The sequence below is a fragment of the Dendrobates tinctorius genome, unplaced genomic scaffold, assembly GCF_039654945.1.
Source record: "Dendrobates tinctorius isolate UK_male_01 unplaced genomic scaffold, ASM3965494v1 ptg000005l, whole genome shotgun sequence".
Lineage (NCBI taxonomy): Eukaryota > Metazoa > Chordata > Amphibia > Anura > Dendrobatidae > Dendrobates > Dendrobates tinctorius.
Window position 1 is genome coordinate 30006828 of NW_027361673.1, and position 281987 is coordinate 30288814.

At 45.8% G+C, this 281987-nt stretch overlaps 1 protein-coding gene and 1 long non-coding RNA gene across 3 annotated transcripts; both read right to left on the reverse strand.

Moving 5' to 3' along the window:
* Nucleotides 1–31427: 31427 nt before the first annotated feature.
* LOC141083580 (uncharacterized) lies at nt 31428–202932 on the reverse strand. Of its 2 annotated transcripts, none has more exons than XR_012230759.1 (3): nt 202717–202932; nt 70062–70243; nt 31428–32652 (listed from the first exon to the last, which is right to left on the reverse strand). It is a non-coding gene; the product is annotated as an uncharacterized lncRNA (long non-coding RNA). The 2 variants fall into 2 exon arrangements; XR_012230758.1 differs by lacking the exons at nt 31428–32652; nt 70062–70243 and adding exons at nt 139970–140133; nt 148034–148141.
* Nucleotides 202933–220116: 17184 nt separating this feature from the next.
* On the reverse strand, nt 220117–252167 carry MTURN (maturin, neural progenitor differentiation regulator homolog). Its single transcript, XM_073569170.1, has 3 exons — nt 251696–252167; nt 230425–230547; nt 220117–226231 (listed from the first exon to the last, which is right to left on the reverse strand). The coding sequence occupies exons 1-3, from the start codon at nt 251855–251857 to the stop codon at nt 226121–226123; spliced, it is 396 nt and encodes a 131-aa protein (XP_073425271.1). The 5' UTR covers nt 251858–252167; the 3' UTR covers nt 220117–226120.
* Nucleotides 252168–281987: the final 29820 nt, after the last annotated feature.

Here is a 281987-nt window from a genome sequence, read left to right on the forward strand (position 1 = left end):
ATACCCATCATACATATCCTCCATCCCATAGTCCCGTGCCCATATACCCATCATACATATCTGCCATCCCATAGTCCCGTGTCCATATGCCCGTCATACATATCCTCCATCCCATAGTTCAGTGCCCATATACCCATCACACATCCTCCATCCCATAGTCCCGTGCCCATATACCGGTCATACATATCCTCCATCCCATAGTCCAGTGCCCATATACCCATCACACATCCTCCATCCCATAGTCAACCATTATGACATCATAATGAGCGGCGGGGCTTGCAATCTATGATGACATCAGCGTCGCCATGGCAACCATTATGACATCATAATGAGGGGCGGGGCTTGATACACACACTTTTTCCCCATTATGTAGATAGGGGCAAAATTGTTTGGTGAATTGGAACATGCGGGGTTAAAATTTCGCCTCACAACATAGCCTAGGACGCTCTCGGGGTCCAGACGTGTGACTGTGCCAAATTTTGTGGCTGTAGCTGCGACGGTGCGGATGCCAATCCCGGACATACACACACACACACATACATACACACACTTGAGCTTTATATATTAGATATATATTGTGGCATGGCTAAGGGTTGTATAATCGATGGGAGATATGTGTCTCAGAGATGGCTAGTCTCCATAATGGAAGGCATAGCAGACATTGCTGTATTATTATGGTTTTGCAAGGACCTGTGGTGAGGTCACAGTCACGTGACCAGTCAGCTGCTGGGTTCAAGGGTGTGGCTACACCCTTATAATTTGACCTGCTCCTGAACCAGACAGCTGTAGGTGGGGAGGACTAAAGGCCCCGTCTCACTAAGCGATCTCGGTAGCGAGATCGCTGCTGAGTCACAACTTTTGTGACGTAACAGCGATCTCACCAGCGAGATCGCTGTGTGTGACAGCAATCAGCGAGCAGCCCACCTGCCGGTATCACTGATCGCTGGAAGAAACCTCTGGACATTTCTTTGGTCGCTGGTCTCCCGCTGGCCAGCACGCATCGCTGTGTGTGACAGGCGAGAGACCAGCGATCAGGTGTAAAAAAAAATAAAAAATATAGTTATTCTCACCTTCCGACGTCCCGTTCAGCCATCCTGCCTCTCTCCACGCTCCGGTCCCAGTGATCCTTTGCACGAATGACCGCGAGATTTTGTTATCCCTCGAGACCGTGACATCTTGCGGTCATTCTCGCAAAGGATCACTGGGACCGAAGCGTGGAGAGAGGCGGGATGGCTGAACGGCACGTCGGAAGGTGAGAATAACTATATTTTTTATTTTGATTCTATTTTTTACAGCGATGGCCAGCGATGCCGGGCGCTCGGCATCGCTGTGCTGATCGCTGGTGAAGCTGTCTGTGTGACAGCTCACCAGCGATCACATAGCGACTTACTAGCGATCCTGACACCTTGATATCGGTGTCGGGATCGCTGGTAAGTCGCTTAGTGTGACGGGGCCTTTAGCCTCCCGTGTGTACTGAAGCTCTAGGTCTGAGCCTGAGTTAACGGACATTTCTGTTTGCTTTTGCCTGAGCTAAAGGCGATTTTCTTTTTTACTTGCTGCCTGATGGGTTTATGATGTAATAAACCACATGAGCTTTAAAGGAACCTGCCTCCTGATTGTCTCCCGCTGCACCTGAGGGAGTAGAATCCCTACAATTGGTGCTAGACGTGTGGGCAGCGTTCCCAGCAGAGCTGTGAGACTGTTACTGCATGTCCTGGGTCAAGCAAGCATTGCCTGGAAAAATGGAGGACCTGCTGAAAAATCTCACACAGGCAGTCACAGCAACAGGAGACCAACAGGCTGTTGTTACAACAGATCCAACAGGAGCAATGGCAGCAGATGCAGCTTCTGGCAACCGCCATCCAGGAGGGCAGGACCAGCGCCCCAACCCCAGGTCTGGCTGATGCCACCCACGTCGGGAAGGCGGTAAGACGCGCATTACAAAAAATGACCCCTGAGGATGATGTTAAGGCCTTCCTGACGGTGTTTGAGTGGGTGGCTGAGAGGGAAAATCTTCAGCCAGAGCAGTGGGCAGAGGTACTGGAGCCATACCTGACGGGGGGAGCCACAGAAGGCGTACTATGACTTGACTGTACAAGACGCCAAGGAGTATCCCACACTAAAGGCAGAAATTCTCGCACGTTTGGGGGTGACAGCGAGTTCACCGCTTGGCCTGTCACCGAGACAAACCGCCGCGCTCCCAAATGTTTGACCTGTTGCACCTGGTCTAGAAATGGCTGCAGCCAGAGTCATCTTCCCCTGCACAGATGGTAGAGCGAGTGGTAATGGATCGGTTTGTGCATTCCCTGCCGAGACCCCTACGACTTGGGTTGCCCAGGGGGATCCCCAGAATGCCAATGAACTGGTCTGACTGGTCGAGAGATACCAGGGGATGTAAGGCTCCTTGGGGAAGCAACCCGTTCCGTACTGGGGATTCCAGCAGGGTGCGGAGTCCCAAAAAGGGGTGGGACATCCAAGGTCAAAAGGGGCGGGGGAGGCGGTGCCCAAGTCCCCACGGGAAATATTTGCTGGAAGTGCCACGGGCCAAGACATATAGCTGCCAGTTGTCCCCAGACCACCGAGCAGATGGACTGCAGCATGGGACGCCATAGTTCATACTATGCATATCCAGTTTGCAGTGTGAACTCTCCACCTAACGAGGGACCACAAGCGTGTCCCATGAAGGTGAACGGTCGAGCAGTAATGGCGCTGCTAGACTCCGGGAGCTTGGTGACTCTGGTACGGGCCACTTTTCCTCTCAACCTACTCCCGGGTAAAAAGGTCGGTGTTCGGTGCATACATGGCGATGCAAAAGACTACCCTATGGCCAGGGTGAACATTGAAACGGCGCATGGCACCGAGTTCCATGATGTTGGCGTCGTTCGGGACTTGTTGCATCTGATAATTATAGGCCTGGATTTCTGTCTGTTTTGGGATCTGTGGGGTAAGGGTTCTGAGATTGCTAGCAAGAGCAAGGAACCAATGAACCCTAATAAGGTATCACCACCATCAGAGGCAGACGGATTTCCTTTATGCGTCCTTGTTGGGGATGAGGAGGAAGGGTCCCTTGTATCTGACATTCCGGAGTTAGGGGTGGCCGGTGAGAATTTTGGGACTGCCCAACATAGGGACCCAATGCTGAGGGAAGCCTTCAACAATGTCACCGTCATTAATGGGGTTGCACAAGAGCCGGGAGCAGACACAAGGTTTCCCTATTTTATGTTGAGTGGGGAATTGTTATACCGGGTCACGAAAATAAGGGAGGAGGTGGTAGAGCAGTTAATAGTACCAGGCCCCTATAGACGGAAAGTGTTGGATATGGCCCATTCACACATCTTGGGGGGACACCTAGAGGTGGAAAAAAACGCAGGAACGGGTTGTCCAGAGGTTCTATTGGCCTGGGTGTCACCGGGAAATAGCAAACTATTTCAGGTCCTGCCCGACATGTCAGTTAACTTCCCCCACATCTCATTTTTGGAACCCCCTTGTGCCATTGCCCATTATTGAGGTGCCGTTTGAGAGAATTTCCATGGACTTGGTCGGTCCCTTAGTTAAATCAGCCCAGGGCCATCAGTATATATAAGTCATCCTGGACTATGTGTCACGCTCGCGCCTTGGCTGAATGGCGCGAGCCGGGGGTTGTGGCCCCACTGTGCCACAGACCAGACTACCCTGGAAGGGGCGTGACTGCGACAGCTACCTTGGTCTTCACTGGAGCCTCTGATGGTGAGGTCAGGCTTGTGCGGCAGGTAGCTGCCGGGTGCCACTCCAGGGTGGTGTCTGGCTGTGGCTGCTGATCCCACTCGGGAACAGGACACCTGGACAGGTGCGAGTGACAAGCAGGCTGAGACACTGGGCAAGCAGGCACGGCTTGGTACACTGGCAGGCAGGCACGGCTTGGAGACACGGCTTGGAGACACTGGGCAAGCGGGCACGGCTTGGAGACACTGGGCAAGCGGGCACGGCTTGGAGACACGGGACACGGCTTTGAGACACTGTGCAAGCGGACACGGCTTGGAGACACTGGGCAAGCGGACACGGCTTGGAGACACTGGACACGGCTTGGAGACACTGGGCAAGCGGACACGGCTTGGAGACACAGGGCAAGCAGGAGTGGTATATGAGAGAACAGGTTTGGACCTGTTCACACAGGAGATGCAGGTATGGATATAGGCAGGAAGGTGTGGTATATGAGAGAACAGGTTTGGACCTGTTCACACAGGAGATGCAGGTATGAATATAGGCAGGAAGGAGTGGTATAAGAGAGAACAGGTTTGGACCTGTTCACACAGGAGATGCAGGTATGGATATAGGCAGGAAGGAGTGGTATATGAGAGAACAGGTTTGGACCTGTTCACACAGGAGATGTAGGTAGGCAGAGCCGCAGGAGTGCGGAGCAGGCAGAGCCGCAGGAGTGCGGAGTAGGCAGAGCCGCAGGCGTGCGGAACAGGCAGAGCCGCAGGCGTGCGGAACAGGCAGAGCCGCAGGAGTGTGGAGCAGGCAGAGCCGCAGGAGTGCGGAGCAGAGATAAAGCTGCGAGGGTGCAGATGCACACACAGGGAGGACACAAGGAAAGACACGGCAGAGAAGGAACCACAAACAAGGAGACTGACAGACAGAGGTAAGACTGAGTTCAGACAGAGACACAGGGGCAAAGACACAAGGACCAGGATATTCTGAGACAGAGCACGGACAAGGTACAGGGAACAAGACTCAAGGGCCAGGATATTCTGCCTCCTGGCAGGCGGACAAGGGACAAAGCGAGACAGAGTATTCCTACAGAGAAGGAGATACACAGAACAGGGCCTGGCTAGTTCAGCAGCAAGGAGCTAACTGAGTTTAGACATTGCACAGGCAATGTTTCAGAGGGAGTGGTGAAACTAAATAGTCAAGGGCTCCAGGTGATTGGTCAGGGACAGATTACCCAGGTGCACCCAGACTGCATAAGAACCAGAGAGTTCAGGCGCCGCCCCACTATACACACAGTCAGGAAACATGGAGAGCAAGCAGAAGAAGAAGAGGCATAGCACATGGAGCTCAGGGCTGGCAACAGACAGATTTCACAGCATGGCTTGAAGCAGAAAGTAAGTTGGTGTGCGGGGGATGGGAGGCCATGCAGTGACGCCAGCAAGGTTGTTACAGTACCCCCCCTTTACGGCCCCTCTTTAAGCCTGCTAGAATGGCCTGAAGAAGGAGTATGGGACCACACACAGTACAGGTTGACATGACATCCTTTAGGTAGGGTGGAGTATGTGTGCCATCAGGGATCCCAGATTGCCCGGTTTCTTGGTGCCCAAGGGAGTCAGTTTCCAACACAGAGGGTACAAAGACTTCTTCCTCCTGATTGGCAGAAGGCAGGGACCTGGAAGCTTCAGACTTGACCCCTACATCAGCCGGCCAGCTAGAAACAGAAGACACCATCACCGAGTCCGACTTCTGCCCGATGTGCCAGAAAAATTGGACCTCCTCCTCCCGGTTGGTGAGAAATGGAGATAGGTAGGTCACTGCTCCAACATCTTCACCCACCTGCCAAATGGAAGCTGGAGGCATACATATAGGGAGCCACTTCAGCCTGTTACCCTGAAAAAACTGGACCACATCTTCCTGGTTTGATAATGGGTGAAGCTTTGTCTTGGGACCTTCACCCCTGGGCCACAGGGGAGCTGAAGGCATACACTCAGGATCCATCTTCAGCCCTCTATCCTGGGGAAGACAATCAAGAGGCAGGAGTGCTCTTGGGAGCAGGACACTGGTATAGTCACTGGGGACGTGTGAGGAGACTGAGACCGCCTCCCCCTCTTCAGTGGCATCCTCACACCTTGACTCGGCGACTAGCAAACCAGGCGAAGAAGACGACTTTGCTGATTGAATGCGACACAAGGGAACCAGACACCTCTCGTCCCTTGGTTGTTTCAAGTGTGGTGCCTTGCTGGGTCTCCAAACATAAATGGGCATCAGGATCTCTGGTTCAGAATGACCCATGGGCATACCAGACAGCAAATGGAAGACGAACTTCTTCGTATACAAAGCTCCGACCTGGAGCTGTAGTTGTCCTTGCAGGACTAGACTGTTCTCCAATAGGGCTCGGCCACCTCGAGACAACGCCCACGCCGGCTTCGGGAGCTGTATGACAGCGACCACACACTGACTCTGTAAGACTGGTGACTTAAATACACCAAAGCTCCCTGAAGGCAGAGAAACAGCTAAAGAGTTTAATGGAGAGGGAGTACTCTCGCCAGGGACAGCCTCTTCTACTGGCCCAGGGTTCTGGAGTACAGGCTTCACAGGACAGAGGCCAGATTCCGGCTGCAACTTGGCCCGCTTCTTCTTTTTAGACCTCTTGGATCTTGCACGGGAGGCTGCATCGGCAGACTGTGGAACAGGTGATGGCTGGACTGTCATAGGTGGTGGAGACGATTCATCCACAGGTTCCTCTTGTCTCTGGAAGCTTGGAGGGGAAGACTTTTCATGAACAGCTGGACGAGGCATGTCGAACACTTTACGGAAGGCCACCAGGAAGGCCCCCAGTCTCAAGATGACAGGATCCCCTGCTTCCCAAAGGGGACAGATCCATATCAAGGCATCACCAGCTAGGTAGGACATGATATATGCCACCTTGACCCGGTCAGAGGGGAAACAAACTGCATTCTGCAGGATGTAGTGCAGGCACTTTTTCAGGAACCCTTGGCACTCTTTGGGGTCCCCATAGAACCTAGGCGGATCTGCTGGGTCGTGCTCTTCGTAGGCCAGGAGCTGCTCATAGATGGCCTTGGAGACTATGAGTGGTTCAGAAGTCTCCACAATTGGAACCACACAAGGCGGAACAAACTCTTCCGGTGGCTCACACTGGCAGGGAGAGAGTTCATGATGCTCTGCGAGCGGAAGGATATGGGACTCAGTGGGGACCATGGCCTGTGCAAACTGTCACGCTCGCGCCTTGGCTGAATGGCGCGAGCCGGGGGTTGTGGCCCCACTGTGCCACAGACCAGACTACCCTGGAAGGGGCGTGACTGCGACAGCTACCTTGGTCTTCACTGGAGCCTCTGATGGTGAGGTCAGGCTTGTGCGGCAGGTAGCTGCCGGGTGCCACTCCAGGGTGGTGTCTGGCTGTGGCTGCTGATCCCACTCGGGAACAGGACACCTGGACAGGTGCGAGTGACAAGCAGGCTGAGACACTGGGCAAGCAGGCACGGCTTGGTACACTGGCAGGCAGGCACGGCTTGGAGACACGGCTTGGAGACACTGGGCAAGCAGGCACGGCTTGGAGACACGGGACACGGCTTGGAGACACTGTGCAAGCGGACACGGCTTGGAGACACTGGGCAAGCGGACACGGCTTGGAGACACTGGACACGGCTTGGAGACACTGGGCAAGCGGACACGGCTTGGAGACACAGGGCAAGCAGGAGTGGTATATGAGAGAACAGGTTTGGACCTGTTCACACAGGAGATGCAGGTATGGATATAGGCAGGAAGGTGTGGTATATGAGAGAACAGGTTTGGACCTGTTCACACAGGAGATGCAGGTATGAATATAGGCAGGAAGGAGTGGTATAAGAGAGAACAGGTTTGGACCTGTTCACACAGGAGATGCAGGTATGGATATAGGCAGGAAGGAGTGGTAAATGAGAGAACAGGTTTGGACCTGTTCACACAGGAGATGTAGGTAGGCAGAGCCGCAGGAGTGCGGAGCAGGCAGAGCCGCAGGAGTGCGGAGCAGGCAGAGCCGCAGGAGTGCGGAGCAGGCAGAGCCGCAGGAGTGCGGAGCAGGCAGAGCCGCAGGCGTGCGGAACAGGCAGAGCCGCAGGCGTGCGGAACAGGCAGAGCCGCAGGAGGAGTGCGGAGCAGGCAGAGCCGCAGGAGTGCGGAGCAGGCAGAGCCGCAGGAGTGCGGAGCAGAGATAAAGCTGCGAGGGTGCAGATGCACACACAGGGAGGACACAAGGAAAGACACGGCAGAGAAGGAACCACAAACAAGGAGACTGACAGACAGAGGTAAGACTGAGTTCAGACAGAGACACAGGGGCAAAGACACAAGGACCAGGATATTCTGAGACAGAGCACGGACAAGGTACAGGGAACAAGACTCAAGGGCCAGGATATTCTGCCTCCTGGCAGGCGGACAAGGGACAAAGCGAGACAGAGTATTCCTACAGAGAAGGAGATACACAGAACAGGGCCTGGCTAGTTCAGCAGCAAGGAGCTAACTGAGTTTAGACATTGCACAGGCAATGTTTCAGAGGGAGTGGTGAAACTAAATGGTCAAGGGCTCCAGGTGATTGGTCAGGGACAGATTACCCAGGTGCACCCAGACTGCATAAGAACCAGAGAGTTCAGGCGCCGCCCCCCTATACACACAGTCAGGAAACATGGAGAGCAAGCAGAAGAAGAAGAGGCATAGCACATGGAGCTCAGGGCTGGCAACAGACAGATTTTACAGCATGGCTTGAAGCAGAAAGTAAGTTGGTGTGCGGGGGATGGGAGGCCATGCAGTGATGCCAGCAAGGTTGTTACACTATGCCACCCGCTCTCCTGAAGCAATTCCCCTGAGAAATTCCTCTGCGAAGAGTATAGGCTGCAAGTTGGTCCATGTGTTTGCCCGGACGGATTTGCCAAAGGAGATCATGACCAACCAGGGGACACCTTTTATGAGCAAGGTGATGAGGGAGTTGTGCCGAATCCTGCAAATCTCCCAGTTGAGGACCTCAGTGTACCATCCGCAGTCAGGTGGCCTTGTTGAGAGGTTTAACAAGACACTGCAGAGCATGCTAAGAAAAGCCATAGAGAAAGATGGTAGAGACAGGGATTGTCTCTTACCGTATCTGCTGTTTTCTATCCATGAAGTTCCCCAGGCCTCCAAGGGGTTCTTGCCCTTCGAGCTTCTGTATGGCCGACATCCGCGCGGTCTCCTAGATATAGCCAAGGAAACCTGGGAAGCCGAAGTCACACCCCACAAAAGCATCATTGAGCATGTGGCACTGATGCAGCAGAGGGTTGCGAAGGTGATGCCCATTGTTAAGGAACATCTCCGCCAGGCACAAGAGGCTCAGGCCAGGGTCTACAACCGGTCAGCAAGAGTGAGGCATGTTGTGAATTCGCTTTCTGGCCTACCACTGGTTACTAGTGAAGGTAGTGGAGCTGGTTATATTGACAGAGAGGTTGCAAGTTCTCTTTCTAGGCTCCCTCTGGTGGTTACTGGAGGTAATGGAGCTGATCTGATTAACAGAGGCTTTCCACCTGATAATGAGGAGGACGATTGGAGATCTGGAGTTTCTGACTGGATTTAAGACAGCCGACTCCCTCTATCCCTGATGGTGATTTTTTCCTGCCTCCTGAGGTTTTAGTTTCCAGCTCAGTCCCTGCATGCTCAGCTAAGTGTTCTTTTGCTATTGTTCACATTTGATCTGGTTTTGTCTATTTCAGTTTTGTGTGGTCAGCCAGCTCCGGCTGGGGCTGTGCTGAATCTCCATCCATATGTTACTGCTTGTGCCAGTTTGTTTTTGTCCCTTATTAGATTGGCCTCTTTTTGCTCTGCTTTCAGACTATACCAGAGTGCTGATATAGTGGGCGAAGTTGTGCGACTTCAGTATTTTTCTATCAGACGTGTTGGACATTTTTTGCAGGGTTTTTTGCGTGACTGCAGACAGTGTCTTTCCTTTCCTGTCCTGTCTAGTTAGTGTGGGCCCCATCATTTGCTTAGTCTATTTTCCAACCTGCGTTTGTGTTTTCATCTTGTCTCACCGACAATATATGTTTGAGGGCTATCTATTCCTTTGGGGTCTGCTCTGGGGCAGTTTAGATTTTTCTTGCTTTAGGCTTATTTAGCTCTCCGGCTGTGTCGAGGCGTCTAGGATCATCGTAGGTACGTGCCACGGCTACTGCTAGTTGTGTGGATAGGATCAGGGGTCTGCAATACGCTTAGTTACCAACCTCTCTGGTTTTCTGTGGCTTAGCTTGGTCTTGCTCTCCTCCTCGGTGACCCAATCATAACAGAGGCAGTTCAATCCGGGAGACCGAGTTCTTGTGCTAATCCCGACGGTGGAGAGTAAGTTCTTGGCCAAGTGGCAAGGGCTGTATGAGGTGGTGGAGAAGCTTGGAGACGTAAACTACAAGATCCACCAACCCGGAAGACGGAAGCCATACCAGGTTTACCATGTCAACCTCATCAAGCCGTGGCAACATAGAGAACCAGCGGTAACTCCGTGCCTGCTGGGCAACCTAGAAGGGGAGGTTGGAGCGGTAACCATAGCGGAGACGCTATCGAAGGCCCAGAAACAGCAGTGTCGGGAGTTACTCCAGAAAAACAGGGACCTGTTTTCAGAGTTGTCGGGGTGCACGAAGGTTGTGGAGCACGAAGTTCTGACCGAGTCACATGTACGGGTGAACGTGAAGCCTTATCGAATTCCTGAGGCCCGTCGAGAGGTAATCTCCAAGGAGGTGCAGTGTATGTTGAAGCTCGGGGTCATTGAGGAATCCAAGAGCGGCTGGTCTAGCCCGATTGTCCTGGTCCCAAAACCTAATGGTGAATGGAGATTCTGCAACGATTACCGGAAGTTGAATGAGGTCTCCAAGTTTGATGCTTATCCCATGCCACACTTTGATGAGCTCATTGAGAGACTTGGACCTACCAGGTACATAACCACCTTGGGTCTAACAAAGGGATATTGGCAGATCCCCATGGCACAGGAAGCCAAGGAGAAGACGGCATTTTCTACACCAGATGGGTGCTTCCAGTATGTCCGGATGTTTGGCCTGCAGGGAGCTCCGGCAACCTTCCAGAGGGCTATGGATAGAATCCTTGAACCTCATAAGCTATACGCTGCCGCGTACCTGGATGATATCATCATCTTTACCCCGGACTGGGAGTCTCACCTGGAAAAGGTCCAAGCAGTGTTTGACGCTCTAAGGGAGGCGGGGTTTACAATAAACCCAAAGAAGTGTGCCTTGGGTAAGGAAGAAGCCAAATACCTCAGATATGTAGTGGGGCGTGGCGAGATCAAGCCCCAAATCAATAAAGTGGAGGCAATTCAAACATGGCTGAGACCGCTCTCCAAAAAGCAAGTTAAATCCTTTCTGGGGATTGTGGGATATTACAGGAGGTTTATCCCAAACTTCGCCATGATGGCTGCTCCTCTAACTGATGTGCTTAAGGGGACAAAATCCGTAATGGTCAGATGGTCCAAAGAGGCGGAGTCAGCCTTCCAAGAAATGAAAGGGGCTCTATGTAAGCAACCCATTCTGGTGGCCCCAAACTTTAAAAAAGAGTTTGTCCTTCAGACAGATGCCTCAGATGTCGGGGTAGGTGCAGTCCTCTCCCAGGAGATACATGGGGAGGAGCATCCGGTCCTTTACATGAGTAGGAAGCTATCTTCATGCGAAAAGAATTACTTAGTCGTAGAGAAGGAATGTTTGGCCATAAAGTGGGCAGTGGATACGTTACGGTACTATCTGGTGGGATGTAAGTTTAGATTAATATCTGACCATGCCCCACTCAGATGGATGAGGGAAACAAAGGGTAAGAATGCTAGGGTCACCCGCTTGTTCTTAGCCCTGCAAGACTTCAGCTTCCATGTAGAGCATAGGGCTGGGAAGCTACATGGGAATGCTGATGCCCTCTCAAGAATCCCTTGCCTGGAAGGTGAAAGTGCCAAGCCCCACGTCTTTAGGCAGAGGGGGGAGGTATGTGGCGTGGCTAAGGGTTGTATAATCGATGGGAGATATGTGTCTCAGAGATGGCTTGTCTCCATAATGTAAGGCATAACAGACATTGCTGTATTATTATGGTTTTGCATGGACCTGTGGTGAGGTCACAGTCACGTGACCAGTCAGCTGCTGGGTTCGTGGGTGTGGCTTCACCCTTATAATGTGGCCTGCTCCTGAACCAGGCAGCTATAGGTGGGGAGTACTAAGCCTCCCGTATGTACTGAAGCTCCAGGTCTGAGCCTGAGTTAATGGACATTTGTTTGCTTTTGCCTGAGCTAAAGGCGATTTTCTTTGTTACTTGCTGCCTGATGGGTTTATGATGTAATAAACCACATGAACTTTAAAGGAATCTGCCTCCTGATTGTCTCCCGCTGCACCTGAGCGAGTAGAATCCCTACAATACATACATGTATATATATATATATGTATTCTATGTGTATATATCTATTCTTTCTATTCTTTATTAAACTTTTCAGTGTGATTTTACTGTATCGCACACTGAGTTGCCGGCTTTTGTTAAAGGACATTGGTGCGTATTTCTCACGAGTCACACTTGTGGTCCATGTGTAATCTGTTTTTTTTCTCGCACCCATAGACTTGCATTGGCGAGTCTCGGCCGAGAATCGCTGACAATCGCAGCATGCTGGGATTTTCTCAGCCCATTAGATTAACATTGGTCCAAGTGCCATTTTTATTGTATAGCACTCGTCCGTTTTTCTCGCTAGTGCGACGCCTGCCTTAGCGTGATTCTCCATGTCAGCATGATTATGGCGATACCAAACTTCCATAGATTTTTTTTAATTTATATGATGCAAAAAGATTTAGAATTTTGTAAAGTAAAAAAAAAAATCTGGTTTGTGCTGTCATTTTCTGACAGCAAATACAGAAGTCAATTATGTTTCCCCATAGCTATTTAGGCTGATTGCACTCAATGAACCTCTCAAAGATTTTCTATAATTGTTTATGCTGTCAGCGCAATATTGCGCAAAGACTGAGTAATATAATTTTCTAGTATGCCACCTGTGGACATTTATAAAAACATTGCCCATCATACACAATATTTTATTAGCCTTGGCTGCAAGCTTCAGTTCACTAATTAGATGTTATTTGCCATCTTCTCTGTTGATACTAACATCTTGTTATCTCATTAGAGCGAAATTGTTTATGAAATTTCCTCCAAACAGGTAATAGAATAAGTTAATACACAGATATTAATTGCAAAACCACCCCACTGCAATATTTTTTAGAGATTAAATTTCTTTTTATATTTCTTGCCAGGAATTCAATGCTAATATTATTATTATTTTTCCAGAGCACGCCAAGGTCATTTGGTACAAAAATTGAACTAGTGCATGTTAATATCTATTTGTTGAGGGAATCTGTCACCAGGTTTTGACTATGTAATCTGAGAGAAGCATGGTGTAGGGACAGAGACCTTGATTCCAGTGATGTGTCACTTGCTGGTCTCAATTTGTTAGTTTGATACAATCACAATTTTTCTCTACTGCAGATCTAGCAGTGCTCAAATGCTGAGCCCTGTATAATCCTGCCCACACCACTGATTGGCAGCTTTCTGTGTATATTGGAAGGAAGAAGTATCCCAGCTCCCAGTGCAGCAAAGCTTGATAAAATATATGATTCTTTATTCCAAATTTGTTAAAATAAGATAAGTATCAAATACATGTATAGCAACAGTCCATGGTGTGGAGAAAAGGGAGGAACCATGGGGAAATTGCTATTACCAACGCATACCAAGTTTATTGTGTCATCACAATTTGTATGAGCCTCCATTTTTAAATTCCAGTGCAGGATCACCTGCAACTGTTGCAAAACTACAACTCTCATCATGCTTGGACAGGTTGGGATAATGGGGAGCTGTAGTTTGGCAACAACTGCAAAACTGCTGTCCCCATTCAAGAGCATTGCACACCTGTGGACCCCCAGCAACAGACCTTCCCCATAACAGCGTCAGCAGAATGTTATTAAATATTTTACCACCCTGAAAAACATAGTGCACAAAAAAAGGGCAGCACCGCTTACCTGCCCAGGTCTCTGAACAAATGCACTACAGGATGCAGCCAGCCCATATAGCACCCTGTAGTGCATTTGTTCAGAGACCTGGGCAGGTAAGTGGTGCTGCCCATTTTTCAGCTGTATTTTTGAATTTTTGGAGGATTTTCAGTCCTCTTTTGTGGCATTGCTATTAGTTTAGCCATTAGTTCAGTGATAGGACTCACAAGTGTGGGGACCCTTGACGCGGGTTGCGAGCTTGCATATTTTGGCCAAAATATTGAACAATACCTCACTATTTATATGTATTTTGTGCATCATGATTTTCAGGGTGCTGCCAACCCCAGCAGGTTTGGTCTTGTATACAAGGGTGTTCATATTGGGATGCATTGAGAGAGTTCTGGCCAGCCCGCCTAATCAAAAAGTATGGGCGTGACAGGCTATGAACTAGACACTATGCATTACCTTCATGTGAACAGCACCCTATACAGGCCTCTATTGTGCAAACACATACTAGGCAGTCACCCCCTCCTTTAATTGGTAGGCTGTGAATGGCTGTTTATTTAGTATTTTGCACCTGTGTTGCCAACATCTTGCTATATGGGCTGGCTGCACCCTGTAGTGCATTTGTTCAGTGACCTGGGCAGGTAAGCGGTGCTGCCCTTTTTTCAGCTGTATTTTTTAATTTTTGGAGGATTTTCAGTCCTCTTTTGTGGCGGTGCTATTTTTTTCCTTCAACTAGCCCTATGTGCACAAACACTCTCTTGGAGTCTTCGTCTCCAGGCCTTCAACAGCCCAGACTAATCCTGGAGTTCAGCTATTTAAGCCCAGACCATGTGACTCCTCAACCACGTGACTGATCACATGACTGTGACATCACCAAGGTCCTGTGTTGTTAACTCATTTTCTGGTCTACCAGTTGTGAGTTCTCATTCCGAGCTCCCTCTGGTGGTAACAGAAGGTAGTGAGGTTGATTTAATTAGTAGAGATCTGCCACCTGATGATGAGGATAACGATTGGATCTCTGGAATCTCAGACTGGATTTAAGACAGCCGACGCCCTATTCTGGTGCTGGTGATTCCTTCTTGCTTTTCAGGTCTTGGTTTTCAGCTCTGTTCCAGTCATCTCAAGCTAAGTGTTTCTGCTAATGTTCACACTTGATTTTGTTGGTCTATTCAGTTTTTTGTGTGGTCAGCCAGCACCAGCTGGGGCTTTGCTGAATTTCCACTCTTATTTATCTGTATTTGCCAATTTGCTTTTTGTCCCTTATTAGATTGGCCTCTTTTTTGCTCTGTCTCAGAACATTTCAGAGTGCTGATATAGTGGGAGAAGTCTAGTGACTTCAGGGTGAATTTTGTCATCAGAAGTGTTGGACATTGTTTTTGTAGGATTTTTTGGGCAGATTGCAGACAGTGTCTTTCCTTTCCTGTCCTTTCTAGTTAGTTTGGGCCCCATCGTTTGCTCAGCCTATTTTCCTGCCTGTGTTTGTGTTTTCATCTTGTTTCACCATCAATACATGTGTGGGGGCTGTCTATTCCTTTGGTGTCAGCTCTGGGGCAGTTTAGAGTTCCCCTTTTCTTGCTTCAGGCTTATTTAGTCCTCTGGCTGTGACGAGGCATCTAGATTCATCGTAGGAACACTCCACGGCTGCTGCTAGTTGTGTGGTTAGGATCAGGGGTCTGCAATCTGCATAGTTACCAACCTCTCTGGTTTTCTGTGACTTAGCTTGTTTAGTTTTCCTCCTCGGTGACCCATTCATAACAGAATCACCAGCCATACCGCAGATTCTAGGGTACTCAAAAGCAGGAAAAAATTGTTTAAAAAGAAGTTTAAAAATATTTTTTTTTTTATGTCTTTTTTCCTCTGTTTCTCTGGGGCCATAGGAGGATTTTTTTTTCCTAATGGAGATTAATCAATTGTCTGATCGTGTGGAGCAACTTGCTGCTGAAGTGCAGGGAATTTCCACCTACCTCATTCAGTCACATGCTGCTGAAGCTAAGATCCCTACTCCTGATGTGTTTTCTGGGGATCGGTCTAAGTTTTTGAATTTTAAGAATAATTATAAATTATTTCTTGCCTTGAAGCCTAACTCATCGGGGAGCTCTGCGCAGCAGGTTAAAATTGTCATCTCCTTGCTGCGCAGCGATCCCCAGGATTGGGCTTTTTCTCTGACACCTGAAAATCCTATTCTGACTGATGTGGATGCATTTTTTCAAGCTTTGGGGTTGTTGTATGATGAACCTAATGCTGTTGATCAAGCTGAGAGAACCCTGTTGGCATTAAACCAGGGTCAGGATTCTGCAGAGTTATACTGTCAAAAATTCCGAAAGTGGGCGGTCCTTACTACATGGAATGATAGTGCTTTGGCAGCTCTCTTTCGGAAGGGTTTATCAGAGACCGTAAAAGATGTTATAGTGGGATTTCCTGTTCCCCCTGGTCTGGATGATTCTATGTCATTAGCCATTCAAGTTGAACATGAAACTACACGGGAGGCGCTGCCACCTTTTGAACAAACGTCTGAACCTATGCAACGTCATGGGGTTTTGTCTAGGGCACAACATCAGTAGTTTTGAAGGCGTAATAAGCTGTGTTTTTTCTGTGGAGATGCCTCTCATAATATTTCTGTCTGCCCGAAACGAGAGAAACGTTTTGCACACACATTTGCTGTGGGCAGTGTACAACCTAAGTTCCTTTTGGCAATTACTCTGATCTGCTCCTCATCCACGTTTTCCACTAAGGCTTTTGTGGATTCAGGAGAAGCTTTGAATCTGATGGATTTTTACTTTGCTAAACGTTGTGGTTTTTCCACAACGCCTCTGCGGACGCCTATTCCTTTGAGGGGTATTGATGCTACTCTTTGGCGGAGAATAAACTTCAGTTTTGGACCCAGGTGATAATGCGAGTTGCCCCAGACCACCAAGAAAATTGTAAATTTTTGGTGCTGCATAATTTGCATGATACTATTGTTCTGGGTTTTCTCTGGTTGCAAACTCATAATCCAGTTTTGGATTGGAAATCTGGGTCTGTGGTGAGTTGGGGTTGTCAGTGTGTTCTTAGGGACGCTCCTGTTTTCTCCACCTCTCCTCAGTCTCATGATATTCCTGATTATCTGGCCGATTTTTCTGATGTATTTAGTGAGAGTAAGTCTGCATCTTTGCCTCCTCATAGGAGTTATGACTGTGTAATTGAGTTGATGCCTGGATGTAAATTTCCCAAGGGTCGGCTTTTCAACTTATCAGTACCCGAACATGATGCTATGCGATCCTATATTAAGAAGTCATTGGAGAAGGGTCATATTAGACCATCCTCATCACCTTTAGGTGCTGGGGTTTTTTTTTGTGGCCAAGAAAGATGGTTCATTAAGACCGTGTATTGATTATCGCTCCCTTAACAAGATGACGGTTAAATATCAGTACCCGTTACCTCTGATGTCTGATTTATTCTCCAGAGTTAAGAGTGCCTGCTGGTTTACTAAGCTTGACCTCAGGGGGGCGTATAATCTTATTCGCATCAAGCACGAGGATGAATGGAAGACAGCGTTTAATACTCCGGAGGGACATTTTGAGTACCTGGTGATGCCTTTTGGGCTCACTAATGCCTTTTCTGTCTTCCAGTCCTTTATGAATGATATTTTCCGAGACTTTGTGGATAAGTTTTTGATCATCTATCTGGATGATATTTTGATCTTTTCTAGTGATTGGGATTCTCATGTGGAACATGTCCGGACTGTGTTCCGGATTTTGAGGGAGAATTACTTGTTTGTTAAGGGATCGAAATGCCTCTTTGGTGTACAGAGGATTTCATTTTTGGGATTTATCTTGTCTCCATCGACTATTGAAATGAACCCAGTTAAGGTACAGGCCATTTATGATTGGGTTCAGCCTACTTCTTTGAAGGCTCTCCAGAAGTTTTTGGGTTTTGCTAATTTCTATCGGAAATTTATAGGTAATTTTTCTAGTATTGCCAAACCACTGACTGATCTGATCAAGAAGGGCGCTGATGTGCTGAATTGGTCTCCTGAGGCTATCTCAGCATTTCAGGAGCTTAAGCAGAGATTTACTTCAGCTCCAGGCGTGGTGGATCGCCTTGGCGACGCGTTCTTCCTGGCTTCATTCAGCCGTCTCCACATCATGACGTGTGTGATGGGGAGTGGTTGTGCGGCCGGGAGACGCGCGCCATGATGACGTCACACGCCGGGCACTGGGCGACTTCTCAGGTGCGAGCATTTTGCAATTAAACCACTATATACACTCCAACACACCATGCAGCCATACTCACCTACCTCCCAGGACGAAGCTAAGGCGAAACGCGCGTCGGGGACTGCGGTATCACAGGTCACATGTGCTTTTCATTTTATGGGGTTGCGCAATATCTAGGATGGAGGCATATGCCATGGACACACTTGCATTGTGTACTGCACCTATGTGATGGCATAATACTGTGGGTATACACTACCTCTTGCCCCTGATCCAGATAATGCTTTATAGTATTACTGGCAACATATTTCATAGATATGCAGGACTCTGGCCATATTACAGGTCACGTCTTCTGACTATTTGTGTCTGCTCAGGGTCATTAGCAGGATATTAGGTCCAGACATACACCTTTTTTTAGATCTTAGATCTTATTTTGTGTTTAAACTATCATAGAATTGTTATGCATTTAATCTGACCATTATCTGCTGTGAATTTCCTTATGCTGGGCATACATTTGTGCAATGTCTATCATATTGTTATGTAATATTAGGATGCCTTCAGTACCTTATTAAGTCGGCATCATCTTTGCAGGCAACCATAGTCTTTTGCCCATGTATGTATATGTCTTGCATACCCCTATGTCTTACATTGGTGCACTTTGCCATGATTTCAGTTGTGGTGTATTATTTGTGTACACTTGCATATGATTGGCACACTAGTACTTGTGATATCCACTAATGTACTCATCTCCTTTTATCATGTTCATGTCTATTGTATGTGTTTCAATAAAGCTATTTGTATTTTATGGCATCATGCTTCCTTGATCTGTTTGGTATATGCATTAGTTGGGAAGTGCCATGTATTTTCAGGCCTTGGTTGTGAAAATTTGAATACATGTGGGGGGCTGTCTTTCCTTTGGGGCAGTTAGTTTTCCTTTTTTCCTGCTTTAGGCTTATGTAGCTCTCCGGTTGTGACGAGGCGTCTTGGATCATCGTAGGAACGCTCCACGACTGCTGCTAGTTGTGCGGTTAAGTTCAGGGATCTGCAATCTGCATAGTTACCAACTTCTCTGGTTTTCTGAGACTTAGCTTGTTGCTTATGTTTTCCTCCTCGGTGACCCATTCATAACAGATAACGATTGGATCTCTGGAATATCAGACTGGATTTAAGACAGCCGACGCCCTATTCTGGTGCTGGTGATTCCTTCTGGCTTTTCAGGTCTTGGTTTTCAGCTCTGTTCCAGTCATCTCAAGCTAAGTGTTTCTGCTAATGTTCACACTTGATTTTGTTGGTCTATTCAGTTTTTTGTGTGGTCAGCCAGCACCAGCTGGGGCTGTGCTGAATTTCCACTCTTATTTATCTGTATTTGCCAATTTGCTTTTTGTCCCTTATTAGATTGGCCTCTTTTTTGCTCTGTCTCAGAACATTTCAGAGTGCTGATATAGTGGGAGAAGTCTAGTGACTTCAGGGTGAATTTTGTTATCAGAAGTGTTGGACATTATTTTTGTAGGGTTTTTTGGGCAGATTGCAGACAGTGTCTTTCCTTTCCTGTCCTTTCTAGTTAGTTTGGGCCCCATCGTTTGCTCAGCCTATTTTCCTGCCTGTGTTTGTGTTTTCATCTTGTTTCACCGTCAATACATGTGTGGGGGCTGTCTATTCCTTTGGGGTCTGCTCTGGGGCAGTTAAGATTTCCCCTTTTCTTGCTTTAGGCTTATTTAGTCCTCCGGCTGTGACGAGGCGTCTAGATTCATCATAGGAACGCTCCACGGCTGCTGCTAGTTGTTTGGTTAGGATCAGGGGTCTGCAATCTGCATAGTTACCAACCTCTCTGGTTTTCTGTGACTTAGCTTGTTTAGTTTTCCTCCTCGGTGACCCATTCATAACAGTCTTGTCAGTACACAGCGGTGCCAGCTCTGTAGATGGAGATATGGGAGGATATTCTCCCACCCGCTCTATGAATGTCCCCCTATGCCCATAACATAAATTAACTTAACCCTCGCAACACTTACTGTGGTGGAGGAAATAAAACTCTGGATTTAATATCACTGATGCCATTAGGTGTAGTGAAACATATCGACCCTCTACTACATTACCAGTGACTCTGTCACATATCCCCCCCTCTGCCAAAAGTGTGGGGTTTTGGCACCTTTATTCGCTAAGGAGGGGAGTCAGGACAGGGCATCTGCGTTCCCATGCCACTTCCCTGGCCTGTGCTTGACATGAAAATGATAATCCTGCAGTGCTAAAAACCATCTAGTCACCTGGGCATTCTTCCCCTTCCTTTCCCTCATCCATCTCAGGGGTGCATGATCTGATACTAGCCTGAACTTACGGCGTAGCAGAAAGTACCTCAGGGTGCCAGTCACCCATTTGATGGCTAAGCACTCTTTTTCAACGATGGCATAGTTATTCTCATAGGAGGAGAGTTCCTTACTCAGGTACAGGACTGGGTGTTCATTTCCATCTATTTCCTGGGACAGCACAGCTCCTAACCCGACCTTGGAGGCATCCGTCTGGAGGAAAAATTCCTTAGTGAAATTTGGTGCGACCAAGACTAGCTGTCTGCACAGGACGAGCTTCAACTTCTGGAATGCCATCTCAGCTTCAGAGGACCATTTGACCATCATCAACTTTGTCCCTTAAGGAGGTCCATCAGAGAGGTGGCTACCATGGCGAAATTCGGGATAAACTGGCGGTAATATTCCAAAATGCCCAAGAATGCTCTGACCTACTTTTTGGAGACCGGCTGCAGCCACTTCTGGATTGCCTCCACCTTATCTATCTGTGGCTTTATTTAGCCCCTTCCGACAATGTATGTAGCCCAAGTATTTTGTCTCTTCTTTCCCGAGGGTGCACTTCTTTGGGTTTATCATAAACCCTGCCTTCCTCAGTGGATCCACTACTGCCTGGACCTTCTACAGGTGACTTCCCCACTCCAGGCTGAAAATCACGATGTCATCCAAATAAGCGGTGGCGTACTTTTTGTGAGGGGCTAGGATCCGGACCATAATGCTCTGGAATGTAGCTGGGGTTCTTTGTAGATAGAATGGCATTCTAATATACTGGAAGCATCCATCAGGTGTATAGAAGGCCGTCTTCTCCTTGGCACTTGGGGACAGGAGAATCTGCCAGTACCCCTTTGTTAGGTTCAGTGTGGTGATGTATCTGGCCGACCATAGCCTCTCAATGAGCATATCAACCTGGGGCATTGGACACATGTCAAACTTACACACCTCATTTAGCTTTCTGTAATCGTTACAGAAACGCCACTCTCCATCGGGCTTTGGCACCAGGACGATAGGCCTGGACCAACCACTCTTTGACTCGACAATGCCCAGGTTCAATATTCTCTTCACCTCCTTGGAGTTCACCTTGCGGCGAGCTTCTGGAATCCGATACGACTTCTGATTCACCCTCATGTGGTTCACTCAGGATTTCATGCTCCACAACCTGCGTACAACCTGGTAGCTCCATAAATAGGTCCTGGTTCCACTGAAGCAGCTCACGACACTCTTGTTTCTGGGCCAGTGACAGTGTCTCTCCCACTGTGACATCCTCGACCACAGTTTGAGCAGGTTGATGTGGTACACTTGACACGACTTTCTTCTCACCGGTTGGTGGACCTTGTAGTTGACGCTACTCAACTTCTCGACCACCTCGTAGGGCCCTTCCCACTTGGCTAGGAATTTACTTTCCATGGTGGGAGTCAATACCATCACCAGGTCTCCAGGGCTAAACTGTCTCAGCCTCGCGGCTTGGTTGTAGAACCTCACCTGGACTTTTTGTGCCTGAAGGAGGCTCTCCTTCACAATTGGCATCACCCTTGCAATCCAGTCCTGCATTTGGGCCACGTGCTTGATAACGCTCCAGTGGAGCGTGTTGTGAGTTCATTTCCCCTTCACCATTGAGGTCTGATGAACTCCCTCTTCTGGTGAAGGAAGGTAGTGAGGCTGATTACCAAGCACCTGAGCAGGATGATGATGACTGGGTGACGGGAATTGCTGACTGGATATAAGGCAGCCGATGCCCTTCTGCCTTGCTGGTGATTTCTCTGAGGGATTCTAGGAGACCAGTCTGATTCCTGCTCCTCAAAAGCTAAGTTTTCTGCTCTGCTTTTTGCATTTGTGTTTTGGTTTTGTTTTGCATTGTTTTTCTGGATTTCTGCCATTCCCTGCTGGGGTGAGCTGAATTCCTTTTTGCCTTTTTGCTCTGTCTTCAGAAAATACCTGAGTACTGATATAGTCTTTTTGAAGCCTAGCATCTTCAGGGCTTTTTTTCCCTATCAGTCTGTTGGCTCATGTTTTGATAGGGTTTTTGTGCGGATTGCAGACAGCAGCTTTTCTATCCTGTCCTATTTAGTTAGCTTGGGCCCCATCATTTGCTCAGCCTATCTTTCTATCTGTGTTAGTGTTTTTTCATCTTGCTTCACTGTCATTATGTCGGGGGCTGCCTATTGCTTTGGGGTCTGCCCTGGGGGCAGTTTAGATTTCCCTTCCTGTCTTTAGGCTATTTAGTTGTCCGGCTATGATCGAGGGGTCTAGGGCACCGTAGGAACCCCCCATGGCTACTGCTAGTTGTTGTTGATAGGTTCAGGGGTCTGCAATCCGATAGCTGCCAACTTCTCTGGTTTTCTGGACTAAGCTAATATTTCTGTTTCTGCCTCCTACGGTGACTCATTCATAACAGAATCACCAGCCATACCGCAGATCCTAGGGTACTCAATAGCAGGAAAGAATTGTAAAAAAAAAACAAAAAAACAGTGTGTATATTTTTTCCTCTATATCTCTGAGACCGTAGGGGGAATTTTTTTTTCTCTCAATGGAGATAAAGCAATTGTCTGATCGTGTGGAGCAGCTCGCTGCGGAAGTGCAGGGAATTTCCGCCTATCTTGCTCATTCACATGCTGCTGAACCAAAGATTCCTACTCCTGATGTGTTTTTTGGGGATCGGTCTAAATTTTTGAATTTCAAAAATAATTGTAAATTATTTTTTGCCTTGAAGCCTAACTTGTCAGGGAGCTCCGCGCAGCAGGTTAAAATTGTCATCTCTTTGCTGCGTGGCGATCCCCAGGATTGGGCGTTTTCTTTGAAACCAGATGATCCTATTCTGACTAATGTGAATGCATTTTTTCAAGCCTTGGGGTTGTTGTATGATGAACCTAATGCTATTGATCAGGCTGAAAAGACCCTGTTGGCATTGAGCCAGAGTCGAGATTCTTTAGAATTGTACTGTCAAAAATTCCGAAAGTGGGCGGTCCTTACTACCTGGAATGATAATGCCTTGGCAGCTCTCTTTCGGAAGGGTTTGTCAGAAGCCGTAAAAGATACTATGGTGGGATTTCCTGTTCCCTCTGGTCTTGACGATTCTATGTCATTAGCCATTCAGGTTGATCGACGTTTACGTGAACGCAGGACTGCACGAGAGGTGTTGCCACCTGTTGAACAAGTGTCTGAACCTATGCAATGTGATAGAGTTTTGTCCAGGGAGCAACGTCAGGAGTTCAGAAGGTGTAATAAGCTGTGTTTTTTTTGTGGAGATGCCTCGCATATTATTTCTTTCTGTCCTAAACGAGAGAAACATTTTGCACACACGTTTTCTGTGGGTGGTGTTCAACCTAAGTTTCTTCTGGCAATTACTCTGATCTGCTCCCTGTCCACATTTTCCGCCAAGGCTTTTGTGGATTCGGGAGCAGCCCTGAACCTAATGGACTTGGATTTTGCTAAACGTTGTGGATTTCCTATGACACCTCTGCGGACGCCTATCCCTTTGAGGGGGATTGATGCTACTCCTTTGGCGAAAAATAAACCTCAGTTTTGGACCCAGGTGGTAATGCGGGTCGCCCCAGACCATCAAGAAAATTGCAGATTTTTGGTGTTGCATAATTTGCATGATACTATTGTTCTGGGGTTTCCCTGGTTGCAAATTCATAATCCAGTTTTGGATTGGAAATCTGTGTCTGTGATGAGTTGGGGTTGTCGGTGTGCCCTTAGTGAGGCTCCGTTTTTTTCCACCTCTCCTCAGTCGCATGATGTTCCTGACTATTTGGCGGACTTTTATGATGTATTTAGTGAGAATGAGTCTGCGTCTTTGCCTCCTCATAGGAGTTATGACTGTGCAATTGAACTGAGCCCGGGGTGTAAATTTCCCAAGGGTCGGCTCTTCAATTTATCTGTACCCGAGCAAGAGGCTATGCGATCCTATATTAAGGAGGCGTTGGAGAAGGGTCATATTAGACCATCCTCTTCACCCTTAGGTGCTGGGTTTTTTTTCGTGGCCATAAAGGATGGTTCATTAAGGCCTTGTATTGATTATCGTGCCCTCAACAAAATTACTATTAAATATCAGTATCCGTTACCCCTGATTTCGGATCTATTCGCCAGAGTTAAAGGTGCTTGCTGGTTTACCAAGCTTGACCTCAGGGGAGCGTATAATCTTATCCGCATTAAGCATGGGGATGAATGGAAGACGGCGTTTAATACTCCGGAGGGACATTTTGAGTACCTGGTGATGCCTTTTGGGCTCACTAACGCCCCTTCTATCTTCCAGTGCTTCATGAACGACATTTTCCGAGATTTTGTGGATACATTTTTGATTATCTATCTGGATGATATTTTGATCTTCTCCAAGGATTGGGATTCTCATGTGGAACATGTTCGGACTGTGTTCCGGATCTTGAGGGAGAATTCCCTGTATGTCAAAGGATCGAAATGCCTTTTTGGGGTACAGAGGATTTCATTTTTGGAATTTATTTTGTCTCCATCAACTATTGAAATGGACCCGGCCAAGGTACAGGCCATTTATGATTGGGTTCAGCCCACTTCTTTGAAGGCCCTCCAGAAGTTTTTGGGTTTTGCTAATTTTTATCGGAAGTTTATAGCAAAATTTTCTAGTATTGCCAAGTCATTGACTGATCTGACTAAGAAGGGTGCTGATGTGTTGAATTGGTCTCCGGAGGCTGTTTCTTCCTTTCAGGAGCTGAAGCGAAGATTCACTTCTGCCCCGGTTTTGCGGCAACCTGATGTCTCACTCCCGTTCCAGGTAGAGGTGGACGCTTCTGAGATGGGTGCAGGAGCTGTTTTGTCCCAAAAGGATCCTGTAACATCTAAAATGAATCCCTGTGCTTTCTTTTCCCGAAAGTTCTCCCCATCTGAACGTAACTATGATGTGGGGAATCGGGAACTGTTAGCCATGAAATGGGCATTTGAGGAGTGGAGACATTGGTTGGAGGGAGCTAAACATTAAGTCGTGGTCCTCACTGACCAAAAGAATTTGATTTACCTGGAGTCGGCCAAACGCTTGAACCCTAGACAGGCTAGGTGGGCCTTGTTTTTTACACGTTTTGATTTTGTGGTCTCTTTTCTTCCTGGCACTAAGAATGTCAAGGCTGACGCTCTCTCGAGGAGCTTCTTTGCTGATTCTCCTGTGGTGACCAAGCCTGCTACCATCTTAGGCGAAGGGGTAGTTCTTTCTGCCATCTCGCCCGATTTGAAACGTGCTCTGGAAGAGTTCCAGGAGGACAAACCTGAGCGTTGTCCCATTGGAAAGTTGTATGTTCCTGACCAGTGGAAGCAGAGAGTGATGTCTGAAGTTCATTGCTCTGCATTGGCTGGTCATCCAGGTATTTTTGGTACTAGAGATCTGGTGAGTCGGTCATTTTGGTGGCCCGCCTTGTCTCGTGATGTCAGGAATTTTGTGCAGTCCTGTGGGACTTGCTCCCGGTCTAAACCTTGTTCTCACTCTAGTGGGTTGTTGATGCCTTTGCCGGTCCCCAGGAGGCCATGGACCCATATTTCAATGGATTTCATCTCTGATATGCCTGTCTCTCAGAGAATGACTGTTATTTGGGTGATTTGTGATAGGTTCTCTAAGATGGTTCATCTTGTACCACTCCCTAAGTTGCCATCTTCCTCTGAGTTGGTGCCCCTGTGCTTGCAACAGGTGGTTCGCTTACACGGGATTCCTGAGAACATTGTATCTGACAGAGGAGTTCAGTTTGTGTCTAGATTTTGGAGGACTTTCTGTTCCAAGCTGGGAATTCAGTTGTCCTTCTCCTCTGCTTTTCACCCTCAGACCAATGGGCAGACAGAGAGAACAAACCAGACCTTGGAGTCGTATTTGAGATGTTTTATTTCCGCTGATCAGGATGATTGGGTTTCATTTTTGCCCTTGGCCGAATTTGCTTTAAATAATAGAGCTAGTTCTGCCACTTTGATGTCACCTTTTTTTTGTAACTTTGGGCTTCATCCTCGATTTTCTTCAGGGCAGGTGGAGCCATCTGCCTGCCCAGGTGTTGACACTGTGGTGGAGAGAATGCACCGGATCTGGGACCAAGTGGTGGATAAGTTATCTCTCTCCCAGGAAAAGGCCCAGCGGTTTTCCAACCGACATAGGACCATTGGTCCCCAGTTTAAGGTGGGTGATATGGTTTGGCTATCATCAAAACATATCGCTATGAAGGTGGCTTCTCCTAAGTTTAAGCCTAGATTTATTGGACCTTACAAGATTTTGGAGATTTTTAATCCGGTCTCTTTTCGATTGGCTCTTCCTGTCACATTTAAAATCCATAATGTGTTTCATAAGTCCTTGTTGAAGAGGTTTGTTGAACCAGTAGTTCCTGGGGTGGCACCTCCGGAACCTGTATTGGTTGAAGGTAACATGGAATATGGAGGTAGAGAAGATACTGAATTCCCGTCTGGCTAGACGGAGACTCCAGTATTTGGTTAAGTGGAAGGGTTATGGTCAGGAGGATAATTCCTGGGTCTCTGCCTCGGATATTCATGCCAAAAGATTGGTGCGTGCCTTTCATTGGGCTCACCCTGATCGCCCTGGTGGCGTGGATGAGGGTTCGGTGACCCCTCCTCAAGTGGGAGGTACTGTTGTGAGTTCATTTTCCCCTTTACCATTGAGGTCTGATGAACTCCCTCTTCTGGTGAAGGAAGGTAGTGAGGCTGATTACCAAGCACCTGAGCAGGATGATGATGACTGGGTGACGGGAATTGCTGACTGGATATAAGGCAGCCGACGCCCTTCTGCCTTGCTGGTGATTTCTCTGAGGGATTCTAGGAGACCAGTCTGATTCCTGCTCCTCAAAAATCTAAGTTTTCTGCTCTGCTTTTTGCATTTGTGTTTTGGTTTTGTTTTGCATTGTTTTTCTGGATTTCTGCCATTCCCTGCTGGGGTGAGCTGAATTCCTTTTTGCCTTTTTGCTCTATCTTCAGAAAATACTTGAGTACTGATATAGTCTTTTTGAAGCCTAGCGTCTTCAGGGCTTTTTTTTCCCTATCAGTCTGTTGGCTCATGTTTTGATAGGGTTTTTGTGCGGATTGCAGACAGCAGCTTTTCTATCCTGTCCAATTTAGTTAGCTTGGGCCCCATCATTTGCTCAGCCTATCTTTCTATCTGTGTCAGTGTTTTTTCATCTTGCTTCACCGTCATTATGTCGGGGGCTGCCTATTGCTTTGGGGTCTGCCCTGGGGGCAGTTTAGATTTCCCTTCCTGTCTTTAGGCTATTTAGTTCTCCGGCTGTGATCGAGGGGTCTAGGGCACCATAGGAACCCCCCACGGCTACTGCTAGTTGTTGTTGATAGGTTCAGGGGTCTGCAATCCGATAGTTGCCAACTTCTCTGGTTTTCTGGACTTAGCTAGTATTTCTGTTTTTGCCTCCTTAACAGGCTTCCCAGGTCTCCTTTGTAACATCGACAAATCCCCGGGGATGTCGTCCGTACAACAGCTCGAATGGTGAGAATCCCGTAGAGGACTGAGGAATTTCCCTGACAGAGAACAACAGGTATGGCAGTAGGCAATCCCAGACTTGGCCATCCCTCTCCATGATCATCTTAAGCTTGGCCTTCAACGTCTTCTTGAATCTCTCCAACAGGCCGTCCATCTTCGGATGGTGCACCAACGTGCGGAGTTGTTTAACTTGGAGAGCCTTACACAACTCCCTCATCAATTTGGACATAAACGGTGTGCCTTGGTCCTTCAGGATATCCTTCAGCAGGCCCGTCCGAGAAAATATATGGACTTTCTAAGGGGTACCGCCTCCGGGTATCGTGTTGCATAGTCCATCACACTAGAATGTATTGGTTCCCTCTTCCGGACTTAACCAGGGGCCTTACAAGGTCCATGGCAATCCTGTCAAATTGGACCTCTATAATGGGCAATGGCACTATGGGACTTCAGAAATGGGACATGAGGCCTGTAAGCTGACAAGTAGGGCAGGACCGGCATTAGCTAACAATCTCCCTGTTACACCCAGGCCAGTAGAACCTAAGGACCCACTCTTAAGTTTTGTCTACTCCGAGATGTCCACCCAAGATCAGGGAATGGGCCAGGTCTAAACCCTATGCCTATATGGACTAGGTACTAACAACTGCTCTACCACTTCCTCTCTCAGCTTACTAACCCAATACCGCAGCTCTCCATTTAATGCAAAATGTGGAAATCTGGTGTCAGCCCCTGGCTCTTGGGCAACCCCATTTATTACTGTAACATTTTCCAATACCCTTTTCAGCGTAAGATCCCGCATTTGAGAAGTCATAAAATTTCCACCAGACACCCGCAGTTTAGGAAATCCAGCCTCACTGGTCACCGTCTCATCCTCATCACCAGCCAGAACACACAAGGGGAATTCATCCACCTCCAACTGCGATAAACTTCCCACAGGTTGGACTGGTTTTTGTCTGGGACACTGGGTATCTCCGACTTCTCCCACAAGTCCCAGAATTGGCTAAAGTTCTGCCCTATTATCACTGGCTGTAGCAAGTCCTTAACCACCCTGATCTCATGCGACTCAACCCAACAGTTTTAATAGTCACTCTGGCCTTGGGATAAGAGCTGCCAGCCTTCCACGAACCGCCTCTGCAAGCAAGCTTATCTGCTGTTGCTGCTGTGCTTGTAGTAGATGTTTTAGCAGATCCTACATCTTGTCTGACATCATATGCTGGCTTGTGGTCATCCCACGGGTGCACTGGAAATGCTGCCTGCACTTCTAACGATTGCACGAAGAGGTAAGAGGTAATAGCGGGAACACTGCGCCTTTAAGGATGTACTCGGTTTATTAGTACAGCATAAACCAAGGTTTTAAGCACAAAAATAAACACGGCCCTCTGGGGAAAACAGCAAAGCAAAACGGTACCACTATGTGCAGTCCTTGCATTCGTGGGGGTCAGACCACTCAGGGTTAGCAATGATCTTGAACAAGCACTATGTTCACAAACACTCTATTGGAGTCTTCTTCTCCAGGCCCTCAATAGCCCAGACTAACCCTGGAGTTCAGCTATTTAAGCCCAGATCATGTGACTCCTCAACCACGTGACTGATCACATGACTGTGACATCACCAAGGTCCTGTGAGAACACAGCGATGCCGGCTCTATAGGTGGAGATATGGGAGGACATTCTCCCACCTGCTCTATGAATGTCCCGCTAAAAACCAGCCAATAAAATAAGTTAACTTAACTCTCGCAACAATGTGCTGGAGGAAATAAAACTCTAGATTTTATAAGACTGACGACATTAGGAGTAGTGAAACATATCCCTTCTATTTCATTACCAGTGACTCTATTACAAATGATAGAAAAGCACAGCATGCCACACTTTTCTACACCGCTAAAAAAATGACATATCTAACATAAAGACGGTCATAGATGGTCAAGACGGTCAAGACGGTCTTCTGGCACTTCTCCTGTTCTTGGAGAACAGGAGAAGTGCCAGAAGACTGGAGAAGAGCAAATGTTGTTCCTATCTTCAAAAAGGGGAAGAAGGTGGACCCAGGCAACTATAGGCCGGTGAGTCTGACTTCTATACCAGGAAAGATCTTTGAACAAATTATTAAACAACATGTATGTCAATACCTGGATAAGAATGAAGTGATTAAACAGAGTCAGCATGGGTTTGTAACTAATAAGTCATGTCAGACTAACTTAATTTCCTTCTATGACGGTATCACTGATTGGGTGGATCAAGGAAATTCTGTAGATATAGTATATCTTGACTTCAGCAAAGCATTTGACAAAGTCTCTCATACAATCCTTATTGAAAAAATGATTAAGTATGGAATGGACAAGGCAACTGTTAGGTGGATTCATAACTGGCTTAGTGATCGGACCCAAAGAGTGGTCGTAAATGGCTGCACATCCAGTTGGAAGAATGTCTCAAGTGGGGTACCACAGGGCTCTGTCCTGGGCCCTGTATTGTTCAACATCTTTATCAACGATTTAGATGAAGGAATTGAGGGTAAACTGATTAAATTTGCTGATGACACAAAGCTAGGAGGGATAGCTAATACTAGAGAAGAGAGAGAGAGGATTCAAAAAGATTTAAATAAACTGGAGAAGTGGGCAGCAACTAACAGAATGGTTTTTAACAGGGAGAAATGCAAAGTACTACATCTGGGCAATAAAAATGGAAAAAGCATATATAGAATGGGAGGAATAGGGCTAAGTGACAGCACATGTGAAAAAGACTTGGGTATACTAATAGATCACAGACTGAATATGAGTCAACAGTGTGATGCAGCAGCAAAAAAGGCAAATGCAATTCTAGGATGTATTAACAGAAGCATACAGTCTAGATCACGTGAAGTCATTATTTCCCTCTACTCCTCTTTGGTCAGACCTCATCTGGAATATTGTGTCCAGTTTTGGGCACCACATTTTAAAAAAGACATCAACAAACTGGAGCAAGTTCAGAAAAGAGCGACCAGAATGGTGACCGGTCTGCAAACCCTGTCTTATGAGGAAAGGTTGCAGGATTTGGGAATGTTTAGTTTGCAAAAGAGAAGACTGAGAGGAGACTTAATAGCTGTCTACAAATATCTAAAGGGCTGTCACATTGTAGAAGGATCAACTTTATTCTCATTTGCACAAGGAAAGACTAGAAGCAATGGGATGAAACTGAATGGGAGGAGACACAGATTAGATATTAGAAAAAACTTTTTGACAGTTAGAGTGATCAATGAGTGGAACAGGCTGCCACGAGAAGTGGTGAGTTCTCCTTCAATGGAAGTCTTCAAACAGAGGCTGGACAGACATCTGACTGGGATGATTTAGCGAATCCTGCTTTGAGCAGGGGGTTGGACCAGATGGCCCAGGAGGTCCCTTCCAACTCTACGATTCTATGATTCTATGATTCTATATGTAAGCATATTTGCACTATATTTGACCAGTAGAGTCTATGGGTCCGCCAAGTAGTTCCTTTTAAAAGCTTTATATGAAGTTTTCAAACATAGTTGCTGGGTGAATTCTGGGAACATAGGTGATGCAAACTATATGGCCTTATTCATGTTCCAGAATCCAGATATTATTTTCTTGAGAGTTTTTTTCTGCCAAAATATCAGCTGATGCTTCATAATTTCTATACTTATTTTTTTTAGGACAACAAAGCAAGGGTAAATAGCAGCATCATGTGTACTATAACTAAATAAGATGCCTGTATTTATGGAATAAACAAAGGATCAGTCGTTAATATACATAGCAACGGGGATGTGGAAACCACAAATTACGACCAAAAGATCCATTAAAAAAATATCTTTATTGAAGAATCATACAGAACGGGGCAAAGTGGGGAGACACATACAGGGGAACAAAGTGCTACAGTGCAACGGACACGTGACCAGCCCTTAGCCAACGTTTACAATATCAAATTCTACAAAATAAATTGATGCACATCATTCCTATAGCCTGAAGAGGCCTGGTGAGCCGATTATCTTCCTGTTATTACAGTGTATAAATTAGTGAATATTAATGGGCTACATTATATATGGGCAACCACAGATATTCAGGGCACATCCTCGCCACTATAACAAACCCAAACTATAAGTACCCAATTAGAAGATAATGCAATGACCATATGTAAGGTCTAATATCCACCATGTGTGTAACACATAATCCGCCCACCAACACGCTGGTGGACGACACAAGGCAGAGGTAATTACCTGCAAAAGGAATGAATGAGAGGCCAGGGCAGTCAACGCGTCACCCCGACGCGCGTTTCGGAGAGATTCTCCTTCGTCAGGGGGCGTGTGTAATCTTAAAACCAGTGACTTTAAATATCGCCAAACCGGAAGTACCCGTGACGCGGACCGGAAGTGACGCGGGTGCAGTCATGGAAACCGGGAACGCCAGATGGGAATAGTGTAATGCGATAGGGAGGGGCCCAGCAACCTGAGACATTCCCACCGCATAGAGACACCAGTACCATCCAACGCAACGGGACATGAATCACGCGCGTGCAGGGTCAGCGCCACGTCAGATCCGCCGTCACTAATCATGGAAGAGGAGGGGAAAGGAATCCATGACATAATGTCATACTAAATATTCACATTAGCAATGAAAATCAATCTCCTAATTTCGAACCTTAATGTATAGAAAGTAATATATCAATAAACAGCATGTACATCCATATACCTATACACCCGCACATAATTGTAAACAACAATGTATACAATAAAAAATTACATATATATTATTATATCCTAGTACATGAAAATCAGATAACACCAAAGGATAGGGTGTAAAGATATAATATACATATATGCACATATGAAATAAAATACATCCGTAAGAAGGAGAGTGTGGGGGGATGAAGGAAAGGAAGGGAAGGGAGAGAGAGGGGAGGGAGAGGGGAAAAGGAAAGGAAAGGAAACAGGAAAAGGAAGGAAAAGGAAGGAAAGAACCACTCTTCATCCATAACGGTAAGGGGGATCCAAGGTGTGGTATTGCCGGTCCGGACCAAAATATAATCCTAAAAAAATAAAATTAAAAACAATTAAAATCAATGAAAACAAACAAACTGCAGCGCAATGCAACCCCATGCATTGCTCCAACCACAGGGACATCACAAGAATGGAACATAAGATATATTTTCATTTAATCCTAGGGGGTGTACCGTGTCCAAAGTCCAAATCCAGCGTGTCTCTCGCTGAGCCAATCGTTGAGACACACGTCCACCCCGAATCCCCACATCAATCATATCAATGCCTTTCACCTTTAGGCCGCTACTGTCGCAGTTATGATGAATCTTAAAGTGTCTTGGTAGAGTTTTGAGTGAATTAAGATCTACCTCATTTGCTGCGGCCTGTATGCCAAGAACATGCTCCCTGATCCTCACCTTTAACTGACGAGTGGTCAACCCTATATAGATCAGGGAACAGGGGCATGTGGCATAATAGATTACATTGCGGGACGTGCAAGTAATGGCTTTCCTGATATTAAACATTTTCCGTCCGGACGAATCAAAAAACTTGTCATCCCTATCCATATTACTGCATGCCACGCAATGACCACAGGCCTTACTTCCACCACTCCTCTTTCTGGTAAAATTATCCAGAAAGGTCTTTGAAGATTCATCAGAATAGTGACTGCGCACAATATGGTCCCGTAGGTTTTTGGCCCTCCTAAACGTGATCTGTGGTCTATCTGGAATAATTTTGGTGATAATGGGGTCTGTCTTTAGTATAGCCCAAGACCTTTCAAGAATCCCACGCACTTGATCCGACCGTGCATTGAAATTTGTAATAAATCTCAGCACATCCTTCTTTCCTGTACCTCCTTGGTTTTATATAGGAGGGAATTCATACTGCTTATTTTTTTTAGGGTGTAGGTTTGCGTGGTGTTATGTTAGAATATCAACACTTTAGGTTATGTCCTTTAGGATTTATGTGACCATGTTTTTGTAGGCAGGTGTTTGATTTGTCCATACATTGTGCCTGTTTTGAGCACCTATAACATTATGGCTTGTGTGGATCCTGCATGTATATGATTCGTTAATACCTTTATATTTTCATTTTTTTTTATATTTGAACTCAAAATTTAAAGAGGTTGTCTGGGGATATCATGTTGATGACCTTTCCCTTGCATAAACCATCAATGATAATGTTGGCCCCCTCAAAAATAGTCTGAGTGAAATGGTGGAAGAGGATGAGGGAAAGGCCAATATGCTTAACTCCTTTTTCTTTTCAGTATTTATACAGAAAAATCGTATGACAGATGACATGATCACGGATGCTAGAAATTCTTCACAAACTTCTCCACTAATTCTCCACTAAATTCTCTGCGAAATTCTCCACAAGAAGTATGGTGCCTCCTCAAAATCACTGAAGTAGACAAATCCCCAGGCCCAGATGGCATACACCCCCGAATACTGCAAGAATTAAGCACAGCGATAGACAGACTGTTAATTTTAATATTCACAGATTCCATAATAACCGGGTCTGTACCACAGGACTGCCGCACAGCATATCTCATATGTGTTGTCAATGTTCAAAAAGAGGACAAAATCTGAGCCTGTAAATTACAAGCTGGTAAAGGTATGCACTAATGTTTTTACAGATGAAGGAAAGATAACAAATTCTGTTTAGTCCATGTTAAGTTTTAGGCCAGGTGCACACGGTCAGTAATTGGCAATGCTTTGGACACAGCACATGTCTGCTGCGTCCAAAGCGCTGCCGACTCTTGAACGCAGGTGAATCCGCATGTGTTCACTGTCCAATACATTGTACAAGTGATATTTATCTTGCGGCGACTCGCGTCTCAGCAAGATAAATTGACATGCTGTGGTCTGGAAAGACGCACTGCATGTCCGTCTCCATGGGGGAACCACAGGCGTCGGTGCACAGATGATGGACATGGGATTTCTTGAAATCCAATCCACTATGCTGTAACATCTGAATTCTGCGGGTTGGACGCTGCGGATGTACGCAGCGTCCAACCCGCAGCATTTACTGACTGTGGGAACGTACCCTGTTATGAATGGGTCTCCGAGGAGGAGAGCAGGTCCAGGCTAAGCCACAGAAAACCAGAAAGGTTGGTACCTAAGCGGATTGCAGACCCCTGATCCTATCCACACAACTATCAGTAGCCGTAGAGTGCACCTACGATGATCCTAGATGCCTCGGTACAGCCGGAGAGCTAACTAAGCCTAAAGCAAGAAAGGGGAAATCTAAACTGCCCCAGAGCAGACCCCAAAAGAATAGATAGCCCCCAAACATATAATGTCGGTGAGACAAGATGAAAACACAAACACAGGCAGGAAAATAGACTGAGCAAATGATGAGGCCCACACTGACTAGACAGGACAGGAAAGGAAAGATACTGTCTGCAATCACGCAAAAAACCCTGCAAAAAGTTCAACACGTCTGAGGCAAAAAACACTGAAGTCACACGACTTCGCCCCCCACTATATCAGTACTCTGGTATATTCTTAAAGCAGAGCAAAAAGAGACCAATCTAACAGGGGATAAAACAAACTGGCACAAGCAGTAACATATGGGCGGTGATTCAGCACAGCCCCAGCCGGAGCTGGCTGACCCGCACAAAGAAGAGATAGACAAAACCAGATCAAATGCAAAAAGAATAGCAAATAAACCACTTAGCTGAACATGCAGGGACAGAGCTAGAGAAATCAGACCTCAGGAGGAACAGGAAGCAAATCACCAGCAGGGATAGAGGGAGTCGGCTGTCTTAAATCCCAATCTGAAACCCCAGATCTCCAATCGTCATCATCATTATCAGGTGGCAAGACTCTCATTCAGATCAGCTCCATTACCTCCAGTAACCACCAGAGGGAGCCCAGAAAGAGAACTTGCAACCCCTCTGTCGATCTGACCAGCTCCACTGCCTTCAGTAATAACCAGAGGGAGGCCAGAAAGTGAATTCACAACAGTATCCCCCCTTGAGCAGGGGTCACCGGACCGTCATCCACGCCACCTGGCCGATCAGGATAGGCCCGGTGAAAAGCACAAACCAATCTTTCGGCATGAATGTCAGAAGCAGAGACCCAAGAATTATCCTCCTGACCATAACCCTTCCATTTGACCAAGTACTAGAGTCTCCGTCTAGCCAAACGAGAATCCAATATTTTCTCTACCTCATACTCCAAATGGCCTTTAACCAATACAGGGTCAGGAGGTGCCGCCATAGGAACTACTGGCTCCACAAACCTCTTCAACAAAGATTTATGAAACATGTTATGGATCTTAAACGTAATTGGGAGAGCCAATCGGAAAGAAACAGGATTAAGGATCTCCAAAATCTTATAAGGTCCAATGAATCTTGGCTTGAATTTTGGAGACGCAACCTTCATAGGAATATTCATTGAAGACAACCAAACCATATCACCCACTTTAAACCGGGGACCAATGGTCCTATGCCGGTTGGATAACCGTTGGGCTTTTTCCTGAGAGTGGGACAACTTATCCACCACTTGGTCCCAAATCTGCTGCATTCTCTCTACCACATTTGGGCAGGCCGAAGATTCCACTTGCCCTGAAGAAAATCGAGGATGAAACCCGAAGTTACAGAAAAAGGGTGACATCAAAGTGGCAGAACTAGCTCTATTGTTTAGTGCGAATTCGGCCAAGGGCAAAAATGAGACCCAGTCATCCTGATCAGCAGATATGAAACATCTCAAATAGTACTCCAAAGTCTGGTTTGTTCTCTCAGTCTGCCCATTGGTCTGAGGATGAAATGCAGAGGAGAAAGATAACTGAATTCTCAGTTTGGATCAAAAAGCTCTGACCAGCTTCATTACCTTCAGTAATAACCAGAGGGAGGCCAGAAAGCGAATTCACAACAGTACCCTTAGAAATCAAGCAGAGAAGAAAGAAATAAAGGACAGACATTGTAGGATTCAGTAATTCATACAAAAGAACCATATCAGTAAAGCTGAATGTTGTCAACCAATGCCTGTAGTTATATAAAATTATATTATGGCCCTCACTGTGAGTGAAAGTCTTGAGAGAAATAAAGAGCATCTCATGAAGGAAATATGCGTAAACTAAGTATAGCAGAAAATTCCAAAAAATCTAACTTCAGGCAGCGGCATCTGCTGCTCCTTTACTCAATGAATCTTCTTGTTTGCTAGGCAACATTATGTATCTATGTATAGACATTGCGTCAGTGTGTAATCTAATCCAAGAGAAGAGACATTCACCTGGGATGTAATTATGTATTTCCGACCATAGACTAGTTCACTGGCATGACAATGTACATCCTGTATTCTTGCATTAACCTGTAATGGTTACAAATGCCTCCTCAACTTCGCTCTGAACATTCATCAATTATTCATGAACCAGATGTACAGATGTAAACATAAATTATGCCCTTTGAGAAATATTGCTTGGTAGTTTTGGAGGTAGGATGTATAATTAGTTTTGATGAGCAAGGGTGCTCGGATAAGGTGTTTTTAAATCACACTCAAGTGCTAATAGAGTATTTTCAGCGTGCTCTACTACTATGTTCGAGTCGCCGTGGCTGCATGTCTTGCAGCTGTTCGACAGCCGCAACACATGCAGGGATTACCTAAGGCAATCCTTGCATGTGTTTCGGCTGTCAAGCAGCTGCGAGACATAGAATCATAGAATCATAGAATCGTAGAGTTGGAAGGGACCTCCTGGGCCATCTGGTCCAACCACCTGCTCAAAGCAGGATTCGCTAAATCATCCCAGTCAGATGTCTGTCCAGCCTCTGTTTGAAGACTTCCATTGAAGGAGCACTCACCACTTCTCGTGGCAGCCTGTTCCACTCATTGATCACTCTAACTGTCAAAAAGTTTTTTCTAATATCTAATCTGCGTCTCCTCCCATTCAGTTTCATCCCATTGCTTCTAGTCTTTCCTTGTGCAAATGAGAATAAAGTTGATCCTTCTACAATGTGACAGCCCTTTAGATATTTGTAGACAGCTATTAAGTCTCCTCTCAGTCTTCTCTTTTGCAAACTAAACATTCCCAAATCCTGCAACCTTTCGTCATAAGACAGGGTTTGCAGACCGGTCACCATTCTGGTCGCTCTTTTCTGAACTTGCTCCAGTTTGTTGATGTCTTTTTTAAAATGTGGCGCCCAAAACTGGACACAATATTCCAGATGAGGTCTGACCAAAGAGGAGTAGAGGGAAATAATGACTTCACGTGATCTAGACTGTATGCTTCTGTTAATACATCCTAGAATTGCATTTGCCTTTTTTGCTGCTGCATCACACTGTTGACTCATATTCAGTCTGTGATCTATTAGTATACCCAAGTCTTTTTCACATGTGCTGTCACTTAGCCCTATTCCTCCCATTCTGTATATGCTTTTTTCATTTTTATTGCCCAGATGTAGTACTTTGCATTTCTCCCTGTTAAAAACCATTCTGTTAGTTGCTGCCCACTGCTCCAGTTTATTTATATCTTTTTGAATCCTCTCTCTCTCTTCTCTAGTATTAGCTATCCCTCCTAGCTTTGTGTCATCAGCAAATTTAATCAGTTTACCCTCAATTCCTTCATCTAAATCGTTGATAAAGATGTTGAACAATACAGGGCCCAGGACAGAGCCCTGTGGTACCCCACTTGAGACATTCTTCCAACTGGATGTGCAGCCATTTACGACCACTCTTTGGGTCCGATCACTAAGCCAGTTATGAATCCACCTAACAGTTGCCTTGTCCATTCCATACTTAGTCATTTTTTCAATAAGGATTGTATGAGAGACTTTGTCAAATGCTTTGCTGAAGTCAAGATATACTATATCTACAGCATTTCCTTGATCCACCCAATCAGTGATTCCATCATAGAAGGAAATTAAGTTAGTCTGACATGACTTATTAGTTACAAACCCATGCTGACTCTGTTTAATCACTTCATTCTTATCCAGGTACTGACATACATGTTGTTTAATAATTTGTTCAAAGATCTTTCCTGGTATAGAAGTCAGACTCACCGGCCTATAGTTGCCTGGGTCCACCTTCTTCCCCTTTTTGAAGATAGGAACAACATTTGCTCTTCTCCAGTCTTCTGGCACTTCTCCTGTTCTCCAAGAATTTTCAAAGATTATGGAGAGGGGTTCAAAAATTTCTTCTGCTATCTCCTTCAGTACTCTGGGGTGTAATTCATCTGGACCTGGAGACTTGAATTCATTTAGGTTAGCTAAGTGTTTCCTCACTATCTTTCTGTTTATAGATATCCTGGATTCTTCTATTCCCTTAATAGGACAGTGAAGAACAGTTGATGTTACATTTCCTTTCTGAGAGAAAACAGATGCAAAATAGGAATTTAAAAGTTCAGCCTTCTCAACATCCTGTCTTACCATTTCATCATTTTCATCCTGTAAAAATCCTATAGCATCTTTGACTTTTCTTTTACTTTTGACATATCCCCAAAATCCTTTATTATTGCTTTTGACATCTCTTGCAAGCCTCAATTCATTTTCAGCTTTAGATAATCTGATTTGTGCCCTGCAGGTTCTGCAGACAGCATTATATTCTTCTTTAGATATGCCTCCCTCTTTCCATTTTATAAACATTTTTTTCTTCCTTTTTAGCATGTGCTTAAGTTCTGTGTTCATCCATCCTGGTTTCCTTAAATGCTTCCTATTCTTCCCTCTTTTTGGAATTGTTAACAACTGTGCTTTGAGAATTTCATTTTTCAAGATTTCCCATCCTTCCTGGACATTTTTGTCTTTAAGGATATCCAACCATTGGATCCCTCCAATTCTCTTTCTGAATCCCTTAAAATCTGCCTTTCTGAAATCTAACCTTGACGACCGAGTCTTCACAGGTCTTCCGCCTCTAGTTATCCAAAATTCTAAACATGCAGACATGGCGACTCGAACATAGTGTTAGAGCACATCGAAGACACTCTATTAGCACTCGAGCATGCTCAGAAAACACCTTTTTCGAGCACCCTCGTTCATCACTAATAGTTAGACTTAGGGGTACTTCACACATAGCGAGATCGTTAGCGAGATTGCTGAAACGTCACAGGTTTTGTGACGCAAAAGCGACCTCGCCAGTGATCTCGCTACGTCTGACACATAGCGACGACTGCCCCCCCTGCAATATCGCTGATCGTGCTTGAATGTCCTAGGCCATTTTTTGATCGTTGGTGTCCCGCTGGCCAGCATGCATCGCTGTGTTTGATGCCATAACAACGACGAGCGACCTCGTTGGCGACTCTGAAGCACGCCTATCGAGGTCTGAGTCGTCAGAATAGCTGCTGTGTGACAAAGTCCCAACGACCTCCGAGGTCGTTATATGGATCGCCGTATCATTGCTGCTTCGTTGAGTAGATCTGCCTGTTTGGCAGCTTACTAGCGACCATGTAGCAACGTACCAGCGATCCTTACCAAGTCGTATCGTTGTCGGGATCGCTGTATTCTGGATGCATACAAATCTGTTACAAACTTACCTGGCATTCCCTGTGACAATCTGCTCTAACCAACCCCATGGCTTCAGTGTTCTCAGCACCAATGGAAGATGCACTCCCTGGCCAGAACAATCATCGACTGAACAAATAATGTGTCTGCCTGACCAGCCAATCACAGCACATGCTTGGCAATCCAGTCAGTTTGACCAACGGTTGTTCTGGCTAATCTACGTAAGCTGGTCAGCAGACTTGGCTAACTGAACTAACTCTTACTTTGCTGGACCCTGTGCCATCTATTGTATCTTGCCATACTACTTTGTGTGATATTCTGGCTATCTTTTGACAACTGCACCGAATTACCCCAAGGAGCCATTTCTGGTTTGACCTCTGACTGGTTAACCATTTCTTGTCTGTGAATTCTGACCTGACTATTCTTGGCTTTGCTTTTAGTTTTGATTCTGCTTTCATTATTGTCTGGCTGTTACCAGGCTGGTTGGATTCCCACTCAGCTCACTTCTCAACTTGGCACCTACTGTAGATGCACACAAACAACCCTTGCAGTAAAGTTCAAATCTCTATATCACCGTGATAGCAAAAGGACTGGAACAGGGACCCATAGATCACACTGTGCAACCGCCCTTTGTCTCCCAGTCTGATGTCCTGATTTAACCGGTATCCGCATCTCCAGGAAGCAAATACTCCCTCTTTCACCATCCAGCCTGTGCAACTGAGTGTTTCAGTGCAGCAGGCGCGATGATTTCACTAGATCTCCCCTGCTGTGGAGCCTCAGTTTACACAGGGAAAAAACTGAAGCAGTACACCTGTGGAACGGGACTAGGTGACTAATGTATTTTTTATTGTCATTCATCACTTATGGGGCATAAAGTATGGGGGGCCATCATACTGTATTGAAAGACTGTGGGGGTATCATACTGTGTTGGGGGGCATCTCTTTGTTGTGCGGGCTTCATATTGTGCTTGGGGCTGTAGGATTCAGCATGCTGTATGAGATGTGGGACCTCCATACTGGGTTGGGGAATGGCTAGGAGCATCTTACTATGTGTGGGGACTGTGGGGACATCATAATGGTTTTTGGGGGAGCTTTTGCTCATGGAACAAGAGTTGAATAACAGCAGCAGTATGATTTACTGCTATTTATAGATTTCATAAAAAGCAGTGCATTATATGGTTTGATCTGTTCGATAGTAAGCAATAAAATTAATAGTAATATAATAATATAGTAAAATTAGAATCTAATAGAATTTGTTTTAGCATGCAGGTTGTCCTCCTCAACTATCGCCGTCTCTCATGTGACCTCTCAGAAAAATTAATTGGCCAAGTCTGCTGTAGAAGCAAAGGGAGAATATCCTTGAGCCTTTGAGACTCTGATGGCTAGTACAAAGTCAATTGCAGAAGATCATTTTGAGCTGATTCATTTGTCATAGAAACATAGAATAACGAACTTTTGAATGCATATTCCAGGCAGATATATCTGTTCTAAACTGTGTTGTTATAGGCATAGGCAGATATGGTAATACTGTGTAACTCAGTGAGTAGAAATCAACTTGTAGGCACAGGAAGAATTGTTCACTTTTTTGACAGCTGCCAGAGGGTACCTGTTATGATAGTGAAACAACTCACTCAGGAAAATAGTAACATAGTAACATAGTAACATAGTAATTAAGGTTGAAGGGAGACTTTAAGTCCATCTAGTTCAACCCATATCCTATCCTAACTTGCCCTAACATGTTGATCCAGAGGAAGGCAAAAAAACCCCATGTGGCAACAGTAAGCTTCACATTGGGGAAAAAAATTCCTTCCCGACTCCACATACGGCAATCAGACTAGCTCCCTGGATCAACGCAATATTAAGGAGACTAGTGTATATACCCTGTAATATTATACTTTTCAAGAAAGGCATCCAGTCCCTTCTTAAATTTTAGTAGTGAATCACTCATTACAACATCATATGGCAGAGAGTTCCATAGTCTCACTGCTCTTACAGTAAAGAATCCGCGTCTGTGAGTATGCTTAAACCTTCTTTCCTCCAGACGTAGAGGATGCCCCCTTGTCCCTGTCACAGGTCTAAGAGTAAAAAGATCATTAGAAAGGTCTTTGTATTGTCCCCACATATATTTATACATTGTAATAAGATCACCCCTAAGCCTTCGATTCTCCAAACTAAATAACCCCAAGTGTAATAACCTGTCTTGGTATTGCAGACCCCCTAGTTCCCTAATAACCTTGGTCGCTCTTCTCTGCACCCGCTCCAGTTCAGCTATGTCTTTCTTATACACCGGAGACCAGAACTGTACACAGTATTCTAAGTGTGGTCGCACTAGTGACTTATATAGAGGTAAAATTATGTTCTCCTCATGAGCATCTATGCCTCTTTTAATGCATCCCATTATTTTATTTGCCTTTGCAGCAGCTGCTTGACTCTGGCCACTAAATGTGAGTTTGTCGTCCACCCATACACCCAGGTCTTTTTCAGTGACTGTTTTGCCCAGTGTTTTACAATTAAGCACATAATTATACAACTTGTTCGTTCTACCCAAGTGCATGACCTTACATTTATCCCCATTAAAGCTCATTTGCCATTTATCAGCCCAAGCTTCTAGTTTACATAAATCCTCCTGTAATATAAAATTGTCCTCCTCTGTATTAATTACCCTGCAGAGTTTAGTGTCATCTGCAAATATTGAAATTCTACTCTCTATGCCCCCTACAAGGTCATTAATAAATATGTTAAAAAGAAGCGGGCCCAAAACTGACCCCTGTGGTACCCCACTGCTAACCGTGACCCAGTCCGAGTGTGCTCCATTAATAACCACCCTTTGTTTCCTATCCCTGAGCCAGCTCTTAACCCACCTACACATATTTTCCCCTATCCCCATTGTTCTCATTTTATGTATCAACCTTTTGTGTGGCACCGTATCAAAAGCTTTTGAAAAGTCCATGTACACCACGTCCACTGCATTCCCTTGGTCCAGTCCGGAACTTACCTCTTCATAAAAGCTTATCAGATTAGTCTGACAGGAACGGTCTCTTGTAAACCCATGTTGATATTGGGTCAGAAGGTTATTCTTCTCCAGATACTCCAGTATAGTATCTCTTAGAAAACCCTCCAGGATTTTACCCACAGTTGAGGTTAAACTTACAGGCCTATAATTTCCAAGTTCAGTTTTTGTCCCCTTTTTGAATATTGGCACCACATTTGCTATACGCCAGTCCTGTGGCACAGACCCTGTTATTATGGAATCTTTAAAGATTAAAAATAGTGGTCTATCAATGACTGTGCTTAATTCCTGCAGTACTCGGGGGTGTATCCCATCCGGGCCCGGGGATTTGTCAATTTTAGTGATTTGTAGACGCCGCCGTACTTCCTGCTGGGTTAAGCAGGTGACATTTAATGGAGAATTTTTATCCCTGATCATGTTATCCATCATGGGATTTTCTTGTGTAAATACTGTTGAAAAAAAGTCATTTAGCATATTGGCTTTTTCCTCATCCTCATCCACCATTTCACCCAGACTATTTTTAAGGGGACCAACACTATCATTTTTTAGCTTCTTACTATTTATGTAGTTAAAGAATATTTTGGGATTATTTTTACTTTCTCTGGCAATGAGTCTCTCTGTCTCAATCTTTGCTGTCTTGATTTGCTTTTTACAGAATTTATTTAATCTTCTGTATTTATTTAATGCCTCATCACTACCTACTTGCTTTAATTCTCTAAATGCTTTATTTTTATCTCTTATTGCGCCCCTTACAGCTCTATTTAGCCATAGTGGTTTCCTCCTATTTCTCGCATGTTTATTCCCATACGGTATATATTGTGCACAGATCCTATTCAGGATGCTAATAAACGTCTCCCATTTTCTTTGTGTATTTTTATGTCTCAGGATATCGTCCCAGTTAATTGCACCAAGATCATCTCTCATCCGTTGGAAATTTGCCTTCCTGAAGTTTAGTGTCCTTGTAACCCCTCTACTACACATCTTATTAAAGGATACATGAAAACTTATTAATTTGTGATCACTATTACCCAAGTGACCCCCAACCCTTACATTTGATATGCGGTCTGGCCTGTTGGATAATATTAGGTCTAGCAGTGCCCCCCCTCTTGTTGGGTCCTGAACCAGTTGTGAAAGGTAATGGTCTCTCATAGTAGTCAAAAACCTATTACCTTTGCTGGAACTGCAGGTTTCGGTTCCCCAATGTATTTCAGGGTAGTTGAAGTCCCCCATAATAATGACTTCTCCTTGAGACGCTGCTTCATCTATTTGCTTTATGAGGATATTCTCTGTAGCTTCCATTATTTTTGGAGATTTATAACAAACCCCTATCAGTAATTTATTATTTTTCCCCCCTCCCCTTATCTCTACCCACAGGGACTCTACATTTTCATTAGATTCATATATATTATCACGAAGGATGGGTTTTAAGGATGATTTTACATATAAACACACGCCTCCCCCTCGCTTATTTGTACGGTCATTTCTGAACAGACTATAGGTAACACTAAAAACAGCAACTGACCCTGCCGTTTCCTGTACACACTAGAGATCTTGACCCCAAAGTTCCTAGTGGTTCCTGCTTGAGCTCAGATAGCCCTAACAACAGACTAAATGATGGCAACTTGGACCTATGGTACCTGAAAGGCCGATGAGCACTGTCATGCCCGCCATGTCTGTTATGCCGCATGAACCCTGGAGCAGTGTGCACGCGCACCGAACTATCATGCTCGCCATGTCTGTTATGCCGCATGACCCCTAGAGCAGTGTGCATGCGCACCGAACTATCATGCCCACCATGTCTGGTATGCCGCATGACTCCTGGAGCAGTGTGCACTTGCACTGAACTATCATGCCCGTTATGTCTTATGCCGCAAGATCCCTGGAAGCAGTGTGCACACGCACCTCGTGACTGTTATGCTGCAAGATGCCTGGAGCAGTGTGCACACGCGCCTCATCTCATGGCTGCATGCCATTGCCAGTGCGCAGGTGTGTTTTACCTCATGGCTACATGCCGTTGCTGTGTGACCAGTCGTCTCTGCTTTGCCTGCAGCAATCCCCTCTGTGTTCCTGGAGACCCTGATCATGTGACCTTTCCTATGTTCCAGCACAGTCTGATCCAGCTATCCTCTCTGTGATCCTGGAGACCCTGACCATGTGACCTTTCCTATGTTCCTCTCTATGGTCTTGGAGGACTCGACCATGTGATCCTCTCTATGATCCTTGAGGATCTGAACTGGAAGTCCTCCCCTGGTCCTGACCCTGAAGTGCAGGTGCTAATGCCCTACATCAGACCGCCCCTTCCTATGGTCGGGGACTGAGTATCGTGTTGCTTCCCTGCATGGCTGACTGGTCTGCTGGGTCGCTCTCTGTATTCTGTGCCCCTGTACTCTGCCCTGTAGTGCGTCTCTGCACACGCTCTGTGCTTGTATTCTGCCTCTTGTCCCGTGCCATGTCTTGTGTTGTCTCTCGTGCCGTGTTTGTCTTTGTTATGCTTTACCTTGTAGTACTTCCTATGTTCTCTGCTTTGCCTGTTTCGCCATGTCTGATCTTTGCTATTCTGTGCCTTGTAGTACTTCTCATGTTCCCTGTCTTTGCCTGGTTCTCCTTACTCTGTCTTCTGGTGCTCGCTAGCACATTCCATGTCTAGTCTTAAGGTTCTGCCTTGACCCGGCTCTGGGCTTCGGCCTACGCTCCGCTGCTAGACTCTGTCCTATGGTGCTCGTTAGCACATTTCCTGGCTAGTCTCAAGGTTCTGCCTTGACCCAGCTCTGGGCTTCGGCCTACGTTCCGCTGCTAGCCCTATATTCTCTCTGACCCGGCTCTGTGCTTCTGCCTATGTTCTGCTCCTTGTTCTGTACTTTGCCTAGCCTTGCCTTGTTTCTTCATGTGCCCTTTGCATGCACCTGCCTTCCCTAGCCTCCTGTTTGTGCCTCAGCCGTGCCTGCCCTAGTCGTGCTCGTCGGCCAGTGACAGCTGTGTCGCCTGTTATGCCTCAGCCGGGTTTGCCTCAGTCTTGCCCGTCTGTCTGTGCCTCAGACCGACCAGCTAGCCAGTGCCTCAGCCGTGCTCTCTGTGCTTCCTTGCACCCACAATGTCTCTGCACTGTGCATTGCGTGCCCTCTTAGCACGTGCAGGCCATAGCCTGCTCCTTGGCATACCTCCCCGTGCTTCTCTAAAAGTACGCGCAGGTCTTGCCATGTACCCTGTCGTGCCCTCTTGCACATATAGGCTCTAGCCTGAACCCTGTTGTGCCCCCTTGCATGCACAGGCCCTAGCCCGAACCCTGGCGTGTCTCCTAGCACGTGCAGGCCCTTGCCTTAGCCTGAACCCTGGCGTGCCTCCTAGTACGCGCTGGCCCTTGCCTTAGCCTGAACCCTGGCGTGCCCCTCTGCACGTGCAGGACCTTAGCCTGAACGTTAGCGACTCCTCTAGCACACCCAGGACCTTGGACCCTGGCGTGTCCCTACACACACATCATGTCTCGTACTCTGGACCTTGAACCCTGGCGTGTCCCTACACACGCACCATGTCTCGTACTTTGAACTTTGAACCCTGGCATGTCCCCTACACACGCACTGTGTCTCGTACATTGAACCCTGGCATGTCCCCTACACACGCACCTTGCCTTGGACCCTGGTGTTCCCTAGCACGCACCTTGCCTGGAACTTTGCCTTGGACCTTGGCATGTTCCCTAACATGCACCATGTCTGGAGATCTGTCGTGCCTCCTTGCCTGAACCCTGGTTTGACTGCCAGATGCCCGGAACCTGCCGATTGCTGCCAGAGATCGTAAGCCTGATGACTGCGGCTTGATGTCTGGAGCTGATGTCCGCAGCCTGATGCCCTGATCCTGTCGATCGTTGCCAGCTGTCCGGAGTCCGATGCCATCGAGCCTTGCTTGTACCTAGGCGTGCCATCTAGCACGTACCATGCCATGGACCTTGGCGTGCCATGCACGCACCTTGCTTTGTTTTCCCTGTTATCACGTTTTGCACCTGATGTAACCCTTAGTTTGCCTTATTGAAGATACCTTGAATTCACGTCTTGTTTTGTCTTGTTTCCTGCATGTCCTTTGTCGTCAAACACTGGTACTTAATGTCTACCTGAACCAGCCATCTGGTTCCAGCAGTCGTGGTGGCTCACCCCCTTGGTCTTGCCCTTGACACTCCCTGTATAGGGGGTGGTTCCTCACAAGGTTAGCTCGCCCTAGGTGGGTGTGTGCCACGACCCAGAGGGTCCACTCTAAAGAAAGCGACTCAATGTAAGCTGACTCTGTCACAAGCACTTAACGTTCCTTTTAAAGAACTGGAAGGCAGAGCAGAGGGCAAATTACCTACAGAAGGTAAAGTGTGCTATAATAGAAAGCGATCCCAGAGTAGCTAAAACAAACCACGAAATACAAAATAAAGGACTAAGTACTTACTGTTAGAGAATATGCCACCTACTTCCTAAAAAGAAACAGAAGGCAGGTGCAGATAAAAGAACATAAACAGCAAAGAGATAAACCCTAGCAGGCCTTTCGCTGACCGGCTTAAACTACAGCAGTATGGCTGGACATCCAAATGACTATGGTCTTTGCATGCGCGAAACTGCCGTCGTCCAGTGCGTTTTTCACTCAATGTTCACCTACTTTTTTATGTGATATCCAAATAAAGGACACTTCAAAGATGGTGAGTGCCATGTTGTCTTATTTTCTCTCAAGACCATAGTCATTTGCTTGGACTTTTTTTATATGGCAAGGCACCCGTAAGTCTTGAGTCGGTATCGTGTGGTGAATTGTGCCGGTCAACTTTTCTGCACATGTGGACATCCAAAATGAGACTATCACCAGAATGGAAATAACAGCATGGGGAAAGTAAAGTCGCAACCAAAAGGTGATAGGGCACACAAATGAGTAATTGAAAACAGCTGTTATCCTAAAAAGGGTGACACGAGGATAACGAAAACTAAATACCTGGAGAAAAGGTGTATCTGCTCATCGGAAAGAGAAGTCAACCACAAGGCACAGGTTTAAGGGTATGAACCCAGATGCAGGACACAAATGCCACAAAATAGGCGATTTAGAGAATGAGAGGGTGTAGTCAATGGAAAAAAGGCCTATGAATAAAATTTGTATAATCTACTTGTCTGTTCACTATCATGCAAGCAGGAGCCTCAATCTGGGAGAGCTATTCCCAACTATCACAGGGTAATGGATAATTTTAAATAATTGAAATATTTGTTGAGGTTTTGAAGGATTTTACATTTAAGGAATAGATGGGCTTCCTTATAGATAGGCAGTATCTAATGCAATCATTTGGAAAGGAATTACCTCAGTTTGTGTTATCTCCTTTATGATTATATCATGTGATTGTTGGAGTTTTCCCTGGAGTCATTCACAAAACCACAGAGCTTTTCTATTTCAGTAATTTGCAATGTTACTATAAATACATATAATGATCATTGGATCGATTAGCTCTTAGAATAGATCCTTGTGTAGGAGACACTGATATACTCTTCTCACAAAGAAAATATTGTGTTGTACCAGTTTAATCTTAAAGAGCAACTCATTCTGCTATCAATAACTATAGTCGTGGTCGAAAGTGTTGTTACCCTTGAAACTGTTCCAGAAAATGAAGTATTTCTCCCAGAAAACTATTGCAATTACATGTTTTGCTATGCACATATTTATTTCCTTTGTGTGTATTAGAACAATACAAAAAAAAAACAGAAGAAAGGGCAAATTGGACATAATTTCACACAAAACCCCAAAAATGGGCTTTCGGCCAATGTTGTAATAAACTGTGTTATATATGGCGTACGGTAATAAAAATTACATACCGTATTTTTTGGATTATAAGACACGCTTTTTCCCCCCCAAATTTGGGGGGAAAATGGGGGTGCGTCTTATAATGCGGATATACCTTACCGGCCATGGTGGAGCAGGGTCCCAGGGTTGCTGCTGGAGGAGGAAAGAGGCGCGCTGTGATGAGGGGGTGCTCCGATATGCGTCGCTGTGGGTGAAAATGGCCACGGTGCTCTGTGGTGCGGGGGGCTCCGCCAGCATTTTGTGAAAGCCCAGAGCTCCCCGCATATAGGGACGAAGAGATGAAACGCACGTTGGGGCGCTTGGGGGCACCACATATAGGAGACCATCACGCATTTATAATAGCCTGATTTGGACACGGCTGGTACCGGGGACAGGAGACTTTGTAGGCTATAGGGAAGGATTTATATTGGCACTATGTACATGAGTCTTAGGTCTGGTTATGTTGGCTATTTCCCCTATGAATTGACAAGTAGTGATCTTACTATTCTATTAGGAACTTTTTGTATGATCATTTTGTGAACTACTTTAAGTGAGTTTAAATAAAGGATAAATTTTATTGCCACTCTATACTGGATCTCCTTTTTGTGCTTATGTATGTACTAGATGTGTGCCCGATGCTATCGCATCGGGAGGGCAGTAACATCACGATGGGGGCAGTTTTGTGACGCTGGGGGTGGCGGCCCAACCACTTCCATGCAGTCACAACTGGCAGGAAAGACAGTGTTATGCGGCCTGTGCTGGAGATGGTGTGCGGCGCCACCATAGGGTGGCCGCACCCAATCTCCAGCACATGTCTCAAGCCACGGTCTTTACTGCTGGCTGTGACTACACGGAGGTGGGTGGGATCCGGTGCGTGTAGTCAGGCGGTGGGTCCCGGCAGGGGTCCAGCGCGGCATCCCTCTCATTACTCCCCCCTCATTACACCCTCTCATTACACCCCCCATTACACCCTCTCATTATACCCCTTTCATTATACCCCTCTTGTTATACCCCCTCAGCGGTAGCTGGGATCCAAGCAGCGGCCGGGATCCCAGCGGCGGTCGGATCGCAGCGGCGTTCGGGATCGCAGCGGTGGCCTAGATCCAAGCGGCAGCTGGGTTCCCAGCGGCGGTTGGGATCGCAGCGGTGGCCTGGATCGAACGGCATCACTTGGGTGTTCTATTTCATTGATTTGAAATCTACTTAATAATAACGATATGGAAGAGGCCAGGAGCCATTTGGTGAGCTGCATTTCTTGCTACATGTTCACAGACTTACCAGTGGAAAAGCCAAACTTCACATGCCACAAATGCAAGCTTGTGTCCCTGTTGGAGGAAAAGTTGCAAAATCTCGAAGAGAAGTTAGCTACATTGAAAATCATTAAGGAAGGTGAAGAGTTCTTAGACAGAGCAGAATTATCTCTTCATGTTACAGAAAGAGAAGAAATTCGAAGTGCACCTGAAGAAACAGAGGAATGGAAAAATGTGACCCAGAGAAGCAAGAGGATCGGGAGGCAGTCAGCACCCATACTGCTCAGGAACCAGTACCAGGCTCTTACACAGGAGAACGATGAAGAAATACATCAGGATCAGACTTTGCCCACAAACAGCAACCTTGTACACCCTCAGAGTCATCCTGGATGGAGAAAGAAAAATGTTGTGAAGAAGAAACGGAGAGTGGTGGTCATGGGGGATTCCTTGTTGAGAGGAACAGAGGCCGCTATCTGCAGACCGGATATAACCTCAAGAGAAATGTGCTGTCTTCCAGGTGCAAAAATTAAAGATGTGTCTGACAGGATAATACATGTGGGGACTAGTGTTGAGCGGTACAATCCGATATCGTGAAATATCGGATCGGATTGGATTGGACCGATACCCAAAAAGTATCGGATATCGCCGATTCCGATACCGGAAACCAATGCAAGTCAATGGGACAGAAATATCGGAATTAAAAAAAACCCTTTCTTTCCTTGTAGGTTAATTCTACATGAAGAAAAACAACTAATAATAATGTAGAATGTATTGGGGGAGGTGGAGGAGACATTAAAGGCATAGAGGTTTAGCCCAATCAAATGGAATAGCAGGAATAAATTTTTTTTTTTTAAAGACGTTCGGAGTTACAAAGATATTGACTATGTTAACCTTTTTTATATTTTGTCAGATATGTATGTTTCAGTACTTCCATGCTCTTCACCTTCTTTTTTACTTCTCCCACACTTTCTCCTTCATGATCCTCAGCAGCAGCAGCAGCAGCAGCAGCATCTTTTTCATCAACTTCTTCTTCACCTTATTCATCTTCTTCTTCACCTTCTTCCTATTATTCTTTTTTTTTACATTCTTCATATTCTTCTTATTCAACTATTATTCTTCATATTCTACTTCTTCATCTTCTTCCTATTCTTCTTCTTCATCATCATATTATTATTATTTGTGACAGGCATTCCTGTAGTTGTTATCTATAAAAGTTTGAAGATTACACCTTCCGTTCTGCCTGTCACAAAAGATTTACAACAGGATTTGTCCGCGTTCAGTTTGGCCTGCAGCAGCAGGCATTTTCCAGGGGCACCACGAGGAGGAACGGACTCACACCCATACACTGCTTAGTCTTCTTCTGCTAATAATTTAGATAATATCTTTTGCTCTGATTTTTAGTCTTATGCTTAATGTTCTTCTGCTTTTTGTTCTTCTGCTTCTTGGTCTTCTGTCTCTTGTTGTTCTGTATCTTGGTGGTTGTCTTCATGTTCTTTGTCCTCTTGGTCATCTTCCTCAGGGTCATCTTTTTAGTCTTCTTCGGGGTGGTCTTCCTGGTCGTCTTCAGGGTCATCGTTTTCGTGGTCGTCGTCTTCTTCTTCGGGGTGGTCTTCAGGGTCGTCGTCAGGGAGATCCAGAGTGATAACCAAAAACCATTTCCAAAAGCTTGAACTTGGAAATGTAGTAGAAGGTACAAGAAGGCTGAGGAACTGCCGAGAACCAGCTGACGGTACTGGAACCCGGATGGGTAGCAGAAGGAACAAGAGCCAATGGCACTACCAAGGACCAGCTGATGGTGCTGGAACCCGGAGGGGCAGCAGAACGACCAAGAGCCAATGGCACTACCAAGGTCCAGCTGACGGTGCTGGAACCTGGTTACTAAGCAGGAGGTACCTGTGCTAGAAAGCACTACCAAGGACCAGCAGACGTTGCTGGAACTCGGATACCGAGAAGGAGGCACCTAAGCCAAAGGCACTGCCGAGAACAAGCTGACGGTACTGGAACCCGGATGGGTTGCAGAAGGTACCCATGAAAAACAAAGTTACAAGGCCACGAGCCGGCCGCAGTTACCGAAACCCACAGTCCTACAGGGGGTGCTTGACCTATTGGCACTACTGAACCAGCCTTTGTTGCCAGATCCCGCAGCCCACATAGGAAGCCCATAAACTGCAGGCACCATAGACTCGGCTAACCCGACCGCAACACGACAGTACAACGTATTGGTGGCAAAGTGACGTTGACACTACCCGGAAACAGCTGGCGGTGCTGGAACCCAGGGAAAATACTACAAACAGAGTGGAGACAGAGGCCTAACTGGTGCAAGTTTAAAATCTGTAGTTGTGTGAGTGAGGACAGAGCAGGAGAAATTGCCGGACACTCAGATGACATTTCTGAACCCCAATAACACTGGAGCATATGTTGACTGTGCAGACGGCACTTCTGAGCAGCAACTGGCGATGTTGGAGCCCAGGGTCAATCAGGGTGTAGGCTGAGGCCTAATTTCATCAAGTTTAATATCTGTTGCAGACTACTACTGATTTTAAACGTGCTCCAATTAGGCCTCTGGCTCCACTCTGTCTCTAGTATTTACCCTGGCCTCCAACACCGCCAGTTGCTGCTCAGAAGTGACGTCTGCACAATCAACACTTGTTTCTGCGTTACTGGGGTTCAGTAACGTCAGCTGATCCCCTGATGTGTGTCCGGCAATGTCTCCTGCTCTGTCCACATTCCTACTACTAGTAGTGGGAATGTGGACAGAGCAGGAGACATTGCCGGACACTCATCGGGGATCAGCTGACGTTACTGAACCCCAGTAACGCAGGAACAAGTGTTGATTGTGCAGACGGCACTTCTGAACAGCAACTGGCGGTGTTGGAGGCCAGGGTAAATACTAGAGACAGAGTGGAGCCAGAGGCCTAATTGGAGCAAGTTTGAAATCAGTAGTAGTGTGAATGTGGAGGCAGCAGTAGACTTTGCCGGACACGCAGCAGGGGAGCAGCTGGCGTTACTGAACCCCACTAACACTGGAGCATGTGTTTTTCTCTGTGTAGACGGCACTTCTAAGCAGCAACTGGCGATGTTGGAGCCCAGGGTCAATGATGGAGTAGGCTGAGGCCTACTTGGAGCAAGTGTAAAATATGATATAGTTTGAATGTGGAGGCAGCAGGAGACTTTGCCGGACACACAGCAGGGAAGCAGCGGGCGTTACTGAACCCCACTAACACTGGAGTATGTGTTTTTCTCCTTGCAGATGGCACGTCTGAGCAGCAACTGGCGGTGTTGGAGCCCAGGTTCAATCAGGGTTTAGGCTGATGCCTAATTGGAGCAAGTTTAATATCTGATGCGGGGTGAATGTGGAGGGAGCACGAGACATTGCCGGACACACAGCAGGGGAGCAGCTGACGTTACTGAACCCCACTAACACTGGAGCATGTGTATTTCTCTGTGCAGACGGCACTTCTGAGCAGCAACTGGCGATGTTGGAGCCCAGGTTCAATCATGGAGTAGGCTGAGGCCTACTAGGAGCAAGTGTAAAATCTGATGTAGTTTGAATGTGGAGGGAGCAGGAGATATTGCCGGACACACAGCAGGGGAGCAGCTGGCGTTACTGAACCCCACCAACACTGGAGCATGTGTTTTTCTCTGTGCAGATGGCACTTCTGAGCAGCAACTGGCGATGTTGGAGCCCAGGGTCAATCATGGAGTAGGCTGAGGCCTACTTGGAGCAAGTGTAAAATCTGATGTAGTTTGAATGTGGAGGGAGCAGGAGATATTGTCGGACACACAGCAGGGGAGCAGCTGGCGTTACTGAACCCCACTAACACAGGAGCTAGTGTTTTTCTCTGTGCAGACGGCACTTCTGAGCAACAACTGGCGGTGTTGGAGCTCAGGGATTACAGTTCAGGTGGTAGAAACATGAACACAACAGGAGACCTGGATACTGTTGCCAACCAATTATTTATTCTGGAAGAGGACTGGCAAATTCCGGCGAGAACCAGGCCTTGTTCATTTTCAGAAAAGTAAGCCGGTCAACGTTATCGGAGGATAGTCGCGCGCGACGGTCTGTTAGCACACCACCTGCGGCACTAAAGACGCGTTCCGATAATACACTAGCAGCAGGGCAAGCCAGCACCTCCAATGCATACTGGCTAAGCTCTGGAGATGTATCCAGCTTAGAGACCCAAAACTTGAAGGGGGAAGAGCCGTCTGGGAGTACACTGACAGGGCAAGACATGTAGTCTGTCACCATCTGATGGAAATGATGCCTCCTGCTGACTGGAGCCGTCTGTGATGGTGTAGACATTTGTGGCGGACACACAAAACTTTGTCACATTTGGGCCATACTGGTCTTGCCATGTGCTGAGGCGCTGCCTTTGCTCCCTCTTTGTGCAGAGCTTCCTCCACTGCCTCGACGCACAGAGCTGCTTTGTAAAGCACTAGCAGCATTGCTCTCGGGTGGAATGGAGAACATGATGGAATGCACCAGTGTGTCTTCGTACTCCCGCATTTTACGCTCCCAGTTCAACGGTGTTATGAGGCTTTGTAAGTTGTCCCGGTAGCGAGGATCTAGGAGGGTGTACACCTAATAATCAGCCGTGTTGAGAATGTGGGCGATGCGGCGGTCGTTTCTCAGGCACTGCAGCTTGAAATCAACCATGTGCTGCAGACTCCCGACTGCCCAAGAAACACTGTCCCCTGCTTGAGGCGTCATCTCTGCCTGCTCTGCATCACCCCACCCTCGCTGTACATATTGACTACTAGAGCATTGTGTACCTCCCTCCTCTGGAGAGATGTCTTCCTCCTCCATTGACTCCTCCTGATCCTCCTCACAAAGTGTCCCCTGCCTAGGCCTTTGTGAGGAACCTCGTTGCGCAGACTGTCCAGAAGCAGATGGCATTTGTGACTCCTCATCCTCCACCTCTTCCAAAACCTCCTCCCTTAGTGCTTGCAGTGTTTTTTGAAGCAGGCAGATAAGGGGGACAGTCATGCTGACTAGTGCATCATCTGCACTCACCATCCGCATGGAATCATCGAAGGCACGCAAAACATGGCAGATGTCCTTCATAGAGGCCCACTCAGTGGTGCTGAAGTGTGACCGGTGCACAGTGCAACTTGTTTGCACCTGATGCAGCTGGTACTCCATTACTGCTGCCTGCTGCTCACACAACCGCTCCAACACATGTAACGTTGAATTCCACCTGGTGGGTAGGTCACATATGATGCGATGTTCCGGAAGGCAGAATCGGCGCTGCAGAGCTGCAATGTGGGATCTTGCCATGCTGGAACGCCGCAAGTGAGCGCACTCTATGCGGACCTTGTGCAGCAGTGCATCAAGATCCGGATAGTCCCTCAGAAAGCTCTGCATGACCAAGTTGAGCACATGTGCCAGACATGGGATGTGAGTGAGGTTGCCTAGGCCCAGAGCTGCCACCAGATTTCGGCCATTGTCACACACTACCAAGCCTGGCTGGAGATTTGCTGGCACAAACCACGCGTCGCTCTCCTGCTTGATGGCATTCCAGAGCTCCTGCGCTGTGTGGCTTCGATTCCCCAAAGAAATTAATTTCAGTATGGCCTGTTGATGTTTGGCCACGACTGTGCTCATATCGGTCGTAACAGGCTCCTGCAGCGCTGATTCTGAGGAACTGGAGTATGAGGAGGAGTCAATGTGTACAGACTGGATTCCTGCAATCCTTGGAGTTGGCAGAACACGTACAGCGCCACTCTCAAGATCTGTACCCAACTCCACAACATTGACCCAATGGGCAGTGAGGAAAAGGCATCGTCCCTGTCCATGGTTACTGGTCCACGTATCGGTGGTCAGGTGGCCCTTGCTACTGACTGCGTTTAGTAGTGCATGTTTAATTTTTCCCTCCACATGCTTTTGCAGGGCAGGGACGGCTTGCCTGCTGAAATAAAAGTGGCTGGGCACGGTGTATTGTGGGACTGCCAATGCCATGAAGTTACGGAAGGTGTCAGTCTCCACCAGCCTGAATGAGAGCATTTCAAGGGCCAGTAGTTTTGCAATGCCAGCATTCAGAGCCTGTGCTCGGGGATGGTTTGCCGAGTATGGCCGCCTTTTCTCCCATGCCTGTGCTACCGATGGCTGTAGAGTGGCCTGGGAGTGTGAGGATGACAGGGAACGTGGTGCTGTGGGTGGAATGTCACTGGGTCTCTAGACAACAGTGCCAGAGGTTCTTCCATGGCGATCCTGTGAGAAAGCCGAACCAGCTGTGTGTGAGCTGGAGGAAGAGGCTACAACACGAGCTGAAGAGGTGGTAGGTGGTGCTGTAGGTTGGCCTACGTCTTCAGTGTGTCTTTGTAACTCCACCACGTGCTTGGTCCGCACATGTTTCCACATATTTGTGGTATTCAGGTTGCTGACACTTTTCCCTCTTTTGACTTTATGATTACACAGCTTGCATTTGACAAAGCAAATGTCATCTGCAACTGTGTCAAAAAAGGACCACGCACTGCAAGTCTTGGGAGCGCCCGTTTTGGGTTTTGGAAGAGGAATGCTCCTAACGGGTGCTGAAGTAGAGGCTACAGGCAACCAAGTCTGCCCCCTCCCTCTCCCTCCTGTTTTGGCCATTCGGGGAATCTCTTCCTCAGAGCTGCTCCCACCACCTTCCTGTTCCTCACGCCATGATGGGTCAAGGACCTCATCATCTACACTCCCCTCTTCAAACACCTGCTTCTCCTGGATAGTCTCGCCAGCACCGTACGCACCAGAAAGTGGCACCTGAGTCTCATCATCTGATGCGTACTGAGGTGTGCTGACCATAGGCACTGGCCCACCCGCCTCTTCAGATTCAGAGGGACAAAGCAGTTGCGCATCACTGCATGCTCCCTCTTCTTCACATTCTAGAATGCTGCTTGGCTGGCCCCCTCTTTCCAAGCCAACATATTCAGAGAACAGAAGTAGAGAATGAGATGGCTCCTATCCAGGGCTCTCTGACTGCCTGGGTAATTGGCAGGTGGTGAAGAAACAGATGGTTGCTCTTCAGTGCTCTGGCCCTGAGAGGATGTGGAAGTAATTGAAGTCAATGCATTAGCTGCCATCCATCCGACAATGGCTTCAATTTGTTCGTCCCACAGCAGTGGGGTACGGCGAGCTCCTACAAAGCTGCGCATAAAGGACTGTTGCCTGGTAAAACTGGGGGATGTTGAGTCACTGGTGCCAACAGCAGACAGAGAATCCCCACGTCCTCTCCCTGCTGAAACTCCACGCCCACATGCCTTACTCCCTGCCTTCTTCATCTTGGTAGACTGATAAAGATAGGCAGAAAAGTACAAAGGGGGGGCTTAGTGTGCTTATTCCTGAACAGCTGCTAACAGGTATAAGAAGCACTAATTTTATAAAGTGTGTGGACTACACTTTAATATGAGCTAATGTGGCCTACACAACTGTTAGGTGGAGTGTTTGGTGAACTTTATTTATGTGGTTTTTTTTAGAAAAAAACAAAAAGGATGTGACCAAAGATGTGAAAGTGATAGTATCACAAACTTTTTGGAGCTATTACAATGCAGGAAGGTAACCTACAATGCAATTGATGAGGCTCCAAAAAATAGGCTAATACTAATCTGGCTGCGGCTGCAGGGCACAAGCCAGCAAAAGGCTCCTCTATCTACTCCTTTATAGTGTTTGCAACCAACCAATGTAGATGGATACGGATGGAAGCACACTAATAGGAGAAAAAAATCAGGAAAAATGAGCTGCAATAAAACCAAAAAAAGGACTATGTATGAGGCAGTGACGGACGCTGAGCGGACTACAACCAGAGGTGGCTGCAGAACACACTACAACGTGAGCTGCACTCACACACAGAGACCTGACAGACAGTCGTGAACAGTGCAGAGAACTGGGCATTAGCACTGAAAGGCTGCAGAAAGGCTCTGCTGTCCACTCCTATAGTGTTTGCAACCAATGTAGATGGATACAGATGGATGCACACTAATAGGAGAATTAATGAAAAATGAGCAGCAATAAAACAAAAATATGCATGAGACAGTGACGCACGCTGAGCGGCCTACAACCAGATGTGGCTGCAGGACACACTACACAGCGTGAGCTGCACTCACACAGACCTTGCAGACAGCTGTGAACAGCGCTGCAAGGCAAAAGAAAGCTACAGTGATTGATAATGTAGCCTGGGTAAAGCACAATATTATTTAGCAAATCGCTATCTCTAACTGTCCCTCAGAGTCTTGAACAGCAGCCTGTCCCTAACTGAATTCACAGCAGAGTGAACCCTAAATGGCGGCGGCGGCTTTTATAGTGCATCATGACATCATTTCAGCAGCCAATCACAGCCATGCCATTAGTTAATATGCATACATGCCTAACAGGATGTGCCCACACTTCTGAGAATTCCTCATTGGCTGAATCAAATCAAACTGGTTCATAGCATTATGGGAACTTCCGATTCCGGTATTCGATATGCAAAAAGTATCGGAACTCAGTATCGGAATTCCGATACCGCGAATATCGGCCGATACCCGATATATTAGTTCAGAAATAGCCATAAGATGTTCTGCAGCAGCTTGCACCTGCAAACCAAACCATATCACTAAGTAGAGGACATGGCGCATAGTCCTAATAGTCCAAAACTTTACCTACAACCTCTTCAACTTTTATGGGAATATTTGCTGAATATGTCAGTATTGGCTAAGATGTTCTGCAGCAGCTTCCACCTTTACAAAACACTCACTGTATCATCAGGTTGAGTTGAGGCCAGGCCTTATAGTCCTACTTGGTAAATTACTGCATCATTTCTATCTACAAACTGTAATTGTTCAACTTCTATGGGACTACAAGTCCCAATACATCAAACACTACATGTGGCCAAGATGTTCTGCAGCAGCCACTCATCTACATTTACCAGCATGTCATAAAAAACTTGTCAACTAGACACAGGTTGCAAACCTCATAAACTGCAACCTTGCCAAGAAGTTCTGCAGCAGCAACGCAAGGTAACAATTTGCTAGCAGTCCAAAAGTTACTGGTCTATAAGCTGTAGCTGCTGGAGAACTAGAAGTCCCAGCATATAAAGCTGGATAAATAGGGAAGAGTAGAAGTGCCTGTGGACTACAAATCCCAGGATATCTTAGATTCACTAGATGCATAGTTTGGAGCTAACCATAGTGACCCTTGGAAGATGTTCTGCAGCAGAAGCAAGGTAGTAGTACTCACACAGCTCTGCCAGAATGTCTTCTGTCTCCTCCAGGATCTCCTGCTGAACATGGTCCTCAGGGAAGGTGTGGGGATCTCTCGGTGCCCGGAGGTCCCCTGTCCTGTTCTCAGCTCTCTCGCTTCACACAGTCACCTGGAGGCTTCAGACAGCATTCAGAGGCGTGTTTACATAGCACGCTGTACATGACAGCCTCTGAACCCTGTCTTAACTCCGGCGCGCTGCTGGGTGCCATAGCAATGCCAGGGGTTTGAGCCTGCTCTGCAGTGTCCTGCCCGCCCCCTGTCAGCTGTGTGTGGCTGCCTGGCCTGCCGGCCACTCTCAAAGTTCTACTTCTTTCACTGTGCGCCCCTGCTTCTAGGGGAGGAAGCTGCCCCACGGTGGGTACGCCTGTGGCTGGGACTAGTTCTCCCTCTGTTGCATAGCACTTATCTGACTGCAGGGGGCGGCTCCGTGCTGCCGCCCCCTCCTGAGTGCCACCTGAGCTGATTTCTCAACTTGGTTCATGGATGATGCGGCCCCGCTCCCAGTGGATGACCATCGAGGTGGAATAAGATTCTGCAGGTGAACAACTGGCTACATCGATGGTGCCTCAGCAAGAATTTGGATTTCTGGATCATGGAGTGAATTACCTATACGATAGACTACTTGCTAGAGATGGGGTGCACCTTACGAAAACTGGAAAACATGTATTTGGAAGTCGCCTTGCTACACTCATCAGGAGAGCTTTAAAGGGAATCTGTCAACCCTTTTTTGAGATATCATATAATGATATCATTCAATTGTGTGTCACATAAGGATTCTCTTAGTACTTTTGCTTCCCCCTGACAATGCATCTTTCATGCATAAATACCTTGTTTATATCAGTTCAGATGTATGTAAACTGCCGCTGTCTGGTCTGCTGGGCGGGGCTTATTCACCTGCTCCCCCCTCCCTGTCTTGCTCTACGCACTTCTTCTAGTGTAGAGCAAGACAGGGAGGGGGGAGCAGTTGAATAAGCCCCGCCCATCGGACCGGACCGTGGCAGTTTACATACATCTGAACCGATATAAAAAAGGTATTTATGCATGAAAGGTGTGGGGTCAGGGGGAAGCAAAAGTACTAAGAGAATCCTTGTGTAACACACAATTGAATGATATCATTATATGATATCTCAAAAAAAGGGGTGACAGATTCCCTTTAAACTAGAACAATGTGGGAAGGGAAGCAAAAGGCCAGAAAAAGCCATACACCTGACGAATGCCATTGAGAACTCTGCTATTAGAAGTGGAAAGGAAGAACTAAGACAAAAGAATCTAAATAATAAAAATATTGGAGAAAGAGAAACCAATAAAAAACTAAAATGTTTCTATACTAATGCACAAAGCATGGGCAACAAACAAGGAGAATTGGAACTACTAACACAGGAAAATAAATATGACGTCATTGGAATCACTGAAACTTGGTGGGACAATACACATGATTGGAATACAAGGCTAGAAGGATAAAACTTATTTGCAAGAAACAGACTTGATAAACGAGGAGGTGTCGCATTGTATGTTACAATCACGTATATCTGCACAGAGATTGAAGCTTCAGAGACTGGGAGTTCTGTGGAAACTGTTTGGGTAAGAATACAAGGACAGAACAATGGAAAGGACACCATTGTAGGCATTTACTACAGGCCGCCTGTGCAAGCTGAAGATATGAATGAACTCTTTATGCATCAAATGGCAGAATTCTCCAAAAAATATGACATAGTTGTCATGGGAGATTTCAACTATCCAGACATTTGTTGGGAATCTCTCTCAGGCAAAACTAACAGGTCAAGGAAATTCTTATCCTCTCTTGCTGACAACTTTATCTTCCAAAAGGTAGGGGAGAAATCAAGGGGAACTGCTACCTTGGATCTAATCCTTATAAACAGGGAGGAAATGGTGGAGGAGGTAAAAGTGGCTGGGACCCTAGGAGGTAGCGACCATGCTATTTTAGAATTTTGGATAACTAGAGGAGGAAGACCTGTGAAGACTCAGACGTCAAGGTTAGATTTCAGAAAGGCAGATTTTAAGGGATTCAGAAAGAGAATTGGAGGGATCCAATGGCTGGATATCCTTAAGGACAAAAATGTCCAGGAAGGATGGAAAATCTTGAAAAATGAAATTCTCAAAGCACAATCGTTAACAATTCCAAAAAGAGGGAAGAATAGGAAGCATTTAAGGAAACCAGGATGGATGAACACAGAACTTAAGCACATGCTAAAAAGGAAGAAAGAAATGTTTATAAAATGGAAAGAGGGAGGCATATCTAAAGAAGAATATAATGCTGTCTGCAGAACCTGCAGGGCACGAATCAGATTATCTAAAGCTGACAATGAATTGAGGCTTGCAAGAGACTTCAAAAGCAATAATAAAAGATTTTGGGGATATGTCAAAAGTAAAAGAAAAGTCAAAGATGCTATAGGATTTCTACAGGATGAAAATGATGAAATGGTAAGACAGGATGTTGAGAAGGCTGAACTTTTAAATTCCTATTTTGCATCTGTTTTCTCTCAGAAAGGAAATGTAACATCAACTAATCTTCACTGTCCTATTAAGGGAATAGAAGAATCCAGGATATCTATAAACAGAAAGATAGTGAGGAAACACTTAGCTAACCTAAATGAATTCAAGTCTCCAGGTCCAGATGAATTACACCCCAGAGTACTGAAGGAGATAGCAGAAGAAATTTTTGAACCCCTCTCCATAATCTTTGAAAATTCGTGGAGAACAGGAGAAGTCCCAGAAGACTGGAGAAGAGCAAATGTTGTTCCTATCTTCAAAAAGGGGAAGAAGGTGGACCCAGGTAACTATAGGCCGGTGAGTCTGACTTCTATACCAGGAAAGATCTTTGAGCAAATTATTAAACAACATGTATGTCAGTACCTGGATAAGAATGAAGTGATTATACAGAGTCAGCATGGGTTTGTAACTAATAAGTCATGTCAGACTAACTTAATTTCCTTCTATGACAGAATCACTGATTGGGTGGATCAGGGAAATGCTGTAGATATAGTATATCTTGACTTCAGCAAAGCATTTGACAAAGTATCTCACACAATCCTTATTGAAAAAATGACTAAGTATGGAATGGACAAGACAACTGTTAGGTGGATTCATAACTGGTTTAGTGATTGGACCCAAAGAGTGGTTGTAAATGGCTGCACATCCAGTTGGAAGAATGTCTCAAGTGGGGTACCACAGGGCTCTGTCCTGGGCCCTGTATTGTTCAACATCTTTATTAACGATTTAGATGAAGGAATTGAGGGTAAACTGATTAAATTTGCAGATGACACAAAGCTAGGAGGGATAGCTAATACTAGAGAAGAGAGAGAGAAAATTCAAAAAGATATAAATAAACTGAAGCAGTGGGCAGCAACTAACAGAATGGTTTTTAACAGGGAAAAATGCAAAAGTACTACATCTGGGCAATAAAAATGAAAAAAAGCATATACAGAATGGGAGGAATAGGGCTAAGCAACAGCACATGTGAAAAAGACTTGGGTATACTAATAGATCACAGACTGAATATGAGTCAACAGTGTGATGCAGCAGCAAAAAAGGCAAATGCAATTCTAGGATGTATTAACAGAAGCATACAGTCTAGATCACGTGAAGTCATTATTGCTCTCTACTCCTCTTTGGTCAGACCTCATCTGGAATACTGTGTCCAGTTTTGGGAGCCACATTTTAAAAAAGACATCAACAAACTGGAGCAAGTTCAGAAAAGAGCGACCAGAATGGTGACCGGTCTGCAAACCCTGTCTTATGAGGAAAGGTTGCAGAATTTGGCAATGTTTAGTCTGCAAAAGAGAAGACTGAGAGGAGACTTAATAACTGTCTACAAATATCTCAAGGGCTGTCACATTGCAGAAGGATCATCTTTATTCTCATTTGCACAAGGAAAGACTAGAAGCAATGGGATGAAACTGAATGGGAGGAGACACAGAAAAACATTTTGACAGTTAGAGTTATCAATGAGTGGAACAGGCTGCCACGAGAGGTGGTGAGATCTCCTTCAATAGAAGTCTTCAAACAGAGGCTGGACAGATATCTGTCTGGGATGATTTAACAAATCCTGCTTTGAGCTGGGGGTTGGACCAGATGGCCCAGGAGGTCCCTTCCAACTCTACGATTCTATGATTCTATTCTATGATTCTAAAGTGGTGGTTGGCATACTTCCGGTGCGGCACAGTGGATTGTGGGATTCAGGGACATCCAGACGGAAGTGGATGACAGACAATTTAAGGCAATTATATATATAGTGTGATAAAACACTCCGGGATCGGCTTTGCTGGGGTCAAAGGTCACGTGCGTTCAGCATGAAACTCAGGCGCAGAGCTGGGATTCGGGTGTAACTGACCCTGGGTCAGGTTTATTAATGGTGAAAGCAATGCAAAAGGAAATAAAACATAAAACAAATCCTTGCCTGTCCGGCACTAACTAAACAATGGACAACCTAACTACCAACTGGCGGGCTTCTCCCGTCCAGCCAAACCACAGTTGCAGTGGGCACTGCTTTCACTCACGTGTGTCTCTCACACAGACAGGCTCTCTGTGTTCCCAGGCTGAGACCCTCACACAACCACCTGGCATCCTTTTATATCCACCTCCCATTATTCATTAGCAAGCAGGTGCGATACTGACCAGACTAGGCCACATAGGAAAGGAATCTGGGCGAGATATACCTGCCCTCATCCACTATTCCCACATGATTCTCACATATCCCCCCCTCTGCTCAGACCACTCCGGTCGAGCAATGACACCCGCCAAACAGTGCACTCGGGACAGGGCATCTGCATTTCCCACCTGTACCCCTGGGCGGTGCTCCACCGTAAAAGTGTAGGCCTGCAGGGCAAGGAACCACCGGGTCACCCGGCTATTCCGTTCCTTGTTCAAGTGCATCCACTTGAGAGGGGCATGGTCAGTGATCAGCCTGAACTTTCGGCCCACCAGGTAATATTTGAGGGCCTCTAGAGCCCACTTAATGGCAAGGCACTCTTTTTCTTCGACTGCATACCTTTGCTCGTGTTTATTCAGCTTCCTGCTGAGATAGAGGACTGGGTGTTCCACTCCGTCCCTCACTTGTGAGAGTACGGCCCCGATACCGGTATCAGAGGCATCCGTTTGTACCACAAACTCGCTGCGGAAGTCCGGAGTCACCAGTACGGGCTGAGAGCAAAGTGCCCGTTTTAGGCTATGGAAGGCTTCTTCAGCCACTAAACTCCATTTAATCATGACGGAGTCTTTCCCTTTTTAAGATCCGTCAGGGGGGTAGCGATGGCTGCAAAATTGGGTATGAACCGGCGATAATAGCCGGCGATCCCCAGGAAGGCTTGCACCTGCTTCTTGTTGACAGGTTGTGGCCAGTCCTGAACCGCCTGAATCTTATCAACCTGGGGTTTAACAACACCCCTCCCAATTACATACCCCAAATGCCGGGCTTCTTCTAGCCCGATGTGACATTTCTTGGGGTTCGCAGTTAGACCTGCCTCCCACAGGTCGTCAATCACAGCTTGTACTTTCTGGAGATGAGTCTCCCAGTCCAAGCTGTAAATGACAATGTCATCCAAATAGGCCGAAGCGTACCGCCTATGTGGCCTCAGGACTCGATCCATCAGTCTCTGGAAGGTCGCCGGTGCCCCGTGCAGTCCAAACGGCATATACACATACTGAAATAAACCTTCCGGCGTAGCAAATGCCGTCTTTTCTCTGGCAGCCTCAGCCAGAGGGATCTGCCAATACCCCTTTGTTAGATCTAGGGTCGTAATATACCGGGCTTTTCCTAACCGATCTATTAACTCGACGACCCGGGGCATAGGATAGGCATCAAATTTTGAGACCGCATTCAGTTTCCTGAAGTCATTGCAGAACCGGATGGTGCCGTCCAGTTTAGGAATTAGCACAATCGGGCTGGACCACGCACTGTGCGATTCCTCAATGACTCCTAACTCTAACATTGCCTTCACTTCTTGGGAAACGGCTTCACGGCGCGCTTCCGGGATTCGGTAGGGCTTTACGTGAACTGTGACACCAGGTTCCGTTACGATGTCATGTTTCATTAGCATAGTCTGCCCGGGTGTTTCTGAGAAAAACTTTTGGTTGTGAAGTAGAAACTGCCTGACCTCAGTCTTTTGCCGCTCCGAGAGAGTCTCTGCAACCCGTACCTCCGGTACGGTATGCGAGCAGACAGGACGGGCCAGCTCCGCTGACAAGGCAGACCGATCCTTCCAGGGCTTTATCAGATTTACATGATAAATCTGTTCAGGTTTCCGTTTACCTGCCTGGTATACACTCACTGGCCACTTTATTAGGTACACCTGTCCAACTGTGTGTTAAGACTTAATTTCTAATCAGCCAATCACATGGCGGCAACTCAGTGCATTTAGGCATGTAGACATGGTCAAGACAATCTCCTGCAGTTCAAACCGAGCATCAGTATGGGGAAGAAAGGTGATTTGAGTGCCTTTGAACGTGGCATGATTGTTGGTGCCAGAAGGGCTGGTCTGAGTATTTCAGAAACTGCTGATCTACTGGGATTTTCACGCACAACCATCTCTAGGGTTTACAGAGAATGGTCCGAAAAAGAAAAAAAATCCAGTGAGTGGCAGTTCTGTGGCCGGAAATGCCTTGTTGATGCCAGAGGTCAGAGGAGAATGGGCATACTGGTTCGAGCTGATAGAAAGGCAACAGTGACTCAAATTGCCACCCGTTACAACCAAGGTAGGCAGAAGAGCATCTCTGAACGCACAGTGCGTCGAACTTTGAGGCAGATGGGCTACAGCAGCAGAAGACCACACTGGGTACCACTCCTCTCAGCTAAGAACAGGAAACTGAGGCTACAATTTGCACAAGCTCATCGAAATTGGACAGTAGAAGATTGGAAAAACGTTGCCTGGTCTGATGAGTCTCGATTTCTGCTGCGACATTCGGATGGTAGGGTCAGAATTTGGCGTAAACAACATGAAAGCATGGATCCATCCAGCCTTGTATCAACGGTTCAGGCTGGTGGTGGTGGTGTCATGGTGTGGGGAATTTTTTCTTGGCACTCTTTGGGCCCCTTGGTACCAATTGAGCATCGTTGCAACGCCACAGCCTACCTGAGTATTGTTGCTGACCATGTCCATCCCTTTATGACCACAATGTACCCAACATCTGATGGCTACTTGCAGCAGGATAATGCGCCATGTCATAAAGCTCGAATCATCTCAGATTGGTTTCTTGAACATGACAATGAGTTCACTGTACTCAAATGGCCTCCTCAGTCACCAGATCTCAATCCAATAGAGCATCTTTGGGATGTGGTGGAACGGGAGATTCGCATCAGGGATGTGCAGCCGACAAATCTGCGCCAACTGTGTGATGCCATCATGTCAATATGGTCCAAAATCTCTGAGGAATGCTTCCAGCACCTTGTTGAATCTCTGCCACGAAGAATTGAGGCAGTTCTGAAGGCAAAAGGGGGTCCAACCCGTTACTAGCATGGTGTACCTAATAAAGTGGCCAGTGAGTGTACTTTGTAGTTTACTTCACCAACTCTTTCCTTGATCTCAAAGGGGCCCTGCCACTTTGCCAGGAACTTACTGTCCACCGTGGGGACCAGGATCAACACCCTATCTCCGGGTGCAAACGTACGGATCTTGGCGCCCCTATCATAGATTCTTTTTTGGGCTCCTTGAGCCTGTATCATGTGTTCTTTGACGATAGGCATAACAGCCGCAATACGGTCCTGCATTTGTGTGACGTGATCTATCACTGTTTTAAACGGAGTGACCTGACCCTCCCAGGTTTCTTTTGCAACGTCTAACAGTCCGCGAGGACGTCGGGCGTACAATAACTCGAAAGGCGAGAATCCCGTGGAAGACTGGGGTACTTCCCTGATGGCAAAAAGCAAATACGGATGTAAATAGTCCCAGTTCTTCCCATCCTTGTCTATCACCTTTCTCAGCATCTGCTTCAGAGTTTTATTGAACCGTTCGACCAACCCGTCTGTTTGAGGGTGATACACGGATGTGCGTAACGGTTCGATTTGTAACAATCGGCAGAGCTCCTTCATTACCCTGGACATAAAGGGGGTCCCCTGGTCGGTGAGTATCTGTTTTGGTATACCGACCCGACTAAACACATGCACCAGTTCCTTGGCAATCGTCTTGGTGGCCGTGTTACGCAAAGGGATGGCCTCCGGGTAACAAGTGGCATAATCCAAGATGACCAGGATATGTTGGTGTCCACGTGCAGACCGTGGAAGGGGCCCAACTAAATCCATCCCAATCCTCTCAAACGGGACTTCAATAATAGGTAGGGGTACCAAAGGGCTACAGAACCGAGGCTTAGGTGCAGAGGCTTGGCAGTCAGGACAAGACTCACAATATACACGAATATCGTGATGCATGCCTGGCCAAACAAAACAGTGTAATATCCTTTCGGTGGTTTTCTGGACTCCCAGGTGACCTCCCATCACATGTCCGTGGGCCAGGTCCAGCACCTGCCGCCGGTAGGGTTTTGACACGACTAATAGTTGCACCGTATCTTCCCCCTTTTTCTCTATCTGATAGAGTAAATCATTCTCCAGAACCATGTAAGGATATGCCAGCCTAGAGCCAGGTTCTACGGGTACCCCATTTATCACTTTTACATTTGTCCTAGCCTGAGAAAGGGTAGGATCCTTTATTTGCTCGCTTTGGAAGTCATCTTTCTGAACTTCCAAATCTGGCAAACGGGGAGGTGGACGGCTGTCGGCCTCCTCCTCTTCCCCGGTCTCCTCCGTATCACCCGCCATGACTGAAAACGGGAACTGCAGGTCATTTCCCGCAGACTCTTCCCCAGAGTCTTCCGGGGAGACCTCTTCCAGGGGTTCGGGACCCACACGCGCCCTGGGAGAAGAATCATGTACACTATTACCCTGGGGTATCAACTGATTCTCCCACAATTGCCAGAAGTGGGGAAAATCCCGGCCCAGGATAACATCATGCAATAACGCCGGGACGAGTCCCACTTTATGTTGCACAGACCCATAGGAAGTAGTAATGCATATGACCGTGGTGAGGTACGAACAGGTGTCTCCATGCACACACGTTACAGAAAATTTGTCTGATGGTCCAGTCGGGGCTGACACCAGACTGGCCTTCACCAGAGTCACCACACTTCCCGAGTCTAACAATGCCACCACCTTTTTGCCATCAACAGTTAAATCACACAAGTGTTTTTCCACATCCTTTTGACCGGCATTCACACTCACTACCCGTGCAACCATAGACATGCGGTTTTTAGAGTCTGTGAGGTCGCACTGCATGGGTCCAGTAGTGACCGGACAGTTCGCAGCAATATGTCCCATCTCTTGGCAGCGGAAACACCTAACGGGCCCCTTGCTTAGACCATAGTTTGTTACTCTCGGCCTCGCAGTGCGGGCAGTCCCGTTTTCCTCCCCACTGTCTTAGGGATTTTTCCTTCTCCCCTACTCCCTGGAACAGTCTTACCGGTTCCACGTGGAGATGATGACGAACGAGGTGGGGTAGCGTCATCTCGGAGTCCTTCCGCCATGGAGTACCGTTCAACCAGATCCACCAGTTGATCTGCCGTCGTAGGATTTCCATGGCTTACCCACTTCCTCAGGGCTGGCGGCAGAGCTCTCAGGTACTTGTCCATGACGACTCTCTGGATTATCTCTGGCGCTGTCAGCACCACGGGTTGTAGCCACTTCTTCGTCACGTGGATCAGGTCGAACATCTGTGACCGCGGTGGTTTATCCGGCTGATAAGTCCATTGATGCACTCTCTGTGCACGGACAGCGGTCGTCACTCCCAGCCGGGCCAAGATCTCAGCTTTCAATTTGTCAAAGTCCTGCGCGGCTTCAGGCTCTAAGTCATAATAAGCCTTTTGGGCCTCACCGGAAAGAAACGGGGCAATCAGGCCGGCCCATCGTGCCTTCGGCCATTTTTCTCGCACCGCCGTCCGTTCAAACGTGGTCAGGTATGCCTCGACGTCATCTTCGGTCGTCATTTTCTGCCAGTACCGACTCACGTGAATCACTCTCGACTCGGCTTCCAGGTTAAGCTCAGGTAAGCTTGCCAAGCGCTGCGCCACCTGCTGGAGAAGCGAACGATCGGTAACTGTCATGTCCACCAACTCCTTCAGCTGGGCCATCATCACCCGATTAGCTTCTTGCTGGACGGCGGTGGACTGTACCAGCGCTTTCACCACGTCCTCCATGCTCATGCTTGCAACGTGATGCCCGCATTCTCCACCACAATGTGATAAAACACTCCGGGATCGGCTTTGCTGGGGTCAAAGGTCACGTGCGTTCAGCATGAAACTCAGGCGCAGAGCTGGGATTCGGGTGTAACTTACCCTGGGTCAGGTTTATTAATGGTGAAAGCAATGCAAAAGGAAATAAAACATAAAACAAATCCTTGCCTGTCCGGCACTAACTAAACAATGGACAACCTAACTACCAACTGGCGGGCTTCTCCTGTCCAGCCAAACCACATTTGCAGTGGGCACGGCTTTCACTCATGTGTGTCTCTCACACAGACAGGCTCTCTGTGTTCCCAGGCTGAGACCCTCACACAACCACCTGGCATCCTTTTATATCCACCTCCCATTATTCATTAGCAAGCAGGTGCGATACTGACCAGACTAGGCCACATAGGAAAGGAATCTGGGCGAGATATACCTGCCCTCATCCACTATTCCCACATGATTCTCACAATAGATATCAGTTTTTGTGCCTTGGTCATTTGTATGGGTATTGTGTTATGTTATGGATTATCATACCTTGAATATTGGTGATCAGTACTTGCTTCATCATAGATCAGCAGTTCCAAGTGGAGGACTGTTTGTACGGCAGAGTTGTTAGCCATCTCCAGAATCATTGGGTAAGTCTCCCTCTTCTGTATTGTACATGCTCTTATGGTCAGCGGAGTTCTCTGTCTCTTTTCTCTCCCACACATACAGCTCTGGCAAAAAATAAGAGACCACCACATCAAAATCCTGTCATGGGCAGCCCATTCTCCAGACCTGAACCCCATTGAAAACCTCTGGAATGTAATCATGAGGATGATGATGGATAGTCACAAGCCATCAAACAAAGAAGAACTGCTTAAATTTTTGCGCCAGAAGCAGTGTGAAAGACTGGTGGAAAGCATGCCAAGATGCCGGAAAGCTGTTTTTAAAAATCATGGTTATTCCACAAAATATTGACTTCTGAACTCTTCCTGAGTTTAAACATTAGTATTGTTGTTTCTAAATGATTATGAACGTGTTTTATTTGCATTATTTGAGGACTGAAAGCACTGCATTTTTTTTTATTTTGACCATTTTTCTTTGTCAGAAAAAAAATACAAAATTTATTGCTTGAAAATTCAGAGACATGTTGTCAGAAGTTTATAGACTAAAAGAACAACTTACATTTTTACTCTAAAATATACCTATAAAGATAAAAATCAGACAAACTGAACATTTGAAAGTGGTCTCTTAATTTTTGCCAGAGCTGTATATTCAGAGCAATTCAGAGTATAAATTTCCATGAATTTATACTCAGCGAAACAATTTTTGGGGAAAATTCATAGAAGCGAGGTAATTAGAGTTTCAAAGAGGAGGATGTGTATCTTAGAACATTTTGAGTTTTGGAAAAAAAACTAAAAGGTTTCATGTTTATTTATACTTTTCTATCCTTTAAAATCCAATCATGAAATAAAAAGAAAAAGTGACAGTTTCTTAACATCATATGCACATGTGTTTTTAACTTGTGCTGACTCATTTATTTGAAAGAGATCAAACAGACTCCTAATTGTGTACGCAGGCAGGATGTTGTATGTTGACACTGACGGTTAGTTTTGTAATTAATTTGTGTACTTTTTCTTTCACTTTGGCAGTTTGCTCAGTTTGTTTAGTTGCGAGTAAATACTTGTCTGTGGTTTCATCACTTTAATTAATTATCATTAAATATTATTTTATGTGAGTTATGGGCATGACAGCAAATTATGCATACAGAAGCAAATTTCTCTAGGCTGTTTCCAGTAACCATTTAAATCAGTATTACGGTATAAGTCAATCAGTGAATGGGAATATTTAATGTAGCAATTCCTAAGAGGTTTTTTTTCAAGATCTCTACTTGCTTTAAGGCTATGTACCCATGTATGCAGAAAATTCCTGACTGAAAACCGGACTCCTTCCCAGAAAACGCGCATTTTTTTTTCGTGCTTTTTTCCACGCGTTTTTTTTGCGTGATTTTTGCACGCTTTTTATGCGTTTTTTTCCAGAGCGTCCCCAGTCTCATAGAAAATAGTTAGAAATGCGGATTTTTCTGCAAAATTACCGAGCATGCTGCGTTTTTTACCGTGATGCGTTTTTTTCTGTGGAAAAAAACGCATCAATATGCACAAAAAGTGCAAAATTCATTAAAATGAATGGGATGCTTCTTGTTAGCGTTTTTAAGCATTTTTGCCAGTAAAAATGCTTAAAAAACGCGAAAAAAATGCTTACGTGTGCACACACCCTCACTCCTTAAAAACGAGTGACGCACATAGCATGTCATGAGCTTGTGTCAGTTCCCGCATCATGATGTGCTATGTTCATCATGACTTTAAACTGTCACTGTGTGAAAGCTGAGCGGCACAGGCAGAGATGCACGGACCCATTTCATTGGTCCCCTCTCTCTGATTGACTCAATCTGTCTGACCTATCACAGCATGATTGTGCAGGAGGTGCTGAAATATGCAGCCCAGCTCCTGCAGTATCAGCCAGGGCCAGTGCACACACCACCGCTGGCTGATTAACCCTCCACATGCCATGATTGCCCTTCTTTTTAGGTGTGCATAAAAGCACAGTCCACCACAGTTTTTGTACACCTCTTAAAAGCCTGATACCACCGAATAGAAACCACAGAAAGTCCAAAGTAACTCTGCTGCCTCATTAGTGAATAGATCCCTTGGGGGTTTTATCCAACTGACGTATTGTGTAGATTCAGATGGAAACTCCGATATAAGGGCTCAGCGTGGAGCGCAGGTTAAATGTTCTATACATCAAAATGTCACCAATAAAAGCTGCTATTCAACCCACAAAAGCAAATCCTCACTCATATTTGTCATCTGTTAACAATAATTTGGGGTGTTTCCACATTACTGGAAGCACAAAGGCTCTGGAAAGGTGACGTGACTCCCACCCAACAAAATTCAGCAAAATCTGCACTCCCAAATCCAAATGCCCTCTTCTCCTGAGCCCCACAGTGTACCTAAACCGCAGGTAGCATCCACATATTTGGCATTATAGTAGCGAAGGGAGCCTATATAATTTACAGGGTGCATATCCCCAGAAGTACAAGCTGGGCACAATGCACTGGGCACTAAAATGTACTGGCCACTACAATGGCATATTTGCATTTTCACTTAACAACATCCATTGGTAGTGTAAGGTAGCGCTGTCATTCGGGTAGGAGATACTCGCTTGGCAGCCAATAAATCACATCCGGCACAGGTTTCTTAACATAACTCCAACAGTCCATGCGGTTTATTAGGCATCATAAACCCTCAAAGCAATAGACAGTTCATAACAACAGCATAGCGTCCATGACCGAGCTTCACTCTGCTTATCCTGTGTTCACACAGGTTGTGCAATGTCCAGTACACAGGCTCCCTAGACTCAGAGTTATATCTCCTGTCTGGGTTTACCTCATGGCTGCTTCTCAGTGCAGACATTCATTCCCTCCAGGGAACTCTCACACACACGTCTCATGTGTACAGGAAGGCAGACCCATCTTCCAGCGAGACCTTCCACAACGGACCAACCGGGTCCCAGCATTCACTCATGTGACCTACCCTGGCCATCTTATATGGTCTGTAGCCACGCCCACCGGGTCACATGGCTATGACCTCATCACAGGTCCTACAAGCATTCATACATTCTTTACTATGGCGTTCTAGCCACACCCCTGGGTGGATTTGTAGGTAGCGCTCCCTAACCCATTGGCACAAAACCTCAGCAGTATCACTGCTGATCAACACATACACAAGTCTTCATCTCAAGGCCACCCACCTTGAGATACATTACAATCATTCAGCATCCTACACCTATCAGGACACTGGAAATGCTTATACGCCTGTCCTGGGACACCCACACAGTGCCCCCTAGTGGACACAGTAGTCACTACACCACAGTAGCAAAATCATCACTACACCTGTAAATTCCCTGAGTGGTGCAATTTGCAAATTGGGATCTCTTGAGGGGGGATTTTGCTCTTCTGGCACTTAGGGGCTCTGTATATGGAGCCCGCAAACTATTCTATGAAAATTTGTTCTCCAAGAGTCAAATAGCGCTCTGACCCTCCCAAGTCTCACCATGTGGCCAAACAGTACTGTATAGCCACATATGGAGTATTGTCACATTCACAAGAGATTGTGTAGAAAATATATTTGGTCATTTTTACCTATTTCCCCTTCTGAAAATGTAAAATCTGGGTCTAAAACAATATTACAGTGATAAAAATTTATTTTCTTCACCACTCAATGCTAAAAAATTTTGTGAAACCCACATTGTGTCAATATGTTCACTGTACCCTTAGATAATTTAATTAAGGTGTGTAGTTTGTAAAATGGGGTTACTTATGGGGGCTACTGCTGTTTTCAGTCTCTGCTCTGTCTATCTGGAGGAAGCCGGCTGTCAATTAGCATGACACCAGTAGTCCCGCCCTGTCAACAGGAAGATAAACTGCTGCTCTGTTGAAAGGGAGTAGCTGAATCTCTGGCAGGGGCGGTTAATGACCCGCAACATGCACAACAGACAGGTAATTGCCTCTGTTAGCAACTACATACTTTTTTTTTTAAGTCCCAGATATCCCCTTTAATAACACTTTCCCACATTCCCAACCTGCTTATGTACATGTACATCACGTATCAGATGCTCGTGTATAGAGCTGGTTCCACTGCCAGCACCTGTCCCTCACAACTAGCTCCTTAAACTGCTGTTTAACCACTTAGATGTTTCTGTCAGTCTCTGAAAGTGGCATTTAAGTGGTCCAGTCGTGGGAAAAGCGTGTGTTACAGTGCTAGTCTTCCCCCAACATCGAAGTTAATGGGTTACTTTAGCAGAAGGTGGTCTACTGAAGGCCACCATTCTTACCTTTCTGGTATCCCGTTAATATTTCAAATACTGCAATTCATTTCATAATTATAACAACTATTAAAGTATTGCAGTATATTGCGCAAACAATTGCACATTCAAGTAAAAAAAGTAAAAAAAAATATTAAAATAAATTAAAAAACTGTTAAATTGTCCCCCTTTTCCCGTTCCAAAAAATAAAAAGCATAAAAAAGCATAGTTTGTATTACCATGTACGTAAAAGTACAATATATCAAAAACAAAAATTATGTAACATAAACAGTAATTGCTTAAAGAAAAAAAGTCACATATACCCAAAATAGTATCAATAAAAACCTACAGCCTGTCAAGCATCAGTGGAAAATAAATAAGCATTATGTTTTGCAAAATAGCAACACAAAAACATTATTTATTTTATTATTTTTTTACAGAATTCTTTAAAATCACACTGACCTGCAGTATCATGTCGTTGGCTCATTTTTAACCCCTTACGGAATGTGGTAAAGATGAAACCAAAAACAATGGCTGAATTTAGTTGTTCTTCACTCCACTTATAATTTACTGACAAACAAAAGAAAATTCCATGTTAAATAGTTTGGTGTCTTTCAATACTCTTGGAAGAAGGAGAATATCCTTCTGAATATATGAGCATTTGTTTTCTCATTTCCATACAGACTCACCCATTAAATACCAGAGAATATGGGAAGCAAGATGTGCCACAGTCCGCGCTGCTGAATCCACAAAATCACCTGGGATGCAAGATGTAGTAACAAAGTACTGCTTTATTCCTTCCTACGCGTTTCGGCGCCCTTCCTGGCACCTTCCTCAAGTATATCCCTGAGGAAGGTGCCAGGAAGGGCGCCGAAACGCGTAGGAAGGAATAAAGCAGTACTTTGTTACTACATCTTGCATCCCAGGTGATTTTGTGGATTCAGCAGCGCGGACTGTGGCACATCTTGCTTCCCATATTCTCTGGCAGTTTTTCCACTTTGGAGTGGTCGGTGGAGGTCCTGCAGCAGCTGATACTGTGTTATGTCTTCAAGCCAGTTGTGGGTCACACAACCGGAATAGGTGAGTGGAACTGCATTACACCACTCACATAGTAGTGTCACTAGTGATAGGGCACTATTGCGCCTCTTTTTCCCCCACCCTTTTTGTATTCACCCATTAAATAGGGTGTTTAGTACATCATATGCATGCATAGACCACTGTACTAGCTATTGAACGATGGGTAAGTGGATCAATGGTTTCAAATGTCATCACTTATGGAGATGTTGTTTTAAATCAGCTTCTCCATTTTCCATGAACAGTGGCTGATTTACAGATCTCCAAAAGAATTTACTGCCCATTGAAGTGAAGGTTGTAAACTATCAAACACACTTAATTGAGTGGATGATGTATTGAAAATGGATCATTGAGCGTATAGTGCTTGTTGTGCACTGGCAGTGTACTGTGACCGATTTATCATTATCCCAACGGACAGATAAAACATTGAGCAGCCTTCTACAAGTCAGGAGATCTACTCAACACTGGTTTATCCAGATAGGCTATAGATCTGTATAAAAACATGGAGACTAAAGGGGAGGTAGTTGTACATGGCTGCTAGATCAGATGCGACTCTAGTCATCAAGCAACAACCCCTTTTTGTTTGCACTAGTCTTTATGTTTGTGGCTTAAGATACAGTATCTTGTCAACAAGTTAGAAGTGGGAAATTTCTGCTTTTATTTTTTTCCATAGCTCCCCTTCGTATGTTATTTTTGTTTGTTCTGGGGCTTTTTTAAACCGCCACACCGTTCCAGAGATATGGTCCTTTTAATAAATATTTGGCTTTAGTTGTTTTTTCAAAGAGGTAATAAGAGTAAAAACACTACAAAATTTGTAATGCGATTTCTCCAAGCATGAGAATAGCTTACAGTAGCAATCAAAATTATTATTCAACCTTTACTCAACCTTCGCCACCCTGATCTCCTCACTAGCCAACAACCCCAAAAAACTTTTTGACACTTTTCACTCCCTCCTCAGGCCAAAAGCACAAGCCCCTATCACAGACATTTGTGCTGATGACCTGGCCTCCCACTTTACAGAAAAAATAGATAATATCTGTCAGGAAATCTGCTCCCAACCACCAAGTTCTGTGACTCCCATCCCTTCCTGCATCTCCCCTGGCTCACTTTTCACATGTGAACCCATCACAGAAGACTCCAGACTCCTCTCTTCCTCTCATCCTACTACATGCACTACCAACCCCATTCCCTCACATCTCCTCCAGTCTCTCTCCAGTTGTCACAACTCACCTAACTGCAATCTTTAATCTCTCCCTCGCCTCGGACATTTTCCCATCCTCCTTCAAACATGCCATTGTTACTCCATTACTAAAGAAACCCCCTCTCGACCCGCACAAACAACTACAGACCAGTCTCCAATCTCCCCTTCATTTCTAAACTTTTGGAGCACCTAAGTTACTCCCGCCGTACCCGTTACCTCTCCATTCACTCCCTTCTAGACCCTTCACAGTCCGGCTTCCGCCCCCTACATTCAACTCAAACTGCACTCATCAAAGTGACCAGTGACCTTCTGACAGCAAAACGTAACGGTGACCACTCTCTGCTCATTCTTCTTGATCTATCTGCAGCTTTCAACAATGTTGACCACCATCTTCTACTCTCTAGGCTCCAGTCACTAGGTGTTAAGGACACTGCTCTCTCCTGGTTCTCTTCCTATCTTTCTGACCGCTTCTTCAGTGTTTTGTTCTCTGGCTCCACGTCATCTCCTCTTCCTCTCGCTGTCGGGGTACCTCAGGGCTCAGTCCTTGGCTCCCTTCTCTTCTCTCTCTACAAGGCCCCAATTGGACAGACCATCAGCAGATTTGGCTTTCAGTACCATTTTTATGCTGATGACACACAACTATATACATCATCTCCTGACCTTACACCCACTGTACTACAGAATGCCAGTGACTGTCTGTCTGTCTGCAGTCTCCAACATCTTATCCACTCTCTATCTGAAACTCAACCTCTCCAAAACTGAACTTCTTCTGCTCCCGCCATCTACTAACCTTTCTAAATGTGACATTTCCCTCTCCGTAAGGGTGGCACCACAATAACACGCCGGCAGCAGGCGCGCTGTCTGGGTGTTATGTTTGACACCAATCTCTCCTTCACATCTCATATACAATCTCTTGCCCGCTCTTGCCGCTTACACCTAAAGAACATCTCTAGAATCCACCCTTTTCTCACCATGGACACAAAAAAACCCCACAGTGTAGCATTGATCTACTCCCGCCTGGATTACTGCAACGCTCTATTAATTGGCCTCCCCGTTACTCGACTATCCCTTCTCCAGTTCATACCTAATGCAGCAGCCAGGGTCATCTATCTGGCTAATCGGTACTCGGACACATCCGCTCTTCGCCAGTCCTTACATTGGCTGCCCATTCATTATAGGATCCAATTCAAAGTACTTGTTCTCACCCACAAAGCTCTCCACAGTGCAGCACCCCCTTACATCTCCTCCTTCATTTCTGTCTATCGGCCTAACCGACCGCTGCGTTCTGCAAATGACTTTCGACTAACCTCTGCACTAATCTGTACCTCCCACTACCGACTCCAAGACTTCTCCCGCGCTGCACCAATCCTCTGGAATGCTCTACCCCAAGAAATTAGGACTATCCACAATTTGCATAGTTTCAGGCACTCCCTCAAAACACCTTTGCTCAGAGCAGCCTGTCACGTTCACTAATCAAAGTCATTCTATGTATAAGTGTGCATATGTAGCCCATTCACTATCTCCATCCAACCCTCACTCTCTCAAGATTGCTGGACCATCATTGTAAATACACCATTGTAAATACACACCTGTACTTTGTATCTCCCCCACCTCATTGTAGATTGTAAGCTCTCACATGCAGGGTCATCTTATTTTGCTTTAATTATTGTATTGTTAACGTTGTTACTTATGACTTGTGTTTTGAAACTGTTAAACTGTAAAGTCCTGCGGAATATGTTGGTGCTATATAAATAAAGATTATTATTATTATTGTATAGCAAATTACGTTTATTTGCAAAATTTACAAGATTTATGTTGTTTACAATAACACAATTTAACTGCAATAAGTTCGATAGCTGGACCCAACTGTGAGACTTTAGAAGTACTCCTGGAGTGGACCCGCTGGACCGTGGCAACGAACCTCCCACGGGCGAGCTGGCCAGGTGGACCACCCCCTATACAGGGAGTGTTAGGGGCAGACCCATGGGTAACTATCACCACGGCAGCTGGTACCCAGGGAAAGGACACAGAAGACACGACGGGACGCCGGAGAGGCTGGCGGAGGATCTCCCTAGGACAGGAACACGGTTGGCGGACAGGACAGGAACTCGGGCAAGATGGCAGTGACCAGGCACGGACTGGAGGACACAGCTGGGAGACCAGAACAGGACGGAACGGAACCCCGGACTACCAGATCCTAGGAGAGAGAACAGCGGAGATGACGGATGAGATATAGGCAGGCTGAAAGCAGGGGTACACACAGTGGGAAGTGGGGCCAGAATCACTAGCAGGGCACAAGTGATAATCAGGCACCGCCAGGAGGAAGAGGCGGCCTGATATAGGGAACGTGTCAGGGACTTCCGGGTCATGACCCCTCCCAGAGCAGAGTGAGGAGAGCGCGTGCCTTCAGGGGGAATGGAGGGTGCGCGTGCTCCTGAACACAGTGTGAGCGCGCGCCCGATGAAGAGCAAGAAGCCGGGCAGGGGTGCGCTCCCGTCGGAGCGCAGAAGACAGGGCAGGAGCGTGTGCTGTGTAAGTGTGCTGGGGGCGCAGAGCCGCAGTGAGGAACAAGGCGGCCGAGACTGCGGCGTGGAAGCAGACCGTCACCGGGAGGGCTGCAGCAGCGGTGTGGAAGCTGGCGGGGACTGCAGCAGCAAGCGGGAGGGACGCGGCAGTGGCGTGACAGTACCCCCTTCCCTACGTGCCCCCATCCGCAGACTGGAAAGAAACTTAGCCAAAATTTGAGGAACCTGGATATTCTCCCGAGGCTCCCAGGACCTCTCCTCGGGACCAAAGCCCTTCCAATCAACCAAGAAAAAGGTCCTCCCTCCTTGCTTTTTCATAGCCAAAATGTCTTTAACCTCAAAGACATCATCAGCGGAGACAGGTGGAGGTGACTGGGTAGCAGAGGCATGGAACCGATTGAGGATGACAGGTTTTAGAAGGGACACATGAAAGGAATTAGGGATGCGGAGTGAGGCGGGAAGCCGCAGTTTGTAGGAGACATCGTTGATACAAGCCAACCGGGGTCCCAGTTTATGCGAAGGGATCTTTAGATGAATGAACTTGGAGGATAGCCAAACCTTATCACCCGGGTGATATAGTGGGGAATCCAAGCGCCTCTTGTCTGCGTGTCTTTTCACCCTGTCACGTGCTAACTCGAGAGCGGCCTTGGTCTGCTGCCAGATCCAAAAAAAGGTGACTTGGCAGAAGATTCGCTGATGTGATTGTTAAAGGCAAATTCAGCCCACGGGAGTAAGTCAGACCAGTCATTCTGGTGGGCATTAGAAAGTGCCGGAGATAGTTCACCAAATTCTGGTTAGTCCGCTCTGCTTGACCATTGGACTGTGGGTGGTATGATAAGGTGAAGTCAAGTGTGACGTCCATAGACCGGCATAGGGCTCTCCAAAATCGAGAGGTGAATTGGACTCCTCTTTCCGAAACAATATGCTGGGGCAGTCCATGGAGACGGAAGATGTGATGAATGAAAACTTTCGCAAAGTCAGGCGCTGAAGGTGACCCAGTGAGAGAGATGAAGTGTGCCATCTTGGAGAATCTGTCTACCACCACAAGTATGACGGTGCAGTCTGCAGACTTGGGTAGATCGGTAATAAAATCCATGACAACGTGTTGCCAAGGAGCCGAAGGAACTGGAAGCGGGTGTAGAAGACCGGAGGGCAGCTGCCTGGGCACCTTGTTTTTGGCACAGGACGGACAGGAGGCAACAAAACTTCGGACATCCTGGAGAAGAGTAGACCACCAGTAGTAGCGGGACACAAGGACAAGCGTCTTCTTAAGGCTGACATGACCTGCAAGTTTGGAAGCATGCCCCCAGCGTAAGACACGTCTCCGGCCCTTCTCTGGCACAAAAGTTTTACCAGGAGGTGGCGAAACTAACGAGACAGGTGCCACCGTGATGAGCCTGGATGGGTCCAAGATGTGCGTGGGCTCTTCCTCAATATCACTGGACAAGAAAGACCTGGACAAAGCGTCAGCCTTGAGGTTCTTGTTGCCAGGACGGAAGTGCAGGTCAAAATCGAATAGGCCGAAGAACAGGGACCACCTGGCCTGACGAGGGTTGAGTCTCTGTGCCGATCGAATGTAAGCTAGGTTCTTATGGTCTGTGTAGATTGTAAACGGATGTACGGCTCCCTCCAATAAATACCTCCATTCCTCCAGGGCTAACTTAATGGCAAGCAGCTCCTTGTCTCCAATGGAATAATTCCGTTCCGATGTGGAGAAAGTCTTGGAAAAGAAACCGCACGTAACAAGCCAACCAGAGGGGGATTTCTGAGAAAGGACTGCTCCGGCCCCGGTTGCCGAAGCATCAACCTCGAGGATGAAAGGCTTGTTAGCCTCTGGGCAATGGAGCACGGGTGCCGTGGCGAAGGCCTGTTTCAGAGACAAGAAGGCGTTCTCGGCTTCAGGTGACCAGACGTGAGGATTAGCTCCCTTGTGGATCAAAGAGGAGATGGGACTAGTCAGAGAAGAAAAATGAGGAATGAACTGCCGGTAGTAATTTGCGAAACCAAGAAATCGCTGAATTGCCTTCACGCCGTGGGGGCGCGGCCAGTTGAGCACGGCAGATACTTTCTCTGGGTCCATGCGTAAGCCTGAGTCGGAGATGATGTAGCCTAAGAACGGAAGGGAGGACTGTTCAAAGGCGCATTTCTCCAGCTTAGCATACAGGCGATTCTCCCTCAGGCGCAACAGTACTTGACGGACATTTCTTCTGTGGGTGGACAGGTCAGGAGAGAAGACAAGACTATCGTCCAGATATACTACCACACAGGAGTACAGAAGGTCTCGGAAAATGTCATTTACAAATTCCTGGAAAACTGCGGGCGCGTTGCACAAACCGAAGGGCATGACCAGATATTCGTAGTACCCATCCCTGGTGTTGAAAGCGGTCTTCCATTCATCTCCGGAGCGAATACGGATGAGATTGTAGGCTCCATGGAGATCTAGTTTGGTAAAGATCTGCGGCCCTCGCAGCCGATCGAATAACTCAGGGATGAGAGGAACTGGGTACTTGTTCTTGATAGTAATTTCATTAAGACCCCGATAGTCGATACAAGGACGAAGAGACCCATCTTTCTTCTTGACAAAGAAGAAACCTGCTCCAGCGGGTAAAGACGACTTCCGGATAAAGCCTCTGGCCAAATTTTCCTGAACATACTCGGTCATGGCTTGGGACTCGAGGATTCAAAGGATAAATTCGCCCCCGGGGTGGAGTAAAGCCCGGAACAAGATCGATCGGGCAATCATATGGCTGGTGTAGGGGAAGAGTCCCTGCCTCCTTCTTGTTGAAGATGGCGCCGAAGGCCCAGTAGGCTGAAGGCAGAGCCGCTGGTCCCGAGGCAGGTGGCGAAGTTTTGTGAGGCTGCACAGGAAGGAGGCACTTAGTCTGGCAGGACTGACCCCAACGAAGAATGTCTCCAGATCCTTAATCCAGGACAGGTTCGTGTATCCTTAACCAACCAAGGAAGACCTAAAAGCAAGGTGTGGGATAATGAAGGCAGTACGAAGAAGGCTATCTTCTCTCGGTGCAAGGTCCCGATCTGTAACTCCACCTCTTCGGTGACCAAGGTAACGGTCTCGCGCAGGGGAGCACCGTCGACTGAAGCTAACTGCCGGAGAATCTCCAAGGACCTGACAGGTATCCGCAATCTTTTTATCGCCTCAAGTTGGATGAAGTTCCCTGCTGCCCCTGAATCAATATAGGCCACCTCAGAAAAACGTTTGGTACCCAGGATTAACAAAACAGAGAGGGTCAAGGGTAGAGAGGTATCACTGACACCTAGGGAGGCCTCTCTTACCTGTCCTAGGCAGAGGCGTTTCCAGGCCTCACCGGACAGGAACGCAGGAGATGTGTGGCACTGCCACAATAGAGGCAAAGACCGTGTGTAAGTCTTTCCTGGCGACGCTGCTCCGCTGGTTTGAGTAGGTCCACCTGCATGGGCTCTGGTGCTGAAGCCGCGGAGGAAAATCGCGGACGAGGAGGACTGCGTGTAGAGGGAGAAAAATGAGGAGGTCTTCTCTCCCTAGCGGCTTCGCGGGAGCGTTCCTGGAAACGTAGGTCGATATGCGCTGCCAGAGAAATAAGGTCATCCAAATACGTAGGTGTGTCTCTCCCAGCTAACTCATCTTTAATTTGAGCGGACAAACCGGGCCAAAAAGCCCCCACCAGGGCCTCGTTGTTCCATCCAAGCTCAGAGGACAACGTACGGAACTGGATGGCGTACTGCCCCACAGAGAGAGTACTCTGGCATAGATTGAATAAGGACTCGGTGGTTGAGACCAGGCGACCGGCCTCATCGAAGACTTTACGAAAAGTCTCCAGTCTTCGGTGACCAAGGTAACGGTCTCGCGCAGGGGAGCACCGTCGACTGAAGCTAACTGCCGGAGAATCTCCAAGGACCTGACAGGTATCCGCAATCTTTTTATCGCCTCAAGTTGGATGAAGTTCCCTGCTGCCCCTGAATCAATATAGGCCACCTCAGAAAAACGTTTGGTACCCAGGATTAACAAAACAGAGAGGGTCAAGGGTAGAGAGGTATCACTGACACCTAGGGAGGCCTCTCTTACCTGTCCTAGGCAGAGGCGTTTCCAGGCCTCACCGGACAGGAACGCAGGAGATGTGTGGCACTGCCACAATAGAGGCAAAGACCGTGTGTAAGTCTTTCCTGGCGACGCTGCTCCGCTGGTTTGAGTAGGTCCACCTGCATGGGCTCTGGTGCTGAAGCCGCGGAGGAAAATCGCGGACGAGGAGGACTGCGTGTAGAGGGAGAAAAATGAGGAGGTCTTCTCTCCCTAGCGGCTTCGCGGGAGCGTTCCTGGAAACGTAGGTCGATATGCGCTGCCAGAGAAATAAGGTCATCCAAATACGTAGGTGTGTCTCTCCCAGCTAACTCATCTTTAATTTGAGCGGACAAACCGGGCCAAAAAGCCCCCACCAGGGCCTCGTTGTTCCATCCAAGCTCAGAGGACAACGTACGGAACTGGATGGCGTACTGCCCCACAGAGAGAGTACTCTGGCATAGATTGAATAAGGACTCGGTGGTTGAGACCAGGCGACCGGCCTCATCGAAGACTTTACGAAAAGTCTCCAGGAAGGTTGCAAGCTGGGAGACTAACGGATCGTCACGTTCCCACAAGGGATTTACCCAGCCCAGCGCCTCACCCTCCAAGTGGGATACCACAAAGGCTACTTTCGCTCGGTCGGTGGGGTACTGCTGAGGCGACAATTCAAAATGCAGCTGGCATTGGTTAAGGAACCCCTGACACAGCTTGGGATCTCCGCTATAATGCGGAGGTTTAGCCAAACGGTGTGACGGATGCGGAACTGCCGCCTGAACTGGAGCAGCAGCTGCGGTCTGGAGAGCTAGCAGGCGGTTGTCCACCGACGCCATATAATTCAAACTGTGGGCCTGAGTGTCGCGCTGCTGGGCAAGCTCCTGCTGGAGGCCGGCAATCTGAGAGGCAGTCCCCGGATCAGAGGCCTGCAAAGACGATAGACGGGACTCCATGGACTTGAGGAATGACATTATCCTCGCCTGATTTTCTTGGAGGAACAAAAGTTCCTTTTGGGTCGGGGTCGGGGTACCAAGGAATTCATGGCCTGATTATTCTGTGAGACTTTAGAAGTACTCCTGGAGTGGACCCGCTGGACCGTGGCAACGAACCTCCCACGGGCGAGCTGGCCAGGTGGACCACCCCCTATACAGGGAGTGTTAGGGGCAGACCCGCGGGTAACTAACACCACGGCAGCTGGTACCCAGGGAAAGGACACAGAAGACACGACGGGAGGCTGGAGAGGCTGACAGGAACACGGATGGCAGACAGGAACTCGGGCAGGACGGCAGGGACCAGGCACGGACTGGAGGACACAGCTGGGATACCAGAACAGGACGGAACAGAACCCTGGACTACCAGATCCTAGGAGAGAGAACAGCGGAGATGATGGATAAGATATAGGCAGGCTGAAAGCAGGGGTACGCACAGCGGGAAGTGGGGCCAGAATCACTAGCAGGGCACAAGTGATAATCAGGCACCGCCAGGAGGAAGAGGCGGCCTGATATAGGGAACGTGTCAGGGACTTCCGGGTCACGACCCCTCCCAGATCAGAGTGAGGAGAGCGCATGCCTTCAGGGGGAATGGAGGGTGCGCGCGCTCCTGAACACAGTGTGAGCGCACGCCTGACGAAGAGCTGGAAGCCGGGCAGGGGCGCACGCCCGTCGGAGCGCAGGAGACAGGGCAGGAGCGTGTGCTGGGTAAGTGTGCCGGGGGGCGGAGAGCCGTGGTGAGGAGCAAGGCGGCCGAGACCGCGGCGTGGAAGCAGATCGTGACCAGGAGGGCTGCAGCAGCGGTGTGGAAGCCGGCGGGGACTGCGTCAGCAAGCGGGAGGGACGCGGCAGCCCGTGACACCATTTAATAAAACAAGTGGTTTCTCCAAATCTGGTACTCCCAAAACACAAGAAAAGTTGGCTCTAAAATGCTCAAAACCAAATAAATAAGATACAGAAGTTTTGGATTCCGTTGTCTGGAGTAATGAAAAAACTTGAAACGTTTCGGACCAATGTAACAGCAGTATGGCTGGAGGAGGAATAATGAAACATGCAAAAAAAAAAAAAGAATACTCTTTAAGCCTAGAGAGATAAAGAAGGAGCATTACTATCCAACATATTCAACTATTTCAACATTTAATAAGGTATATGAAATACATCAATTTAAAACATAAATTAATTGTGGTTTATCACATTTTTGTGAAGGCGAGTTCAAGTTCCCTAGCCATACGCAAGCCTATTTATTGCCACACCTGTTCTCAATCAAGAAATAACTTAAATAGGACCAGCCTGTCAAAGTGAAGTAGGCCAAAAGAACCTCAAAAGCTAGACATCATGACGTGATCCAAACAAATTCTGAAACAAAGTAATTGAGATCTATCAGTCTGAAAAAGGTTATGAAACCTTTCTAAAGCGAACCACAGTGAGAGCCATTATCCACAAATGGAAAAACTTGGAATAGTGATGAATCTTCCCATGGGTTGCTGGGAAAATTATCCAGAGTTCAGTGACGACTCAACCAAGAGGTCACAAAAGACCCCACAAAAACATCCAAAGAACTGGAGGCCTCACTTGCCTCATAACTCCACCTTAAGAAAGTGGCTAGGCAAAATTGGGTTACATGGCAGAGTTCCAAGACAAAAACCACTGCTGAACTATAAGAACAAAGGTTTGTCTCAGTTTTGCCAGAAAACATCTTGATGACCCCCAAGACTTTTGGGAGAATACTCTGTAGACTGACTAGACAAAAGTTGAACTTTTTGGAAGGTGTATGTCCCATTACCTCTGGCTTAGAAGTAGCATAACATTTCAGAAAAGGAACATCATACCAATAGTAAAATATGATGGTGGTAGTGGATTGTCTATGGCTGTTTTGCTGCTTCTGGTCCTCGAAGACTTGTGGTAAATTGAACCATAAATTCTGCTGTCTGCCAAAAAATCCTGAAGGAGGATGTCCTGCTATCTGTTCATGACCTCAAGCTGCAGCGCACTTGGGTTATGCAGCAGGACAATGATCTAAAACACATCAGCAAGCCCACCTCTGAATGGCTTAAAACAAAATTAAGACTTTGGAGTGGCCTAGTCAAAGTCCTGACCTTACTGTATATACTCGTGAATAAGCCGAGATTTTCAGCACTTTTTTTGTACTGAAAACGCCCCCCTCGGCATATATACGAGTCATACACCAGTAAGCCAGCAGGGGGATGGGCAGCGGGGGAGCAGCTACAGCCGCCGAAGAGATCATACTCACCCTCCTCCCCGCCATCGCTGGTCACCATCCCTGTATCTCCATCCTGAGGCCTGCAGCTTCTTCCTGTATTGAGCGGTCACGTGATACTGCTCATTAAAGTAATGAATATGCATCCGACTTCACTCCCATAGGTGTGGAGCGCATATTCATTACTTTAATGAGTGGTACAACATGACCGCTCAGCACTGGAAGGAGCTGCAGGCCCTGGGACAACGGAGAAGCATGGAAGTGCAGAGACCACACCAGGAGGGTGAGTATAACGGGGCAGGGTGAGCCATGCTATATTCACCTATCCCTGTTTCACCACCAGGCTGTGTCTTCCGTGTCCTCTGGCTGTGACGTTCAGGTCAGAGGGCACGATGACGTGTTTAGTGAGTGCACTCTGCCTGATCGGTCACAGCCAGAGGACCCAGAAGACACAGTGGCATGTGGCAGTGGAACGGGGACAGGTGAATATTGCAAGTGCCAGGGGCCCGAGCCAGTGGCAACACCAGCACCTGGCCCCCCTAGCACGCCGGTGTCCCTGCTTGCCCAGGACGAGAGGTGAGTATGTCTTTTTTTTTTAATCGCAGCAGCATATGGGGCATATTATTCTATGGAGCAGCTTATGGGGCCATCAACCTTTATAGAGCATTATATGAGGCATATTATTCTATGGAGCATTTTATGGGACCATCAACCTTTATGGAGCATTATATGGGGCATATTATTCTATGGAGCATCTTATGGGGCCATCATTAACCATTTATGCAGCATTATAGGTGGCATATATAATATGGAGCATCTTATGGGGTCATCATTAACCTTTGTGCAGCATTATATGGTGCATATTTTAATATGGAACATCTTATGGGGCCATCATTAACCTTTGTGCAGCATTATATGGTGAATATTTTAATATGGAGCATCTTATGGGGCCATCATTAACCTTTGTGCAGCATTATATGGGGCATATTTTTGTACGGCGCATCTTATGGGGCCCATCATGAACTTTATGGAGGATCTTATGGGACCCATAATGAACTTTATGGAGCATTATATGGGACGTATTTTGTATGGAGCATCTTATGGGGCCCATCATGAACTGTATGGAGCATTATATGGGGCTCCTGATTCAATATGGATATTCAAAAACATTTAACCTACTGATGTCTCAATTAATTTTACTTTTATTGGTATCTGTTTTTATTTTTGAAATTTACCAGTAGCTGCTGCATTTCTAACCCTAGGCTTATACTCTAGTCAATAAGTTTTCCCAGTTTTTTGGTGGCAAAATTAGGGGCCTCAGCTTAAACTCGAGTCGGCTTATGCTCGAGTATGTACGGTAATCTGATTGAGATGCTGTGGCATGACCTTGAAAAGGCAGTTTATGCTTGGAAACCCTCAAATTAAATGGATTCTGCAAAGATGAGTGCGCCAAACTTTCTACAGACCGTTGTACAAGACTCATTGCCAGTTATCGCAAACACTTGATTACTATTGTTGCCCAACCAGTTATTAGGTTTAGAGGGCAATCACTTTTCACACAGGGCCCTGTAGGTTTGGATTTCTTTTCCCTTTATAATAAAGACCTTCATTTAAAAACTACATTTTGTGTTACTTGTGTTATCTTTGTCTAATATTTACATTTGCTTGGTGATCTAAAACACTTTTTCATACAACTGTATTTTGTTCATACATAGGACAATATCTAGCAGTAAAAACTCTTAGTAATATAAAACAAAACATGCATGAATGAAATCCTATTTCCTATTATAGATAAATATCTGATAATTAAATAAATATCTGATAATAGCATAAAATTAAAAAATATATGTCATTGAGCCTATTATGTACTTTGCATGATATCTAAGAGTATATGCAAATGGTATTCTATTGAAATAACAAAATGAAGTAAATCGGACAAAAATTATAATGTTTGTGCTCTGGTGGTAGTGATGGATAAATATGTGTAAAGTGTATTAACGTCTGAAGAAAGCTAGTATGACTATAACATCATCTAGAATTGTATTAAAGTGGTAATACATCATAAGTAAGATGAAATAGTATTAATATGTGTTGCAGCATGAATAATACAATAATGTTACCAGGTTTCCAAAGTATCAATACTAATGATGATGTTTGTTTTGCCCAACAAAAAATGACATACAGACTACAGTAGCAATTAATATAGTGCAATAAAATAAGTATAAAACCCACTGAGGGAATATACATAGGATATTGGGAAATATACAGTGGGGAAAAAAAGTATTTAGTCAGTCAGCAATAGTGCAAGTTCCACCACTTAAAAAGATGAGAGGCGTCTGTAATTTACATCATAGGTAGACCTCAACTATGGGAGACAAACTGAGAAAAAAAAATCCAGAAAATCACATTGTCTGTTTTTTTTTTCATTTTATTTGCATATTATGGTGGAAAATAAGTATTTGGTCAGAAACAAAATTTCATCTCAATACTTTGTGATATATCCTTTGTTGGCAATGACAAAGGTCAAACGTTTTCTTTAAGTCTTCACAAGGTTGCCACACACTGTTGTTGGTATGTTGGCCCATTCCTCCATGCAGATCTCCTCTAGAGCAGTGATGTTTTTGGCTTTTCGCTTGGCAACACGGACTTTCAACTCCCTCCAAAGGTTTTCTATAGGGTTGAGATCTGGAGACTGGCTAGGCCACTCCAGGACCTTGAAATGCTTCTTACGAAGCCACTCCTTCGTTGCCCTGGCGGTGTGCTTTGGATCATTGTCATGTTGAAAGACCCAGCCACGTTTCATCTTCAATGCCCTTGCTGATGGAAGGAGGTTTGCACTCAAAATCTCACGATACATGGCCCCATTCATTCTTTCATGTACCCGGATCAGTCGTCCTGGCCCCTTTGCAGAGAAACCGCCCCAAAGCATGATGTTTCAACCACCATGCTTTACAGTAGGTATGGTGTTTGATGGATGCAACTCAGTATTCTTTTTCCTCCAAACACGACAAGTTGTGTTTCTACCAAACAGTTCCAGTTTGGTTTCATCAGACCATAGGACATTCTCCCAAAACTCCTCTGGATCATCCAAATGCTCTCTAGCAAACTTCAGATGGGCCTGGACATGTACAGGCTTAAGCAGTGGGACACGTCTGGCACTGCAGGATCTGAGTCCATGGTGGTGTAGTGTGTTACTTATGGTAGGCCTTGTTACATTGGTCCCAGCTCTCTGCAGTTCATTCACTAGGTCCCCCCGCGTGGTTCTGGGATTTTTGCTCACCGTTCTTGTGATCATTCTGACCCCACAGGGTGGGATTTTGCGTGGAGCACCAGATCGAGGGAGATTATCAGTGGTCTTGTATGTCTTCCATTTTCTAATGATTGCTCCCACAGTTGATTTCTTCACTCCAAGCTGGTTGGCTATTGCAGATTCAGTCTTCCCAGCCTGGTGCAGGGCTACAATTTTGTTTCTGGTGTCCTTTGACAGCTCTTTGGTCTTCACCATAGTGGAGTTTGGAGTCAGACTGTTTGAGGGTGTGCACAGGTGTCTTTTTATACTGATAACAAGTTTAAACAGGTGCCATTACTACAGGTAATGAGTGGAGGAAAGAGGAGACTCTTAAAGAAGAAGTTACAGGTCTGTGAGAGCCAGAAATCTTGATTGCTTGTTTCTGACCAAATACTTATTTTCCACCATAGTTGAGGTCTACCTATGATGTAAATTACAGACGCCTCTCATCTTTTTAAGTGGTGGAACTTGCACTATTGCTGACTGACTAAATACTTTTTTTCCCCACTGTATCAGCAATATAAATCACTGGCACCTATCATATCCGCTAAAAAGCAGAATGAATTCATAAGAAATTTATCACACAGGAATAGTTATGTCCATACACTGAAAATATCCCATAATTCCTCAGGTACAAACAGAAAAAGGGAAGAATCACCCATCCAGAACAGTAGTTGTTGCAGATATTAAGTCCGGAAAAGCTGTCTTCTAATTATCAAGGAGAACCACTACAAACACAAAACAGAAGTGAGTATAAAAATATATGCAACACCAAAATAAACAACAAAGAAACAAACACCAGCCAAAAAAACAATAAAGTGAAAAAATAATAGCTAAAATTTGTGCTCTAAATAAAGAGTTTGAAGCTCAACATCTCATTAAAGGCCTCACTGTGCAATGGTATCAAGGGAAAATATCCATTTTGATTCTTTTTAGAAGTTCTATTTTTGTAATTCCCTCCTCTTATTCCTAAATTAACTTTATCTAGCTCTCTTACCTTGAGATATTTTAGATTACTGTTAAGGTGGCTTTTGAAATGTCCAGAAATGTTTTTTATGTTTTCCAAATTTTGGGCAGATCATGCACTTCGGATGTCATGCATGTTCCAAGATTCTAACTCTAAGGCTACTTTCACACTTGCGTTTTTTTGCTGCTCGTTTTTTGCGCACACAAACGCATGAAAAAAATGCATCATGCGTTTGTGTGCGTTTTTTGCGGGTTTTGGTGCATTTTTTTTAAAAAAAACGCATGCTTTTTTTGTGCATACGTGCGCATTACAATGCACACGTATGCGCACCCATAGACTATAATGGGTGTTTTGCTGTAAAAAAACGCATTGCGTGGGCATGCGTTTTTTGGGGCAAGTCGGATGCACAAAAAATGCAACAGGATGCATTTTGTGCGCCTGGGCGCACACTACAAAAAAACGCATGCGCATACAAATGCGTACAAACGCATGTATATGCGCACCTATGCGCACCCATGTTAAAGTATAGCGAAAAAAACGCATGCGTTTTTTTGCGCTAAAATACAGCGCAAAAAAACGCAAGTGTGAAACCAGCCTAAGTTGGGGGTTGTCATACCGACATAAATATGATTGCCTGGGCAGTAAGCATAGTCAATAATCATCTCAGCTTTAGATGTAATATGGTGTGTGTGTTAGGAATCTGTGTCCTGCCATACTTATGCAGATATCCAGATCCTCACATTTGTCTCCAGAGGCTAAGTCCTTTCAGCCAGCTTCTGAGCATGCTCCTGGAATGATCTCCCAATGGAGTTCAGGAGTCAGGTGCTCAGGTCCTGCTCCTGATTCCATTGGTTCAGCTCAGGGCTCTGGAGATTTCCGGAAGGTCCCAGTCACTATAAGTATTTCTCATACTTGCTGCTGTGTGTTTGGTATTGGATGCTTGGACTGGTGAATGACTTATTATGAAACCCCTTCCCTCTGATATTACGATTGTGTGAGTGATTGGGCAGCCGCCAGTAGCAGCGCTAGCGCCAGCGCGCTCCAGCTATACCTTTTCAGCAGCTAAGCATCCTGCATTGTGCCAGCGTTCTTGCAGCACCTTGCTTGCGGCTCTGTTCACGCCGCGCTGCGGTTGCAGCCTCCCGGGTGTTCGCAGTTGTGACACCTCGCACCTTATCTTTTATGGTAGGTATAGAGGGGATAGTCCTGGTGTTTAAGGCTATTTCTGTGACCTTTAATACCGTGTCCACATCGCTGAAGTCTGTGACCCTATACAGACTCAGCGTTATTTATCTTTTTTGTTGGCAGCTCTGTGCATATAACAGAGTCTGCTTTAGTGCACTGAGTGCAGCTAAAACCCTGTGCACATTACCACCTGAGTGCCCTGCCTCTTTTAGCAGTGGTTACCCCATCTACCGCACGGTGGACCCCGAGCGGTGAACGCACTTTATTTTAATTTTATTTAGTGCGTTCCACCACTCATAACAGTGTGTTTGGGAATGAATAATCGCCACATTGAAAAGAAGCCCATCTGAGACCCTTTATATCAGTATAGAAAGATTAATGGCAACATAGTGGCTTCTAGTAATTAAATCTTTGAAATTTTTAATCTCCTCCAGGTAACTTTTGGATGAGTGGGAAGGTGCTTAGCTAGATCATCATCTGTCAGAAGTTGCAGAACAGTGTTTCTTGAGGGCCTCTAGTACATCTGTGCATCTGGAGTTGAAGGAAGTAATAAATTTAACCATTTAATCATTGTTAGTAGGAGGCTTTTTTGTATAGGTAGGAAGTTGATTCCTAGGGGAATGCTTGGCTCTTCTATAACCCACTCTTATCATTCTAAAGTTATACCCTTATTGTTTTAGATTTTGTGTGAGAATATCAGCTTGTTGTTCAAATTTGGAATTATCTGAGCATATGCTTTTCATGTGCAAAAATTGATCTACAGGTATGGCTTTTTTATCTGGGGGTGATGTGATGAAGTTGCTTGTAATAGCGTGCTAGTCGTGGTCAATTTAAAGTACCGTAAGCGTTAGTTGTAATAAAACCCTGGTGATTTTTTTCAACTAGGACATCAAGAAACTAAGCCCTCTCTTTGCTGTATTTCCAAGTGAGTCCAAAATTGCGTTGTCATTCAATCTATTAGGAAAAGAATTTAGGGATGCTTCAAAGCCTTGCCAGATAAACAGAAAGTCATCTATATATCTAGACCATGAGATCACAGGACCAACGTCCTCCATATTTTTGTCCACTTCTCTTTCCCAAAGCCTCAGGAATACATTAGCATATGAGGGTGCACATGAAGTCCCCATAGATGTTCCCTGGAGCTGTAGGAAAAATTGGCCTTTAAAAGCAAAAGCATTATGTGTTCATAAGAAGTGTAACAATTCCATAATAAATTGAACCAAAACTGAATCAAAATTAGTCATATTTAAGAAGGACCACAATGCTGCAATCCCATGGTCATGCTGTATTGAAGCATACAGTGACTGTCACATTTTACCAGGAACATGTTTTGTTCCAATTGTACCTCTTTATTTGTTTTTGTATTTGTCTGAATTATACATTGATTTTATTGAAAATGGGTGTTCTATTGTTTTTTATAAATTGATGTATTTCATATACCTTAATAAATTTTGATAAGGGTGAATATCTTGGATCGCACTGATCCTTTATCTCTATAGGCTTAAGTATTCCTTATTTGAAGGGATCTTTGATTTAATTTTGTTGAGGAATATTTTTTTTTATAAAAAGAATACTCTGTCTACAGTAACGCCCATAATAACAGTGATATCCACAGTGCCCCATAATAACAGTGACATCCACAGTGTCCCCATAATAACAGTGATATCCACAGTGCCCCATAATAACAGCAATATCCACAGTGTCCCCGTAATAACAATAATATCCACAGTGCTCCCATAATAACAGTGATATCCACATTGTCCCCATAATAACAGTGATATCCACAGAGCCCCCATAATAACAGTGATATCCACAGTGCTCCCCATAATACAGTGATATCCACAGTGCTCTCCGTAATAACAGTAATATCCACAGTGTCCCCATAATAACAGTGATATTTACAATATCCCCATAATAACAGTGATATCCACAATGTCCCCATAATAACAGTAATATCCACAGTGTCCCCATAATAACAGTGGTATCCACAATGTCCCCATAATAACAGTGATATCCACAGTGTCCCCATAATAGTGATATCCACAGTGTCCCCATAATAACACTGATATCCACAGTGCCCCCATAATAACAGCGATATCCACAATGTCCCCATAATAATAGTAGTATCCACAGTGTCCCCATAATAACAGTAATATCCACAGTGCCCCCATAATAACAGTGATATCCACAGTGTCCCCATAATAACAGTGATTTTCCCTTCCCCATAACAGCACCGCACATGAGAGAAGGTACCCGCCCCCAGGAAACAGGAAACCTGTAGCAGAGACATAAGAAGGGGGCGGCACCTCTCCCCTCAGTTTGGTTTCCTGTTTCTTGCGGGTGGGTGCCTGGGGCAGAGCGGTACCTTGGAGGGATCCCCCTCTGATGATCCGATCGGGAGGCCGAGGGCCGGGGGGAGAGAGCGGCAGGGAGCGCGGTCGCGCGCGCCTGTCAGCCCAGCTTGTGGGCGCTGCAAATGGCGTCCTCCTCCTGTGACTCCCCGGCGGCCGCTCCAGTGGGAGGCAGGGCCGGGGGAGGCGTGGCCACCATGACGCTGGCGCCGATTGAGTGGCGACGGCTTCCGGAGTCGCACCGGAAGTGACGTCGCACACCGGGGGAGCGGTATACTGAGCACTTCCGGGCGGGAGCAGTCCCAGAAGCGCGCACCGCTCCTCCATAAGAAGGGAGTCGCGGCAGATGCCATTTGTCCCAGAGAGGCTGCACACAGGCTCCACGTATAGCCAGCAGCAGAACGAAATGGATCCTGAAGTTGGAGAGCAAGTCCAGGAGGAAAAGCCACCAGCTGCACCAGATTGCATTTGATATGGTCTTGCTTTTAAAACATTTAGGAGGCTGCAATGGCACAGTGAATAAATAAAAATGTAGAGTAGGACCCCCCATATGAGATTGCCTTGGTGTGGCGGGGTGGCTCAATATATTGATCAATATTTTGCTAAATGTCTCATTTTGAATGCAGTAAGATATGTGCATATGCACCTCATGTTATGCGTTCTGACCACTGGCAGTGCTGGCTCTTCTCTTTTTTTATTGCAAATTGGTTTTGTGGCTGACCACCACTGTTGCCGTGCACGCTGGGTCATGTTCGCCATCTTTTCTGTGTTTATTGTGATTGATCTAGGCTGCTGTGCACACTCACGGCAGCCCCGCCCTGCCCCAGGCTTTATTTATTTTTGCATCCATGTCTGAGCCTGCATTGCCCTTCATCTGTGTTTGCTGGTTAGGCAGTGTGTGGAGGTCAAACCTGAGATGTCTGTGTTCAGACCTGGTTGGCCTTTATCTGCACCTGCTCCATCTGGCTGCACGGGAGTGATGCAGATATGCTTCAGGTATGGATTGCATTTGATATGGTCTTGCTTTTAAAACATTTAGGAGGCCGCAATGGCACAGTGAATAAATAAAAATGTAGAGTAGGACCCCCCCATATGAGATTGCCTTGGCGTGGCGGGGTGGCTCAATATATTGATCAATATTTTGCTAAATGTCTCATTTTGAATGCATTAAGATATGTGCATATGCACCTCATGTTATGCGTTCTGACCACTGGCAGTGCTGGCTCTTCTCTTTTTTTATTGCAAATCCATTTGATGAGGAGGTATGCGATAAATGGGAAAAGGCGCCCAGACTAGATGCCGCCATTGCTAGTACATCCAAAGGGATAGCATTGCCATTTGAAGATGTGGGCGCCCTAAAAGACCCCCATGACAAGAAAGCAGATGCTTTTCTAAAAGCTGCTTGGGAAGCATCAGCTTGGTCGTTTAAACCAGGGGTGGCTGCCACTTGTACGGCACGTGCTATGGTCAGGTGGTTAGACGAATTAAGTGACCAAATTAAGAATAAATGCCCAAGGGAGACACTGCTGGAGGCAATACCTTTCCTACAGAAAGCAGCAGGATTCCTGGCTGACGCCGCAGTAGATTCCGTCCGAGGTGCTGCCCGTGCATGCGCCCTTTCTAATTCAGGCCGCAGAGCACTTTGGTTAAAAAACTGGTCTGCAGATTTCCAGTCAAAGGTTAAACTCTGTGCCATCCCCTGTGAGGGCCAATACTTATTTGGAAAAGCACTGGACGAAATTTTGGAAAAAGCATCAGATAAGAAAAAACGGTTTCCAACCCCCTTCCCTAGGCGTCGGTGGACTGAGGCTCACTCGTCCTTTCGTGGAACAGGGAGTAGAGGGAGCCGAGGACGGCCAGATGATAGAACCACGCGGGGTAGGCCCTGGAGGGGAAGGAAGGAGAGAGGTTTCCTCTTTAGTAGAACCACCCCGAGACCCGATACCAAGCAATGACGCCAGGGCGGTTGGGGGAAGGCTTCGATTCTTTGTCCATCAGTGGGTAGCATTGCCCACCTCAAAGTGGGTAACCAACCTGTTGGCCGAGGGCCTACGACTCAGTTTTTTAACCCTTCCTCCTCAGAGACTAAAAGTGACCCGGGTAGCCAAGAAGAATCAGGCTACATTAGAAAAGGAGATCCAGCTCCTCATTCAAAAAGAGGTACTTATAAAAGTACCATCTCATCAGAAAGGGAAAGGGTTTTACAGTACTCTGTTCCTCACGCCAAAACCAGATGGGTCACTAAGAACAATATTCAACCTCAAAGCCCTGAACCAATAAATCAGAACAGAAAAATTCAAAATGGAGACCTTGGGGTCAGCAGTAAAACTACTTGACCCAGGTTGCTACATGGCAGTAATAGATCTTACCGATGCCTATTACCATGTCCCAATATGGGAAGAACACCAACAATATCTGAGACTGGTAGTAGAGATTGCTCAACTCCCCACTCATCTACAGTACCGGTGCCTACCCTTCAGGGTATCAGTAGCCCCACGTATATTTACGAAAATCATCGGGGAAGTAGCGTCCTTTATAAGAAGGGAAAATATCCTGTTAGTACCTTATCTGGACGATTTCCTGGTTATAGCAAACAGCAGGGAAAACTGCGAAAATGCAGTTACAAGGGTCCTGGAGATATTAACCAGGTTAGGCTGGATGATCAATCTGAAAAAATCCAAATTAACTCCAGTACAGTCACAAGAATTCCTGGGAATTCAGTTGGACTCATTAAAACAACAGTGCAGCCTTCCAGGAAGGAAAATTGGAGCTATCCACAAAAAAAAATACAACGGATACAGTCTGGTCGAGCCATACCAGTAAGAGAGGCAATGTCGCTCCTGGGCACGTTAACAGTGACAATTCCAGCGGTCCGGTGGGCACAAAGCCATACGAGAGAACTACAATGGCAGATCCTGTCCGAGCAGAACATGATTAAGACCTGAGGCGTCGAAACGCGTTGTTCTGTAGTCATCCGACAGATATGCTGTACCTGCTGCAATTTTAATATGCAATGGCACAATAAAATGGATTTTTAATTTTCCATTCCTGGCGCTGGAACTTCTTTTTTTTTTTTCACACCAGGGAGAATGGTCCCTAAGTCAAAAAATATTTGGGGAAATCTGCGCTGCCTGGGGCACACCAGAAGTAGACTTGTTTGCCACCAGGGAAAAATCGGAAAGTGGACAGGTTCTACTCCGTAAATCCAAGAGAGCGGCCAGAGGGGGTGGATTCGCTACTACATGGGTGGAAATTTCACCTGGCATATGCGTTCCCCCCGTTGGCATTGATTCCAGTAGTCTTAAAAAAGATCCGGCAGGAAAAAGCTCGAATAATCCTGATTGCGCCCTTCTGGCCGAAAAGGGCATGGTTCACATGGCTCAGACGCATGTCTATCTCAGACCCATGGATCCTCCCAGATACCCCGAATCCGCTATACCAGGGCCCAGTGGAACACCCCAGAGTTCACGGGCTGCACCTCACTGCGTGGAACTTGAGAGGGGACTCCTTATAGCAAAAGGGTTCTCAGTCCCGTTAGTAACCACCCTGCTCGCTAGCAGGAAGGAGGTAACTTCACGAAAATACCAAAAAATTTGGGAAAAATTCTTACAGTTCACGGGCCGACAATTGACTAGAACAGCCCAGAAAATACCAATAAAGGAGATCCTAGAGTTCCTCCAGGAAGGGCTGGAAAAAGGACTATCCACAAGCACCTTAAAAGTGCAGGTATCGGCCCTGGGTGCATTGTTTGATCAAAAACTGGCAGATCACCCTTGGATCTATAGATTCATTCGGGCCTCCTTCACATCCAGGCCCACAAAATTAACACCTAAGGTAGCTCCCTGGGATCTAAATTTAGTATTAAGGGCACTGACAGCATCTCCATTCGAAGGCGCTGACACTAAAAACAGTACTCCTGGTGGCCCTAACCTCAGCTCGTCGTGTTTGCGAGCTGCAGGCGATATCTGTAAATCCACCATATACCACCTTTTTGGATGATAGAGTGATCATAAAAACTGATCCAGCCTTCCTACCAAAGGTAAATTCCAAATTCCACAGGGAGCAGGAGATAATTTTGCCCTCGTTTTGTTCGAAACCCAAATCCCAGGGAGAGGAAACCTTCCATTGTTTAGATGTCAGACGTTGCCTGCTTCAATATATAGAAGCCTCAAAACCATGGCGACAGTCTTCAGCCCTTTTTGTCTCCTTTCAGGGGACAAACAGGGGTAAAAAAAGCTTCAAAGTCAACGATTGCACGATGGCTTCGTATGGGTATTGCACTAGCTTACTCTTCTTCAAACCAGACTCCCCCACTGGGTGTAACAGCTCACTCTACAAGAGCCATAGCCACGTCCTGGGCTGAAAGGGCAAATGCTTCAGTTGAGCAGATCTGTAAGGCAGCATCCACTTTCTTCCGACACTATAGACTAGACCTAGGGCCCTCAAATCTGGCCTTTGGGAGAAAAGTGTTGTCTGCTGTTGTCCCACCCTAGGAGTCTATTCTATCTTTCCTCTCATGTGCGGTGCTGTCATGGGAAGGGAAAAAATGATAATTACTTACCGGTAATTTGATTTTCCAGAGCCATGACAGCACCGCATTGTTCCCGCCCTATCTTGGTGATGGTTGTGTGGTGCACCAGAGGTTTTTAATTATATCTGGATGTGTAGATATATGTATATAGACATGTATTTAAAGGAAAAGGGGAATATTAGTAGCGCTGTCATATAACATGTATGTAAACTAATAAGGCGGTTACCTTGCATACTGTGAAACAAACTGAGGGGAGAGGTGCCGCCCCCCTTCTTATGTCTCTGCTACAGGTTTCCTGTTTCCTGGGGGCGGGTACCTTCTCTCATGTGCGGTGCTGTCATGGCTCTGGAAAATCAAATTACCGGTAAGTAATTATCATTTATCCACAGTGTCCCCATAATAACAGTGATATCCACAGTGCCCCCATAATAACAGCGATATCCACAATGTCTCCATAATAACAGTAATATCCACAGTGTCCCCATAATAACAGTGATATCTACAATGTCCCCATAATAACAGTGATATCCACAATGTCCCCATAATAACAGTAATATCCACAGTGTCTCCTATTATGATTGTGTCACCGTAGGAGGCAAAAACAGAAATGCTAGCTAAGTCCAGAAAACCAGAGAAGTTGGCAGCTATCGGATTGCAGACCCCTGAACCTATCAACACAACTAGCAGTAGCCGTGGGGGGTTCCTACGATGCCCTAGACCCCTCGATCACAGCCGGAGGACTATATAGCCTAAAGACAGAAAGGGAAATCTAAACTGCCCCAGAGCAGACCCCAAAGCAAAAGGCAGCCCCCAACATAAAATGATGGTGAAGCAAGAAGAAAGAACACTAACACAGACAGAAAGATAGACTGAGCAAAGACGGGGCCCAAGCTAACTAGATAGGAAAGGACAGGAAGGCTGCTGTCTGCAATCCGAGAAAAACCGTATGAAAATAAGAGCCAACAGACTGACAGTGAAAAAGGCCCTGAAGACGCTAGGCTTCAAAAAAAGCTATGTCAGTACTCAGGAATATTCTGAAGACAGAGCAACCGGCAAAAGGAGATTCAGCTCACCCCAGCAGGGAATGGCAGAATCCAGAAAAGCAAGGAAAGCAAAAACAAAACACAAATGCTAACAGGCAAAGCAGAAAACTTAGCTTTAGAGGAGCAGAAATCAGACCGGTCTCCTAGAAGTCCACAGAGAAATCACCCGCAGGGCAGAAGGGCATCAGCAGCCTTATATCCAGTCCGTGACTCCACTCAGCCAGTCATCATCATTAGGCTCAGGTGCCTGATAATCAGGCTCATTACCTTCCTTTACCAGAATAGGGAGTTCACCAGACCTCAGTGATGAAGGGGAAAATGAACTCACAACAGTCTCCATAATAACAGTGATATTCACAATGTCCCCATAATAACAGTGATATCCACAGTGTCCCCATAATAACAGTGATATCCACAATGCTCCCATAATAACAGTGATATCCACAGTGCTCCCCATAATAACAGTGATATCCACAGTGTCCCCATAATATCAGTGTACAGTAAAGCAGTGTGATGGCTCTGTGATGGTCTGGGGCTGTTTTAGTTCTTCTAGCACTGGAAACATGCAGCATGTGGAGGGCACAATGAATTCAATTAGGTTTCAGGAAATTCGGGGGCAAAACATCCTGCCACTGAGAGTAAGTTGAAGCTTGGGCATCATTAGATCTTTTAACAAGACAATGATCCCGAGCATACCTCAAAATCCACAAAGGTTTGGTTTCAGAAATCCTGGATTTTTGTGTGGTGACCATCACAGACACCTGACGTGAACCCCATAGAAAATCTGAAAAAGGTGGTTGCAGCACGCAATCCCAAGAATCATGAGATGGAGGCTATTGGCCTTGAGGAGTGGGCAAAGATTACTTAGGAAAACTACAAGAAGCTAGTGTATGTATGATGTTTACAGCTGGTTATGACAGTAAAGTGCTGTCCAAAAAAAAACTAAAATCCAAATACAGTTGCCCTTGGCATCAATTACATATTCTATATACACCTAAAGGTTAAGAATGTAGCTATTTAAAGCAATACCATGTACATGCAAATATTAAAAAGTTCAATAAAAGCCGACACAAATCACAGACATAAGACAAAGTTGTAAGTGATGCTTATAGTATACCAAACATTTGAATTGTGTTCAATTAATATAATTAAAGGGAATCTGTCATCAGGTTTTTGCTATGTAATGTGAAGACAGGGGGAGATAGAGGCTGCGACATAGTGTTCATAAATGTGCCATTTATTACACTGTGTGGTGGTGTTTACTTATAGTGAAGTAACGAAATAATCACTTGTGATTAGCAATACTAGTCTGCACTATTCTAACTCCGCCCCTCCTCCTGTGATAAGCAGCTCACTGTCTACAGCCATTGCACATACAGAGCTTGGTGTGGGTGGAAGCTGCTTTCTCAGCTCTGCTGCATTGCTAAATCTGGATCCTTATGGATATAATGTTATTCTCGGGCTTACTGTGCGCTGCTTGACCAGAATGAAATCACCACAATATGAGAATTTTGACCATTTATTTCCCAACGCGTTTCAAAGTGTGAACCACTTCTTCTTCAGGGGATGACAATGTCAACCCCTGAAGAAGAAGTGGTTCACACTTTGAAACGCGTTGGGAAATAAATGGTCAAAATTCTCATATTGTGGTGATTTCATTCTGGTCAAGCAGCGCACAGTAAGCCCGAGAATAACATTATATCCATAAGGATCCGTATTGGAGGTCACGCAGTGGACCTTAGGGCGTGCAGCAGGCTGACGGCGGGTTTATATGCTTATATCTCTCCTGGAAAGGGTGAGTAGACTTTTGTCATATCTATCTTATTACCACCAGATAAGACCCTATTGCGCTTTTCTGTTTACTAGTTTCATTATATTGCATTGCTAAATCTAAAAACTCTGATTGTGTCAGAACAGCTGTACCCAGTAAATGTAGTAACTCACATCTCTGTTGTACTTTACATCACTTTGTGACGTAAATCATGACTCATTTGTTGGGCATCCTAGCTCAAGCTCTGACCAGCCTCAGCTCTGCCCACTTTGCAAAAAGTTGGACTTGATTGCCAGGACTGGTGTAAAACCTCCAAAAGTTGCTAAATTTTTGTGCAGCTTTTTTAGAGAAGCGTTACAAGTCCTTTAATTTGCACAGAGCTTTGGACCTACTTACATTAAAACAGGGGGCACTATTATTTATTTGGGGTCCTGTGCTGATACTTCTTTTCAGGAACAACTTTGTTAGCACCAAGTTGTTAAAAAAAAATGAGATCAGAAATCCCCCCAATTTTTTTCCCTGAAAGTAAGCAGAATGGCTACTGAAAATATGATATACAGTTGTAAATAGGTGTCCCAACTTTTCCGTGCCTTATAATATACTAAATATACTGTAGTCTATTTTGTTTTACTTACATAGAACTATTAATAAACTAAACTATTTAAAGTCACAAGTCAATTCTTCTCAAATTGGTGCGCCTTTTAAACATGTAATGATGCCAGTAATTATGTGGTAGGCATTGTCTTATCTTTTTCCCTGACAGCTCACATTTGAGCTCAGCACTGCAGTAGAAGCACTTACATGGGTGACTGCAGCTGTCGTTTCTATGTTGTGCTGGCAAGTAGCTGACAAAAAACAGAAGATCTTGTGTTTCATGTGATTTGCTATCAAGCAGTAAAGAAGACAGTGTGCTTAATGGCTATGTGAAACTGTGAAATCCACAAAAACTGTCAATGGCCTCAGTTAGGATTTCGCTCTTGACGTTTACTACAGTGTGAACGACAGTTACACTTCCAGCATGAGAGTATGCAGTGAATTCAGCTCTTAAGAAACACGTCTGTCTATATATATGGAAGTTATACATATACCCTGCTATAAGTAAGTAAAAAGCAAAAGTGCATATAAATAACATCAGGGACTTAGTAAGCACTGTTTTTTTATCAAGTTCCTTGAAAGTTCCTTGTCTAATAATTGTGCTCAAAGCATCAATAAACAGTATTTATCATCAGTTTCTGGCTACCTTTTTAATTTAAGAAATCAATAATCTGCCGCAGACAGATGATTTTACTAAATACAATTTATTAATTAAAATGCTCAGAAGTGCCTCTAGCGCAAGGCTAAAAAAACAACAAAAGTTGTATCTGAACTTACAGGCTGCAGGATTGCAGCATACATTGCAGGATCCCACAACCTTCCACAGCCCACGTGTCTGTGAAAGTATGAAATCTCGCTCTTTGAGCGGAATAGCGCCACCACTCTAATAATGATAAATTACAGTAACTGCTTAGTATATAATGTGGCCCCACTGGTATAGTTCAAAAAGTTAGATCTTGCAATAAAACACGAGCACCCACACTTTCACAGTTAGATGAGGGAGAAAGCCCAGCAACACTGTCCTTATTTTTTTTTAAATATATAGTGTGCTCCATGATGGGATGTGTGGTCCAGATAAATTGAAGTGAGAAACTCCGCACCAGAAAAGAAAATGAGACCGTAGGTCTTGCTGTAGTGTTAATTTATTTGATCCAGCAAGGAGTCAAAAACAGATGAGGTCCAACGTTTCAACCGAGAGTGGTCTTTGTCAAGGACATCTGTGTATAACAAGAGCCAGGAAACAGGAAATGTGGCAGGGTGTGAGCCACAGTGAGGGGTTCTGTGGAGGGTAGTGGGTTCCTGTTTTCCATGCCACTATTTCACAGCTGAAGTTCTGACCCGACATTTACTGGTAAGTTTAGCCTGGCATTGGGGACACTTCTATCTGGCTTTGCACACTGTTGTCTTAAATAAGAATGGAAGCTACAGACTGGTGATCGGTGCCATTTATCTAACATTTCTGCTAATTTTCTTTTAATTACAGTCTGAAATTGTAATTTTCGCTGCAGGAATTTTGAGAAGGTTAAAAAAGCCTTCCATCCAACATAAAAGAAGTTTTATGTTAGGACATTCATGAAGAAGTAGATGTAGTACCTAATAACACAAGCAGCATGTGGATGGAAGCCTGGATAATATCATCTCCAGCCAGTTACTACACATCCATGACTATCTCCTTTGTCACATTCCTCCTCAATATAAACAAGGAGCTCAATTGTCTGTTTTTGTTGGCAGTTCTTAAGACAAGAACGTTACCTGGTATGTGGGGAACGAACATGTGAGAATGCCTAAAAATAATAAGGAGCAGAAGACTAATGATTTATTTAGATTGATCGATGGCTTTACATGAAACATAAACCATTTGTATTACAGTAAATGGCTGAGGTTTCTAAAGCACTAGTAAAATATTTATTCTCTTTAAAAATATTATTGAAACTAATGGCTTAGAAATCTGGTTGGATTACTATACCTGTGTACCGTAAGGAATATATAATGTAATCTTCTATGAGGTCTACAGTTTACGCATGTCATTGTACATAAACCGGGCACTGAAATAAGCATGAGCTCAAAAGTACGTAGCAATTTTCACCATGTTGGGATTGTGTCCTGATTCCCTGCAGGTCTAAAACCCCAGGCAAAGTGTATGCCCTCTAACATATACGGTACATAGCATGTACTCTATATCATCACATATATAATGTCATCTACACAGACAGCTTTGACCTTCTATAGCATAGTGTGTTACCCCCAGTTGACCCCCATGGACCATAATGCAATCAGAGCCTCCTTTACCATTTCAAGCCCTGCATCTGGTGGGGAGCAGGTGTGTCTTTGTTCCTCTTTGCAGAGGGCTTCCCTGATTCACTACTTTGCAGACCAGACAGAGACAGGACATCAGGAACCTTCTTCCATGATTTGAATTGAAAGTACCAGATTTTTAAGGGGGTGGGTTATGAGCACCTCTACCCACCTAAAGGGACTGATCTCAAACAGGGATGCAAAAAAGTAAAAGACACATGTGTGGGGGTTGTTGTGTGTTGGGTATTGGAAGAGGATCTGCTGCGGCCAGATCCTGGTATCAGTGTATAGACTACAGGAGACAAGGGATAATCTGCCTTGTATTATTGTTACCCACTTTGCTTATTCTGCTGGCTTTGGGGAGTTATTCAGGACCAGTGTTTTATCTTCCATGGCGTCGAATTATCAGGTGGTGTGATGCGCCCAAGGGGCCGTGGGATACTCGGTACCGGGCTGGTCATCTTAAAGGGATATGTCACAGTGGCAGTGACCCGGTCCGTGGCCCCAGGCGGTCATGTAAAAGGGGAGTATTGATTACGGATAAAGTTTATGTAGTGATTCGTGATGCCAGTTGGAGTGTTCGACTGTAGTACAGCCGGCACTACAGATGATCCCTGGGGGAGTAGATGGTGATGGCAGTGCAGATGTTTAATCCTCTCCAACTAGGGCTGACTCCCAGAGATTGTGATGGAAGTAGAAGGCACGGAGTAATCAGGCAGGAGACAAGGAAAGTCACTTTATCATTTACTGTAGTTCAGGTGCAGTTCAGAGGAGATATTAAAACTCTTACCAGGTTACAGTCTGCTCTGCAGAATGTAAGTTACCCTTCACTCTGCTGTGACTCGGTGTAAGCTTCCTGCTATTCTAATCCCTTCTGGGACCAAGGCTTCCCGGAGTCTAGAACTTTCAGTATAGCCCTTACTCACTGTGTTTTCCTCCTCTGGCAACTTGCAGCTTGGATCCTGTGTGAAGCTCAAATTCCTTCTTGCACAATCCTTCATTTATACTAGTTTGCTGCAGTCTTCCCGGGGAAAACACTCTACTGTTGGTTGTATAAACCCACACAGTCTTTCAGCTTACCATCCTGCTCTGAAAGCATAGATGGCCTAGGGGCTGACTTCCTGATTCTTATTAGCTTTGCTCCTGGAGGAAGCGCATGTCATAGCTTCCAGGAGCGTTCTCCATCTTCTCCTTCACCTTCTTCTTCACTGAAAACAACAGCTCTGCTCCTCCCCCTGCCAGTTAGGGTATGCCTGCAAAGCTCTAAGCTTCAGACAAGTAATGGAGTGAGGTAAATTGTGTGTGTGTGTGTTGTGGTCTCTAGCAGAGAAAGCATAATCCCATTGCTCACAAATGACATACAAAACAGTATGTATTTAACCCTTTTGTGGCAACTAAGACGCAGGGTGCCACATTTGCCTCTGGATTTGTTCCTGCTGCTGTGTTACAGACTTTTTGGAATGATATCTCTGTTTGGTGGAATATTCTCCAAGTCATGCAATAAAGGTTGTTTGATTGTCCACTGGTTTGCTGCTCCTGCATACACTATCACATGCCCTGTGACAATTTTCAATTTACTCTGTATTTGGATTGTGTGTCATGATACATGTCATGTCCTCCATATAACCATGGGAATAGAGTGCCACATGATAATGACACCCACAAAGGTAACACCATTGCAGCAATATTTGTTGAACACTAAGTAGCAGGGGCAGATCATTTCTTTTTTTTGCTTTCAGAAATAGCTCTATCATAGAAAAATGTATATTTCACTATACAGATGCATTCTGTCTATATACACACAATTGCTGAGGTGCATCAAGTTTTTCCAGCACCCAGGGCAAAAATTCCGTTTGGGCTCCCTCCACCCCAAGCATATATGTGTGGTACTCGCAGGGGGATGAGGTAGATGTGGCCGTGGGTCGTGGTGGACAGGCCGCAGCCGTGGAATGGAGCTGGGCAGAGGCAGCAGCTGGCTTCGCTGAGTATCCTCTTCGCGCTGCTCAGTACCGTCCACCTCCCTGGTCAGGTGAGCCCCCGTCACTGCTGTCCCGAAAGTGCTGACTCACTCTCGCTCCTGGACGCCACTTAGTGTCTTCTCTCCTGTCTCTCATCTCTCTCCCAGCCGAGTGTCTCCTGCTGGTCTGTACCGCTCATTTTATAATTGCTCCGCCCCCTTTCTTCGACCCGCCCCCCACGTTTCCCCCGGGAATATACCCCCTGGGAACTCAGGTGACAGCCCTCCTAGTTCCGGCCCGGACACACAGCGGGCCCCTTTACCGGGACCCTCTCCCCTACACTCCCCCACCCTTTTTGCTCACCAGTCCATGGGCGAGGGCTTTGGGGGGTCTGTGAATTTGTCCTGCCTGTGGAGACATTTTTACCATACAAACTGGGGTTGTTCATAAAGTTCGAGGGGTTTACCAGCTGTAGACTGCTCGGAGCGTCGCAGTTCGGATGGTGTAATGGAGCCATCTGGGGTGGTGTAAGGCGGCTGGGAAGCTGGAGTCACGGGGGCAGTGGCCCCTGGCGAACCGACTCTTGCTGTTGGGACGTATTCATCTTCTTCATCATCCCAGACTGTTGGTGCTGAGTCTGGGGCCTCAGGAGGGACCTTGGGTTGTTGAGAGTCCGTGGATATACAGGGCAGCAGCATGTTGCGATGGACTATTCGGATAAGTCAGTGTCCTTCTTTTTCAGGTTGTATTTAATACACAGGCCCATCTGGGCTTATCCGACAAAGTACCTGGTAAGGATCCTCCTCCCACCAGTGCTCCAACTTGTTCTGAGGGTGTCGCTCCCATACGAGGAGGCGATCCCTCACTTGGAATTCTGTTGGCTGTGACGGGGCTTTTCCTGGGTGCTCCAGTTCTCGGAGCCTTGTTTGTACTAGCCTGTGTAGAGTCTGCAGACGATACCGATGATCTCAGACCCACGAGGAGACCCCTGTCCACAGTCGTTCTTCATCTGGGTCCAACTCTACTTCGGTGATCCCTTTTCCTTCTCGGCCGAAGAGTAACGAGAATGGCGTGTAGCCGGTGACCAGATGAACCCGTATGTTGTACACCCAGACCAGCTCAGGGAATGTACTCGGGCCAACGGGTCTTTCGGTCGTCCTCCACTGTACGCAGCATCTTGATTAGGATCCAATTAAACCGCTCGCAAGCCCCGTTTCCTTGCGGGTGGTATGGTGTGGTCCGAGATTTGTCAATGCCATACAGGCGATATTACTCCTCCATTACTTTTCCCAGGAAGCAGGCGCCCTGATCCGAGTGAATACGTTGGGGGCAGCCATAGACCTGAATAAAGTTCTTGCAAATGGCATAGGCAGCAGATTCTGCCGTTTGGTCCCTGGCGAGGGTCACCACGGCAAACTTGGTAAAGTGGTCCACCATGACCAGGCAATGCTCGTACCCCTGGTGGGCTGGACTGATGGTCAGATAGTCTACCATTAATAGTTCAAGGGGCGCCATTGTTACTATCGTCTATATAGGAGCTCTTTGCTCCGGTGGTTTAGTTAGTTCTCACTGATGACATCTCCTGCAGGTCTCTTCTACTTTGGTCTGTAATCGGGGGGTGGTAGGCTATCCGCTGGAAAAAATTTTGAGCCCCGAAGTGCGCCCCTTTTTCATGAGCTTCTCGGGCAGTTTCGGCCAGCCAGGCTCCTGGTACTAGCACCTGCCAGGTGACTGTTGGCTCCGCCTGCAATTCCACTTTTCGATACAACAGTCCATTTTTGATCGCCAACCTCTCCCACTGGCGTAGCATGAGTAATGTGTCCCCAGAGAGTGTCCTTCTTTGGATGTCACTGGGTAATTGTTTCGCGGCCACCCATTGACATAGGGGGCAATTTCTCAATCTTCCAGTTGCAGGCGTACTCATTCATCTCTGGACTGCTCCAGGAGGCCCCTTGTCGGTCCCTCATGGGACTGCTCTCGTACAACCACCACTATCTCAGCGGAGCCTGAGGAAAATGGTGTTTCTTCCCTTCCAAATCCTTGTCCCGGCTTCGCCCTGAGGTCATGTGTCAAATTCAGGACAGGCCGTCTGCATGGACGTTATCCGCCCCTCATTTGTACATGATCTTATACTTAAATTTCGTCATCCTGGCTACCCATCGTTGTTCCATGGCCCCCAACTTGGCATTTTTGAAGTGGGCTAGTGGATTGTTGTCCGTTCGCACCAGCACCTTGGAACCCGCTAGGTACTCTGCGAATCGCTCCATCATGGCCCACACCAATGCGAGGAGCTCGAGCCTAAAGGAGCTGTAGTTGTCCGGATTTCATTCGGAGTCGTGAAAGGACAGACTGGCATAGGCAATCACCTTCTCTCTGCCATCCTGCATCTGGGACAACACAGCCCCCAGCCCGTGTAAGCTCCTGTTGGTGTGCAGAATAAACGGTTGCGAGAATTCCGCATAAGCCAACACTGTGGCCTCAGAGAGTGCAGCCTTGAGATCTCGGAATGCTTCTTCCTGCGGTTCATGCCATTGAATCCTCTAAGGCTAAGTTCACACGTTGCAGAAAATTTCTGCTCAAAAACCTGAATCCCTTCTCAGAAACCGCACCTATTTTTCCGCGGCTGTTTTTGCACGTTTTTTTTCCGCAGTGGTTTCAAACCACATGGAAGAAGCCAAAACTGTGGAAAAATCCACAAAAGTAATGAGCATGCTGCGGTTTTTACCGCGATGCTTTTTTTTCGTGGTAAAAAACGCATCAATGTGCACAAAAAGTGCAAAATGCATAGAAATGACTGGGAAGCTTATTTTTAGCGGTTTTATAGTGAAAACTGAGGTAAAAACCGCTAAAAAAACGCTGTGTGTGAACACAGCCTTTGTAGATGCCGGTCAGGGTTCCTTTTAACAGGTCCTGCAGGGGCTGGGCTCGGTGAGCGAAGTTTTTCACGAAGCAATGGTAATATCCAGCCTGCCCCAGATAGGCACGCACATCCTTCACTATCTCGGGGGTAGGCCACTCCCTTATCAGAGCGACCCTCTCCGGAGACAGTCTCATGCCTTCGGCGGAAACAACATGTCCCAGGTATTCGATCTGTGTGTGAAACAGATGGCATTTCTGGGGCTTCACCTTCAACCCGTACTTCTGTAACCGGCCGAGTACTTGGCCCAGACGATACAGGTGGTCCTCAAACGTAACGGCGTAGATGATAATGTCGTCCAGGTAGATTAGAGTGGCTTCGAAATTCAGCTCACCCAAGCATCGCTCCATTAACCGTTGGAAGGTTCTGGGGGCGTCGGCCAGTCCGAAGGGCATCTGAATGAACTCGAACAGCCCCATGGGTAAGATGAAAGCAGTTTTTGCTCGATTTTGTTTTGACATAGGTACCTGCCAGTATCCGATAGGTCCGGGTAGAGAAATATTTTGCCTTCCCCAAGGCAGACAGGGATTCCTCTATTCGTGGAAGCGGATATGAGTCTTTGATGGTACAGGCGTTCAGCTTTCGATAATCCACGCAGAACCGCAACGTGCCATCCTTTTTCCATACCAGCACAATGGGGGCGGCCCAGGGACTCTGACTTTCCTGGATGACCCGCTTCCGCAGCATTTGGCCCAATAGTGTCTTTACCGCCTGGTACAATTGTGGGGGAATCTGCCGATAGCGCTCTCTGATGGGGGCCGTCCCTTCGGTGGGAATTCCGTGAGTAATGGCTGTGGTGCAGCCAAAATCGTCTTTGTGACAAGCAAATACCTCCTTGTAATAGCCCATGAGGGCTTCCACTTGTTGTACTTGGGATTTCCCTAGCCCGGAGAGTTCTGCTCGCATCTGCTCCAAGATTACCCGTCCCTCCTGCTCAGGCAGGGACCCCGAGGTCTGGGTTGCATTCACATCAATATCAAGAGAAAACTTGGCACTCGACTTTTGATGATTATGAAAATTTTAATGCAGTGCCGCATTATATCTTCTATATGGGTTGCATTCACAGTCACGGCCCAGGGTTTCCCCGGACTTACCCCAGCTGCAGCGCCGGGGGTGGGAGCAGTGGCGTAGCGTGGGGGGGGCGGGGGGGGCGGTCCGCCCCAGGCGGCACGTGTGTGGGGGCGGCGCGGCAGCAGAAGCAATTCCTCTCCTCTGTGGGAGAAGCGCGGAGCCTGGACTCACTGACTGTACATTTCGGCCTGCGGGGCTGTGCAGTGAGGGGGTAATGCAGCCTCTTCCCACCCTTCCTCCATCCTTCTCCTCCGCCTATCGGGAGTCTCTGTACCCCTGCTACCTAGCAGCTTCTCCCTCCTCTCCGCCTGGACCCTCAGTGAGCGGCGCTGCGCTGGGCAGAGGCAGTGCTGACGTCAGCCCCGCTGCACTGGAGGACTGTCATGGTGGGATGGTCACGACTGCCAGGAATGTGATGCACACAAGGAGCCATGTTAGGAAGAGCCAAGCAGTGAGCTGGTGAGTGCGGGGCTGGGGTAAGGTGGTCTGCGGCTGCCCCCGGCGGCCCTGTGTGCAGGCAGCTGTCATCCTCATCACAGGCTGCGCTGGGTGTGTGTCAGCCTCCATTGTGTGCAGTTATGTGCCACCAACACCGCTGCCTGTGTCTCACCATGTGCAGCAGCGAAAGGATCTGTGCATGCAGCCACACTGTGTGTGTGTATGTACACTTATGTGTGTGTGTGTGTATGTACACCTGTGTGTGTGTGTGTATGTACACTTATGTGTGTGTGTGTGTGTATGTACACTTACGTGTGTGTGTGTGTGTGTATGTACACCTGTTGTCATGTCGGACGCTGTTCACACCACAGCATCCGGCAGGCAGAGGTAGTTCCACCTCCAGCCACTATAGCCTCAGTGGCGCCGGCCTGATCTTCAGGCTCTCGGGGGTTAATCCTGCTGGAGACCAGGTTGGATGGTTAGTCACGCCCACGGTCTTTAAATAGTCATGCTGGCCTATGGGCGTCGCCGATTATAGCTTGTGTTTCATACCAAGTGGTTCCGGTCTGGAGTGGAGGTGTTCAAGAGAGAGAGATTCATATCTGGTGTCGTATGATCCGTCGTTATCCTTTCTCCTTCCCATATTTGTGTTTAGTTGTGCCCTGTTCACATTACTGTTTATTCCTGTGTGTGTGCGGCGCAGTGCAGTTTAAGTTCTCCCTGTCTGTCATTATTTGTGTGGGAGCTTTGGTGGTGACTTCTCACTGGGTGGAGGGTGGAGGGTTAAGTGCAGGGCTGAGCAGGAGATAAGGAAAGGTCGGAGGCTCAGGCATTTGCACCTTCAGCAAAAACCCTGGGTTGAGGGTCAGACAGGGTTTCCCCTAGTAAAGGGACACCACAGGGGCCCCGGGTATTTCAGCCTTAGTTGAACTAAGCCCCCGTGACATTATAATCGGCCCACATTTTTTCAGGAGTCCATGGATCCATTAGATTCCATAACCCGCCAGTTGGCGGCGCTGTCCATACAGGTCTCCGAGTTGAATGGGGCAGTTCAGCAGCAGGGCCTGGTAGTAGCAAAGGTGCAAACGGCATCTGCAGGTATCGGTGCAGAGCCGAAGTTTCCGCTGCCAGAACGATTTTCAGGCGATCGCAGCAAATTTGTCGTATTTCGGGAGGCCTGCAAATTATACTTCCGCATGCGGCCAATATCCTCAGGTAATGAGGCCCAGCGAGTAGGGCTGGTGTTGTCATTACTGAGTGGTGACCCCCAAGCATGGGCATTTTCCTTACCACCTGACTCTGCTACATCTCATTCGGTCGATAATGTTTTTTCTGCCCTCGGGCTCATTTACGATGACCCTGACCGACTGGCTCTAGCGGAATCTAAAATCCGCGCCCTCCGCCAGGGGGAGCGCTTGGCAGAAGACTATTGTTCGGAATTTCGCCGCTGGGCTGTAGACACACAGTGGAATGACCCAGCACTGCGGAGCCAGTTTATTCATGGGGTATCAGGGAGGGTGAAACAAGCCCTCCTGATGTATGAGACTCCGGCATCATTGGAGTCTGCCATGAGTTTGGTGATACGTATTGATCGCCGTTTTCGTCAGGGGGCACAGGAGACGCTACCTCTGGGGGAAAACAGAGGTGCAGGTGTGGTTGAAGTAGATGAGACCCCTGAACCTATGCAGATTGCTGGCGTGGCACAGGTTCAGCCTCGCGCTCCGGGAGTCTGGAAGTCCGGAGCATGTTTCTACTGTGGTAAAGGAGGTCATTATGTTAACGTTTGCCCGGTACTACCTAAGAGGGTCACACCGGCGGAAAACTGTTAAGCTCAGAGGGTATGGAGGAGACCCAACTGAGCGTATGCATATCCTCCATGATGGTATCTCAATGTATGCTCCCTGCCAAGGTTATTATCGCCGGCAGAGAGCTACCTATATCAGTGTTTGTGGATAGCGGTTCTGCCACCAATCTCATAGATGAGGAGTTTGCACACACCGCCGGGTTTAAGATTGAAAAACTTCCTCACCCCATACAGGTGGTGACCATTAATGCTGTTCCCCTCCCTCAAGGGGAGATTACGGAGTTTGTGGCAGAGGTGAAACTCCACATTGGGGTCCTACATTCTGAGTCGGTTACATGTAGGGTCCTCCGTAATCTCCCAGCTCAAATGGTCCTGGGTTTTCCATGGCTGTCCAGGCACAACCCGGTAATTGATTGGAAAACTCAGGACATAGTACAATGGAGTGGTTTCTGCCAAGACAATTGCTTGGCCACATGTGTGTCCGCCGTGACGCCCAGCCTGCCGGAGGCTTTGCAGGATTTCGCGGATGTTTTCTCTGAGAAGGGTTGCTCAGAACTGCCTCCACATAGAGCCTATGACTGTGCTATTAGGCTAAAACCCGGGGCCAAATTACCTAAGGCCAGGATGTTTAATATTTCTGGTCCTGAGAGACAAGCTCTGAAAGACTACATCGCGGAGAGTCTGAGCAAAGGTCACATCCGGCCTTCGTCCTCGCCTGTAGCCGCGGGGTTTTTCTTCATTAAGAAGAAAGATGGGGGGTTACGCCCGTGTCTGGATTTCCGAGAGTTAAACCAGATTACTATCCGTGATCCCTACCCAATGCCGTTGATCCCGGATTTGTTCAACCAGGTAGCGGGGGCAAAATGGTTTTCCAAGCTGGACCTCAGGGGGGCGTATAACCTCATAAGGGTCCGTCAGGGGGATGAGTGGAAGACGGCGTTTAACACTCCTGAGGGTCATTTTGAGAGTCTGGTTATGCCGTTTGGGTTGACCACCGCGCCTGCCGTTTTCCAACATTTTATTAATGATGTCTTCGCTCATGTCCTGGGGAGATTTGTGATTGTATACCTGGATGATATCCTCATTTATTCTAGCGATCGGGACACTCATTTGGAGCATGTTAGGCAGGTGTTACAGTTGCTCCGGGAGAACCAGCTCTATGCTAAGCTGGAAAAATGTTTATTTTTTGTCCAGGAGTTGCCCTTTTTGGGATATATTGTGTCCGCAGCTGGTTTTAAAATGGACACCGCTAAGGTGCAAGCGGTGTTGCAATGGGAGAGGCCGGAGAGTCTGAAAGCACTCCAGCGGTTCCTTGGGTTTGCGAATTATTATAGGAAATTTATAAAACACTTTTCGACTGTCGCCAAACCGCTCACGGACATGACAAAGAAGGGTGCCGATCTGGCGAACTGGCCTGAGGTGGCTATACGTGCATTTGAGCGTCTGAAGAATAGTTTTGCTTCAGCCCCCATTCTGGTGCAACCAGACGTGTCTAAACCTTTTGTGGTAGAGGTTGATGCGTCGGAGGTGGGAGTGGGGGCAGTACTGTCTCAAGGCTCGTCCTTGAGCGAGATGCATCCATGCGCCTACTTCTCCAAGAAGTTGTCGCCGGCCGAACGGAATTATGATATCGGCAACAGGGAGTTGTTGGCCATCAAACTGGCTTTTGAGGAATGGCGACACTTCTTGGAGGGGGCGGCTCACCAGGTCACAGTTATCACCGACCATAAGAATCTGCTCTACCTGGAGTCGGCCAAGCGTCTGTCTCCTAGGCAGGCTCGCTGGGCATTGTTTTTTACTCGTTTCAATTTTCTTGTGACGTACCGTCCCGGGGCTAAAAACACCAAGGCGGATGCTTTGTCTAGGTGTTTTCCGGGGGGAGAACCTCGGGAAGAGCCGGTACCCATCCTCCAGAAAGGGGTAGTGGTCTCGGCTCTCACGACTGAGGTAGAGGCGGAGATTGCCGAGGCCCAAGAGGAGGTACCACCAGGACTTCCCGCCAACAAATCATTTGTACCCCTGCATCTTCGGCCTAAGGTGTTGAAGGAACACCACGATTCGGTACTGGCTGGTCACCCAGGGGTGAAGGGCACCTTAGAGCTGGTATCGCGTCGTTTCTGGTGGCCCAAAATCCGGCAGGACGTGGTCTCGTACGTGGCAGCTTGCATCACGTGCGCTAGGGCTAAGTCACCCCGAACCCGTCCTGCTGGCACGCTACAGCCTCTGGGGGTACCCAATAGGCCATGGACAGAAATCTCCATGGATTTTATCACTGACTTGCCAGCCTCGGCAGGGAACACGGTCATCCTGGTGGTGGTTGACCGTTTTTCAAAGATGGCGCATTTTGTGGCGTTGTCCTCTTTGCCCAATGCTAAGACGTTGGCTCAGGTATTTGTGAAGGAGGTGGTCAGACTCCACGGAGTACCGTCTGACATAGTATCTGATAGGGGTACGCAATTTGTGGCGAGGTTTTGGAAAGCTTTTTGCTCAAGGTTGGGGATCAAGTTGTCACATTCATCGGCGTTTCATCCACAGTCTAATGGACAAACTGAGCGCATGAACCAAAATCTTGAACAGTATTTACGATGCTTTGTGTCCGACAACCAGGAGGAGTGGTCTACTTTCCTTCCTCTGGCCGAATTCGCATTAAATAATCACCGCCAAGAGTCATCAGGAGAGTCTCCATTCTTTTGTGTGTACGGTCAACATCCTCAGTTTTGTACCTTACGTCAGGGTGACTCCGGGGGTGTCCCGGAGGAGGATCAGCTAGGAGCCCAATTGTCATCAGTCTGGAGGCGGGTGAAACAGCGTTTGTTGAGCATGAGTGCCAGGTACAAACGGGTGGCTGACAGTAAACGCGTGCCAGGTCCGGACCTGTGTGTGGGTGAATGGGTGTGGTTAGCTACGAAGAACATAAAACTCAAAATCCCTTCTTTAAAACTGGGTCCAAGGTTTATTGGGCCTTTTAGGATTTCTGCCATCATTAACCCAGTAGCTTATCGGTTGGAACTTCCCGCGGTGTACAAGATACACAACGTGTTTCACAGGGCTTTATTGAAAAAGGTGGTAGGCTTGGTGGACACGACGCCGATGCCACCTCCAGTCATGGTGGATGGCGAGTTAGAGTTCGAGGTCGCCAAGGTAGTGGACTCTCGAGTAGTACGCCGTACTCTTCAGTATTTGGTGCACTGGCGGGGGTATGGTCCAGAGGAGAGGTCTTGGGTTCCAGCCTCAGACATACATGCGGATCGGCTGGTCAGTTCTTTTCACCGTCGTCATCCGGACAAGCCGGGTCCTATGAGTCTTGAGGGCCCTGGGGTCCCTCGTAGAAGACGGGGTACTGTCATGTCGGACGCTGTTCACACCACAGCATCCGGCAGGCAGAGGTAGTTCCACCTCCAGCCACTATAGCCTCAGTGGCGCCGGCCTGATCTTCAGGCTCTCGGGGGTTAATCCTGCTGGAGACCAGGTTGGATGGTTAGTCACGCCCACGGTCTTTAAATAGTCATGCTGGCCTATGGGCGTCGCCGATTATAGCTTGTGTTTCATACCAAGTGGTTCCGGTCTGGAGTGGAGGTGTTCAAGAGAGAGAGATTCATATCTGGTGTCGTATGATCCGTCGTTATCCTTTCTCCTTCCCATATTTGTGTTTAGTTGTGCCCTGTTCACATTACTGTTTATTCCTGTGTGTGTGCGGCGCAGTGCAGTTTAAGTTCTCCCTGTCTGTCATTATTTGTGTGGGAGCTTTGGTGGTGACTTCTCACTGGGTGGAGGGTTAAGTGCAGGGCTGAGCAGGAGATAAGGAAAGGTCGGAGGCTCAGGCATTTGCACCTTCAGCAAAAACCCTGGGTTGAGGGTCAGACAGGGTTTCCCCTAGTAAAGGGACACCACAGGGGCCCCGGGTATTTCAGCCTTAGTTGAACTAAGCCCCCGTGACACCTGTGTGTGTGTGTGTATGTACACTTATGTGTGTGTGTGTATGTACACCTGTGTGTGTGTATGTACACCTGTGTGTGTGTGTGTATGTACACCTGTGTGTGTGTGTGTATGTACACCTGTGTGTGTGTGTGTGTCTGTGTGTGTATGTATACACCTGTGTGTGTGTGTGTGTACACCTGTGTGTGTATCCACCTATGTGTGTGTACACCTGTGTGTGTGTGTCTGTGTGTGTGTACACCTGTGTGTGTGTATCCACCTATGTGTGTGTACACCTGTATTTGTGTATGCCTGTGTGTGTGTACGCCTGTGTGTGTGTCTGTGTATATACACCTGTGTGTGTATGCCTGTGTTTGTGTATGCCTGTGTGTGTGTGTGTGTATACACCTGTGTGTGTGTGTGTGTGTGTACGCCCGTGTGTGTGTATCCACCTATGTGTGTGTATGTACACCTATGTGTGTGTGTGTACACCTGTTTGTGTGTATCCACCTGTGTGTGTATGTACACCTATGTGTGTGTGTACACCTGTTTGTGTGTATCCACCTATGTGTGTGTGTATGTACACCTATGTGTGTGTGTGTACACCTGTGTGTGTGTATCCACCTATGTGTGTGTATGTATACACCTGTGTGTGTGTACGCCTGTGTGTGTATCCACCTATGTGTGTGTACACCTGTGTTTGTGTATGCCTGTGTGTGTGTGTCTGTATACACCTGTGTGTGTGTCTGTCTGTGTGTGTGTATATACACCTATGTGTGTGTGTGTGTACGCCTGTGTGTGTCTGTCTGTGTGTGTGTGTATACACCTGTGTGTGTGTACGCCTGTGTGTGTGTGTCTGTGTATATATGCCTGTGTGTGTGTGTCTGTGTGTGTGTATACACCTGTGTGTGTACGCCTGTGTGTGTGTGTCTGTGTATATACACATGTGTGTGTGTATGCCTGTGTTTGTGTATGCCTGTGTGTGTGTATACACCTGTGTGTGTATATACACCTATGAGTGTGTGTATGCCTGTGTTTGTGTCTGTCTGTGTGTGTATACACCTGTGTGTGTGTACGCCTGTGTGTGTGTGTCTGTGTATATATGCCTGTGTGTGTGTGTCTGTGTGTGTGTGTATACACGTGTGTGTGTGTATACACCTGTGTGTGTGTGTGTGTATATACACCTATGTGTGTGTGTATGCCTGTGTGTGTGTGTCTGTGTGTGTGTATACACCTGTGTGTGTACACTCTGCGCATGTGTCAGCACAGCAGCAGCTCTGCTTTCCTAGGTTTTCTGTCCCGTCCTGGCACCGTAGCAGCTGCAGAGGCTCCGCCCTATTGATGCTCCCGGGAGGAGGAAAGAATATGGCGGTGCTGCTGCCCCGGCTGGGAGCGAGAGGAAAAGGGTAGGACAGTACTGCACGGGGTGAGGTGGGATACTGGGGAGCATGGTATGGGGGCGATTTGTGGGAGAGGCTGCTGGGTGCACCGCGGCCATTACCGGAGAATGCACCACCAACATCTGTACGGGAGAAGCCACAGACAGCTGTCACATGCCACATAGACATCACACCACAGGTGTCCTAATACAATAATCATCCCCCATATAAGTGTTCTCGTACATCCCCCCATATATGCGTGTCCTCGTACATCCCCCATATCCATATATACGTGTCCTCGTACATCTCCCCCTATACGTGTCCTCGTAAAGCCCCCCATATACGTGTCCTCGTACATCTCCTCCCCATATATTTTCTGTTTTTTTCTGTCACATTATTAAAAATTATTATTAAAAAAAGCCATTAGGTCTTCATCCAGCATCATCAAGCTAATACATACATATATATATAGAGAGAGAGAACTGCAAGAAGATGAAAGTCTAGAAATGTAGAAATAATAACAGCAGAGTTAGTAGCAGACTAAAAATTAGATCTTTGAGTGTAGTGTGGGCTCTCCTGATGCTTCCGGATTATCATCGACCAAAGGGGCGGCAAATTTTTCGACCGCCCCGGGCGCCACAAACAGTTGCTACGCCACTGGGTGGGAGCATCTCCTCCAGTGGTTTTACCAGCTTGACCATCTCACTGCGGGGTTTCACGATGATATCCTGGTCCTCCGGATTGTCTTAGCGTAAAAGGGCCATCCCCTTCCTCATGGTGGCCAAGGCACGAGTCACCAGGAGCCCAGGGGGTAAGTGCTCGGAAAATGATGGTTCCACCTGCACTTCCACTCTGTCCAGGGGTACACGGGCTTGAACGGGCAGGGAGATTACCGTCTGGCCTGGCGGCAGCACTAGCTTAGTGGCCACAGGTGCAATCACCTTTCCCAACACCTCCCCCTCCTGGCAGGCCTCCTGGACTTGCGCCCCCCCGCACTAGCTGTTGGAAGATCTATCCTTGGGGGGTGCGGATGCTCCATTGTTTCAGAGTCTCTTGGGCCAGCTCACTGAGGAGGAGTCTGCCGAATTTTTTTAAGCACATTCATGTCCAGAGGGACAGTGTGTCCGTCGCCCACGTTCCCTCGAGTCAAGACCATGCCTCGTCGGCCCAGCTCTTTGCCGCACATCGAGATCTGCATCCAAGCGATCCCGGCGACTGGAATAGGTAACTGGTTGGCGGCCAATAGCTGGATTACAGACCCCCACTGGGGCCTTGCGGCTTCGGGAAAGTGCTGCTGGAAGTAGGTTTCCGGCATGGTTGTAACTTGTGACCCCCGTATCCACCAGGCTGCACACCACGCGGCCCTCGAACTCTGCCCAGATTAACGGACACTTTGCTACTAAATCTTCGGGAATTCCACCACCCCGCGTTGTCAGTTCTGGCTCCCGCAGGGCCTGCTTCATCATGAGATCCCGCAGCCCGGTCACCAACAGGTCATGTAATGTTATGTCTATCGGCCCCACGCCAATTCCGTCCTTTCGTTCAATGACTGTATACAGTTTCTGCAAGACATTCATGTATTGCGTTACGGCCTCCCCCTCCCCATTTGCATACAACTAAACAACTGGGTTCTCAGTTCCCCTATGTCAGTAGGGTCCCCATGGGTCTCTTCCAGGATCTGTAATACCCAGGTGAATGTGTTTCGCTGGCCGGGGGTCGTAACATGAATGAGTCCCGGGCTTCCCTGTCCAACGCCATCAGAGCCACCTCGGTCTCCAGGTCAGGGGTCATCGGGTGCATCCTCAACAACCCCTGCATTCGCTCAGCCCAGCTCCACAGCATTGTATTACTGCCTGTGAACCTTGGCAGGTTATTCAACATGGCCCCTAAAGATATACTGGACCGGGGGCCACCCTCACCTCCCTGGTCTGCGGCTTCCACGCTCGGAGACTGTTTCCTGCCGACTATGCCAAAATGTGGTATTCGCAGGTACGCCGGATGCAGTGACGAGCCGGAGGCAGAGCAAAGGTCAAACTTAACTTTTATATAGAGATGAAAGATAAAGCTGACAATGATTTTCCACGCAGGGAAGTCAAACACAAATACACAAATAACACTGAACTAAACGGTACGGCGAGTAGTGGTGGCTATATGGCCACGGTTTGGCCGGCAAAAGTCCCTTGGACTAAACGGGAATATGAGCAACAAAGTGTCACTTATCGGTCTCTGACGTCCTGCAGAGTTGGTGTCCGGGTGGCACCTTAGCCGCCAGGTCCAGCCGAAGAAGTTACCAAAGGCTTCGGAAGTTCCTGCGCTCTGGTGCGGGGTGGGCGATACAGGCCCCGCGTCGGTCCCCCACCGCCGGGGTTGTCTCGTCGGGGGGGCAAGGTAGAGGTGGCCATGGGTCGCGGCAGGCAGGCCGCAGCCGTGGTATGGAGCGGGGCAGAGGCGGCTGCAGGTCTCATGGTACAGGCCGCAGCAGCGGTATGGAATGGGGCAGAAGTGGCAGTGGGTCCCACGCTACAGGCCGCAGTCGCGGTATGGAGTGGGGCAGAGGCCGCCGCGGGTCTCACGGTACAGGCCGCAGCATGGAGTGGGGCAGAGGTAGCAGCGGGTCTCGCTGAGTATCCTCTTCGCGCTGCTCGGCACCATCCACCTCCCTGGTCAGGTGAGCCCCCCGTCACTGCTGTCCCGAAAGTGCTGACTCACTCTCGCTCCTGGACGCCACTTAGCGTCTTCTCTCCTCTCGTCTCTCTCCCTGCCGAGTGTCTCCTGCTGGTCTGCACCGCTCGTTTTATAGTCGCTCGGCCCCCTTTCTTCAACCCGCCCCCACGTTTCCTAGCCGACGGTCCGTCCTGGCCTGTAATTGCTCCCCCCGGGAACGTACCCCCTGGGAACTCAGGTGACAACCCTCCTAGTTTCGGCCCGGACACGCGACGGGCCCCCTTTCTGGGGCCCTCTCCCCTACATATGCGATTTGCAGTCTTACAGTCACGTGCCGATGAGCTGCTCTTCCTAATTATCTCAATGTTCAGTGAAAAACTGATAGAAGCAGGAACAGAAGCTCGTTGTCACGTGACCGCATGTATGAAAATTGAATATGAGTGAAGTGGCCATGTGATGACTGAGCAAGCAGATGTGAATCTGACAGTGAGTATATTACATGCTGAAGGGCTTCATTTTATAGTTAAAGGGCTTGTCCAGGTTTGAGATGAAAGTCTGCAGTCACTCTATATGACTGCAGACTTCTGAATCCTCACAGCGCATGCACTGCACACTTTCAGGATTCTCACTTGCCGGTTTCAAGCGTGGACATTCATGCCAGCACAATTATGAGATTTTTATACTTCTGGACACATACCGACTAGACATGTCTGACAGTTCATTTCATATCTAATCGGCATGTGACCACATGTGTACAAATCACCAGCACTAGAGAATCCTGAGAGCGTACAGTGAACACTGTGAGAATTCAGAGGTCTGCAGTCACATATAATGACTGCATACACATCACAAACTTGGGCAAACCCTTTAATGCTCCTAACATACGGTAAATAAAAACACGAGAATTAGTCAGTATCACAAAAAAATACATCCAGGTACCTGATAGATAACTTTGTCTCTGATTGGAGTCGTTTTCTTTCTTTTCTTCATTTTCTTCAGACACCATGATGACTTTTCACAGCCACAGTTTATTTTGCAGACTACCAACTTCTCCGGTCTTGTGCAGCACATCCTAACACGATACCCTTAAAAATAGCCGTGTCACTGGCAATTTGATCAAACTAGCAGCTCATAAAAAAAGAGCCAGAAATGAAACCCAAACCAAACTGGAAAGTAAGCTTGCCAAATTGGAATTGGCAAACCAGCTTCTACATCCCTCTACCTATCCAATCAGATTCAGGAGACTAAGATGCAGTTGGATGCTATCCTTACCACAAAAACAGAAAGAGCTTTAACCTGGTCCAAACCCATCTTTTACAAGTATGCCAACAAACCTAGTAAAATGTTAGCACATAATCTACGAAAGAGAGAGCTACTCAACTCTAGCTTCTCAATTAAAGACCCGACAGGACATGTGTCCACCCACCCTGATAATATATATATAATACATTTTATAATTATTACCAGAGCCTTTATTCTGCTCCACAACCATCACCAACCCAAGCTATGCATAATTTTCTACATGATGTCCACCTGCCTAAAATTTCTGAATCCATGGCCCAACAACTTTATTCAGATGTTTCTGAAGAAGAGATAACACTGACGATCAAAAATCTAAAAAAAGGAAAAGCCCCGACCCCGATGGCCTAAGGGCGGTATACTACAAAAATATTGTTGAAACCCTCACACCCCACATTAAAAATTTCTGCAACTTTCTACTAAACGGTTCCCTGATGCCCCCAGAGTTCTATGCAGCACATATTACTGTCATACCCAAACCTAAAAGAGAACCATGTCTTGACTAAAAACTATAGACCCATCTCTTATATATAGATTTGAAAATTTTTACATCAATCATCTCTAGTAGATTAAATGACCTATTACCATCTCTTGTTCACCATGACCAAATTGGCTTCATACCTGGTAGACAAGCACCCGACAACATTAGGCGAAACCTCAATATTATACATACAGCAAACTCACACAAAAAGCAACTTTTACTTCTAGATTTAGATATAGAAAAAGCCTTTGACTCACTTTCATGGCCCTACCTGTTCCAGGTCCTCTCTAAATTTGGTATCCCCCTTAGACTCATCTCATGTCTAAAACTGATATACGATTGCCCAACGGCGTATCTCAAACTTCCTACCACTAATCCAACCCCCATTAGCATACGGCCAGGCACCAGGCAGGGGTGCTCATTGTCCCCTGCCCTCTTTGCTTTAGCCATGGAGCCCCTTGCCAAGGCAATCAGGAAAACCCCAACATAACGGGTCTTACTAACTTAGGTGGCCAGTACAAGGTTGGTCTTTTCGTGGACGACCTCCTTTTAGCTGTCACCAATCCTCACACCACTCTCCCTAATCTATTCTCACTATTGCGGGAATTTGAAGCTATATCGGGGCTCAAGATAAATGTAGATAAATCTGAGGTACTCTTTGTTAATACCCCAAGAGATATATAAGATAACATTACCTCCCACTTTAAATTCACGAAAAGAGAGAATTTTCTAACCTATTTAGGTATTAACATAACTTCACACAGAGCAACTCTCTACAAGTGGAACTACCCACCACTCCTCCAGATTCTCCAATTTGACCTGGCCAGGAGGTCTTCTCTGAACCTATCTTGGCTAGGCAGAATACACTCAATTAAAAATGGTGACACTACGTTTCCTATACCTTTTCCGTTCCCTACCAATACCAATACCGACTATAACATTCTCTAAGATTCATTCTGCAATATTTAAATTCATATGGCAAGGGAAAAAACCTAGAATTTCACGAAAATTTATGTATTTTCATAGGAGACTTGGAGGTGTATCTTTACCAAACTTTATGCACTACTTTAGGGCAACACAAATAGCTCAATAAACAAACATATGCTCACAAACCAGTAAACCAAGATGGGTACATTTGGAATCTTTTCTCCTCAGAACGCTATGCCTACTTGGTCTGATGTGGTCTACAGAAAAACTCCCAAAAGCCATACATACTCTCGCACCCTTTGCAGCTCATTCCTTCACTCTTTGGAGAAAGACCAGATTCAAATTTAAATTGCAGTCCACGCCCTCCCTGTTAATCTCCCTATTTCGCAACCCAATGTTCCTTCCTGGCCTAGACCTGCATCTTTTCTCCTGGTGGATCTTGAAAGGAATTTCCACTTTAAAACACTTATGTTCCCCTTTCAACATATTGTTGGATATACCAGAATTCATCCAAAAATTTACCCCTCCGGTCAGTGAGTCATGGCGCATGAACCAGTTATTTCACTTTGCCCGTCAACTTCTCCCTAGCAAAACTCCTTTACATATCTCAAGTTATGAGTAGAGTTGAGCGATACCGTCCGATACTTCAAAGTATCGTATCGGATGGTATCGGCCGATCTTTAAAAAAAGTATCGGTATCGCCGATTCCGATACCGGAAGTCCCATTCAAGTCTATGGGACTTCCGGTATCGGAATAAGAAAAACCCTTTCCTGCCCTTGTACAGCCTCTCTGGGGTCTGTACGGGCCTTTCGGGGGGCTGTGCCGGCCTGCCAGGGGGTCTGTGCAGGCTCCGGTGGTCTGTGCCGGCCTGCCGGTGGTCTGTGCAGGCTCCGGGGGGCTGTGCCGGCCTGCCGGGGGGCTGTGCCGGCCTGCCGGGGGGCTGTGCAGGCTCCGGGGGGCTGTGCCGGCCTGCCGGGGGGCTGTGCCGGCCTGCCGGGGGGCTGTGCCGGCCTGCCGGTGGTCTGTGCAGGCTCCGGGGGTCTGTGCAGGCATCGTCCGATGGGACTACAAGTCCCATCGGGCGATGCCTGCTACCATGACAGTGATTGACACATTAGCCAATGATGGGACAGTAGTAGTCCCATCATCCGGCTAATGTGTTAAATGTAAAAAAAAAAAAAAAAATTACATGCTACATACATACAACATGCATACTACATATATACTACATGTAACATACATACTACATACATGCTACATTCATACTACATAAATACTACATGCAACATACATACTACATATATACTACATGCATGCTACATACATACTGCATGCTACATACATACCACATATATACTACATACATACTACATGCTACATACATAACACATATATACTACATGCATGCTACATACATACTACATACTACATATATACTACATGCATGCTACATACATACTACATGCTACATACATACTACATATATACTACATGCATGCTACATACTACATGCTACATACATACTACATATATACTACATGCATGCTACATACATACTACATGCATGCTACATACATACTACATGCTACATACATACCACATATATACTACATACATACAATACATTCATACAATACATACATAGACATACAGTACATATAACATAGAGTAACATACTTACCAATACTTGTCACATTGTTCCCCGAAGCCATTGTCTTTTCCGGGATAAATATTAACATAACAAACCACAAAAATACTCACCCACGATCCGAAGCAGTCCACGAGTGTGTCCCACGACGATCTTGGGTAGAGAACTGCAGCATCAGATGATGCTGCCGTTCTCTACGGGCTGCAGGAATCCAATGACGGAAGGTAGGTATCCTTCCGCACTGTATTCCTCCGCCACTTAAAAAAAAAAAAGTCCCTAGTCTCACTTTATGCCATTGCTGTGTGGGAAATTCCCACACAGCAATGGCATAAAGTGAGACTAGGGACTTTTTTTTTTAAGTGGCGGAGGAATACAGTGCGGAAGGATACCTACCTTCCGTCATTGGATTCCTGCAGCCCGTAGAGAACGGCAGCATCATCTGATGCTGCAGTTCTCTACCCAAGATCGTCGTGGGACACACTCGTGGACTGCTTCGGATCGTGGGTGAGTATTTTTGTGGTTTGTTATGTTAATATTTATCCCGGAAAAGACAATGGCTTCGGGGAACAATGTGACAAGTATTGGTAAGTATGTTACTCTATGTTATATGTACTGTATGTCTATGTATGTATTGTATGAATGTATTGTATGTATGTAGTATATATGTGGTATGTATGTAGCATGTAGTATGTATGTAGCATGCATGTAGTATGTATGTAGCATGCATGTAGTATATATGTAGTATGTATGTAGCATGTAGTATGTAGCATGCATGTAGTATATATGTAGTATGTATGTAGCATGTAGTATGTATGTAGCATGCATGTAGTATGTATGTAGTATATATGTGGTATGTATGTAGCATGTAGTATGTATGTAGCATGCATGTAGTATATATGTAGTATGTATGTTGCATGTAGTATTTATGTAGTATGAATGTAGCATGTATGTAGTATGTAGTATGAATGTAGCATGTATGTAGTATGCATGTTGTATGTATGTAGCATGTAATTTTTTTTTTTTTTTTTTACATTTAACACATTAGCCGGATGATGGGACTACTACTGTCCCATCATTGGCTAATGTGTCAATCACTGTCATGGTAGCAGGCATCGCCCGATGGGACTTGTAGTCCCATCGGACGATGCTTGCACAGACCCCCGGACATCAGCACAGCCCCCCGGCAGGCCGGCACAGCCCCCCGGCAGGCCGGTACAGACCCCCACAGGGTGCACAGACCACCGGCAGGCCGGCACAGCCCCCCGGCAGGCCGGTACAGACCCCGGGCAGTCCACACAGCCCCCCGGCAGGCCGGCACAGCCCCCCCGGCAGGCCGGCAGAGACCCCCGGAAGGCCCGAAATGACGGCGCATCATGATGCGCGCACACACCGCGCATCATGATGACGTCAGGCCGTCAATCAACTGAACTTCCGATTCCGATGCCGAATTCCGATATTGAAAAAATATCGGAAGTCGGTATCGGAATTCCGATACAGCAAGTATCGGCCGATACCCGATACTTGCGGTATCGGAATGCTCAACACTAGTTATGAGCAAAAATGTATACACGACCCTATGGGAAAGGGTACAATATCTTTGTTGTACTCCATTCTCAACCCTCCCCATAACAAAGAAAAATTGTGATACATGTCTCAGTGGGAGGAGGAAATGGGTTTTAATTTATCCCTGGAAGAATGGAGGTCTTGCTGTGATACATTGTCCAAGGGTAGCCACCAGTCATCTTGTCGAAACCTCACTGAAAGTTCTCCATAGAACTTACCTAGTCCCGTCTAAACTTCACAATATGTATCCAAATGAATCTGCTTAATGCTTCCGAGGGTGCAACCTCCAAGGCGATATGGGACACATATGGTGGACCTGCCAGGTAGTCCAAAACCTATTGTAAAAAGTTGGTGTCACGCTCACCGCTGGCTCCACACTCGCCGCTCCCGCCGCGTCCTCGGCTCCTCCTGCCGCCTCTCCCCGCGCTGGGTGCGCCCGCCGCCTCCGGCGTGCTCCCGTGGCAGGCGCGCGCTCACCTGCACGCCTATCCTCCACCCCGCGCTCTGTCCCGGCGTTCGGCCCGGGGCGCATGCGCACCCTGCGCTCCAGGTCCCACTACAGGCCAAGCCAGGCCTTCTCCCCGCCCTCCTGACCCCGCTGACCTGACCCGGAAACTCCTGCCTCTATAAGAGGCAGCCTCTTCCTCCAGCTCACCACCTGATCGTCACTTCCTCTCCCTGTGACTCTGGCCCCAGCCTGCCTGCCTTTTTCCTGCTGCTCTTACCCTTTCCTCGTGCTTCCTGTCTAACCGTTCCTTGTGTTCCTCCCAGTGCCCGCCATCTCGTCTCCGTGTTCAGCCTGTGCCCTGCGTCTGACCCGTGTCTTGCCGTTCCAGCCTTGCCTGCCTGTATCCTTCAGCCTCCGTTCCTGGCCTCCAGTCCTGCCGGTTCCAGTCCAGCTCATCCTTCCGCCTGCCCGCTGCATCCTCTACTGTGCACCTCCGTCCTCGGGTACCAGCTGCCGTGGTGAGTAGTTTCCCCTGGGCCTGTCCCAAACGCTCCCTGTATAGGGGGTGGTCCACCTGGTCCGCTCGCCCAGGGGAGGTTCGCTTGCCGCGGTCCAGTGGGTTCACCCTTGGGAATCCTTACAGAACGATCAGGCCATGGACCCCGCTGGTACTTCTACCCTGACCCAAAAGGAACTTCTGTTCCTGCGGGAAAATCAAGCGAGGATCATGTCGTTCCTCAAATCCATGGAGTCTCGTCTCTCGTCACTACAGGCCTCGGATCCAGGGAGTACCACCCAGATCGCCGGCCTCCAACAGGAGCTAGCCCAGCAGCGCGACACTCAGGCTCATATCCTGAACTACATGGCCTCGGTGGACAACCGCCTGCTGGCCCTCCAGACCGCGGCCGCAGCCCCGGCACAGCCTGCGGTTCCGCTCCCCTCCCCTCGGCTGGCTAAACCCCCGCGTTATAGTGGCGACCCCAAGATGTGTAGAGGGTTTTTAAATCAATGCCAGCTACATTTTGAGTTGCTGCCACAACAGTACCCCACTGACCGTGCCAAGGTGGCCTTCATCGTGTCCCACTTAGAAGGAGAGGCTCTAGCGTGGGTTAACCCCCTCTGGGAGAGAGACGATCCCGTGGTCACCCAACTCTCCTTTTTTCTAGACACCTTTCGTAAGGTGTTTGATGAACCCGGTCGCCTTGCCTCCGCTACCGAGGCACTGTTCAATCTGCATCAGGGCACGCTTTCAGTAGGTCAGTACACCATTCGGTTTCGCACCCTGTCCTCAGAGTTGGGTTGGAACAATGAGGCCTTGGTGGGAGCCTTTTGGCGGGGCCTTTCGGGGCGGATCAAGGACGAGCTGGCGGGGCGGGATACCCCCACCTCCTTGGAGGATTTAATCTCTTTGGCCACCCGCATCGACCTCCGCTTTCAAGAACGTTCCCGAGAGCTCGCTAGGGACAGGAGACCTCTCCGCGCTCCTCCGGCCGCTCGGAGTCCACCTCGAGCCCGCTCGACTCCAGCCTCCACGCTCCCGCTACCGGAACCCATGCAAGTGGATCGCCTCAAACCGGTGGAGGAGCGTAGGAGAGAGAGGGTCGAACAGGGGCTCTGTTTCTACTGTGGGAGTGCGTCCCACTTTCTTCGTGCCTGCCCCACTCGTCCGGGAAACGCCTCCGCCTAGGACAGGTAAGAGAGGTCTTCCTAGGTAATTTTGACTCCTCTCTACCCTTGACCCTGTCTGTCCTTTTGCACCTGGATTCTAAACGTTTTTCTGAATGGGCCTATATAGATTCTGGGGCGGCCGGTAACTTCATCCAACTTGAGGCGGTTAGGAGACTTGGAATTCCTGTCAGATCCCTGGAGACCCCTCGGCAGATTGCTTCGGTCGACGGTCAACCCCTGCGGGAGTCCGTTACTCAGGTTACCGAAGAGGTGGAGCTTCAGGTCGGAGCCTTACACCGGGAGAAGATAGTATTCAATGTGCTGCCTTCTTTGTCCCATGCCATCCTTCTGGGACTTCCCTGGCTAAGGATCCACGAGCCTATCCTGGATTGGCGCTCTGGTGACGTTCTGCGATGGGGTCGACTTTGTCAAGATAAGTGCTTACTCCCTGTACAGCCGCCGAAATTTCCACGTCCTACGTCGATGTCTACCGAATTACCTTCCGCCTACTGGGCCTTTTTGGATGTCTTCGACAAGAAGGAAGCAGAGGTCCTGCCCCCGCATCGTCCATATGACTGCCCCATCGATCTGCTCCCCGGTTCTACGCCGCCTCGTGGTCGCATCTACCCGCTGTCTCCCTCCGAGACCCAGGCCATGTCCGAATACGTTCAGGAAAACTTGGCCAAAGGCTTTATTCGTAAGTCTTCCTCTCCTGCAGGCGCTGGGTTCTTTTTTGTCAAGAAGAAGGACGGGTCCCTGCGTCCCTGTATTGATTATAGAGGGCTCAACGTTATCACCATCAAGAATAAATATCCTCTGCCCCTCATCCCGGAGCTATTTGACTGTCTACGGGGTGCACGGATCTTCACTAAATTGGATCTTCGAGGGGCCTACAATCTGGTCCGGATCCGCTCCGGTGACGAATGGAAGACCGCCTTCAACACTCGTGACGGCCATTATGAATACCTCGTTATGCCCTTCGGCCTATGCAATGCCCCCGCAGTGTTCCAAGAATTTGTCAATGACATTTTCCGGGATCTTCTTTACTCCTGCGTGGTGGTTTACTTGGACGACATTCTGGTGTTTTCTCCTGATTTGTCCACACATCGAAAAGACGTGCGTCAAGTTTTACTTCGGTTGAGAACACATCGTCTCTACGCCAAGCTGGAAAAATGCGCTTTCGAACAGTCTTCTCTGCCGTTCTTGGGTTATATCATTTCCGATTCTGGCTTGCGCATGGATCCGGGAAAAGTGTCTGCGGTACTCAACTGGCCGCGTCCCCAGGGAATTAAGGCTATCCAACAGTTCCTGGGATTCGCCAACTATTACCGGCAGTTTATTCCGCACTTTTCCTCTCTGACTGCTCCCATCTCTGCTCTGATCCGAAAGGGAGCCGATCCTCACCACTGGCCTCCTGAGGCCGAGAACGCCTTCCGAACCTTGTGGCAAGCCTTTGCCACAGCCCCGGTGCTACATCGTCCAGAGGCGAACAAACCATTCACCCTAGAGGTAGACGCTTCTGCTACCGGAGCCGGTGCGGTTCTCTCCCAGAGATCTCCTTCTGGTCGCTTGGTGTCCTGCGGCTTCTTCTCCAAGACTTTCTCCCCTGCGGAGAGAAACTATACCATCGGGGACAGAGAGCTGCTTGCCATTAAGTTAGCCTTGGATGAGTGGCGGCATCTTCTGGAAGGAGCGGTACACCCACTCCACATCTTCACCGACCACAAGAATCTAGCCTACATTCAATCAGCACAAAGGCTTAATCCCCGGCAGGCCCGATGGTCATTATTCTTTAACCGGTTCGATTTTGAGCTCCATTTCCGTCCGGGTGAAAAGAATCTCAAAGCGGATGCCCTGTCTCGATCCTTTCTGGTCACCGACAACGAGGAGGAGCTTTCACACATTGTGGAGCCAAGCAAGCTCATCGTAGTCGCGCCTGTTAACCTGACTTCCATGCCCCCCGGCAAGACTTTTGTCCAAGACGATGACAGGAGGCGAGTTCTACATTGGGGTCATGCTACCAAGTTAGCGGGTCATGCCGGCCTCAAGAAAACATTCTCCCTCATCTCTCGTTTTTATTGGTGGCCTTCTTTGTCTCAAGATGTCCGAAGTTTCATCCTCTCCTGCCCATCGTGTGCCAAGAACAAGGTCCCACGTCAGCCACCCTCCGGTTTTCTGCATCCACTTCCGGTTCCCTCGGCTCCGTGGCAGCATATCGCGATGGATTTTATTACGGATCTACCGCGTTCCTCAGGTCACACGGTCATTCTGGTGGTCGTGGACCGCTTCTCCAAGATGGCCCACTTCATCCCTCTGCCCGGTCTACCTTCCGCTCCTGACCTGGCGAGAATTTTTATATCTCATGTCTTCCGGATTCATGGCTTCCCCAAGCACATTGTCTCGGACAGAGGGGTTCAGTTTACCTCGCGTTTCTGGAGGGCTCTATGCAAGCTGATGGAGGTAACGTTGGACTTTTCCTCCGCTTATCACCCTCAGTCCAACGGTCAAGCGGAACGCACGAACCAGATCCTCGTAGCATACCTCCGACATTTTTCCAACGGCCATCAAGACAATTGGTCCAACTTGCTTCCTTGGGCCGAATTCGCTTTCAACAACCATACCAGCGAATCCTCCGCCAAGTCGCCTTTCTTTACGGTCTACGGTCAACATCCTGGTATACCTCTGCCGGTACTCCCGACCTCGGGTGTGCCGGCGGCCGATCTTCTGACCGAGGAGTTCTCCAGGGTCTGGCAGGAGACCAAAACCGCACTTAAGCGAGCACGAGACGGGTTCAAAAAGCACGCCGATAAGAAACGCCTAGATTCTCCGCTGTACCACCCTGGGGATAAAGTTTGGCTATCCTCAAAATTTGTTCGTCTCAAAATTCCCTCCTACAAACTGGGTCCCCGCTACATCGGTCCCTTTGAGGTTCTAGCCCGTATCAATGACGTTGCCTACAAGCTGAAACTCCCCGCTTCACTGCGGATTCCTAATTCGTTTCACGTTTCCCTCTTAAAACCGGTCATACTCAACCAGTTTCATGCTTCTACGGGCAGCGCTCCCGCGCCCGTTTCCGCACAGGATGTCTTTGAGGTTAAGGAAATTCTTGCTATGAAACGATCTAGAGGTAAAACTTTCTTTTTAATTGACTGGAAAGGTTTTGGCCCTGAGGAGAGATCCTGGGAACCCCGGGAGAACATTCAAGCTCCTCAGATTTTAGCTAAGTTTCTTTCCAGCCGTGGGAAGAGGGGGCGTAAAAGGGGGGGTAGTGTCACGCTCACCGCCGGCTCCACACTCGCCGCTCCCGCCGCGTCCTCGGCTCCTGCTGCCGCCTCTCCCCGCGCTGGGTGCGCCCGCCGCCTCCGGCGTGCTCCCGTGGCGGGCGCGCGCTCACCTGCACGCCTATCCTCCACCCCGCGCTCTGTCCCGGCGTTCGGCCCGGGGCGCATGCGCACCCTGCGCTCCAGGTCCCACTACAGGCCAAGCCAGGCCTTCTCCCCACCCTCCTGACCCCGCTGACCTGACCCGGAAACTCCTGCCTCTTATAAGAGGCAGCCTCTTCCTCCAGCTCACCGCCTGATCGTCACTTCCTCTCCCTGTGACTCTGGCCCCAGCCTGCCTGCCTTTTTCCTGCTGCTCTTACCCTTTCCTCGTGCTTCCTGTCTAACCGTTCCTTGTGTTCCTCCCAGTGCCCGCCATCTCGTCTCCGTGTTCAGCCTGTGCCCTGCGTCTGACCCGTGTCTTGCCGTTCCAGCCTTGCCTGCCTGTATCCTTCAGCCTCCGTTCCTGGCCTCCAGTCCTGCCGGTTCCAGTCCAGCTCATCCTTCCGCCTGCCCGCTGCATCCTCTACTGTGCACCTCCGTCCTCGGGTACCAGCTGCCGTGGTGAGTAGTTTCCCCTGGGCCTGTCCCAAACGCTCCCTGTATAGGGGGTGGTCCACCTGGTCCGCTCGCCCAGGGGAGGTTCGCTTGCCGCGGTCCAGTGGGTTCACCCTTGGGAATCCTTACAGTTGGACTATTGATAGAGCGGATGATGGGCAGAAAATTGGGCTTAGATCCTGCTGTCTTCCTACTGGGAGCAAAACACCCGTCACTTACTAGAAGTTTTCACAAATTACTAAATTTCCTTTTTATGGCCACCAAAATCCACATCGCTGTGAACTGGAAATCCTCAGTGCTTTCAATTATACTCGTTAAAGAAAGAATGAATAACATTATGCTTTATGAGCAAAGTGAGGCTACAAGAAATGACATGTGGGTCAACTTTTTTAATACCTGGAGGCCTTGGATGGTACTAGAATCCAATACACAACTAGACCAGGTGTTGCAACTTTCTCCATGATGTTGTGGGATGGCGGGATGTGGGTGGAGATGGAAGGGGCCTGGATTGGATCTCATCCCTATTCTTTGTTAATATTGACAACAGGTGCAATAGACTTCCACTACACCTCATACTGTGGATTTATCACCTCTTTCCTAATGTGTTATTCCCCCATGTCTTTGTCAATGTCCAGTCTCCCCCCATGACTGATGTGTTTCTATTATGTACATTTAAATTTCCCCTGCAAGGAAAAAATTTACTTCAAACAAAGTTATATTTTTGATTCTTAAAGTGTTTAAATAAAGCCTTATTGAAACTAAAAATAGCCGTGTCATTATAATGCTGCTAAATAAAAATATCTGCTCTATGCTGTGACCCTGAATAAATGATTGCCCCTCACTAAATTCCCTGCATAAAATATGACCCATACACTGTCCATCTTATGGTACATGCCCTCCACACTGCCCTCTCCTTTGCAAACTGGGCCCTCTCTTCACATTGTCCTCTCACGCTGGGTTCCCCCTATATGGCCCAGTCTCTTTTCTGTGCCCCCTCATCACACTCCCCCTTCTTGGTTTACTGTCCCCTACTGACTGCACCCATTCATTGTAACCCCATGCTACACATCACACTACTCAGTCTCTCTTTGTGTCCACTCACACTTTTGTCCCCTCATACTGTCTCCTCACACTATTCCCCTCAATAGTCTCCTCACATATGCCCCCATCTTCCCTCTTGCTCCTCATACTGTCTTCAAATTTCTGTCTCCCCATATTGTGCCTACACCTGTCCCTACCTTGCTCCCCAAACTGTGTCCTCAAATCTTACCAACCCCATTACACTAAATCTTCTCCCTCCCCCGTTATACTAAACCTTCGGTGTCTTCAGCTACGCTGGAGCACTTACCACCAACGTTGGTCATGCCTCTGCAGTGCCAGCGAGTGACGTCATTAGTGTGATCACATGACGACAGTCAGAGCTTCAACTGTACAGGCTCAGAGAATGGCCGACTCCTGCTCCAAAATGCAGCCACCTGGGAGACACATAGGACCACCGCAACAGGCTGCCAGAAGGCGCCCCGCTGCCGACTGTGCCTGGGGCATATGCCCTGCCTGCCCCCTTCCCTAGATACACCTCTGCATACTTGTACAACAAGTTGGAATGTGGGGTAATAAACCAGATGGTAATTTGGATCCATAAAATCTATTTTCTGCATATTGTAAGACATCTAAGCTCCTCTTAGTAAGTGTTAAATGATACTGGAAGTGTACTCATTCAAAAGTACTTGCAAAAATTCTTCTTGGAAGTTTGATGTAAATATAGGTAAAATGTTTTTGGCTTTGAACTTTTAATGTCCTTGCACATTTCATTCTCCATCTCAATACATTTATAAACTGTGCAGATTTTTTAAGCACTAGAACTGACAGATTACCACTACTGTCCATCTCAAGTACTCATATATCTTAGGTCTCTCTCCTGGGTGTGTTTTATCCATAGTTGAAGTACTCGTAATTTACCACAAAATGTCTGCCCATTGATTTATCTGTGGCCTACATTTCCCCTGACACGCTCTACATTGTTTTCTTGCCAACGACTGCGCCTGTGTCTTCTTTATCTACATTCAAAAATTGTGATTGCTTTCACTACCAATGTTTTTCTGTGCAAGCTTTTCTCTACAACATCTGGGCATTTCCTCAATCAAAACTTTTCTCCGCCATAATGCTGTGATGAATAAAATGTGGCTCATGATTTGCAATACTATGAAGAACATCCACACCAAAGCATGTTTCTACATTGCAATAATGACATTCTGTAAATTCAATAGCTACATTCAGAAATTTCAGTGAAAACTTTCATTATATCTAACCAACATTCCAAATAGGAAAGAAATTTTGGCGAGTCCCAAAAATAAATAAAATCCTCAATTTATTTCAAATAATTTAAAAGATCATATAGGTTGGGGATACATCTCAATGCGTTTCTGGCAAAAGCCCTTATTCACAGATAAGATTCCTATATCAATAGAAGAGACAGAAGATTCGGCACTACTCAACCCCTAAGCAGTTCCATGACTGCTATTCAAGTTCAAAATCACACACCTGGACCGACCGCCAAAATACCGTCCGAACGGGTGCTCAATCCAGAAAAGCAAAAATGTAATCTGATTATGTACAAAAGAGAAAAAAGTGATGGCACTCACCGTTCTGTCGTGAAAATTCTTTATTGATTAAAAGGCATTGCACGGGAGGAACGTACAGAGAGTGGACGCTGTCCACTCTCTGTACGTTCCTCCCGTGCCAATGCCTTTTAATCAATAAAGAATTTTCATGACAGAACGGTGAGTGCCATCACTTTTTTTTTCTCTTTTGTACATAATCATTCCTATAGCAATGCTATTGATGTAAATTTAAAATTCACTTATACCGAACCACAGGATAAAATCAGTTTCTTGGATTTTTTTCTTATGGGAGATGTAAAACAAAAAAGTCAGATATCAGAACTATAGAAAACCTAATACCACTTAGAGCAGACAGCTGCCACCCCTGCACACACTGTGAATTAAATCCCTTAAGGTGAATTAAATAGAATCTATAGACTGCAAACTCAAAAGATTGATGCAGCCAATGATATCAAAAGATTTATTAATTGTAATACAAACTATGTTGTATATTGCATATTTTGCAAAGAATGTAAAATGAAATACACTGGCTGTACAATACGTACATTAAAGAAAAGGATGGTAGAACATGTTACTACCATCAAAAATAAAAATGCATCCTATTCAGGAGCATGCAAACATTTTGTAGAGAGACATAAAGGGTAATTAACTAATTTTTCATTCTATGGGATAGAAAGAGTGGATTTTCCTATTAGAGGCAGTGATTGGAAGAAAAAACTCCCCCTAAGAGAACTAATTTGGATCATTAAACTTGATACAAAAGGCCACAATGGTAGGAACTAGATTCAAAAATTTCTCTATGGACTCAAGCAGTCGGCAAGAGCTTGGAACTTGAAAATGAACAAAGTTTTGATGAATGAAGGATTTAAAAGATCTCAATCTGATCTATGTTTGTATACGAAAAATGTAGTGAAGGAGTAGATGTATGTTCTCCTATATGTAGATGATGTGATCATGTCTCATCAAGATGAAAAAGAAATTGCAAAGCTAGGTGAAATTCTCACCCAGCACTTTGAGACTAAGGACCTTGGAAATATGACATAATATTTTACACATCCAGAGAGAGGAAGATGGGAGTTTTCTTCTCAACCAAAGTCCTAAAATTTCCACAATCCTAACCAGTTTGGAATATCAGAAGCTAAAGGTGCGTCAACACCAATGGATCCATCCTACTTAAAGTTGGAAGGATAAGAAGATATCTGCTATCCAGCAATGAGAGTCACAGACAAGCAGTGGGGGCGCTTCTGTACATAGCAACTGCAACTCATCCGGAAATCACAGCCACAGTCGGAATTCTCTGCTGATGTGTAAGCAAGCCACGCCAAAGAGACTTGAATTGAATGCAATTAAGAGAATTCTTCAATATCTTAAAGAAACTCAATGGCTAAATCTTAAGATATCTGCAGGAGATCTCACTCTCAGAAGTTATATGGATGCAGATTGGGCTCGAGATTCAAGTGACCGGAAATCAACAAGTGGTTACTTGTTCAAGTTAGGAGAAAATTCAATTTCTTGGTCCAGCAGAAAACAAGTGTCAGTCGCATTATCTTCTACAGAAGCGGAATATATGTCTGTTGCTTATGCAAGTCAAGAAGTAATTTGGTTGAAACAACTTTAGGATGCATTAAACTTGCCAGTAGTGAGAAGATTAGGGAAAGGACTAAGCACATTTATGTAAAACATCACCACTTACGTGACTTAGTGGAACGTGGTGTACTTGAGTGTCTTTATTGCAAGTCTGACCAGATGATAGCTGATGGTAAGACAAAGTCATTATCAAGAGCCAAGTTTGTAAACTTCAGAACCTCAATGGGACTGTTCAGTTGATAGATTTGTATGCTGCTCATAAAGTTAGAACAAAAAAAATTCACACAGGGATAGCATGTGACTGTATTTCCTGTTTTTCCTGTGTCTGTGTATGAGAGAGGCAGCCTGCTGTAGATGTTGCACAGATAGAGACACACAAATTATTTATTCCTGATCTATTAAGCTTATCATATATTGTTCCTGAATAAAGAAGCTCTGTTGTCACACGCTTGGAGAGTATCCTGAATAATCTGCTGCCAACACCCTCGGATGTCCTGAGTATAATTATTGGGTCCTTAATGGTATTTTAATAATACAAAAAAAGTTATTTTAAAAAATTAGTTTTTAAAAGGGTTTCTTTTTGTGTTCTATATTGCACACCATACTAACTCCAGTTCATTTTTTTCAGTTTAGCTTCAGGTTTCTGCACTTAGTGCAGGTAAGGGTGTTGCCTCCGTTACTTTGAGCTGGAAATTACATTTATGTTGCTTCCCACTTTTTTGGGGCACTCATGTTCGGGACTCGGTCCTGCTCGGCCCTTCTTCACATTGATGTTTCTTTGACACATGGTAAGGTTTTAATACTAGAGGTTAGGACCATCCAGAATTTGAGTACACCATGACACTGGTGGGATGGCTTTTACCCCTCTTTGATAAAAAAAACGGTATTTAATAAGTACCCAATGTTACCTATATGCGCTATTGCTTTTACTTACTTACTTGCAGCAGGGTATCTGTTCATTTTGTTTCTGTCCATGGTCTTGTCTAGTCCAATGTATTGTATAAAAGAAGCCCAGCAGTTTCGTGGTGATCAACCACGCTGTTTATGCTGCTATATAATTACACATTGACATACAACCCTCATGTCAAATGCAAAAGCGGAGATAATTCAAATATGAAATTATTACACATGTCAATGATATGATAGAGTGTGAACGTAGGATCCAATATATGTTTGAAGGACTATACAAAAATTGCACAATGGATTGAATAAGCATAGATTCAATATACAGATCCAAATTACATTTTTTATCAGCATGTAAATAGAAAAAATAACTTTACAACTTAAAACCGACTTAGGGCCCCGTCACACATAGCAACTCACCAGCGATCCCGACAACAATATGAACTTGTCAGGATCGCTGGTGTGTCGCTACATGATCGCTGGTGAGCTGCCAAACAGGCAGCTTCACCAGCGATCAGGACAGCGACACGCGGGTAACAAGCGACGCACATCGCTTGGTTACCCACTGTGTACCTTAGTTACCAGCGCGCTGGTGCAGGGAGCTGGTAACCAAGGTACACATCGGGTTTCTAAGCGCCGCGCGGCGCTTAGAAACCCGATGTGTACCTTGGTTACCAGCTCCCTGCACCAGTGCGCTGGTAACTAAGGTACACATCGGGTTTCTAAGCGCCACCCGACGCTTAGAAACCCTATGTTTACCTTGGTTACCAGCTCCAGCTCGCTGATCGCTGGTCTCCCGCCTGCCACACACAGAGATGCGTGCTGGCCAGCTGGAGACCAGCGATCAAAAAAATGTCCTGGCCATTCCAGGACGATCAGCGATACCTGGCAGGAGGGCCGGTCACTGGTAAGTGTCACACACAGCGATCTCGCTGGTGAAATCGCTGTTACATCACAAAATTTGTGACACCGCAGCGATCTCGCTAGCGAGATCGCTGTGTGACGGGGATTTACATGTAGTGGGAAGGTATTTGTGTTATTAATCACATGGTGAAGATTGATCTTACAATACAGTGTGACTGGTAACGGACAACAGTCATTACATCTGAGATTACACTGTTTTCCAGTACGATCAGGGCTTTTACCTTAGCATGCAATTGTGACTTGATCTTATCACTTTACCTGTTTTCTCACCCTGTTTATGATTTGTTGAAAAGTGTGCAGATCTCTTTCTATCATACTCATATATAAAGCTGCTTTTAAAGTGTAACTACGGAGAAGTGCGGTAAACTCTTTACCTCGTTATATCTTTGTGTAAGTCTAATATTTTTGCTGATTGATGTTTTTCTGGTTAAAGTAATAAAAGTCGATGTGTTTAGAACTTTAAGATTTAAGTCAGTTATCTTCTCACATAACTTACCCGACAAACCCCCATTAACTTGTCAAAAAATTAAGCAATTCTTATGTATATCACTCAACGCTGCTGACGTAAAGGGGGGTATAATCTTGAATGAGGCGGTATGAAATAGCTTAGGCCAATTTATATTGTGAAGTATAAATTGGCCTAGATCATAAGATACCAGGAGTATAATCAAGCCTAGGCCGCTTTAACCCCTAGCATTGTCTGGAGTTAGGGTATTCTATGGCCTGTTACACCGGCTCACACAGCAATTTTCCAGGTTCCTTTGACTACACATTGATAGAGCAATTCTCTCTTTTCAGTTCGGCCTTGCTGACATGGCATCATTGCCAACGTCATGCTGATTGACAGCAGTATCCCTGCAGTTAGGCAGTAGCACCCAGCTTTCAATCAGCATGACGTTGGCAATGATGCACCTCCAAGAGAGTGGAATTGAATAAGCTGCTCTGTCGATGTGATGTCACAGAAATCAGGAGAATCGCTGGCAGAAGCAGTCCGTGACTGCTCTGTGCTGGCAGAAATTGTCGCAGGGCAGAACAGGTAGGTACTTAGCAACTACCCACCGGTAAGTTCTTAGCCCCTTAGGAAAAACGCAAAAGTCCCAGATAACCCCTTTTAAATTTGGGTTACAATGGCTCTATTTAAAAGGGAAAACTAAAGTTTATCAATAGATGAACAATATATGACATTCTGATATTTTAGGAGTATTCTGGTATTGTATAAAAATTAAAAGTCAAAAGGATGCAATTTAAAAAAGATATCAGATCTTTACAAATCCTTCACCAAAAACTAAATACTATAATCCACTATGTATAATAAATATATTTATATATTTTACAATTTCTATATTTGCCACAATAAGCATTTAACAAAGTTCTCAAAGAAAATAGTGTAGCGATTGCATGATCATACTCCCCCAGGTGGTGATATTGGCATATAACATGCATGTCTTCTAGCATATTACCCTTAATCTTAGCTCCACTTTCTTCTAGAGGTCTTCAGATAGTATCAAGTCACTTTATTGCAAAAGTGTCACAATTTTGGAATTTTCTTCAAGGGTGTAGATCTTTCTGCATTGGTCACTAAACTTAAATACAGGTAAATGTATAAACTTATTTCCATGTTAACACAAAATTAACAATAGATGAAACAATTATAGAATTAATATAGTGCAAAAAGAAAACACGCTGGACACATCACGTTAATGCAAACACTCTGTTGATATTACTGTCAGTGGCATTTCATACACTGACTTTCTGTATTTTTTTTTTTTAGAGCACCATTGATTTTATGGTGCTGTACATGTAAAAAGGGTACATATAAGATACAAATATAAATTACAGTGAACAAACTAACAGTAACAGTCTGGAACAGTGAGGAGAGGGCTCTGCACTTGTGGTCTTTCAGTCTACAGGCTAATGGGGTAAGAGACCATAAGTTGGAGGATGCAGCAGCTACAGTTGTGGTGAGGTGACGTGGGGAAGAGTCATTAAAGGCTGTAGTTTCCTTGAAGAGATGGGTTTTCGAATTTCGTCTGAAGGTTTCAAATGTGGTAGATAGTTGGATATGTTGGGACACAGAATCCCAGAGGATGGGGATACTCGGGAGAAGTCTTAGAGGCAATTAGATGAGGAACGTACAAGTGTGGAGAAGAGTTGGAGGTCTTGGGAAGACTGGAGGTTACGTGTTGATAGATATTAGTTCGGAGATATAGGGGACAGATTATGGACAGCCTTGTAGTTGAAAAGGGATAATGGCGCATCCACTTGTAAGTAAAAACGTGAACTTCTTTATTGCTAATCCACTAAAATGTTACTCATGTTGTCTCGGCATACATATCTGTTCTAGAGATATGTATACTGAGACAACATGAGTAACATTTTCATGAATTAGCAATAAATAAGTTCATATTTTTACTTGCAACTGAATGTGCCATTATACCTTTTTCACATTTCTATGAAAGGATTAATGTTCCTTGGCACATTTACAGATGATTCAAACTTAGTGTGCATGTCATTTGGATGCACATTTAATATATACCGTATAAGCCGAGATTTTCAGCCCATTTTTAAGGCTGAAAGGGCCCCTCTCGGCTTAAACTCGAGTCATATACCAGGGGGGTCAGCAGGGGAAGGGGGAGCATGGGTGTCAGATCATACTCACCCCCTTCTGGCACGGTCTCTGCAGCCCCCCTGCTTCCTGCTTCTCATATGGTCTCTGGCGCCTGTGTTCAGCGGTCACGTGGTACCGCTCATTAAAGTCATGAATATGCGCATATTCATGACTTTAATGAGCAGTACCACGTGACCGCTGAACACTGGAAGAGCTGGACCATGGAAGAAGCAGGAGCTGCAGAGTCGCGCTAGGAGGGGGTGAGTATGACGGGGAGAACGGGGGAGCCATATTTATCTGTCACCGTTCCACCGCCGCGCACCGCTCTGTCTTCTGCGTCCTCTGGCAATGACGTTCAGGTCAGAGGGTGCGATGATGTGGTTAATGCGCACCCTCTGCCTGAACAGTCACTGACAGAGGACCCGGAAGACAGAGCGGTGCATGGCGGTAGAACGGGGACAGGTGAATATCTCAGGTGTCGGGGCCCTGAGCCAGTGGCGACACCAGCACCTGTCCCCCATAGCACGCCGGTGTCCTCGCCTGCTCAGGACACCGGCACCTGGCCCCCAGCAACGAGAGGTGAGTGTGTCATTTTTTTTATTCAGCAGCAGCATATGGGGCCTATTATATGGGGCATCTTTTGGGGCCATAACCTTTATGGAGCAGCATATGAGGCATATTCTATGGAGCATCTTACGGGGCCATCAAGATATATGGAACAGCTTATGGGGCATATTCTATGGAGCATCTTATGGAGCCATCAAGATATATGGAGCAGCTTATGGGGCATATTCTATGGAGCATCTTATGGGGCCATAACCTTTATGGAGCAGCATATGGTGCCTATTCTATGGGGAATCTTATGGGGCCATAGCCTTTATGGAGCATGTTATGGGGCCATAACCTTTATGGAGCAGCATATGGGGCATATTCTATGGAGCATCTTATGGGGCCATAACCTTTATGGAGCAGCATATAGAGCTTATTATTCTATGGAGCATCTTATGGGGCCATTATTAACCTTGTGCATTGTGCAGCATTATATGGGGTGTATTTTGTATGGAGCATCTTATGGGGCCCATCATGAACTGTATAGAGCATTATATGGGGCTCCTGATTCAATATGGATATTCAAAAACATTTAACCTAATGCAATTTTTACTTTTATTGGTATCTATTTTTATTTTTGAAATTTACCAGTAGCTGCTGCATTTTCCACCTAGGTTTATACTTGAGTCAATAAGTTTTCCCAGTTTTTTTGGCAAAATTAGGGGCCTCGGCTTATACTCGGGTCAGCTTATACTCGAGTATATACGGTATGCACAATCAAATATTACAAACAATACTTGAACTATTCTTCCATTTTTTGATCCTCTCATTTATTCAAATTACTCTACCCCATTGCCTTTACATCAGAGCACTGTGCTGGTTTGAGCTTGCTAGCAGTATGCGCTCCTGACTTCATTTCCCATACTTCCCACAATGTATTGCATAATCAATCTACTATTGCACATGCATGTGTGTATTTGTATATGTACAGTTGAAACTAGAAGTTTACTTACACTATACAAAAAGACACATATGGATGTTTTTTTTCTTCACTCAAATATCGCATTTCTTGGTATTGAAAGAATATGCCACTATTGGTAGTCTACAATCCACAAAGCACAAGCTTGTTGAAACAACAGTGACTATTTCCAATGTAACTGATATAAATTAGGACACTGTATTCTTGTGCAGATTTCAATAGTCCACTACACAAACACAGTCCTTAATGAAAACCTTGTAAGAGCTTGGTTGAGGGATTAAACCAGGAACAAAGGTAATGAACTATCCAGGCTTCTTCACAGGCCTCAGGGCAGTTAATTTGCTACACAACACACCTCTTCCCAGGATGACATCCCACATGACCTGTCTTCTAAACACCAAAGCTTAAAGGATCAATGATTTGTATGGACTCTTTGGACGTCTTGTAAGTAACATTTATCAGTTGTACTTTAATATGTCAGTTACCTAAGATATACAAGATCGGGTCTCTAACATCTTTTTAAATTTACTTTGTAACTTAATACTAAGATTTTCATTACTGAGTTTCATGATAACCACTCTAATGTGTTGCATGTGTTGCTGATGCAGATGCTGGGATTGGAGCCAACACAGAATCGGAGATACTGTGCACCTATTTTTTGTCATCACACAGAGGAAAAGGTGGAATACTGCACATCAAGATTAAAGGATATGCAGATGGCATATGTAGGGTGTTGTGGGTTCCAGTCTACCATGACTGACTTTCAATTAGAGAAGAAAAGATGCTGCTATTTGTGAATTAAGGTGTAACCATTGTTTGACTTAAATTGGTAGTACAAATGAAGCTTGGAACTTTGCAATATATATTATAACCAAAAACAAAAAACTCCACTTTAATTTTATATGGCTTAAAAAAATGCTCATATAATAGGATAACAAAGGCATTAAAATAACAATCTTATAGCAAAATAGTAAAGAGTCTCTAGAAGGGGTGGGGATGTGTATGCTTCCTTACTTTCCCTACCTTGCTGCGGATGTTGGCACCCTAAGTTCAACACGGCACCCCCGCTCAACGTCGGCTTTCCCTTATGACATTAAAGGGAATAACTAGCAGAAAAAAACATCACCAAACGCCAATAAAGTGGTATAGTGCAATGCAGTGGCCTATATCTACTGGATTACCATGATGAGTCATTTTTTATCCATCAAGGCAAACTATTTTATTCCTCAGGATCTTACTTAGTAATGTCCTTTTATTAAATAACACCAATAATGAATAGATGAGTTCAATAGTTTCAGACCCATATAATGGTGGGGTCTGTAATAACAGATTGTTTAAAAGGCAAAAGAACCCTTCTTACACAGATATAGTATGATTGTAAATCTACATGATAATGACCTTCATTATAAGCATTTATGCTCAGAGTGTTTTACAATTATGTCTTTTTAGTTGACAAATATAATATCCTTCTAGACCCGTATAATAATGAGATCCGTACTGACAAATTGTACAAGTACCAAAAAAATAAATCTCTTTTGTACAGATATATTGTAGCTTCAAACTGGCACAAAAAATGAGGATTATCAGATTGTTCAGACAGCCAAATACCCCCTCAAAACAATGTAGATATAGGAAAAAAGAAATTGATCAATAGGGATCGATATCATGATCAAAAATGCAGCAGACCAAAAAGAAAGATTTACTTATATAATAGTACAAGCCCCTCCCAATATGTTTCCCCCAGGGAGATAGACCAGGGTTCATCAGAGGACCTAATATGCTTGTGGAGGAGAGGTTACTGCAATGAGCAACATCTTACAATAGCCGTATGTGGAATAAGATGCCTTTGTAATATAACTTATAAGAGAAATGTTCTCCTGCTGCTCTGGTCATTGACTATCTGTTCAGTCGTAAAATCTGTTTTCAGTTACTACAGATTTTCCCATGACTGAGGCATTGATCTGATCATAGCTGCTCCTCAGAAAGATCCATGGATTGGAGAGAGGGGATAGAGACACACAGACACGGTGCTGCAAGTTTACTTTAAAGGACAGTATACACTTTAATTTCTTTACTTTAGGCACATGTGTTGAGTAACCAAACATTTGACATTCTTTTTACTTTCTCAGAAATGCAAAGTGTTAAATATTAGGTTAATTGTCACAGGGAACGTGTTTTGCCAGTCCTTCTAGCCAGGGCTGGCTCCAGGTTTTCGTTGGCCGCAGGCTAAAGAGTCTCAGTGGGCCCCTTTAACACATACCACAATTCATGATGCACATATATGGCAGAGAAATATATGTATAGTAAAATGCCAAAGATTTCACTTACTTCTTACATTACATGATTGATACCCATTGAAAAACGCTGAATCCTTGCCACGCACAATACATGCTGTTATGAATGGGTCACCGAGGAGGAAAACAAAAACAAGCTAAGCCACAGGAAAAACAGAGAGGTTGGTAACTATGCGGATTGCAGACCCCTGATCCTAACCACACAACTAACAGTAGCCGTGGAGCGTACCTACGATGAATCTAGATGCCTCGTCACAGCCGGAGGACTAAATGAGCCTAAAGCAAGGAAAGGGGAAAACTAACTGCCCCAGAGCAGACCCCAAAGGAATAGACAGCCCCCACACATGTATTGACAGTGAAACAAGATGAAAGCACAAACACAGGTAGGAAAATAGGCTGAGCAAACGATAGGGCCCACACTAACTAGAAAAGACAGGAAAGGAAAGATATTGTCTGCAATCACACCAAAAAACCCTGCAAATAATGTCCAACACTTCTGATAGCAAAAAAACCCTGAAGTCACTAGACTTCACCCACTATATCAGCACTCTGGCATATTCTGAGAACAGAGCAAAAAAGAGGCCAATCTACTAAGGGACAAAAGCAAACTGGCACATACAGTAACATAAGAGTGGAAATTCATCACAGCCCCAGCCGGAGCTGGCCGACCACACAGAAACTGAAAAGACAAAACCAAATCAAATGTGGACATTAGCAAACAAAACTTAGCTTGAGATGACAGGAACTGAGCTGGAAGCCAAGACCTCAAGAGGCAGAAAAAATCACCAGCATGGGAATAGGGAGTCGGCTGTCTTAAATCCAGTCTGAGACTGAAGATGTCCAATCCTCGTCCTCATTATCAGGTGTCAGGTCTCTGCTAATTAAATCAGCTTTACTACCTCCTGCCACCACCAGAGGGACCCCAGAAAGAGAACTCACGACTGGCAGACTAGAAAATGAATTCACAACAGCGTGTGCTGGGGAGACCTAAAAGTCAGAGTGAATGCGGTCAGAGTGAATGCAGACTTTTCACTTTAGATTGGACAGTATAGTCCTCCATAGAGTATTATGGATACCACATAGTCGTCCATACAGTATTAAGGGCACCACGTAGTCCTCCATACAGTATCATGAGCCCAACAAAGTCCTCCATACAGTATTATGGGCACCACATAGTCATCCATGCAGTATTATGGGCACCACATAGTTCTCATAACAGTATTATGGACACCACATAGTCCTCTATACAAAATAATGTGCCACATATAATTTTCCATACAGAATAATGGGCCCCATAAAATGCTCCATACAGTATGTTGGGCCCCATATAATGCTCACTACAGAATAATGGGCCCCATATAATACTCCATACGGAATAATGTGCTCCATATATTGCTCCATACAGTATAATGGGCCCCATGTAATGCTCCATACAGTATAATGGCCCCCCTATAATGTTCCATACAGTACATAATGGCCACATATATTGCACCATACAGTATAGTGGGTCCCATATATTGCTCCATACATTATAATGGGCTCCATACAGTATAATGGCCCCATAAATTACTCCATGCAGTATAAAGGCCCCCTATAATGTTCTATACAGTACATAATGGCCACATATATTGTGCCATACAGTATAGTGGGCCCCATATATTGCTCCATACATTATAATGGGCTCCATTTAGTACAATGGCCTCATATATTGCTCCATAAAGTATATAATGGTTCCATATATTTCTCCAATCAGTATAATGGGCCCCATATACAGTAATGTTCTATTTAGTATAATGGCTCTATATATTGCACCATACAGTATAATGGGCTCCATATATTTCTCCATACAGTATAACGGGCCCCATATATTACTCTGTACAGTCTATTGGGCCCCATATAATTCTCCCTAAAAAAAAATCAAATACTCACGTTCCCCACTGCTCCAGTCTCTTCAGAGTCTTTTAACTCTGCACTACTCGGCACAGAGGGTGCGCTATAGTGACGTCATCGTGCCCTCTGCCCTGATACATCACAGAGAGTCAGAAGATGTTGAAGAAACTGAAGCAGCGTAGAATAAGGAGAGGGGTGTGTATTTGAGGGTGTGCGGTCCCAGCGCTGGCACCGGGCTCCCCGACTCACGAGCCCCATAGTGTGCCAGTGTCTACAATGGTGAGTGAGCCCCCTGTTCATCCAGGGCCCTGGCTGTCACAGAGGGTTTGAACTATGACCGGACACGTCAGGAAGGGTCCCAGAAGGGGACCCACCCTAGTCAATGACCCACCCTAGTCAATGACCCACCCTGGTCAATTTTACCTGGAACCCACCCAAGCCAATTTTATCTGGATATGCGTCCTCAGACGCACATTCAGGTGAAATGTATTGCGGCGCAGAGACCCGCTTGCTTCCTGAGCTGCAATACACACTGCCAACCAATCAGTGGCTGGCAGGAAACGTTGACTTGCCAGTGATGAGCGGCACATGGCAGTGACGTCACGCGCTGCCTGTGCTGGCATGCCAAAGTTCAGCTACTGACTCCTGCGACGGCTACAGTAGAGGGCGGCGAGTGGCGTGGGAGTGGAGAAAAGTGATTAGAATTGTTTGCTTCTTTTTAAAGTGTGCTGGAAAAGAACAGAAGGGGACCAGCATGGGTGACATTATAACAAAATGGGGTACATTATACCAACATGGGGACATTATACCAGGAAGGGTCTCATGATGAGTGACAAGATCTGATCAACGTGCAGGATGGGACACATGTCCAAAATTGGCAGCGGGCCCCATTGGACTCTTGTTACGCCACTGGATGCAAGTGCTAAGTAAATTACTTATAAAATCTTGATTTACTGCCTGGAAAAGTGAGAGATCTAGCAACATTAGAAAAATAATACTTTCAAATGATCAAATTGCAGTAGATTATATTCTGTTCTCATTTGATATCAGTAATTTGTATGCAACTCCTTCTCCTGTACAGCACCATGGGATCAATGGTACTATATAAATAAATAATAATAATAATAATAATAAAAAATTACGTTTTGACGTTGACCACTTACCATGACTGAAAGTGCCAGTTTATACAGAGCCTCCCTGGTGTGGTAATCTACAGTAGGTAAGCAGTGAAGGATAGTCATTCTTAGCTGACAGTGCCCGGTGCCTTGTTTCTGCAGGAGATACACAAAGAATCTGGGAGTGGTTCCAAGTTTTGCGATTCGTGATTTGGCTTCAAGTACAGGAACAGCTGAGACACAATCGTCTGTCTAGGGAATGCTGGCACTCCAGGGTGTCATGGGCCACAAATGTGAGCACGGTTTATTTAACTACCAATTTCACTGCCAGCTTTAGAAATACACTGTGTGGATAAAAGTATTGGGACACATAAACATTACACTTACAGGGACTTTTATGATATCTCACGCCAAATCATAGCAATTAATATGGGTTTGGTCTCTCCCTTTGCAGCTATAACAGCTCCCAATCTTTAGAGAAGGCTTTCAACAACATTTTAGAGTATGTCTGTGAGAATTTTTACCCATTCATTGGGAAGAGCATTTGTGAGGTCAGACATTGATGTTGGAAAAAAGGGCCTATCTAGCCTTCTCCATTCTAGTTCATTCCAAAAAGGTGTTTGACAGAGATATGGTCATTGCTCTTTGCAAGGCATTCAAGTAGACCTTGCTGTGGGCAGTCATGCTGGAACAGAATATTCCTGAATATTGGGGTTTGTATTGATACGATATTTATAAGAGATATATTTTCGGCATCATAGCCTAAGGATGAACATAACGCATTCAATTAAATAACTGTAAGGCCATTCTAACCTCTCCAACTTAATATTGGTTCAATATTGTCCATGCCGTGTTTCTTCTCTATTGAAAGGTAAAATTGTGATAGGAAACATGATGACAATATCTACCTCCTGGAACCTGCAGGGGCAAAGAATTGCCGAAACTTAGGGATATCATAAAATTCTAACAGACTTAGCACATCCCACAACCAGCCATCATATGAGCTCACCAAGGAGATGTCACATCGCCATCAGACTTGAGGCCTGCTGTCCCGACCTTGGCCACCAGGAGGCCCCAGACTGTCACGTCGCCGTCTGACTCGGGGCCTGCTGTTCCTGACTCAGCCACTGGGAGGCGCAGTGGTTCACCCCCGAGTGATGGCGGCGACAGAGAAGGGGATCCTGCGCAGGCATCTGGTGGACGCAGGCTCCGCTCCTCTGTCAGTCATGAAGGGGTTGGTGCATCACCATCTGGCCTGGTCCTGGGGCGGTCCTGATGACATCATCAGTCCGGGAACCTGTGAGGGATGACCTGATCCCTCAAATACCTTGGGACTGGTCTTGCAAGCCGCCAGATATTCTTGGTTCCCCTGTGTGCTACGGTGTGATTTGCTATTGTTTGACTCTGACCTCAGCCTGGATTTCTGACCCCTCTACTGCCTGACGATTTTGTACCTCTGCTACTCTCCTGGTTTGTGACCTTGGCCTGGATATTCGACTCTGCTACTGCCTGCCATTTTTTTACCTTTGCCACTCTTCCGTTTTGTGACCTTGGCCTGGACTGTCGACTCTGCCACTGCCTGCCGATTCTGTACCTCTGCTGCTGTCCCGATTTCTGTCTACGTTTTTGGTTTCCTGCCTTTTCCCTTGGCGACCGTCCTGCTCTGGTCCACTGCTTCTCTAGACAGCCACCCCCTGGGCCTTGCAACAATTCCAGATCCCTGTATAGGGGTTAAGGGTCTCGGGGTTTCTCAGGGTGCTGTCCCTACTGCAGCCCAGATTCGCGGACGGACGTCACAGGAGAGGTATGTAGGCATAACCTTGACCTAATAAAATCAGAGTTTGGGTTTTTGTATTTGGTCAGTCCTGGAAGCTACAGCTTGCCGTGGGTTCTGTCCATTTTCCTGAAGAATCAAACAAATAAGGCAGCACTCTGTTGCGCTATAGCATGCAAATATGAAATCTGAAAATTAAATTACTGCACTAGAAATATGAAAAATTGAGAATGCTTAGCGCATAAATTGGCCAATTCATGTGTACCTGGCAGCCATGATAAGGCGATTCTCGATGTCAGGACCTAATGCCAATCCTTTCTTAGACAGTCTACATCTCTCTGGGAACCTAATGTGAATCCACTCTTAGACTAAAGTCTATATCTCTATGGAAGGGTAGGATTCTGTTGCAATTAAAAATGCCTGAGGCTAAGGGGTGGAGTACTCAGTCAGAAGGCTAATACAAATAACAAAAAACTGACAGTCACATCCAAACACAAATCAGGTCTGAACAGGTGCTTACCTAGAGTAGCCAACTGAAATACAATCAAACAAATAAGTCAGCACTCTGCAGCGCTATAGCATGCAAATGTAAAATATGAAAATTAAATTGCATAACTGCAGTAGATATATGAAAAATTGAGAATGCTTAGCACATAAATTGGCAAATTCATGTGTACCTGGCAGCCACGATAAAGCGATGCTCTCTGCCAGGGTCCTAATGTCAATCCTCTCTTAGACAGTTGTGAGGCAGCAACCGGAGTCATATGTGAGGGTCGCTATGTGTCCCCCAAAATGCACTCAGAAGCGTATTAGATCCACTGGAGTGCCCTGTTATCGCAGCAGTGTGCCTGTGACTCACAGGGCAGAATAAAAGTGAGTTTGAGCCTGGTCAAGTTATTTGGACCAAGGAGTTTATTCAGGAAAAGTTTATAAAGGGGCTGCCCCTCAGCAATTGGCTGGGGACAGCATTTCAAGCACACACACTAACCCTGATAAAAGCAGGGAAGGTGAGGCTGCGCACGCCCCAAGCACACACAGAAACCATTGCAGCACAATCAGTGCAGGAACTGCAGCTTATAGCACCTGGCATCGTCTGCAAGCCTAGACACATGTGGAAAGTCATGCACCAGCTGAAAAATGACCTCACAACCCGTGGACAGCTTCCACAGCGGTGACCAGGGACCGCACATGTAAAAGGTCAAGCAGCAGAGCAAAGACCTAACACCACATGTGCAGCTACGCAGCAGAGCAAGGAACTGAGCAGGCTCCATACAGGTAAAAGCCAGCAGTATCCCAGCTCAATTAGGGGGAAGGAGCAAAGGGTTAAAGCAAAAAACATGCATTGTCACGCCGACAACCAAATACAAACAGAACGGCGTGACACCCGGTATGGGCTTTTATTTTTTAAACGGACTGCAGGAAGGTAGTGAGGTCCGGTCCGTTTCCTCCAGCCCAGGTCTTATATGTGGCCTATGGCCACAGATTGGAGAAAGGAAAACAAAAACCTGCAGAGAGGGTTTGGGTGTGTCAGTTCTGACTTGCACAGAGACAGAGCAGTGGTCTGCAGAGCTCCCTGTGTGAGGCAACACAGGGCCAAGCGGAGCCAAGGTCTGACACCCCTTTCTTACCCGGGCATCACGGTCGCTCACGGCAACTGGCCACGGACTGTTTTTGTTGCTTCCCGGCTGCGATCCGGAGGATACAGCGTGTTGTGCACTCTGACTGTTTTTTGTGGACATTAAACACATTTTGTTGTTTGAACTTGCTGGGTCACTGTCTCATCACTGCACAGTGTGGACACCGCTGCTTTACATATGGTGGAGAATGCGGGCAGTGTGAACTGAGGCATACCCAAAGCGTGCTGCAAGTCATATATTTGGCCTGCAATGATGTAGCTTAAGCCAACTAATAAGATGGAGGAAATACTGAGACAGTTGGCCGCCTCACAAGTGTGACAGCAGAAGCTGCAAGAGGAACAGCAGCAAACCAACAAATTAATTCTGCAGCAGATTGCGGCTCTACAAGAGGCAGGTTCCTCAGCCACCACATACCGATCAGAAACCCGGTACAAGGTCCGCTCAGCGCTGAGGAAGATGGCACCTGAGGACGACATGGAGGTTTTTCTCACCATTTTTGAATGCACTGCGGAGCGGGAGAACTTGCCGGTGGCTCAGTGGGCTGAGGTGGTGTCCATCTTCTTGACAGGCGATGCACAAAAGGCCTACCTGGACCTCAGTCAGGACGATGCCCTGAACTATGGGAAGCTGAAAGGTGAGATCCTTGCCCGACTGGGGGTTAATACATATGTGCGGGCCCAACGGGTGTTCCAGTGGTCCTTTTCTGAGACTCGCCCTGCCCGGTCTCAAGCCTATGACTTACTGCAACTGATTAAAAAATGGTTACAGCCTGAGACTTTAACCCTGAATCAGATGGTAGAGAGGGTGATGGTTGACCGGCTGGTGAGGGCCCTGCCAGCCGCCATACAACGTTGGGTGGGGCAAGGGGACCCGGGTACTCTAGACCAGGTGGTAGGTCTGGTTGAGCCATATACAGCCACTCAAGACTTTATACGGGACACTGCCCCACTTCGGCTGTCACGTAAGGCCCCATCAGCTCAGGAGCCTGGGAAAAGTCTACAACCCTCCACCAAGTCCAATATGTATCGTGCACATACTGAGGGGATATCTTGGAAGGAGAGAGTCAACCGCCCCATGTCCCCTAGCATAACCCCAAGGTTCCCTCGGGCCCCAGTCCTTAAGCGTTGGCGGTGCCAAGAGCCTGGACATGATTGCTAACTGCCCCCTAACAACCGAATCCATGGACTGCGGGTACACCCGCCATGTATATATGTATGCCCAGCCAGTCTGCACTGCCACTACAGACCCTGTTGGTACCGAACCTCAGCGGTGCAAGGTACTCGTTAATGGGTACCACAAGGACGCTCTCTTGGACTCATGGAGTTTGGTGACTCTGGTACACGGGTCCCTGGTTACCGGGGATAGACCTAATGGACGGAAGGTGGGGGCAGTGTGCATACATGGGGACCTCTGTGAGTACCCGACTGAGGAGGTCACATTCTCCACCCCGTGTGAGGAGATAAAACATGTGGTGGGAGTGGTAAAGACTCTTCCGTATGGGACTGTATTAGGAAGAGACTTTCCCCTGTTCTGTCCCTGTGGGAGACCAAGGTTAACCTTCTCAGGGTAAAAAGTATTCCGGGCGCTGAACCTGAAGATCCCGAGTCAGGGATTCCTGCCGTAGGGGTTACCAACATAGGGATAGAGTGTAACCACGATAGGTTCCCCTAGAGGTGTTGACAGGAGAAGTTGAGGAGAACTCACCGATTCCTGAGCTGAAGGTGTCACCTGGTAAGTTCGGCACTGCCCAGCTCCAGGACCCCACTTTGACCTGGGCCAGGGAAAGAGTAATTGTGGTAAATGGGGTGGCTCAACAATCAGGTGCAAAGAGGGAGTTTCCCCGGATGGAGATCAACCAGGAGTTACTGTACAGGGTTGATAAAATCAGGGATGAGGTGGTAGAACAGCTGATGGTGCCTCAACCCTATTGTCGGGAGGTGCTCAATATGGCTCTCTCACATGCTGGGAGGGCATTTGGGGGCCAAAAAGACGCTAGAGCACATATTGCAGCAATTTTTCTGGCCTGGGGTCTATGTTGTGGTCAAAAGGTATTGCGACACATGTCCGGAGTGTCAACTAAGCTCACCAACCACGAACCACCGGAATCCTTTGGTGCCTCTGCCCATTATAGAGGTACCTTTTGAGCAGATTGCGATGGATCTGGTGGGGCCATTAGTAAATTACGCTCGGGGCCACCAGCACATATTAGTAGTCGTAGATTACTCCACCCGGTACCCAGAGGTGATACCACTCCATCACACTTCAGCTAAACTAATAGCCGGTAAACTGTTCGCCATGTTCTGTCACTTAGGGCTATCCAAGGAGATCCTTACCGATCAAGGTACTCCATTTATGTCTAAGGTGACCAAGGAGCTGTGTAAGCTACTCCAAATCAACCAGCTACGCACGTCGGTATACCATCCACAAACCGACAGGTTGGTGGAGAGGTTTAATAAGACCCTCAAAGCCATGCTAAAAAAGGTAATTGCCAAGGATGGGAGGGATTGGGACATGTTACTGCCCTATCTAATGTTCGCCATTCGCGAGGTACTGCAGGCATCAACAAGGTTTTCCCCGTTTGAGCTATTGTATGGCAGGCACCCAAGAGGACTGCTAGATGTAGCCAAAGAGATGTGGGAACAAGAGCCCACTCCCCATAAGAGTGTCATTGAGTATGTGACAAAAATGCAGGATCGGATTGCCATCATGTGGCCCATAGTAAAGGAGCATCTGTTGGATGCCTAGGCCGCTCAGCGCCGCACGTATAATAAAAAGGCCACGGTCAGGACCTTTAAAGAAGGAGACCGGGTGTTGGTACTGTAATGTATAATAATTAGATCTGTCTCTTTAAGCAAGCCAGACTTATGGGACTTGGGGGGTGGAGACAAGAAGGATGAGAAGGGAAGTTTCACTTTCACTTCTGTGTAGCATGGAAATGCAACTGTTATGCTGTGTGCTGGAGGACGAAGAATAAAACATATCTAAAGTTTAATACCTTGAATTCTTCATAACGTGTGGATACTACAACTGGCAACGAGGATGGGATATAATCACCTACTGCTGTGAGTACGGACTATATTTTACCGCTTCACACGCCAGCACCACTGAGAGACTCTATCATGGCTGACTACTTGCACACATTCCCACAATTTGATATGACTGATGTCATTAATCTCTCCCATAACTGGAGAAAATGGCTAAACAGATTTGAGAATTTCCTAGAAGCCATGGACATAAAGGAGGAGAAAAGAAAGAGAGCTTTGCTCCTGCATTGTGCAGGCACAGGAGTCTATGACATATACAGTACATTACCTGCAGCAGAAACAGACACATACAACAACTGCACTAAAGCTCTCACTGGCTACTTCAACCCTAAACAGAACATCAGATATGAAAGATATAAATTCAGGATTGCCAAGCAGCTTCCAGAAGAGTCCATAGACACTTATGTCACACGGCTGAAAGAGTTAGCACATGGATGTGCCTTTACAGATGTAGATGATGAAATCCTAACTCAAATAATTGTCACCTGCTCGTCTAATAACCTAAGGCGTAAGGCTCTGCAGCAGGATATCTCTCTACATGATTTGCTCAAAATGGCCCGTGCTATAGAAATAGCAGATCATCAGGCTACCGTAATGGAGAATGGGGATAAATTACATGTGCATAATCTCAAACAGAAAAATTTACCAGACAAACAAGCCCAGAAACAGAAGAAATGTTATAGATGTGGACAGGATTTCCCTCACCACCAGAACAAATGTCCAGCTATGGGACAAACCTGCAGTAAATGTGGAAAAGGGAATCATTTTGCAGCTGTTTGCAAATCAGCGCACTACAAGCCTCCGCTGCCTATGACAAAATCTGCAGAGGTAAAAGTGATAAATCAGGACACAGAAGAAATGTCTGCGACTGAGAACTATGTGTTCACTACCTCTGTCACTGGTTCAGTACAGTCTCCCTGTGTTACACTCTCAATCTGCAACACTGACATTACCTTTACAATAGATACAGGAGCTTCAGTGGATATCATAGATGGCACTACATATGAACAATTGAAAACAAGGCCAGTCTTACAACAAGTGCAGACTAAAATTTTTCCTTATGGATCTAAAACACCTCTAGCTATAATGGGACAATTTGATGCTGAAATTAGATATAAAGAAAACAGGCAGAAAACCACTTTCCACACATTACAAGGATCGGGAGGCTGTCTTCTCAGCTATCACACTGCCTTGGAGCTAGGGCTCATCCAGGTTATTCATACCATAACTGACCCTGCGGATATGGATGTACAAACTATGGTGAACAGCTTTCCCTCCCTATTTAGTGGTTTGGGAAAACTAAAGGACTCTCAAGTACACCTTCATGTGGATGACAATGTTCATCCAGTAGCCCAGCCTCACAGGCGTATTCCATTTCACCTGAGACAGAAGGTAGAAAAAGAACTCCAATTGCTCATGGATGAGGACGTTATTGAAACTGTTACTGGTCCCACTCCGTGGGTCTCTCCACTTGTGGTAGTTCCGAAACCAAAGACTCCTGATCAAGTGAGACTGTGTGTTGACATGCGCCTGCCCAACACCGCTATACAGAGGGAAAGACATATCTCACCTACGATTGATGACATTATTCATTTATTAAATGGAGCCACCATCTTCTCAAAGCTCGACCTCAATAAGGGATATCATCAATTAGAACTGAGTCCAGAGTCCCGATACTTGACCACATTTTCCACCCATGTGGGCCTCAGAAGATACAAAAGATTGACTTTTGGAGTCTGCTCAGCAGCAGAAATTTTTCAGGATGCAATAAGGAGTGTCATTCAACACATCCCAAATGCCTTTAATTACAGTGATGACATATTGGTTTTTGGTAAAACTCAAGCTGAGCATAATCGTGCTCTATATGCTATCTTCGAATGTCTGCTTTCTGCTGGACTCACTTTAAACAAAGAGAAGTGCGAGTTTGACAAGGGTTCATTAGAATTCTATGGTCACATCTTCTCGGCAAAAGGAGTACAACCAGACCCCAAGAAAGTGGAAGCTATCAGAACAGCCTCAATTCCAGAGGATGCCAGTGAAGTGTGTTCTTTCCTTGGAATGGCAAGTTACTGTGCTAGATATATTCCGAATTTTTCAACAATCAGCAATCCACTACGGGAACTTACAAAACAAAGTTGTATTTTTCAATGGTCTCAAGACTGTCCGGCCTCTTTTGAAACAATTAAAAATGAACTCTGCTCGACAACCACTATGGCTTATTTTGATCCAGCTCTTCGAACTGAACTGATTGTGGACGCCAGTCCCGTGGGACTGGGTGCTATTCTAGCGCAGTACAAGGATAACAATCAAAATCCTCACATCATTTCTTATGCAAGTAAGAGCTTAACAAACACTGAAAGAAAATATTCTCAACCTGAAAAAGAAAGCTTGGCAGTTGTCTGGGGATGTGAACACTTTCACTTATTTCTCTATGGAGCTCCCTTCACCATTGTCACAGATCATCAAGCACTTCTTACAATTTTTGGAAATCCCAGAGCTAAAATGCCTGCACGAATTGAACGATGGGGCCTACGTCTACAGGACTACAACTATAAAATTGTTCACAAAACTGGAAAATACAGCAATCCAGCTGATTATCTTTCAAGACATCCTACTAATGATGATATACCTGTGCATTCCTCCATTGAAGAATACCTACGTTTTGTTACAGATCATGCCGTGCCAAAAGCACTTTCTCTTGATCAATTTATAAATGAAACAACAAAAGACAAGACACTCTGTGCCCTAATACAAATCATCCAAAATCGAAGGTGGCATGAAATTCAAAAGGAAAAATTTCCTGATTCTGAGATTGATCTGAAAGAGTTAAAACTATTCTCAAACGTACGTGAGGAATTATCAGTCACTGAAGAACACCTCATTCTTCGAGGTACCAAACTAGTTGTACCTAAGACTTTGCGTAACTTAGTCATACAGATAGCACATGAAGGTCATTTAGGAATTGTTGGCACAAAGAAGTTACTCCGAGAAAAAGTGTGGTTCCCAAATATGGATCACTTGGTGGAAGAAAAGATTAGACGCTGTTCTACTTGTCAATTAATCACTCCATCATCAAACTTAGAGCCATTACAAATGTCTCCGTTACCCACTGCTGTCTGGGAGGAAGTGGCAGTCGATATATATGGACCATTGCCAAATGGCCAATACATTCTCGTAACAATTGATGAATATTCTCGATACCCTGTCATTTCATTTATCTCTTCAACATCTGCTAATAATGTCATACCAGAGCTGGACGACATTTTCTCAGCATATGGTATTCCAAGAGTGGTCAAAACAGACAATGGACCTCCATTTAATGGACATGTGTTTACACAATTTTCTGAATACTTGGGATTCAATCACAGGAAAATCACACCTTGCTGGCCGCAAGCCAATGGAATTGTGGAACGTTTTATGCGTACTCTGGGGAAACGTATCAAGGCAGCGAGTCTGGAACACATCCCACTGAAACAGTCATTATACAAATTCATGCGTAATTACCGCAATACGCCACACTCCACTACTAATGCTGCTCCAGCTCATTTAATGTTCAGCAGAACCCTGCGTATACGTCTCCCTGATGTGACCAGCCATCCCCGACCGAGTGACTCCTCAGTGAGATCCACAGATTTCTCCAACAAACAAGCCATGAAACGTTATGCAGACAGAAGGCGAAGGACACAGTCAAGTGCCATCGAAAGAGGGGATGTCGTGGTGGTACGTCAAAGACCAACCAACAAGACCTCACCTGCAAAATATTATGTTACTAAAAGGAAAGGCAGCATGATCACAGCTGAACGAGATGGACACTCCATAACGCGAAATTCTTCATATTTTAAAGTCATACCGCAGAATGATGACAATGAACTCTCTTTGGTGGAAGATTTGGTATCCGATGGTGGAGAGGACCAACAAGAGGTAGCTGGTCCATCAATAATGAACCCTCTCAATGAGCCCAGACGTTATCCTACACGAGAGAGAAGAGCTCCATCGAGGCTTATTGAAGAAGTGTAACTACAGTTTTGTTTGTTTTGTTTTTTTGTTTCTCTGGTTTTTGAATTGAACAAATAAGACAAAACGGACATATGATTTCTTTGGACGTTTTCATGTTGTTGCATTTATCAGTAATATGGGTTATTTATAGTAAAAAAAAAAAAGAAAAAAAAAAGGGGGATGATGTAATGTATAATAATTAGATCTGTCTCTTTAAGCAAGCCAGACTTATGGGACTTGGGGGGTGGAGACAAGAAGGATGAGAAGGGAAGTTTCACTTTCACTTCTGTGTAGCATGGGAATGCAACTGTTATGCTGTGTGCTGGAGGACGAAGAATAAAACATATCTAAAGTTTAATACCTTGAATTCTTCATAACGTGTGGATACTACAGGTACTAGTACCCACCCCAGAGAGTAAACTCATGGCCATGTGGCAAGGGCCTTATGAGATACGGGTCAAAGTGGGGGAAGTGAATTATAAAGTGTACCATCCTGGGAAAAGGAAACCCGAGCAGCTGTGCCATGTAAACTTGCTAAAGGCCTGGAAGGACCGAGAATGTTTGGTTACAGAGGCGACTCCGGTCATACAAACGGGGGTCCCTCTGGCCACGGCCAAGGATCCGGCTGGGTGTGAGGTAAAAGTAAATGACGCCCTCACAAAACAGCAGTGACAGGAGGCTCGAGCTTTAGTGCAGCAGAATAAGGATGTATTCTCAGAGCTGCCGGGACGAACCTCAGTGATACAGCATGACATTATCACCGAGCCCCAGGTTAGGGTACGGATGAAACCATACCGAGTGCCAAAAGCCAGGAGGCAAGCAATAGCGGCTGAAGTGAAGCAAATGCTTCAATTGGGAGTCATTGAAGAGTTCCGGAGTGAGTGGGCTAGCCCCATTGTGTTAATAACGAAACCGGATGGGTCATTACGCTTCTGTAATGACTTCAGGAAGTTAAATGAGGTGTCATAATTTGACCTCTACCCAATGCCTTGGGTGGACGAGCTAATTGAAAGACTGGGAAAGGCCCAGTACTTCACCATGCTCGACCTCACTAAAGGGTACTGACAGGTTCCCCTGTTGTGAGTTCATTTTTCCCTTCACCATTGAGGTCTGATGAACTCCCTCCTCCGGTGAAGGAAGGTAGTGAGGCTGATTACCAAACACCTGGGCAGCTAGATGATGACTGGGTGGCTGGAATTGAGGACTGGATATAAGGCTGCCGACGCCCTTCTTCCTGGCTGTTGATTTTCCTGCTGGATTCTTGGAGACCAGTCTGATTCCTGCATCTCAAAGCTAAGTTTTTCTGCTCTTCTTTGTACTCTTCAGTTTTGTTTTTGTTTTGCCTTGTTTTTTGGGAGTTCTGCCATCCCCGGCCGGGGGTGAGCTGAACTCCATTTTTGTCTCTCATCTGTTGATATTTTGCTCTGTCTTCAGAATATACCTGAGTGCTGATATAGTCTTTTGAAGCCTAACGACTTCAGGGCCTGTTTTTCCTATCAGTCGGTTGGCTCATTTTGATAGGGTTTTTGCGGATGGCAGACAGCAGCTTTCCTATCCTGTCCTATGTAGTTAGCTTGGGCCCCATCATTTGCTCAACCTATCTTTCTATCTGTGTTAGTGTTTTCATCTTGCTTCACCGTCATTATATGTTGGGGGCTGCCTATTGCTTTGGGGTCTGCTCTGGGGCAGTTTAGTTTTTCCCCTTTCTGTCTTTAGGCTATATACTTCTCCGGCTGTGATCGAGGGGTCTAGGGCACGTAGGAATCCCCCACGGCTACTGCTAGTTGTTGTGGATAGGTTCAGGGGTCTGCAATCCGATAGCTGCCAACCTCTCTGGTTTTTCTGGACTTAGCTGGTATTTTGTTTTTTCCTCCTTCGGTGACTCATCATAACATTCCCCTCACAGAATCGGCTAAAGAGAAGACCGCATTTATCTCACCAGAGTCTCTGTTTCTCTATGTTGTCTTACCCTTTTGGTTAAATGGGCCTCCGGCCACATTCCAGAGGCTGGTGGACATAGTATTAGTACCTCATCGGAAATACGCATCGGCCTATTTAGATGATATACTCATCTTTAGTACCAATTGGGAGACCCACGTGTCCCAGGTACAAGCCATGTCAGACTCGCTCCGAGTCGCGGGGTTAACAGCTAACCCAAAGAAATGTGCGATAGGGCTCACAGAAGCTCGGTACTTGGGTTACGTGATCGGTCGCGGGGTGATCAAACCCCAAGTAAACAAGATTGAGGCCATCCAAAACTGGCCCAAGCCCTTAAGTACTAAGCAGGTGAGGGCATTCCTTGGCATCATTGGCTACTACCGCCAGTTTATACCCAATTTTGCAGGGGAATCAGCACCCCTAACGGACCTCTTAAAAGGTAAAAGGACAGTGATGGTCCGATGGAATCGTCAGGCGGAAAAAGCATTCGAGTCCCTGAAGTCGGCGTTGTGTGGACAGCCGGTCCTCATCAGCCCCAACTTCAAGAAGACCTTTATTGTACAAACCGATGCCTCGGAGGTAGGTCTAGGAGCGGTGCTGTTGCAAGAGGTGAACGGGGATGAGCACCCAGTTACCTACTTGAGCAGGAAACTGACCCCGGCAGAGAAAAATTATAGCGTAGTGGAGGAGTGCTTGGCGATTAAATGGGCCTTGGAGTCCCTACGCTATTATTTGCTCGGGCGTCAGTTTTGTTTGGTAATGGACCAGTCCCCCCTCGTCTGGATGAGAAACGCAAAAGCGAGGAATGCCCGAGTCACCAGATGGTTCCTGTCCCTACAAAACTTCAGTTTCTCAGTGGAACATAGGGCGGGGAAGTCACAGGGAAATGCGGATACCCTGTCATGGGCCCCCTGTATGGTGACAAATGTTCAACCCCACAAGTTTGAACGGGGGGGGTATGTGAGGCAGCGACCTGAGTCATATGTGAGGGTCGCTATGTGTCCCCCAGAATGCACTCAGAAGGATATTAGATCCACTGGAGTGCCCTGTTGTCGCAGCAGTGTGCCTGTGACTCACAGGGCAGAATAAAAGAGAGACGGAGCCTGGTCAAGTTATTTGGACCAAGGAGATTATTCAGGAAAACCCGGTATGGGCTTTTATTTTTGAAACAGACTGCAGGAAGGTAGTGGGGTCCGGTCCGTTTCCTCCAGCCCAGGTCATATAAGTTTGGAGAAAGGAAAAAAAAACCTGCAGAGAGGGTTTGGGTGTGTCAGTTCTGACTTGCACAGAGACAGAGCAGTGGTCTGCAGAGCTCCCTGTGTGAGGCAACACAGGGCCAAGCTGAGCCAAGGTCTGGCACCCCTTTCTTACCCGGGCAGCACAGTCGCTCACGGCAACTGGCCACGGACTGTTTTTGTTGCTTCCTGGCTGCGATCTGGAGGATACAGCGTGTTGTGCACTGTGAGTGTTTTTGTGGACATTAAACACATTTTGTTGTTTGAACTTGCTGGGTTACTGCCTCATCACTGCACAGCGTGGACACCGCTGCTTTACACAGTCTACATCTCTCTGGAACTTAATGTGGATCCAATCTTAAGGGGGCTTTACACATAGCGATATCACTAGCAATATCGCTAAAGCATCACCGATTTTGTGACGCAGCAGCGATATTGCTAGCAATATCGCTATGTTTGATACTTACCTCTGACCGGCTCCCCCGCTGTCTGTCGCTGATCGCGCGAGATTGTGCAGCTCCATTTCTCGTCGGGCGCTTCCTGCTGGCGCCGACGAGCGATGCGTGGACACGGGCGGGAGGACGTCAGGATCGCCGCGTCTGAAAGGTAAGTAACGACCGCTGCTGTGTCGCTGTGTGATCTGCCTGTTTGGCAGCTCACTAGCGACCATTTAGCGATGCACCAGCGATCCTGACCGGGTCATATCGTGGTCGGGATCGCTGGTGCATCGCTAAATGTAAAGGGGCCTTTAGACTAAAGTCTATATCTCTAGGGAGGGGTAGGATCCTGTTGCAATTAAAAACGCCTGAGGAGGAGTACTCAGTCAGAGGGCTAATACAAATATCAAAAGACTGACCAATTTATGCACAAGGCATTCTCAATTTTAGAAAACTAAAGCGCCCGTTACACATAGCGATATCGCTAGCAATATCGCTGTAACGTCACCGATTTTGCGACGTAGCAGCGATATTGCTAGCGATATCGCTACATGTGATACTTACCTCCAACCCGCTCTCCCCGCTGGTTACCGCTGATCACGCGAGAACGTCCTGGACCATTTCTCGTCGGGCGCTTCCTGCTGGGCTTCCTGTGGTGCCGACGAGCAACGCGGGCAGGAGGACGTCAGGATCGCCGCATCTGACAGGTAAGTAGCGACCCCCGACCGCTGCTATTTCGCTGGTGAGATCTGCCTGTTTGGCAGCACACTAGCGACCACTTAGCGATGCACAAGCTATCCATATCATTGTCGGGATTGCTGGTGCATCGCTTAGTGTAACGGTACCCTTAGGAAGCAACACTGATTAACAATCAATTTCACATGGAATAGAAAACAGATGGAAATTGTTGGCAATTATCGAGACACACTCAATAAAGGAGTGATTCTGCAGGTGGGGACCACAGACCACATCTCAATACCAATGCTTTCTGGTTGATGTTTTGGTCACTTTTGAATGTTGATTGTGCTTTCACACTCGTGGTAGCGTGAGACGGACTCTACAACCCACACATGTGGCTCAGGTAGTGCAGCTCATCCAGGATGACACATCAATGCGAGCTGTGGCAAGAAGGTTTGCTGTGTCGGTCAGCGTAGTGTCCAGAGGCGCTACCAGGAGACAGGCCAGTACACCAGGAGATGTGGAGGGGGCCATAGGAGGGCAACAACCCAGCAGCAGGACCGCTACCTCTGCTTTTGTGCAAGGAGGAACAGGAGGAGCACTGCCAGAGCCATGCAAAATGACCTCCAGCAGGCCACAAATGTGCATGTGTCTGCACAAACGCTTGGCATTTGCCACAGACCACCAGGATTGGCAAATTCCCACTGGCGCCCTGTGCTCTTCACAGATGAAAGCAGGTTCACACTGAGCACATGTAACAGACGTGACAGAGTCTGGAGATGCCATGGAGAACTGCTGCCTGCAACATCCTTCAGCATGACCGGTTTGACAGTGGGTCAGTAATGGTGTGGGGTGGCATTTCTTTGGAGGGCCGCACAGCCCTCCATTTGCTCGCCAGAGGTAGCCTGACTGCCATTAGGTACGGAGAGGAGATCCTCAGACCCCTTGTGAAACCATATGCTGGTACGGTTGGCCCTGGGTTCCTGCTAATGCAGAATAATGCCAGACCTCATGTTGCTGGAGTGTGTCATCAGTTCCTGCAAGATGAAGGCATTGAAGCTATGGACTGGCCCCCCCCATTCCCCAGACCTGAGTCTGATTGAGCACTTATGGGACATGTCTCGCTCCATCCACCAACGGCACGTTGCACCACAGACTGTCCAGAAGTTGGCGGATGCTTTAGTCCAGGTCTGGGAGGAGATCCCTCAGGAGACCATCCCCGCCTCATCAGGAGCATGCCCAGGCGTTGTACAGTAGGGAGGTCATACAGGCACGTGGAGGCCACACACAATACTGTCCCTCATTTTGACTTGTTTTAAGGACATAACATTCCACTTTAATTTTGTGTGTGCCACCAAATCCAGGCCTCCATTGGTTAATAAATTTGATTTCCACTGATGATTTTTGTGTGATTTTGTTGTTAGCACATTCATCTTTGTACAGAACAAAGTATTCAATGTGAATATTTCATTCATTCAGATCTAGGATGTGTTATTTGAGTGTTCCCTTTATTTTTTTGAGCAGTGTATAATTGTATGGACCATATTGTTTTACGCTCACTGTGAGTTTCCAATGGCTGGCCTAGTAGTGGAAGCAACTGCGGCCTAGTCCATCACTCATTAGCCTATTGCGTAATTGTCCTGACAATTGGAGGCAGTGGATTGCGTCTCCATGCAAACTGGTGGCAGCGGTGGAATCTGCGTGACTCCACCTGTTGTTATCTTTGACAACTGGCTTTAGGGTCTGCCAGCTATGGTCTCCTGTTATAATGTTAGCAACATTTTAGTAAAATATGTGAATTTTTATTCCATTCAATCAACTTTGTGTTCATTTCTGTGTAGCACCTGAAGGGATAACAAATTTCATGATAACTTTGAATAATGTGATGGGTGCTGTTTTAAAATGATATTACATTTTGGGTTATTCAATAAATAAGCTCCTCAAAGTCACTTAACTCCTTTACGACCTTGGGATTTTCCTTTTTTTATGTTTTAGTTTTTTGCTCCCCTTCTTCTCAGAGCCAAAACTTTTTTTATTTTTCTGTCAATATGGCCATAATGTGAGCGCTTGTTTTTTGCGGTACAAGTTGTACTTTTGAAATATACCATTGATTTTACCATATAGTGTACTTGGAAATGGAAAAAAAAATTCCAAGTGTGGTGAAATTGCAAGAAAAGTACAGTTTCACAATTGTGTTTTTTTTGTTTGCCATGTTCACTAAATGCTGAAACTGCAAAGTTTGTAAAGAAAAAAAAATGGTGCCATTTTGCGAGACACGTAACGTTCCCATTTTTAAGGGTTCGGGGCTGGGTGAGGGCTTATTTTTTGCATGCTGAGCTGATGTTTTTATTGATACCATTTTGGGGTAGACCCGATGTTTTGATTGTCCGTTATTGCATTTTATTGTAGTGTTGTGGTGACCAAAACACGTAATTCAGTGACGTCAGCGCTAGTCACTGAGGCTGCACAGACTCTCCGCCTTGCCCGCGATGAACTTGGCAGTGTGGGAAAATGTTCAGAAAGTTTCCCACGCTTCAGAGTTAATTTCCGGTCGGGGGGGAGGTTGTGCAGGCAGCTTTTCATTCATTCAGCGGTGGTTTACAGCCGGGCCGGTAGCATTAGCACCGCTCCTGGTTGTAAACTATTTAACCCCTTGAGATGGATTGCGACGTAGGACTTGACTGTACGGCGGATAGGTATGGGATATTGCTGCTTTTTTATATTTTACAGGAGAACGAGGGATTTGCTTGGATTGGGAGTTTAATAAAGATGGGAAACCAGTGTGTTTAATTATTTCATTAAAATACTTTATTCTTAATGTCTTTGTTTTATTAACCCTTTCATACTATAAGATTAATAATGGATAGGTATCTTATTAACACCTCTCCATTATTAACTGGGCTTAATGTCACCTTACAATAGCAAGGTTACATTAACCCATTATTACCCCATATGCCACCACTACATGGCAGGGATGAGAGAGGCTAAGTGCCAGAATTGGCACATCTTTTTTTCACATTACACCAACAATCTTAAAGTGAACCTGTCAGCAGGATTTTGGTAAGTATACTACAGACATTGTAATGTTGCCGCTGTTATACTGATTAAAATGATACCTGGGGTGAAGAAATCCATATTGTGGTCCTTGTGTAATCAGTGTTAGAAGTTTTCAGTTAATTAGATGCTCGTGCCCTGGGGTGGGCCTGTGGGAAGATGGTCACTTTGACAACTATCAAAGTGTCACAAACTCTTGTAAGATGTGAGTTTTGATCATGCAAACTGTGATTGGTAAAGTTTTCAGAAAACAATCAATGAAAGAAGTGTGAGAGAAAAAAATAGATCATTATTAAAGGATATGACATTTTGGCTATACCATCACCACAATAAAGCATGGGATTGGGAGCATTATACCATTCAACTCTTCTTTACATGAGATCTTGGGAATTTTGGCAGGTTGAAGATAAAATAGATACAGTAATACATAATAAAACAATTAATCTTTCTTCAATTTGAAAGAGAACTGTGACTTGTTGGAAATTATTTTCAAGCAAAAGAACAGCCACATAGACATTGCCAGGACGTACAAATAAGAAAAGTGCAAGAAATATCAAAGTGAAGAAAATGTAGAGGATGTAAAGGACTCATTACTAGAGATGAGCGAATATTTCAATGTACGATTCGGATTACGATCTCTGAATTTGCAATATTTACCGATTAATTCGTTGAATATTCTCTGAACATAACTGAATACCATGGGAGGCAAAAACAAACGCATGCACAACACCTTATAACGGCCCCAAATGCTGCCAAAACACATCAAATGAGGGACAGACACCTAAAAAGTGGCATCAATTCACCCACAGTACAAATTTTAGCATGGAACTGCAGCAATCAGCTAGGCATGAGGTTTCGGAGTCTGGGACAGCACTTACAGCTTTCAATTGAATGTCACAGTAAGACAAGGTAGGTGAGGGATCAGTGGAGGACCCCTTTGCTGGGAGCCCTGATACCACATGCAACAACTCTACCTGCTTTCATGCTGAGCCACACTCATGTGGCACAAATATCAGTTTTGTAGACTATCATTGTCAGAAAAATTTAAGGATAGTAACACGGGTAGTTGAGTCCAAGGAAGTGGAGGCCTGATGGTCTCAGAGGCCTACTTCTAAAGGCAACACGCATGAAGGAGACCCAACCAGGAGTGTTCACATTTCCAAAAATTATTGGCAGACACCAGCAAAGTGGCATCAATTTCACCACAGTAGAAATAGTATAATAGGGACCGATAGGTTTTCCACTAAACCCAATCCAGCAGATGGACACCCAACCAGGAGTGTTCACATTTAAACAAATGAGGGCCTGACACCACAGAAGTGGCATTAATTTCACAAGGAGAAATAGTATAATAGGGACCGACAGGTCTTCCACTGCACCCAATCCAGCAGATGGACACCCAACCAGGAGAGTTCACATTTCCAAAAATTACCGGCAGACACCACAAAAGTGGCATCAATTTCACCACAGTACAAATAGTATAATAGGGACCGACAGGTCTTCCACTACACCCAATACAGCAGATGGACACCCAACCAGGAGTATTCACATTTCCAAAAATTACTGGCAGACACTACAGAAGTGGCATCAATTTCACGAGAGTAGAAATAGTACAGTGCTGTGCAAATTAATTGGGACAAAGCATTTTTTTTAAGTAAAATCGTAAGTTGGTTACCAGTCAGTGATTCAAACCAGTTTTAACTGCTTTGAACAGGCACTCACACCTGTTCAAAGCAGTTAAAACTGGTTTGAATCACTGACTGGTAACCAACTTAAGATTTTACTTAAAAAATGCTTTGTCCCAATTAATTTGCACAGCACTGTATAATAGGGACTGACAAGCCTTCCACTACACCCAATCCAACAGATGGACACCCAAACAGGAGTGTTAACATTTTCAAAAATTATTAGCAGACACCACCAAAGTGACATCAGTTTCACCACAGTAGAAATAGTATAATAGGGGCCAATAGGTCTTCCACCAAACCCAATGCAGTAGATGGACACCCAACCAGGAGTGCCCACATTTAAATAAATGAGGGCCTTACACCACAGAAGTGGCATCAATTTCACGAAAGGAGAAAGTCAAAATAGTATAATAGGGATCGACAGGTCTTCCACTACACTCAATACAGCAGATGGACACCCAACCAGGAGTGTTCACATTTCCAAAAATTACTGGCAGACGCCACAAATGTGGCATCAATTTAATGAGAGTAGAAATAGTATAATAGGGACCGATAGGTCTTCCACTAAACCCAATCCAGCAGATGGACATCCAACCAGGAGTGTTCACATTTAAACAAATGAGGGCCTGACACCACAGAAGTGGCATTAATTTCACAAGGAGAAATAGTATAATAGGGACAGACAGGTCTTCCTCAACACCCAATACAGCAGATGGACACCCAACCAGGAGTGTTCACGTTTTAAAAAAATGAGGGCCTGACACCACCGAAGTGGAATAACTGTCACAAGAATAGAAATAGTATAATTGGGACCGAGATGTCTTCCACTACAGCTAACCCATCAGATGTAGACCAACCATGACTGTTCACGAATGCATAGAAGGGAGACTTGGAGCTGCTACGAAATTAGTCCATATGTCCAAATTGGTTGATTCATAGTATACAAGAACATGCAATGAAACAAATATATATACAAAGAACAAACCAATCAAAATACAACAATCATTAGTCACATATGTGCAAGATGTGGTTGCTGAAAACTCTGAACAGGAAAAAACCTCTTCCATAGAACAAACCATTTTTAGAATACATGCATATAAGAAATTTGATGTACAATTTTGAAATCCAAAATATTTAGCACAAAAAGAGCATTTTTTATTATTTATTGCCTCCGTCCTCATATAAAATGAAAAAAATAAATCTCAAATACAAAAACCTTGAAAAAAGAAAAGAAATATCTCTCTGGTGAACAAACGAAAAAATGCTTCATTGCTCCTGAAAAAAAAAAGTTAATAAAATGCTCAGGGATACATATATATACAGTATATATATATATATATATATGTATATATATATATTTTGCTACATATACATTCAATATATTGTGTTCCGCCTAAATGCGGCAAATGTAATGTATAACGTATTGTGAATTCCAATCAATAAAGGAGGTAGTTATTTTAAGGACAAAAACGGGAAGGAAAGAAAAAAAAAGTCTGCGACATGCTGATATAGCTCAGGCACAGCTTTCTTAGAAAAGTAATGGCGACTGGGTAATTGGTACTGGGGGACTGCGACGGCCATCAGTTTTCGGAAACCGTCTGTAACTACCAGGTGGAAAGGCAGCATTTCTGTGGCAAACAGATTGGTGATGGTGGAGTTCAGCCTCTTAGCTTTGTCATGCGTAGGAGGAAACAATCTTTTACGTGACCACAACTGCTTAACCGTGGGCTGGCTACAATACTGAGAGAGGGTGGAGTATTGTGAATCGGACAAACTGCTGGACCGTGAGAGAGGTGCAGGCGGAGATGTTACGGTGGATTGAGAAACTTGTGATGTGCTCATTCTCTGAAATCGGTCAAAAACAGCAGGCATGTCCGCTTCCATTACAGCTGACAGCAGGCTCTCAGTCAGCATGACTGGAGCGGGTAAAGAACCCAAGGTTCTGCAGTCGAAGACTTGTGTCTCAATAGTTGGCACAGTAATAGAGGAGGAGGAAGAATCAGCAGATGCGATTGATGGGGTGGCTGATGGTTGTTGAGGTCCGCTGGTCCGCATTTCTGTGCAGTGGGATTCCCACAGTAAAGCTGTCATGATCCAGGTTGGATTATGACAGATTTTGCACAAGAAACCTTTTTTTTTCCTTTAAGCTGTTTGCTTAAAGTTAGTTTTGCCCCCAGTGGCCGTTAGGGTCATTACACTGTGGTTGTTTTAGTTCTAGTTTTGCCCCCGTGGCCATTAGGGTCATTGCACTCTGGTTACTTTAGTTTAGTTGCCCCCGGTGGCCGCTAGTGTTATTGCACGTGATAATGAAGCAGGTGTGATTCCCTGGCTGCTACTTATAAAGGAGTAGCAGGTGGTCTCACTCACTGTTGGTGATAGTGTTCATTTCCAGCCAAGTCTGGTGAAGGAAGGAACTACAGAGAGGAGTTCCTGGCAGCTCATGGGAGCTCTGGTGTAATAGCTTCAGGCGGAAGCTGAATTCAGGTGTCGAGCTTCAGGGGTGAAGCTGAACTTTGGTGTCGTACTCTGTTGCTGGGAGCAATAGTAACAGAGCAAAGCTAAGTGGTGTTTTTCCCTGTTTGTTACTTTCCTTGTGTGTAATAGTGCAGTGGTGGGATTAGTTTCTGCACTGTCCAATTCACTAGAAAGGGATAGGTGCAGGGCGAGCTAGGGTTTTGAGGTATCCAACTCGTCGCCAGGTGCGGAACCTGGCTAGGGATTGTCAGGAGTGTAGGGACACTGACTCAGGGGAGTGCAGGAGGTCTCCACATCCCCGTTCCCTATTGCAGGGCCCTCCATTGTAACGGTTTCCCCGGTGTTTCCCTTAACTCTGTTTAAATTGCTGGAGGCGGTGTATCCAGGTTCACGGGTGTTATAGAAATTCGCCCTGCTGGAGGCGGTGTATCCAGTCACACGTGACATTACATTAGCATGTTGATTGCGCATGTGAAGGTTCACACATCTAGTAGTCAAAATATTGCACTTTTAACTTCGACTCTGTTTTTTTTGAAAAGTTGGCAGATTATGTGGGTTGGCTCATCCTTTGCAGTGTCAAAAAAGGCCCAGGCTAGGCAACCCTTGCAACCCCTTCGAGCTGCAGACCCACAGACGCTGCTGGTCACAGGCACAGTTGTGGCTGAGGATGCATTGCTTGTTGTGGCTGCATCAATAAGTGTCAGCGACATACAGCGCAGCATAACCTCCTCGTCTTCCTCCTCAGATGACCTATTCAGCTGAGTGCCTCTATGTTCACACCAACTGGGATCGAACACCTCATCATCATCATCCTCTTTGTTATCACATTCCTTGCCCTTGGAGTCACCCTCCTTCTCTTCTTGCCTGACAGTACTGTACAGTACAGTCCACGTGAGCCTCAGATATCTGAGTCTCATCAGGATCACCTCCCCCTCAGAGGTTAACGTCTGATGACGAGGGTCAGGATGCTGTTCGGACCGTACTTTGTCCTGCCCCAGATCCAAGCTAAAAAATTTTGGGCATCGGTGCAAATTTCCTCCTCTTGACTGCGAAGCTTTTGAGTACACTTCTGATGAACATGGCATAGAATGTGTGAACAGCTCTTCAGACTCACCCATCTGTGGTTCCATACAGTCAGTTGAACAGTTGGATAGTTGAGGCGCGGTGGGAAGCAAAGGGAATTTGGGTGCCACTTCTGTGGACTGTACTGGGTGTGATGTTGAGGTGGAGGAAGAGGAGGAGAGGCCACTTGAAGCTCCGCTTACCATCCACTCGAGTACATGCTCTTTCTGGGCATCATCGAAAAGGCGTTCCGCTGTGCATCTGCCAAAGGAAGGTAGTGGTGTAGCCTGTCCAGTAACATAAGTTGTCGATTGTCTTTTCATAGAACGTAACGTTGCTTTACTAGTGCTTTCACAAACATTACCACCTACCCCACGTCCACCTTGAACACCAAGCATAATTTCCCTTCCACTACGGCCTCGCTTTTTCCCAGTCATGTTGCTCAGATAGTGTGCTCGGAGCACAGTATTAGCAACAAAAAATAGATTTTAAACTCTGCACCACCTCTGCAAACAGTAAATTTCAAGTTGAAATATAGCGTGCTGTATCGTGTTAGTCACATTAAAAATAATTGTTTGAGTGTGGATGAGGCCTGTATGACAAAAAACTTATGATACAAACAATTTGAAAGTTAAGTCCCCTACTGTATGACACTAGGAGCAGAACACTTTTTTTGTGGCCTCTGGGTCAGGCCTCTATAACATACTAGATGCTACAAACTATTTTATAGTCAGGTCCCCTACTGTATGACACTAGGAACAGAATAATTTTTTTCCGCCTATGGATCAGGCCTCTATAACACACTAGATGCTACAAACTATTTTAAAGTCAGGGCCCTTACTGTAGGACCTTAAGAACTGGAGAATTTTTTATGGCCTCCGGATCAGGCCTCTATAACACACTAGATGCTACAAACTATTTTAAAGTCAGGTCCCCTACTGTATGACACTAGGAACAGAAGAATTCTTTGGAGGCCATTGGATCAGGCCTCTATAACACACTAGATGCTGCAAACTACTTTAAAGTCAGGTCTAGAGATGAGCGAATTTGTTCGGATTTAGTTCGGAATATGAACACGAACGTCATTAGAGTCAATGGGAGTAAAAATTACCGAAAATGCTCGGAACCGATCATAAGACATACATTCGGCACAAATATTGTTCAAATATGGCTCGAATATGTCAAAATCAGATTCGGGGACAAAATCCAAATTCACTCATCTGTAGTCAGATCCCCTACTGTATGACACTAGGAACAGAGGAATTTTGGTCGTCTCTGGATCAGCCCTCTACAGCGTAATTTCAACCCAGCCAAATCACAAAGTGTGATACGGCGGGTTGTCTAACTTTTTGCAACTGAAAAATCATAATTTTTGTTTCATGTGCCATAGGTCTGCAGACATTTTCACATTACCACAGCACTGAATGACAAGGTGGGATACACCAGGCTGTTTCACATTTAGCTAGTGAAAAAATATTAATCAGAATGCTATAGTTGTGCATGCAGCACAATAGAAGCGGTGCACAACACACCTGTAGGACATACTGTATGCCCTGCTGGCTTTGTCTGTGGACCTCAGCAATGGCAAAAAAAAATGCTGGAAGGTAAATTTAACAGCCACACTGGACACTAGCTAACTACACTATCTGGCCGGGATCACACATGCAAGAAACACAGCCAAGTCTCGCATGTTAATACCCGACACTGTCGCCGGCACTCGGATCAGCGCATGCAGCCGCATAGCAATACATGAAGCCGCACGCTCCGCTCCCGAGTGTCGGCCGCAGTGGCAGGTATTAACATGCGAGACTCTGAAAGAGATACTGGAAGTGAAGTTCGTTGGATGCAGTGAAGAGGAGGAAGCAGAGAAGGGGTTAACAAAGTTTACTTTAAACAGGATTTTGGATACTCCATACCTCCCAACTTTTGAAGAAGGGAAAGAGGGACAAAGGATGACGCACTCAGCACGTCGCGGCAAATTTTAGGCCACACCCCGACCACACCCATTTCACAACTACTCGAACCCATGTCCACACCCAACCGCACCCATTTAGCACTGCTAATCACACTGACTGGTACTGAGGGCACAGTGGCTGGCATTATAGGCACAGTGGCTGGTACTGTGCGCACACTGACAGGTACTGAGGAAAAGAAAGAAAGAAAACAGAGAGAGAGAAAAAAGAAAACAGAGAGTCAGAGAAAGAAAGTAGAGCAAGAGAGAAAGAAATAACAGCGAGGAAGAACAGAGAGAGAAGAAAGGACAGAGAGAGAAAGAAGAAAGAACAGAGAGAAAAAGAAAAAGAAAGAGGGGAAAGAAAGAAAGAACAGAGAGCCAAAGAAAGTACAGAGAGAGATAAAGAAAGAGGTGAAAGAAAGAACAGAGAGTAAAAGAAAGAACAGAGAGAGAAAGAACAGAGAGTAAAAGAAAGAACAGAGAGAAAGAAAGGGGAAAGAAAGAAAGAAAGAACAAAGTGAAAGAAAGAGGGGAAAGAAAGAAAGAGAAAGAACACAGAGAGAAAGAAAGAAGGGACAGAAAAAGAGAGAGAGAAAGAAAGAGGGGAAAGAAAGAACAGAGAGAGAACAGATAAAAAGAAAGAACAGAGAGAAAGCGAAAGAGGGGAAAGAAAGAAAAGAGAAAGAAAGGGGAAAGAAAAAAAAGAGCAGAGAGAGAAAGAAAAAAGGGGCAGAAAAAAAGAACAGAGGGAGAGTGAAAGAAAGAAAGAGGGGAAAGAAAGAAAGAAGAGAGCGAGAAAGAAAGAAGTAAAGAAAGAAAGATGGAGAAAGAACAGAGAGAAAGAAAGAGAGGAAAGAAACAGAAAGAAAGAGGGGAATGAAAGAACAGAGAAAGAAATAAAGAGCAGAGAGAGAGAATGAAAAAAGAAAGATTAGCAAGAAAAAAAGAACAGAGAGAAAGAAAGAGAAGGAAAGAAAGAACAGAGAGGGAAAGAAAGAACAGAGAGAAAGAAAGAGGGGAAAGAAAAAACAGAGAGAACAGATAGAAAGAGGGGAAAGAAAGAACAGAGAGAGAGAGAACAGATAGAAAGAAAGAAAACAGAGAGAAAGAAAGAAAGAGGGGAAAAAGAATAGAGAAAGAAAGAAAAAAAAGAAAGAAAGAAAGAACAGAGAGAGAAAAAGAAAAAAGAAAGAAAGAACAGAGAAAGAAAGAAAGAGGGGAAAGAAAGAATAGAGAGAAAGAAAGAGGGGAAAGAAAGAACAGAGAGAGACAGAGAAAGAACAGAGAGAGAAAGAAAGAAGTAAAGAAAGAAAAAGAGAAAGAACAGAGAGAAAGAAAGAAAGAAAGAAAGAAAGGAAAGAAAGAACAGAGGGAGAAAGAACAGAGAGAGAGAAGGAAGAAAGAAAGATTAGAGAGAGAAAGAAAGAACAGAGAGAGAGAAAGAAAAAGAGAGGAAATAAAGAACCGAGAGAGAGAGAAAGAAACAGAGAGAGAAAGAACAGAGAAAGAAAGAAACAGAGAGAAGGGAAGAACAGAGAAAGAAACAGAGAGAGAAAGAAATAAATAAAGAAAGATTCTATAAAGATACTATAGCAGCCCGGCTCCCATTGTAATGCGCACCTGAGCCTCCCGATGCAGGACATATCATGATCAGCTCACATGGCTGGCATCCCCAATTCCAAGGCGATCCCGCTGTTGGAGGAGGACACGGTGATAGACCTGAAGCATTCCCTGAAGTGCCTCCATGGTTCCATCACAATCTCCTCATGAAATTACCTCATTTCTGGTCAGCTTCCAGCACATAGCTTCCGGTGGAACGTCATGTGCGAGTTTTAAAGTGCTCCTCAGGGCTCTGCCGTGTACTCCTGTGTCCGCGGGAAAAGCCCGCTTTGTATGCCTCGTACACACTTGGCTCCGCTCCATACATCCCATACACACATGGCTCCACTCCATACACACGGCTCCACTCCACACACCCCATACACACACGTCTCCGCTCCACATACCCCATACATACGCGGCTCCGCTTCGTACACCAAGTACACACACGACTCTGCTCCGTACACATCTTACACGCGCGGCTCCGTTCCGTACACATCGTACAGTGCAGCTCCGCTCCATACACATACACGTGCGGCTCCGCTCCGTACCCCAAGTACATGCGCGGCTTCGCTCCATACACCAAGTACACGTGCTGCTCCGCACATCTCGTACACGCACGGCTCCGCTCCGTACACCTCGTACACGGGCGGCTCCGCTCCATACACCTTGTACACGCGCGGCTCTGCTCCGTACACCTCGTAAACACACGGCTCCACTCCGTACACCTTGTACACACACGACTCCGCTCCGTGCATTTCGTACACACGTGGCTCCGCTCCGTACACATCGTACACACGTGGCTCTGCTCCATACACCTCGTACACACACGGTTCCCCTCCGTACACCCCGTACACTCATGGCTCTGCTCCATACACATCGTACACACACGGCTCTGCTCCGTACACACACAGCTCTGCTACATCCATCCTGTAAACCCCTCCTGACCCCACACAGAAACTTCACCTCATCCAGCAGCACCATGACAACTAGCACAGCAGAGACAGTGACACGGAGGCCCCTGATCATGTGACCCTGACTCCTCCCCTCCTGTGACCTCATCACAGGTCCTGTGCGCACAGCCACAGAAAAACATCCTAGGATGTCATTGCTGGCTGCGGTGGATCTCTGGGACGGCGAGGATGAGGTCGGTGCATGGGGGGGCATCGCGGCTCAGTGCAGTGCGGGAAAAATAGTGTCCCGGGCAGGACGCGGGTGGGGGGGGTCAAAAACGGAACTGTTCCGCGAGAATTGGGATGGTTGGGATACTCCGCACAGGGAGATGAAATCAACAATGAAATGGTGCAGGAACACTGAGCGCAACAACAGAATATGCACAAAAACACAATATTTGGGGGGAAGGGGGTGTACAAAAGAAGTAACTTATCGCTTGAAGTTCTTGTTTGGGAGAGGCTGGAATATCTTCCGCTGGCGTCGTTGTCCGTGGACAATGTCTCTGGCCCTGTTGCGGAGGAACGAAATGCACTGTCTCTCGACCGTGCCGATGTATCCGGGCTTGCTTGACTTGAGTGGGTTGTTATGTGAGAACAGACTCTTTTGTTGATTCCTCTGGAATGTCACAGAGCACAAGCAGCACGCAAGCTTGCAGGCCACAGCAGCGTGTGGACCCCTAATGGGCTCACTATGTTCAGGGCGAGTAAAAGTATCTTTCACTGCGAGCAATAAGGACCGGGTCGGTACAGGAACATTCAAGGGCAGCTCAGTCAGGACACTCTCCGAGGGTAAGTCAATCTGCAGGGAACTCGAGTATCTGGCTTTCACCGTCAGAGCAGTGGGAGGGAGTCAACCTTCACCCTGTTCTCGTGTCGCCTTCCTGCAAAATCTCTCCTGTTCCCACGCTCAGTACTTTTTTTCTCCCCCATGCCCCCTACTGTCCAGTGCAAAGGTCCTCTCCACTCCGATAAATCGTCCCTCAGAAACAGTGGTGACAGTCCCGATAGTTCCGGCCCTAACGTGCAGAGAGAATCGCTGACTCTGTTTTGGCTCATCTTCTTACAACTTGGCCGTGTTTCTCGCATGTGTGATCCTGGCCTCTGACTGATATACAACCGCCTAGCTAACTAGCTAAAATGTGGGATACAGCAGGCTTTTTCACATTTAGTGAAAAAATATTAATTAGAACGCTATACTTGTGCATGGAGCACAATAGAAGCAGTGCACAACAAGTGGCCTTTTGGCTTTGTCTGTGGACCTCAGTAATGGCCAAAGAAAAAGTCCTGTAAGGTCAATTTAACAGCCACACTGGACACTAGCTAGCTACACTATCTGACTGATATTGTAAATCTTGCTGTTAACAGTGCCAGCGTCAGGAGCAGCCTCTCTGCGCTGTTATAGTGTCAAAATGGAGTTAAAACAAGATGTCCACTATTTATATGGAGAAGGACATGTGCTTTCAGCAGCCAATGACACAAGCCGTAGTGTCAAGACATTGTGGGTGTTTCCTGTGCCCTCATTGGCTAGCCGCAATGTGTACACATAAAGTTAAGAAAAACAATGACTTTTTACAAGAGCGCTGCGCCTCTGATCTCTGCAAACCCCCTCATCAAACACGTGCCAAATGCTCATGATACACACCATTATCGTTGCTAAAGTGCTGAAAATACTTTTGTGGCAACTGGCAATGCAAATATTTTCCCGCACTTTTACCGAATGTTACCGATTTTTCCCAATTTTATAAATTTTTGCTCGTGTTTCCGATCACGAATCCAAATGTGCCATATTCGTGCTGAATTTATGTTTGGCGATCGTTTTCCGAACAAACTCGCTCATCACTACTCATTACCCTTGTGAGTAATGTCAGAGTATTTTCAGCCTGAAAGAGCAAAGGAGTTCTACTAGATGCAAGATACATATTTTGAAATGGAGAGCACTTGGTTTCTGTGCTTTTTATTATAGATTTTTTTTATTGTTATTTTTTACATGATTTGGAGCTGAAAAAAAAAAAAAAGTGAGAAGTATTGAGTTTTTCACATCTTTACTTTTGAATCATGTGAGGCTATGTGCCCACGTTAGCGTTTTTAAACGCTTAGAAAACCGGACTCCTTCCCAGAAACCGCGCATTTTATTTCCGCAAGTTTTTGAGTGATTTTTGCACACAAACGGTGCGTTTTTGATGCGTTTTATTTCCGTGCGTTTTTTTGCATGATTTTTGCACACAAACCGCGCGTTTTGATGCGTTTTTTCCGCACGGTTTCTGGGAACATTGGAAATGGTGAAAAACGCGCAGCTATGCGGAAAATAATGAGCATGCTGCATTTTTAGCCGCTAAGCGTTTTCTAAGCGTTTAAAAACACATGCTTTGGCGCAAAAAGCCAAAAATGCATGAAATTTAATAGGAAGCTTCTTTTAAGCGTTTCTGCAGCGTCTGATCCGGCTCAAACGCTTGCGGAAACGCTTACAAAAACGCAACGTGGGCACACAGCCTAAGTCTAGATTTCCTGTACATTGTAACTCATGTTGTTTACTTTCCATTGTATTGTAGCCAAACCATCGTGTGACATCTGCTGGCAAATAGAGGAGATGTAATATAGCAGAATATACACTCACTGGCCACTTTATTAGGTACACCATGCTAGTAAGGGGTTGGACCCCCTTTTGCCTTCAGAACTGCCTCAATTCTTCGTGGCAGAGATTCAACAAGGTGCTGGAAGCATTCCTCAGAGATTTTGGACCATATTGACATGATGGCATCACACAGTTGGCGCAGATTTGTCGGCTGCACATCCCTGATGCGAATCTCCCGTTCCACCACATCCCAAAGATGCTCTATTGGATTGAGATCTGGTGACTGAGGAGGCCATTTGAGTACAGTAAACTCATTGTCATGTTCAAGAAACCAATCTGAGTTGATTCGAGCTTTATGACATGGCGCATTATCCTGCTGAAAGTAGCCATCAGATGTTGGGTACATTGTGGTCATAAAGGGATGGACATGGTCAGCAACAATACTCAGGTAGGCTGTGGCGTTGCAACGATGCTCAATTGGTACCAAGGGGCCCAAAGAGTGCCAAGAAAAAATTCCCCACACCATGACACCACCACCACCAGCCTGAACCGTTGATACAAGGCAGGATGGATCCATGCTTTCATGTTGTTTACGCCAAATTCTGACCCTACCATCCGAATGTCGCAGCAGAAATCGAGACTCATCAGACCAGGCAACGTTTTTCCAATCTTCTACTGTCCAATTTCGATGAGCTTGTGCAAATTGTAGCCTCAGTTTCCTGTTCTTAGCTGAGAGGAGTGGTACCCAGTGTGGTCTTCTGCTGCTGTAGCCCATCTGCCTCAAAGTTCGACGCACTGTGCGTTCAGAGATGCTCTTCTGCCTACCTTGGTTGTAACGGGTGGCAATTTGAGTCACTGTTGCCTTTCTATCAGCTCGAACCAGTCTGCCCATTCTCCTCTGACCTCTGGCATCAACATGGCATTTCCGGCCACAGAACTGCCGCTCACTGGATTTTTTTTCTTTTTCGGACCATTCTCTGTAAACCCTAGAGATGGTTGTGCGTGAAAATCCCAGTAGATCAGCAGTTTCTGAAATTCTCAGACCAGCCCTTCTGGCACCAACAATCATGCCACGTTCAAAGGCACTCAAATCACCTTTCTTCCCCATACTGATGCTCGGTTTGAACTGCAGGAGATTGTCTTGACCATGTCTACATGCCTAAATGCACTGAGTTGCCGCCATGTGATTGGCAGATTAGAAATTAAGTCTTAACACACAGTTGGACAGGTGTACCTAATAAAGTGGCCAGTGAGTGTATGTAACAAACATCAAGAGAGTGAAGTGGTCTCTTTCTCCCCACTCTCTCCCTATAATGAAAAATTTAGTGCTGGGTACTAGCCTCCTCATCCAGCCAACAGGAATAAGATGTGCTAGTGACTCCTTTCTATGGACATGTGAGTGTGAATCGCCGTTGCTAACTGCTCATATATCCCTAGATTGATTGTAAATAATATAAATATGGGCATTTTTTTATGTGTTTGTGTAAAGAAAAATTGGACTTTTTGTTTTTTTTTTATTTAAATTGTAGAAAGCTGTACAGAGTATTATGATTGTAACCACATTTTACAGCTCACAGTGAATGTGGCTGATGTGTTCACACTAGTATTCTGGGCTATGAAAACTTAAAATTTATCTTTTGAATTTATAATGGATTTACAATGTTTTCATAAAAAAAGTTTTTTTTTATACATGTTCATGGAAAAACAGTAATAAACAGGTTGGCATGTCTGGTGGTAATGTCACATCTGACAATCTAAAATGACAGCCTTTAACCCCTTCATCCCCTCAAGCCTGTTTTTGCCTTCCTCATCCGGCCAATTTTTTCAATTCTGACCAGTGTCACTTTAAGGGTGTGTGCACACGTTGCGGATTCTGCTCCGGATCCGCAGCGGATTTGGTCCTGCGGATCCGCAGCAGTTTCTGCTGCGGTGTACAGTACCATAAAAGTCAATGCAAAATCCGCATCATGTCACTTCTTTGTGCGGATTCCGCAGCGCTTTGGCACCTGCTCCATGACAGGTGTCAAACCGCAAGGGAAAACCGCAGGCAAATCCGCAGAAAATCCACAGATTTAGGCTGGTTTCACATTTGCGTTTTTTAGCGCTGGAAAAAAACGCATACCTGCGCATGCGTTTTTTCCCCTATATTTAACATGGGTGCGCATACCTGCGCACTGGTCAGCGCATGTATGCGATTTTCATGCGCTGCGTTTTTTTGGGGTGTGCGTTGGTATTTTCCAGACGCAGCATGTTGCATTTTTTGGCCCTTGAAAAAAGCGCATGCGCACGTATGCGCACGTTTTGCGCTAAAAATGGCCATTATAGCCTATGGATGCGCATACGTGCGCACTGGCATGCGCAGGTATGCGTTTTTTTAGCGCTGCGTTTTTTTGGTGGTGTCCACTTGTTGTCCTAGTTATAATCTTCTAAAGTCAAAAAAAAAAAGGCTATATAAAGGAGGTGCCTGCCAAAACTCTGCCACTACTACACTGACAGATTGAAGAGCAGACAGTCAACCAAGAACCCATTATATCAGCGAAGAATGTGAGTATATTACATTATATGCCTGTCCTTTTAAATTATGTATGTACTAATGATTTTTATTATTTTTACATGCAGTATGTCTTCAGAATCAGAGTATTCCCCATCGCGGCAGGAATTGGCGCAAGCAGACCGTGAGGTGATTATTTTTGTGCATCTGGTAAGTATATCTGCTGCTTCTCCAAATCTCTTACGTTTTTTTCAACTTTTTTAAGACATCGTCATCATCCTCTTCTGTGGACGGGACTAGTGAGGGCGAAGAGCAGGAGCAGCGAAGCCAAGTCCCGGTGGTGATACGGAATGTAAGTATCAAATGATTTGATACTTTATTTTTTATCTTCTATTTTTACTCTTTTTTATGTTTCTTTTTTTGTAACTTTTTATTCAATTTAAATTGGATTATTCTAATGAATGTGTTTTGTCTAGGTTCCACAACGAGATGAAGACGTGTACCTGGATAATGAGCAGCTCATCAGCCTGGTCCAGGAGCGTTCGCCGTTGTGGGACAGCCATGACCGGCTGCACAAGGACATTGTGGTGACCCGGCGGCTATGGAATGAGGTGGCCGCAGCGTTGATGGATGGCTGGGACAGCGCCACAGCATCCTACAAAAAGGCGTTTAGTGAGTATTTCCCTGCTCTGTATTGTGCCGCAGTGACTGTTGTCCTTGACGGCACTGTTGGGTTTCGTGCTAGGTGTATTCTAGCAGGAAACCCAACAGTGTCATCGTGGTCTACAGTGACTGCTTTGAGTATTGTATTGCTACATTGTGCCGCAGTGACTGTTGTCCTTGACGGCACTGTTGGGTTTCGTGCTAGGTGTATTCTAGCAGGAAACCCAACAGTGTCATCGTGGTCTACAGTGACTGCTTTGAGTATTGTATTGCTACATTGTGCCGCAGTGACTGTTGTCCTTGACGGCACTGTTGGGTTTCGTGCTAGGTGTATTCTAGCAGGAAACCCAACAGTGTCATCGGGGTCTACAGTGACTGCTTTGAGTATTGTATTGCTACATTGTGCCGCAGTGACTGTTGTCCTTGACGGCACTGTTGGGTTTCGTGCTAGGTGTATTCTAGCAGGAAACCCAACAGTGTCATCGTGGTCTACAGTGACTGCTTTGAGTATTGTATTGCTACATTGTGCCGCAGTGACTGTTGTCCTTGACGGCACTGTTGGGTTTCGTGCTAGGTGTATTCTAGCAGGAAACCCAACAGTGTCATCGTGGTCTACAGTGACTGCTTTGAGTATTGTATTTCTACATTGTGCCGCAGCGACTGTTGTCCTTGACGGCACTGTTTTTTTTTTATCAACAGTGGACAAAGTCCGAACACGTTGGCGTTCGATCAAGGACCGCTTCAACAGTGATGTTCGTGCTGAGGGCCAGGTTCGCAGTGGATCTGCGTCAAGGACCAGAACTAGATACCGTCACTATAACGCGTTGCAGTTCCTAAGACCGGTCCTTGCCACGAGATCGTAAGTATTATAAATTTTGGGTTTTTATTTTTATTAATCTGTGTTTTTCTAATCCACAGCTGATGCTTCTTGTAAAGGCATGGTAGTAATGATTTTCCTTTCTTCAACAGCACCTGGAGCAGCACCCTGCAACCTGGCCCTGGAGCGGTCCTTCCTCGGACGTCCTCTGACCCGTCCCAGCCATCCGACAGCCAGGAAGCACCTTGCAGGTCAACCACACACACAGCTGGTGACCAGGAAGCTGGGCCATCAGGTGTTCCCCTGTCCCAGGTCTCTGCCACTGGTTATGCGGGCACTACCCGCCAGCGGCAGAGGGCCTTGGACAGGAATGTCTTGCCCGAGTTTATGCATTTGAGCGAGACATTTAATTCCAGCCTCAAGTCACTGTCCGACAGAGTTGAAAGCGGTTTTGCACTCATGGAACGTGGTTTTAACCACTTTGAACACCGCTTCAATTCTGTAGAACAGCGCCTTGACCGTCTGGAGGCCGACCTCAACAGACCAGCACACCATTTTTTTAGTAAGATTGAAAAGGGCATGGCGGAACACCTTAGTCCTGATCAACAGCTGAATGTGCTGCAGGCCTGCAACAATGCTTTCTTGCAGGCTATGCAGCATAATCGGTACGGTCAGCAGTCAGTGGTGTCCTTTCCACCTGTGCCACCATTGACTCGCTTCACCTCACTACCGACTTGTGCTGCATACCACTGCACGGACACCTCTATTCAAAGCCAGGACACCCACCGTTACACCACCACAAGTCTGAGTGCAGCTGGTCACTTCACCGACACCACCATGGCAAGCGCTGCTCCTGTCTGGAGCACCAACGCCACTCCCATGCATGCGTGGAGCTCAGCCACCACTAGGCAAACATGGAACAGCCCTGCCGCTACAACAACGTGTAGTAGCCCTGCCACCACCACTCTGCAAACCTGGACCATCACTGCCGCCACCAGTCCTCCTGCAAGGACGAGCACTGACAACGAAGAGCAGCAGCAGCAGCCACCTCAGCAGCAGCTCCAGCCACCTCATCAGCAGCCACCTCAGCAGCAGCAGCCACCTCAGCAGCAGCAGCCACCTCAGCAGCAGCTGCAACCACCTCAGCAGCAGCTGCAACCACCTCAGCAGCAGCAGCCACCTCAGCAGCAGCAGCCACCTCAGCAGCAGTCGCCACCTCAGCAGCAGCCGCCACCTCAGCAGCAGCAGCCGCCACCTCAGCAGCAGCAGCCGCCACCTCAGCAGCAGCAGCAGCCACACCTGCAGACGGGGGACCTACACTCAATATTTGCCCCTACTTCAAGGCGAAATCCATCAAGGCGGGCATTGGGCCAAAGTCGGTCCAGGCACACAAGCCTACGGCGACATGCCATTACAACTAATGTACCTGAACAGATTTCCTCTCCTCCAAGTGTTCCTAGTTTGATTCCCTTAACTGGACTACCTTCCCCCACAAGTTTTGTTGCCCCTTCCCCTCAAACACCGTCTTCAACAGCAAGTGTTGCATTCCCTGCACACCCCCAAATTGAAACCATCTGCCCCCAAACGCCGGAAAAAATAATTTTTTGGTTTATTTTTGTGATAAAAAATAAATTTACATTTGTGGTTCACCATTACTAAGTTTCATTAATGTTGTTTGCGCCGCTCACACACACTGATGGGTAAATACATGTTAAAAACCAACCCAAGGCCTAGTATAGTCATATGTGAAATAACACGGACTAGTATAGTCATACCAAGGCCTAGTGTAATAACTCGAGTTTTACCAACTTGGATCTGGTTTCATGAAAAACAAACTGTTGAAACTTGTCTTAAAAATAAGTTTCTTTCTAGTTTCACCAGTTTGTTTTTTGTGAAACAAGATGCTAGTTGTTAAAAATCGAGTTATTACAGTAGGCCTTGGTATGACTATACTAGGCCGTGGTATTTCACATATGACTATACTAGTAGGCCCAAGGCCTACTATACTCATATTTGAAATACCACGGCCTAGTATAGTCATTCAAAGGCCTAGTGTAATAACTCTAGTTTTACCAACTAGAATCTGTTTTCATGAAAAACAAACTGTTGAAAATTATAAGTTTCTTTCTAGTTTCACCAGTTTGTTTTTTGTGAAACAAGATGCTAGTTTTTAAAAATCGAGTTATTACAGTAGGCCTTGGTATGACTATACTAGGCCGTGGTATTTCACATATGACTATACTAGTAGGCCCAAGGCCTACTATACTCATATTTGAAATACCACGGCCTAGTATAGTCATTCCAAGGCCTAGTGTAATAACTCTAGTTTTACCAACTAGAATCTGGTTTCATGAAAAACAAACTGTTGAAACTTATAAGTTTCTTTCTAGTTTCACCAGTTTGTTTTTTGTGAAACAAGATGCTAGTTGTTAAAAATCGAGTTATTACAGTAGGCCTTGGTATGACTATACTAGGCCGTGGTATTTCACATATGACTATACTAGTAGGCCCAAGGCCTACTATACTCATATTTGAAATACCACGGCCTAGTATAGTCATTCAAAGGCCTAGTGTAATAACTTGTAAGTTGGAATGGAGCAGATTACATTCATCCACTCAATGCTGACTTGTATTCCCCATGGACTTTCATTGGGGTTGGGTTTTGAGGGTTGTGTTTTGAGAAAATCACATACTTTGTTTTCAACTAGTTGCACAATTTTCTCTTGAAAAAAAATGGTTTCCTGATTCATGGCCTGCAGCTTTGCTCGTTCCAATATATTTCACGCAGACTAGCAATGCTGCATTTTAACTCATATGTGTATTTACCTGCCCAGGTGTGTGAACATCAAAAAATTCAGTTATACATGGGAAGTTTATTAAATTGGAGTTTAAAAAATATAGTGCACTCAGTAATGGTATCAAATAAGGTTTTTTATTACCATAAACAAACAAAAATATTACACCATTTCATCTTGCCAGTGCACCCGTCCTACATCAGAAATAAAGTAGGCCGCAAATTGGTCCCTCATTTGGCCAACTTCAACGGATGACCTGAGAGTGTGCTGAGTGAATTCCGGCAATGGGTTAGGAGCATCATCGTCCAGTTCAAAGGTCGGGTGCTCTTTAGCCATCACAAAGTTATGTAGAACCACACAGGCCTTCACCACCTCATCGACTGTTTCAAGTTTAAGATTAATGGCCGTGCCCAGAATTCGCCATCTGGAAACAAGAATCCCAAAAGCACACTCGACAGTTCTTCTGGCCCTGGTCAGCCTGTAATTAAATATTTTTTTGGTGTGGTCCAAGTCCCGGCTGGAGTAGGGTTTCAGTAAGTTTCCGCACATTTGAAAAGCCTCATCGCCAACCATTACAAAGGGCAGTGGCGGAGCTTCGGTGTGAGGAAGAGGCCGTGGCATAGGGAAATTAAATTGGTTGCCATACAACCTCCGGCCCATGTCTGAGTTTTTAAAAGCCTGTGAGTCATTACCACGGCCAAATGCTCCAATGTCCACTGCTACAAACATACATCCGGCATCCGCAATCGCAATGAGTACTATTGAAAAGTACTTTTTGTAATTATAGTACTCAGATCCCGTTCTTTGGGGTTTGATGATCCGTATGTGTTTACCATCAACAGCTCCCAAACAGTTGGGAAAATTGCATACTGTCCAGAATTTGTCAGCAATTTCCATCCACTTTTCAGCGGTGGGCAGGGGCATAAATTCTGGGCAAAGAACATTCCAGAGAGCCCGGCAGGTGTCAGCAACAATTCCAGACAAGGTAGAGATTCCAATACGGTACTGGAAGTGTAGTGAAGATAGGGTTTCTCCAGTCGCCAGGAATCTGTGAACAGACAAAGAAGTAAAATTAATATTTATGTATATTATTTTAAAAAACTATAAAATAAAATATTAGTACATTCACGAAAACTAATTACCCACGGTTTTGAATACTAAATTTAAAAAAAACCCATCAGACCGCACCCCTTGGTTTTTAAAACATACCGTAATGTCACCAGTAGCCGTTCCTCAGGAGGAATCGCACGACGGAGCTGTGTGTCCTGTCTCCGGATGGATTGTTGGACACGAGCAAGCAAATCCATGAAACTTTCGTGGGACATCCGGATATAATCTGTAAATTTCTCCGGGTTTGACTGGAGCTCGCTGTAGAGGGTGTGGTATGCCCCACGGCTCTCCCGGAGTTCAACAATCGGATGTATCCACATACGCCGCCGTCTTCGCTGCCTCTCTCTCTTCCTTTGTTCATGGCAAGCAACTGCATACGCCTGAGCCATCGCGATGTCCAAATCCAAGTTGAAGTGAAAACTCTTCCAGCGCAGATCCATGGTCACGAGAAGAATCAAGCAAATGTGAAGAATACTGTAGACAGGGTCTATATATTAACATACCACACCCACAATGAAGTCCCATTGGTCTTGTGTGTTGTTGAATGGTTGTTTTTTCATTTTTGTGGGGTTTTTCCAAAATCTGTAAAAAAACGCAAACGCACAAAAAACGCATACAAACGCGCAAAAACGCTGCGTTTTTTTCCTGCATGCGCACAAAAATGCTTGAAAAAAACGCAGCGTTTGTATGCATTTGTATGCGTTTTTTTAATGCGTTTTTTTGCGGGAAAAACGCGCTGCAAAAAAAAGCAAGTGTGAAACTAGCCTTACCTGCGGATTTACACAAAATTCCGCAGCAGAATCCGCAACGTGTGCACACACCCTAAGAGATAAAAACTCAGGAAAGCTTCAAAAGATCCTAGGGACTCTAAGATTCTGTGACTTGCGTTTATTTGTGAAAATATCAGAAATTTGGCAAAAATGTTGCAATCTTCAAACTTTTACTTTTTATGTCCTTAAGGGCTCATACTCACTTGCGAGAAATACGAACGAGTGCAATCCGTTAAAAAAACAGATTGCACTTGGACCAATGTTATTCAATGGGTGACATCTCACCTGCGATTTTTTTTCTCAGCTGAAATCGGACTGAGAAAAAAATCGCAGCATGCTACGTATTGCTGTGTTTCTTGGACAAGACTCGCCAATGCAAGTCAATGGGTGTGAGAAAAAAATCGCACAGCACTCGCACCATGCGAATGCTGTCCGATTTTTACGCATCGGTGATCGGCTACTGTAAAATCACACTGACAGCTCACAAAACACTAGATATATACACATAGAGTACATACATATACAAGGTGGGCCATTTACACACTGATAGCAACACCACAGAAGAAATGCTAGCTCAGGCTTCCAGTATCCATTGTTTCAGATACTGCACATCTCGTATCTTCACAGCATAGACAATTGCCTTCAGATGACCCCAAAGATAAAAGTCTAAGGGGGTCAGATCGGGAGACCTTGGTGACCATTCAACTGGCCCACGACGATCAATCCACTTTCCAGGAAACTGTTCATGTAGGAATGCTCGGACCTGACACCCATAATTGATGGTATGGTGTGATATATGGGGTACAAAGATAGTGAGGCCATAATTCATGAATGGAAACCTCAATGCCACTGGATATCTGAAATTGCTACATGATGATGTGTTGCCCTCTTTATGCACTGAAGATGGCACGTTCCCTGAGTTTTACCAGCAAGATGGTGCACCACCACATTATGGGTGTCAGCAGGAGTGGATTAATGGTAGCCAGGGCCCCGGGCTGTTCAGACTCTGTGGGCCCCCCGGTCATGTGACGGGGTCGGGAAGTTACTAGTTTTCTTGACGCATACAGTGCGTCAAGGGGCGGGAAGGGGTTAAATAATGAGGTAAAAAACTCAGCAAATACACAACATGTGCATGAGGCCTCACAACTACTGAGGTAAAAACCACCAAATACTCAGTGTGTCTATGAGGCCTCACAAATACTGAGCCAAAAACTCACCAAATACTCTGCGTGTGTATGAGGCCTTAGAAATATTGAGGTAAAAGCTCACCAAACACTCAGCGTGTGCACGAGGCCTTACAAATACTGGAAGGCTTCCACCCAACATCTAGTCCTGACTCACCTGTACCTAACATCGAAACCAGCTAATAGTCTGCCATCACCTGCTGACCTGGACCCATGACCTGTGAGACAAGTTACTTCACATGAGTCACACAGAGGCTTCTGCTCCATGAAATTCCCCAGATAGAAGAAGCAGCCTATGATGTGCAGCCTGTGGCTTGATACACAGGAAAAGACGCTCCTCGCCACAGGCTGTGCCCAGCATGTCAGCAGAGGGGTTAACACCACAGACAAGTTGCCGTCTCCTCACACACTGGACACGACGCTGCATCTGGCGACGAACAAGCGCACAATGCGCAATATTAGTCATGTCCCAGATGTTCAGCATGTGGAGGACCAAGGGGGGACAAAAAAGACCCCAGGATTGGAACAGGAGCATGGGAAAGTGGACGGCGGTCAGGGGGGAAGGGTTTATATAGGGGTCGGAGTAAGTAAAATATATATATATATATATATATATATATACACACACACACACATATTACTACATGCGGGCAGCGCACACATGCACAATCCTCAGGTTGTATAACTTTCAACTGGTCAAAACATTTCTCTGAGTAGGCCAAGAAAGAAATGTGGCAGGAATAAAGTACACCTCATAGTAACTTATGTGTGAGGCAGTGATGACAAGACCCGCCATCTCGTGCCCACCTTACTAGAGGTGCCCACTGCCCACATATAACAAAGTTGATGGAAACAGACGACTTCCACTATGATGATTGATTACCGGCCGTCTGTGTATGGACACCTTCCCAGAGAAAGGGTTAAATTCTGGCTACAATGAAACAATGTTACGACCCCTCAGTGTCACCGGCTACTACTGACCCCAGTACCTCCCCACCAAGCACTATGGAGATGACTGAACTCCTTGTATAATGCTATTCCGCACTGAGGTACCTCCATAACTCGGCTGATACACCCTAGAAGAGTAGTATCACAAGAAGTATCCCAGCCTGAAGTGAGTGAACTTGCAGCTACCGACCCCTGAGCAGCAAGGAGCAGCCAGGTGTTACCTGCACCCCCGGCAGGCCCCAGGGGCTGACTCATCCTGCTGTACACCGGATCCCTCTGCACAGCCCTGTCCTTGCGCTCCACACAGAGGCGGGGATCCCTCCTGCACGCCTGGGCGCCCCTCTCCGTGCCAGTCTGGGAGCAGCAGAGATTTCAGGGGGCAGAGAGTTTGGCATCAGGAAGAGATTTGCTGTATTACTGAGCTTGTGATGATGATTTCCGGCTGCGGAGAGGACATGTATGACAGCTAGTCCTGGCTGCCGCTCGCTGTCATCTCTGCGCTGCTGCTCGATCACACAAAACCAGACCAGGAAACAAGGAGAGAGTTAGGCTATGTGCACACGTGCAACTCCTTGCCGCAGGAAATACGCAAAAAATTTGCATGCTGATTGACAGGTTGCTCACACTCGTCAAACATAGTGTTTGACAAGTGTGACCAAATTTTTTACTATTGAGGCTGCCTATGCTGCATCAGTAGTAAAAGATCTAATGTTAAAAATAATAATAAAAAGAAAAAATCATTATATTCTCACCTTCCGGCGTCCCCCGCAGCGTTCCCGATCATCGCGATGCTCCCGGTCCCAGTGATGCCTTGCGCGACAATGACCTCTGATGACGTAGCATCACGCGAGACAGCTACGGCATCACAGGTCATTGTCGCGCAAGGCATCACTGGGAACGGGAGCATCACTGAAGCCTGGGGACGCCCGAAGGTGAGAATATCAACGATTTTCTATTTTAGGCTGTGTGCACACGATGCAGATTTGCAGCGTTTCCGCAGCGGATTTTACCGCGCAGAAACGTTGCATTTCTGAATTGTGATGTACAGTAGCCTTAAAATCAATGTAAAAAAAAAACGCTGTGCAGACGCTGCAGATTTTTCCGCGCGGTTTTCCCGCTGTACAAAATCCGCAGCATGTTACTTCTTTTGTGCGGTTTTCCATCTCCCCTGTCACCAAATCCGCAGGGGGAAAACCGCAGTAGAAAACCGCATGAAAACCGCATCAAAAATGGAAGAAATCCGCAGGAAAAATGCAGGTCATTTGACCTGCGGATTTCTTCCATTCTGCACGAAAAAATCCGCAGGGCTCAAAACTCCGTCTGCACTCAGCCTTAATTCTTTTTTTACCAGGGATATGGTACCCAGAGCCTGGAGGACAGTCTCCTCTCCTCCAGACCCTGGGTACCATCCGCACATTTTCCGCCAAAAGAATGAGCCTGCTGCGTATTTTTCCACGATGCGATTTAGCAACGGAAAAATATGCAGCATTAGCACAGCATGTGCGGAATGCCATTGAATACAATGGCTTGCTTATTTTATGCGTTTAGTTTTCGCTGTGAAAAAATGCGGCAAAAATGCATAAAATACGTGGGAATTTCAGACGTGTGCACACAGCCTAAAGAAACATTAGGCAGCCACTCCCTACCTGCTCACTGCCTCTTCCCCTCTCATAGCTCCTCCTGGTAACTGCCTGCACCCATGGCCCTGCTGTTATGTATCGGGGGTTACATGGGGGGACATAGGACATCCATTATACTTTGTACACTCCAGCTGACTTTCTGCCACAGCTGACAGGACACAGCGAGGCTAATGGCTGCCACCAATTGCAGGGGCCCGGGGTTGGCCGCAGCATCTGTAAACACGCCACCCACGGGGGCGGACCCTGCACCTCAGCATGGCGCAGACAGGGTGTCCAGCGGTGCCTAGATGAGTGCATGTGCTGCGTGGCCGCGGCTGCCACTGCTCTCTCCGTACCTCCTGCATGCACACTCTTTGGGGTGCCCGGCACAGAGCTGCCAACCTAATGGGCAGCTGTCTGCAGCCCTGGGAGCCCGAACGTGTCCGGAGCAATGCACCAGTGCAGCCCCTGCATCCTGCACTGGTGAGAGGTGTGCACCCTACCTGGGGGTGCACCGACCAGGGGTACTCACCGATATGGTTGTCTTCGATGTGCTCAATCAGCTCGGCCAGGGTGGTAAAGTGGAGTCCACAGCCTCAGAAGCGGCAGGCATTGGAGAAGAAGGAGGCAGCAGCAATGCTTGTCAATCAGTGGCGTAACTACAAAGTTATGGGCCCCGGTGCAAACTTTCAAATGGAGCCCCCCCATGCCAAAATACACGCACATCTCCGCTCCGTACACCTCGTACACACGCGGCTCCTCTCCGTACACCTCGTACACACGTGGCTCCTCTCCGTACACCTTGTACACGCACAGTACACCTCGTACAAACGTGGCTCCGCTCCGTACACCTCGTACACACGTGGCTCCACTCCGTACACCTCGTACACACACGGCTCCGTACACCTCGTACACACGCGGCTCCTCTCCGTACACCTCGTACACACGTGGCTCCTCTCCGTACACCTTGTACACGCACAGTACACCTCGTACAAACGTGGCTCCGCTCCGTACACCTCGTACACACGTGGCTCCACTCCGTACACCTCGTACACACGCGGCTCCCCTTTGTACACCTCGTACACACGCGGCTTCTCTCCATACACCTCGTGCACACGCGGCTCCACTCCGTACACCTCGTACACACGTGGCTCCTCTCCGTACACCTTGTACACACGTGGCTCCACTCCGTACACACGCAGCTCCTCTCCGTACACCTTGTACACATGCGGCTCTGCTCCGTACACCTCGTACACACGCGACTCTGCTCCGTACACCTCGTACACACGCGGCTCTGCTCCGTACACCACGTACACACGCGGCTTTTCTCCGTACACCTCATACACATGCGGCTCCACTCTGTACACCTCGTACACACGCGGCTCCTCTCCGTACACCTTGTACACACGGGGCTCCCCTCCGTACACCTCGTACACACGCGGCTCCCCTCCGTACACCTCGTACACACGCGGCTTCTCTCCGTACACCTTCTACATACACAGCTCCGCTCTGTACACCTCGTACACACACGGCTCCGCTCCGTACACCTCGTACACACGCGGCTTCTCTCCGTACACACGCGGCTTCTCTCCGTACACCTTGCACACACGCGGCTCCCCTCTGTACACCTCGTACACACGCGGCTTCTCTCCGTACACCTCGTACACACGTGGCTTCTCTCCGTACACCTTGTACACACACGGCTCCCCTCTGTACACCTCGTACACACGTGGCTTCTCTCCGTACACCTTGTACATACACAGCTCTGCTCCGTACACCTCGTACACACACGGCTCCGCTCCGTACACCTCGTACACACACGGCACTCCTACGTCCAAAATTGTACACACATAGCTCTGCTACATCCACCCTGTAGACCTCTCCTGACCTCCAGGGCTGTGGAGTCAGAGTCGTGGAGTCGGAGTTAGTTTTGGTTGGAGTTGGAGTCAGTAGAAATGTACCGACTCCGATTCCAGCTTTAAAAAAAAGTATTAATATTTCATAATTGAACTTTCATATGAATTTTATAAATGTTACTCAAATATATATGTTCTATCAAACTATGAACAACAGTGATAAGCAGTTCTGCTGGAGATAGAGACATTTCTTACTTCTTGTGTGTCACTGTTCTCCACTGCCCTTATCTAATCTTATACTTGGTTAACCTCATGCTGCCCCAACCCCCCTACTTACAATGTATGAAACTGAAAGTGAAAATGTGTTGCAAATTCTTAGTAGTAAAGCTCCTCCTCTAGACTAGATCATACTAGGTGTGCGTCTTCCAAGCATCTCACAGCTGCCTGCTACTCAGAAGAGGAAGACTGTAAGAAGTATTATCCTTTCAACAAACTTTGCATCAGTTAACTGTGAGTACATGAGGAATAATAACAGTATTACTGACCACTATATCAGTTGTACGACCTGGCAATAATTTTGTACAATTGTTTTTAGGAAAAACAATTGTCATTTGGATTGTGAATGCAGAATTAAAAACCTGAGAATGTCAAAGAAGCATCACATTAAATCAGCTGTATTTGAACATTTCACCATCACTCAAGATAGAAAACATTATGTCTGTCAGTGTATGACAAATGATCCAGACGAAAACAAATGCTGTGAAGCCAAGATGAGTGCATATTCAGGCAAAGATAAAAATGCTCCTACCAGAGCTTCTAATCTAAAGAGACATTTACAGCGCCTTCATCCAGAAGTACTGAAAGCAGTGGATGAGAAAGACTGCATCCAAACCAATGAACCAGTGCCCAGCTCTTCCAGCCAAACAAAGGAGCAGAGAACTTTGCAGCCATCAGTTGCAAGATATTTTGTCAGTGACAAAGTTACTGTGACAATGACAGTAGATACATTTAAAAAACAGATCATAGAGCTTGTTGTAAAGGATAGTGTGCCTATTTCATTATTTTCACGACCAGCTTTTATGTGTCTGAATGGGGAAATAGCCCGCAAGCTTGGTGTTTCTCTGGAGAGAGAGAGTATTAGAAAATTAGTAATCGAAGAAGCTTTTAAACAAGAGGAAGAACTTAAAAAAACTCTCAAGGGACGCTTTCTGTTTCTTAAAATGGATGCCTGCACACGTCACAGAGTGAACTATTTTGCCATCAATGTCCGATTTGTTTGTGACAAAAATGAAATAGTTACCAAGACATTGGCAGTAAAAGACACCAAAGCTCATCACACCAGTGAGTTTCTCCAGGTCTTGGTGGAAAAGGTTCTGCAAGACTATGAACTTAAAAAAGAGCAAGTTCTTTCTGTCGTAACTGACAATGCTTCAAATATGATAAGTACTATTAAGCTAATGAATGAGAGTAATGATGGTGACCAGCAGCTAGAAGAACATTCTGGGTCCACAGACACAGAAATGTTTGAAATAGAGGAACACAGTATTGTAACTGAGGAGCAAACTGAAGTTGCTTCAGATGAACAGCAACATGATAGTTTAGATGATCTTGTTGAAACTGTGTCAATATGTTCTTTCATTCATCACATGTGCTGTGTTGTGCATACGCTACAGCTGGCTATAAGAGACAGTCTGCAAGAAGGACATGCTGCTGCACTGATTCAAGGTGAGAAAATTGGCTACTGTTGCCAGAACCCCTAAAGTTGACTCCATTTTGAAGAGACGTGCTGGAAAAGGGGCAATTATTGATCAAGCCACATGATGGGGCAGTACTTACTTAATGATTCAGCGCTTGGTTGAACTGAAGACATGGCTAACCCTCAACTGACGCTAAATGAAAGTCAGTGGAATCAGGTGACTGAGCTGGAAAAATTGCTAGAGCACCCATTTACAGTGACTAAAAAATTACAAGCAGAGGACTTAACTCCAGGTATTTTCTTAAAGGAGTGGAAGAACCTGATGTTTCGCCTGTCCCAAAGAGGAGGGTTAATTGCAAGTGGCATTGCTACATCAATGAAACGGAGAGAGGAGCTACTATTACAAAATAACATTCTTTTGGCAGCTGTTTATGTAGACCCAATGCATCGGATTCTTCTAGATGATCAACAGCTAAGTAAAGGAAAAGAAGCTCTGTTTGAAATAGCAGTAAGGATGAAAGGGTTGCAGAACAGTCAGGAGGAACAAGAAGAATTTGGTCGTCCTGCCACATCTTCACCCTCATCATCAACTGATGAAGAATTTAATTTCGAAAAATATTTGGATCACAAGGACCGTGCAAAGCGTTCCCGCATAGAAGAAGAGTCATCCCCATCAAGGAACACAGCCAGTACATTTCAGCAGAATTTTTCATGTGCACTAAAAGAAATTGAGAAATTTGACCGTTCATCAAAAATAACAGTGCAACAAGCGATTCCTCTGTATCCTGACATTGTCAGAGATGTTGCCCGAGTGGTTACTGCTTTGCCACCAACACAAGTTAGTGTAGAGAGGTTGTTCTCTGCTCTCAAAATAATTAGATCAGATTTGAGGGCATCCATGAAGGAGGATCTGACAGAGGCAATACTTTTTCTGAGGACAAATTTATAGATTTCTTCTTATTAACTGCATAAAAGTGTTTATTGCATATTTACTTACAGTTTAGAAAAGTTTATAAAAGTTATTTGCTATATTCTAATTGTATTCTAATAAATGTAGTTTTTGCTCTAAGTGGTCTGATTACTTATATGATGGTGAGAAACTGAATAAGCACGATGTTTAACATTTTACAACAGTAAATTTGTTGTTATGAATTGGCCATTTATGAAGCAGTCGGAGTCGCAACTGTGGCTTACCGACTCCACAGCCCTGCTGACCTCACACAGAAACTTCCCTCATCCAGTACCATGATGACGATCAGCACAGCAGAGTTCTGCACACAACGAGGCCCCTGATCATGTGACCTCTGACTGCTCCCCTCCTGTGACCTCATCACAGGTCCTGTGCTTACAGAGGATAACAGCCTGCGCCCCTGCCTGTCATCATGGTGTGGTCATTGAGGCCCCGGTCTGGTGGGGCTGATAGTGGGGAGCTGGACAGAGATGGAGGGAGAGAGGAGGATGGCAGCCGATGCTGGAGGAGGGAGAGATGGAGAGAGCAAGAGGGGGAGGAGGCAGCATAGGTGGCGGGAGTGGAGGAGACGGCTGTATGGAGCAGCTGAGAGGAGGGGGCAGCCGGGACAGAGGAGGCACCCGGGCAACCTCCACAGCTGGACAGACAGCTCCGGGAGTCCAGACCAGTGGCGGATTATAATTGGACAATTGATCCTGGGCTGGTGGCCCCCCCACACCACTGGACCCTGGGCTACCGCCCAGATTGACCTCATTATAATCCGCTACTGGGTGTCAGGTCCAAGCATTCCTACAAGGACTGTGACCCTTAGACTAGAATTTCTTCTGCTGTGTTGCTATCAGTGTGTCAAGAGTGGGAGAAGAGGGTTGCATTGAAAATCCAACACAATGGGCAGCACTTTGAACACATTTTAAAAGTGGTCATGAACTTGTAAATAACTCATGAATGAATAAAGTTGCGTTAAAACCAAGCACAACATTGTTTTTCTTGTGAAATTCTCAATAAGTTTGATGTGTTATATGACCCTTTTCCCATTGGAAAAAATAAAGTTGGATCCAAAATGGCCGATTTCAAAATGGCCACCATGGTCACCACCCATCCTAAAAAGTTTCCCCCCTCCCATATACTAATGTGCCACAAACAGGAAGTTGATATCACCAACCATTGCCATTTTATTTAGCTGTATCCATATAAATGGCCCACCCTGTATGTATATACATATCAGTGACACATATATATGATATATATATAATATATATGCAATATATATATAGAATATATATATATATATATAGACACACATATAAATATATAATATGATATATAATTATATATCATATAATATATATAAAATTATATATAATATGGATTATATATATCTATCTAATATATAAAGCTCAAAGTGTGTATGTATGTATGTATGTATGTATGTGTGTGTGTGTGTGTATGTCCGGGATAGGCATCCGCACCGTCGCAGCTACAGCCACAAAATTTGGCACAGTCACACGTCTGGACCCCGAGAGCGTCCTAAGCTATGTTGTGAGGCGAATTTTAACCCCGCGCGATCCAATTCACCAAACAATTTTGCCCCTATCTACATACTGGGGAAAAAGTGTGTGCCCGTCAAGCCCCGCCCCTCATTATGATGTCATAATGCCCCTATCTACATAATGGGGAAACAGTGTGAGCGTATCAAGCCCCGCCCCTCATTATGATGTCACAATGGTTGCCATGGCGACGATGGTGTCATCAAGCCCCGCCGCTCATTATGATGTCATAATGGTTGACTATGGGATGGAGGATGTGTGATGGGTATATGGGCACTGGACTATGGGATGGAGGATATGTATGACGGGTATATGGGCACGGGACTATGGGATGGAGAATATGTATGACTGGTATATGGGCACGGGACTATGGGATGGAGGATGTGTGATGGGTATATGGGCACGGGACTATGGGATGGAGGATATGTATGACGGGTATATGGGCACGGGACTATGGGATGGCGGATATGAATGATGGGTATATGGGCACGGGACTATGGGATGGAGGATATGTATGATGGGTATATGGGCATGGGACTATGAGTTGAAGGATGTGTGATGGGTATATGGGCACTCGACTATGGGATGGCGAATATGTATGATGGGTATATGGGCATGGGACTATGGGATGGAGAATATGTATGATGGGTATATGGGCATGGGATGGAGAATATGTATGATGGGTATATGGGCATGGGACTATGGGATGGAGGATATGTATGATGGGTATATGGGCAAGGGCCTATGGGATGGTGGATATGTATGATGGGTATATGGGCACGGGATTATGGGATGGAGGATAATTATAATTTGTTATAACTAACCACAGTTAGTTACTAATCCCATGCAGCGCCGGGCTCTTCATAGTTGCAAGCCCCGCCGCTCGTTATGATGTAATAATGGTTGACTATGAGATGGAGGATGTGTGATGGGTATATGGGCACTGGACTATGGGATGGAGGATATGTATGATGGGTATATGGGCACGGGACTATGGGATGGAGGATGTGTGATGGGTATATGGGCACGGGACTATGTGTTGGAGGATATGTATGACGGGTATATGGGCATGGGACTATGGGATGGAGGATATGTATGATGGGTATATGGGCATGGGACTATGGGATGGAGGATGTGTGATGGGTATATGGGCACTCGACTATGGGATGGAGGATATGTACGATGGGTATATGGGCACGGGCCTATGGGATCGTGGATATGTATGATGGGTATATGGGCACGGGACTATGGGATGGAGGATAATAATAATTTGTTATAATTAACCACAGTTAGTTACTATGCCTGGGCAGCGCCGGGCTCTTCAGCTAGTATTCTCTCTCTCTCTCTATATATACAGTATATATATACTACAGTATATACATATATACACATGTCAACATGTCAGTGACAAATACAATTAGTATAGTGTTGGTGCAAAATTATGGACATGTATTTAATTAATAAATGATTATTTCAAGGAACAAAATGGCGTGGGGTCCCCCTATAATTTATAGTAAGAAACACTATACTAATTGTATTTGTCGCTGACATGTATGTATGTGTATATATATATATATATATATATATATATATATATAATATGCATATATTATATATATATTATATGTGTGTGTATATATATATATATATATATATACATACACTAGACTGAGCAGACACATGGATGTTAGTGACCCTCCTATCATTTCTACCTGTTGTTTATTCCATTGGCACAACTGCGGGAGAAATTGAATCACAATCAGTGTTGATTTCTCAGAAGTGTGACTGATTTGGAGTTATATTTTGTTGTTTAAGTGTTCTCTTTATTTTTTGAGCAGTAAATATATATATATATTAATATTGCACAGAAAGATAGTAGAAAAGCCAGTAATTCATTTGTCGGCTTCTGTAAATTCTGTAAAATGAATGCAGGAGCCGACAGGATAGGAGACATGGTTTACATACAGTAAACCATTGCAGAACAGTTAGATTTATATATGTCAGTGTTAGTACAGTAGTATATATGTATAAAATTTGGGAGCTGTAGGTATTTAATAAAAGAATATTCCCGGTAAAACTGGTGTGGGCTCCCGTGCAATTTTCTGCGCCAGAGAGCCAGTGACGGAGGGCAGATATTAATAGCCTAGAAAGGGACCATGATTATTGCTCCCCCCGGCTAAAAACATCTGCCCCCCAGCCACCCCAGAAAAGGCGAATCTGTAAGATGCGCCAATTCCGGCACTTAGCCTCTCTCTTCCCACTGCCATGTAGTGGTGGCATATGGAGTAATAAATTTGTATTGTAAGGTGACATTCAGCCTGGCCTATTAATGGAGAGGTGTTAATAAGGCACCCATCCATTACTAATCCTGAAGTTTGCAAAGTGTTAAATAAACACACACATGCAGAATAAAGTTTTTTAATGAAATAAAAGACCACACAATTTTCCCATCTTTATTCTTCTGTTAATCCAAATGAAGCCCACGAGCTCCTGTAAAAAAATAATAATAAAAACACCCCTCAGGTAATATACAGTATGTTATATGACTTATTTGGAATGTCTTTACCTGCCATTGGTCAATGCAATTTAGCATCATCTTATTGACCTTATTGTCTAGTTGCACTATTGGGGCATATATTGCTGTCTTTTGTTTCATCATATCTTTGGCACTTTTTAGCACTGCAATTAATGTGGCTGTGCATTTATTGCTATTTTTTGCACTTTTAGCACTTTACTGTCTAGTGATTATTATTTTATCAATTAAATTTTTTCCACAAAAAATATCTTTTAACTCCAATTTTTTTATTTTCAAAAGGGTAATAGGAAAAATTGGACCCCAAAACTTGTTGTGCAACTTCTCCTGAGTGCGGTGACACTCCATATATGGGGGATAACCACTGTTTATGCACAAGGCAGGGCTCATAAGGAAAGGAGCGCCATTTAATTTTTTTGAATTGCAAAATTTGCTGAAATTATTAGAGGACGTCATGTCACGTTTGGAAAGTCACTAATGTGCCTAAACAGTGGAAAACCTCCATAAGTAACCCCATTTTGGAAATTAGACCACTCAAGGAACTTATGTGTGGTGAGCACTTTGAACCCTCAAGTGCTTCATAGAAGTTTATAATTTAGAGCGGTGAAAATAAAAATTCACATTTTTTCCACAAAAAGGATCTATTAATGCCACATTTTTTATTTTCATAAGGGTAACAGGTGAAATTGGACCACAAAATTCACTGTGCAATTTCTCTTGAATACACTGATACCCTATATGTGGCGGAAAACCACTGGTTGGGCACACGGCAGGGCTCAGAAGGGAAGGAGCGCCATATGACCTTTTCAATGCAAAATTTGCTGAAATCATTAGCGGACACCATGTCATTTGTGGGGAGCCCCTAATGTGCCTAAACAGTGGAAACCCCTCCACAAGTAAACTCATTTTGTAAACTAGACCCCTCAAGGAGCTTATGTAGATGTGCTTCACAGAAGTATATAATGTAGAGCCGTGAAAATAAAAAAAATCACATTTTTTTCCACAAAAATTATCTTTTAACCCCCAATTTTTTATTTTCACAAGGGTAACAGGAAAAATTGGGCAATCAAATTTGTTGTGCATTTTCTCCTGAATATACTGATATGTGGCGGAAAACCACTGTGTGGGCGCAGTGTCGGACTGGGGTGCCAAGGGCCCACGAGTAAAATTGACTTTCGGTGTCCACTTTTCACCTGCATGCAAATATTACATGACCCTGGTTCACAAATTTACATATATTGCTTATAGTAATAAACTGCGTAGTTTGGTTAGTGAATGATGATGCTGCTTTTTTCTGTACAGAGCGAATCTAATGAATTATGAATACCCATACAGTAAGGTTGGGGGCCCAGATCTGCATAGGGGCCCACAGGGGGATTCCCCTGCTCCCCTATGGGCCAGTCCGAGCCTGTTTGGGCGCATGGCAGAGCTCAGAAGGGAAGAAGCGTCATATGACTTTTTGAACGCAAAACTTGCTGGAATCATTAGCAGACGACATGTCACGTATGGTGAACCCCTGATTTGCCTAAACAGTGGAAATTCCCCACAAGTGACCCTATTTTGGAAACTAGACCCCTCAAGTAACATATATTGATGTGTGATGAGCACTTTGAATCCACAAGTGCTTCACAGAAGTTTATAACTTAATTAATTTGTTTATTTTCACAAGAATAACAAAAGAAATTGGACCTCAAAAGTTGCTAGGAAATTTTTTTTGAGTATTCTGATATGCCCTATATGGGAGAAAACAGCTGTTTAGGCGTCGGTCAGGGCTCGGAAGGGAAGGAGTGACATTTTGGAATGCAGACTTTGATAGAAGTGTCTACGGGTGTCATGACGCGTTTCCAAAGCCCCTGATGTGCCTAGGCAGTGGAAATCCCCCACAAGTGACCCCATTTTGGAGACTAGACCCCCAAGGAATTAATATAAATACTTGGTGAACACCTTGAACCCCCAGGTGCGTCACAGAAAATTAGAACATTGAGTTGTGAAAATAAAAAAAATCATATTTTTTCAACAAAAATGTTATTTTAGACCCAATTTTTTTCTTCTTTTCACAAGGGTAACAGGAGAAAATGGACCCCAAAATCTGTTGTTCAATTTCTCCTGAGTACGTTGATGCCCCCTATGTGGGAGAAAACTACTGTTCTGGCGCATGTCAGGGCTCGGAAGGGAAGAAGTGACGTTTTGGAATGCAGACTGTGATGGAATGATCTGCGGGTGTCATGTCGCTTCTGCAGAGCCCATGATGAGCCTAAACAGTAGAAACCCCCCCACAAGTGACCCTATATTGGAATTGATCTAGTGTTTTCCTGGTATGTGAATTTTATAATGAGGTGACATATGCATAAATTGTGTAGAGTGCATCAGATTGGCAGTTTGGCATACATGAGTTGTGTAGTATATGTCAGGTTGCCATATGTGAGTCGTGTAGTGTACATCAGGTTGGCATATGTGACTCGTGTAGTGTACATCAGGTTGGCATATGTGAGTCGTGTAGTGTACTGTACATGAAGTTGGCATATGTAAGTACTGTAAGTCAGAAATTAATCTAGGAGTCCATGGATGTGTGGTACAGTCTAAAACTTCCTTTTATACACAGGCCAGGTTTGTTGGGACAGGTGTCGCCTTGTGTATCCTCCTTTTGCAACAGACTCAGCACCTTTTTTACAACCTTCCTTTCTTTGCAATTTGAGGAACATCACCAACGAAATGTTAGCTTGGTGCAGTACGAGCAACTTCAGTTCCGGAAGTTCTGGTGCCCCATCAAGCTATCGTGCCTGTGTGTTTCTGCGTGTTTCTGCGTCTCAAGATTCCCAGCCCCGCAGCCCTGCAGTGTGAATACTTAATAACACACTGCGGGGCGGGATCTGGGGACTCAGAAACACGCAGGTGTGATAGCCTGATTTCAGCTCCCGGATAGCGCGCACTGCGCATGCCTGAGAACTGTTGTCACAGCGCAGGCGCCTGACATGTAACAGCGGCAAATACAAAAGAAGGAGGCAGTGCAGGGACGCTGTAGGGGGGGGGTTGATGGCCAGCCGGGAGGCGGCGACACTCCATACCTCTGTGACAGGATGCAGGTATGAGGAAGGATTTCTAAAAGTCTATATTTTGGCGTTAATGGGGGTCAGAAACACAAGAGCCACCTTCACAGAATGCAGCCTTAGTGCTGCTGAAGGTGGCTCTTTTAGTGAAAATCGCCCTGGGGGGTGCAAGTTCCCTTTAACTGAATTCAGTAAACAAAACTGCAGTAGATGACGATTACTATGGTATATTTTTACTGTTCCTAATCTAAATTATATTCTTTAAAAAAGAAAAAAAAAAACAACAACCAGAGGTGTGTGATCAGCGCTGCTGGACGGATGCATGGATGATTTTTTTTTCCTGTGCTGACGCCAACTAAATTCAGTAAAAAATACTGTAGTAGACTATTACTTCGGTATATTTTTATCCTTTACTAAATCTAACTCAATTCAGAAAAATATACTGTAGTTGACGTAAATGATTACTACAGTATATTTTTACTGTCCTTAAACTAGTCCTAGCAACTAATCTTAATGATTTTTTTAAAGTTGTTTTTTCACAAAAAAAAGACCAACAACTGTAGACCAGTCAGAGATGTTCTTCACTTACCAGCGCTCGTCAGCTGTAGGCCACACGCACAAACATGGTGCAAAAAGAGATGTAAAAAAGACAGGAAAAAAAAAAGTTCTTGCCAAAAGTGAGTGCTAATCAGTGGTATACATCTGATCAGCGGCTGTAGGACGCCCACACAGAGTGGTGCAAATGAAAGGTGTGTGGGGGGAACGGGAAAAAAAAAGTTGTGGAAAACATTGAGCATGAGTGCGGATCAGTGATTTGCATCACTAATCAATGCACGTCAGCTGGAGGATACACGCACGGAGGTGGTGCAAAGGGGGGCGGAATATGCAGGGACAAAAAAAAAAGAGTCCTGGAAAACGGCAGGCAAGGACGTTGATCAGTGATGTGCATCACTAATCAGAGCTCGGCAACTGCAGGATTCATGAGAAAAAAAACTGCCCAAAATAGAGCGATCAAGAACTGATCAGCACTCGGTGGTAGAAAGGGGTGGTAGGGAGAGGGTGGAAAAGGGTGGGGAAGGAGGATTGCTGTAGATTAGGAAAGATCAGGGAAAAATCAGTAACTCTTCTTTTTTCTTTTAATCAGGAGCAGTGATGCACAGGTAACAATAGCAAGATCTGTGATAACACAGGCTTTTGTAGCACCTCAAGATCCAGCATGGCGCATATAGGGACTGAGTTACTGCCCTGGACAAATCTGCAGAATAGAAAGAGAAAGTACAGGGGGTCACTGCCAGGTCAGATAAACTCTATGCGCTCTGGTGCCAGTGGCGTATCCAGGGGGGGGCAGCCGGGGCAGTTGCCCCGGGCGCAGGCAGCAGGGGGGCGCAGTCGGGCCGCCCGGCCGCCTAATGCAGCGGTCCGCAGTATGCCAGTATCTCCCCCTCCCCCCGGCGGCTGCGCTCTGCCGCTACCAGTCCTGGGAGTCGGCGGTTCTCTGTGTCGGCTGTCAAGCTGACAGCCGACGCAGAGAAGGAGGCTGCGCCGACTCCCAGGCAGCAATTGTACTGGCGTCTATACAGACGCCAGTACAGCTCTGACCGTCAGCAGAGTGATCAGGTCATGTGATCACGCTGCTGACGTCACTCCCCGGCGCCCAGAGAGAACCCTGGTGGTAAGTGTGCTCCACTGTGGAGCTGAAGAACCACCGAAGATAGGAGATGGGGGTTAATGAGTGGATATGGGGCTTAATGTGGGGAAGGGGGTTAATGTGGGGATGGGGTTAATGAGTGGAGATGGGGGTTAATGAGTGGGGGGTTAATGGGTGGAGATGGGGGTGTTCATGAGTGGAGATGGGGGTTAATGAGTGGATATGGGGCTTAATGTGGGGAAGGGGGTTAATGTGGGGATGGGGGTTAATGAGTGGGGGGTTAATGGGTGGAGATGGGGGTGTTCATGAGTGGAGATGGGGGTTAATGAGTGGATATGGGGCTTAATGTGGGGATGGGGGTTAATGAGTGGATATGGGGCTTAATGTGGGGATGGGGGTTAATGTGGGGATGGGGGTTAATGTGGGGATGGGGGTTAATGAGTGGGGGGTTAATGAGTGGAGATGGGGGTTAATGTGTGGGGGTTAATGAGTGGAGATGGGGGTTAATGTGTGGAGATGGGATTAATGTGGGGATGGGGGTTAATGTGTGGAGATGGGATTAATGTGGGGATGGGGGTTAATGAGTGGAGATGGGATTAATGTGGTGATGGGGGTTAATGTGGGGGGTTAATGTGGGGATGGGGGTTAATGATTGGGGGGTTAATGAGTGGAGATGGGGTTAATGACTGTGGGGGTTAATGAGTGGAGATGGGGGTTAATGAGTGGGGGGATTAATGAGTGGGGATGGGGGTTAATGAGTGGGGATGGGGGTTAATGTGTGTGGGGGTTAATGAGTGGGGATGCCATGGGGTTAATGTGTGGGGGGATTTGGAGTGGAGATGGGGGTTATTTAATGTGATGGGGGTTAATGTGTGCGGGGGTTAATGAATGGGGATGGGGGTTAATGTGTGGGGGCGTTAATGAGTGGGGATGGGGGTTAATGTGTGGGGGTATTTGGAGTGGAGATGGTTATTTAATGTGTGGGGGGATTTGGAGTGGTGATGGGGTTAATGAGTGGGGATTGGGTTAATGTGTGCGGGGGTTAATGAATGGGGATGGGGGTTAATGTATGGGGGCGTTAATGAGTGGGGGTATTTGGAGTGGGGGTGGGGGGATTTGGAGTGCTGATGGGGGTTAATGAGTGGGGATTGGGTTAATGTGTGGGGGGATTTGGAGTGGGGATGGGGTACTTAATGTGTGTGGGGGATTGGGGATGGGGGGATTTAATGTGTGGGGAGATTTGAGGACACAAAATAAAGAGTATGAGGAAACAGTATGGGGGATTGGTGCAGACAGTATGGGGAGCGAACGGGTTAATGTATGTGGACACAGTATGGGTTATGTGTGAGCAGACAGTATAGAGAGTGAGGGGGTAAATATATGAGGAGACAGTATGGTGAACAGGTGGGATGCTAGAGGGGAATAGTGTGAGGAGACAGTATATTGCAGATATTTTTATTTAGGAGCATTATAATGACACATCTATCTTTAAGGGCGTCGTGTGGAGAGTTGCTGCAGAAGACCGGAGAAGATGGACGTCTACAGAGACGAGATGTGGATGAGAAAACTCATCATGGGGTCTAGAAGAAAAGGTGACTGACTGCAGAGACTACGTCATCTATAAGGTACCTGGATGTAAATGTTATTTGTGATACTGACTAATTCTCATGTTTTTATTTGTTAGGAACATTAAAGGGGTTCTCCAGGTTTGCGCTGAGTCTGCAGTCATTCTATGTGACTGCAGACTTCTGAATTCTCACAGTGCTCACTGAACGCTGTCAGGATTCTCTTGTGCCGGTAATTTACATACATGCGGTCACATGCTGACTAGACGTGTGTGGCCTCACTCAATGAAAATGAACTGAGCGAGGCCGGGCACGTCTAGTCAGAATGTGGCCAGAAGTATATAAACCACATACTTGTGCTGACATGACTGTATATCAGCAAGGGAGAATCCTGAAAGTGTGCAGTGCATTCGTTGTGAGAATTCAGAAGCTGCAATGTCAGGACTCAGCTCTGCAGGTTCCAGTAGTCATCACACGGACACTTCACTCATATGCGATTTTCATAGGTATGGTCCTGTGACAACGAGCTTCTCTTCCTGCTTCTCTCAGTTTTTTACTGAACATTGAGAGCATTAGGAGGAGCAGCTCGCGGGTACATGGCTAAGTGTTCAAGTCGCATATGTACTTGGGCGTGCCGGGGGGGGGGGGTCCTGAACCGAATTCTTGCCCCGGGTGCCAGAAAGCCTAGATACGCCTCTGTCTGGTGCAATCGATGTCATTGTCGATCAAAGCAATCAGAGATGGCCCTGGAGACACCGTGGTTGATAGGCTCCAACCTACGTTCGGTGCTCTTACAGCACCAATCCCAGGCTGGACATCAGTGTTTCAGGCAATCTGCCTGAAACACTGAGAAATGCTGCGATTGGCTGTTCAGAATTGAGCAGCCAATCATAGCGATGGTCGTTTTGGGGGGGCGCGACCCCTGCTTGAACATGATGTCAGCTGATGAATGTGGTCACCACGACAACGGTCGCGGTGCTGCATCTTAGCCATGATGTACCCAGTACATCTAAGGTCGGTAAGTAAGGGGTTAATGCCCTCATTAGAAATTGAGATATTTTATTTTTATTTTGTTTTTTACAACCCAACTCTGACTTGTACTTCTTAACAACTTTGTCCCTGACTTGTTTGGAGATCTCCTTGGTGTTTGGTTAGTGGTGCCTCTTGCTCAACCCCTTAGTGACAGAGCCAACTTGCAGCTTAATGACCAGGCCAATTTTTACAATTCTGACCACTGTCAGTTTATGAGATTATAACTCTGGAACGCTTTAACGGATCCCACTGATTCTGAGAATGTTTTTTCGTGACATATTTTACTTCATGTTAGTGGTAAAATTTCTTCGATATGACCTGCATTTATGGAAATAACGGAAATATGGCGAAAAGTTTTAAAATGTTGCAATTTTTAAACTTTTAATTTTTTTTCCCCTTAAATCAGCACAATTTTAGAAAAATTTTTTTTTTTAGTTAGGACGTTATAAGGGTTAAAAGTTTGCCAGCGATTTCTCATTTTTACAACAAAATTTACAAAACCATTTTTTTTAGGTACCACATCACATTTGAAGTCACTTTGTGAGGTCAACATGACAGGAAATACCCAAACGTGACACCATTATAAAAACTGCACCCCTCAAGGTGCTCAAAACTACATTCAAGAAATGTATTAACCCTTTACATGCTTCACAGGAACTGAAGCAATTGTGGAAGGAAAAAGTTAACATTTAACTTTTTTTTTACATTTTAATTGAGAACCAATTTTTTTACAGTATTTTCACAAGTGTAAAAAGAGAAAATGAACCACAAAATTTGTTGGGCAATTTTTCCTGAATATGCATATACCCCATATGTGGGGGTAAACCGCTATTTGGGCGCACGGCAGGGCTTGGAACGGAAGAGGCGCCATTTGACTTTTTCAATGCAGAATTGGCTGGAATTGAGATCGGACGCCATGTTGCGTTTGGAGAGTCCCTGATGTGCCTAAACAGCGAAAATCCCCAACAAGTGACCCCATTTGGGAAACTAGACCCCTTAAGGAACTTATCTAGATGTGTGGTGACTGAGCACTTCGAACCTCCATGTGCTTCACAGAAGTTTATAACGTAGATCCATGAAAATAAAAAATCATTTTTTTTCCACAAAAATGATCTTTTCGTCCCCAAATTTTTAGTTTTACAAGAGTAACAGGAAAAATTAGACACCTAAAGTTGTTGTGCAATTTGTCCTGAGTGCACAAATACCCCATATGTGGGGGTAAACCACTATTTGGGCGCACGGCAGAGCTCAGAAAGGAAGGAGCACCGTTTGACTTTTTCAATGCAGAATTGGCTGAAATTCAGATTGGACGCCATGTCGCGTTTGGAAACAAGTGACAAGTGACACCATTTTGGAAACTAGGTCCCTTAAGGAAGTTATCTAGATGTGTGGTGAGCACTTTGAACCTCCAAGTGCTTCACAGAAGTTTATAACACAGAGCTGTGAAATAAAAACCTTTTTTTTTCCACAAAAGTGATTTTTTTAGCCCCAAATTTTTCTTATTCTCCCAAGGGTAACAGAAGAAATTAGACCCCCAAACTTGGTGTGCAACTTGTCCTGATGCTGATGCCCCATATGTTGGGGTAAAGCACTGTTTGGGCACACGTCTGGGCTCGGAAGGGAGGGAGCACCATTTGACTTTTTGAACGCAAAATTGGCTGGAATCAATGGTGGCGCCATGTCGCGTTTGGAGACCCCCTAATGTGCCTAACTAGTGGAAACCCCTCAATTCTAGCTCCAACCCTAACCCCAACACACCCCTAACCCTAATCCCAACCCTAACACTAATTCCAACCCTAACCCTAATGGAAAAATGAAAATGAATATATTTTCTTTATTTCATTATATTTCCCTAAGGGGGTGATAAAGAGGGGGGTTATTTACTATTTTTTTATTTTGATCACTGTGATAGGGTTTATCACAGTGATCAAAATGTACATTGAATGAACGAATGGAATCTGCGATCACATCAGAGAAGAAAGTAAATGCAAAATCACAGCTTTTTTTTGCGGTCGCCGTTGTACAGTTAATAACGGCGATCGCAAAAGCGCGGTCGGTAAAAACCGACCCGAATCATGTTCTCTGGGGTCTCTGCTACCCCCAGCAGCCTAGAACCTAGAGAAAATCTGATTCTGGGTGGCGCTATACACTTTTTCCACAGCACCGTTAATTAACCCCTTCCCAACCAATGACGCCACATTGGCATCATGAAAACCGGTGCCATTATGACCAGTGACGCCTATGTGGCGTCATGACTTTAAAGCCCCCCTGCGGGTCGGGTGACCGGGGTCACTGAAAGGTCACCTGACCCGCACACAGATGACCATTCAAAGTTAACCCCAGGGGGCGTGGCTTAGCCCACACATACCTACGATCGCTGATTGGCTGTCAAAAGTGAAACAGCCAATCAGAGCGATTGTAATATTTCACCAATGAAATTTGGTGAAATATTACAATTCAGCCATGGCAGATGCTGCTATAGCATCTGCCATGGCTTGAGAAACTGATCAGCCCCCCCACCGACTGGAGGCGCCGATTGGCAGCCGCCGTCATAATCTGCCCCCCTCCGCCTTCCGATCCCCCTCCTGGCAGTCCCGGGGTCTCGCCGTCTCTGATGATGGGCGCCGCCATCTTGGAAAATGGCAGGCGCATGCGCAGTGCGCCCATTCGAATCTGCAAAGCTGCAGATTCATTCATTTATTTTGATCACTGTGATAAAAAAGTAAATCACCGCCCCCCTTATCACCCCATCACCCCCATATATAGGGACATAAAATAAAGAAAATATTTTTTTTATTTTTCCATTAGGATTAGGGCTAGAATTAGGGTTAGAAATAGGGTTAGGGTTGGAATTAGGGGTACGGCTGGAATTAGGGGTACGATTAGGGTTAGAGTTGGGATTAGGGTTAGGGGTGTGTTGGGGTTAGGGTTGGAGATAGAATTGAGGGGTTTCCACTGTTTAGTCACATCAGGGGGTCTCCAAACGCGACATGTTGCCACCATTTATTCCAGCCAATTTTGCGTTCAAAAAGTCAAACAGCGCTCCCTCCATTCCGAGCCCCGACGTGTGCCCAAACAGTGGTTTACCCCCACATATGAGGTATCAGCGTACTCCAGAAAAATTGCACATCTTTGGGGGTCTAATTTCTCCTGTTAACCTTGGGGAAAAAAAAATTGGGGGCTAAAAACAATATTTTTGTGGAAAAAAATTATTTTTTATTTTCACGGCTTTGCGTTATAAACTTCTGTGAAGCACTTGGGGGTTCAAAGTGCACACCACACATCTAGATAAGTTCCTTGGGTGGTCTAGTTTCCAAAATGGGGTCACTTGTGGGGGGTTTCCACTGTTTAGGTACATCAGGAGCTCTGCAAACGTAACATGACGTCCGCAGACCATTCCATCAAGTCGGCATTTCAAAACGTCACTACTTCCCTTCCGAGCCCCAACGTGTGCCCATACAGTGGTCCTCCCCCACATATGGGGTACCAGCATACTCAGGACAAACTGGAAAAAAACTTTTGGGGTCTAATTTATCCTGTTGCCCTGGTGAAAATAAAAAATAGTGGGCTAAAATTCATTTTTTGAGGAAAAAAAATAATTTTTTTATTTTCACAGCTCTGCGTTATAAGTTATAAACTTCTGCGAAGCACTTGGGAGTTCAAAGTGCTCACCACACATCTAGATTAGTTCCTTGGGGGGTCTAGTTTCCAAAATGGGGTCACTTGTGGGGGATTTCCACTGATTAGGTACATCAAGGGCTCTTCAAACGTAACATGATGCCCGCAGACCATTCCATCAAGTCGGCATTTCAAAACGTCACTACTTCCCTTCCGAGCCCCGACGTGTGCCCAAACAGTGGTTCCTCCCCACATATGGGGTACCAGTGTACTCAGGCTAAACTGGACAACAACTTTCGGGGTCCAATTTTTATTTTCACAGATACGCGTTATAAACTTCTGTGAAGCATCTGGGGGTTCAAAGTGCTCACTAGGCATCTAGATAAGTTCCTTAGGAGGTGTAGTTTCTAAAATGGGGTCATTTATGGGGGAGCTCCAATGTTTAGGCACACAGGGGCTCTCCAAACACGACATGGTGTCCATTAACGATTGGAGATAATTTTCCTTTCAAAAAGTCAAAAGACGCTCCTTCCCTTCTGAGCCCTGCCGTGCACTCAAACAGTGGTTTCCCCCCACATATGGGGTACCAGCGTACTCGGACAAATTGAACAACAACTTTTCGGGTCCAATTTATCCTGTTACCCTTGGGAAAATAAAAAATAGCGGGCTAAAAAATCATTTTTGAGGAAAAATTTTTTTTTTTTTAATTTTCATGGCTCTGCGTTATAAACTTCTGTGAAGCACTTGGGGGTTCAAAGTGCTCACTACACATCTAGATAAGCTCCTTGGGGGTTCTAGTTTCCAAAATGGGGTCACTTGTGGGGGGTTTCTACTGTTTAGGCACATCAGGGGCTCTGCAAACGCAACATGATGCCCGAAGAACATTCCATCAAACTCTGCATTCCAAAATGGCGGTCCTTCCCTTCTGAGTGCTCCCATGCTTCCAAACAGTGGTTCCCCCCCACATATGGGGTATCGGTTTACTCAGGACAAATTGCACAACAACTTTTGTGGTCCAATTTCTCCTGTTACCCTTGTGAAAATAAAAAAATAGCGGGCTAAAAAATCATTTTTGAGGAAAAAAATGATTTATTTTCACTGCTCTGCATTATAAACTTCTGTGAAGCATTTGGGGGTTCAAAGTGCTCACTACACATCTAGATAAGTTCCTTAGGGGGTCTAGTTTCCAAAATGGGGTCACTTGTGGGGGAGCTCCAATGTTTAGGCTCACAGGAGCTCTCCAAACGCGACATGGTGTCCAATAACGATTGGAGCTAATTTTCCATTCAAAAAGTCAAATGGCGCTCCTCCCTTCTGAGCCCTGCTGTGCGCCCAAACAGTGGTTTATGACCACATATGAGGTATCGGAGTACTCAGGAGAAATTGCCCAACAAATTTTAGGATCCATTTTATCCTGTTGCCCATGTGAAAATGAAAACATTGATTTGATACTAAAAGAAAATTTTTGTTGGAAAAATTAAAATGTACATTTTTTCCTTCCATGTTGCTTTAGTTCCTGTGAAGCACCTGAAGAATCTATAATCTTCTTGAATGTAGTTTTGAGTAGCTTGAGGGGGAGCAGTTTTTAGAATGGTGTCACTTTTGGGTATTTTCTGCAATATAGTCCCCTCAAAGTGACTTCAAATGTCAGGTGGTCCCTAAAAAAAAGGGTTTTGTGAATTTTGTTGTAAAAATGAGAAATCGCTGGTCAACGTTTAACCCTTATAACTTCCTAACAAAAAAAAAAATTTTGTTTCCAAAATTGTGCTGATGTAAAGTAGACATGTTATTTATTAACTATTTTGTGTCACATAGCTCTCTGGTTTAACAGAATAAAAATTCAAAATTTGAAAATTGCAGAACCACTAACATGAAGCCCAACAGGTCACGAAAAAACAAACTCGGAATCGCTAGGATGTGTTGAAGCGTTCCTGAGTTACCTCATAAAGGGACACTGGTCAGAATTGCAAAAAATGGCCTGGTCATTAAGGTCAAAATAGGCTTGGTCATGAAGGGGTTAACGGCGCTGTGGTTTAAGTACCCTTAACTACCGCCGTTAAAAGACGTATTGGCGGTTGTTAAGGGGTTAATAGTGTTGCAGCCTCTGTGGCCTTTCAGCAAAGGTGCGTATATACTGACAGACCACGGGACACTTATATTGTACACAGAGGGACATCCTTTCACTAAGCATGTGACTTATGAAGGTAATTGCTTAAACCAGACGTAAAAGGGGTGAATACTTATTCACATGTCAATTTTTAGGTATTTGATCCAATAAAATGTATGCCTTTTTCTCAATTCGCCAACTTAGCCTATTTAGCGCTGATGTATCACACACAAATCGGATTGCAAAAAATATTTAAAAATAGGTTGTAATGTAACAAAATAGGTAAAAAGCCAAGGGGAGGGGGGAGGATATTTTTGCAAGCCACTATGTAATATACACACACTTTTCTTTTTATTATACTTTTACTCATACAGCCCATTTTAATAATTATAATAGATTAGTAAGTACATCCACACTGCTAAGTCTACTTACTATTAGACCATGAAATATTGAAGTGTGACACTGGTCTAAAACACTGCGATGCGTGGACTGGCTGCGTGTCACCTGACCTGAACGTGACAGCTTCATAATAATATAAGAAAGAAATGCACTTAATCTGTGCATGGGAAAAGAGAAAGCGCTTGGCAGTCAGGGGTTCTGTAACCCCAGCACAATAAAGTTGCTCTACTATATGTTTTTATAATGCTTCCATGTGTTTTTTTGCTTTGCCAAGGGTTAACAGATCATATTTCAATGTTTCTTCCTTAATTTAGTCATATAGTCACCCATGCCTCATACAGGTCATTACTTTTTCTCCCTTTTAAAACTAATTGTTAGAAAAATCAGATTAAAAAAAAAAAAAAAAAGTTGATATTTTAAAGTAGTGTGTAGAAAGGGGCTGTAGAGGTCATATGCTGTGTATGGCCTCTAAAATAAATAGGACATCATGTAATGCACAGACATATGAAGTCCCCAAAGCGATAAGTGAAGATCCACTTTTGTATAGAGAAGTTATTATGGGCCTAAGAACTATTAGGCAAGTAGTTGCTAACTACCTGCCTGTTGCCGATCTCTGCTGGCGATTCAGTGGCTACTGCTGAGGTCACATCGACAGAGGAGCAGCTTCTCTTCCGCTGAGTTCTGTTGGAAGGGCGTAACTGCAGACGTCATGCTGATTGATCTCAGTGTGGAGCTGGCTGTCAAGCAGTCACACTCTTCGACAGAGCAGCCCGTGAGATGAAGAGCTGATATGTAGACATGAAGCAGCTGAATCGCCAGCAGGAGCGGTTAGTGATCACTCTAAGCTATCACCGGGTACAATAGATAAGTAGTTAGCAGCTACCTGCATGTTAGTAGCAAATATATATATATATATATATATATATATATATATATATATAGTCCCGGATAACCCCTTTAATTGCTGCCAGACACACCAGTTTTTAAATTCCATCTGCCCAATGTTTATCTCTATGACATACTCTGTTGGTAGATGTTGGCAGGACCCCATACACTGGATGGTAGGCTGGTCAAGCTGAAATGGGCGAGCTTGACTAACTTTAATCCAATGCTTATGGGGGGCTTTTGGTTATAAAAATGCAACATGGGGGCGTGGCATGGCGGACGAGGAGTGAGGACACGCTTTGGAGAGGCTCCCGCTCCTATACCGGTAACCGACTAAAAAAGAGCCCGATACAATGCCCTCTACCCCGATGCTTACCAGGAAGAGCAAGGGGAGTGTATCCACCAGATCCGCAGCGCCCGACAAGGCTCCCCAGAGCATCTCCCGCTACTTTTTGGGAACGGGGAGAAAGAAAGCCACAGGTGCCATGATGGATATGGCGCGTGGCGCACGGCCGTCCCCGCTAGAGACAGGAGGCAAGGCACAGGAGACAGGAGAGAAGTCCGGGGAGAAGGTACACGGGGGAGCCTCTCGGGGATCTGGTGAGGCGACCGCGGGGGTATCACGGGAGATGAGGCACTCTCCCCTTGATAAGACTGCTGAGCCCCTGGGGATCCATGTCTCACAGGGAGACCCCACGGGCATACAGACACAGCCTGGTGCCAGTGAGACAGGAGGGGGCCCTGGAGTGACTTCTGTGGAACTCCCCACACTATGTCAAAAAGGAGACATTATCAATCCCCCAGACACCGATATTACTGCCTCCATTAACCCCCCCAAGGATTCTGTAATACAAGAGGAAGTGGAACCCACACTAAGAGAGCGAGCAGATTACTCTGTCACCTGTCCATCAGGTTGGACTGCCATCTAACACAACCTCGCCGTCTGTCTGCCATATGGATGCATCCCTACCACAATATGGGACACCGGCACCTCTGTTTGTAGGGCACTCCACGGCACCCATGGGAGTCGATTTCAATCTACTAAATAACAGGCTAAAGGACATTCCGACGAAACAAGATATGGAACAGTACATTATCCGCTTGGAATCCTCCTATAAAGCTGAACTTTCCATACTTAAGGACGATATCCAACAATGTGGCGAGAAAGTTGAATCTTATGACCAGCTCCTGGCCTCCCTAAATGATAGAATGGAAGCTCAGGAGAATATCACAGCAGCTCAAGCCAGACAGATACAGACCCTAGCAGAAATGCTGGATGATTCGGAGAATAGGGGGCGTAGGAACAACATAAGAATTCGGGGATTACCCGAATCTGTACCTCCCCAGGAATTGCATTCCACTCTGAGAGGCATCTTCAACTCGGTGTTGGATAGGCCCCAGGACACTCCATTGGAGTTGGATCGCGCCCACAGAGCTCTGGGCCCGCGTCCTAGCGAACAGGACCCAAGAGACGTGATATGCCGGGTACATAAGTACCAACTTAAAGATGCGGTCATGGGGGCAGCCAGGAGGGCAAAGTCCATAAGCCACTCGGACGCCCGAATACAGCTTCTACCAGATTTGTCCAGGTGGACCTTGCAAAGGTGCAGAGCTCTCCGCCCCCTCCTGGAGGAGTTGCGGCAGCGTGAACTTTCCTACACATGGGGGTTTCCGTTTTGTCTTCGAGTCCAGAAGAGCGGCAGAGTACACCGACTGAGCCACCCTGGAGGCATCCCAGCCTTTTCGGCCGCCTTGGATATACCTGAGGTGGATATTCCTGAGTGGCCATCCCTAGCATCGTTTTGTAGGATGGAGGACCCTCGTGGTGGTCCAGATCCTCAACGTCAGCGTAGACGAGGAAGAAGGCCCAATGGACATGGGCGCGCACATCTCAGAGGGGGAAGAAGCAGTCTGATCATCCAGTATTGTTCGACTCAATTTTTCTTTTCTATCCGATTTGACATGGGTCTACGTGTCTGGAGGGGGAGGGGGATTCGGGGATCTTTGCTGCGAGTAATACAGGACTGAAATTTAAATATGCTTACACTATCAGATGATTCTCCTCCTCCAATCTTTCCTTCTCCTTTCACCCCCTCACGCCCTTAGACATAAGTTCTTATCTGTGGATTAAAGGGGGGTGCCCTAACCTAGAGGGAAGACCTGTTTTCTAAAAGTTATGCTGTTTTAGGATTACAGATTGGAGTGCCTGTATGCATTAGCGGTTTGGTTGGGTTCTATTTTTTGGATAACACAGACAGTAATTACGAAATGGGATGGGTCATGGCTCATGCATTCACAGTTACGCTGGGTTGTATAGGGCCGGTTCTCTGCTTTAGAGGCTTTCAACTGATATAACATAATGGGGTCGGAAACCGGAGGAGACGGCGTCTCCGACTCTTCTTTTGCCGTACTCTTACCCCCCCAGAGGGCTGCTTGGCCATTGAGGCACGCAGCATTTAGAAATAACCTCCACTAGGGTCTAAACTGTTTGCCGGAGTGGGTCTATCCACATCCGTATTGTTATAATTTAATATCTGTTACTATTGTTTTCTTTAACCCTTACCTATTTTCTCTGCTTGTACCTACCTCCTCCTATTAGCTTCCTCCTCCCCTCCTTACAGTGGGCACCGGACTCCGAGGCTGACCTACTCCTACTGGCGAAGTCTGCGTTCTTGACTTCGGACTACAAACATAATGCCGGGTAAGAAGGCCATGCAAAAGATTATATTGGGCTCTTTGAACACTAGGGGTTTTAATATCCCGCAGAAGCGGTCTCAAATATTATATGGTATGCACAAGAAAAGACTAAACATGCTGATTTTACAGGAGACACACTTTAAGAGTGGACATGTCCCTAATATACATGATCGCCATTATACAACATGGTTCCATCGCGCCAACCCGGACTCTCGATCCCGAGGGGTGTCTATAGCACTCCATAAATCATAAATCCCTCCAACATACAATGCTGGACACACTGGTCGACACGGAGGGCAGGTACGTGATATTGAAAATTCAGATTTTTTCAACAACATACACTATAGCAGGATGCTATGCCCCCGGCCGGGACCAAATTCGAGCCACTAGGTCCTTCTTAAAGACAATGGCTGATTTCGCTGAGGGGGTCGTCATATTAGGGGGGGACTTTAACATGACTCTCAATTCGACATTAGACTCCTCAGCAGCAAAATCTCACCTATCTCTACATCAGCTGTCCTCTTTGAAAAAAGACCTTCATAACTTACGTCTCACGGATGTCTGGAGACTTTTTAATCCCAACGGGAAAGACTATACGTTCTTCTCCACACCACATATCTATTCTGCTATATGAGTTTTTTTTCTCCTTAGTCACTGTGCATTGGCGTGGGATCCGAGACCATCTATTGGAAGTTTCCTATGGTCGGATCACACTCCAATCTTCCTAGTTATTAGTCCTCCTGATTCAGTGACACGACAGTGGACATGGAGACTGAACGATAACCTTTTAAAAGACCCTACCTGTGTGGCTGACGTTAAGACTACCATAGCAGAATTCTTACAATTTCATAAACATGACACCACTGCCATGCCTATCAAATGGGAGACTCTTAAATGCATCCTTAGAGGGGCTCTGATTAAGCACGGTTCTCGCTTGAAACAAAGGAAAAGTAGGGAAAATACGGACCTCACGGAGAGGATATTAACATTAGAGAGATGAAACACAAGAAGGATAAGGAGACAGAGACGTTGTCTGAACTGATTAAGTGCAGAGACGATCTGAAATCCCTACTAAATGAGAAGTCCCGGCATCAAAGAAACCGCTTTAAGAGTATATTATATGAGCAGGCTAATAAATGTGGACGCCTTTTAGCCAGATTTCTGCACCCCGGTAATCAGACCACATATATTCCTTCTCTTCAGCGACATCATGGCCAGACAACATCAAACCCAACTGAAATTCTAGGTATAATGCGGCGATACTATCATACATTGTACAATATTAATAGTGATAGTTCCCCTCATTCGCCTGGATCAGGTGGGGTTTGTACGGGGAAGAGAGGCAAGGGATGGTATAGGTAAAACCCTTATCCTGACTGCTCATGCTAAATTAAAACATAAACCATTGGCTCTGCTGTCGATTGATGCAGAAAATGCCTTTGACCGTGTACACTGGGGATTCAGGTTTTCGGCCCTACGACAAATAGGATTGGGTAATCGCTTCCTACAAAGGATTGCAGCTCTCTATTCCGGCCCTTCAGCAAGGGTTAAAGTCAACGGGGCGATGTCGGATCCTATGACCATCGGGAATGGAACCTGGCAAGGATGCCCTTTATCGCCCTTGTTATATGCAATAGTTATGGAACATCTTGCAGTGGCGATTAGGAAGAACCCCAGTGTGCATGGGTTATGGGTAGACCATGTTCATTATAAGGTCTCTCTTTATGCGGATGACCCCCTTCTGTATATATCCCAGCCTCATATTACCCTCCCATCATTGATGGAAGAGTTTCAAAAATATGGAGCAGTCAGCAACTTCAAGATTAATTTTCAGAAAACCGAAGCCCTCAATATATCTCTGAGACAGACAGAGCTTACAAGAATTATGGGAAACTTCCCCTTTAGATGGAGGACTGGGGCTATTCAATACTTGGGAGTTCAAATTCCTTCTGACATGACTGATCTGTACAAATTAAATTACTTGCCCCTCTTAGAATCGACCTTAAAACGTTTAAGGGAGTACGGACGGAAGAATATTTCCTGGTTTGGCAGGATGAACTCATTTAAGATGGATATTCTCCCCAGATTTTTATATTTTTTTCAGGCGGTCCCGATTACACCGCCGAAAACTTTCTTCCAGACCATCAGATCAGCGCTGATCCGGTTTATCTGGCAGACCTCCAAACCCTGTCTAAAGTACTCTATCCTGACTGCCCCGAAGCTCAGGGGTGGCGCAGGCCTCCCTGACCTTGAGTTATACCATAGAGCGTGCATACTGGCACGCTTATTTGATTGGCAATTTGGTCATCACTCCAAACAGTGGGTTCAATTAGAACAGACATCTTATAAGGTTCCATTGCGTCATCTTCCATGGATCCGACGCCATGACTTGGTCACAAATGATTCTGGGGGAACTACAGGCTTTTTGACCCGAGAGGTTCTACAGTTATGGAATCGTGTTAAAACCAGAAAGAAATTGATCAGCACCCTGAACCCGCTGACTCCAATATTTGGTAACCCGGATTTTCCTCCAGGGTGTCACAGAGACCAATTTCTAGGTTGGCATAGAAGGTCTGACTTGCGTGTGGGACAGGTGTTGATAGAGGGGAGGGCTCCATCTTGGGAATCTTAAAGGAGGGGTCCCCCATAGGAACGATTTCCTGGATGGAATATAAACAGCTGAGATCTTTTATTTGGAGACATTTGGGCGACCGTTCTTCTCACCCACCCATGACACGGTTTGAAAACTTACTATCACAACAAGACCCTCCTCACCTGATTTCTCTTTTATATAAGGTACTTCATTCAGAAGACTCGGATGCGGCTCCAAGTTACATCCGAGCATGGGAGGAGGAGATGGGACATAAATTTTCATCTGAAGACCTTGACAAAGCTTATTTTTTCACACATAAAATGTCTCCGGCTGGGGTCGCACAGGAGAAAAATTTCAAGATACTGTCCAGGTGGTACTTGTCCCCCGTCAGGCTAAAGTCAATTTATCCGTCAGTTGACGATACCTGTTGGCGATGTGCGACGGAAAGAGGCACGCTTTTCCATATCTGGGGGCAGCGTTATGCTATACAACCCTTCTGGGTAAAGGTATTTGGAGCTTATCAAAAGATTTCTGGAACACATGTTCCCCCCTCCTCGTAAATTGCCCTTCTGTCGATCCTCCCAGGTCCCATATCCTCTCAGAAAAAAAGCCTTCTCAGATTTTGCATTTCCGCGGCGCGCATGGTTATTCCACGCCATTGGCGCACAATACTGACCATGGCAGAATGGGTGATAGAATTTGCAGATATCTTTCGTATGGAGGAATTAATGGCCGAAATGGAGGGAGACAGTACCCGCATGATCCGTGTGTGGCAGCCTTGGATACTATTCAAGGAAACTCCCGAATTACCTCGCTTGGTCGAGGGAGCAAATTAAAGGTCGACTTGGAGGTCCGAGGTCCGCTCACCCCCTCCCCCCTTTTTCTTTCCTCTCCCCATCACGCTTTCTTTGAGTTTCTTATTTCCCTTTCTTACGTTTCCTTTACTGTTCCTTGACGTACACCTCTGCTGGTTACATGGAGACTTTGTTTAACACGCTCGCAGTTACTACTCTTTTATTAATGTTGTTGATATCCCGAAAGAAACACAGGGCGGCGTGACATCTCTTCCGTTGATACCTGAATACGCGATAATATATAACAAATGTATGTATAGTTAAGAATACCAAACCACGGGATGACATACGTATGTCCTCTGGTATACAACTATACTGATGAATATGCACCGTTTTTTTATCCCACAGGGGAGTCATGTGCCGTGGCACCAGAAGATATCTCGTCCTTATAAGTGAATGTCTATAATATGGCTTCATGTGCCTTGGTGTACACTGTTTGTTGTCTTGTACTTTGTTTGTCTATTTGTTTTCAATAAAATAGATTCAACATAAAAATGCAACATAAGAGAATGTAAAAAGTTTGATTAGTTTAAATAGCAGACAATGCTACCATGAAATTTAATCTGTTGTTTGAAATGACAGACATGACACTTTTGTCAGTGTAGATGATTTATTAACCAAGACCCCAGTCCACAGATAGAAGCAAACATCTTTTACATGCAATGCCACCACAAACCTTTGTCTACATGAAATACAAAGCATTTTTTTTGTTTTTTTTTTTGTTTTACATACAGCTTGGTAACTTACACAAAAGATTAAGTTGTTGGAAGCAACTTTGGAAACAATGCAAATCTTGATATGGTGTTGAGCTATGAATACAGTAGGCTTGTAAAAGGAAAAATACACCCAAACTGGGGGGATAGGCTCACTTATGTCTGAATAACATGCAATATTCTGCCTTGTTCGGGCATCTGCAACCAAGAAACCAACTTAAAGGGCATCTGTCACCCCATTTTTTGAATATGAGATGCCAGCACCGACATTAGGGGCTTATCTACAGCATTCTGTAATGCTGTAGATAAGCCCCCGATGTAACCTGAAAGAGAAGAAAAAAAGAATTTGATTATACTCACCGGGGGGGCGGTTCGGTCCGAAAAGTGTGGCGGTCTGGTCCGGCGCCTCCCATCTTTATAGGATGCCGTCCTCTTCTTTCCTTCCTGTCGTGGCTCCTGCGCAGGCGCACTGCTCTGCCCTGTTGAGGCGCCGGGAGAGGTCAGAGGTCCTGCGCCTGCGCACTGCAGGACTCTGCCCTGCCCTCAACAGGGCAGAGCAGTGCGCCTGCGCAGGAGCCACGACAGGAAGGAAAGAAGAGGACGGCATCCTATGAAGATGGGAGGCACCGGACCGCAACACCCATCGGACCGGACCATTACAGAATGCTGTAGATAAGCCCCTGATGTCGGTGCTGGCAGCTCATATTCGAAAAAAGGGGTGACAGATTCCCTTTAAGTGAACATAATGGCTGCCTACTGTGCCATTGTTTCAGCAACTATATTATCAAAGGGTATGTAAGGGTATGTTCACTGGCTAACATCCTTATATATTTTTTTTTTTCTTGTAGTGATCCATAGTTGCAGCTGCATTCACAGTTCTACAGGTTGTTTCAGGAGACAGCCAGCAAGCTGGTCTAACAGCATGGCCGAACTCCCATACAGCAGTGCGACAGTTTAATTTTCAGGTATGTGGGAACTATACTTTGTTTGGTACAATCATGATGCTTTCCAATTTTCAGCGCAAGCTCCGCGCAAAATGTGCACCAACAATGAACGATGAGATATTTCTATTTCACCCATGCAGAATTATGAATGCAGCTCTTGACTATAATACAGTTTATAGATGTGAAAGGCAGTCCATCAGCAGTTTATAATTGAACCCGCCGTATATGCCAATAAGCTAGCCCAATTTATAAAGATGGATAAAGAACCAAGTTAGATAACTTACAAAGAAATCTATAAGTCATAAATGTCGCCAGTGCTAGATAGACGTAAAAAAAACAGTTTAAACGTATCTTTGTGTAAATTGTATGTTAAGTATGAACATAAACAAAGCAATATTTAAACTTCTACACCCATTCTTTCCAGTTCTAGGCTCAAACCTGCTGACGGATTTCCTTTAAAAGTAACAGGATGTGTTTACCAAAGATGGTCCATTTATTATTTAGCCAAGTTCTATGTAAATGGAGACGGGCTTTTACAAAGTAGACATACCCCTTAAATATACAACGTTCAGAATATTACAATGCAATATTAAATAATATTTCAAAACAACTCAGCCAAAAGGTAGCCCCAACATATTTTGGGTGTAGTGTCCCTTTAACTTTAACATGGATATGAACGTGTTGTTAACCTTGGAGAGGCACTACAAATCTGAATCATTTCAATGAGCATGTACACATTTTGTAGAATAAAAAGAATACTTAAAAATAAATTAAAAAGGTCCGCAAAGACCTCAAAAGTCAACCTCTCCGGTTATTACACACACACATAACAGTAGCCAATCCCACCCTACTTTGTATTTCAAAGATTTAAAATAAACATCTGATTTAAATAGTCTTTACTATGTCAACTTATTCTAGACTGCGGGAAGCGTCAGCCGCACAGAACAATGACACTGAAGACGAGATGGAAGATCTGAGCGGATATTGGCATTTGTCTGGTACCAAGTGTCAGTCCGTATGTGAAGATGAGTAGTCAAATGTGTTCTGGCAATTGGTCAGACTGATCCGGTTATTGGCCTATGGCTTCTTTAGTAGAGTGGATGAGCCAGAAAGCAAATTTCAGAAAGTAATGACTTAATAGTAAGTGGACTGAATGGAGGATAACGGAATACACTTTTAGCAACACATGATTCCCAGATCAGCTATATTCTACTCCATTTGCGCAAATCTTTTCAATATTCAAATTCTAATAATTCCGGCTGACATAACTGTCTCATCAGGAGGATAAGATCATGTATAAGAGAAGAACAGACCAGAAGATCTGATGCGCAACATGTGATTAGGCTTTGGACCACAAATTTCTGCACTATTTCTCATGCAGGACTTCTGGAATTAAATTTTACGTTTTTATCGAAAAGGCAAAGCAGGCAGATATTACAGCAATAAGTCTGCCATATACTCCATTAAGACAGTTTTCCATCACTTTATAAAAACTTCCCAGAGATGAGATCTTTATAAAAGAAATAAAATACCGTAAGAACTCTTAACTCTCCCTAAACTCCCTCCACTCTGGTGGTCTCCATCAAAACTAGAATTGACAACATCTAATTTTTTCGGCCACTGACCACCGGCCATGGTTTAGCTACATCGAATGACCAGATGTCACTCTGCTAGAAGAGGGGATCCTGCAATCGGTGGAATCAACAATCAGGTGGCTCTACAGACAAGGCGCCATTCCTTCAAGCTCTGGCAGAGACTATCAAAGCAGCGGTGCAGAAATGGAGGTGTTCCGGAGGGGTAAGTAACTTTTTTTTTTTTAACAAGGTGGTGGAAAAATCTCTTTAAGCTTCCCTGACCCATTTTGAACTTACAATATCTTCCTTCTGCATTCTAGGCAATTCTTCACAGACTGATCTCCTTGCCAGTGTAGTTTCTCTACTGAGTCAAGAAAGTCCCACTACTGTGGCAGTAGAATACTGTGAAGATGAACGTAGCAGGGAAATTAGGAGGGGGGATCAGATAGACGGCTGTAACTATCCAACATATGGAAGGTGATATGAACCGCAATAAGGAGGAGTATCTGCCCGCTTGCACTGGTTACACTTCCAGATAGAGTTATTGCAATGAATATGACAGCAACTGTCACTTACTGCTATCAAATTACTGCATTTACTGAATTCTGCCATTTCAAAGAGGTGCTCGGCTTGAATAGATTTTTTTCTAAAAAGTTTGTACGTTTGTCAGAAATACTTAAGAGTCTGGGGCAAGTTTTCTTGTGATTTCTATAACCTGTTCTACATTTATTCCTCAAAATGAAGACTGGGGGGGGGGGGAGGGGGATCTGACAAACAAGATACTTGACGGTCATGTTGTTAAGCAATGTGTAATAGCAACCAGACAACCAGCCCAGCTTACAGCCGATCTAACGCCGCGCTGACATAATGCAGCTCGGCAGCCGTCAAGCCAAACGATTCCCCATCTTAGAAGGTGTTAACTTTTTTTCTAGAATTACATTTAGATGGAGAACTCTTACATAAGTCATCATCATCATTACGCAATTTAAATCAACTTTTTATTAAAGAAGTTCCACAAAGTTAAAGGTTGTTTCAAGAAATTGCGCCACTCTTGTTCATGGGAGGTTTCCGGTATTGCAGCGTACCCCATTGTGCCTTCTTTTGAAGATATACTGCAGAGGGATTTATCTGCAATAAATGGCTGCACCCTATACCATTATACAGGCATACAATGGCATAAGCTAGTACAAAGGAGAAGGGGGAAAAAAAAAGTATTTTTTCTTGTATGCTATTGCATAATAATCTACAGCTGGATTAGGTCAATGCATGGTGTATACCAAAAGAAAACCTTTGGCATACAACAAGTAGATGAAGTCCTATAGATAGTTTACAAATTAAGTTTATGGCGGTCAGAAGAGGCACCCATTTACGCAAATTGCCTTTAAAGACTTAAGATGTGAACTTATCTTACAACTTACTAGTCTTATTTTACAAAAGTTGCTAAATTACCGTTTTAAATTTCTGATCTGTGCTCACTTTAGACATCTCACTTCATATTCTGACAATAACTGAAGCTTTCAGGTTGCAGGGTACATCGTACAAAATTAAAAATAAAGTATCATGTTAAATTACTATTACGGTGGGGGTATGCAGTTGATCTACATGCAATATGGTCATAATCCCCCCCCCCCCCACTTAACTGTAGAAATATGTTTTGTGGTGTCAGCCCCGCTAGCAAAAAAAAAAAAAAAAAAAAAGCAACAGGAGTCTGGAATGCAAGATATCTATGCATGCTATACTAATATGGCAAACTTGGACATGGTTGTCACAAGATCCTTGTCGCAGAAAGTGTCTGGATAGAATACAATGAAAGATTAATAATGAGTGTCATTTGCTAAATATATCAAGGTATATATTTCCTGCTCTGTGTAATGAATTCCAGTTCAACCAATACAGTGCAAATTATGCAGCCCAGCGGAGGCCACCAGCATCTCACGAATGTCTGCAGAATAACCTGCTGACAACCGGCGAGTGAACGAAATCCTCAGGCCGGTTTTACACGTCCAATATTCACGGTCCGAGTACAGGTCACAATGTCCAGGTTGCCACAGGTCTCCTGACTCAAGCTCAACAGCTTCATAGGCACATACGAGGTTGCCGAGTTCAGGTCTGGACATCGTAGTCCGCACCCAGATCGTCAATGTAGAATGACCTTATTCTTGAAGTCCACCATCACTACAACTCTTATCTGGTGCAATGCAGTGCCCCACTCGTAACATGTACATTAAGGAGGGATAGCATTACTCACAGGAAGCCATGATGTTTAACAGCAGAATGGATATATGTGTACATTAAACAAAATTCAGCGTGGGACTCTCTCTCTCACAAGTGACGTTCTTTATTAAAAAAAAAATCCAAAATGTATGGTTTGCGATTTCCGTCTAGTCTACTTCTGATGAGAAGATGAGAAATACCAATCTAATAGTAATATTGAACGTCTGCAGTGTGGAAGGACTTTTTCCAACTACAGAGCTCTCATATTTTTACCATTGTCTGTTTTAGTAATAAATAATGTATACAGCATTGGTAATACATTAAATAATTTATCCGATGGACTACTTATTGGCCACTATGATGTATAACATTTAGATAAAATAGTCTCTTGCCGTAGAGTGCAAGAGAGTTTATTAAGCCATACCACCTCTAAACTCAGGAAAAAGTGTATTTACTAAAGGAATCCATTTCTGGGGCTATAAACTTTATATGGTAATATTTTTTAGAATTGGATTGCTCATGTAAGAGGGAAAAGTTATTACTTGGTACGCCAGTGCTTTCTATTGCTTCTTGATAAGGTAAGACCACAGGCATTCTGTAACGACTAGCCAAATTTGACCCAGTGTTTAGTTCGGGCATCTAGGTAACCTGGCTAAGTGACGCCCTTGCTCCTTCATCGAAATTTGATCACCAAAAATGGCGTTCGCAAAAAATTATACTCTATGGGGCTGGGAATGTGTACTTGTGGGAAAAAAAAAACAAGACATTGGATTTCTATTTGGTCTTCCTCAAAATTCAGTGCTCGCTATGTTCATTAAACAAAGGTCCGTCAGAAATACTAATTTTGGGCCATTTTGTTTACAACTTACATTTATAACTCTCCATCCATTGTTATCAAATCAGTAAATCGTCACTTACAAATCCTATTAGTCAGATCCATTCCAAACTGAGTCCAACAACCTCAAAAACAACGATAGAAACTCTAGAATCGGAAATGGATGGAAAGCAACAAAACTCCCATGGAAACGCTGCTGTCGGCAAGCCTGATGCTCTGCTCGCTGTGAGGGTTTCTGCATTTTTGTCAAATGTGTTTACTATTACATTATGTTGGGTTTGTTTTCCTTCCTATAGGGGGATTAGCCTAGGTCTTCTACTGCTGGCTGACCCCCATCTGCTGGTGATCTGCCTCTGGTTCCTCCTCCTCCACGTCTGCATTGTATTCTTCAAAAGTGTCGTCATCCACATCTGGGAGACCGAGTAGCTGTAGGAAATAAAAAACGGAATCTATCAGAGACCAGAACTCATTACGCAAATAATATTAATAGCTCATAAAAAAAAAATTTAAAAAAAATCAGCCAGGAGCAACTTGTGATACCGTTCTACATTACTAACAAAAGCATTGTTGGGTCTAAAGACTAATGGTGGCCTAACCTGCCGATTATGGACAGGTTCATCAGGCATTCTAATGTATCTGGGGGTGCTGGCCAACTAATTATTGTGGAAGATGATAATCGGGCATGTCTGTTTCTCCAAGAGATAAGTAGGCAGCAGAGATGTCCGTCATTGGCTTTCTCATAGAGAACACAGGAGCGCTCAGCAGAACGAACGCTCCTGTGTATGGGAGAGACGGCTGAAGGGGCTGACGGCACAACCATAGGACAGCAGTCATCTAATGTGTATGTTAGGCTTACAACATAGCTCTCCTGTGCCCAACAAAGTTTTCAAGAGTGAAGAAATAAAGAACCTAGCAGACAGAATCTTTGAAATAAAAAATAGTAATGTGGTGAAAGACAGATTTTTTTTTTTCCTTTTACAACAATATTACATGGAGACTACCAACAAGGTGTGGGTATATAGAAAACATGGAAAATTGGTCTTGTAGTATTGGTGGTAACAAATTAATCGTGAAGATTACCTATCCAACAACACACTTTCATTTGTATGAAACATGCAAAAATTTGTTGATGCCCTTTAAATGAAAGCTGATAAAGTCTACCCATTTTCATGTATGGATTGAGAGGGCCCCCATTAACTTTCTCTCAGAAGATGTCGGGTGGAGGGAAAGATTTGCAGTAAGAATTTTAAAGGCATATCCTATTGTTTTCAGGAGACACAATGCCAGAGAGCCGAGAACTTGTGTAGGGGGGAGATAGGTGACTGGAGAACAGAATGTATGGCTTCCTTGAAATTAGATTTTAACATAAAATTTTAAAAAAGATGATAAAATTATCATTTGTATTTAGGGAGAGCCACTAAAGAGGTTGTCGGGGTATACGTACCATCCTCACTCCTGGAGATTACCGACATTACAAGTGCCGGGAGGAGAGCTGCGCTGTAAAGGCCCCGTCACACACGCCAGCGAGATCGCCATGTGTGACTGGGATCAGCGACCGCCCCCCCCCACTGGGTATCGCTGATCGTGCTCGATCGTCCTGGGCCATTTTTTGATCGCTGGTCTCCCGCTGGCCAGCGTGCATCGATGCGTGTGGCAGCGGGAGCCAACGATCAGCGAGGCTCCCAGCGCCTGCTTAGAGCTGGTCTCTAAGGTAAACATCGGGTTACTAAGCGCGCGCGTCACTTAGTTACCTGATGTATACCTTAGACACCTGCGTGCTGGCAGCTCCCGGCGCGAGTACACATCGCGCGCGCTTAGTAACCCGATATTTATCTTAGAGGCCAGCATCCTTGCTGGTGCTGATCGCTGGTGAAGCTGCCTGTTGGGCAGCTCACCAACGATCATGTAGTGATGCACCAGCGATCCTGACTGGGTTGTATCGTTGTCGGGATCGCTGGTGCATCTGTATGTGTGACGGGGCCTTAACAGAATGACATACAATGCTAAGGCACCGTCCCAGGTTTCAGGGTAGGATGCCCCGGCACAGGGGAAAAAAGTAAACACCCCCGGAGAAAAATTATGTTAGCTCCCCAATGGTTGAATAGGAAATTAGCTCATCGGGCGCCCTAAACTTTACACCCCAATAACTCTGCAACGGAGGAGAGAAATAAAATAAAATAAAAAAAAAAAAAAACTATGGTATGTTTTATTTAGCTCTTCAGCCCCTTTATAATGAGGTAATAAATTTAACATGTGAACCGTGACCCCAGCAAATATTAAAAGGTGCCAAGAAGGAGCCCTCTGCAATTTTGGTTATTTTAAACAGAAAATTTGTAACAGAGAGCTAAGGATTTCAAGGGCGCTCTACAAATCCCCCTAATTTCTGGTCATCCAATGTTATGCCAGGAAATAAGGCTCATCTTTTCACTACAAATGGCAGCACGGTGGCTCAGTGGTTAGCACTGCAGTGCTGGAGTCCTGGACAACAATTGCAAGGAGTTTGTATGTTCTCCCCATGTTTGCGTGGGTTTCCTCCCACATTCAAAAGACATAGATAGGGAATTTAGATTGTGAGCCCCATTGGGGACAGTGATGGTAATGTGTGCAAACTGTAAAGCGCTGCGGAATATGTTAGCGCTATATAAAAAAAAAAAAGATTATTACATTATTATTACAAAGAAAATAGTGCCTGCAGGAAAAGGCATGGCTCTGCAGCGTGCCTGTAACTTAATAAGGGCGCAGGACTCGCTGTATTGTGAGCAAAGCGGCAGTGAAACTGTGTCATTGTGTTACTCATGGATAATGCAATATAATCATTAAGGTGTTGGCAAGATCCAGCAACCCTCATCTCAAGTACTGAGTCTCTGCACTTTCGCATACTGCGGCCAAGCCAGACATTAATACAAGGGCCAGGGATGAAGCACTTCATCTATACGGCTTTATCTCTAGCCGAGAATCACAGATCCAGTATTGGCTGCACGAATCAGAGGAGCAGAATACTACACACTCCTGGGACTGGGGATAACCACGGTAATAAACAGCTAGTTTTTCTTTTAGAAATAGTACTCCATGTTAAAAAATTATTCTCTATAACCAAAAATAAATGTTATTAAGGAAAACTTTATGTAATCAAACACATTAAATTCCTGGCTAGTCTGACAATCAAAGTATCACAAATGGATTCTGGTCAATGGCAAATAGTAAAGACAAGGAACATGAGAGTCCTGATGAGAGGTCTCTTTATAATGGACATTTATAGGTGTCTTTTTTTTTTGCAATCTCTAAGGGCAGAAATGATGCCAACCAGCATAGCCTTGGCACTGTACCAATCTCAGGCTGCAGTGGCGCTGACTTCTGAATGGAGCAGGAATTGCTTCCATAAGCCGCCATCTGCTAGATCTGCGGGGGAGCGGGAAGGTGGGTACGCAATTTTTGCATTCATTTTTTTTATATTATCCGGTTATTATTTTTTTTGAATATATCCATGCCTGAAAAAAAAAAAAAAAAAAAATGTATTTTCTATAACAGACAGCCCCTTTAAACTTTAATTTAGGATTTTATTCTGTGACCCAGTTAGGGTCATATTCAATACATAAAAAGTTAAAGGGGACAAAGTCCCACGTGCAGTTGCCCAAGTATGTTCTGTTGGTGTTACATGACGTAAACTAACAGCAATTCAAGAGAAAGGAACATGGAAGTTTGTTTTTTGCAGCGTATTACCATTATAGTAGAGGATCTACCATTACATAATGATCACATAAGCAACAATCTCTCGGACTCCCATCAATCCTGAGAATGAAGAGGCTGCATCACTGCATCAGTTTTAGTATTCCCTCTGCACAGGGTGTTGCTGGCAAAACAGGTAACCGCCCTGTTTCCTATTCACCTGAAATGGGACATACTGCAGGAGGTGGCTAGGGAGTGCTCCTCTCAAGAGGACTCAGGACTGAAAACCCCTTTGTTCTCAGAGATTGGACCCCCAGAGATCATTAAAGGCAATCAGCAGGATATCAACCTCCTTCCTCCCAAAAAGAAAACTATATGCTCATGTAGCTCTTTCAAAGAAAAGTCCAGTAATACCTTTACATGGTCAGTACGCTCCTCAGGTACTGAGAAATCAGTGTTTGAATTGATATGCAAATCAGGCTGTAGAGGCATTGGTAGATCTGAAGCCTCTGTCACTCCAGCTCTATTTCCCGCCCAGCATCACCACCTCCTGCTTGACTGATGGCTCTTTTGCCCGAAGTCACACAACATAGAGCCAGTCAGTTAAGCCGTGCAGAATAGAGCTGGAGTGACACACTTATTTCTCAGTAATGTAGGAGCGAACTGGCCACGTAATGGTTGCTAGACTTGTCTTTGAAAGAGCTACAAGTTCATAGAAATAGTTTGGGAGATGAAATGCTGCCGACAGATTCCATCCAAGTAATGACATATCTGAAGGAGATCGGAATACCCCATTAATGATGGATTGTGGACAAGTAGAGACATCAGCAGAGGACTTTGACTACTCTCACAAGGTACAAGTATAAAGTAACTTAGATAAAAAAATAATTATTTCCACATAAAATACAGAGAGAGCAGTCATTTATTTTTACTGGGCAACACATTGGACTTACTGGCCTAAAAGACTTGAAGACTTTCTCCAGTATTTCATGAAGAGTTTTCTTCCCACAAGATGAAATGTAATCCTGAGCAAGCTGCAGGAAAGGCAAGCAGTCTTCACTTTCACTCCACACATGCTGCAAGACAATGAAGGAAATCAGACCAATGAGCCATTATTCCCCCGCAACTATAAGACACGTTATGCAACGCAATTGACGCAGACCCGCAGCAGGGGTAAAGGGTCATTCCCTCCTTGTGTATCTGAGGAGACATCAAAGGATGTTTATTTTTACCCATCGGACTGTCATGTCTTCTGCCCACATATGCTCCAAGCACAGTGAATGCCCCATTGTGGTCCACGATTATGACTGGATAATTGCACCAACAGCGAGGCTCCGACAAGAACATTTGTGTCTTGTATCTGATTATAGGGTTCTGCTTACACAGCTATCAGAGATCATCATCTTTGTGTCTACAGGTTTTTATTAGTCAGACTAATAATGTAGAACTCACCATGTAATGTGTAGAATGAGATGAACCGCTGGCACAGATGGTTACCTCTGGTGGTCTTCATTCCTTATTCCATGCTTCTAGCAACATCACAAAAACCTTCTACCTGGTCCAAGAAGTCGCGTTTTTGCCACGCATCAAAAAGGATTTCAGTATTTTACAGCATCGCTGCAGATTTTCTGCTTGGCTTGAAAAGTTAACCTTACCAATTAATCTCAAAATATACCTTTATATGAGATAGATATCTGTTTACTGATCCAAAGCTCCAAATCCTCTGCAGGCACTTAACATGTAAAGGAGTTATTCCAAGACTCTAAGGTCTTAGTCCCCTATGCAAAAAATAACAGGCAGGTTAATAACTACCTGCCGGTCCTATCCTGCGCCATTCTCTGCCGACTCAGAGCGGTCTTGGGCGATTGCCCTGCTTCCACTGAAATCACGTCAACAGAACAGCATCTGCTCTCCTTACCGGCATGCATCTGCCTGTTCTCTATGGGATATTCTCGACCGGATCAGTCAGCGATTTTCCCTGCATCATTTCATAGTAGTGCCTTCTTTTCTGGTCTGCTCCATCATCGGGGCGTCTCTGCCAGTATCATGCTGATTGACAGCCTGCTCCCCAGTGCCTAACTGCGACGAGCGAGCGGTCAATCAGCATGGCGATGGCAGTGACACCCCGCCGGCAGAGCAGACCAGAAGAGAAGGTACTGCTCGGTTAACACATGGTGAAATGATGCAAGGGAAATCGCTGATTGAACTGGGAGCGTACAGGATACATTAGTTTTTAGCAACATACACAAAATAAAAGCCCAGGATAACCCCTTTAAAACTCTGGCTGCCTGTAGTCACCAGTTTAAAGATCACTACTGTTGACTTGCACATTGTCCTAAATTATAAAAATGTGACTATAGCCCTATTGTCTTATCGATGCTCGTGTTTTGTATTTGCTAGGAAAAGCTCCCAATGTGTACTGTTGTGATTGGGTCACCGAGGAGGAGAGTAAGCCCAAGCTAAGCCACAGAAAACCAGAGAGGTTGGTACCTAAGCGGATTGCAGACCCCTGATCCTATCCACACAACTAGCAGTAGCCGTGGAGCGTGCCTACGATGATCCTAGACGCCTCGGCACAGCTGGAGAACTAACTCAGCCTAAAGCAAGAAAGGTGAAATCTAAACTGCCCCAGAGCAGACCCCAAAGGAATAGATAGCCCCCAAACATATATTGTCAGTGAGACAAGATGAAAACACAAACGCAGGTAGGAAAATAGGCTGAGCAAACGATGGGGCCCACACTAACTAGACAGGACAGGAAAGGAAAGACACTGTCTGCAATCACGCAATAAACCCTGCAAAAAGTCCAACATGTCTGATGCAAAAATACTGAAGTCGCACGACTTCGCCCACTATATCAGCACTCTGGTATATTCTGAAAGCAGAGCAAAAAGAGGCCAATCTAATAAGGGACAAAAACAAACTGGCACAAGCAGTAACATATGGATGGTGATTCAGCACAGCCCCAGCCGGAGCTGGCTGACCCACACAAAACTGAAATAGACAAAACCAGATCAAGTGTGAACAGAATAGCAAAAGAACACTTAGCTGAGCATGCAGGGACTGAGCTGGAAACTAAGACCTCAGGAGGCAGAAAAAAAATCACCAGCAGGGATAGAGAGAGTCGGCTGTCTTAAATCCAGTCTGAAACCCCAGATCTCCAATCGTCATCATCATTATCAGGTGGCAAGCCTCTGTTAATCAAATCAGCTCCATTACCTCCAGTAACCACCAGAGGGAGCCCAGAAAGAGAAATTGCAACCCCTCCGTCAACCTGACCAGCTCCACCACCTTCAGCAGTAATCAGAGGTAGGCCAGAAAGCGAATTCACAACAGTGTACATTACATACTGTTATGATTCACCCATCTGCTATGAAGATACTTAATAACAAACATATCTGTTCAATTGACTTTTAAATCTTACCTGTGATTTCAGGTAACTTTTTAGAGTATGTGTGTGTACATGGGGAATAACACTATTCCTGGCCATTACATAGCATATATCCAACATTTTTAATCAATTTCCATCCCTGTGGGCTCCATTGCCATTTTTCAGTTCTCTCTGAGCTAGTGGGTGGAGACAAGTTGTTATGATGCCTCGCATACACAGAGCAGAAACATGAGGGATTCCTGCTCTCTAATCAAATCATCAGAAGCATCAGCATGGAGGATATATGCATATACAGCTGCATGGTGGACATTATATATTGATACTGAACTGTGTTGCTGTGAATCCAGGACATAAAGGGGTTTTCTCAACCTGTCTTCTGAAGTGCACTGCGACCCAGCCTCCTGCTTTACAGTGATGGTACACTTCAATTTGATGAGACAGTTCAGACCCAAAAGCATCGCTGGCCTGAACTGTGAGCTTTCTGATGCTGCAATTAGGAGCGCATTTGCATTAAAGCTGGCTGGATCGGGACTATCAGTGCACTCAGCCAGCTTCAAAGCAGCACTTACAAGCTATATAAAACACAGCCTGTACACACTGCATATGTTCAGCCACCTAGACTGCATGGGTGGCTGTTAACCTAGACAATGAGCAATAAAAAGAATTAAATGTTAATCTGTGAACAGAGAGGATTATAATAATCAGTGAATTTCAAAGTTGTTTTTTTTAATTCAATTTCAACCAATAAATCGTGAAAAAAATTTTACTAAAAGCTGCAGCATAATTTGCCCGTTTTCTTACATTGCTCCTCCCCCAATGTCCTCCTAGCCCTCTTCATACAATATATTAGCTCAGAGCGTTCTGTCTTGCTTTGCCTAAGAGTGCAGTCAGACGGCTTCAGGCATTTCTATGCAGCTATCATGCTTGGGTCGGGAGAGCCACCGACCAGTCTGTGTACTTTGTTCCGATTTCACTCCAAAGTAGACAACCACGTGAACGCGTCCCAAGACAGATTTTAGCAGTAGATGCTGCCTGAGTTCAGAAGGCCGAGAGTAGAAGTGGCTCATAAGTGGAGGAATATTTTTACCATGTGTGGGAAATTTCCTGATGTGTGCACTAAACATAGGGCAAAAACATACTAAGAATGTTGCCTTAGGCTGAAGTCACAGTGTTTCATGGCGTTTTTCATTACTTTTTTGATAGTGTTTTACAGGGCAAAAATGCTGCAATCAAATGTTATTTTAAACCTCTTTAAAGGAGCAGGACTAATTTAACCTTAATGTCTTCCCTTTAAAAAAAAAACACACCATTTGATAGTCAGTATAACTGACATGCTAATTTTTCTGTGAAGGTCCATATAATACTAAATTTAGCTTTATGTTTTACTACTTTGAAATAAATCACTTTTTTTTATAATTTTGTGTCACTATTTTATAAGACAGATGACAGATTTTGTTTAGTAGCCGAGCTGGCTGTCAATCAGCATAATGTAGGCAGTGATGCCCCATTGACAGAGTAGAATAGAGCAGATCAGTCGTCGTGAATCGTGATCAGAGCTGTGGAGTTGGTAAGTCAAACCTCCAACCCCTCAATTTCACAGACTACGCGACTGACTCTACAGCACTGCCTCACTAGTGAGCATGTATGTACATAAAGTGCAGCACAGATTCATCTCCACAGCACTGCCACACTACTGAGCATGTACATAAAGCGCAGTACAGATTCATTGCCACAGCACTGCCTCACTACTGAGCCTGTACATAAAGTGCAGCACAGATTCATCTCCACAGCACTGCCACACTACTGAGCATATACATAAAGCGCAGTACAGATTCATCTCCACAGCGCTGCCTCACTACTGAGCCTGTACATAAAGTGCAGCACAGAATCATCTCCACAGCCCTGCCTCACTACTGAGCCTGTACATAAAGTGCAGCACAGATTCATCTCCACAGCACTGCCACACTACTGAGCATATACATAAAGTGCAGTACAGATTCATCTCCACAGCACTGCCTCACTACTGAGCATGTACATAAAGTGCAGCACAGATTCATCTCCACAGCACTGCCTCACTACTGAGCCTGTACATAAAGTGCAGCACAGATTCATTTCAACAGCACTGCCTCACTACTGAGCCTGTACATAAAGAGCAGCATAGATTCATCTCCACAGCGCTGCCTCACTACTGAGCATGTACATAAAGTGCAGCACAGATTCATCTCCACAGCGCTGCCTCACTACTGAGCCTGTACATAAAGTGCAGCACAGAATCATCTCCACAGCACTGCCTCACTACTGAGCCTGTACATAAAGTGCAGCACAGATTCATCTCCACAGCACTGCCTCACTACTGAGCCTATACATAAAGTGCAGCACAGATTCATCTCCACAGTACTGCCTCACTACTGAGCCTATACATAAAGTGCAGCACAGAATCATCTCCACAGCACTGCCTCACTACTGAGCCTGTACATAAAGTGCAGCACAGATTCATCTCCACAGCCCTGCCTCACTACGGAGCCTATACATAAAGTGCAGCACAGATTCATCTCCACAGTACTGCCTCACTACTGAGCCTATACATAAAGTGCAGCACAGATTCATCTCCACAGCTCTGCCTCACTACTGAGCCTGTACATAAAGTGCAGCACAGACTCATCTCCACAGCACTGCCTCACTACTGAGCATGTACATAAAGTGCAGCACAGATTCATCTCCACAGCACTGCCTCACTACTGAGCCTATACATAAAGTGCAGCACAGATTCATCTCCACAGCACTGCCTCACTACTGAGCATGTACAAAAAGTGCAGCACAGATTCATCTCCACAGTACTGCCTCACTACTGAGCCTATACATAAAGTGCAGCACAGATTCATCTCCACAGTACTGCCTCACTACTGAGCCTATACATAAAGTGCAGCACAGATTCATCTCCACAGCTCTGCCTCACTACTGAGCCTGTACATAAAGTGCAGCACAGACTCATCTCCACAGCACTGCCTCACTACTGAGCATGTACATAAAGTGCAGCACAGATTCATCTCCACAGCACTGCCTCACTTGTTGTGAGTTCATTTTCCCCTTCACTACTGAGGCCCGGGGAACTCCCTCTTCTGGTAAAGAAAGGTAGTGAGCCTGATTATCAAGCACCTGAGGCTGATGATGATGACTGGCTGAGTGGAGTTACTGACCGGATATAAGGCTGCCGACGCCCTTCTGCCCTGCGGGTGATTTCTCCGTGGGATCCTTGGAGACCAGTCTGAATTCCTGCTCCTCTAAAGCTAAGTTTGCTGCTCGGCTTTTTGCATTGGTGCTTTGACTTTGTTTTGCTTTGTTTTTCTGGATTTCTGCCATTCCCTGCTGGGGTGTGCTGAATTCCTTTAGCTCTGTCTTCTGAAAATACCTGAGTGCTGATTTAGTTTTTGAAGCCTAGCTGCTTCAGGGCCTTTTTCATATCAGCTTGTTGGCTTATGTCTTTGATAGGGTTTGGCAGATTGCAGACAGCAGCCTTCCTGTCCTTTCCTATCTAGGTAGTTTTGGGCCCCGTCTTTGCTCAGTCTATCTTTCTGTCTGTGTTAGTGTTTTCATCTTGCTTCACCGTCATTATATGTTGGGGGCTGCCTATTGCTTTGGGGTCTGCTCTGGGGCAGTTTAGATTTCCCCTTTCTTTCTTTAGGCCTATTTAATTCTCCGGCTGTGATCGAGGGGTCTAGGGCATCGTAGGAACCCCCCACGGCTACTGCTAGTGTGTTGATAGGTTCAGGGGTCTGCAATCTGATAGTTGCCAACTTCTCTGGTTTTCTGGACTTAGCTTGTATTTCTGTTTTTGCCTCCTACGGTGACTCACTCATAACACTCACTACTGAGCGTGTACATAAAGTGCAGCACAGATTCATCTCCACAGCACTGCCTTACTACTGAGCCTGTACATAAAGTGCAGCACAGATTCATCTCCACAGCACTGGTCACTACTGAGCATGTACATAAAGTGCAGCACAGATTCATCTCCACAGCACTGGTCACTACTGAGCATGTACATAAAGTGCAGCACACATTCATCTCCACAGTACTGCCTCACTACTGAGCATGTACATAAAGTGCAGTACAGATTCATCTCCACAGCACTGCCTCACTACTGAGCCTGTACATAAAGTGCAGCACAGATTCATCTCCACAGCACTGCCTCACTACTGAGCCTGTACATAAAGTGCAGCACAGATTCATCTCCACAGCACTGCCTCACTACTGAGCCTGTACATAAAGTGCAGCACAGATTAATCTCCACAGCCCTGCCTCACTACTGAGCCTATACATAAAGTGCAGCACACATTCATCTCCACAGTACTGCCTCACTACTGAGCCTGTACATAAAGTGCAGCACAGATCCATCTCTACAGCCCTGCCTCACTACTGAGCATGTACATAAAGTGCAGCACAGATTAATCTCCACAGCTCTGCCTCACTACTGAGCATGCGCATAAAGTGCAGCACAGATTCATCTCCACAGCACTGCCTCACTACTGAGCATGTACATATAGTGCAGCACAGATTCATCTCCACAGTACTGCCTCACTACTGAGCATGTGCATAAAGTGCAGCACAGATTCATCTCCACAGTACTGCCTCACTACTGAGCATGTGCATAAAGTGCAGCACAGATTCATCTCCACAGCCCTGCCTCACTACTGAGCCTATACATAAAGTGCAGCACAGATTCATCTCCACAGCTCTGCCTCACTACTGAGCATGTACATAAAGTGCAGCACAGATTCATCTAAGCTAAAAGCAGAGATCCTTAGATCAGGAACAGAACAGACATTTATAGGTCATTTTATAACTTTCCCAAATTCTTATGAAAAAATGTACTGCACATATTACATTGTACTAATGTCCCCAATTTATTATATACGGTATCTTAGGAGTCGGAATTGGCCCATTTTATACTAACTCCACCAAAATAGACACCGACTGACTCCACGACCCTGGTCTTGACGGGAAGTAGGAGAATCGCCGGCAGGAGAACTCTGTGACCACTCTGTGGCTAGAGAGATCGTCACACAGCAGATCAGGCAGGTAAGGCTTGCCGATAAATGCTTAGCAACTTAAGAGAAAAAAAAATCCCTGACAACACTTTTAAATGAGTTCAGTGGAATTTTTTGAGTTACATCCCCTACTGCAGGGCATCACTACTTTCAAGCTACAAGTGGCGACCAAAAATTTGACCAATATGGTAGTTATATAGCACAAACCGCAGGAGCTCAGCTATAGATGAAGTATGGCTCCTGCTGGGGATGGGGGCACAACTCCAGTGGTATTCTTGGGGTGTAACTATATGCTGATTGCAGTAAACTATTGCAGACAGTTGGGTGGCTGCAAAAAAAAAAAAAAGTGTCTTTTAAAAAAAAAAAAAAAATTATTTTAAAGTCCACGTCCTAAAAATTGAGCATTTTATTGGCCAAAAATAAGGATGGCACTCCCATAAAAGTCTATGATTAAGCAGCGCTCCCTAAAATGTCCCTAATGGCACTTTTGATTGCTCAGATGATTACTCTGGATCAATATATTTTGAAAAGAAATGCATCTAAATTCCTTGCACTTCTGCATTTTTCAAACAAAAATTTTGGTGAATATGTATATAAAGGGACAACCTCAATGAGCATTGTAGTGACCTCCTTAAACAGGGCAGAGCAGCGAGCCTGAGCAGTAGCCGCGACAGGAAGGAAAGAACAGGAGGACGTCATCGTTAGAAGAAGGAAGGCGCTGGACAGTACCATGACACCAATCGGACCAAAACCGGACCCGGAATGCCCCCCGGGTGAGTATAATCTAACTTATTTATCTTAGCTTTCAAATTACATCGGGGCATATCTACAGCATTCCAGAATGCTGTAGATAAGTCTCGTGATGGCGGTGCCGGCAGGTGATGGGCGAAAAATAGGGTGACTGATTCCCTTTAACCTACAGATTAACAGCAGTTTTTCAAATGACAGGTTCCCTTTAAACGGTCAACCAGAAACTGAAGCATGAAATTGACATAACTCATCAGAAATGGTTGGAAAGCACAATCATCCGAGCGGAGGATTTTTATTTATTTATTTTTTAAGCATTGAAATAGCAGTATATTCTGCAGGGTGACGTTTGGGATACATACATAGATCATCCAAGAATTCTTAAAAGAGAATCTGTCAAAGATTTCACCCCCAAATTAATTATAAGTGCATGTACGGTGTCATGTAAACGTTTGGCAACCCTTGTCAAAATTACTGTTATTGTGAACAGTTAAAGGGAATCTGTCACCCTATTTTTGCCCTATGAGATGCGGCACAGCCATCAGGGGCTTATCTACAGCATTCTGTAATGCTGTAGATAAGCCCCCGATGTAACCTGAAAGATAAGAAAAATGAGTGAATGAAAAAAAACAAACTAAAAATGGTGAGTGATACACCTGGTAGGAATAATGTGCACAATAAAATAAAAATGAGAAAAATTGCTGTATTAAAAATGCCTTTATTATACAGATCGCACAACAACATAAAAGATATACTTGTATTAATAATGCAAAAAGGCAATTAAACTGCTTTTAATTATGAGAATAATCTAGGATCTTGCAATTGCATATAATAGATCCACAAATATAACAGTGATCCCTATACTTCACAGGCCTGGTGCAGAAAATAGAAGGGTAAATGGTTTAAGCAGCATTGAAGTGTAGAAACTGCAAGCAAATATAATCTATTCTGAAATAGTAATCAGTGTGCAAAAATGCAACATATTATGATGAATATCTAAAATGTGCAAAAAAATGCAAATAGTACAAAAGTGCAGATTGCCAATAAACCATAAAAAATATATATGGAGTTGGCACAAAGTGCTAAAAATGTGCAATGAGGTGCCAATTAAAACAATTTTATACACACAAAATTCAAGATGAAAACAATTGTAATATATGGGGATTATATATGAACTGCTGCAGATAGTAATCACACAAGTGAGAAAGCGCTGACAACCAAGCCTAAGCGTGGCGCTAATAATAGCGGTAAAATCCAATTACCTGCTAGCTCAGGATGTATGGGGGAAGCGGTGTGCCAATTTAACGCCCCCCGACACACGTTTCGGAAGTCTCCTTCGTCAGGGAGATGGTAAGGGTATGTGCACAATCTGCGGATTCTGCTGCGCATCCGCAGCCGATTTGGCTCTGCGGGTCCGCAGCAGATTCTGCTGCGTTGTACAGTACCTTTATTTCCTATGGAAATAAAAAAACGCTGTGCACATGCTGCGGATTTTTACGCGCAGGTTTGCTGCGGGTTACAATCCGCAGCATGTCAATTCTTTGTGCAGATTCCGCTGCGGTTTCACACCTTATCATTATGAGGTGTGAAACCGCAGGGCAAAACCGCAGGCTAATCCGCAGGTAAACCGCAGGACTTTTGTCCTGCGGATTTTTCAACAAAATCCGCACAACCTAAAAACTACGTGGGCACATAGCCTAAGTGATCGGTAGCAAAGGTTATTTATAGAGTAATGCATTCGGGGTAGGAGACAACACGGCGCATGCGCCGTCAGCGTCAATCATGAAGCGGCATAGCAGACGGCATCACACAAACAAGCACCGCCCAGGGGCGTGTTATGTGAAAGACGCCGCTGCTATGCAACAAACCGGCACGCTAGGCTGCTCATGCGCACAGCTCGACCCAGGATGCATTGTGACACAGACAAGCCGTCTAAGGCCTCTTTCACACATCAGGTTTTCGCCTTCAGGCGCGATCCGGCGCTTTTGACAGAAACCGGATCCGGCGAAATGCAATGCCGGATCCGGTTTCCCCCCCATTGACTTGCATTTGCGCCGGATCGCGCCGGATGGCCATGCGTTTCATCCGGTTTTCGCCGGATCCGGCAATGTGTCCGGATCCGGCGTCTGGAAAAAACGTCTACTGTAACGGATCCGGCGCGTCCGGCTTTTTCACACAATGGAAGCCTATGAGCGCCGCAATGCGCCGGATCCGGCGAAAGCCGGATCCGGTGGCCGGATCCGTTTTTTTTGGTCTGAGCATGCTCAGTAGCCACAAGGGTCAATTTTAAAAACCGGATCCGGCGTAATCCGTCGAAAAACGGATAGAAAAACGGATGAACCGGATGAGACGGATCCGGTTTTGTCTGTCAAGAAAAAGACGGATCCGGCAGAAAACCGGATCCGTCACATCCGGTTTTACAAAACATTTGCCGGATCCGGCGTTCCGGCACGACGCCGGATCGTGCCTGACGCCGAAAACCTGATGTGTGAAAGTAGCCTAACAAATCGTTTTTTTCGCGGTAAAAAACGCATCAAAGTGCAAAATGCATAGAAATTAATGGGAAGCTTATTTTTAGCGGTTTTATTGGGAAAACCGCTAAAAAAAAGCTGTGTGTGAACACAGCCTTAGGCTTGGTTGTCAGCGCTTTCTCACATGAGTGATTACTATCTGCAGCAGTTCATATATAATCCCCATATATTGCAATTGTTTTCATCTTGAATTTTATGTGTATCAAATTGTTTTAATTGGCACCTTTTCGCACATTGCAGATTTTTAGCACTTTGTGCCAACTCCATATATATTTTTTATGGTTTATTGGCAATCTGCACTTTTATACTATTTGCATTTTTTTGCACATTCTAGATATTCATCATAATATGTTGCGTTTTTGCACACTGATTACTATTTCAGAATAGATTATATTTGCTTGCAGTTTTTACACTTCAATGCTGCTTAAACCATTTACCCTTCTATTTTCTGCACCAGGCCTGTGAAGTATAGGGATCACTGTTATATTTGCGGATCTATTATATGCAATTACAAGATCCTACATTATTCTCTTTATTAAAAGTGGTTTAATTGCATTTTTGCATTAATATTTGCATTATTAATACAAGTATATCTTATGTTGTTGTGCCGATCTGTATAATAAAGGCATTTTTAATACAGCAATTTTTCTCATTTTTATTTTATTGTGCACATTATCCCTACCAGGTGTATCACTCACCGTTTTCAGTTTGTTTTTTTCATTTATCACCGGATGGTTTGCCATCCATCCACTCGGGAAAAGGACACATTGAAAACATTATTCCACTTCTAATTGATATCACTGTGTTCCCCCTTCTAAATAAGAAAAATGAGTTAGATTATACTCACCGGAGGGCGTGGTCCGGTGTGGTGGGTGTTGCAGTTTGGTGCCTTCCATCTTCTAGCGATGACGTCCTCCTCCTTACTTCTGCCGCGGCTCCTGCGCAGGCGTACTTTATCTGCGCTGTTGAGGGCAGATAAAGTACTGCAGTGCGCAGGCACTGGACCTCTCTTACCTTTTCCGGCGCCTGTGCACTGGAGTACTCTGCTCTGCCTTCAACAGAGCAGATATACAGTAGTACGCCTGCGCAGGAGCCACGGCAGAAGGAAGAAGGATGTCATCACTAAAAGATAGGAGGAGTCGGTCCGGACCGCGACATCCATCGGACCGGACCCCCGGGTGAGTATAATATAACTCGTTTTTCTTATCTTTCAGGTTACATCGGGGGCTTATCTACAGCATTACAGAATGTTGTAGATAAGCCCCTGATGGCGGTGGCCACATCTCATAGGGCAAAAATAAGTTGACAGATTCCGGTTTACTGTTCACAATAATAGTAATTTTGACAAGGGTTGCCAAACGTTTACATGACACCGTACATGCACTTATTAATTTGGGGGTGAAATCTTTGACAGATTCCCTTTAAACAATTTGAAGAGAAAATTAGCTCTAAAAGGCCGAAAGTTAAGATGACACATTTCCTTTGTAGTTTAGGCCAAAAAATATACACTGCTCAAAAAAATAAAAAAGGAACACTTAACAGAATATTACTCCAACTGAATCTATCTTCTGTGAAATCAAACTGTCCAACTAGGAAGCAACACTGATTGACAATCAATTTCACCACATACTGTTGTTCAAATGGAATAGACAACAGATGGAAATTATTGGCAATTATCAAGACACTCTCAATAAAGGAGTGGTTCTGCAGGTGGGGACCACAGACCACATCTCACTACCAATGCTTTCTGGCTGATGTTTTGGTCACTTTTGAATGTTGGCTGTGCTTGCACACTCGTGGTAGAATGAGACGGACTCTACAACACACACAAGTGGCTCAGGTAGTGCAGCTCATTCAGGATGGCACATCAATGCTAGCTGTGGCAAGAAGGTTTGCTGTGTCTGTCAGTGTAGTGTCCAGAGGCTGGAAGCGCTACCAGGAGACAGGCCAGTACACCAGGAGATGTGGAGGGGGCCATAGGAGGGCAACAACCCAGCAGCAGGACCGCTACCTCTGTCTTTATGCAAGGAGGAACTGGAGGAGCACTGCCAGAGCCCTGCAAAATGACCTCCAGCAGGCCACAAATGAGCACGTGTCTGCACAAACGGTTAGAAACCAACTCCATGAGGATGGTCTGAGGGCCCGACGTCCACAGATGGGGGTTGTGCTAACAGCCCAACACTGTCCAGGACACTTGGCATTTGCCACAGAACAGCAGGATTGGCAAAGTCGCCACTGGCGCCCTGTGCTCTTCACAGATGAAAGCAGGTTCACACTGAGCACATATGACAGATATGACAGAGTCTGGACATGCCGTGGAGAGCGATCTGCTGCCTGCAACATCCTTCAGCATGACCGGTTTGGCAGTGGGTCAGTAATGGTGTGGGGTGGCATTTCTTTGGAGGGCCGCACAGCCCTCCATTTGCTCGCCAGAGGTAGTCTGACTGCCACTAGGTACCGAGATGAGATCCTTAGACCCCTTGTGAGACCATATGCTGGTGCGGTTGGCCCTGGGTTCCTCCTAGTACAGGACAATGCCAGACCTCATGTGGCTGGAGTGTGTCAGCAGTTCCTGCAAGATGTAGGCATTGAAGTTATGTATTGGCCTGCACGTTCCCCAGACCTGTATCCGATTGAGCACATCTGGGACATCATGTCTCACTCCATCCACCAACGTCAGGTTGCATTACGGACTGTTCAGAAGTTGGCTGATGCTTTAGTCCAGGTCTGGGAGGAGATAACGCAGGAGGCCATTCGCCGCCTCATCAGGAGCATGCCCAGGCGCTGTACAGTAGGGAGGTCATACAGGCACGTGGAGGCCACACATAATACTGAGCATCTTTTCCTTGTCATGAGGCATTTCCACTGAAGTTGGATCAGCCTGTAATTTGATTTTCCACTTTGATTTTGAGTATCATTCCAAATCCAGACCTCCATGGGATATTCATTTTGATTTACATTGATAATTGTTCTGAACACATTCCACTATGCAATGAATAAAAATTTGCAACTGGAATATTTCATTCAGCGATATCTAGGATGTGGTATTTTAGTGTTCCCTTTATTTTTTTGAGCAGTGTATATCTATTTTCATCTTTTACATTTTTAAAATTACAAAAAGTAAAAAGGGCCGATGCAGAAGTTTGGGCTCCCTTCAAGATTAGTATCTAGTAGAACCCCTTTTGCAATGATCACAGCTTGTAAATACTTTTTGTAGCCAGCCAAGAGTCTTTCAATTCTTATTTTAGGGATTTTCCGCCATTCTTCCTTGGGAAATTCTTCCAGTCCTGAGAGATTCCTGGGTCGTCTTGCAGGCACTGCTATTTTGTGGTCTAGCCACAGATTTTCAATGATGCTCAGATCAGAGGACTGTAAGGGCCATTGTAAAATCTTCAGCTTGCTCATTTTGTGGTAGTGTATTGTGAATTTTTACCTGTGTTTAGGATCATTATCCATTTGTAGAAGCTATCCTCTTTTCAACTTCAGTTTTTTGTTTTTTTTTTACAAATGGTGTTATGCTTCAATCAAGATTTTTTTGAAATTTCATTGAATACATTCTTCCATCTATCCGCGAAGTGTTCCCCGTGCCATTGGCTGCAACACAACCCAAAGCCTGATTAAGCATCAGGATGGGGCAATAGTTGGCAAGATGTTCTTTTCCTGAAATTCTGTGCCCTTTTTTCTCCACACATACCTTTGATCTTTGTGGCCAAAAAGTTCTATTTCAACCTCATTGGTCTACAGAACTTGTTTTTTTTAAAATGCATCAGGCTTGTTTGATGTGCTTTTGCATACTTCTGAAGCAGGAGAGGTTTTCTTCTGATGACTTCTTTGATGAAGGCCCTAATTGTGCAGGTGTCTCTGAACAGTAGGACAATGTACCGCAACTGCAGAGTTTGCTAAATCTTTCTGAAGGTCTTTTGCAGTCCAGCAGGGATTCAGATTTGCCTCTCTAGCAATACTACAAGCAAATAAATGTCCACATTGTAGAAATCTGTGTACAACCACTCTGAAAGCTGACGGATTTGTATTCTTTTTTTGCAAAGCTCTCAGCTAGATAAAAGACTTGCAGACATTCTACAGCAGCATGTCAACAGAATTTTTATTTTTAAAGGCAAATTTAGACAGTTGCTTAATTTTGCAGATTGCACAAAGATCTACAGTCACTTCACCTGTTTTAAAGGCGACAACTGGCACCAGTCATAAGATGAGTTACATTAGGCAGCAAGTGAACTAGCTGTTCTTGAATTAACTGTGCTCAAAGCAGGAAAGCCATCAAGGGCCATATTATAATGTTCAGAAGACCACATCATCAGGGCCGGACTGGGACTAAAATTCAGCCCTGGCATTTGAAATTACACAGGCCCACTAGTCACATGGTGACTATATAATATCTTTGTACACTTGTAGGTTACAAGAAGTGAGAGGAGACTATACGACTATATAACATGTAGTCAGAGCTGTGCCCAGTATTTCAGCTCAGTCCTATTTATTGCTTTTAGGTACAGGTCCCCTTTTGTACGCACGATGACAGAATTCCTGGCAGAACTGCTATCCATTGGGCAACCAGACCCCCTGGTCATAGCCGCCCCCATCATACCTCCCAAGTTTTGAAGAAGGGAAAGAGGGACAAAGTGGCAGGTATTAACATGCGAGACACTAAAAGAGATACTGGAAGTGAGGTTCGTTGGATGCAGTGAAGAGCAGGAGGCAGAGAAGGTGTTAACAGAGTTTACTTTAAACAGGATTTTGGATACTCCATACCTCCCAACTTTTGACGAAGGGAAAGAGGGACAAAGGATGACGCACTCAGCACGTCGCGGCAAATTTTAGGCCACGTCCCGGCCACACCCATTTTACAACTAGTCACACCCATGTCCACGCCCAACCGCACCCATTTAACACTGCTGATCACACTGACTGGTACTGAGGGTACAGTGGCTGGCATTATGGGCACACTGACTGGCACTAAGGAAGAGAGACAGAGAGAGAGAAAGGAGAGCGAGAGAGAGAGAGAGAGAAAGGAGAGCGAGAGAGAGAGAGAGAGAAAGGAGAGCGAGAGAGAGAGAGAGAGAGAGAGAAAGGAGAGCGAGAGAGAGAGAGAGAGAGAGAAAGGAGAGCGAGAGAGAGAGAGAGAGAGAAAGGAGAGCGAGAGAGAGAGAGAGAGAGAGAGAGAAAGGAGAGCGAGAGAGAGAGAGAGAGAGAGAGAGAAAGGAGAGCGAGAGAGAGAGAGAGAGAGAGAGAGAAAGGAGAGCGAGAGAGAGAGAGAGAAAGGAGAGAGAGAGAGAGAGAGAGAGAAAGGAGAGCGAGAGAGAGAGAGAGAGAGAGAAAGGAGAGCGAGAGAGAGAGAGAGAAAGGAGAGCGAGAGAGAGAGAGAGAAAGGAGAGCGAGAGAGAGAGAGAGAGAGAAAGGAGAGCGAGAGAGAGAGAGAGAGAGAGAGAAAGGAGAGCGAGAGAGAGAGAGAGAGAGAGAAAGGAGAGCGAGAGAGAGAGAGAGAGAGAGAAAGGAGAGCGAGAGAGAGAGAGAGAGAGAAAGGAGAGCGAGAGAGAGAGAGAGAGAGAAAGGAGAGCGAGAGAGAGAGAGAGAAAGGAGAGCGAGAGAGAGAGAGAGAGAAAGGAGAGCGAGAGAGAGAGAGAGAGAGAGAGAAAGGAGAGCGAGAGAGAGAGAGAGAGAAAGGAGAGCGAGAGAGAGAGAGAGAGAGAAAGGAGAGCGAGAGAGAGAGAGAGAGAAAGGAGAGCGAGAGAGAGAGAGAGAGAGAGAAAGGAGAGCGAGAGAGAGAGAGAGAAAGGAGAGCGAGAGAGAGAGAGAGAGAGAGAGAAAGGAGAGCGAGAGAGAGAGAGAGAGAAAGGAGAGCGAGAGAGAGAGAGAGAGAAAGGAGAGCGAGAGAGAGAGAGAGAGAAAGGAGAGCGAGAGAGAGAGAGAGAAAGGAGAGCGAGAGAGAGAGAGAGAAAGGAGAGCGAGAGAGAGAGAGAGAAAGGAGAGCGAGAGAGAGAGAGAGAAAGGAGAGCGAGAGAGAGAGAGAGAAAGGAGAGCGAGAGAGAGAGAGAAAGGAGAGCGAGAGAGAGAGAGAAAGGAGAGCGAGAGAGAGAGAGAAAGGAGAGCGAGAGAGAGAGAGAAAGGAGAGCGAGAGAGAGAGAGAAGAAAGAACAGAGAGAGAGAAGAAAGAACAGAGAGAGAGAAGAAAGAACAGAGAGAGAGAAGAAAGAACAGAGAGAGAGAAGAAAGAACAGAGAGAGAGAAGAAAGAACAGAGAGAGAAGAAAGAACAGAGAGAGAGAAGAAAGAACAGAGAGAGAGAAAGAGGGGAAAGAAAGAACAGAGAGAAAGAAAGAAAGAAAGAAACAGAGAGAAAGAGGAAACAAAGAGGAAAGAAAAAGAAAGAGGGGAAAGAAAGAAAAAAGAAAAAGATTAGAGAGAGAAAGAAAGAACAGAGAGAGAGAAAGAAAATGAGGGAAAGAGAACAGAGAATGAGAAAGAACAGAGAAAGAAAGAAACAGAGAGAAAGAAATAAAGATATATTCTATAAAGATACTATAGCAGCCCGGCTCCCATTGTAGTGCCCACCTGAGCCTCCCGATGCAGGACATACCATGATCCGCTCACATGGCCGGCATCCCCGATTCCAAGGCGATCCTGATGTCTGCGCTGTCGGAGGAGGACATGGTGATGTATTTGAAGCATTCCTAGTTCCGTCACAATCTCCTCATGAAGTTATCTCATTTCCGGTCAGCTTCCAGCACATCCCTTCAGGTGGAACGTCATGTGCGAGTTTTAAAATGCTCCTCGGGGCTCTACCGTGTACTCCTGTGTCCGTGGGAACAGCCTGTTTTGTATGGTTCGTACACACTTGGCTCCGGTCATCCCATACACATTTCTCATGCTAGGTCGTGGATGGAGTGTGCGTGGGGGGGGGGGGGGGCGTGGATGGAGTGCGTGGGGGGGGGGGGGGGGCGCGCGAGGATGGAGTGTGTGGGGAGGGCAGGTCTCATGCTAGGGCGAGAATGGAGTGCCAATGGCCGCATCAGCTGGCAAGCGGCCTCCAATGACTGGGCGCTGCCACCCGCGGCCCACATGACAGCAGCCCAGCGGGAAAATGCCCTGTTGGGTATATTACCAATCCGGGCCTGCACATCATAGAATTTCCAAAACAGCATGTCTTGTGGAGCGTTCATGCTACGTAGCGGTTAGTACCTAGCAATAGAGATCTAAATAAGAATAACCTGTGAACCAGCGACAGGGTCACGGATGCCCAAGGGAAATGTATATACATGGGGAGCGAAGATTAGCCTGTCTGGTCCCGTCCTATTATAGAAAAGCGTCAGAGCACACTGAGCTTGCTGCAATTGGGGGTCCGTAGCTGATGATCAGACAGAGTCCCCATACTGAACCTTGTGCACCGCCAAAAGCAGATTACCCATGCAGGAGTGAAAGATTGTGGCTGGTTCAGATGAATGAAGTTCTCTTTTTCATTATGTCGACAGCATATCACTTACATGGTGAACAGTTGTCACCAAGATGCTCTGGAGAATCGACGCACAGGTTATCGAGGAGACTGGGAATGTAATTTCTCCATTGCCAGCATCTGCTGTAATGGGACTGCACTGGGATGACATCCGAGTGCAATCGATCTTTCACAAGCGCCTTTAGACTTGTATGGGTGCATGCGATCCGATTCTCGGATGCAATCTCAACTAGCTGCCGAATCGGAAAGTAATCACTGATCTAGAAAATTAGGAAGGGGAAAGGGAAATTTGTGCTCTCCAAAATAGTCCTGTAAGCCGGTCGTGCCTAGGGATCAAATGGCTGACCACCATGTGTTGCAAACATGAAAAGAGAAGGAAGATCCGGCACTGGAGACTTGATAAAATCCACGATGAGTTTTATTCACATAATTTCATGATAAAACCATAAAGGGGAAAACAGACCCCCACGCCTGACGCGTTTCGAACCTTACACCAGGTTCTTCCTCAGAGACATGAGGAAGAACCTGGTGTAAGGTTCGAAACGCATCAGGCGTGGGGGTCTGTTTTCCCCTTTATGGTTTTATCATGAAATTATGTGAATAAAACTCATCGTAGATTTTATCAAGTCTCCAGTGCCGGATCTTCCTTCTCTTTTCATAATCACTGATCTACACTGCCCCATAGAACAACATTGGACTGCGTGCTATCTGATAAAACATTGCATGGCACTCGGCCGTGTTATACGCTCGTGTGAGCGAAGTCTTATGGTGAGAAACCTCGGGTCCAGACATTCACTGATGTTACTTTAATATGTAGCACCTACTAAAAGAATGTTGCAGAGCAAGGACACATTATATGGCCATCAGCTTCCCCAATACCAGTGTCCTCCTTCACTTCAAATAAATGGTCATGAATGGTTGAACAAAACTGGCATCCCTTAATCTGATTGAGTTTTTGGGATGTGCTGGAGAAACAAGTCCAATCCATGGAAAACCCATGTCATGAAACATCTTGAGGTCACATACATTTTTTTTTTTCACGTCCAATTCACAATGAAGAAATTATTTATTGAACGGGTTGTTCCGAGTGTTGGTTAGTGGCAGTTTTATGTTTTTTGTGATGTGCCGCGCTCTTCAGCTCAGTTCAGGCTGCCTCTCATGGATCCTTTAGAAATGGAGACGCTGATACTAAAGTAAACAAGAGCTGAGTGTAGGTTATATGCACTAAACCACAAACTGACACCTTAGTGATTACATCACTGGGTTAAAAACAAACTCTGCTTTACCCACCCTACCTGGGTCCAGTGGCACGTTTCCATCACTGCTATCAGTGTCTGCTATTGTCGGCAGTACTGAGGTGGCAGGCCATCGAAAAGTCATCATCCGAGTGATGTGCGTTATACCTGGACGCCGGTAATGGAGGAGATGGAGAAATTCACTTCTCCTCCTCCTCAGCAGCTGTGCTCCGATCCTATTTGTGCGATCTCGGAGCACAGTCGCATCACACTCGGCTCCTGCTTGCAGCAGAGCAAGAGCCGAGAGTCATTAGCATATTGCATCTGATTCACTCGCATCGGATGCCATAGCTAGTGTGACGCCGGCCTAAAACAAACTGCAGCAAGAGGAAAAGGGTTTGCCAAAACCATAAAACCCTTTTAAAGGCATTTTCCCGATATGACAAGATAGTCACTTAAAATAGAGGACAACTTGTTAAGGCTTACGATGCCCCCTGACAAACAAGGGCGAAACGTACATTGGGGCGGCAGAGACACATGGAAAATAGGAATTTTTAAACTACTATGGATATACTTTAAATTGGACAACCATATTATATATGGGATTATTAATATCCCCTCATCATACGATATCAAGCTCAGTCTTGTTATCTAGGCCATTCTAATTACTATGTATGTGCTGAATTAACCCTTATAGGTGCCATTCCATCATACGCAACACTTTACTACAATTTTGGTTGCATTTGATGATTTTATTAACTTTCGTAAACATTTTTTTTGGATAAAATATAATCTCTGTATTGGGCTTTTCTTTATGCCCTCTGCTAGTAGGCGTCTCTGATGATAAGGAGCCTGCCGAAAACTCTTCCTGAAAGTACATGAAGTGTAAAGCTGAAAAATTCCTAGTGGCCAGTGTGAAAAAAACAATGGATTTTTTTTAAATGCATGTAACAAAAACACTGATTTAGAGAGGTCATTTCTGACGATGACGTCCATTTAACTTTGAGAAGCGAAGCTAAGGACGCAGGTAATGGACCATTCAAGTCTTCACACACGGGGGCAGCACACACCAGTGTTTCTTTTCCGCTGGCAATGCCCTCTATCATTATTTTACAAGATCTGCTATAAGCTCTATGGAATATCATACTCCGGTGACCAAAAATTACCCAGAACCAATGATACCATGTGACACAGATAAATGATGACATCCCGCTTATTCTTCCACCTCTGGAGTTAACAGCTCTTTACTTGGGATTAAAAACAAAACCTACTATTAGGTGCCTGCTCACCTCTGTGCCCAGGGTGGGGGGAGGGTATGGGTCGCGCCCACCTATGTGCCCGGGGGCAGGGGGGTTGCTGCCTACCTATGTGCCCGGGGGCAGGGGGGTTGCTGCCTACCTATGTGCCCGGGGGCAGGGGGGTTGCTGCCTACCTATGTGCCCGGGGGCAGGGGGGTTGCTGCCTACCTATGTGCCCAGGGGCGGTGCCTGCCCACCACTGTGCAGGGTATTTATTGGAACAGCTGACCCAGTGAGTACTCTCCCAGGGCAGTGGCCTGACTGGTTCTGTGCCAGCAGGGGAGCAGCTGTTGCCTCTAATGTACGTGCTCCATGCATGGTGGTATGTGCTGCCCATACACACAGTGCCAGGCCTGAACCCTGCAGTGCAGCAGACAGGACACATGCCAGCCCATCACAAACACTAGGCCTATGGGACACACCATGGTAAGCCCCCGCCTGCACGCACGGCCATGCCCACCTCGGCCACCAGGCCTTGTCCGCAGCGCGGGCACCTGGCACATCGCATACTCACAAAATTGTCCCCGCAGCCGTTGTCAGGGCACAGCACGTAGAAGGAGACCCCGGGGTCGGCGTAGAAATCCATCCTCCGCTCCGTTTCCTCGGTGGCGATCAGATCGAAAGGGGTGTTCGAGCACCATTTGTCGGCGACGTCTGCCAGCTGCTGGAAATCCATCCTGGCCCGTGCCCACGCTGCGATCTCCCCGGTGACAGCTATGTATGCATTGTTTACATGCTGCTCATGGAGGGCGGGGGCAGAGAAGGCCGCGGCGGCGATGCAGCGGATGCTCGCGTATTGTTCACCTCCCCGGCCGCAGCTGCCGTGTGACGGAGATAATGCAGGTCGGTGACGTCACGGCAGGCCCTGCCTTGCGAACAGCTGGGTCGTCAGTCCCCGTGACGTCATTAAGGCGGTGCCCAACCGGCTGCTGAGAGGATGGAAGCTGCAGCATCCCCGGCGTTATAGCAGACCGGCTGCAGGGGCCGCCGGAGACCCGTGTGCTGCAGACAGCAGCGTGCATGGGGCACTTAAAGGGGAACGCTACCTATAAGCTGCTCTCTGGAGTATGAGGACGCCACACAAAGAGCCATTACCTCATGGTTTCTGCCACTGACCTGCTCTACACACTGGTGCAGGTTCCCTCAGGGTGGGCTCCAGGCTGTGGGGGTCCTGGGCTGCTGAGTTCCAGGCAAACAATTCATCCAGCACAAAGAGCTCTGAAACGTCACAGTATGTGAGTCACCCAGTCCTAAGGGTCCCGTTACATTTAGCGACGCACCAGCAATCCTTGACCACGATATGACCCGTTCAGGATCGCTGGTACGTCGCTAAATGGTCGCTAGTGAGCTGCCACACAGGAAGATCTCACAGCGATGCGGTCGTTGGGACCTTGTCACACAGCAGCGATTCTGACCACTCACGCCTGTGTCCCTGAGTTCTGTGTCGTCAGCGAGGTCGCTCGTCAGCGTCAAACACAGCGATGCATGCTGGCCAGCGGGACGCCAGCGATCAAAAATGGCCCTGGACATTCGAGCACGATCAGCGATATCCAGTAGGGGGGGCCGGTCGCCGCTATGTGTCACACGTAGTGAGATCGCTGGTGAGGTCGCTGATCGGTGACGCAACAGCGAGATCGCTAATGATCTCGTAATGTGAGACTGGGCCTTAGCTGGAGTAGGCTTTGGCTGTGTGCACACGCTGCGGATTTTGCTGCGGTTCCGCAGCGGTTTTGGCTGCTGCGGTGCTGCGGTGTACAGTACAATGATTCCCTATGGGAATCAAAAACCGCAGTGCAGACGGTGCGGAATTTTCCGCACTGATTATCTGCGGTTTTCAATCCGCAGAAAGAATTGACATGTCAATTCTTTCTGCGGATTCCCCTGCGGTTTGCCATCTCCTCCATTGAGGAGATGAAAAACCGCAGGGCCAAACTGCAGAGCAATCCGCAGGTAAAACCGCAGGTATTTTGACCTGCGGTTTCACCTGCGGATTTTACAAAATCCGCGCGGATGAATCCGCACCTTTTCCGCAGCGTGTGCACACAGCCTTTGTGGCGGGCACACACCTCTTAGGGTAAGTTCACACTGGGCGTTTTGCTGCGGGTTTTTGTTATGTTAGACTTGTCTCTTGTTCACGCTGATAAAGTTTAGTGTTAAGTCCCATAGAATCAGGCTTTGCAGTAAAACCATGCTTTTCAATGGGTGAAAAACGCTGAAAGAAGTGACAGAAAAACCATGGAAAGCACAAAATACTGATGACAAAAAAACCCCAAGGTGTGTGCAGGAGATCTCTGAAATCCCAGACATAGCTGGTACTGGAAAGTGCAGCATAAAATTTGCATTAAAAAGCTGCAACAACGCCTAATGTGAACTTAGCCTTAACCCCTTCACCCCCAAGGGTGGTTTGCACGGTCATGACCGGGCCAATTTTTGCAATTCTGACCACTGTCCCTTTATGAGGTAATAACTCTGGAACGCTTCCATGGATCCCGGTGATTCTGACATTGTTTTCTCGTGACATATTGTACTTCATGTTAGTGGTAAAATTTCATTCATATGACTTGCGTTTATTTGTGAAAAAAAATGGAAATTTGGCGAAAATTTTGAAAATTTCGCAATTTTCCAACTTTGAATTTTTATGCCCTTAAATCACAGAGACACGGCACACAAAAAACTTGATAAGTAACATTTCCCACATATTTACTTTACATCAGCACAATTTGGGAACCAAAATTTTTTTTTGTTAGGAAGTAAGGCTAGTTTCACATTAGCGTTTTTTTGCGCAGCGCATCGGGCGCATAAAAAACGCAAAGAAAAACGCAAAACAAACGCGCGTTTTTTTAACGTCATGCGCACGCTGATGTGTAAAAAAAACGCAGCGTTGTTTGCGTTTTACATGCGTTTTTTGCATGCGTTGGCGTTTTTTATGCGCATGCGTTTTTAAGTGTGACGTTTTTTCCATTGTCTAGAGAACATTCTAGACTTGTTTAACTCAAAAACGCATGCGCAAAAAAACGCAAGCGTGCGCAAGACCATGCGCACGCATGCGTTCCCATAGGCTCCAATGTGGTGTTTTTGCGCATTCCGTGCGCAAGCGTGCGCATGCGTTTTTTTGACGAGACAGGGCGGAACCAAAAATGCAACATGTTGCGTCTGGCGCGCCTGGCGCAAAAGACAAAAAAACGCATGCGCACGAAAACGCAAGTATGCGCAAGACCATGCGCACGTCATGTTAAGTATAGGTGCGCAGTGCGCATGCGCACGGGTGCGCACGATGCGCTGCACACAAAAGCGCTAATGTGAAACCAGCCTTATAAGGGTTAAAAATTGACCAGTGATTTCTCATTTTTGCAACACCATTTTATTTTTAGGGACCACATCACATTTGAAGCCACTTTGAGGGGTCTATATGATAGAAAATAGCCAAAAGTGACACCATTCTAAAAACTGCACCCCTCAAGGTGCTCAAAACCAGATTCAAGAAGTTTATTAACCCTTCAGGTGCTTCATAGGAATTTCTTGAATGTTTAAAAAAAAAATGAACATTTAACTTTTTTTCACAAAAAAATTGCTTCAGGTCCAATTTTTTTATTTTACCAAGAGTAACAGGAGAAATTGGACAGCAAAAATTATTGTGCAATTTGTCCTGAGTACGCTGATACCTGATATGTTGGGGGGAACCACTGTTTCGGCGCATGGCAGAGCTCAGAAGGGAAGGAGCGCCGTTTGACTTTTTCAATGCAAAATTGGCTGGAATTCAGATCGGACGCCATGTCACGTTTGGAGAGCCCCTGATGTGCCTTAACAGTGGAAACCCCCCATAAGTGACCCCATTTTGGAAACTAGACCCCCCAAGGAACTTATCTAGATATGAGACGAGAACTTTGAACCCCCAAGGGCTTCACAGAAGTTTATAATGTACAGCTGTACAATTAAAAAATAATTTTGTCCACAAAAATGATCTTTTCACCCCCAATTTTTATTTTCCCAAGGGTAACAAGACCCTAAAAGTTATTGTGCAATTTGTGCTGAGTACGCTGATACCCCATATATGGGTGTAAACCAAGGTTCCCCAACTCCAGTCCTCAAGGCCCACCAACAGGTCATGTTTTCAGGATTTCCCTTGTATTGTACAAGTGATGCAATTATCACCTGGGCAATACTAAGGAAATCCTGAAAACTTGACCTGTTGGTGGGCCTTGAGGACTGGAGTTGGGGAACCCTGGTGTAAACGACTATTTGGGCACATGGCAGAGCTCGGAAGGGAAGCAGCGCCATTTGACTTTTTTGGCTGGAATTGAGATTGGACGCCATGTCGGGTTTGGAAAGCCCCTGATGTGCCAAAACAGTGGAAAGCCCCCACAAATGACACCATTTTGGAAACTAGACCACCCAGGGAACTTATCTAGATGTGTGGTGAGAACTTTGAACCTCCCAGGGCTTCACATAAGTTTATAACGTACAGCCGTAAAATGAAAAAAATTATATTTCTTCCACAAACATGATCTTTTAGTCCCCAATTTTTATTTTTCCAAGGGTAACGACCCCAAAAGTTATTGTGCAATTTGTCCTGAGTACGCTGATATCCCACATGTGGGGTACACCACTATTTGGGCGCTTGGCAGAGCTCGGAAGGGAGGCAGCGCCATTTGACTTTTTTGGCTGGAATTGGGATCGGACGCCATGCTGCGTTTGGAAAGCCCCTGATGTGCCTAAACAGTGGAAACCCCCCACAAATGACACCATTTTGGAAACTAGACCCCCAAGGAACTTATCTAGATGTGTGGTGAGTAGAGTTGAGCGACTTTTGGTTTTTTAGGGTCGCGTTTCGTTTCGTCAAACCCGACTTTTCCAAAAGTCGGGTCGAGCAAGATCGTCCGATTATAGGGAAAAGTCGGGGTCGTCACGAAACCCAATGTAAGTCAATGGGGAATAAAAGTCGGCAGTGAGAGGAGGACAGGAAACACACCTACAGTGCCCATTTGAATGCCAAAAGCATCAATTCTTCTTACTTAAGCTTGTCAACCTTAATTAACTTCATAATACAAGTTACGCACTGAAAAATGGGGGTTATTTGGCTAAAGTTGTGGGGGGGGAGGGCTGGCTGCAGATTTTCATGTGCCCTGGGCGAAAAAGCGCCCCTTTAACACATACCACAACTCATCATGCTCCGATACGGCAGAGAAATAGCGGTAAAGTACAATGAAAAATACCTCACTTTTTACATCTCATGACGAGGCCCATCTATTTCTCCATACAGAATCATTGGTCCCATATAATGTTTGAAACAGTATATGATGAGCTCCACATAATGCTACAGTATATGTTGGTCCCCATGGATGAAGCTCCACTGTCTTATGGGCCCAAATAATGCTCCAAACATAATGGGCCCCATTTCTAATGCTCTAGTGTATAATGGGCCCTGTAAATGCTGCTCCAGTGTCTGATGTCCACCTTTGGAATGTTCCAGTGAATGGTGGGCCCCATCTATCATTCTCCAGAGTATAGTGCTCCCCAAAAATTGCTGTCCCAACATTGAAAACAATCAAATAAGTCTCCTCACTAGGGAATCCCTGTACTAGTCTAGACTCCTCGTCGTCCCCATCTTCCATCTCACTGCACAGTATTTCAACTTTGCAAGTGCTGTGATCCTGGGCAAGCAGGGGGGGCCCACTCGTTGGCGACGGCACTGGCACAGGGCCCCTGATAGTACGGTGGTGTGTCTGATGGCGGGTGGGCCGAACCTGCACTTTCATCTGCAGCTTCCTCTTTGTCACCGTGTAAGATGGAACTGTATATGGGAAGGGTAACCTGAGTTTCATCAGAGTCAGATTCAGGCCGGGTAGCGTGCGAGGGGAATGTAGTGGTCTGGGTCAATGTACCAGCAGATTCATCGAGCAGTGGCTGGGCATCAGTGCACTTGTGTCGCCCCCAGGATTACGGTCGCCACAGTGGCATTACCTTCTTCCTAGGGAGTGTGATGTCATGCTTGGGAGCAACGAAGGATCTCTCTAGCAGGTTAACTGATTGGGCGGCGTTATTCCCACGAGTCATGACCCTCCAAACAGCGTTCATGAAGGCAAAGTGTTTGTTTTACGTGGGCAGTATGGTTGCAAAGCTGAACCTTAAAGGAATGTCCAGAAGGGCACCACCAGGAGTGGAGCCTACGGTTAAATTCGACTCCACCTGGGAAACCTCAACCATGCCAGCTACAGAACAGATGCACACATTGCAAGCTTAATTCCGTTAACGAACGAGACTCCGTCATGCCCCGCGGTCCGAGTCCGGCTTACTAGAGGGACACGTGAGGCTCTGGCACATGAGATTGGCCAATAACTGGTGTGTCATGCCCTTACATGTCCGTGGCTGCATGTGCGCTACACTGAAAAGGCCAGCGTTTGTCGCTTACAGGTGCAGATAACCCGCTGAACAACGTTAGTGATGGGGATCACTGATTACAATTATTACCCGCGAACAATGATTTCCCAGTAAGTGCAGGTCAACCGCAGTTCCGGAATTAGGCCTAACCGTCATTCCTGAAAAAATGAAAAACTTACGTGTGCAAACCACAGGTGCTGTAGCTTGCTTAACAGCTCGCCAGCCGTTCTCACGCCCAGTATGGATTACACGTGATTGCACAAAGGTGAGAAAGGGTACCGTATCCCCGGATAACATGTATGGATAGCGTACACATTCAAAATATATGTCTCAGGAGGCAGGCTCAGACGGTGTTAGGCCCAGTATGGATTGCACGTGATTGCACAAAGGTTAGAAAGGGTACCGTATCCCCGGATAACATGTATGGATAGCGTACACATTCAAAATATATGTCTATACATCAGGAGGCAGGCTCAGACGGTGTTAGGCCCAGTATGCATTGCACGTGATTGCACAAAGGTTAGAAAGGGTACCGTATCCCCGGATAACATGTATGGATAGCGTACACATTCAAAATATATGTCTCAGGAGGCAGGCTCAGACGGTGTTAGGCCCAGTATGGATTGCACGTGATTGCACAAAGGTTAGAAAGGGTACCGTATCCCCAGATAACATGTATGGATAGCGTACACATTCAAAATATATGTCTATACATCAGGAGGCAGGCTCAGACGGTGTTAGGCCCAGTATGGATTGCACGTGATTGCACAAAGGTTAGAAAGGGTACCGTTTCCCCGGATAACATGTATGGATAGCGTACACATTCAAAATATATGTCTCAGGAGGCAGGCTCAGACGGTGTTAGGCCCAGTATGGATTGCACGTGATTGCACAAAGGTTAGAAAGGGTACCGTATCCCCGGATAACATGTATGGATAGCGTACACATTAAAAATATATGTCTCAGGAGGCAGGCTCAGACGTTGTTAGGCCCAGTATGGATTGCACGTGATTGCACAAAGGTTAGAAAGGGTACCGTATCCCCAGATAACATGTATGGATAGCGTACACATTCAAAATATATGTCTCAGGAGGCAGGCTCAGATGGTGTTAGGCCCAGTATGGATTGCACGTGATTGCACAAAGGTTAGAAAGGGTACCGTATACCCAGATAACATGTATGGATAGCGTACACATTCAAAATATATGTCTCAGGAGGCAGGCTCAGACGGTGTTAGGCCCAGTATGGATTGCACGTGATTGCACAAAGGTTAGAAAGGGTACCGTATACCCGGATAACATGTATGGATAGCGTACACATTCAAAATATATGTCTATACATCAGGAGGCAGGCTCAGACGGTGTTAGGCCCAGTATGGATTGCACGTGATTGCACAAAGGTTAGAAAGGGTACCGTATCCCCGGATAACATGTATGGATAGCGTACACATTCAAAATATATGTCTCAGGAGGCAAGCTCAGACGGTGTTAGGCCCAGTATGGATTGCACGTGATTGCACAAAGGTTAGAAAGGGTACCGTATCCCCGGATAACATGTATGGATAGCGTACACATTCAAAATATATGTCTATACATCAGGAGGCAGGCTCAGACGGTGTTAGGCCCAGTATGGATTGCACGTGATTGCACAAAGGTTAGAAAGGGTACCGTATCCCCGGATAACATGTATGGATAGCGTACACATTCAAAATATATGTCTCAGGAGGCAGGCTCAGACGGTGTTAGGCCCAGTATGGATTGCACGTGATTGCACAAAGGTTAGAAAGGGTACCGTATCCCCGGATAACATGTATGGATAGCGTACACATTCAAAATATATGTCTATACATCAGGAGGCAGGCTCAGACGGTGTTAGGCCCAGTATGGATTGCACGTGATTGCACAAAGGTTAGAAAGGGTACCGTATCCCCGGATAACATGTATGGATAGCGTACACATTCAAAATATGTCTCAGGAGGCAGGCTCAGACGGTGTTAGGCCCAGTATGGATTGCACGTGATTGCACAAAGGTTAGAAAGGGTACCGTATCCCCGGATAACATGTATGGATAGCGTACACATTCAAAATATATGTCTCAGGAGGCAGGCTCAGACGGTGTTAGGCCCAGTATGGATTGCACGTGATTGCACAAAGGTTAGAAAGGGTACCGTATCCCCGGATAACATGTATGGATAGCGTACACATTCAAAATATATGTCTCAGGAGGCAGGCTCAGACGGTGTTAGGCCCAGTATGGATTGCACGTGATTGCACAAAGGTTAGAAAGGGTACCGTATCCCCGGATAACATGTATGGATAGCGTACACATTCAAAATATATGTCTCAGGAGGCAGGCTCAGATGGTGTTAGGCCCAGTATGGATTGCACGTGATTGCACAAAGGTTAGAAAGGGTACCGTATCCCCAGATAACATGTATGGATAGCGTACACATTCAAAATATATGTCTATACATCAGGAGGCAGGCTCAGATGGTGTTAGGCCCAGTATGGATTGCATGTGATTGCACAAAGGTTAGAAAGGGTACCGTATCCCCGGATAACATGTATGGATAGCGTACACATTCAAAATATATGTCTCAGGAGGCAGGCTCAGACGGTGTTAGGCCCAGTATGCATTGCACGTGATTGCACAAAGGTTAGAAAGGGTACCGTATCCCCAGATAACATGTATGGATAGCGTACACATTCAAAATATATGTCTCAGGAGGCAGGCTCAGACGGTGTTAGGCCCAGTATGGATTGCACGTGATTGCACAAAGGTTAGAAAGGGTACCGTATCCCCAGATAACATGTATGGATAGCGTACACATTCAAAATATATGTCTATACATCAGGAGGCAGGCTCAGACGGTGTCAGGCACAGTATGGATTTGACGGCCCAGATTACACAGCGGAGGAGCAGGGAGAGGTTAAGATTGCAAATGCTGGGGCCCTGCCCAAGCAAGGGGGGCCCACTCGTGGGCGTCGGTACTGGCACTGGGCCCCTCATAGTACAGCGGTGTGTCTGACGGCGGGTGTGCACCACCACCGTCAGAGACACTTGATTGCACTATGAGGGACCCTGTGCCAGTGCCCGCGCCCAAGAGTCGGCCTACCCACCTGTCCAGGGCAACGGCACTCGCACGGTGTCATGCGCTAGGTGGTGACCCCGGCCATGGGGGGGAGGCAGCACAGTTAGGGAGTTTTAGAAAGTGGCATATGTTGATGTTGGACATTCAGCTGATGCAAAAGGCGAAATAGGTGAAGTCCCAGGAAGAGGTGGACCAAAGCAAGCCATTTTTCTGTCACCCTATGTGTCATCAGGGGAAGGTGGGACAAAATCCTTGGAAACCCATGCATGGTTCATTTTAATGAAGGTTAGATCATCCACATTTTGGGTTGACAGACGGGTCCTTTTTTCTGTCAGGATTGATCCAGCTGCACTGAAGACTCTTTCCGATAGCACACTTGCAGCTGGGCAAGCGAGCTCCTGTAAGGCATATTGGGCCAATTCAGGCCAGGTGTCCAGTTTAGTGGCCCAATAGTCAAAGGGGAATGACCTGTGTGGGAGAACATCGATATGGGAGGAAAAGTAGTTTGTAACCATAGTTGACAACTGCTGTCTCCTGTCACTTTCCATCGATGCAGTATTACCAGTTGTGTGAGCGGTATTTGAAAAATCAGTCCACAACATTGTCATGAAACCCCTGTCTCCAACGCCACTTCTTCTGTGTGCACCACGAACACCTCTGCCAAGCTGCCCCCGGCCCGTACGGCTCGTGTGAGAACCATCACCGCTGCTGTGTGCTGGGAATGCCTCAAGCAACCGATTTACCAGAGTTGCTTGTTTATTAGCCAATATTAGGTCAAGGTTCTCCTGTGGCATGATGTTTTGTAATTTGCCTTTATAGCGTGGATCCAGGATGCTGGCCAACCAGTAGTCGTCATCGTTCATCATTTTGGCAATGCGGGGGTCCCTTTTTAGGATCTGCAAGGCATAATCTGACATGTGGGCCAATGTTCCCGGAGTCAATGATGCACTGCGAGTGCTGGGTGGAGGAGCACTTTCTGGCAAATCCACATCCCTCCAGTCACGCACAAACCCTGTACCAGACCTTGCCACGCCAACATTTTCACTTGCCCCACGAGATGCATCCTCCTCCCCTAAGTAATCATCCCCATCATCATCCTCCTCCTCCTCTTCTTCCTCCACCTCGTCCAGGAGAGGTCCCTGAGCAGACAATGGCTGAATGTCATCAAGGATTCCCTCCTCCTCTTCCTCCTCATCAACATTGGCTGCAGACGCCTGCTCCTTAAGGTGCGTCAAAGTTTGCATGAGCAGACGCATAAGTGGGATGCTCATGCTTAGGATGGCGTCGTCTGCGCTTACCAGCCGTGTGCATTCCTCAAAACACTGAAGGACTTTACAGAGGTCTTTCAGCTTCGACCACTGCACACCTGTCAACTCCATGTCAGCTCTCAAAGTGCCTGGCCGTGTATCCTCCCACAAATGCATTATGGCCTGCCTCTGCTCGCACAGCCGCTCCACCATGTGCAGGGTGGAGTTCCACCTTGTTGCAATGTCGATAATGAGGCGGTGGTTGGGAAGGTGGAGCAATCGCTGCAGCTTCTGCATATGAACGGAGTGTACAGGCGACCGGCGGATGTGCGCGCACAGTCTTCGCACCTTCTGGAGCAGGGCTGTTAACTCCGGATAATTTTTGAGGAAGCACTGCACCACCAGGTTCAAGGTGTGAGCCAAGCAAGGTATGTGGCTGAGTTTTGAAAGGGCTATGGCTGCCACAAAATTACGGCCGTTATCACTAACTACCTTGCCTGCCTCAAGATGTACACTGCCCAGCCATGACTCAGTTTGTCGCTTCAAGTACTCGGCCAGCACCTCGGCGGTGTGTCTGTTGCCCAAACACATCATCTGCAACACAGCCTGCTGACGCTTTCCACTAGCTGCTCGATAGGGGGACACATCGTGTGCAACAGTGGCAGCTGCAGATGGAGTGCTCGTACGACTGCGCTCTGTGGACGAGCTTTCGCTTCTGGAGGAGGAGGAGGAGGAGGGTCGAACGCCTACAGCCAACTGTTTCCTATACCGTGGGCTAGGCAGCACTGTCCCACCACCGCTGTCCCCTGTGGACCCTGCATCCACCACATTAACCCAGTGCGCAGTGATGGACACGTAACGGCCCTGGCCATGCCGACTGGACCATGCATCAGTTGTGAGGTGCACCTTTCCGCTCACTGACTGCTTGAGTGCATGGACAATGCGGTCTTTCACATGATGGTGGAGGGCTGGGATGGCTTTGCGAGAGAAGAAGTGGCGACTGGGTAGGTCATAGCGTGCTACTGCATAGGCCATGAGTTCGCGGAAAGCTGTGCTTTCCACCAACCGAAAGGGCATCATCTCAAACGAGATTAGTTTGGCAATGTGGGCGTTCAAACCCAGTGTACGCGGATGAGAGACTGAGTACTTTCTTGACCTACTCATAGTGTCTGGGAAGGTGAGCCGGACTTGAGAACTCTATATGGTGGAAGTAGCGGTGGACAGGGCGGACTGAGAGAGGGTTGATGATGGTGATGGAGTTGGTGTTCTTTCTGATGGCCTAGAATCAGTCTTTCGTTGATATAACAGTGGGATTCCCTGACTGCTGTGGCCTTGCAACGACACCTCAACATTTGCTGCTGTGCTAACCGGTGGGCTTACAGTGGGGGAAACAATGTAGCGTTGCTGACTACCTTCGTTGTGATCAGTTGCACATGTGGCACTTGAGGTTTGGTGTTGTGTCTACGCTTGCAAGTGCATGCTGGTTAAATGTCTAAGCATGCAACTGGTATTCAAATTTTTCAGATTTTTCCCTCGGCTAAAGGTCTTTGCGCACTTCTTACAGATAACCTTGGCCTGATCATGAGGATTTTGTTCAAAAAAGTGCCACACTGCACTCTTCCTACTTTGGCAGACATTTTTGCGGCCTAGCACGCTGTGATCTTTTGACCCTCTGGACAAGCTGTCCAGCAACTCTTTTGATGTTTGGAACCTGTCTTTGGAGTGCTACGGGCCTGCCAGATAACAGCTGTTGCGATGTCGATGTCTGCTGTGGATGCTCCTCATCTGAGCTATTGGAAGCAGCACCCTCTTCCCCCAATGGATGCCAATCTGGGTCAACAACTGGGTCATCCATCACCTCCTCTTCTATGTCATGTGCACCTTCCTCTGTGTCACCGTGTATGGTGGTATAGTGTGCGGGAAGGGGCACCTGAGTCTCATCAGGGTCAGAATCTGGCTCTGTACACTGCGAGGACAATGTAGTGCTCTGAGTGAATGTACCAGCAGAATCATCCATCAGCGGCTGTGCATCAGTGCACTCCATGTCAGATTCATCTTGGCCTGGGTAATTCACCATTTGACTTGATAATCCAGGCATGGTATGTGAAAACAGCTACATGGAGTAATCAGTAGTATGGCCTGCGTCATCCTTCAATCTTGGTTGGGGTGAAGGACACAAGGAAAGGTGTGGTTCATGAACATGAGCCTCCAATGACGACTCAGTGCTTTTACTTTTTACAACTGAAGAAGAGGAGGCGATAGAGCTGGAGGCTGAGTCAGCAATGTAAGACAAAACTTTTTCCTGATGCTCTGGCTTTAAAAGCGGTTTGCCAACTCCTAGAAAACTAAGCGTTCGAGGCCTTATGTAGCCAGGCGATGACGCAGGCTCAACACCTCCTGCATTCGGTCCTATTTTGCTCTTGCCACTACCATCAGATCCAACACCATCATTACCATCTGCCAACCCCCGCCCAATTCCACGGCCTCTTCCACCAGCCTTCCTCATTTTTGGTAGAAATGTAGACAAAATCCAACAAACTATATAGTAATGTAAAACAAGGTACAAGGTGTCTATAGGACAGGGGAGATTTTGAATTTCTGCAGACACTTGTGGACACTGGACACTTTTGGATTGTGTGAGGCCCACTGATATCTGAGCGCTATGTGACAGGCTCGATGGCACAGCTGTGACCAAAGTGACTAGAGGATAAGGGAGATTTTGAATCTCTGCACACACTTTTGGACACTGGACACTTTTGGATTGTGTGAGGCCCACTGATATCTGAGCGCTATGTGACAGGCTCGATGGCACAGCTGTGACCAAAGTGACTAGAGGATAAGGGAGATTTTGAATCTCTGCACACACTTTTGGACACTGGACACTTTTGGATTGTGTGAGGCCCACTGATATCTGAGCGCTATGTGACAGGCTCGATGGCACAGCTGTGACCAAAGTGACTAGAGGATAAGGGAGATTTTGAATCTCTGCACACACTTTTGGACACTGGACACTTTTGGATTGTGTGAGGCCCACTGATATCTGAGCGCTATGTCACAGGCTCGATGGCACAGCTGTGACCAAAGTGACTAGAGGATAAGGGAGATTTTGAATCTCTGCACACACTTTTGGACACTGGACACTTTTGGATTGTGTGAGGCCCAATGAATATCTGAGCGCTATGTGACAGGCTCGATGGCACAGCTGTGACCAAAGTGACTAGAGGATAAGGGAGATTTTGAATCTCTGCACACACTTTTGGACACTGGACACTTTTGGATTGTGTGAGGCCCAATGAATATCTGAGCGCTATGTGACAGGCTCGATGGCACAGCTATGACCAAAGTGACTAGAGGATAAGGGAGATTTTGAATCTCTGCACACACTTTTGGACACTGGACACTTTTGGATTGTGTGAGGCCCAATGAATATCTGAGCGCTATGTCACAGGCTCGATGGCACAGCTGTGACCAAAGTGACTAGAGGATAAGGGAGATTTTGAATCTCTGCACACACTTTTGGACACTGGACACTTTTGGATTGTGTGAGGCCCAACGAATATCTGAGCGCTATGTGACAGGCTCGATGGCACAGCTGTGACCAAAGTGACTAGAGGATAAGGGAGATTTTGAATCTCTGCACACACTTTTGGACACTGGACACTTTTGGATTGTGTGAGGCCCAATGAATATCTGAGCGCTATGTCACAGGCTCGATGGCACAGCTGTGACCAAAGTGACTAGAGGATAAGGGAGATTTTGAATCTCTGCACACACTTTTGGACACTGGACACTTTTGGATTGTGTGAGGCCCAATGAATATCTGAGCGCTATGTGACAGGCTCGATGGCACAGCTGTGACCAAAGTGACTAGAGGATAAGGGAGATTTTGAATCTCTGCACACACTTTTGGACACTGGACACTTTTGGATTGTGTGAGGCCCACTGATATCTGAGCGCTATGTGACAGGCTCGATGGCACAGCTGTGACCAAAGTGACTAGAGGATAAGGGAGATTTTGAATCTCTGCACACACTTTTGGACACTGGACACTTTTGGATTGTGTGAGGCCCAATGAATATCTGAGCGCTATGTCACAGGCTCGATGGCACAGCTGTGACCAAAGTGACTAGAGGATAAGGGAGATTTTGAATCTCTGCACACACTTTTGGACACTGGACACTTTTGGATTGTGTGAGGCCCAATGAATATCTGAGCGCTATGTGACAGGCTCGATGGCACAGCTGTGACCAAAGTGACTAGAGGATAAGGGAGATTTTGAATCTCTGCACACACTTTTGGACACTGGACACTTTTGGATTGTGTGAGGCCCACTGATATCTGAGCGCTATGTCACAGGCTCGATGGCACAGCTGTGACAAAAGTGACTAGAGGATAAGGGAGATTGGATTGCTTTTAAAAAAGCAGTTTGCGGAGCAGTGGGTAAACAGCAATGCAGGAATGTCAGGAAGCCTTAGAAGGCAGCCCAACAACCAACACCACTGATACACCACTATATAGCCTCCCCTTGCACTGCACACACAGTGACTGGTGTGTTGTGCAGGCCAAATCGCTAGCAGCAGAAGCAGTTTTTTTGTCTTCTTCCCTGCCTAACGCTCTCCCTACAGAATCAGCAACCTCTCCCTATACTGAGATCGGCAGAAGTAAGATGGCGGTCGGCGTGCACGCCCTTTTATACCCCCTGTGACGCCCACCAAAGCAAGCCAATCACTTGCATGCCCTTCTGAAAGATGGTGGTGACCCCTGCCTATGTCATCACGTTGCCCACAGTGTCTGTGGATCCTGATTGGCTGAAAAAGAGCGCAAAACAAACTTTTGAAACGCGACTTTGGCGCGTAAGTCGCCGACCTCGTGGCCGACCTCATCCTAGGGTCGGGTTTCGTTTCATGAAACCCGACTTTGCCAAAAGTCGGCGACTTTTGAAATTGTTCGACCCGTTTCGCTCAACTCTAGTGGTGAGCACTTTGAACCCCCTAGTGCTTCACAGAAGTTTATAACGCCCGGGCATGAAAATAAAAAAAATCATATTTTTTCCACAAACATGATCTTTTAGTCCCCAATTTTTTATCTTCCCAAGGGTAATAGGAGAAATTGGACCCCAAAAGTTGTTTTGCAATTTGTCCTGAGTACGCTGATACCCTATATGTGAGGGTAAAACACTGTTTGTGCGCATGGCAGAGCTTGGAAGGGAAGGAGCACCATTTGACTTTTTCAACGCAGAATTGGCTGGAATTGAGATCAGACGCCATGTTGCGTTTGGAGAGCACCTGATGTGCCCAAACAGTGGAAACCCCCTCAATTCTAACTCCAACACACCCCTAACCCTAATCTCAGCCCTAATTCTAGCCCTAACTCTAACCCTAACCCTAATGGGAAAATGGAAATAAATACATTTTTTTAAAAAAATGTATTATTTTTCCCTAAGTAAGGGGGTGATAACGGGGGGTTTGATTTACTATTTATGGCGGGTTTTTATGTAGCTGTCACACGCTAAGAGACGCTTTTTATTGTAAAACTAGTTTTTGCATCACCACTCTTTGAGAGCTATAATTTTTCCATATTTTGACCCACCGAGTCATGTGAGGTCTTATTTTTTGTGGGACGAGTTGAGGTTTTTATTGGTACCATTTTCGGGCACATTACATTTTTTGATCTCTTTTTATTCTGATTTTTGGGACACAGAATGAACAAAAACCAGCATTTCATGAATTTCTTTTGGGGGGTGCGTTTACATCGTGGTAAAATTGATAAAGCGGTTTTATTCTTTGGGTCAGTACGATTACAGCAATAGCTCATTTATGTCGTTTATTATGTTTTGGCGGTTTTATGCAATGAAAACAATTTTATATAAAAAATAATTATTTTTGCATCACTTTATTCTGCGAGCTATAACTTTTTTATTTTTTCGCTGATGATGCTGGGTTGCGGCTTGTTTTTTGCGGGACAAGATGACGTTTTCAGCAGTCCCATGGTTATTTATATCCGTCTTTTTGATCGCGTGTTATTGCACTTTTTGTTTGGCGGTATGATAATAAAGCATTATTTTTTGCTTTGTTTTTTATTTTTATTTTTAAGGGGTTCACTAAAGGGGTTAACTAATGGGACAGTTTTATAGGGCGGGTCGTTACGGATGCGGTGATACTAAATATGTGTACTTTTATTTTTTTTATTATTTTATTTCCAAAAAATGAATTTATTAGGGAATTTTCTTTAAATTTATTTAGTGATTGTTTATAAATTATTTTTACTTTTTTTTTTTTTTACTTTATTGTCCCAAGGCGGGACATCACTGTCATGTGTCAGATTGCTGATCTGACATGTCACACAGCGCTGTGTCAGATCAGCGATGTGACAGGCACTGCACAAGGCTTCCTCATGCCTGCGCTCTGCAGGCACTGAGGAAGCCGCCTCCCTGCAGGTCCCCGAATGCCCCCACGGCCATATTGGATCCCGGGACCTGCAGGGAAGGAGACCCCCAGAGCAGCGCTGCACATCGCGCTGTGCTGGGGGTCGCAGGGAAGCACGGAGGGAGCCCCCTCCCTGCCGATGCTTCTCTAAACCCCTGGTACACTGCGGTCGTGTTTGATCGCAGTGTGCCAGGGGTTAACGTGCTGGGGGCGGTGCATGACCGCCCCTGACACATAGTGCTGTGTGTCAGCTGTGATAATCAGCTGACACCCGGCTGCGATCAGCGGCACTCCCCCCGTGAGCGCCGCTGATCGTGATGACATACTATCCTGTCCCCGGTCATAGGGTCCCGGGTCCCGTGGACGGGATATTATGTCAGATGTTAGAAAGGGGTTAAAGCGTTTTCATTTTCCCACTGCAGGGTGCTTCCAATCTGAGGCCCCTGCTCTGGCACTTGCCTGCCGCCGACTTCACCGTCTATCACCACCACTCCCATCGGTCTCTGGCAGTCTGATGTGCTGAATTGCTCCGGTGTTTCATGAGCGTGCCAGACGTCACTAATCAATAGAGATGAGAGAACTTGTACGGAAAACATTCGCCAATCTCAAATTCGGCACGAACGTAGCACATTCGGATTAGTGTTCGGTTTCACTGAGAATCTGCAAACTTCAGGCACAGTTTGGTAAATCGTCGCGTTTCTACTAATGCTTTTGTTATTACCTTGGCTAGGATAGTGGTGCTGTATGATTATATGTGTTGATTTTGTTTAATAAAGTTACTTTTATTTACCCAAAATGCTTTAATCACCGCTCCAGCTGTTTTTTTTTTTATTGCTGGAGTGGCGCTTTAAATTAAAGCCCTGGCCCCCGTTCTTATACTCACCTTCTGACAACTTGACCTTTTACTGATGTCGCTCCGATCCCACTGCGCCATTGAACTTATAACTTCCGTCTGGAAGTCAGACGCTACATCACAAGAGCTCAGTGCAAGTCTGTGAAAGCCAGAATGAAGCGGTCATAGCGATGTATAGAAAAGTGACCTCCAGCGCGCTCCATGAAAAACACTGGAGCTGCCGGCAGGTCCCTTTTCACCTGAGACAGTAGCGATACTGGAAAAGGATGAAGGTGGCGGCAGGTGAATATGAGTCACGGCGTAAATCCATCTCAGGGGGTTAATCAGTTTACAGGCGGAGCATTGCTAAGACAGCCACTCCCAACTGTAAATGACTAGAATGAATGGGGAGGCAAAGCGCAGACTCAGTGATGAGCGGTGAAGTCACCACTATTTACTGAGCATGCGCCGGCTGCTTCCATTAATTATTCAGTAGTTTACAGTCTGGAGCGGCTGTGTTAGCAATGCTCCGCCTGTAAACTGATTAACCCCCTGAGATGGATTTACGCTATGGGACGTGACTGAGCGCCGGAGAGGTAATGTTGCTTTATTATTTTCACCTTTTTTACAGGAGATCGATGGCTTCGCAATGGAATTAGCAGTGTAATAAAGATTTTAAAACTGTGTGTAGTGTATTCTTTCATTAAAATTCTCTGCTCTTATTGCGTGTGTTTATTTAACCCTTTAATTACTATAGGATTAGTAATGGAGAGGTATCTTATTGACACTTCTCCATTACTAATCTGGGCTTAATGTCACCTTACAATAGAAAGGTGGCATTAACCTCTTATTACCCCACTTGCCACCACTACAGGGCAAGTGGGAAGAGCCAGGCAAAGCTCAAGAATAGGCGCATCTAGATGCGCCTTTTTTGGGCAGCTGGGGGCTGCTGTTTTTAGGCTGTGGAGTGCCAAAATGAATGGCCCCTTACCAGCCTGAGAATATCAGCCCTCAGCTGTCAGCTTTAGTCAGGTTGGTTGTCAAAAATAGGGGGGGGCCCCATGCCGTTTTTTTAAATTAATTAAACAGCGTGGGGATAGCCCTCAGCTGTAAGGGTCGTCTGGTTGGTTCACAAACTGAGGGAGACCCCACGTCAGGTTTTCATTCATTCTGAATGCGGCTGTCATGCTTCTCTCCTGCTCTGCTGGCAACAGCGAGCAGGAGAGAAGCATGACAGCCGCGTTCAGCACCAGCCACAGGGGAACAGCGCTTACAGTAGCGCTTCTTCCCCGGTGGCCATCCATGAGCACGGAGGACAGTGTAAACTTTTCTCCGTGTGCAGCATGTGTTGTGGGCTGTGTGTCCGTGTTAAAACGGACATGTCAGCGTATTTTTCACACAGACACATGGTCCGTGAAAACACGCTGACATGTGCATAGACCCATTCATTTGAATGGGTCTACGTGTGTCAGTGTCTCCGGTACGTGAGAAAACTGTCACTACACGTACCGGAGACACTGACATGTGAGAGGCCTGAAAGAGAATGACTCCAGAGACGACGTCATCTATCAGGTACCTTGATGTAAATGTTATTTGGGATACTTAATAATGCTCATGCTTTTGTTTATGTTAGGAGCATTAAAGGGTCTGTCCAAGTTTGTGGATGAGTCTGCAGTCATTATATGGGACTGCAGACCTCTGAATTCCCACAGTGCTCACTGCACGCTCTCAGGATTCTCTTGTACTGGTGATTTTCATACATTTGGTCATGTGCTAACTAGACATGTGTGGTCTCACTCAATGAAAATGGATTGAGTAATGCTGGGCATGTCTAGTTGGAATGTGGCCAGAAGTGTACAAATCACATACTTGTGCAAGGGAGAATCATAAAAGTGTGCAGTGCATGCACTGTGAGAATTCAGAAGCCTGCGGCCACCTATACTGTAGAGGCTGCAGATTTTCATCTCAAACCTGGACGCACCCTTTAATTATAAAATGAAGCCCTTCAGCCAATCCTAACAGCTTGTAATATCCTCACTGTCAGGATTCAGCTCTGCTTGCAGGTTCCAGCAGTCATCACATGGACACATCACTCATATGCGACTTTCGACCTTATGGTCCTGTGACAACGAGCTTCTCTTCCTGCTTCTCTCAGTTTTTCACTTAACATTGTAATGTTTAATAAAAATGCCTTAAAACATTCCCTTTCTCATTATTCTGTAATTTGGCAAATATTAATTCCTAATTTACCTAAAACAGGAAAGGTTTATTCTGATTTCATGTCAGATATTGAGAAAAACATGCATATGTATCTTTTTATATACCGAATGTGTTCTGCCTTCTTCCACGTATGACGCTGTGTGGGTTCCAGCATACGGCTTAACCTTTCATCCACTCCGAGAAACAAGACTGTATGGGTGCTTAAGTCTATTATTTATTGGGATGATATGGACAACGATGGGAGATAACAGATGGATAATTCAGCAGATTGTTGTACAAAATGTGGATGATTCAGGTAAAAACTACAAAAGACAGATAATACAGCATATCAGACTAGTAGACAGTATACATTACATGAATACTGGCAGGTAATAGCAATGCAGGGTATTATCACAACAGTAGCAATGACACAGGATGCTGTTATCATGCATTATATAAGAGCTGAGCAATATAACATACACAGCAGCAAAGGAGAAAGAAATATCTAACACAAATAGTGGCTGCCAGCTTTACACTCACTGATGCATAACTAGAGGATGCTTATAACAAACATGCAGTAAAATAACATCACAGGAGCTGAGCATGCAATGCAAACATCATAGGGGTTGCATTATGGCTGCTAACAGAGATGCATAACTCATAATTGCATTATCCTTACCGGATTCCACTTGTTATAGCAATGGTTTTGCAAAGAGCTGAGCTAAACACATGTGGGCTGCTCAGGAGACGGCTGGAGAATGGTTACATGTTGTTGACCAAGGCTAGAAGAAGGGGCGGCTCTGAACAATTAACCATTCGGGGAATAAACCCTTCATTATTGCAGGTGTGTTATCTGACCTCTTGTCTGATTAACAGTCTGATACTGCTTCAGACAGCTGTAAGGCATCCTCTCATCCTCTTCTGCTGAAGAAATCATTTTTGGCTAATCGAGGAAGCAAGCAAGCAGTGATATAGTGGGAGAGTCCATACATTTGTGTGTACAGAGTGCTAAATCTCCAATGTTTTCATATAAGATACTGCTTCAGCTTGTCTCTCCTGCTTCCTGATGTTAACGACTGACAGGGTGAAACCTGTCACAAGCAGGATAAAGAAAAACAGTGTGCAGCTGCATCACATAAAACAGCCTTATGGATAAAAAAAAACACGAAACTTAGAAATTTGTAAAAAAAAGAAAAAATGTGTATGTAAAGGAATCTTCCAATACTAAAGTTAATTAATTGGGCCCAAGGTGGTTAGAGAACAAATTCTACACTTATTTCTTGTACTGGCACCACTCCTAGTTATAAGGGTTAAAAGCTGTCCAGCGATCTCTCATTTTTACAACAAAATTTACAAAACCATTTTTTTTTTAGGGACCGCATCACATTTAAAGTCACTTTGAGGGGTGTACATGACAGAAAATACCCAAAAGTGACACCATTCTAAAAACTGGACGCCTCAGGCTACATTCACACGTAGCGGAACTCTCGTGGAAGTTACCGCGAGAATTCCGGAATTCCATTCCGCAGGAAAATCGCATTTTAAATTCCCGTGGAAAAACTAGCGATTTGCAAGCGTAATTAGCTTGCAGAATGCTAGCGTTTTCCAAGCGATCTGGAGCATTGCTTGGAGAACTGATTGACAGGTTGGTCACACTCGTCAAACAGTGTTTGACAAGTGTGACCAACTTTTTACTACTGAGGCTGCCTATGTGGCATCAGTAGTAAAAGATAAAATGTTAAAAAAAAAATTGTTTTTCTCACCTTCTGGCGTCCCGTGCAGCCTTCCCGCCTCTCTCCATGCTCCCGGTCCCAGTAATCCTTTGCGTGAATGACCGCGAGACTTCGCGCTCCCGCGAGATCGCGACGTCATCGTGGTCATTCTCGCAAAGGATTACTGGGACCGGGAGCGTGGAGCGAGGCGGGAAGGCTGCGCGGGACGCCGGAAGGTGAGAATAAATATTTATTATTTTAATTCTATTTTTTACAGGGATATGGTACCCACAGCCCCGAGGACAGTCTCCTCTCCTCCGGACCGTGGGTACCATCCGCAAATGTTCTGCTTACTTATCGCATGGTGGGCACAGTCACATGCGGAAAGTAAGCAGAACAATGCATTCCTATGTGGGCGGAATCGCCGCGATTCCGCTAAATTAATGAGCATGCTGCGTTATTTTACCGCGAAGCGATTCCGCCGTAGCATTAGCACAGCATTGCGGAATCCCATAGGAATGCATGGGATGCTTATTTTTTGCGTTTTCGCGGCAAAATCGCGCGTTTAAAACTGTCACGAAAAAAACGTGACGTGTGAACTCAGCCTCAAGGTGCTCAAAACCACATTGAAGAAGTTAATTAACCCTTTACATGCTTCACAGGAACTGAAACAATGTGGAAGAAAAAAAATTAACATTCAACTTTTTTTTTTTTTTTTACAAAAAATTTACTTCAGAACCAATTTTTTTTAATTTCACAAGTGCTAAAAGAGAAAATGAACCACAAAATTTGTAGTGCAATTTCTCCTGAATACGCCGATACCCCATATGTGGGGGTAAACCACTGTTTGGGCACACGGCAGAGCTCGGAAGGGAAGGAGCCCTGTTTGACTTTTTCAATGCAGAATAGGCTGGAATTGAGATCGGATGCCATGTTGCGTTTGGAGAGCCCCTGATGTGCCTAAACAGTGGAAACCCCCCACAAATGACACCATTATGGAAACTAGACCGCCTAAGGAACTTATCTAGATGTGTGCTGAGCACTTTGAACCCCCAAGTGCTTCACAGAAGTTTTTAACGCAGAGCCGTGAAATTAAAAAATCTTTTTTTTTTTCCACAAAAATGATGTTTTCACCACCAAATTTTTACTTTCACAAGGGTAACAGGAGAAATTGGACCACAAAGTTATTGTTCAACTTGTCCTGAGTACGCCGATACCTCATAAGTGGTGGGGAACCACTGTTTGTGTGCATGGCAGGGATCAGGAGGGAAGGCGATCCGTTTTGGAATGCAGACTTTCATAGAATGGTCTGCGGGCGTCATGTTGCGTTTGCAGAGCCCCTGATGTGCCTAAACAGTAGAAACCCCCCACAAGTGACCCCACTTTGGAAACTAGACCCCCCCAAGGAACTTATCTAGATGTGTGTGAGAACTTTGAACCCCCAAGTACTTCACTAAAGTTTATAACGCAGAGCTATGAAATTAAAAAAATCACATTTTTTTTACCACAAAAATGATTTTGTAGCAAGTAATTTATTTTCACAAGGCTAAAGGGAGAAATTGGACCTCAAGACTTGTTTTCCTATTTGTCCTGAGAACGCAGGTACCCCATATGTGGGGGGGGGGACCACTGTTTGGGCACACGTCGGGGCTCGAAAGGGAAGTAGTGACTTTTGGATTGCAGACTTTGATGGAATGTTCTGCGGGCATCATGTTGCATTTGGAGAGCCCCTGATGTGCCTAAACAGCAGAAACCCCCCACAAGTGACCCCATTTTGGAAATTAGACCCACCAAGGAGCTTATCTAGATTTGTGGTGAGCACTTTGAACCCCCAAGTGCTTCACAGAAGTTTTTAACGCAGAGCCGTGAAAATAAAAAATCATTTTTTTTCCACAAAAATGATGTTTTAGCCCCCAATTTTTTATTTCCCCAAGTGTAACAGGTGAAATTAGACCCCCAAAGTTTTTGTGCAATTTGCCCTGAGTACGCTGATGCCCCATATGTGGGGGAAACCACTGTTTGGGCACACGGCAGAGCTCAGAAGGGAGGGAGCACCATTTGACTTTTTGAGCGCAAAATTGACTGGAATCAATGGTGGCGCCATGTCACGTTTGGAGACCCCCTGATGTGCCTAAACAGTGGAAACCCCTCAATTCTAACTCCAACCCTAACCCCAACACATCCCTAACACTAATCCCAACCCTAACCATAACCCCAACACACCCCTAAACCTAATACCAACCCTAACCATAATCACAACCCTAACCCCAACACACTCCTAACCCTAATCCCAACCCTAAGGTTATGTTTCCATGCTGCGTGCTGGCAGCGCTTTGGACACAGCAGATATACGGCTCCGCCCAAAGCGCTGCCGGCTTTTGTACGCGCGGTGATTCCGGATGTGTTCATTGAACACATCCGGAATTACCGCATCCTATCCATAGACTGGGTTATTTATCTTGAGCAGTCAGAGTGTCTCCGCAAGATAGACATGCTGCAGTCTATAAAGACGCGCCGCATGTCTGTAGTTTTGGGTGTGACACCCGCGTCCCTGCACGCATAGTGTAGATGGGATTTCATAAAATCCCCTCCACTATGCTGTATCATCTGGACTCTGCGGATCGAACACTGCGGCTGAACGCAGCGTTTAATCCGCAGCAAAACCTTACAACATATGCTACGTGGAAACACACCCTAACCATAACCCTAATCCCAACAGTAACCCTAACCCTAACTTTAGCCCAACTCACTTTAGCCCAATTGTAACCCTAATGGAAAAATGGAAATAAATGTTTTTTATTTTTCCCTAAGGGGTGATAAAGGGGGGGGTTATTTATTTTTATCACTGTGATAAACCCTATCACAGTGATCAAAATGTACCTGGAATGAATGAATGGAATCTGCCGGGTGCCGGCCAGCAGATCTCGGCGGGTGCACTGTGCATGCGCCCGCCATTTTCTTTACAGGAAGAAGACGCCGGGAGCTGCGGGAGGACGGGGGGAGGAAACTGGGTGGTACGAGGGACAAACCGGGGTACCCGGGGACTCCTTCTCTCCCCTCTGATGTGCGATCACATCAGAGGAGAGAAATTAAATGCAAAATCACGGCTTTTTTAGTTGCGGTCGCCATTATACGGTTAATAATGGCGATCGCAACACAGGGGTCGGTAAATACCGACCCGAATCATGTTCTCTGGTATCTCGGCTAACCCCCGCCAGCCGAGACCCCGGAGAAATTCCGACTCTGGGGGGCACTATTTACTTTTTTCCCTTTAAAAGGCGTATTGGCGGTCGTTAAGGGGTTAAGAGGAATAACCTGGAATCAGATTCCTTTAATATTCGTAATAACGGATGCCAGTAAAAGAGAATGGGAAGCCATAGTTTCTCGAACCTCTTTCCAGCTGAACTAGCCTCAAGAAATCAATCAGCCAACTTCAGGGAATTAAAAGCTGTGGAGAAGGCATGGTTCAAGGTATACATGTCAAGATTTATTCTGACAATTTGACTACAGTGGCTCACCTTTATCTTCAGGAAAGCACAAGATACAAAAATTCTGTCACTTTCAGTCAGTTTCAGTTTCATCCGAAATCCCTTCTTGAGCCGAATGTAATTTGCTTTCACTATTGGCATTCCACTTTAAAGGCTTATCCAACACCCAAGCAGACTACCTGAGCAGGAAAGTCCTTTATCCTGGGGGGTATGGAGTCTAGATTCCAGAATCTTTTACATGATAACATGATAACCAAAAAATGAAAATATCCAAAAAATAATTTAATAAAACGGCGTGAGGTCCCCTTTCATTTTTGACAACCGGCCAAGCTAAAGCAGACAGCTGGGTGCTGGTATTCTCAGAATGGTAAGGGGTCATGGATATTACCCCCACAAAGCCTAAAAATAGCAGCCCACAGCTGTCCCAGAAAAGGAGCTTCTATTAGATGTGCCAATTATGGTGCTTTGCCCAACTCTTCCAACTTACCCTGTGGTGGTGGCAGGTGGGGTTCATATTTGAAACGGTGAACTCAGTCACCACTGCCCTGTGAGACTTTTTCTCACAGTTCTAGCGTTGATCTCGCCGAGATCACTGCAGGTCAGGGGCCCAGCTGGCAACGCAACATCGATGACGTCACTGCTAGCCACTGATTCTGAGCTCACAGCAGCTCATTCTCCTGTGGTTTTCAGCCTGGATGGTCGCATCTTGGCACTGTCCTGGTTGAAAAGTTTATCCCACACATGGATTACGGCGTGGAACAGGATGTCGGACAGGTGAGGAATATGTTTGTTTTTTATTTTTTACAGGAGACCATGTCTTCAGTGGAATGGGCGTTAGGTGACTATATCTGTTTATTTTTAAATAAAAAAGTAAAAGTATTTTTTTAACTTCAAATAAAGGACTTTATTCTGGGTGTGTTTTTATTTACAATATAACTATAGGATTAGCAATGGTGTCTTATAGACACCTCTCCATTACTAAACCAGTGGGCTTGATGTCACCGGACAATACAAAGGTGACAACAACCCCACAAATATGAACCCCACTTGCCACCATCACAGGGCAAGTGGGAAGAGTTGGGCAAAGCATCAGCCATGCCAGTCCATGCTTCACCAATTTTGGCTGAGCTGGTGGGAACTAGCATGAAAGCTGAGGTTGCACAAAAATTTTGTGACACATGAAGGTGTATTAAGCCAGAAAAATGTAGAAAAACATTCATAAATCGGGCCCAAAATGTACTGTTTGTGAGGTATCAGGAGATCCATTAGAGGGCTAAATCTTTGATGTCATGGAATGAAAAAGTTTGTGATCAACTGGAGAGAAAGAGTTTAGAAAACGGAGAATAGAGACATGTTGTACAGCTTTGTTAGCTTATTAGTGACCTTGGATAAGGAGGATTCATAGAGTGGTGGGGCTGGATACCAGATTGTAGCCAGTTAAATACTAAGTTGGATTGGAGCTGGAAGACAGATCCAAGTGTATATGCATTTCAAGGTGTTTAAAAGCAAATGGGAGTATTAAGATGGAATGATAGCTGGACAAGGACTAGGGGTGGGGAACGGCTTCTTAATGCCTTTGTGACCTCCTACATTAGGCACACATGTATAGAGCAGACCCTGTAAAACCAGCTATGTTACACAACCAATATCTGCCTGTAAACAGAACTCGGTACTTGTGTAATGCTTATTTGCTCTATAATGATCCTGCTTGGGATCTGAACAGTTGCTGCTTAATTCTCCTGACCCTTTGGGGGATTCACCACCAATGGGGTGGAGAGACATCTTGTAATTGAAGGGTTTTCAAAAGCAGGTCACCCCTTTAAGTTTTCACCAGGATATAAGGTTTTACACATAAAATCAGACCCGGCACAGCACTGGACATTGAATACTGAGAGTCATCCATATCAAAGTATACAAAATAAAGTAGAATAATCCAATTAAATAAGGTACATCTCCTTTATCAGGCATATAAATGCACTTTAATTGTGATATCACACACCTGTATATGAGCAATCCAGTAACATTAAAAATAAATAACAAAATATGTTATGCATACAAATAAAATAAGAGTTAAAGGGAATGTGTCACTAGTTTTTTGCTACGCCATGTAAGAGCAGCATGATGTAGGGGCATGATATATCGCTTTATGGGCTGCTTGCTGTAGTTTTGATAAAATCATTGTTTTATTTGCTGCCACCTGTTCTCTGAATGCTGAGCTCTGTATAACCCCACCCACACAACTGATTGGCAGAGTTCTGTGTACACTGTGCATAGGCAGAAAACTGCCAGTCAGTAGTGGGGACAGGGTTATATAGTGCTCAAATACAAAGAAATATAAGGGCGGCAGGTTTACAAGTCAACTAGTTCAAAATCACTGTATTATTAGCTGGAGATTTTCAAAACCACAGCAATCGGCACAGTAAGAAGTACATAGTTGGAATCAGTCTCTGTACCTTATGCTGCTCTCAGATTAGGTGTCAAAAATCTGATAACGGATTCCCTCTTTTACTCGGGTTTACTCCACTTTAATATTTACCAAAATGATACACTATGTAAAGTACAGTTTATCTCCACATTGTAAAAAAAAAAAAATAAAAAAAAAAATACAAGAGGAAAACTACAAAGATTTTCCCCATCATGGACATAGCAATCAGTCGGGGTTTGAGAAGATAGACCAGTCAGTTGTTTCTAGCATAAAATTAATCATATCTATGAAAACACTTTTGGTCCAATTTATTAATGGTTTTAACACATTTTTGCCTTGATTTTGGTCTTTTTTGCCTGTTTTTTATTTGCACTTTAATTTGTGCTTGTTTTACGTTTACCACTCTGGGTGAGGTTTCATTAATTGCAACTTTTTAAAACTCACAAAATGTTTGCAGATATGTTCACCAGTTTCCCCTCTGGAGGGATTTTATATCAGCCTGAAGGTTTTTTTTAGCAAAGTTTAGGAGAGTATGCAAAAAAGATTAAAGACAAAAAAAAAACATTTTTGATTTAGCACAAATTCATGAACATCATAGGGTATTTTGAACAATTTAGTGTAAAAAATGTTACTGAACACAAGACAGAAAATAAAGTAAATTATAAGTAAATTTTAGGATTCTTCCCAAATACACACGTAGTTAGTCTCAGACTGGATCCAGTTTTATACTGCAATACATTCATGCAGTTATCTCATAAAGGAAAAACAAATACCTAGAACAGCGCATAAGGAAGAACTCATGAACAACCTAAACCACCTTAAAAAATGGAGTAAAGATTTGCATCCTTAAACTTTTTTTTTCTGAAGCCACAAATCTCAAGTTCTTAAATGGGTAAAATTGCTTCGTTCTTACAAAATTTTTCTCAATTTACTTCTTGAAAGGAACCTGTCACCAGGTTTTCCCAATATAAAGTGGGGCTAGAACCTGTGAGCCCACTTTACAGAAGTCTAGTATGTCCCCAATTCCCTATGCAATGCACAAAGAAGACCTTTTATTATACTCAGACGGGGCGGTCCTGTCCGATGGGCATCTCTTGTCTTTATCCGGCACCTGCTCTTTCCTTATGATCACCGTCCTCCTTCCCTTGCTTCATGTGTAAGACGTGTCCTACACAGCCCCCCACCCATTATGCTCCTGCGCACTTCTCTATGCTCTGGGTAGAACAAGGTACTGTAGTGTGCGTGTGCCAGGAAAGGCCAAAGAGAGCCGCTGATGCAAATCTAGTACGTTGTGCGCCGCTCATTCTGGCAGCGGCTTCAGTGGCGTGAACTGCGCATCTCTGAAAGTTTAGAAGATGGCTTCTGATCATGCGTAGTGAGCGCCTCTGAAGCCAGGAAGTGTACACCCGGGTCAGAGATGCAGTGATGCTGCCGGAATGAGTGGCACACATGTGCAAGATCTGCATGAGTGGCAATGGCGCTGTTTGTGCAAATTAGGTTATCACAACCACAGGGGCATGATGACATGGAAAGAGGGCTGACTTGTCTGGGGCAACTAACAACCCATCGACTAGTCAAAGCCCTCATTAGCATAGGAAATGGGGACATTATAATTGCTTTTTACACCTTGTTTTCACTCAATAACGTTATATAGGGCCGGTTAGACAGGGAATTTTCTCATACACAGGTGAAGGCTGCTGTGTTTGAGGGCATGGGGGACCTGACAGGTTCCCTTTAATGGGTTCAGAAAATCTGCAACATCAAAAGCTCACCAAAAAGCTCAAAGTGAGAATGCAGCTTTAAAAGAAGTTAGACCTGAGACAAATGGCATCACAATGCTGTTCTCACTTTAAAAAAGCTATAGAAAGAAAAGAACAGCATTTTATAGGGCAATGTCCTTTAGGGTGCCTCTCTCTATCAGTCTGCTTACCTTTACTCATTGTGTCAAGGCATAAAACCTTGATGTGAATGTAGAATTATCACGCTGCGGCTTCCTGCCTTCTCCCTTTTCAATTGTCCATTGATATACAGTTAGATGGTGGATTATGGAGTAGGAGTTGGAGGCTGTGGAATTGATGCATTGATGATAAGGCTCTACTGGAGGCAATTTAGGGGCCATTTACATGGGCAATAATCTTCTTGGAACTTGCCCCTGAATCCAAACGGTAACACATTAATGGACACTTGTACATACATTTATATGTGTCAATCAACTGAATGTGCAAATTGTACGGGCATGAGGGATCCCATAAAAGATAGAAATCAGCTGACAAATAAGCTGTAACTTGTTTGATGGTTGATTGCTACCATATTTCCACAGGGCAATGGCTCTGAATGAACGTCACCAAGAACAGTCTTTGGGGAAAACACTGGCTGGTGTAAAAGTGGCTTTACGCATCACAAGACCACACCGGTCTCTTTATCAGGATACTCATTCTAATGAATGAACCACTATGGACTTGTAATATACAGATGTGAAATTGCTCCCAATAAAGCCATGTCATTAATACTCCAGTACTAAAGGGGCCCCATATAAGCCAGTAACAGCCTAGTTGTCACTGGCTAAAATAAAATAAATACAAATAAAGAGCTTCTCTTGATTTGAGTCAACAAATTTCGAGTTTTAGGCTATGTGCCCATGTTAGCGTTTTTAAACGCTCAGAAAACCGGACTTCTTCCAAGAAAACGCGCGTTTTTTGCGTGATTTTTGCTGCGTTATTTTCCGCGCGGTTTCTGGGAACATTGGAAATAGCTAAAAACGCGGACCTATGCGGAAAATAATGAGCATGCTACGTTTTTAGCCGCTAAGCGTTTTCTGAGCAGAAAAAAACACATGCATTGGCACAAAAAGCCAAAAATGCATTAAATTGAATGGGAAGCTTCTTTTAAGCGTTTCTGAAGCGTCTGATCCGGCACAAACGCTTCAAAAACACTTAAAAAAACGCAACGTGGGCACACAGTCTTATAGTTCCTCAAAGTAAAGCTTTAAGACCAACATGCGTGACCCTT

Coding starts and splice junctions, on each gene's coding strand:
- MTURN (XM_073569170.1), bottom strand. CDS start 251,857: ATGGATTTCCAGCAGCTGGCAGACGTCGCCGACAAATGGTGCTCGAAC. Junction 230,548..251,695: donor ACGGCTGCGGGGACAATTTT/GTGAGTATGCGA, acceptor ATTGTCTTGCAG/CATGTGTGGAGTGAAAGTGA. Junction 226,232..230,424: donor TCTTCAAGTCTTTTAGGCCA/GTAAGTCCAATG, acceptor TATTTCCTACAG/CTACTCGGTCTCCCAGATGT.